General features: G+C 41.3%; 4 protein-coding genes across 15 annotated transcripts; 2 read left to right on the top strand and 2 right to left on the bottom strand.

Annotated features, from left to right (window-relative positions):
* Positions 1–17,191: 17,191 nt before the first annotated feature.
* On the bottom strand, positions 17,192–45,821 carry si:dkey-112e17.1 (uncharacterized). 2 transcript variants are annotated; one of them, XM_060843906.1, is made up of 6 exons: positions 45,272–45,821; positions 32,135–32,186; positions 28,223–28,343; positions 27,584–27,717; positions 19,205–19,450; positions 17,192–18,053 (listed from the first exon to the last, which is right to left on the bottom strand). In XM_060843906.1, exons 1-6 carry the CDS (start codon positions 45,736–45,738, stop codon positions 17,463–17,465), a joined length of 1,611 nt encoding a protein of 536 aa, XP_060699889.1. In that variant the 5' UTR covers positions 45,739–45,821; the 3' UTR covers positions 17,192–17,462. The 2 variants fall into 2 exon arrangements, with proteins under 2 accessions (XP_060699889.1, XP_060699888.1); XM_060843905.1 differs by having other exon boundaries at positions 27,584–27,726.
* Positions 45,822–71,006: 25,185 nt separating this feature from the next.
* On the top strand, positions 71,007–144,794 carry golga3 (golgin A3). 5 transcript variants are annotated; one of them, XM_060843402.1, is made up of 24 exons: positions 71,007–71,036; positions 87,618–87,992; positions 96,256–96,645; positions 99,828–99,940; positions 102,023–102,699; positions 104,867–104,978; positions 105,781–106,087; positions 108,861–109,063; positions 109,618–109,755; positions 110,596–110,757; positions 111,689–112,057; positions 114,930–115,007; positions 115,171–115,434; positions 115,556–115,650; positions 117,056–117,272; positions 124,944–125,087; positions 127,748–127,945; positions 128,872–128,988; positions 129,724–129,863; positions 131,472–131,604; positions 134,953–135,075; positions 138,058–138,222; positions 139,591–139,754; positions 141,989–144,794. In XM_060843402.1, the coding sequence occupies exons 2-24, from the start codon at positions 87,857–87,859 to the stop codon at positions 142,227–142,229; spliced, it is 4,686 nt and encodes a 1,561-aa protein (XP_060699385.1). In that variant the 5' UTR covers positions 71,007–71,036; positions 87,618–87,856; the 3' UTR covers positions 142,230–144,794. The 5 variants fall into 5 exon arrangements, with proteins under 5 accessions (XP_060699385.1, XP_060699383.1, XP_060699387.1 ...); XM_060843400.1 differs by lacking the exon at positions 71,007–71,036 and adding an exon at positions 71,205–71,284; XM_060843404.1 differs by lacking the exon at positions 71,007–71,036 and adding an exon at positions 71,205–71,284 and having other exon boundaries at positions 96,256–96,522.
* Positions 144,795–152,109: 7,315 nt separating this feature from the next.
* On the top strand, positions 152,110–208,155 carry ankle2 (ankyrin repeat and LEM domain containing 2). Of its 5 annotated transcripts, none has more exons than XM_060843407.1 (14): positions 152,110–152,227; positions 153,287–153,403; positions 166,671–167,168; positions 174,868–175,062; positions 176,173–176,366; positions 177,510–177,698; positions 181,303–181,425; positions 181,525–181,591; positions 183,179–183,360; positions 189,035–189,132; positions 192,239–192,417; positions 196,990–197,905; positions 201,643–201,774; positions 206,741–208,155. In XM_060843407.1, exons 3-14 carry the CDS (start codon positions 166,682–166,684, stop codon positions 206,976–206,978), a joined length of 3,000 nt encoding a protein of 999 aa, XP_060699390.1. In that variant the 5' UTR covers positions 152,110–152,227; positions 153,287–153,403; positions 166,671–166,681; the 3' UTR covers positions 206,979–208,155. The 5 variants fall into 5 exon arrangements, with proteins under 5 accessions (XP_060699390.1, XP_060699391.1, XP_060699389.1 ...); XM_060843408.1 differs by having other exon boundaries at positions 153,303–153,403; XM_060843406.1 differs by lacking the exon at positions 153,287–153,403.
* A 2,061-nt stretch (positions 208,156–210,216) lies between these two features.
* On the bottom strand, positions 210,217–224,786 carry pgam5 (PGAM family member 5, serine/threonine protein phosphatase, mitochondrial). Of its 3 annotated transcripts, none has more exons than XM_060843907.1 (6): positions 224,535–224,782; positions 222,304–222,479; positions 220,362–220,487; positions 217,695–217,783; positions 216,279–216,412; positions 210,217–211,692 (listed from the first exon to the last, which is right to left on the bottom strand). In XM_060843907.1, exons 1-6 carry the CDS (start codon positions 224,717–224,719, stop codon positions 211,545–211,547), a joined length of 858 nt encoding a protein of 285 aa, XP_060699890.1. In that variant the 5' UTR covers positions 224,720–224,782; the 3' UTR covers positions 210,217–211,544. The 3 variants fall into 3 exon arrangements, with proteins under 3 accessions (XP_060699890.1, XP_060699891.1, XP_060699892.1); XM_060843908.1 differs by having other exon boundaries at positions 216,279–216,409; positions 224,535–224,781; XM_060843909.1 differs by lacking the exon at positions 220,362–220,487 and having other exon boundaries at positions 224,535–224,786.
* Positions 224,787–262,778: the final 37,992 nt, after the last annotated feature.

Raw genomic sequence — 262,778 nt, forward strand, 5'->3', positions numbered from 1 at the left:
AACTTCATTTCCCACAACTACTGTGGGAGTTAGTAGCTAATGAAAGCAATTAATCATCTATCCTCTAGAAAATTTTAGCTAGTCTTCTAAAGAATTGTGTTGAACTTTGTTTTCTGTTAATTGGATGTGATCCAATCCCTTTGGCCTTCCAAATTTTTTGACATCAATCTGACCTTTGTTCAAAAAATTTTCAGCATCAACTATCAAAGCAGAAAACATTATTTTAACTGGCTGTGTTGAAACTAATAAAAATAAATTGTAAGAAACCCCTTGAAGCTTTTAGTATGTTAAACACAGTTTGATACCTTGGCTGCTGAATGAAAAGATCATAGCATAAGCAGAAATTTAATAAACAATTGCTTTAATTCTGTTGACACAAAGTTGTCAAGAGTCGGTAGATAGAGGTGATTGCTGAAGTAACTTGCATGCTTCAGTAACAACCACAAAATTTTATTTTGGACATAATTTATGGTACTGGGAGTGAATGCTTCACTGTGCCTTCGTCTGGCTATACTGACAATTAATACAACTTCAAATGTAAACTCTGTGGTGTGACTGAGTCAACAGACCTGGGTTTGGGACACTTGTGATTGAACCAATTGAGGTGAGTTACTACCCTCTATCAATTTTATTCTATCATTTGATGGGATGTAATTGAATAAAGAAAGCTTCCTTGTCCAATTGGCTTCTTCCCCTAGGTGATGTGACAGTGTTGTTTCAGATTTTGTTGATGATGTATAAGCCATTTTCTCAATAATATGGCTTCTGTTGACTCCCCCTTTATTCAATTTACGAGAAGCTTTGTGATTTGTAATTGTTTATAGTAGAATTGCTCAGTATTTCTGTTAAATTACATGTTCTTGAGCTACCATTTTGGAGGAATCTGTGCCTTTATCTTTCAGACTGGTTTCCATTGAAAAGTCATTGGTTAGTAGATAAGTTAGAGTTACAGCATCGAAAGGCTACATGGCCTGATAATAGGTCCATAGTGTTTATGCTTCAGATGAGCCTTCTCTTGCCCTTCTTCAATTAACCCATTCCATGTAACTTTCTATTCCTTTTCCTTTAAACATGTCTGCTGTTTCCCTCAACTCGTCCTTGTGGTAGCAGGTTCCCCATTCTAACTTAGCTCTGGGTAAACAATTTTCCCCTGAATTCCCAATTTGGTTCACTAGTGACTGGTTTCTTACGGCTGCTGCTTTTGGAGTATCCATCTGGGAAAATCCTCTTCATGTCTGCTCTGTCAAGCCACTTTTTGATGTTAAATGCCTTTGTGTCAGGTCACCCCTCAATTTTTTTCCTCTCTGAAGAGCAACCAAACCTATCCAATCTTTCCTGATGGATATCATCTCACATTCTGTAAATCATTTTCACCTTCTCTCATGCCTCTATAGTCAAGTTATAAAACAGAAACCAGAACTGTTCACAGTAAAATGTAAAAGTGTAGCCAAAATTCCATACAGGCTTAACATAACTTTTCTGATTTTCAATGGTTATCCTTGTATGTATGAGCCCAATGCTTGATTTGCTTATTTCATTATGGCATAATTAATCTATGTTGTCACTTCTAATAATTTGTGCAGTACTCCCTGTTCCACTATCCATTTTGTCACTTAATATTCAATGAATCCTGGGCTGCTTATTCTTCCAGTGTACACCTCGGCCTTATCCAAATTCAACTTTGTTTATCAATTATATGTCCATTTTGAATACTATTAATGCCTTCCTCTGTTTTAACCGTCCTTTTCCCCCTGCCAAATCTGGCAATATCCTCCGATTCTGAAATAGACCTGTTTGCAAGGTTACATGAGACATATGTTGGGCACTAGTAGATAAGCATTCTAGAAGGAATGCTAATTTTGAGGAAGTTTGTATTTTTTTAAATTCATGTAATTCAGGCATTTTCTGTGCCCACAAAGTGGGGCTGAGCTGCTTCCTTTCTCCACTGTAGTCCTTCTGTAGATGTTAGGTGCTAGTAGAGAGGCTGTCCCAAGATTTTGACCAAGGAATATGGAATATAGTGCCAAGTTAGGATGGTGTCTGCTTATGTATGAACCCAAAATAATCTGTATTTGTGATTTACTAATTGAGAAGTTAATCTTGAAGTGTAGATTTAAAAATCTGAAATTGAAGGTATAATTTAAATATTTTGTGCTATTTTTCTCATCCCATCAAAACCCATGACCCAATTTTTAAGCATTTAATTCTGACCATAGCTGACCTTTCGTTTAGCTCATTTAATTGGTTAGTGTGTGCTTATGACAATGGAATCCCTATTTAACTTGTGCATAAGGGCCTATAATTAGACCCATTTGCATGTGCGTGCAGACAATTAAAGTTTCAATTTGAAGATCCCTCTTTGAATTCAGAATTAAAGCATTCATTTAAATGAGCCAGGTTGTGCAAATTATTTCCATTGTATCAACGAATGGCACATGGTTAATAATGTGGGCCAGGAATTCCAAAGGGATTCAGATCTGACTTAATTCCAATCTCGGATATATACATGTTCCATAAATTTGTACTATATTTTAATGCATTAATTTTTTTGAGCAAAAATCAAACTTTTTTTTCTGTCTTGGAATTGCAAATAAGCTTTTGGCTGTAGTTTTACAAACTTTCTGCCTCAATAAAAATCCTATGTTGCATTTTTCTTCGGACATGGTCATTCAATGTGAATCAGCTGACTTTCAGAGGAAATCCGAACAATACATGGTATGTTATTACAAATGTGTAGTGTTAAAACTTACAAATCCAGTATTTTTCTGGGTTGGCTTCTTGTAACATTTTTAATTCCAACTAAAGTAGTGTCAAACATTTTGTTGGTTGTCTTTACTTCTGGATGTGCAACTGGAATCTCTAAGCATTTTTCATTTCTCTGGTACTGGTTTAAGAACACATCACCACCTTCTTTTCTCTCAATCATGCAGTCAGTGTAACTGTTTCAAAGGCATATCAATGTTTTCTGTTGATAAAGGCTGCTGATCATTAATCAATGCTATGTTGCTGCATCTCCGACAGAAATAATAATGTATACCTGGTTTATTTTTTTTTCCCTCCTCCCAAGAGAGTGTGATGAATGGATCCTCTCAGTTATGTAGCAAATGATGAATTCAATGATATTCATGTCAAAAATTTGAGTTTCTACAGTAGCTATTAGTTATCTGCAATAAAACACAGTCACTACATTTAGATAAATGCATTAGGTGGAAGTAAGACCACTGGTTTCAGCTTGGGAGACCTTGGATGTACATTTTTGATGAACTGAATTATTCCAAAATGAATTCAGGTCAGAATGATTTGAGTTGATGTTTTGTTAAATATTAAAACTGCATACTTTTAAATGCATAAATCCAGCATTTGCAGATGACTCCGAATTGGTTCAATGTTAGTGTTGTGACAGTTCACATATTTAACAATTTTTTTTAAAAAAAGTGGGTGAACATTTTAAAGACAAAATTCTTCTTTTACTTCAGTTTTGATGACAAGTGTGACTTGTGTTTCTGTAAGTAACCATGGAACAGACAATCCTCAATACTGAAATTTTATAAAATAAAGGCAGCAAGCTTCATATGATAGATTTTGGACATGTCTTCAGTTTATTTGTGAGAATGCATGATATGTTCCAAATGATAGTTTAGTGCAGGGTAATCTATATCAATAGATTCCACATTGACTTGTTGTTGGAGTTTAGTGTCTATTAACAAGGACAGTGAACTGGTCAGCACAATCATGAAGGCATCTAAAGTTGGTGCACCATCAGTGGAATGATCAATGGTCAATATCAAACAGTCAATTGGTTTTTGTAGAAATACCAAATAGTAGAATATATGGTGCAATCTCCCTGACTTGACTGGCTTCATTTGTGTTGGCATTTTCATAGCCTCCTACACTGTAAGAATCTATTTGACTCACCACACCCTGTGCTGGTTCTTCAACAGAGCTATCCACTTAATTGCATTCCCCTGTTCTTACTTGATAAACCTGTTGTTTTCTCTTTGAAGTAAATGCATCAAGTTTTCTTTTAAAATTATTGCCTGAAAAGGCAGTGAAAATAGGTTGAACAATGTGTGGTCTATTCTGTATTCTATATGGTACTTCACATCTCATGAGAAATGGTCATGATTGCAGAGGCTGCTTTGCATTGTTACATTCAGATGGTAATCCTTCCAGCATGATAGACTGTGCAAATATCTGTGAAGTGTATCACCCTCTGACTTAGTTGACTAATGCCTCCTTTGTGGGTAGATGATTGTAAGGAATATAAATGAAAACTAAGATGATGGACTTTGATTTCAGATAGGATATAGATCAACTTGGCCTTCAAGCCATGTAGCTGCCACAAGTGGTCCTGAACACAGTATAACCAAATTTACAGGGAAACAACATCATCCTAAACTGGTAGAGAGTGAAAGATTACCTGAGGGAGATGTTAAAAATTCTGAAAAGGTTTGGTAGGGTAGATAGAGAAAGGGGTTTATGCTTTCTTAGAGGACACCATTCTCGGCCTTTTGGCTCAGTATGTGTAGTTCCTGAGGACCAGAGGAAGAGATTCTGCTCGAGCTACAGGTTCGACGCTGTGGACATGCGCTGGCGGGGGAGAAACCACGCGGATCGTGTTGCGAGTCGGAGCTGCTGGAGACCATTGCTGGATTGTGATTGGACGTTGGAGGATCATTTGGTTGTGCTGACCTGCTCTTGGTGGATCTTCATGCTGGCTTCGGCCTAACGCCAATTCGGGGACCAGCCAACCTCCAAGCTATGGCCACTCCGGGCCAGGGCATTCGAAACACAGTCAGGGTGACTGTCAAGAAGGTGGAGGAGCGTACACCAGTCGATCGGATGGTGTTTGTCAAGAAGATTCTGCTCGAGTGCTGTGGGTTCGCCACAGCGGATGTGTACTGTCTGCAGGACTTCCCTGGGGCAGGCTACTTTGATGTCACCTTCAGAAGTGTGAAGCAGTGCGAGCAGCTCCTGAAGGTCTTCAAGGAGAAGGAACGGGAGCCGCTATTCTCCATCTTGTCGGCGATCCCATTGTGTGTGCTTCCTGCACAGAGGAGTCAGGTTGTTACAATCCATTTGTACAACCCCTATGTTCCAGCGGCTGATGTCCTGACCTTCCTGGGAAGGTACGTCCAAGTTGAGGGAGAAGCCACCGATGTGATCGACCCCTTTGGGATCTGGTCCAGTAAACAGCAGGTCAGGGTAACTCTGAAGGTCGATGATAATGGGAACATTCTCCACCCACCCTCGAGCTTCGCAATTGGAGGGAGCAGAGGCTACCTGACACATGCAGGGCAGCTGAAACTGTGCCGAACCTGCGGGAAGGCGGGACACATGGTGGCGGATTGCAAGGTGACCATCTGCAGGAATTGCAAACAGGAGGGTCACCTGTATAAGGACTGTCAAGAAGCAAAGTGCTGCAACCTGTGTGGAGAGGCGGTCCACATGTACAAGACCTGCCCAAGACGAGGGGGCCGCACTTACGCACAGATGGCTGGAGGTGGCAATGAGAGCCGTGGACCCCCAAAGACCAGCAAAGTCCACCCAGACAGCAGGGAAATGGAGTCTGGTGGCACCCAAAAAGAAGAACAGGCTGGAGTGGAGGAGGCAGCAGCCAGCGGAGAGACACAGCAGCTGATCCTAGCTCTAGCTGGGCAGATGGAAGCAATGGAGGAGGAGGTAATCGAGAAGGCAGAGGAGTGGATACCTGTTAAAAACAGGAAGAGAAAATCCTGCCAGGCCCCCAAAGCCTCCCAGCAAAGGGGGAAGTGACACCCAAACGACAAGGATACAGGCAGCTCTTCCGACGGTGAGGACAGGTGCAAGGAGGGTCGTCACCAGAGGAAGAGACAGAGCGCTGTGGGGAGAAAGGAGAGCAGTACTGCCCAAACAGGAAAAGACGATCCCTCTGAGGGGATGGGTAAAGGCCTCCCCCTACCCGGTGAGAGCCAAGAGGTACCCACCGGCCCACAGCTCCAGGTAACTGGGAGCAGGGGTCCTGTGACAGCCCCGCTGTCAGATGGAGAACTGGATGGTGCGAACCCTGGGCCTGACACAAAGACACCAGAGTGGGGAAATGGCTCCAGCGTGGAGCCAGACAGCTACCTCAGCCCTGGGAAGGTCCAGCAGTTTGCCGTCACCACGGGGATGCTACCCCAGAGGGGCAAGACCAGCAGCAAATGGGCACTGTTAACCTTGTAAACTGTTAAAAATGGTGTTTAAAATTGCCAGTATCAATGTGCGTAGCATCAAATTGGCCACGCGATGTGTTTCTACGATGGCCTTCCTGGCCAGCATTAAAGCCGACGTTCTGTTTCTGCAGGAGTGGGATACCGCACCTCAGCAGCTACAGGAGATGGTCGAGCTTGTGGGCCCATGGGCTGTCAGTTTGGTCGGGGGGCAACGATAGCCGCGCCTCCGGCCTGGGTATCCTGTTGCAAGGAGGCAACTTCACCATCTCAGAGGTTAAGGAGGTGGTGGGCGAGCGCCTCCTCGTCGCCGACGTCATGTACAGGAATGGTCCCCTGAGACTGATTAATGTGTACGCCCCAGTGGGTAAGAGCGAACAGTTGACCGTCCTGCAGCAGCTTCCATTGTTGCTGGCTACGTCCAGGCTGGTCATTCTGGCTGGAGGCTTCAACTGTATCATTGATGCAGATGGACGATTTGGCGGGGGGGGACAGTAAACTGGACGCCATGCCCAGAGCCATGATGGACACGGTAAAAGATGCCAAGCTGCACGGCGTCTTCAGCACCCCTGCAGACGGAGCGCAGCGTAGATACACCTGGTCACGGGCAGACTGGTCTATCCGCTCAAGGATAGATTGCCTGCTTGTGTCCCGAACGCTCTCGGTCAGATCCACCGACGTCAAGCTGGTGTTCTTCTCTGACCACTGCCTCCTGCTGGCCGACTGTCACCTACAGGACGAGCAGCGGGCGGGTAAGGGAACGTGGAAGCTGATCACAAAGCTGTTGACCCTGGGAAACATTTGAGGAGCTCAAGAGGGACTACGCAGGTTGGAGAACCGTGAAGCCCCTCTTCAAGTCCCCAGCGGACTGGTGGGAAACAGTAAAAGGGAACATCAAGAGGTTCTTCATCCTCAAAGGTGTTCAGGAGGTGAGAGAGAGGCGGGGAAAACTGTCCCACCTCCAGGTAAGTATGCAGAACCTGCTCCTGCTGCAGCCGATGTGGGTCGATGTCACGGAGGACCTCAAGGGGGTGAAGGGCAAGCAAGCCTTGCTCTTTGCTTTGGAGGCCTCCAAGATAATCTTCCAGTCCAGGGTCTGCTCAGTGGAGCAGGACGAGACGTGCTCACGTTTCTTCTTCCAGAAGGTGCACAAAGAGAGCTCTGTGCTCAGCAGCCTGAAGGAAGAAGATGGCTTGATAACGTCATCTCAGGCTGACATCATGAGGATCAGTAAATCCTTCTATGCCAGTCTGTATGACGTGAAGCCGACCGACAGCGTTGCCTCCCAGTCGTTCCTGTCCTCTATCACGGAGGTCTCAGACGATGGAACACGCGAGAGGCTGGACCAGCCGCTATCTCTGGACGTGCTGACCAAGGCCCTCGAGTCCTTCCAAAAAAAAATAAAACTCCCAGAAGTGACGGCTTACCAGTCGAGCTCTGTTCCACTCTGTGGGACCTGATTGGCCAGGACCTGCTGGATGTGTATGTCAGTATGCTTCGAGCAGGTACGATGAGTGAATCCATAAGGAAAGGCATCATCACCCTCCTCTACAAGCAGAAGGGGGAGAGGGAGGAACTCAAAAATTGGAGACCAATCTCACTGTTGAATGCGGATTACAAAATTCTGTCAAAGGTAATCGCCAACCGGGTCAGGTCTGCTCTGGGCTCGGTGATTCACCCTGACCAAACCTGTGCGTGCCGGGCAGGAAGATCGCTGAGAGTCTCGCACTCCTCAGAGATACGATCGCCTACGTGCAGGACAGACAGGGACACCTGCCTGATCAGCCTGGACCAGGAGGAAGCCTTTGACAGGCTATCACACAGGTATATGAGAGATGTTCTCTCCAAAATGGGCTTTGGGGAGGGAATCTGCAATTGGATCAGACTGCTCTACACCAACATTCAGTGCAGTCTCGATCAATGGGTGGGAATCAGATAGCTTCCCAGTCAGATCTGGAGTCAGGCAGGGCTGCCCTCTCTCCTGCCTTGTTTGTGTGCTGCATAGAGCCATAGGCTGAGTCCATTAAGAAGGATGCGAGCCTGAGAGGGGTGACTATTCCTGGCAGCGGGGGCCTGCAGGTTAAGGCCTCCCTGTACATGGATGACGTCACCGTTTTCTGCTCGGATCCACTGTCCGTGCGCAGACTCGAGCATACGTGACCAGTTTGAAAGGCCCTTGGGGGCCAAGGTAAACAGAGGTAAGAACGAGGCCATGCTCTTCAGGAACTGGGCCGAACAATCCTCAATCTCCTTCACCGTCAGAACCAACCCCCTGAAGGTGCTGGGTATTTGGTTCGAGGGGGTTGGGCCGTGCACCAAGTCTTGGGAGAAGCATATCAGCAAAGTGAGGCAGAAACTGAGCAGCTGGAAGCTACGGTCGCTCTCCATCGTGGGAAAAAACCTGGTCATCAGGTGTGAGGCACTGTCATTGCTATTATACATGGCACAGGTCTGGCCTATTCCCAGAACCTGTGCTGCTGCAGTCACTGGTCCATCTTCCAGTTTATATGGAGATCAAAGATGGACCGGGTCTGAAGGGACTCGCTGTACAAAGATCTGGGCAATGGGGGAAAAAATACACCCAGTGCCACCCTCACCCTGATGGCCACCTTTGTGTGTGGCTGCATCAAGCTGTGCGTGGATCCCCGGTACGCAAACACCAAGTGTCACTACATACTGAGGTTCTACCTGTCCCTGGTGTTGCGAAGGATGGGCTGGTCTCGCTGCTGTGGAACGCTCCAAGTAGTTGGACCGTTCCATATCACCTGTCCTTCGTGGAGAAGTTTATGAAGAAAAACACCTTTGACCACAAGTCCATCAGGAAGTGGTCAGCACATAGTGTCCTCAAGACCCTTCGGGAAAAGGAGAGGGCGGATCCTATCGTGCGGTTCCCTGAGCAGACTGTCAAAGCCATTTGGCAGAATGCCTCATTGCCAGAACTTTCCAACAAGCACCAAGACATGGCTTGGCTGGTGGTGAGAAGGGCTCTGCCTGTGAGATCCTTTATGCACGCCCGGACTCTCAGCCGAATCGCACGCTGCCCTCGAAGCGGCTGCGGGGGGGAACGAGACTGTCACACACCTCCTTCTGGAATGTGCCTATGCAGAGAAAGTCTGGAGAGGAATGCAGTGGTGTTGTCGAGGTTCGTCCCGAGCAGCACCGTGACACAAGACTCCGTGCTCTACTGCCTGTTCCCTGGATGTACACCGAGACGAACATCAATTGTGTCTGGAGGATCATCAACTCGGTGAAAGATGCTCTCTGGGTGGTCCGAAACCTGTTGATCTTCCAGCTGAAGGAGTTGACCCCGACTGAGTGTTGCAGACTAGCATATTTCAAGATCCAGGACTGTGTTGAGGGACGCGCTGAAGCTTGGGGCAGCTGCCGCCAAGGCGCGGTGGGGAAAGACCACCGTGTAATATCTGCCTGCCTAAAGAAGAACAGGGGGCCCATGCAGTCATTTGGGCTCTGCTGACGCCTCAGCTAAATATATGGGCATATGATTGAAAAATGTACAGACCTGTATATAAAAATGATAAATTCTGATCTCTATGTAAATATTTACATATGTATGGCATGACCAACTGTACAGACCATCAAATTATTCATAAAATGAAGTATATTTTTGAAATTAAAAAAAATTATGCTTTCTTAGAGGAGACCAGATGAGATAGACCAAGTAAAAGGTTATGTGAATTGGCTATGCTAAATTGTCTGTAATGAGATTCTGGTGAGGTGCAGGTTTGGTGAGTTAGCTATGCTAAATACAGGGTAATGGAGTTAGGATAGGGTGTTGGGTTTGGGTGCAATGCTCTTCAAAGGGTTGTACATTCTTGATGGGTTGAATGGCTCTCTTCCATATTGTAGGATTCTAGGATTCTCGAAGACAAATTATTGGTGAACATTTTATAGGTCCACTAAGGAATTCAGGTGAAACATCATTACTGAGTAATTTGTCTGAGGAATGCTGTCCATTGTTGTTGTTTGCTAATTTATCTTAATTCAGTCTATTGGCTTCTGTTCCTTTGTATGAACACTTCCACAGTTATCTATTCAGGTTTTATTAGAAGTTCTAACACTGCCTCCAATTAAGGAGCTAGAAAGACAGAATCAGGGTTTCCAAGTGTCTTGTGGTGCTTTGGAAGCTGTGGATAGAGATCACAGAGATGTACAGCATGGAAACAGACCCTTTGGTCCAATCTGTCCATGCTGCCCAGATATCCCAACTCAATCTAGTCCCACCTGCCAGCACCCAACCCATATCCCTCCAAACCCTTCCTATTCATATACCCATCCAAATGCCTCCACCACTTCCTCTGGCAGCTCATTCCATATCAATTGTGAATTTCACTGTTAATTTTCCCAGACGCACTCTGATGTCCAGTGATACATGAATTCAAACAGCAAAGGTAATAACTGTGGAGGTACTTTATGGTGTCAGTTTCTCTCTCTCTCTCTCTCTCTCTCTCTCTCTCACTGACCTCACCATGTGCTTCCTTTGTTTTAAAACTGCTGTTGTTTTGACTTTTTTTTCCAAACTTCCAAAACAATGCGAAGCTTTTAAAACAGTAATTGCTACTCCTAGAATCCAACACCTAAAATACCTCAAATGAGCAATTGTTGCAGCCAGAAATTTTTCCCTTCCTCCATCTTGGATGACTAATCATAAACTGTTTGTGGTTCGTGGACTTGGTCCAAATCATACTCTTCCCTTTCCAAATGTTAGTCTCCTTTTGTTTCAAAATTTGTCAAAATGGAAAAAAAAACTTAATACAACAGTTGACAGTGATGGTCACAATTTCCACTGTCAAGACAACCAGAGAACAGTGGAAGAAATGGGCTCCATGCAAGACTTTAAAGCAGAATTTCAACTGTCATATATTGCAACCTTCTGCATTTTTGCACTGAAATATCTAATGTGTTTCATTTGTACTTTCTTAAACTCAGTTTGTCTTTTGTTATGTTTACAAAATGGATAAAGTATTCAGCATTTTGAAGAAAATGATTAGCTTTTAAAGTGAAGAACCTGTTATTACCTAATTGGTTTATCTATTGCTAGTACTCCCAGTTTAGCTCCATATTGAGTGAACTAGTACCTCAACTGCACCTGAAAAATACTACTTGAAAGGATGCTATCCATAACCAGCTTTAACTAAAGGTTATTTTGGGACAAGTAACAATTATTTGATTGAACAGTGCTGAATGTGAGTTTGAGGGAACTAACAGAAGCATATTTCCTCTTGAAAATGTATAAACCATGAAATGAGAGAACAATCCAACTGAAGTTTGGCAATACACTTAGCAGCTCCATTTTATTTTAAGAAACTCATCATTTAACAACATAAATTTGAAATTTCTTCCTAGAACATAATTTAGGAAAGCAATTTAAGATGCATTAAGACCTGAAGTGTAAATTTTAATTTAATTATATTTAAGACTGATAATTAGTCACAAGTACATTGCATGACAGTTCTTTTAGTTCAGAAACACAACCTGAGCTACAAATCTTCACAAAAATCACTGTTCTTTTATTGCTATGAATGCTTTTGTTTAATTATAAATTGATTCATTTAGGGACTAATTAACACAGAGGCTACATTATAACCAATTTAATAACAAAATTGTCCTTGTTAGCTGTAGGTCATGAATTACTTAGAGGTCACAGAGATAATAGAATTATAACTAGGTCTCCAGGACTAACAAATGGGCCTATTACTATCAGACTACCACAAAACAATCGCTTGTATTATTAAGGACATGTTTTAGATTTGTTTACTTCATTAGTATTCAAATGAGGCTGCAAAGTCGTATACACCATTATGTTTACTGTCCTTTTCAACCACTTCTTTAGTACACTGTCTCCTGTAGTTATGCTAATTAAACTAGGCAAGCATGTGTATGTTGGAGGTAATGGTTGCCCTGTTGACGTTTTTGGACAGGTGAGGCACACTATGTAAGATACAATAAGGAAAGGTGCATAAAACGTTATCAACTACTAGCGGTTACTAGCAGTGTTCCACAAGGATCTGTTTTGGGACTATTGCTGTTTGTCATTTTTATAAATGACCTGGAGGAGGGGCTAGAAGGTTAGGTGAGCAAGTTTGCGGATGATACGAAAGTCGGTGGAGTTGTTGACAGTGAGGAAGGATGTGGCAGGTTACAGCGGGATATAGATAAGCTGCAGAGCTGGGCAGAAAGGTGGCAAATGGAGTTCAATGTAGGTAAATGTGAAGTGATTCACTTTGATAAGAGTAACAAGAAGATGGAGTACTGGGCTAATGGTCGGATACTTGGTAGTGTGGATGAGCAGAGGGACCTTGGTGTCCATGTACACAGATCTCTGAAAGTTGCCACCCAGGTAAATAGTGCTGTGAAGAAGGCATATGGCGTACTGGCTCTTATTGGTAGAGGAATTGAGTTCCGGAGTCCTGAGATCATGTTGCAGTTGTATAAGGCTCTGGTGTGGCCGCATCTGGAGTATTGTGTGCAGTTTTGGTCGCCATACCTAGAAAGGATGTGGAGGCACTGGAACAGGTGCAGAGGAGGTTTACCAGGATGTTGCCTGGTATGGTAAGATGATCATATGAGGAAAGGCTGAGGCACTTGGGGCTGTTTTCATTGGAGAAAAGAAGGTTTAGGGGTGACTTGATAGAGGTGTACAAGATGATTAGGGGTATAGATAGGGTTGACCATGAGAACCTTTTTCCACGTATGGAGTCAGCTATTACGAGGGGGCATAGCTTTAAATTAAGGGATGGTAGGTATAGGACAGATGTTAGGGGTAGATTCTTTACTCAGCGAGTCGTGAGCCCTGCCAGTAGCAGTGGTGGACTCTCCCTCTTTATGGTTATTATATGGGCATTGGATAGGCATATGGAGGATAGTGGCTAGTGTAGATGAGGTGGGGTTGGATCAGCGCAACATCGAGGCCAAAGGGCCTGTACTGCGCTGTATTTTTCTATGTTCTATAACTACCACAGACCATTTAAAGATCTAAAAGGAAGGGAACATACAATATTTTCTTCCTCCAACAACATTACAAAATGACTTCATTGATCTCAGTTCTTTGCCGTATGACATTGACTCTATTAGAAACAGACTCTTCGGTCCAATTAATCCAAACTGACTCAAATTAAACTAGTCCTACCTGCCTGCGCTTGCCCCATATCCTTCCAAATATTTCTTATTCATGTACGTATCTAAATGTCTTTTAAATGTAACTACCTGCATCCACCACTTCCTCTGGAAGTTTATTCCACACATGAATCAACCATGTTTTTAAAAAAAATTGCCATTGCCTTGTTTTTAAATCTTTCTCCTCTCACCTTAAAAATATGCCCCCTACTCTTGAAATCCACCATCCCATACCCTTCATGATTTTATAAACATCTCAGTCACCCCCTCAACTTCCTCTGCTCCAGTGATAGAAGTCCCAGCCTCTCCTATATTACAAACCTCCATTCCTGGCAATATCCTGATAAATCTCACCTCAACCTCCTCCAGCTCAATAATAACCTTACAATAACAGCAACCAGAACTGCGATCTTGTTCACTAGTACGTCAGTGCCAAAAGTTAATGTAGGTGAAGTGCTTCGGCAGGTTCAAGGGAGATGATCAGTTGTTATACAGATGTAAGAGATCATAATAATAGCTTCTTACCCATCCCCTCTGCTGCAGTTTCTAGGTACTTAATGAAAAATTTATTTGCAGCTCATCAAGTACCATGTTCCCATCACATGATGGAAATAGAGTTTCTATTATCTGAATGACCTCAATAAGTAATTAATGACCCAAAACTCTTTTTTTCATAAGGATGAAATACTTATTGAATTAAGGGACATATTACAGTGGAATCTACTATTTGTTCACCTGAGTTTAATTATAGAAAAACTGGGATTGATCTCAAATCAGGAGAGGATCTAGTCATTGAATATAAAAAGCTTTCATGCTTCTGGAGAGATCAGGAGAAAGGGTTTCCACTCGCAACTGAGGTCATAACTAAATGATAGTTAAGTTAATATAGCTCATTTTGCCAGAGGTGAAATTGGGAGAATTTTTTCGAATACTATTTAAAAAGTCAGATGATGTTGGATGGAGATTTGGCAGTAGCATTCAAAAGGATACTGAATAAATATAGAGGGAAAATTTGCTGGAAAATAGAGAAGGCCATGGGATGAACTGGAGCACACTTGGAGAGCTCTCAGACCTAGCTGGCTAAATGGCCTTGTGTGCTGTTCTATTCCAAGGCAGCATAGAGTTTATACAATAAAACTAATTTGCCTTTCACAGGAGTTATGGATCAGAGTGTAGAATCGAGAGAGAGAATGAAACACTAACTGGGCTGTATGCAGTTATTCTATCATCACGTTAACCCATCAAATGAAAATTGTATTAAAAGAGAAAAGGACATTCTTAACTATCTACAAGCCAACTCTTTATTACCATTCATTTTTTAAAACACAAGTGAAACACGCCACAAGAAGACTGCGGTTTGACAATTAAAACAATAATTTAGAAGTGTCTTCCGTTTAGAACCCTGTTTTTCATTGGATGACTGACCAGGTTTGGTGTTCAGTCCTAGTCCAGTTCAGAGGAAGGGTCACTGGATGTAAACTTAACAACTCTTTCCCTCCACAGATGTTGCCAGACCTGCTGAGATTTTCCAGCAATTTTTGATTTAGTCCTAGTCCATCTAGCACTCTGTGCCAAGTGTGTGGATTTTCACCAACACAAGATAACAAAACTCCAGTCATATGTAAAATTCTTGTTTACAATCTAATCATTTCAGTTTTATACTTGATTTGAGACAAACTTACAGTTTATTTCAATGAAAATGAAAACAAGCAATAATAGTTAACTTCAAGTAAGTTATAAACTGAGGATGCCAAATCATTCGTTTGAATCTTGCCTTAACATTACGTCCTGTGCCTTTATTACAGTTTGGTTTTCACCATGGTGTTATTCAAAGATCTGCCAATATTAAGATAGACAGAGAACCCAGCAATACTAGAAGAATGAAACAAATATTTCCCTATGGAGCAGCTTGCAGACACCTCTACAGCCCATCAGTTACTGGTGAACATTCACAAGTGACACATGAATCAGTTTTCCTTTTATCAACTGCCTGTTCATTGTCATTTCTCACTGAATTCCACCTCCTTAAAAAGGTCTTAATGCACTTTTTTTTTTAAAAACTGCACTGAAAGTTGCAGTTTTTTTTTCCAGAACTGTCCTGCAACTCAAAACAAACCAGGCAGGATTTTTAGTCTCATGAATGAACATATTGTTCTCTGACTGAGTGAGAGATTTGAAATTTAACAAGTTTCAAAAAGGTTTGTAGCTCAGCTTGTGGTTCTAAACGGGAGTTTGCTCGCTGAGCTGGAAGGTTAGTTTTCAGACATTTCCTCACCATACCAGGTAGCATCATCAGTGAGCCTCTGCTGAAGCACTGGTGTTATGTCGTGTGCTCTATTTATGTGTTTAGGTTTTTTTTGGGTTGGTGATGTCATTTCTGGTCCTTTTTCTCAGAGAATGTTAGATGGGGTCCTCAACACCCACTTCACTTTCAATAACAGAACCTATAAGCAAATCAACGGTACACCCATGATATCACTGATAGAGTTCCTAGCAGAAGGTGTCATGCAGAGACTCTAACAAACAGCTCTGCCAATCATCCAACCTAAACATTAGGTCTGCTAGGTGCTTGACAACTTTGTCATCACTAAATGAAACAAATTAGAGGAAACCTTCAAGACCATCAATAATATTCTCACTGGCATAAAATTCACAAGAGGTGGAGAATAACAACAAACTGCCATTCCTAGATGTCACAATAGAGCGAACAGTCAATGGGGAACTTCAAGCAGCATCTACAGGAAAACCATACACGTGGACCAAATACTTAACTACAATTGTTCCCAACACCCGCAAATGAAGCTGCATTAGGACATTATTTCAATGAGCCACTACACACTGCAGCACAGTGAAACTATGAAATCATCTATCCAGCATATTCAAGAAAAACGGGTACCAAATAACCATAGTCTGCCAATTTCTCAGCAACAAACCCAAATAAGCAAACAAAATGTGCTCAGAAACCCTAGCCACTTTACCTTACATTAAAGGCATCTCTAAAATGACTGCCAGACTACTCAGACCTCTTGGTATCATGATAGCCCATAAACCCACCAACACACAAATAGCAGCTAATGTACTCAAAAACTCTATATAGACAACAAGCAAAATGAACGTCATTTACAAAATACCTTGCAAGGGCTGTAACAAACACTACATCAGACAAACAGGCAGAAATCTAGCCATCAGAATACATAAACATCAACTAGCAGCAAAAAGACATGACCCACTATCACTAGTATCCTTACATACTGATCTGGAAGGACACCACTTTGACTGGGACAACACATCCATCCTTGGACAAGCCAAACAGAGACATGCACAAGAATTCCTCAAAGCATGGCATTCCAACTCAAACTCTAGCAACAAACACATCGACTTGGATCGCATCTATCATCCTCTGAGAAAAAGAGCCAGAAATGACATCACCAACCCAAAGAAACCTAAACGTAAAGAGAAAGAGGACATCACACCAGCGCTTCACCGGAGGCTCACTGATGTTCCCTAGTATGGTGACGAAACATCTGAAATCAAAATTTCCAGCTCAGTGAGCAAACCAATATCCAGATTTGAAGTTGTCTTCACTTATCAAGAAAAACAAAACTAGCTAGAGAAGGTGTGCAGAACATTGTTGTGAGATTCAGGTGTACAGTTTGCATATTTAGCTCAAATCAAATATAGATCCGTAATCCTGACCTCTTCATCACCTTTTTAAAATGGAAAGCTGAAGCAGTTTAACAAAAGTATTGTCAAAGTAGACATAAGACTCTCTCTTCAGGATATGGCTTGTTTCATTTCTGACAAGCTGAGTTGTTTTAAGAGAATCCAACCAGTTGTCAATGAAAAATTGAAGAATCATCCCACAACATTATTGACCTAACACAGTACTTTACCACTGACATCAAGTAATTCATTGTACACCTTTGACATGCATTGCAGGCAATGATGTAGGTCATCACTTTTGTGGTTGTGTTGGTTAGTTTTAAGAGTTGGTACATTTCAAGGGCCTGGTAGTTCAGCCACAGTTGTCTCCATCAGCGAGATACAGCTTTGCCCTTTTTGGGCATCAGTTATGTTCCTTTATGTTGATATGAGAAGTTTGAAAATTTATCCATAGGATAGAATTCTAAGTTAGAATTACTTTAAATTGATTGGATGATTCAGTTCCTGTACATCTGAAGCATTATTAACTTTGTCAAGCATAACATCCTCAAATGGAGCTAGATTACCAGACAGGCCAGCAGGATGGAGAGCTTGGACCAGAGGTTGTCGATCTTCACTCGCTTCTGAGATGACAAAAACTGGTTTTGCCAAGGTTTTTCGATCTGGTTCATTTGCCAGACGTCTGCTTATGGTTGAGTCAGTCTTAAGACTTTTGATGATGTTGTTTGATACACAGCTCTCTGTGAACAACCTTGGCCCTTGATTAGATGGCACTGATTGTGGATCTGGCTGCTGGCATGCATGGTTCTCACAGTTAGTGGTCATGCCCACGTTGTGGTGATGTGCATTTGACCGGTAGCCAAAGCAGGGACTTCCAAACCAGGATTTTCTCAGGTTGGTGCCTGTGAAGACCCTACGATGGCTGTGTGCAGATTGAGTAAGTGGATAAGAAGCAGCACTTCCTGAAGAATCATATATTTGCTCCAACTCTGTTGCCAACCGCATATCAGACACAACTTTCCGCTTGTTCTCAATGTAGCGGTCACTTGGTGAGTTGCCTGTACACTGCATAAATTTTAAAGCATGAAATAAAAGGAAGGGCAATAGTGAAGCAAACTTATGCTATACTCATGATTTTATAAATAGATTTGTATTCCATATTAAACTTGTACTGCACAAAAAATGTTCATCATCCAAGGATAAGCAGATAAGTATAACAAAGATCAGCCAAGTCTCAGTGGGTACAACACTACTCTGCCCATTACCTAATGAGAGACTGGAGTACTCTAGTGTAATAATGAGACAGTGCTGCACTGTCAAAGGTGTTGCATCTGAAATGGAGTTTCCATCCAGCATGGTAGACATAAAAGAACCTATGGCACTATCGTAAAGAATAGAAGAGATTTCTCTCTTCCCAATATTTATCTTTCAACCAATATAATTTAAAATTATTTTAAACACATTATTTGCTAATTATTTAATTGCTCTCTGTGGGAACTTCCCATACACGAGTTGGTTCACATGTTCCCTACTTTATAACACAGCCTTCAAAAAGTATTCCATCGGCTGCAAAGTGTTTGGGGAATCTACTTGCCTTGGATAGAATCAAAGAATGGTTATAGAACACAAAGGTCATTCAGCCCATTAAGTTTGTAATGCTTTCTGAAAAAGCAGATTTTTTAAAAATTGCAGGATGTAGACATCACTGGCTAGGCCAGCACTTATTGTCCATTCCTCAGCTCTTGAGAAAATAGGTGGTTATTTCAATCTGAAATTCTATTAAATTTTCCTTTCCTGCAACCACTTATTCGTATTTGTTGACCTGGTCTTTGCTTCAAATCACTAACGCTACTAATGAATTCACAGCCTCACTGTTCTGTGTAACATGCATTACACATTCTCCTCTAGCCAAGAGGCTAGAGTCAAGTTCCACCTTCTCCAGAGGTGTGCAGTAACATCTCTGAACAGGTTAATTAGGAAATTATCTGCAAATACTACTCGGTCAACGTAAGGACACTTGCACTGCTGCCTCACTAGTGATGTACTCAACTGGACCATAGCTACCGCAAACGATTGCTGGCCCTTTACCCTACCTACAAGGCTTTAATTTCTCCAATTCTATTTGGAGTGAATTACATTCCATGTATATATTTTGCCAAATTTCATCATCTGGCAGATTTCATGATTGAAACAGATCTGACTTTAGGTGTACTCACGCAATTCTCCACCGGTTTTGTAAATGAACTTGTATTTGTCCAGTCACGCCAATCTCTTGACAGTTGTGGCAATGGCCCCAAAACATCATGGACGTTCTGGTCACTCCAGGCGTGCTGCTGGGTTGGGGAGGCTCCTCCACCATCACCTCTTCTAACCAATCGAGGCTTCTCTCCTTCAGAAACCAAGAGATCTGGAGCTAGCCAATCACAGGCCAGAGATGGACTTGTTGGGCTTCTCTTGGGGACCTGTGGTGAAGGGAATTGGAGAGAGTCCAAGCAGGTATATTCCAATGTACAAAAGAGGCCAGCACAGTCTTGTGCATCTACCTTTAATTGCTGAACTTAGAGTCTCCAACAACAATTAGCATTAAGATTATACTTGCATTAAAATGTGGTTAAACATTCAAAGTCTCAGAAATTTGACAGCTTGCCACACCTTGAGCTATTTGCCCAGATTTTAGCAGTCAGCTGTGAAATGAGGCAGATCTTCAACTTCTGGCAATGCAACAATTTTTCACATTATTTGGGATTTTCAGTAACATTAACTTGTTGGGCTGAAGGGCCTGTTTCCACACTGTAGGGAATCTAATCTAATCAAATCAAGTTGTCCAATTGGTCAATCATATTAAAGAGCTCCCACAGGAGCTCTTCCCACCAGGGAGTGAAAGCACTTATAAACAAATTACTTTTGAAAGATCAGGACCGAGATGGAAGGTTACGATAGAAATGAAATATAAACAAACATTATTTATTTTTAAATAATTAAACATTCAGTAATTAATTAATTTAGTAGACATTTATCAGCATTCACAAATCCTTTTTTTCAGGATCAGACAAGCTGTTCAGCGGTGGTTAATATTCAGATCACAAAAATCAATTACGTCTCTTTGTGCAAAGTGTAACAGGGCTTCTAACAGAAATAAGAGCAAAAAAAGGAGACAATGTGAGACGGAAAAGTTTAAAGGAGATGTTAATGCGTGCTATTTTTTTCCAGAGGGTGAGAGGTGATAAAAGCAGGTGCAATAGCAATGTTTAAGAAGCATTAAGACAGAGGCATGAACAGGCCAGGGAATAGAGGCATATAGACCATGTGTATGCAGATGGGATTTGTTTAGAATGACATCTTGGTCAGCAGAGACATGGTGGCTGAAGGGTCTGTTCCTGGGTTGTATTGGTTTTACGTACCTGTGTTCTTACCAAATCTTTTGATTTTGCTGATTTCTGGTTTTGGGAGAGGGCCACAGAATTGCCACTGATAGAGCACTGACTGACAGGTGTATTCCAAAATAACCTTGTAAGAGAAGAGCTAGAGGGCCAGTGAGGTTCAGGAAGGAATTAGTGTGTTTAGAACCTCAGCATGATGAACTCACAGCCACTGATGGTGGTAAAAGTAAATATCAGGATGCAGGAACTACAGAAACACGGACACCTTGAACGTTTAGAACCATAGATCATTACACAGATAGGGAGAGTTAACCAAAGCCAACACAAGCATTTTATTTTCATAAAATGCAGTAAGTGACTACAGCTGGTAATGCAGTTACTCTAAAAATGATGGATACACATTCAGTTGTGACCTTCAAAGAGGGACTGGATAAATGCCACTAAAAAAACTGCAGGGCTACACATAATTGACAGATTAGCAAGACAAATTAAATGACTCTCAGAGAGCATGCACATGAACCAAATGGGCTCCTTCTGCACTGCAATCATTGTGATTCTTTTTCCTCAATACTACCCATCCTTTTTGGAAGATCTCCACATGCCTCAGGAAGTCTCTGGAGCAGTTAAATTTGCCCAGATCAGCAGACTGCAATTTCTGCAGAGGTACACCAACATTATCCCAACTTTGATAGGGATTCATGCTGGCAGCTATGTGCTACTGAGTCTTGGGTGATGGGTTCAGCTTCAGCTTCAATGTTCAGACCAGTGATAATAAGAATTAGGATGCCATGTTGAGGTTGTAAATGACATTGGTGTGGCCTTTCCTGGAGTACTGTGTGCAGTTCTGGTCACCCTGTTATGGGAAAGATATTAAATTGGAAAGGGTTAAGAAAGGATTTGAGAATGTTGCCAGGAATGGAGGACTTGAGTTACAAAAATAGGCTGGAACTTTCTTCATTGGAACATAAGATATTGAGGGGTGACCTTATTGAGGTTTATAAAATCATGAGGGGCATAGATAAGGTGAATAGCAAGGGTCTTTTACCTCAGGTGAGAATGTTAAAGATTAGGGGGCATATTTTTAAGGTGAAGGGAGAAAGTTTTGAAAAGGACTTGAGGCAATTTTTTTTTAAACACAAAGTGGTTCATGTGTGAAATGAATTGCCAGAGGAAGTGGTGGATGCAGGTACAGTCACAACATTTAAAAGATATTTGGATAAGTACATGAATAGGAAAGGTTAAGGGGGATATGGGTCATTGGGACTAGTTTAGTTTGGGAATATGGTCGGTGTGAATTAATTGAACTGAAGGGCCTGTTTCCATGCTGTATGACTCACTCTAGAGACCTCAGTGCAAACTCCAGGCTGACACCATAGTAGTGAGGGTGCGCAACATGCAATTTTTTGGTTGCGATATTAAACCAAGGCTCAACAAGCTTGTTCCAGGTAATCCTAAAAGATCCCAGGGCTAAGTACTGGAAGAGTAGATCAGTACCTTTATGATTCAACTTCACTGGTTCTAAAGTGCTTTGGGATCAAAATACCTACTGACCAAGGACTGCGGTGGTTTGAGAAGGTGCCTCACCATCGCCTTCTCCAGGGCAACTAGAGATGGACAATAAATACTGGCCTAGCCAGTGACGCCCTCATGCCATGAATTAATATTTTTAAAAAGTTAAAAATCATGCAACATCAGGTTATAGTCCAACAGGTTTATTTGGAAGCACTAGTTTTCAGAGTGCTGCTCCATCAGGTGGTTGTGGAGTATAAGATCATAAGACACAGAATTTATAGCAAAAGATTACAGTGTCATGCAACTGAAATGATATATTGAAGAAACCTAGATTGCTGTTAAGGCTTTCATCTTTCAGAATGAATTACCAGTTTTGGTTCATTAGTATGTAAATCCTAGAACTTCTTTTAAGTCACCTTCTCGAGATAACTTAAGGTTTGATAACAATAGGTGATTCTCAGCTCAGACAATGCATTAAAGGTATGAGTTCAGAGTCTGTCTGTATCCTAATCTTGAGTCAGACTGGTTCTTCGCTAGCTTATACCCTAAACATTAAAACAGCCACCCTCTACGGACAAGCCCTGTGCAAACACAGGATCTATTCGGATGAGGAGGAACGTGACGGAGACTTGAAGGTGCTCAAGGAGGCCTTCCTAAGACCAGGGTACAATGCTCAACTCATTGATTGCCAGTTCTGACATGCCACAGCGAGAAACCGTATTTACCCAGGAGCTGAAAAACTACGCCATGTTCTTCGCAGCACCTCACCATGACCTTCCTTATGCCACCACTTCTTGCCTTTAAACAACCGCTAAACCTTATCCAGACCATTGTTCACAGCAAACTGCCCAGCCTTCAGGACAACATCAACCACAACACCATACAACACTGTCACAGCAACCACTGCAAAACATGTCAGAGTGTCAAAGGAAATACCACCATTACATGCAGCATATACGCAACTAGTACTCACGTGGCTTGGCCAATGTTGTCTATCTCATACGTTGCAGGCAAGGATGTCCTGAGACACGGTACATGTTGAGACCAAGAAGACGCTATGACACAGATGAATGGACACCAACAATCACCAGACAGGGATGTTCCCTCACAGTTGTGGGAACACTTCAGTAGTCCGGGACGTTTGGCCTCAGATCTTAGGGTGACCATCTTCCAAGATGGACTTCGGGATACACAACAATGCAGAGCAGCCAAGCAGAAGCTGATAGCCAAGTTCAGAACCCAGAGGATGGCCTCAACCCGGATCTTGGGTTCATGTCACAGTACAGGTGACCCCACTACACTATACACACTCACACACAAGCACGCAGACCCTCTCTCACAGACACGCTTTCTCTCAGACACATACATACGTCTCCCAAACTCACGCACACACCCTCTCACAGGCTTATACTCCATCACACACTCACACACACTTTACTAAGCTCGCACACGTGCAAACACACACACTCTCACGTGCACTCCACTCACACTCTCTCTCTCTCTCTCATGCACGCACACACACTCATATACGTCTATGGGGTGAATTTGTATTTGCAGAATTCTATTTGCAGATACATTCTATTTTGCTCAAAAGATGCACAATTTGCAGGCAGTCAATTCATGTAATAATTTGTAAATTCCACTTTGGAAATAAAACCAATCTGACTCAAGATCGGGATACAGACAGACCCTGACCTCACAACTCTAATGCATTGTCTGAGCTGAGATGTCACCTTAAGTTATCTTGAGAAGATGACTTAAAAGAACTTCTGGGTCACTGCTGTCTCACAGCGCTGGGTTCGATTCCAGCCTTGGGCAACTGTCTGTGTGGAGTTCGTATATTCACCCCGTGTCTGCGTGGTTTTCCTCTGAGTGCTCCGGTTTCCTTCCACTGTCCAAAGATGTGCAGGTTAGGTGAATTGGCCATGCTAAATTGCCCATAGTGTTCAGGGATCTGTAGGTTAGGTGCATTCGTCAGGGGTAATGTAGAGCATTAGGGTAGGGGGAATGGGTCTGGGTGGGTTACTCTTCGGAGGTCGGTTTGGACTTGTTAGGCCAAATGGCTATTTCCATACTGTAGGAATTCTATGACTAATAAAACAGAAATCTGCAACCCATTCTAAAAAGATGAAAGACTTAACAGCAAGCTAGGTTTCTTCAATATAGCATTTCAGTTGCACGACACTGTAATAGAACATAGAAAAGTACAGCACAGAACAGGCCCTTTGGCCTACAGTATTGTGCCAAGCAGTAATCCTAATGTAAAATAAAATAACTTAACCTACACACTCCTCAATTCACTTTGCTATAAATTCTGTGTCTTATGATTTTATACCCCATAACCACCTGATAAAGGAGTAGCACTCTGAAAGCTAGTGCTTCCAATTAAACCTGTTTGACTCTAACCTGGTGTTGTGTAATTTTTAACTTTGTACACTCCGGTCCAACACTCGGTACCTTCACATCATATTTTTAAAAAGAATCTTATCTCAGAGGGTGCAGTTATAACAGAATGGCAATCTCCTAGTTTCAAATGGGAATCCATCACCATTTTGTTTGGGAACTCAGGATCCTTTGCAGCTCACCAACTCAGCTAGACAGAGTTTGCAAACAGATAACGCTGCTTTAAGAGTCTCTAATACTGCTGTTTAGATTATGAGGATGAGGCATTCTATCCTATCAGTCAGATTTTCTCATGAAAGTTTGTACTAAATTTCAGTTCTGAAGAAGGTCATTGTCCATATTTTGTGTTTTTGGCTGACCTGGGTAAAATCAGGTTACCTTCAGTTCACCCGCTCAAAGGGAAATGTTCACCGACAGGGATTTTCCGGTTGGAAAGATTGCTGGCTCCCAAGCTGATTGATTGAAGAAGGAAGGGTATGATGCTCTTCTGAGGGTCAGTGTTGACACGATGGGCCAAATGGCCTGCTTCCAGTCTGTAGGGAATCTATGATTCAATGTAGTGTATAATTGTACCTAATAATTAATAGATGTAGATGATTGTATGGGCCTTTAATTCAAAGGGCACAAAAAATCTCTGGATAAGAAATTAATAAATCCTGCATTTTTCTTCATAATTTAAAAAACAATTAAGACAGAAAATCTGAAAGTTAGGCCCAGAATATTACAGGGCAGCAATGACTCTATCCATGGGTTGAAAAGTCTGCGGCAACCCTCTTGTAGCCATGTCTGGGAGTTTCATTGAGATAGGTAACTGCCTGGATGTCAGATTCCCATCTCTTTAGAGATTCTCATATCAATCTATTCTGGGACATCACTAATTTTGTCTTCCTCTTTGAAGATGCTCCTTAAAAACCTACCTCTGTGACTAAGCTGTTGATCATCTTGTCCGGATTTCTCCTTAACTATCAAATTTTGTGCAATATTTCCTCTCTAAAGCAAGTTACGATGTTTACTATGTCAAAAGCTCTATTTAAATGCATGTTTTTGTTATTGTACTCACAGTAATACAACATTTGGGCAGGAGGTCCTGATCCCAAACTGAAACGCACTGTTAATCTTTGTTTTCCTTCCAGAAAATGAGATAATCCCATCAGCTTACTTGTCTAGACAATTATTACAAACCAAAACATTCACCAGCTGTCATGCCAACATCAGAACCATGCACTTTTGTGTGACTTGATTTGGCACCGTTTAGAGCAACGAACCACACCTCATACTGAATGTAACAAATATTCTTATGAAAATTACAGAATATCTACTCTGTATTATTTTAAAGAATACCAAGTTCCATTATTTAGTGTCTATACATTTTAAAGTACAAAAAGCTATAAAAACCTGTAATATCTGTCACCGAGGAGGCATTGAGGCTTCTGTTAAATTTCACAGAATCTTGTAGAATTGTTACGGTGCAGACGGTGACTATTCAGCCCATCCTGTCTGTACTGGCTCTCTGAGCATCGACATTTACTGAACCGAAGTATAGATTCAAAATTCATGGAGTAGTGAACCATCACTATTGGCAAGATGAGGAAAGGATGTTCCAAAATGTGTGAGCTCCTGAAACTGTGATCCTGGATTAATAATCCAAAGCAGATCAGGGGTTTGAGACACCTCCAGGATTTCAGCACAAATCGTGTTGCAAGACAAGGTCCTATCTGCTCTCTCCAAGGATTTCATTTTTAAAAGCAGTTTTTTAATCGTCCGTTCTTTAGACTTCACCTACTTCTCAAATAATTATTTCACTTCAATTTGATTTATCTTTTACCCATTCTCAAAATATTATAACAGGGTTTAAATGTTCATATTGAACTTTTGCTGAACATCACTGGTTTCAATCAATTTTAAAAAGTGAACTGAATTTTGAAGGGAAATGCGAGACATTTGGGTGGTGGAGCCAGGGAATTCCTAGAGGCATGGCACTCATCCACAGATTCTATCAACAAACACATCGACTTGGACCCAATATACCGGGCCACTGCAGCGGACAGCTGGAACTGACAACCGGAAGCGGCAGAGACAAACCACTACAAATGCCGGAGGAAACATCACAGAAGCGCTTCACAGGAGGCTCCCAAGCACTGAGGATGTCACCTAGACAGGGGACGAAACGTTTCGAACATAAATTCCCAGCTCGGCGAACAGAACCACAACAACGAGCACCCGAGCTACAAATCTTCTCCCAAACTTTCATCAGCTGAAGAGTGAGGAGTGGTTGGAAGTAACTGGATTGCCTTTCAATTAAACTTGAACAGACTCAAAGGCAGCACTGCTGCTACCTGCACTATCCTGTTCTTCCACAAAATACTCAAGATGAATCAGGAACTCAAGAACCTGGACATTAGGAGCTGTGTTCATTATTTAAGGGGTGGAAGACTGCCCTCCTTTGGAGATCTGGGTCAATACATGACTATGGTTCCAAACTGATTTACAGTCAGAGTCATACAGCATGGAAATGGACTCTTCAGTTCAAGTTGATTTTGTAAATGCCCAAGCAAAATCATTCATGCATAACATCGCCTCAATGTGGCCAATTTGTCGACTTGACCATAGACTCCCACACCCAAAGGTTGAATTTAAATAATAGATGAAAGACAATAAATAAATACTGACCTGGGTAGTGGGACATTTAGATTTTAGAAACCTTCACAGACTTTATGAAGGAAGGGCAACTTGGGTGGGGGGGTGGGGGGTGGTGGGTGGAGGACAAGGTAGAGAACTTGAGACAGAAGAACTGCAGCAATTCACCAAGGCTCCTTCAACAACTCCTTCCAAACCAATAGCCTCTACCATCAAGTAGGACAAAGGCAGCAGATATGTGGGGCCACCACCAGCAAGATTGCTCCAAACCAGACTCCATCCCAACTTGATATTATCACTTTTAGAGTCATTTAGCACAGAAACAGACCCTTCAGTTCAACTCGTCTATGCCTATCAGCCATCCCAATCTGACCTAGTCCCATTTGACTGGGTCAAATCTCTAAAATTCCCTCATAACAGTACAATGAGGGATGTGTGCCCCCCAAAGCCTGCAGTGGTTCAAGTAGACAGTTCACCACTGCCTTCCAAAGGGGCAATTTGGGACGGGCAGAAGTGCTAGCCATACCAGTGATGCTTAACATCCCCATAATGAAGGTAAAAATATAGCCCAAGAAAGGTGGTTTGAAAACAAAGAGTGTTAAGTTCAGTATTTCATAAGCTGATGATTCAACTTCTATCCTCCATCCAATATCTTCAAAGTACCTTTGTTTTAAAGCTGGAGAAGTGTAAGTTGCGCAGGCTGAGACCAGTCGAAATCACAAAGATCTCATCGCTCCCAGTCTCTGTCACTGCTGACTCACTGGAGGCCACTTCCATTTCAGTGCGGTTTGAATTACCTGCAACAACTCAGAGTGGGAATTACAGAGAACTCGTAACAAGCCAAAACCACTTCATTAACACAGAACATTTTTGCTACAGCTGAGCTTTAAAACAACTCTTTAAACTCTTAAAAGTCTCAAGCCTGTGGTTTCAAATTTAAGCAAACAATTTGAAATCTTTAGTGAGTTTCATAGAAGCTGTTTCAGCATTTCTCTACAAAAGTTTAAAATTTCCGTTAGAAATATTATTTATTCCTGAATTCACAGTCACATAAACTTGAATTCCTCTTTTAAGCATGGAAATTCCTGAATGTTGGGAACATCACTTTTTCCAGGTGACTTGAACAAACATGGTGAACACCTCCTGCACTCAATGGTAAAAAGATTATTTTGAATAAGTGGCAGTAACATTCATTTGGACTCATGGTTCAGCTGTCACTATTGAAAAAAGGAACTTCCTTGCCTCCTCCTGTGTTGTAACCAGATCTCAAGTACTTTCAAACAGATCTCCACACATACTAACCCATTCCTCCAAGACCAATGCTGTGATTGTTGTTTTCATTTTCTAACGAGACCTCCTGGTTTGACCTGTTAGACACGAGCTGCATTTCCCCAATATCAACTGCAGAATTCTGGATCCCGTTCTAAAAAAATGAGAAAAATGAGAAAAAGCAACAACTCAGTTTTGGATAAACATTCCTTTGCAGCTGTGGAATCCTCATATAGAAGGTCACTGATGCAACGCAGTAACTCAAAACCTTCCAAATCCATGACCACTACCAACTGGAAGGACTAGGGCAACAGATACATGGGAGCACCAGCCCCTGCAAGTCTCCCTCCGAGCCACTCCCCATCCTGACTTGGGAATATCACCATTGTTTTAGGGTCTCTGGATCAAAATCATGAAACTCCCTCCCTAAGGGCATTGTGCAACTACTTTCAGTACATGGACTGCTGTGATTCAAAGAGGCAGCTGACTACCACCTTCTCAGGGGCAACTAGGGATTGGCAATAAATGCTGAACCAGTCAACACAGCTGTGAATTGGGAATGCATACTAGAAACAAGAAACAAGGCCTGTTTGAATAATTCAATTGAGCTTCAGTAGAAAGTCAATGGTTTCTTTGTTCTTTCCCTTTCAGAATGGACCAGTTCCCAAATCGGAGGGTAACATGCTCCCTTTTTGAACGGATTATAACCATTGTTGGCAATATAGACACTGGGTCTTACAGTCAAAACCTGGACAAGGAAGCTAGCTGGGACTGGGAGGCCAGACCGACAGGTCCAGACTTGCTGATGCTTTTAACTGGCTCTTCTCAACTGCGATCTCAATCATCTGAACCTCTGGTCGGGTAGAAAAGGAGTTGTTTTTTAAACAGTATCTTTAGTGATTACCAGATATCCCAAAAGCTTACAATGAAGTATAGTCTGTTTAGATATAATGTGATAGCTCTGTTCCTGTGCAATCTAGCATCATAAGAAAATCACGTAATAGCCATGCCATGTATACCAAGAGGACCAGACTCGTGTTATCACCACTACAGGTAAGGAAAGCTAATCTTTTACAAATGACTGTCTAAATTTTCAATTGTGGTAAAGCCAATTCATGTTGAAATGTGCATTAACAGCAGAACTGACCGTACCTGAAGTGTTGCTTCCATTGCAATTTAGGAAATGTGGCAATTAATTGGTGCACAGCAATCTCCCATGAACAGAAACTTGATCATGGGCAGACAACCTACTTTCTATGAGATTCTGATTGTGGGATAAATATTGGCCAGGACTGTTGTTGTTCTTCAATGTAGTGCCATAGAAAAATTGTTCACACCTGCAAGAGGTTATCATCTCATCCAGAAATGCAGCGCCCCATCAGCACTACACGGAAGGGTCAGCCTGAAATTTCTGAGTAAGATTTGAACCCATGACCTTGCAATTCCATCAAGTGGCGGCGAGGGCCTGTGAGGAAAAGGGCAGCAACAACATTAACTCTGTGGAGGATTGCTGTCTTTGGTGAAGGAAAAGAAAGGAGAGACACCGAGAGAGAGAGCGAGAGAGAGAGAGAGAGAGCGAGAGACAGAGTGAGAGACAGAGACAGAGCGAGAGACAGAGACAGAGAGAGACACAGAAGAAAACAGCAGAGGAGCGGTCATTTCCATCCCTTATGTATAAAAAGGTAGTGGAAACCCAGATTGAGGCCTTGAAATAATTGACCTGGAATTAAAGATAGAATCTCCTGGAAATAACAGCAAGGAAATCTGGAGAGAAAAATAAAAATGATCATGAAAGGAGATTTTGGTATTTAACTGTTGATTTATCACTCAAACATTAGCCATAAACATATTGGTATTGGAAAAAATGACCAATTACTGGAGGTGGGAGATATGATGATGAGATCACAAAGAACATGGCAGTTTCATACCTGGGCTAATTGTGCCAGTGGAGATGTGATGCAATGTTTTGTTGTTGCTGGTATCTTGGAGTAAGTGGTAGGAGGTCAAAGTGTCAAATAGTTAAACAAGAAGAGGATGAAAACATTATTCTCTACTGCACGTTTTGCTAAGGTTTGCAGCTCGGACCATTAAATTAATGAGAATTTAGATTATCCGCTCTGTTCATGGACGGTAAGGTTTTGTGGAGTTCTCATCAGTAGCAGGTGGTGAAGAACAAACAGCGCCAGATTTTATTGCTAGTAAGTGAAACGCTCCACCATCAGCATGAACACAAAATACTCCTGGTGCTGGTAATCTTCACAACCCTGTTCCTGATTTGGTTTCACATCTGTCCCTGTTTGTAGAAAAGCAGCGGAGATGTGCTGGAATCGCCAGGTGGGTTGGCGGGGGGGGGGGTTCCTATTGCTAATGTGCCCAGTGGCATGCATCTGTATCCCTTCTACTCCTCTAACTTTGCCTGTCACACTCCTGGGATACTGGAGGCTCTGCTGCTTTGGCTGATTTCCTTCTGCTATGATCATTTACAACTCTACAAGTCTCATTCTCTGTGCCGTACTCGGAGAAAGTGAGGATTGCTGATACTGGAGCTCAGAGTTCAGTGTGTAGTGCTAAAAAAGCACAGCAGGTCAGGCAGCATCCAAGGAGCAGAAGAATTGACGGTTCAGGCATAAGCCCTTCATCAGGAATGAAGCTTGTGGGTCAGGGCTGAGAAATAAATGAGAGGGGGCTGGGGTTCAGGGACAGGTAGCTGGGAAAGCAATAAATGGATGAAGGAGAGAGAGAAAGAGATAGGTCAGAGGAGAGAGTGATGAACAGGTCTGGAGGGCAGTGCTGAGTTGGAGGCTTGGGACTAGGATAATGTGGGGCAGGGGAAATGAGGAAGCTGTTGAAATCCACATTTATCCCGTATGGTTGCAGGATCCCAAGGCAGAATATGAGGCTTTCCACCTCCAGGTGTTGGGTGGTAACAGTTTGGCGATGGAAGTGGCCCAGGACCTGCATGTCCTTGACACAGTGGGAGGAGGAGTTGAAGTGTTCAGCCATAGGGCGGTGGGGTTGGTGGGTGCGGGTATCCCAGAGATGTTCCCTGAAACAATCCGTAAAAAGCTGTCCTGTCTCCCTGATGTAGAGGAGTTCACTCGCTGTCACCAATCCTCCTTTACAGGCTAAGGGTCTGTATTATTATCAATGATAGAGAATAAAGACTCTCCAGTGGGTAACAAGAAGTACTTGTCTTACAAAAAGAAAGTATGTAATTTATGGCATTAAAGCAATAGAAACAAACAATATTAACTAGTTTGGCATAACTATAATCATCAGCAGCCATAGAAGACACATCTGTATCTGTCAGGATCCTGTGCAAGAATAAAAAGTGAGGTCTGCAGATGCTGGAGATCAGAGCTGAAAGTGTGTTGCTGGTTAAAGCGCAGCAGGTCAGGCAGCATCCAAGGAACAGGAAATTTGACATTTCGGGCATAAGCCCTTCATCAGGATGAAGGGCTTGTGCCTGAAACGTCGAATTTCCTGTTTCTTGGATGCTGCCTGACCTGCTGCGCTTTAACCAGCAACACATTTTCAGCCCTTTGCAAGAATATCCAACTCTCCACCCAGAAACTGCTCTATCAGCAGATTGGATGGAGCAACTTCAACAGTAACTCTTTCCAAATGATGACCTCATAATAGCCATTCAGCCCATGAGACTGCACCATTATCACAAATTAATCCAGTTGATTACTCTTCCAACTCTTTCCCCCGAACCAATCAATGTTCTCTCCTTCAAATATTTATCCAACTCCTTTCTGAAAACTATAATTTTATCTGTATCCACCACCACATTATCACGCAGCAGATTCCAAATCCGAAATATTTGTTGCGAGAACATGTTTTCTCCCTTCATATCACTAATAGAACAGAAATAAACATTAACTTTTTTTTAAAAAAAAGGCCATTTATAAAATCAGACCAATACCTTAAATTAAACATTACCTCTCGACTTCTTGAGCAATGGGAATGACTTCCTTTACAATGAGCCTTTTTCCTGAACGAAAAATACAAAACTTTGGTTTAGTCAATTAGCTCAAAAGGGAAAACTGAAATCTGCAGGAAAACATAGACTCAGCTCTTTGACAAAGACAGAATTATGAACTATGTTTGTATAGCACCATAAACAAATCTAGAAGATTTGGAAATACATCACTGTTCCTGCAGTGTTGCTGGTCAAGTTCCTGAAACTCCCTCTCAAGGGTCAACCAACACCACATGAATTGCAGTGGTTCAAGAAGGCAGTGTCAAGAGCGTGGTGCTGGAAAAGCACAGCAGGTCAGGCAGCATCCTAGGAGCAGGAGAATCGATGTTTCGGGCAAAAGCCTGAAGGCAGCTCACCACCGGCTTCTCAATAAATGCTGGCTACAAATTCTCAAGACAGTATTTTAGAGCCAATAAAGAATGTAGTCACAATTGTGCCAGACACTCTGCACATAGCAAGATTCAACTCATAGCAATGAAGTAAAGAACAAATGGTGTGATTTTTTTTAGGTACTGATCAAGGGTTATCTGGCGAATCGGCAGAATTCCAGTCTAATTTAATGTCTCATTTGAAAGTTGGCACCTCCAACAGAGTGGTACTAGAAGGGTCAAGTCAGGTGAACAATTGGTGTTAACTTTTCCCACTGCGAATTCAGACGGCCTGGCCTCCTCTCCACAGACAGTTCAATCCATTTTCTTCAAAGAGAATGCTCTGTAAAATATTTATCTGCCTCTTGTGCTGTTCTGTAAGCCTGGTATCCATGGCCCAGACTATTAATTATACCTTTTTTTTGGCTCTTGCTTCTTTTTGAACAGAACTTTGTGTCAAACAAGGGAGACGGTTTTAGTGACTTGGTTCAGTTCAATATATTTTCTCTCTGAATCAGTGCTTAGCCATTTGCTTCATTGTACCTTCTCAGCCTGTGGAAGAGGGACATTACATGTTGCTCTGATTTTACCTTCAACCAATCTTGGGTACTTTAAATTTGAACTAATCCAATGCCAATGGAAGGAATTAAAACCAAAAGAAAAAATATTTTGGAAATATACAGTAGGTCGATGAGCATTTGGAAGAGGAAAGTTGGGATGAAATGTCAGATTTGTTCCTCTAGCTTCATGATTATATTATTTTGGGAGCTTTCCAGATCTTTATCTTACAGGTAGTCCATTAATATGAGTCTATCAACAGACTGTACTGTCGTCATTAATAACACCAACATTTCTACAATTAAACCAAGTGACAGGAACTCTCTACACCCCGGAAAGTCTGTGACATAATGCTGGCTCAGACACTCCAGGTTCAAGTCCCACTTCAGGACTTTAAGGCAATGGTTGGTGTATCACAACATGGTCAAACAGTTCAACTATCAGCCTGTTTGGCAGGCACTGGACGTGTAGGAGGGTTTCCTCATCAGCCACTTTAAAAAAAGGCACAGGTTCTCACAATCATCACTCAGACAACCATACACCCGAGAAGCTTTTCTGTCCAGCTTACCAAGCTGTTTGTTCAAGAAATGGTCAACAAACAAATGACAGACTCAGCAAAAACCTGGGGTTCTTTCAGGAAAATTTGGCTTTCGCCAAATGAGCAGATGGCCAGTCAATGTCATTGGAACAGCATGTGGCAATGATACCAACAGGTTAGAACTGTTCATAGCCCAGGATTAGAAATGGAGAAAGTTTATAGCACACACTGAGTCAATTTGGTTCTTCCTGCCTATTGATCTTTTTAATAAGACCATAATAACAGAGGCAAACAATATCAAGTCTGGAAACCTGCTGCTAACTGAATGATGATCATGTGAACAGTGCTGATTATCTCAAACACACATCTGGTTCACTAGTGCTTGTAGGGGAAGGAAATCTGCCATCCTTACCTGGTCTGGCCTACAAGAGACCAACAGCAGTTGATTGCTAACTGACCCATGAACAAAAGGGATGGGCAAAAATACTAGCCTGGCCCAGTGACGCTGACACCCAATGACAAATTAAAACAAGATGATAAGATAAATATAGGTAAATCCCAGCTGGTGGTGGAAGATGTTAATGGACCCAGCTTTGTTCACAGAACATGCAACGTCCCTCTGACTCAGAGTTCCCAGGGCTGCAGATTATTCCACAGAGAATCCCTGACATTAACTGGTCGGTGGAAAAGGCAACTTGGTGGCCAGCCAGCAGGGGGCAGTGATGGGAAGGCAGATTAACCTCTGTGATCAGCCTGAGGATGACCTCTTCAATCCCTTCCTTACTCTGGAGGTGACCTTATTGAAGCATAGTAAATTCTTAAGGGATTTGACAGGGTAGATGTGGAAAGCTGACTTCCCTTGTGAAAATATCTAGGACCAGAGGGTATCACCTCAGAATGAGGGGCTGTACATTTAAGATAGAGATGAGAAGGAATGAGGGCTGTTGAGGCTGGGTTATTAAATATATTCAAGGCTGAGATAGACTGATTTTTAAATCGGTAAGGAAATTGAGGATAATAAAGGTAGAAAAGTGGAGTTGAGCATGATCAGATTAGTTGTAAACTCATTAAATCTTTGATGGAGCAGATTTGATGGGTCAGATGCCTTACTTCTGCTCCTACACTTTATGGTTTTATGAACAGTGGAACAGACTCACAAATGTAGAGTTGCCACACATTCCTGCCCAACACTACTGCAAATGGTGTACTGGACATTGCTCAGTGAGCCGGGAAGTTTGCTTGTGTGACTACAGTGAACTGTAGTCCTGCAGATTTTCCCATCACTGAACAGAGAGCCCTGTGGCACACCCACAGATTGGGAATGTGAGGAAATCTCTTTGAGGGACTGTAGTTGCGTAAACCATCTGCCCATCGACCCACTGCCATTGGTGGTCTGTTTTCCATACATTCCCAAAGGCGTTCAATCTTTCTGGTGATCAGGGATTCCATTTCATCTCCTTTTAATTCTTTGCCCAACTGGCTTTTCTTGGTAGAGGACCAGACTGAGATCATGTTGGTGGTATTTTGGATCATGGAACTTGTCCTTATCCAACATTTGTTCATTTGCAGCAGGGTGACAGGCTCAATCAAAAGCAAGGACATCAGAGAGGTTTCCTCTGCATTTTAACTGTCTCATGTGCACTGCTGCCCAACTGAAAATCAACTAAATGCTCACATGGGGACGGGGCCAGACATTTCAATCATTGGATAAACTTCTCAGCTATCTGCCATTTCTTCCTTGGTGTTAAACTGGATACGAAGTATTGCAAAGCAATCTGAATTGGAGAACTGTGTGGGAGGTCTCTCTCATAGAACATGACAAATTGATTTGAGTTTTTAAAATGCATCGCAAGTGCTGCTGCATTATCCCTTGAATAACACAATTAGCCCCCGTGGGCTCCTCCTACTGCATTATTATCCCAGCAACAAACAGTTCCAGTTAAGCAATGACCCATAACAAAAGCTCTTGTGCTGAATTTAATCACTACCTTGTTCACTGTAATTCCATGAGGGAGCACCTTTCTTTCACAATGGGAAACCAGAGAGCCGATCTCTGCACAAAGTACTGTACTCATTCTACACCAAAGGAAGACATGCCTTTATATGGTACCATTTACATTCTCAAAAGAACTTTTGGGCATGTTACACTAATAAGCAACTTTGTTTTGCTTTTTTTTTTAAGTGTTTTAGGAAACATTGCATCTATTGTGAATACTGCAAGCTCTCATAAAGAGCAATACAACAATAACCAGATAACAATCAGCTTCAGTGATATTAGTTGAACCATAAACATTGGTCCACACAAGTACACAGAGACTAATGCATTTGGAGATGGAGCTCCCATGCTAGATACAAAACTTCAATGACAGATAAGAAGGCACAAGCATCCAATAAAATTATATTTCACCCAGAAACCCTATTAACGCTTGGATCAAAGGAATGTTATTGTTCAAAAAGACTGAAATACTCTACATTTTATTTCTTTATAGGATGAAGGCATTGCCGACATTAAACATTTATTGCCCATCCTCTACTGGTACATTCCCTCTGATATATTTTCTTCTGAAAGCACCTCTGAGGTCCATATGCAGCAGTGACTTCTGGAACTGGAAGTGAATGTGAGGAACAACGTGGGCATGCTGAACACAGACCCTCAGAGTGGCTGCATGTTGCTCAACAGTCCTCTAGGTGGTGGTGGTGAGCTGCCTTATTGAGCTATGTGGTCCACATGGAGTCCACAGATCTGTTAGAGAGGGAATCCCAGGGATTTCCACCCAGTGACTGGGAGAGAATGACAATGTAGCTCCAGGCTAGTCAGGCAATGAGAGACACGGCGGGGGGGAATCTTTCCTCTAGGTAAGAGAAGGCTCTTAGCAGTTTTCTTATGGTTATGAAAGGGTTCAGTTAGGTGTCATGCAATAACCCCATTAAAAGTAGAGTTGTATTAGGCACATCGGAAAATGGTTGTGGTTGTTGGTGGTCAGTCATCAGCTCCAGGACATCTCTGCAGAAGTTCTTCAGGTTAGTGTCATAGGCCCAACCATCATCAGCTGCTTCATTAATGACCTTCCCTCCATCATAACGTCAGAACTGGGGATGTTCACCAATAATTGCATAACGTTCAGCACCATTTGAGACTCCTCACTGAACACTCCACTACCAACATCATAGGGATTCCATTGAGCAGAAACTGAATTGGACCAGCTGTATAAATACTGTGTCTACAAAGGAAGGTCAGTAGAGTTATAGAGATGTATAGCACGGAAATAGATCCTATGGTCCAACCCATCCATGCTGAACAGAAATCCCAACCCAATCTAGTTCCACCTGCTATCACCTGGCCCATATCCTCCAAACCCTTCCTATTCATATACCCATCTAAATGCCTTTTAAATGTTGCAATTGTATTGACCTCCACCACTTACTCCAGCAGCTCATTTCATACATGTACCACCCTCTGTGTGAAAATGTTGCCCCATAGGTCCCTTTTATATCTTTCCTCTCTCACCCTAAACCTATGTCCTCTAGTTCTGGACTCCCTCATCTCAGGGAAAGGACCTTGTCTATTTAACCTATCCATGCCCCTCGAATTTCTAAACCTCTATAAGGTCACCCCTCAGCCTCCAACACTCCAGTGAAAACAGCCCCAGCCTGTTCAGCCTCTCCCTAAAGCTCAAATCCTCCAACCCTGGCAACATCCTTGTAAATCTTTTCTGAAGCCTTTCAAGTTTCACAACATCTTTCCAATAGGAAGGAGACCAGAATTGCATGCAATATTCCAACAGTGGTCTAGAGAAGAAGGTTACCTCAGATTACAACAGGATCTTGATCAGATGGGCCAATGGGCTGAGAAGTGACAGATGGTGTTTAATTCAGATAAATGAGAGGTTCTGCATTTTGGGAAAGCAAATCAGAGCAGGACTTATGCACTTAATGGTAAGGTCCTAGGGAGCGTTGCTGAACAAAGAGACCTTGGAGTGCAGGTTCATAGCTCCTTGAAAGTGGAATTGCAGGTAGATAGGATAGTGAAGGAGGCATTTGGTATGCTTTCCTTTATTGGTCAGAGTATTAAGTACAGGAGTTGGGAGGTCAAGTTGCAGCTTACAGAACATTGGTAGCTAGGAGTACTGCAGCAAGTAATGCATCTCCAATACGAGGCACAACTCATCTGATGGAATACCTGCCTGGATGAGTGCTGCTCCAACAGCATTTGAAACGCATGTCACAATCCAGAACAAAGCAGTTGTCTGATCATCAAAACCATCTTCAATATTCACTCCTTCCAACACTATTTGGTAGCAGCAGTGTGGACTACCTACAAGATGCACCTCAGCAACTCACCAAGGCGTCTTCGACAGCAGTTTCCAAACTCACCCTAATGCAGTACTGAGGGGATGATGGTCTGTCAGAGAAATTAAACCAAGTCTACCATCTCAAGAAGATGTACAATACTCCCATGGCATTATTCCAAAGAGGAGAAGGTGTTTTCTCCCTGATCTCTTGGCCACTATTCATTCCTCAGTTAGCATCATGAAAAGCAGATGATCCCCTCATTATCACATTGGGCTGTTTCTGGGACCATGTTGTATTTCCTATGTTACAAAAGCAATCACAAGTTAGAAATATTTATTGGCTGTGAAGTGTTTTGGAATGCTGTAGGGCTCTGAAAGAATAATCTAAGTCTTTCATTCTCACATTTTAATTTAAGAGGAAGATGGGCAGGAAAAAACAAAATCAAACTAGTCATTCTAGTCAGTCTCACTGTTATAGACCAGACCAAAGCCCCTCAAAGTATATTAAGAAAATAGTGTAGACCCCAACGTTTTCTCATTTTAAGGTATAAGGCATTGTATTCCAGATGCAGTTCAGTTGGTCAAACTACTCAACATTAAGCGCAACACTATTTTTACACCAGAGGTAAAATACAGACAAAATAAAAAGAATTAGCTTGACTGTAACTATTGGCATGCTTAACAAAATAATATATATAGTCTATGATTAGCTAATGGTTCCAATATAGTAACATGCCATAAACACACCCTTGGCAAAGGGAAATTCAGTAAAATAGATTGTCTAACATGCAATTCCAGCAGCAGGAAAAGGACCCCAGCTTTTAGCTATAACAGAGAGAAGAATAGAAATTTCCAGATCCAGCTTCAAGACCCCAGCAACTGCTGAGAGCTAAAACTAAAAACTTAGGTCTGTGGGTGGGATCAATCTCCCATTTAGGCAACTTCTATTGTTCCAACTTAAAAAAGCACAATGTCTCACAAGCTGTTTACTTTCTTGGTTTTGAGATGACAACCACATGGTACCTCTGTTTCAACTTTTCCTCATTAAAAAAAAGGACAAATTACACCTCATTAAGCCAAAAATATTATCAAGCCAAAAATATTATCAAGCCATATAACACTAACCCAAAATTGCTCTGGCCCATCTCTATACTGGCTCGGTGACTCAGTCCCCGGAATTTTGCATGTTCTCTCCCGTTGTGAATCATAATTCTGACACTCCATCCAGAGGCCAAAGCAATGTGATCTCTTAAAACAGGGCAAAGGAACAGACTAAGTAGGGCAGTCTTCTGTGAGGAATCCCCATGTACAGACAAGGGGAGGAGGCAGTCTTGTGGCACAAGGGGTAGAGGGACCCTTATCTCTGGGCCTGAAATTCTAGATTCAAGATCTGTGCTGAGACTTGTTGGCCACTGAAAGTGATGATTAGACTATAACATTTTTCCAGTGTTCAAGATGGCAGGCACATGAGCAGGTGGGTCCCCTGGTCAGTCATGCTGTAGGGGGCAGTGGTAAGCACTTTGTACACACGTGTGGACTGATCCAGTGGGAATTGTTTAACCTCAGAAACAAGGATGAGGTTTCTAGGACAGGTCTAGTTGAGGGTGCTGCAGGAATTTTACCAACTCTAATTAAACAGCCAACTAGCACAAAACTGGGCTTTGTTTACTCATCAACTGGAATCATTCCAGTTGTTTCAGATTTGACCAGAGTGATGTCTGGAGGGAGCTGAGCAGTAAGATGCACAACTGATCAAAGTATTCCTCTGAATCATGTGAGACATAAGACTTCCCAAACCTACACGGGAATAGCTGAGTGGTGTTTACATTATTATCAACTGCATTCAAATGGACAGGAAGGGGAAAGTGGTCCCACAAGGATTGTCCTGGGGCCTTAATTATCCACTATATCTATTAATATAAGACAATAGAAATCTTTTCTAATGACACAATGATCAGTGGCACAGGAATTAGTTTAAAGCAGAGTATAAAATTATAAAGAGAAATGAAAAGACTAATTGAATGTACAAGACTGCAGTAGACATAGTGAAATAACGTCCTCTATTTTGGATCTAGAAACTAGAATCTCTCTCAAATGATGAGAAGCAGCAGCATGATTATTTAGAGGTATATTTACTAAATTACCTGTCATCAGGTACAAAAACAAGGAGACTAACTGAATGTTAACTTTATATTCAAGTCCTTTAATTATAAAAGGAAGGAAGTTTTGCTGCTATTGTACAAAGCCCTGGCTAGACATGATGTACAGATCATCAGAAACCACAGCTTAGACAGATCGGCCTTGGGAGATTGTAATATCGAATGACCAGAATGTTACCAAGGTTCCAAGGTTTAACTTCAAGAGATTACAGAGATGGATTATCTCAAAACACAAAAGCTTAAGGATTGCTTTTAGTTCAGATTTTAGGGAATTTATAAAAGAAATTGTTAGGAAAAGGCAGGAAAACAAAAAGAGGGTGGGAAGGGGAGAAGAAATAAAAATGGAGGGGGGAGGGGGAGGGAGGGAGAGAAAGACAGACAGATAGAGACAGAGAAAAAAACATAAACAAATAGTGGGGGAGACAGGGAAAACAAAGAGGGAGGATCATCACTGGAAATCAGTAGTGTTGGTAACCAGGGATATTGAGGCACCTGGGGCTCTTGGGGTGCAGTGGCACTGTACCTGCCTCTGGGCCAGAAGAGTTCGAGTCCCACTTGCACTAGAGGTGTGTCATAACATGTCTGAACAGGTCGGCTCAAAGTACTTCTTAAAGAGTGTGTAGCAAGGTGTTAGTAATTGATAGAAGGTTTAGAAAAAGGTTCGGAGAGGAATTTTGGGAATACACTGCCTTCAAAATGTTGCACCATGTTTAGGAAGCACTTGGGATAGAAGCTCCCCAGGCCCTGAATGAGCAGCACTGCACAGAAGTGCATTTGAGCTTCAGTGGGTGGGGGCTATGTAAGGCTGAAGCCCTATGAATCGCCTCACATAGCTCAAACTCGAAGACCCATCCCGCACAGAACAAATCACTCCCTCCATCCACTGCTGGTGTGCTCACAGCTCAATTGTACATTCCTTATTCCCAACACAGAGGTAACACAGCTGCTCCTCAGACACTGAGCTTCATGGCTGATCATTCCACGTTGGTGAACAAACTGGAACTGACTCTTCCTGCCAGCTGCCAATCTTCCCAAGGAGGCAGCCAGATGCTTAGTTGTCCAAGGCAGTGGGTCCTCTACCCTGTATATTACTGCCCAGCATGATCTACCCTGGCAATTCTCTGGAAGAGGTCAACTCTGTGTACCACCTGGATCTCCAGGTCCCTGCTGACAAAGCAGACACCAATTTCTCTGTTGTAGTTGCTCAGCGCCCTTACAAACCTGCCCACTGTTCCAGTGCATTTCAGCAAGTCCCTGAGTGCCAACACCAAAGGGTCCTCCCTCTGCTTGGTCTCCAACAATCCTTCCCATGCCAGCAGCTTGACCAGGTGCAGAGACATGGCAGCAATGTGCTCACTGACAAGTACGCCTGACTGTAACGCCGAGAATGTAGCTGCTAAGGTATCAGTATTGAAACTGGTAGGAAGGGAGGCACTGAGGGAAGAGGAAGTGGTGGACAGGTGTTAGTGCTGCTGCAGTTGGGCAAAAGATGGTGAGGTGTCCAAACTCAGTAAGCGCAGAGGCCATACTGGGTTGGGAGTGTCCACCCATTTGTGTGTGTGTCTGTGGTGTGTAAGGGACACAGTTAAGTTGGCAAGAGCGAACAAGGGAAGATATTGTGAGTGAGTGAGAGAGTGCCCAGGGTGAATGTCTGCAAATGTGCAGGGCAGCGCCAGACTGCCAAACCTTCACTGAGAGTATAACAGCCCAAGTCTAGAGCCTGTGCCAGGGATATCCAGGTAGCAATGGGTATTTCTGATTATGGCAAGTGGAATAAACTGGGCAAGCTCAAGGCAATAGTGGAGAGAGAAACCCTCCACAAAACCTAATGAAAATTCCAAAATCTGGAAACAGTCAGTCAATTCTTCAATTGAGATGCTGTAATCCATTGAGAGCTATTGACCAAGGACTGGAGAGGGAGATTAATCTAGATCAGTATTTCCAGCATAGCTATGGAGGGCTGAATGGCCTCCTTCTCTGCAATAAATCTTTTACATTTCAAATGTCACAAGCTTATGATAATCAGCCCCTGGACGGCAAAACCGACTGCAGCAGCTGACTGGCCTCTTCCAATTCCTAATCTACAGACAAAAGACAAGAAACATTGCTGACCCAGGCAAGAGTTTACTTCCATTTTATGTTCAGAGACCATTTTAATCATAATATCTGAGAACTACAACTGACTAATCAGAGCAGATAATTATTGTGCAATTTGTAACTATTTTTAAAAATCAGATTAAAACATTTAACAATTAATTGAAGTACAATCGTGATGCAGCAATATTGTTTTGAGTGGGGAAGGTACAGCAGACAGAGAGAGAGGAAAAATGATCAGGAATCTAAATGTCAGTCAAAGCGGTCACAATTCAAAGCTTGGGAGATTATTCCATCTGGAATCGGTTAACCTTTGCTGAAAGCCTAATTTTTCAGGATGCTGGAGGCAATTACTGACTAGAGAAGTTATACGATTGAGTTCTAGGTCTAGACGTACTGCTCCTGGCAGGAAATTGCCTTGTGATCCAATCAGTACATCTGATGTGAAGTTCTTGTGTTAAGGTTGGGCTGGGACCTGTTTTCAATATAGCACCCGGGCTGACTCCAAAACCACAGGAATAGCCAGCAGAAAAAACATCTGGAGGGGTCAGAATTTCTACAGGGGATCTTTCAATCAGCCACCGGGCAATCCAATGCATGAATCAGATGCCAAAGAGTCCCCTCAGAAATCCCATCCATTGAGCTGTAACTAATTGGACTCTGACCAATAGGTGATGTATCCTGATTGGAGGATCACTGTTCTGTCTCCTCAGGGGAGGGGAAAGAAAGATAGGATCCAATCCAGGCTCAACACATTCCACAAGTAGCAGCAGAGGGGTGTGGTGCAAATTCCTGTTCTGACAGAGAGGCCTGAGAACACACATCACACAGGATTCCAGAGGGCACTTCCAAAGCGTGGAGATAGTGCAGTCTCTGGGACAGGAGTAATCAATGACACAAGGTGAGAGAAACAGAGAAACTCCAGTTAACAGATAAACTGCTTACCCTAGATTGATTGAGTAGGTTGGGCCTGGACTGGGTGTTCAGATGAACGAGAGGTGATCTTATTGAATCATATAAGATCCTTAAAAGACTTTGCAGGTTAGGTACAGAAAAGTTACTTCCCCTTGTGAAAGGTCCAGGACCAGAGGGCATAATCTCAGAATAGAGGGTTGCACATTTAAGACAGAGATGAGGAGGCTTTTCTCCTCACGGGGGTTATGAATCTGTGAAATTCTTTACCATAGAGGGCTATCGAGGCTAGGTCATTAAATATATTCAAGGCGAGATGACAGATTTTTAGTCTGGAAGGGAATCAGGGGTTTTGGAGAAAAGACATGAAAATGTTGAGGATTATCAGATCAGTCATGTCCTCAATGAATGGTGGAGCAAACTCAATGGGGCGAATGGTCTATTTCTGTTCCTAGGTCTTATCGACTCATCTTTTTGATGATCTATGGGAAGATCTCACTGAATGAAGATGGCCTGAAACCCAAGTCCCATCATCATTCAACAGTGCACAGGCTTGCTTCTTCCTAAATGATTTCTTAATGTACAACAGGAGTGCCAACAGGAGTGCCTTCAGCATAGATACCAAAGAAGAAAACCAACGGTGTGTTTTATTTTGAAACTTAATAGGCATCGAGAGTGTAAATTTATCAAAGCCAGATTCAGTTAAGATAGTTTCAATAAAGATTCCCATGACAGCCCAATTACCATCAACAATTAGAAGTGTAATACTTTAAGTTATTTTTATCGTACATATATCTTTATTCATATCCATACCAAGAAATTAACATAACAAAAGGGATATGATGATGGTCATTCAAAGTAACCTTAAATAGTAGTTGTGTTCCACACTGCTCATTTTACTGGGAAAATGCAATCGGTTCCTCACGTCAGGTTGTAAAGGGAAAGGGGTGCTCGACCTGACTCATCTAAGCCCTTTCAGGTAAATATAAAATATCCCATGTCACTGTCGGAAAGAATACCAGGGGAGTTCCACATGGTGTCATGGGACAGTAGTTAACCATTCAACCAATATCACTAATGCAGATTAACTCGTCAGGATCACAATGGTGTTTGTGGAAGCTTGCTGTACTCAAATCAGCTGCTGAGGTTCCTCTGCTACCACAGTGACTACAATTCAATAATACTTCATTTGCACTTTGTATTCTCAAATGAAGAAGTTTTATTTGATTAGGAAATGTACATTGGAAACAAGTCATAGGGATGTACAACATGGAAACAGACCCTTTGGTCCAACTCGTCCATACTGACCAGATATGACTCTGTATCCCATTTGCCAGGTATTTGGCCCATATCCCTCTAAACCCTTCCTATTCTCATACCCATCCAGATGCCTTTTAAATGTTGTAATTGGACCAGTCTCCGCCACTTCCTCTGGCAGCTCATTCCATACACGTACCACCCTCTGTGTGAAAAGGTTGCCCCTTGGGTCCGTTTTAAATTTTTTTCCTCACCCTAAACCTATGCCCTCTAGTTCTAGACTCCCCCAACCCCAGGGAAAAGACCTTGTCTATTTACCCTATCCATGCTCCTCATGATTTTATAAACCGCTATAAAAAGTCACCCCTCAGCCTCCGACACTCCAAGGAGACCAGCCCCAACCTATTCAGCCTCTCCCTGTAGCTCAAACCTTCCAACCCTGGCAACATCCTAGTAAAACTTTTCTGAACCCTTTCAAGTTTCACAACATCCTTCCAATAGGAAGGACACCAGAATTGCAATATTCCAAAAGTTGCCTAACCAATGTCCTGTACAGCTACAACATGACCTTCATACTCTAGACCAATAAAGGAAAGCACACCAAATGCCTTCTTCACTATCCTATCTACTTGTGACTCCACTTTCACAGAGCTAGGAACCTCCACTCCAAGGTCTCTTTGTTCAGCAACACTCCCCAGGACCTTACCATCCAGTGTATAATTCCTACCCTGATTTGCTTTCCAAAATACAGCACTTCCTATTATTCTAAATCAAACTCCATCTTGAAGCTGGATCCTGAAAGACATCTCCCTCAAACAATGACAGTTGTTCAAAGCTTTAGCACAAAAATTAGTTTCTAGAACAGATTTTTCTTAAAGTTTTGAGAAACCAGAGAGAAGTTAATAGAGTTTAAACTTACCTCCAGGTATGACAGAGTGCAATCAGAAGAACTGTAGATAAGATAGCAATGCCAGCAATGACCAGGAAATGAATCATATTGTCTTGGTCCCTGTGCTTTATCACAGCCTGAAGATCAGGTTCTGCGCCAGTTTTAAACTGGTAGAGTAGTATGAATCCACGACCCTTGTTTGTGGTGGTGATCAGTTCCACCACCACCTCCACCATCTCCAGGGAAGAACCAAATGTCAACGTCTTGTTGACTGGGCTATTGGCTCCACAAAATCGGGCAGAGAATGTAATCAGGTCCGAAATGTATAAAACATCATTTGGACAGATCTCTGGAGGAACGAGGGGTGTCACTTTTGTCACAGGGATCACTGTGACCTCAGTCAAACTGTTTACTTGTTGTATCTCACGCTGGTCAATTTCAAGCCTCGTTCCACCTTGTTGGACCCGTTTGCTGTCAGATTGTGGGTCTACATTCATGTCTTGGTAATTGACAAAACCAGTTAGTGGATAACTCAAATTTGACTCTTCAGAATCATTCTTATTCAAATCGCCAAGCCAAGAGTCTGTGATTGAAAAATCCTGCTTTAATGGTGGCATCTTAACCATTTCTAACATTGCAGACTCTTCCTGTGCCACTACGTGTTTGTCTTTAGCTTTACGGGATTGGGCAGAGTAGTCTCCTTCAAATCTTTTTGAATTAGACGCATTTGTCTCATTAAACAACACCTTTTTTCTTTCACCTTGAACAGACTCCTTTGCATGATGATACAAGTTGTTGGACTCTCGAGTCTGGACAGTTCCCCCTTTCTCTGATGGCCTAGAAACAGATCTCTCTCCATTTATCATCCCAGGAGCTGATTGAGCATTGTGCAGACTTTCAAACACATCGAAATCAAAAACTTCCAAAACAAGACGCACACCAGCCGGGATGAAAAACTGCCACAAACAGTGAGTGCCTGGAACGTAACTTGTGGGAAAGCCAGGTGAGAGGATGATACCTTGAGCTTCAGAATCAACAACGGCTCCACACGTGTAATAAACCTGAAAACAAAATATTGCAGGGAATCACCAAGACAACCCAAGATTGTCAACTACTTGCAGCTCCTGGTTCCTTTTCCAGTGGAACCCCCTTGAATGAATTATTCAATGAATCATACACATCATAGAACAAGCTGGATGATGGTTTGGAGGATAATTATCATTACTTCCTAGTTCTGGTAACTTTTTGATCACACTGGGTATAGATTGAATGCTCAGTAGCATTGACAGCTTCAGGTCAAAGGCTAGTGAAAGGTTAAAGCCTCTGAGACTGGCAGCAGCTCATGTGTTGGCCTTCAGGCTTGCTGAATTCCTCAAAATAAGAGTTGGACTTGTTTCTAACTGGGACACAGATCACCTCATATAACACGCTAAGGACTGTAAGGAATGATCAGAAATGGAGTGATTTCCTGAGATAGGAATCGGACGGAGGATTTTTCCAGGTTTTCTTCCCAATTTGGTGTTGATTTTTAAAATCTGGCATTTTGGGTGGAATGGACATAGATTGCGATGCACAGGGGCGCAGGTATGTGTGTGGTTGGCATGTCATTGTCCACATAAGACTGACTATAAAATGGGCATTATCACCATCACGACCAACACTTTCCCCCCATCTGCCCCCTCACCAGTCAGAGTAGTTTCATTGGAGACAGATTTCCCGGCCTCAGTTGTTGAGCAGTTTAGGGAATTAAGGAACTTGCTTCTCATTAAGGGAAAGTGTTGGCAATGTGTTCACTAGACTAGTAATCCTGGGGCCCAGAATAATGTTCTGGAGACAATGGCAGATGGTGACATTTGAATTCAATAAAAACCTGGCCTAACAGCAAGCAACTGATATCCTTTAATGAAGGGAATCTACCATCCTTACCTGGTCTGGCCTACACGTGACTCCAGACCCACAGCAATGTGGTTGACTGTTAACTGCCCTCAGGCACTGAGTGATAGGCAATAAACACTGGGCCTAGCCAGCAACACTCACATCCCATGAATTTTTTTTTATTATTGCACTCATCCCCTTATAATAATAGGCAGATCAAGTCTTTGGCTTAGTGATAACATTCTTTTTTTTATGTCAGATAGTACATGGTTTGTCCCAGATATTCCAACAAGTTCAGGCTGAAGTTCCAGCTGTGAACACTCTGTTGACCTCCAGTGGGGCAAGCACATCAAATGGAGGTGAGTCTGGGCACTACTCCCCATCCTAATCCCCCACATCACTGACACAGTGCTCACAAAACCCTGCCAGCCCAGCCCAGCCCAGCCAACCCAACCCCATCCCAGCATACCCTACCCAGCCCTTTCCAGCCTAGCCCATCCCACCCCAAACCACCCAGCCCAGCCCACCCCAGCCTATCCCACTCCACCCCAGCCTAACCCACCCAACCTACTCCCCCAGACCAGTCTACCCCAGCCCAGCCGACCCCACCCCAGCATTCCCTACCCAGCCCTTTCCAGCCTAGCCCATCCCACCCCACCCCACCCAGCCCAACCTACCCCAGCCCATCCTAGCCTACCCCACTCCACCCTATCCCAGTCTACCCTATCCGGTCCGGTCCAGCCCAACCCAGCCTATCCTATCCCTGTCCAGCTCATCCCAGCCCACTTGAGGCCACCTCAGCCCAGCCTAGCCCAGGCCCTGGACTGAATGGAGATAATTATAGCTGAAGGAGAGTTGCCATCACAGTTACAGATTGCATCAGGGATGTAGTATGCACTCTGCATCAAAACCTCAATATTAGGTGTCAACTAGTACATAAACCAATAAAAAAAACACATTTTGAAACTATTAACATTTTTCCATACTTAAAAGAAGTTTACGACTACCAGATGTGACGGATGTGCTGGGCAATCTCGTAAAGAACAAAACCCAGCATGACAACTTTCATCTTCCATTTTAAAGCATACCAGGTTCCTTCAAAGCCCCATTTTAATTTAAACCACTTGTCACCACATTAAAGAACCGACTTTAACAAACAATCGAAACACTCTCTGATCCAACAGAGATAATCATAACATCTAGTTATTCCTCTACATTTTCAAAACAAGCTATGTAAACACAATCAGTTTGGTCTGTTGCTCATTTTTGAGCAATAAAAAATCTTAAGGGTGACCCCACTTCCAAAACGAACGGAGTAATAAGCGATGCACTGAACTGATATGGTCATGGAGCAAAGGGAAGTGAAAAGAAACTCAGATGCCTGTCATTCCCAGGGTAAATACTGACATTTGTTGCTAACCCAACCAAAATTGGCAAGTTCAGGGTGAACTCACCCACAGCAACAACTTCCATTTGTACCAAGCCTACACTTCCCAAGTTCTTGCACAGGAGTATTACCCTGAAGGACAGAGAGGTTTAGAAAGGGAATTCCAGAGCTTCTCACCCAGGCTGCTGAAGGGACAGCAATATTGGAGCAGTTTAAAAAGCAGGAAAGTGCAATAGACATTAACACTATGCCACTGCCGTCCCGAGTTGAAAACAAGTCCTTTAATTCCCTGAACATCGTCACAACAATGGCCAGAGACAGTGCGATGCAAAGATATCCAATAGCTGTAGGGCAGGAAGCTGTTACAGAGATAAAGGGCAAGAGTTGAGACAAAGTGTTGGAGAACTCAATATATCTGGCAACATCATGAAATGTTAACTCTATTTCCCTCTCCACAGTAGATGAGTTTCTCCAGCATTTTCTGCATTTGTTTCAGATTTCCAGCATCTTCAGTACTTTGGTTTCACTTGCAGGATTTGAGTATTAGAACATGAATTTTAACCCAAAAAGTGTTTCTTAGTTTAAAAAAAGTGGGATATGTCCTTTAATCAAAAGAGTTGGTTCTCATGCCCACTTGTCCAAAGAAGGTGAAACAAGTGAGAGATGTCCTATTGAAAATAGAAGTGTCTTGAAGCCACCCTGTCCTCAGGGGGGGCTCATGTCTCCCGGATAATGGCTTCAGTACCTCCACTGGTCAGTCACTCCAGCAACAAGCAAATACTCCTCTGCTGGTCACAGCCTGTCTTACTGCGATGTCCTAGAGATGGCAGACATTGCACATTGAACAATACTCTGCAGAAACTGCTGCAATGTCCAAGTCATATCCCATCTTCTGTGCTCCCTCTGGACTGGATTGCAGGAATACCCTGGCACGTTACCAGGTCTCAAGGCCTCATAGCCTCATCATAAATTGTTGTAAACAGTTCTACTTGCCAATACCCAAAAATGGCAATGGAGATTTCTAGTTTTTATTCATTAATGGTTAATAGAAGTTATGTTACAGATAGAAATGGAAATAAAACAGCAGAAAAATCTTTTAAAACAACATTACCTTTCATTTTTGCTGCTTTTCGCACTCGGGTGCCTGTTTTGTATCAATTATGAATATCTCTATTGGCCTATTTAAACTGTAATTTGCAACTGAAAAAGCCATGGATTTAATAATGAATCTCAAGAGAGCTCCTGAAAAGAATCTCAACAACCAGTTGATTAAATAATGATGATGCAATAAATATAACGACAAACTGACTTGAGTCAAGGCTCACTTCCAATTACATGAACGTAATCAGTTTCCAACAGAACCTTTGCTTGTAGTAATTCTGCAGGTTTCCTAAAAGTAAAAGCAAATCTGCTTCTCCAAAATGGGTTTTCATTAAAATCATATTTGCTAAAAAATAAGAGAAGGTTGTTCAACCTACTGGGTTTTAAAACGGGTGAAATGAGGCCAGATCAAAGCTTTTTCACATCGAGGACTGCAATTACTGTGTAAACCTTGTTCTATAAAGACTCCCTCTGTTCCCATCTACAAGCGTGCAAAGATCAGAGAGGAAAGCAGCATGTTGAGTAAACGTTGTGTTGCCACAAGGATGATTTGGACTGTATTTATACATTGCCGAGTTCATAGCAGAATGAGTGCAGTATGAATGGCACTGCAGTATGACCTTGTTGTAAAGCTACATACTCTGGGGCACCCAACAAGGGATCAATAATAAAGCAAACGCGTATCCCTCTCCTTCCAGATGCAAGCCTGAGGTATAATGCTGCAGGCATTACATTGAAGTTACTGAAACAGGCCATTCAGCCGAACGTTGATACATAGACGCCTCACTTTACACCATCCACCCTTATCAACAAATGTTTTTATTACTTTCTGCCTTCTGCACTTATCAACCTTCCTTTCAAATGTGTTGATGTTATTCATCTTGGTTTACTGTGACAGAGTGTTCACTATTCACTGGCTAGGTTTATGACTGTGAGTGAATACTTATGACCCCTATTTTCTGTCTCCGCCACAAGTGGAAGCATCTTCTCTACATTTACTCAATCAGACTGTTTCATAAGCTTTAACCCAAGAACAGCACCAGGAAAAAGAAGGAAACTGTGAGGGTGAAGCTGCCATCATCTTCACACAGGGAGTGAATGGTTACAAAGTGTGAAAGCTAACAATGGGAATGAAAGATGTAATAGGAAAGGTGAATGTCAGGACCGTAAAGGTAACTGCTGTGGGCTGGCATAGTCTCAGACAGAAAGATGCCATTGAGAGCAAGCCAGAGCAGGCAATTCAGCCCCTCCATCCTGTTTCCCCAATTTAATAAGGTAATGGCTGATCTGACTCAAATCCAAATTCACACCAAGACTCCTTTCCTTCCCAAGAATCTATACAGCTCTGTCTTAAAAAGATTCAAAGATTCCCTCTCATCACCTTTTCAGGAACAGAGCTCCAAAGATTCACGACCCCATGAGAGAAAGAATTTTGCCTGATCCCCACCCCCACCCCCGCCTCCCCTCCCCCTTCCTCCCCCACCCCCGCCTCCCCTCCCCCTTCCTCCCCCACCCCCGCCTCCCCTCCCCCTTTCCCCCCTCACCCCCGTCTTCCCTCCCCCTTCCCCCCCACCCCCGCCTCCCCTCCCCCTTCCTCCCCCACCCCCGCCTCCCCCCCCCCTTTCCCCCCTCACCCCCGCCTTCCCTCCCCCTTCCCCCCCACCCCCACCTTCCCTCCCCCTTCCCCCCCACCCCCCGCCTTCCCTCCCCCTTCCCCCTTCCCCCCCACCCCGCCTTCCCTCCCCCTTCCCCTTCCCCTTCCCCCCCACCCCCCGCCTTCCCTCCCCCTTCCCCCACCCCCCGCCTTCCCTCCCCCTTCCCCCCTCACCCCCGCCTTCCCTCCCCCTTCCCCCCCACCCCCGCCTTCCCTCCCCCTTCCCCTTCCCCTTCCCCCCCACCCCCCCGCCTTCCCTCCCCCTTCCCCCTTCCCCCCCACCCCCGCCTTCCCTCCCCCTTCCCCTTCCCCCCCACCCCCCGCCTTCCCTCCCCCTTCCCCCCCCCCCCCACCCCCGCCTTCCCTCCCCCTTCCCCTTCCCCTTCCCCCCCACCCCCCGCCTTCCCTCCCCCTTCCCCCTTCCCCCCCACCCCCGCCTTCCCCCCCACCCCCGCCTTCCCTCCCCCTTCCCCCCCTCCCCCCCCCACCCCCGCCTTCCCTCCCCCCCTTCCCCCCCACCCCCGCCTTCCCTCCCCCCTCCCCCCCACCCCCGCCTTCCCTCCCCCCTCCCCCCTTCCCCCGCCTTCCCCCGCCTTCCCCCCCCACCCCCGCCTTCCCCCCTCCCCCCCCACCCCCGTCTTCCACCCCCACCCCCGCCTTCCCCCCTCCCCCCCCCCCACCCCCGCCTTCCACCCCCGCCTTCCCCCCTTCCCCCCCCCCCCCCCCCCCCCCGCCTTCCCCCCTTCCCCCCCCCCCCCCCCACCCCCCCCGCCTTCCCCCCTTCCCTCCCCCGTTCCCCCCACCTTCCCTCCCCCCCACCCCCGCCTTCCCTCCCCCCCCCCTCCCCGCCTTCCCTCCCCCCTTCCCCCCTCCCCCCCCACCCCCACCTTCCCTCCCCCTTCCCCTCTCCCCCCCACCCCCGCCTTCCCTCCCCCCCCACCCCCGCCTTCCCTCCCCCCTTCCCCCCCACCCCCGCCTTCCCTCCCCCCTCCCCCCCACCTTCCCTCCCCCCTTCCCCCCCCACCCCCGCCTTCCCTCCCCCCCCCCCCCCCCCCCCCCCCCCACCTTCCCTCCCCCCCCCCCCCCCCCCCCCCAAGGATCTCACATGGTTCAATCAAGTCACCTCTTACACAAGAGGGGGTCATTCACATCACTGAATCACTGGGAGCTCTTTCCAAAGGAATCTAGAGTTGTTCCACGCCTTATCCTTTTCTTTATATACTTGTAATTTCTTCCTCTTCAATATTTATCCAATTTCTTCCAAAAAGCTACAGTTGAATCTGTATCCACTAAACTTACAGGCAGTGCATTCCAAATCCCAACCATTCATGCCATAAAAATATACTTCTCTGACATCACCTCTGGTCTTTAATCTGTGTCCTTTTGGCAACTGACCCTGGAAACAGCTTCTCCTCTCTCACTATTCACTTCATTAAAACCCTTCACAACTTCAAACACCTCCATCAAATCTCCTTTTAGCTTTCTCTCTTGAAAAATGAAAACAAGCTTCTCAAATCTCTCCAAATAACTATAACCCCCTATTTGTAGGATCGTTTAAGCAAACCGCCCATGTGTGCTGTATGATGTCCCATACCCCTCCTAAACGGTGGTGTTCAGGATTGGACACGACATTCCAGTTTGTGCTGAAGCTTCAGCACTGCCCAGCAAAACACATCCTCAACTTAATCAGGAAGAGAAAGCAAAAGGACAGAGAACAGCAAAACTAAGGCTGGGTGAGAGAGAAGAACAAGAAGCTGCAGAGTGGAAATTAGAAAAGACAAGCAGCAACACTGAAATCAAACAAATTCACAGATTTATGCAAATCCTCCAAATCTTCCTCTCCTTCAGCTAATGCACTCAATTTACCAAGCTTACCTAGAAAATCTCAGCACTTTAAACTGAAAACAGAAGTTAAACTGCAAAACTTATATTTGTTACTACAGAAATATTTTGGTTATTATTGATCTACAAGTTGATCTACAATGTTGGAATGTTGCATCAAATTTAATTCCCATGGAATTAAAATCACCAACTGTCCCTTTCCGTGTTCTAAAGGGGAAACTACAATTCTAAGGAAAGGGTTCCATATCAGAGGTTCTTTGGTTTGGAGATGCCGATGTTGGACTGGGGTGGACAAAGTTAAAAATCACACAACACCAGGTTATAGTCCAACAGGTTTAATTGGAAGCACTAGCTTTCAGAGCACCGTTCCTTCATCAGGTGGTTGTGGGAACTGAAGAGTGAGAGAATACACCTTAACCCAAATGGAGGCATCTCTTTGTTTGATGTCAGGAAGGAGAGGTACCTGGAGGACTTCCATATTAAATCTCCAAATGGGAAATAGTCTTGAATGCCCCTTTGGCTGGTTCCATCACCTGCAAGTGTTTGGACTCAAGACTGGGGTTGGAGAGAGGGTTAAGGATCCCAACATTCTTCCTTGCTTCAGTTGCACTTTTCAGTGAAGCTGCTATAAAGACAAGAACTTTTAAAAGGAATTCATGTAACAAGGAGGAAGAAATGAGAGATTAAAAAGTTAAAGACAATAGAGAAGAACTTACATTTATATAATGCCTTCAAAACCACAGGATGCCCAAAGAAGCACAGCTATTGAAGGACTTTCAAAGTGCAGTCATAGTGGTTAAGTAGAAAATGTGGCAGTCAACTTGTGCACACCAATCCCCACAATCAGGACTCAGACAATAAAGAGATAGTCTGTCTCAGAAGTTGGTAGAGGGCTAAATATTGGCCAGACCACCACAGTAAGCACTGGAAATACTCAAGAGGGCTAACAGCAACTGAGAGAGAAGTAGCTTTAATGTTTTAGACAAGTGAAAAGGGAAGGAGGGTTGGAAAGTAATAAAAAGAGCAGAAGACAGGGCCGAAGAGATAGCCCAGTGTAACACAAAGGAAACAACTCTATGGAATGCTGAAATGGGAGGAGAGGGAAAGGAGGACAATGTGATGGCCGATCTCCTGACACAAGGCCCATGTAACACCATCAAAATAGCCACTCACTAAGACCAAGTAACTTAATTGCCTGCCTATTTCTCAGGTACATTTATAGCCAGAGTCACCATTTCCACGGATTGATTTATTACGTTAATTAAATATCTCAAAGCTCAGAATGGCCTCCTCCTGCTCCTATAAAGTCCCAAACTCGCAAGGGATATGAAATTCAAAATTAGTAAAAGTGGAAGTAGGGATAAAGTCAATGACTATGGAAAAACAGTAGAAACTATTTTGCCTCAGTATTTACAGTAAAGGAGGATAGATTGCCTGAAGTCCCGAGGAGAGCAATGGTGAATCACAAACAGGAAGTGAATGAAGTTAACACAAGTAAAAGGGTATTAAAGGTAATAGGACAGTACTTTGTAGATGCCCTAACTATAATCTTTCAGAGTTCCCTGGATACAGGTGTCCTCCCTCCCTCTAGATTAGAAAATTGTATATGTCACTCCTCCTTTTAAGAAGAGAAAAAGAGAAAAACCATAGACCAGTTAGCCTCATATCTATGGAGGGGAAATTGTTGGAGTCTATAATCGAGGTCAGGAAAACTGAATCCTGAAAAATTTCAGTTAGTCAGTGTGAGCCAGCATGGATTCATGACAGGTAGGTCATGCCTGACGATCTTCACTGAAATATTTGAAGATGTGACAAGGTAGTAGACAGGGAAATATCTGTGGGTGTTGTTTATATGACTTCCAGAAGATATTTGATAAAGTCCCATGTTAAGAGATTGTTTACTAAGATAAAAGTCCATAGAATAGAAGGAAAATTACTGACATGGCCAGGAAATTGTTGGAGTGACAGATAACAGAAAGTAGGGATAATAGGTATATACTCAAATTGGCAGAACGTGACAGTGGTGTTCCACTTGTATCTGTGTTAGGGTTTCAATTATTCACATTATTTATTAACAACTTGGATAATGGCTTACAAAGTCATACCTGTAAATGCACTGATGACACAAAGTTAGGCAGTATTGTAGATGATAGCATAAAATTACACTGGGTTATTTATGGACTAAGTGAAAGGGCAAAACTGTAGCAGATGGAGTTCCATGTAATCCAGTGTGAGGTTATCCATATTGGACTGAAAAATGATAAATCAGGGTACTGTCTAGATGAAATGAAGATAAATACAGGGATGTCCAAAGGAACTTGGAGATCCAAGTCCATAGATCTTTAAAATGTCATAAGCAGGTGCAGAAAATAATCAATAAAGCTACTGGAATGCTGGCCTTGAAATCTAGAGGACTGGAGTACAAGTATGCAGAAGTTAGATTGCTGTTATACGAAACGCTGGTTATACCCCACTTGGAGCACTGTGAGCAGATTAGGGCACCATACCTTAGGAAGGGTAGATTGGCCTTAAGAGAGAGAACAATGTAAGTTACAAGAATGACACCTGGATTTCAAGGGTTAAGTTATGAGGAGAGATTATACAAGTTGGATGATTATTCTCGAGAATTTAGCTGATTAAGTGGTGACCTGATTCAAGTCTTCAAGATATTAACAGGAAAGGACACGACAGATAATGATAAACTAATTACACTGGATGGGACTTTTAGGGGGCATAGTCTGAGAATTTGGCCTAGTTAAAAAGCACTTCTACACACAAAGGGTATAGAACTCTCTTCTTTAAATGGTATTGGATGCAAGATTAGTTGTTAATTCAAACTAGAACTTGTACCTTTTGATTAACAAAAAAAACTAAGAGGATGGGCCAAACGCAGGAGTTTGGAGTTGGGCCACAGATCAGCCATGATCCCATTGAATGGAGCAACAGTCACAGGGGGCCCCCCTCCTCCTGCCATTGCAGGAATTGCAAAACCTCCTCCCCCCTCACCTCCATCCAAGGCCCCAAAGGAGCCTTCCATATCCAAAGTTTCACCTGTATTTCCACATATGTCATTTACTGTATCTGTTGCTCCCGATTCGGTCTCCTCTACATTGGGGAGACAGGACGCCAACTCCCAAAGCGCTTCAGAGAACACCAGCCCCACCATCACGTGGCCGAACACTTCAACTCCCTCTACCACTGTGCTGAGGACATACTGGTCCTGGGCCTCCTCCATCATCAGACCCTCACCACCCAATGCCTGGAGGACGCCTCATCTTCCGCTTTGGGACCTTTCAACCCCATGGTATCAATGTGAATTTCACCAGTTTTCCTCACTTTCCCTCCTCCTACCTTACCCCAGTTCCAACCTTCCAGCTCAGCACCACCCTCATGACCTGTCCCATCTGTCCATCTTCCTTCCCACCTATCCGCTCCACCCTCCCCTCTGACCTATCACCTTTACCCCCACCTCCATTCACCTATTGCACTCTCAGCTACCTCTCCCCCAGCACCCCCCTCTTATTTATCACTCCACCCAGAGACTCCCTGCCATCATTCCTGATAAAGGGCTTTTGCCCAAAACATTAATTTTCCTGCTCCTTAGATGCTGTTTGACCTGCTGTGCTTTTCCAGCACCACACTCTTGACTCAAGGGGCTGAATGGCCTCTTCCTATGTTCATAATTTGAAAAGTCAATTAGAAGTATCAAACGTAGAAGGACTTTCGAAATAATTTTTTTCGAAAATTATATTTAGATGGCAGTCTTCAGCAGAGATTTTGTCTGCACTACTTAATCACGAATCATAAAGGTGCAAGAGGAATGCAATGCAGAAGAAATGATTACTTAAACATCAAACATTTTGTGTCAGTCACTTTCCAATGAATTTTATGTTAGTGCCATTAATGATTTGAAATTGATTTCAGAATGAACATTCTTTTAATGATTGCCTTCTCAATGTTGGCCTCCCTCCAGTAACCTCGAACAGCAGAAACAAAACTGGGACACAGTGTTTACCAATTGATTAATACAAATTAGCACAACAATATTTAAAATAACATGAACCTAACCATCCATAAACTTAAAAATGTTCCTTCAAATTTTGGAACAACTGTGTTAGAAATTCAGTGTTATTCATGTAACAGAATTATTAGGACTCCCTGGGATAATACATCTAATCCAGGCTTGGGAAAGGAGAGCAAAAGGAGGTAACATGGCGAGGGTGGTAAATCTTTGCATTTTAAGGACTAGAAAATCCTTTCTTAAACTGACTGAAAACATTTTCCAGTGCTGGAGTTATTACTGGAACCTGCAGACTATGAACCACATACTTTCCCCAAAACATAAAAATGTGAATAGTCATTTCTGGATTGCAAGACAGAAATCTCACTTTTGGGAAAATAAACAATGACATCATCATGGAGTAGAACACTGACTGAGGTAGTTCCAACTTACACAAGATAGAATCAGAACAGGAATCTTTTCCAGTACAATCTTCAAACAAATTGGATTCAAGAGGTGACTGAATTAAAAGAATATTCACTTATGAGTTGATTGAAGCCTTACTGCAGATAGCCAACAGTTATACATAACTCAATTGAATGGCTGGTTATGCTGGAACATGGAGTAATTTAGGCGACACAAATTGGTAGCCAGTAGTGCCATACAGTCAGGATGGGTCGAGATTAGGAAATTGAAGTTCCTAACTGTATGTAACAAACAATTGTCACCTTCCTCTTCCAATCCTCACCTGTGCTGACCGACTCATGCAGAGTTTCCTTTATCTAGTCCCATTCTAGCACAGCCCATCCCTCCCAAAAACACAATGGCAGGTTCCATAGAAAATCTAAAGACTTTCTGCTAAAGTGCTCTCCTGCAGGTCTCTCAAACCCTCCACTGCCTATCTGATGTCAGGCTACATTCATTTTTGAATAAAATCTAATTTCATCCAATTTAAACATTGGGAATCTCAAAATCTTTGTCCTTGCTCTCTGCAACAAACCATTCCTTCCCTGACCATTGTCATGGCAAAGTTGCACACTGAGGCTTACAGGTTTTGAAAACAAAATCTGGAATGGTGCTACGTTTCCAGCATGGATTAACATTGTCTAAATCCTTACTTTAATCAAAGCTGAATACCACATTTTTAGTTAGTATGTCAAATTATTCCTAAATACAATAAATAGCACTGCCACTTTTGCCAAATCTACATTCTCTCCATGTTGATTTTAAGAGTAACAAGGGCATTAACAATTGGAATTGTTAATGCCCTTGTTACTCTTAAAATCAACATGCAGATATTTTAATAATAAAGTAAACAGAAAGAAAACTTTATACTGAAGCAACACAAGATTTACTGAAAATCACTCTCTAATTTCTGGTTTGAATGGAAACTTAATTAACTTTCAACCTGAGCTCCTAAAGTGGTAGAAAGCTTTTTTTGAGCCAATTGTAATAAGAAATGCAATCCTAATTAAATTAAAGTTTTACAAAACAATAAACATTGGTTCCCTTAAAATAAAACAACTTTTTAATCTACAGGATTCCTCATCAGGTCATAACATTTCTATCATATTCTGATTTAGTTGGGAATAATCCTTGTATTAAATGATTGATTTATTGTAATATTTTATAGAAAAGCTTTCTTCTAATCCATTAGTATATTACACCTTTCATTTATTTAGTATCTTTTATTTTCTTTATTCTTTCATACAATGTCAGCTTCACTGATAAGGCCATCATTTGTCTCACCCTAATTTCCTTTTAGAGCATATGAGAGACAACCAGAGCACTTGTAGGCCGGACTAGATAAGGACAACAGATGTCCTTCCCTAAAAGGACATCAGTGAACCAGATAGATTTTTTCATAACTTCATGGTCACCATTGCCAAGGCTTGGTTTTCAATCCTAAATTAATTATGGAATTTGAATTGAAACCAGCTGCCCTGAATTTACATCTCCAGACCATAGTCTGGACTTCTAGAGTGTTCATGCATTGACATTATTTTTAAATACTTAAAGGTCCAAACCATAAGGATAAATCCAGAGGTGTGACCATAAGTCTGAGGTAGGTTTTAAGGAGAATCTTACAGCAGGAGTGAAAAACAGAAAAAAAGAGAACAGCTCTGAGGAAGGGTCACTCGACCCGAAACGCTAACTCTGATTTCACTCCACAGATACTGCCAGACTCATTGTGTTTTTCCAGTGATTTCTGTTTTCATTTCTGATTTCCAGCATCCAGAGTTTTTTCAGTTTCTACTCATATGAAAAATAGAGAATTTCTTTTAGAGTTTAGGAAGGGCATTCCAGAGATTATAAACTGGCTAGATTTTGTACTGGTTGTATGCATTTGCACTGTCTCTTGGCAGGAAGGCTAGAGGAGTGTGAAGGAGAGAACTGGGGTTTCTTTGACTTTAGATTGGAGAATCAACTACTGGACTGCTGACAGTCAAATGGACTTCCAGCTTACACCAATACTGCATAAGGTCACATGATAATTATACATTAAGAGAACTACTTGTTCCATCTTTATTGAACGATCTTGAAAGATTCTACTGTTGCAATTTCAAATTATTTCCTAAAATGATTCTGTGGTTTTCACTAAGTGCTCGTTTTCCTTTCCTCAGTTTCCTGTAATGCTCTCACTACTGGCCACTCGCTGTTGTCTTGGACATTTCTGCAAAGTGATCCAAGTGATAAAAAAAAGGAGATAATTCACCCCTTCAGTTTGTTGTTAATTAGATTCTGCTTATTCCATATCTTCATTCCATCTACTTGCTTTGGTTCCACAACCTTTAATATGCTAACTTTAAAAAAAAGAATCTCTCAATACCTGGTACTTTGTATCTTGGCTGTGTATTATATATTTTAATTGATTCACTGCTTGAGGTACGACCTATGTATCTCGCATTGGACCAGCATGAAAATTCAAGCACAACCCTGCTCAATTGCACAGAGTGCACAATACCATTTTGGACTGATAGCAGCATCCTGTTAGTGGAAAGTATTGCCCATGCAATAGTAACAGTGCAAATTGGTTTGAGTGACCTGTTGTTTAAATATGCCTACCACATGACTTGTCAGCAATTGCTAAACAATCCGAAGTATCTTGCAAGAAACTCCAACAACCAATTTAATCTGGTGGGCTCCTAACAAAGTAATTCAGTTTGAAATGTATGGAAACAGATACTCCAGTCAAACTCGTCCACACCAACCAGTCCTAATTTATCTAGTCCTATTTGCCAGAACTTGGCCCATAAACTTCAAAACCTTTCCTATTGATATACCCATTCAGAAGCTTTTTAAATTCTGCAATTGTACAAGCCTCCACCACTTCCTCAGCACCACCCTTTATGTGAAAAAGTTGCCCCTTAGGTCCCTTTTAAATCTTTCCCCTCTCACTCTAAACCTATGCCTTCTAGTTTTGGATTCCATACCCTGTGAAAAAGATCTTGGCTATTCACACTATCAATGCCCCTTATGATTTGCTAAACCTATATAAGGTCACCCCTCATCCTCTGATGCTCCAGATAAAATAGCCCCAGCCTATTCAGCCTCTCCCTAAAGCTCAAACTCTCCAACCCTGACCATGATTTGGAGATGCCGGTGTTGGACTGGGGTGTACAAAGTTAAAAATCACAACCACAGATTATAGTCCAACAGGTTTAATTGGAAGCACACTAGCTTTCGGAGCGACACTCCTTCATCAGGTGATTAAACAATTAAACCTGTTGGACTATAACCTGGTGTTGTGTGATCTTTAACTTTGTCCAACCCTGGCAACATTCTTGTAAATCTTTTCTGTACCCTTTCAAGTTTCACAACATCTTTCCTATAGCAGGGAGACCAGAACTGATCACAGTATTCCAAAAGTGGCCTAACCAATGTCCTGAACAGCTGCAACATGAAATCCCCACACCTGTACTCAATCCACTGATCAATAAAAGCAAGCATAAGAAATATCATCTTCACTATTCTGTCTACCTGTGACTCTGTCTTCAAGTGAACCTGCACTTCAAGGTCTCTCTGCTCAGCAAACACTCACAGGGTCCTACCATTATGTGTATTAGTCCTACCCTGAGTGGCCTTTCCAAAATGCAACACCCCCCATTTATCTAAATTATATTCCATCTGCGAATCCTCAGCCCATTGGCCCATCTGATCAAGGTCCCTTTGTACTCTGACATAGCATTCTTCGCTGTCCACTACATCTCCAATTTTGGTGTCATCTGCAAACTCACTAAACATTCTGCCATATTCACATTCAAATCATTTATATAAATGACAACGGGCCCAACACTGATTTTTGTGGCACACCACTGGTCACAGCCTAAGTCTGAAAAACAACCCCCCAACACCACCCTCTGTCTCCTATCTTCAAGACAATTTTGTATCCAAATGGCTCTCTCTTCCTGGATTCCATGTGATCTAACCTTGCTATTCAGTGTACCATGCAGAACCTTGTCAAACGCCTTGAAGTCCATAGAGACAATGTCCACCTTTCTGTCTTCAATCTTCTTTGTCATTTCTTCAAAAAACTCAAATACATGAGACAATTTTCCATGCACAAAGCCATATTAACTGTATCCAATCAGTCCTTGCCTCTCTGAACATATGCAAATCCTGTTCCTCAGAATTTCCTCCAACAACTTACCCGCCATTGATGTCAGGCCCACCGATCTATAACTCCCATTTGGGCCTCAAACCTCAGGAAGGATGTACTGGCGCTAGAACGTGTTCAGAGAAGGTTCACAAGAATGGTCCCAGAAATGAAAAGCTTCACATATGAGGATTCTGCATCTATACTTGATGGAGTTTAGAAGGATGGGGGGATCTAATGGAAACTTACAGAGTACTGAATGGCCTGGGCGGAGTGGATGTTGGGAAGATGTTTTCATTGTAGGAAACACTAGGACCCAAAGGCACAGCTTTTGAGTAAAGGGAAGACCTTTTAGAACAGAGAGAAGGAGAAACTTCTTCAGCCAGAGAGTGGTGAAACCATGGAATTCCCTGAGACACAGAAGGCTGTGAAGGCCAGGTGATTGAGTATATTTAAGATGGACACAGATAGGTTCTTGATAGTCAAGGGGATCAAAGGTTATGGGGGAAAAAAAGAGAGGGAGAATGGGGATGAGAAACTCATCAGCCATGGCAGAGGAGACTTGATGGGCTGAATGGCCTAATTTCTGGTCCTATGTCTTATGGACGTAGATATATCAGTAAAGGACCCAGCGATCACTGGCCTAGCTTCCCACAAAGGTCTAGGATACATCTGATCAGGCCCCAGGGATTTATCCACTTTTACGCATTTTGAGACACCCAGCACCTCTTCCTCTGTAATATATATCAAGTTATCACAAATTATTTATCCAGGTTCTCTAGCTTCCATATGGTTCTCCACAGTGAATACTGATGCAAAATACTTGTTTAGTGTGCACGCATTTAGGGTCATAGAGATGTACAGCACAGAAACAGACCCTTCGGTCCAACTCGTCCATGCCAACCAGATATCCCAACCCAGTCTAGTCCAATTTGCCAGCACCCAGCACATATCCCTCCAAATCCTTCCTATTCATGTACACATCCAGATGCTTTTTAAAAGTTACAATTGTACTAGCCTCCACCACTTCCTCTGGCAGCTCATTCCATACAAGTACCACCCTCTGCATGAAAAAGTTGCCCCTTAGGTCTCTTTTATATCTTTCTCCTCTCACCCTAAACCTATGCCCTCTAGTTCTGGACTCCCTCACTCCAGGGAAAAGACCTTGTCTGTTTATCCTTTCCATACCCCTCAAGATTTTATAAACCTTTATGAGGTCACCCCTCAGTATCCAACACTCCAGGGAAAATAGCCCCAGCCTGTTCAGCCTTTCCCTATAGCTCAAATCCTCCTACCCTGGCAACATCTTTGTAAATCTTTTCTGAAGCCTTTCAAGTTTCACAACCTCTTTCTGATAGGAAGGAGACCAGAATTGCATGCAATATTCCAAAAGTGGCCTAACCAACGTCCTGAACAGCCACAAGATTCCAAAAGTGACCTCCCAACTCCTGTACTCAATACTCTGACCAATAAAGGAAAGCATACCAAACGCCTTCTTCACTATCCTATCTGCCTGCGACTCCACTTTCAAGGAGCTATGAACCTGCACTGCAAGGTCTCTTTGTTCAGCAACTCTCCCTAGGAACTTACCATTAAATGTATAAGTCCTGCTAAGATTTGCTTTCCCAAAATGCAACTCTTGCATTTATCTGAATTAAACTCCATCTGCCACTCCTCAGCCCAATGGCCCATCAAGTCAAAATCTCATTGTAATCTGAGGTAACCTACTTCGCTGTCCACTACACCTCCAATTTTGGTGTCATCTGCAAACTTACTAACTGTACCTCTTATGTTCACATCCAAATCATTTATATAAATGAAGAAAAGTAGTGGACCCAGCACCAATCCTTGTGGCACTCTACTGGTCACAGGCCTCCAGTATGAAAAACAACCCTCCACCACCACCCTCTGTCTTCTACCTTTGAGCCGGTTCTGTATCCAAAAGGCTAGTTCTCCCTGTATTCTGGGAGATCTAACCTTGGTAATCAGTCTCCCATGGGGAACCTTCCTGCAATTCCACACTTTGTTGATATTTAAAAGGCCCCATTCCTCCCTAGTTCCCCTTTTGTCCTTAATATATTTGTAGAATCTCTAGATTCTCCCCAACCTGGCTTAGTAATTCTCATTCAATACGACACAGGTATTCACAATGACCTGTTTTCTGCAACCAAAAGGAATTTGTCCTGGCCTTGAGCCAGTTTTGAATGAGCCTGAGAGTGGAGAACCAGAATCCCCTTCCAACCATTCGGCACCTTTTTGTGTGAATCATTGAGATGGTTTGAAATTTGGCATTCACATGTGCTGATGAGGGCGGGATAAGAGTGTAACATGTCTTTTTTCTCAGCAGTAAAACAACAACTGTGAGAGCTCTTATCTAAGGCAGGGGGAGGCCCATTCCCTCGGCTATTCCCATTGCTTCAGGCAGGGAATTGCAGGGCGAGTGCTTTCGAAGGACAAGCAAACCAAACCATGAAAATGTTTGGTTCATTCTCCGGTTTGTGTTTTGAAACAGAATACAAAAGAAGTTCCTTTTGATAAAACCGTGGAACTGGCAAGTGTCCAAAACACCTTTGAAGAAAGTCAGCTCGCTCCTTCTCTGGGAACAGTTCATTAAAGCCTCCCTCTTCTCGTTATCCTTCTCCTTACGTCTACAGTCACAATTTACAGATGCTGTACATTGACCAATCTGCGGGTATAATAAAAACCTTCCTCCGTCCCTGTTCGTCAATTAGGCCGAGAAGGAGTAAGTTATTAAAAGCCCCGCTATTTTTAATTGAGTCCGGATTGTGGACGGATTTATATTTCAGTAAATTAGACCAAGTGGACCCACCAACTCCGTTTAAATTTACAAAGCTTTTTAATGAGCTTCCCTCCGTATATCTACTTTCCCAACCACAAAACTGTTTGATTTTACAAACTTTGTTTCAATGTGTAAAAGATTAATATCGCAAACATTGATTTCGCTGAAACTGTTTGAACCGGCTTTTTCAAAACTCTTAAAATAATTTTCAAAAGTTTGCAGGCGGGTCACTTTCCGAAAAACAGTCAACATTTTCAAAAAATAAACGAGATAAAAAGATGATTCCCGGATGGTTTTTATCTGCATTAAGAGTATCTTCACTGGTTTATTCCGCCTGACAGTAATAACGAGATAACGTGTGTGTTTTCCACAACTGGAAATGATGAAAACGTTACAGTTTTCTGTAAAACTGCTGTCCCTCCCCCCGGTACCTACCCGACGGGATGTAGGCTCCACACTGCAGACACAAACTGTCCCCAAGGTCAGCATCCACAACAGTTTGCCAGCCGAGGAGCTCTGCTCCATGGTGCTCCAGCCAGCCCCAGTCCGTCCACTTCATTCACAGAGGCGCGCACACGCAGGAAGGCGCGCTGCCGCCAAGGCTTTCCTGAAAACAGCAACAAATCTGCTTGCCTGGTGCAGAAAGCGAGAGGTTGCCTCCTATAGGGGCCTCTTTAAACCAGAGGGAGGCAGCTCCATTTGTGGCTCTACAGATTTTCGCCAGTTATTCCCAGAGATAGTTTTTGGTCAAATGTCGAAGTTCTGTGTTTAATGTTGCAAAAACGCAGTGAGTTTTCAATCCGTCCCATTGTGTCTGGTGATCTGACCTTGGTACCATTGCGTTTGCTACATTGTCGATAGAGTGGAGTAAGAGTCTCGGACTCATGAATTATAACAATTCACATCATCCTGGCTGGGGAACTACACTGGATTTTCTTTCGCTGTCGTTAGATCCAAATCGTTTTGAACTCCCTCCTAATAGCCCTGAGGGGGTCTTTGCATAACATGAACATCATCAGTTCAAGAAGCAGTTCCCCACCAATGTAATTAGGAATGGGCAATAAATATTGACCCACAGCTCATGAACATCCAAAATACAAAGTTATCATTACATTAGTAAAATGGTCCAGTGTATTTTACAGCAGGCCCAGTGTTAGCACTGCTGCCTCACAGCCCCAGAGACTCCCTTCGCGTTTAGCTGAATTAAACTCCATCTGCCACTTCTCAGTCCATTGGTCCATTTGGTCCAGATCCTGTTGTAATCTGAGGTAACCCTCTTCGCTGTCCACTACACCTCCAATTTTGGTGTCATCTGCAAACTTACTAACTGTACCTCTTATTCTCGCATCCAAATCATTTATGTAAATGACAAAAAGTAGAGGACCCAGCACCAATCCTTGTGGCACTCCACTGGTCACAGGCCTCCAGTCTGAAAAACAACCCTCCACCACCACCCTCTGTCTTCTACCTTTGAGCCAGTTTTGTATCCAAATGGCAAGTTCTCCCTGTATTCCATGAGATCTAACCTTGCTAGCCAGTCTCCCATGGGGAACCTAGTCGAATGCCTTACTGATATAGATCACATCACTGCTCTGCCCTCATCAATCTTCATTGTTACTTCTTCAAAAAACTCAATCAAGTTTGTGAGACATGATTTCCCACGCACAAACCATGTTGACTATCCCGAATCAGTCCTTGCCATTCCAAATACATGTACATCCTGTTCCTCAGGATTCCCTCCAACAACTTGCCCACCACTGAGGTCAGGCTCACCAGTCTATAGTTCCCTGGTTTGTCTTTACCCCCCTTCTTAAACAGTGGCACCACGTTAGCCAACCTCCAGTCTTCTGGCACCTCACCTGTGACTATCAATGGTACAAGTATCTCAGCAAGAGGCCCAGCAATCACTTCTCTAGCTTCCCTGAGTTCTCGGGTACACCTGATCAGGTCCTGGGGATTTATCCACCTTTACCCATTTCAAGACATCCAGCACTTCCTCCTCTAATCTGGTCATTTTGCAAGATGTCACCATCTATTTCCCTACAGTCTATATCTTCCATATCCTTTTCCATAGTAAATACTGATGCAAAATATTCATTTAGTATCTCCCCATTTTCTGCAGCTCCACACAAAGGTCACCTTGCTGATCTTTGAGGGCTGAAAATGTGTTGCTGGAAAAGTGCAGCAGGTCAAGGAGCAGGAGAATCGACATTTTGGGCATGAGCCCTTCTTCAGGAATTTTGAGGGGCCCAATTCTCTCCCTAGTTACCCTTTTGTCCTTAATATATTTGTAAAACCCTTTGGATTCTCCTTAATTCTATTTGCCAAAGCTATTTCATGTCCCCTTTTTGCCTTCCTGATTTCCCTCTTAAGTATACTCCTACTTCCTTTATACTCTTCTAAGGATTCATTCGATCTATCCTATCTATACCTGACATATGCTTCCTGCTTTTTCTTAACCAAACCCTCAATTTCATTAGTCATCCAGCATTCCCTACACCTACCAGCCTTTCCTTTCACCTGACTGGAATATACTTTCTCTGGATTCTTGCTGTCTCATTTCTGAAGGCTTCCCATTTTCCAGTCGTCCCTTTACCTGCGAATATCTGCCTCCAATCAGCTTTCGAAAATTCTTGCCTAATACCGTCAAAATTGGCCTTTCTCCAATTTAGAACTTCAACTTTTAGATCTGGTCTATCCTTTTCCATTATTATTTTAAAACAAATAGAATTATGGTCACTGACCCCAAAGTGCTCCCCCACTGACACCTCAGTCACCTGCCCTGCCTTATTTCCCAAGAGTAGATCAAGTTTTGCACCTTCTCTAGTAAGTACATACACATACTGAATCAGAAAATTGTCTCGTACACACTTAAGAAATTCCTCTCCATCTAAACTTTAACACTATGGCAGTCGCAGTCGATGTTTGAAAAGTTAAAATCCCCTACCATAACTACCCTATTTGGAAGCACTGACGTTGAGTGATGTAGAGCCATAATCGTATTCACTGGTGGAACAGACTCAGGTGCTGAATGGCCAATTCCTACTTTTTTAATGTTCTTAATCCCTTCTCAGTACTGTGTTTTACTGGTTTATGTTGTGGGATCTCTGGCAGTTCTGAGGAATGCATCATTGCCCTCTGCTGGACAAATCTTAGAAAGGCAAGAGAAGTTTTTTTGAGTGGTATAATTTGTAAAATAGCACTGCAGGATTCAGAAGTGAGCTTTTATATGGAGAAGAATTAAAAAAAATCCTTATGTTACTCATACTGTGTGTGAGGTCTTTTACAATAATGAAAACCTAGATTAACATACTCAAGAACCAGATATGGGAGAAAATGGCATTGAGACATTAATTGGGTAAAGAAGAGACATTTCAAAACAAAAGAAAATTGCTGGAAAAGCTCAACAGGTGTCAGCAGCAGGCTGCAACTCAGTTCACTCAGCCTGAAAAGTTAACTCTGATTTATTTCCACTGATGCTGTCAGACCTCCTGAACTTTTCCAGCAAACTCTATTTTTGTTTCTGATTTACAGCATCTGCAGTTCTTTCAATTTTTATTTAAACATTTTAAAATCATTGGAATCAAAGTTACATCATTGCAAAAATGAAATTCCATGGAATGAATTAATAGATCAGGCAGTTAATATTTTTCCAAAACAGCTTGCTCTCCTATAACACTGGTCTGTGATAAGCATTGCTACCTCACAGCGCTGGAGACCCGGGTTCAATGCCCGCCTCAGGTAACTGTGTGGAGGTTGCACATTCTCCCCGTGTCTGCGTGGTTTCCTCCGTGTGCTCCGGTTTCCTCCCACAGTCCAAAGCTGGGCAGTTCAGGTGAATTGGCCATGCTAAATTGACCATAGTGTAATGTAAGGGAATGGATCTGGGTGAGTTGCTCTTCAGAGGGTCGGTGTGGATTCGTTGGGCCGAAGGGCCTGTTCTCACACTGTAAGTAATCTAATCTAAACACTGATCACAGACTAAGTGTAAACAAGTGAAATAATAAAAAGATGAAGATCTGCAAAAAAAAACCAATGTAGCAGAGAATCTCAGCAGACATGGTGAGATTCTGTGGCTGTTCTTTGGAATTGACAGTAGATAGGAAACTGAGGGATATTTGATTGAAGAGAGGAGTTAGGGGGCAGGGTTGGTAAAGGAGTGAGTGGATAGATGGAGCCCAGACCAAGGGATGGATGATAGTATGCCAGGGAGAGAAAACTTTGTAATAGGAGGCATAACCAGTTAAAAGTGTCATGACAGGGCCTGGGGTGTAAGGGTGTAAAGGACACAGAAGATAGCATTCGGGTTTCTTTGTTTCCTGACTATAAACTGGCAATTGGACGCTGCTATACAGCTGGAACATAACAAGCTCTTTTACAACTTGAAGGTCAAATGGGGTGGTGCAGTGTACACTTTAGGTACACGATATTCTGTTACTTCTGCAGTAAGGTGGATACTGTACGGAATAGGCTGGTACCAGGAGCCTTTGAGTTAAAGAAAACTGACGGCCAAAACAAAACCAGGAACAGCGGATCTGGGAAATCTGAAACAAAAACAAAAATTGATGGAAAAATTCTCTGGCAGCATCTGTGGAGAGAAAGCAGAGTTAACGAAGTTTAATATTAGCTCCGCACTTTACTCACAGCCTCTACTGCGGACTCACTCAGTGATCACGATCCAGATCATATCCCTGGCCCCGCCCTTACAGCACGGGTCCCGCCTTATACAACCGACCCCGCCCCTATATCATTGGCCCCGCCCTTACAGCACGGGTCCTGCCTTATACAACCGACCCCGCCCCATATCATTGGCCCCGCCCTTAGCACGGGTCCCGCCTTATACAACCGACCCCGCCCCTATATCATTGGCCCCGCCCTTAGCACGGGTCCCACCTTATACAGCTGCAAATGTGTTGCTGGTCAAAGCACAGCAGGTTAGGCAGCATCTCAGGAATAGAGAATTCGACGTTTCGAGCATAAGCCCTTCATCAGGAATAAGAGAGAGAGCCAAGCAGGCTGAGATAAAAGGTAGGGAGGAGGGACTAGGGGGAGGGGCGATGGAGGTGGGATAGGTGGAAGGAGGTCAAGGTGAGGGTGATAGGCCGGAGTGGGGTGGGGGCGGAGAGGTCAGGAAGAGGATTGCAGGTTAGGAGAGCGGTGCTGAGTTGAGGGAACCGACTGAGACAAGGTGGGGGGAGGGGAAATGAGGAAGCTGGAGAAATCTGAATTCATACCTTGTGGTTGGAGGGTTCCCAGGCGGAAGATGAGGCGCTCCTCCTCCAGCCGTCGTGTAGTTGTAGCGACGCATGGCTGCAAGGGTGGAGCGGAGGATCCGGAGGGAGGTCTGTTGCTGGAGGCTTCGGATTTGTTGTAGGTACAGGTTGTCCTGGTTGGGTCCAAATTTTGTTGGTTGGAATGTAGTTCGGAGTCCGTGTGGGATCAGTCGGTTCCTTAGGCAGGTGCTGAGGAAGGAGATGTGGCTGTGGTAACGAGTCTGTTTGAGAACGTGGCTGAAGAGCTTCTGTGCAGAGGAGATGACCTGGGGGGTGCAGTGAGAGAGAGAGACTCATTGAAATCCTTGTAGAGGGAGGAAGAGAGCTTCTTCAAGGAAGGCATCCTTGTAAGAGGATTCGCAGTAGGTTAAAATCTTCGAGTAAAAAATGAGGTCTGCAGATGCTGGAGATCACAGCTGCAAATGTGTTGCTGGTCAAAGCACAGCAGGTTAGGCAGCATCTCAGGAATAGAGAATTCGACGTTTCGAGCATAAGCCCTTCATCAGGAATAAGAGAGAGAGAGCCAAGCCGGCTAAGATAAAAGGTAGGGAGGAGGGACTAGGGGGAGGGGCGATGGGGGTGGGATAGGTGGAAGGAGGTCAAGGTGAGGGTGATAGGCCGGAGTGGGGTGGGGGCGGAGAGGTCAGGAAGAGGATTGCAGGTTAGGAGGGCGGTGCTGAGTTGAGGGAACCGACTGAGACAAGGTGGGGGGAGGGGAAATGAGGAAACTGGAGAAATCTGAATTCATACCTTGTGGTTGGAGCCTTATACAACCGACCCCGCCCCTATATCATTGGCCCCGCCCTTACAGCACGGGTCCCGCCTTATACAACCGACCCCGCCCCTATATCATTGGCCCCGCCCTTACAGCGCGGGTCCCGCCTTATACAACCGACCCCGCCCCTATATCATTGGCCCCGCCCTTACAGCACGGGTCCCGCCTTATACAACCGACCCCGCCCCTATATCATTGGCCCCGCCCTTACAGCGCGGGTCCCGCCTTATACAACCGACCCCGCCCCTATATCATTGGCCCCGCCCTTACAGCACGGGTCCCGCCTTATACAACCGACCCCGCCCCTATATCATTGGCCCCGCCCTTACAGCACGGGTCCCGCCTTATACAACCGACCCCGCCCCTATATCATTGGTCCCGCCCCTACGCTAGCGGCCCGCCTCTACAACACCGGCCCCGCCCCTCTGCCTGACACCTGTCAATCCAGGGCATCGCCTCAACCGGACGGTCCGTTCTCGTCAAGCAGCCGGGTAATTTGTTTTTCCAACAGTGAGAGCAAAATCTCTTTCAAATAAACCAGCTGTCAAGTTTTTAAATAAGCTGGATGAATGACATGCAATGCCAGTTATTACTATTGTTGTTAAATGGTGTAACGTTGATATAGATACTGCGCCTGAAGTTTTAAATGAGTTGCTAAAGGAAGATTCCGGCGGAAGGAATTTGGTGTTGGACTGGAAGAGCCACGTATGGCGCCCGGCTGCCGCTCACCTCCAGAAGGGTAAATGGCGGCTAGGGGGGAGCGGAATGGGGCTTTATAACCGGGGTCAGAGAACGGTGGCGTTCTCAATTTTTATACGTTAGTATTTTACCTTCTGTGGAAGTGTCGCGGCCTAAAGCTGGCGGCGAAGCCTCGGGTTGACGTTCTGAGACTGGCTGGGTGGGACGAAGAGGTTGGCCTCTGGAACTGCCCGGCAACGGTCTTTAACCCTCCTCCGTCTTTTAAAAATATTGAACTGTCCTTTGTTTGCCTGGGGTTAAAAGCGCGCTCATCCGCGGTAACAGCAGACTGAAACAGCCGAGATGTTAACGTTTGGGAAGCTTGGAGGATACAAGGATTCGAGTGCTAGTGGCTCGAAGCCGAACTGGGCATTTAAACGTTTGTGGAAACAAAAGGGAGGGAGGTCATGGCCAAGAAAATAATGAGTCTTGAGGATGTTATTGCCCCATTGGCATTGCGTTCTCATGACGCTCTATTTACTATCGCATTCCATTAGTATACGTTACAATTGCCTTTAGCTAAATAGCTTTTTGTAGTAAACAAAGCAAAAATTGCTGGAGAAACTTAGATCCAACAGGATCTGTGGAGAGAAGGTGGAGTCAACAATTCGGGTCAGTGACTCCTGCTCTGAAGGTGCTTTCTGTGGGAATGCTGCCTTACCTCCTGAGTTTCTTCTCCAGCAATATGTTTATGTTTTGGCATCTGCAGTCCTTTGTCTTTTTAGATATTAGTAGTAGTGAAGAATTATTATAAAGTTATATATTTTTAAACTGACAAAGGATGTTTGATTTGAATCAAATGTAGGACCAGTGGTCATTATACTTTTGTAAGTTGTTATTTGCTTGTATTCCTTTGAAACATCTGAATATGATACATGATGAAGATTTTATCCTTCGCTTGCTGCACCTCATTAATGCCATCTATATTTGTCATCTTTTCCTAGGTTTCAAATAAAATCTAAATTGCTTGTCATTTAATGTTTAATCTCACCTATTGATGATTTCATTGTTCAGCATTTGTTTTGTATGTGCTGATGATATTATCTAGCCAGAGTAAATGATTATGAGAGAGTAAAGACTGCAGATCAAAGTCAAGTGTGGGGTGCTGGAAAAGCACAGCAGATCAGGCAGCTTCCGAGCAGGAGAATTAACATTTCTGGCATAAGCCTTCATCAGGAATGAGGTTTGTGGGCCATGGGGTTGCGAGGTAAATGGGAGGGGGTTGGTTGAGAGTGCGATGGGCAGATGAAAGTGGGAGAGAAGGTGATAGGTCAGAGAGGAGGGTGGAAATGATAGATGGGAAAGGTGATGGATGGATCAGGAGGGTGGTGCTGGATTGGCGGCTGGGACTGGGATAATGTGAAGGGAGGGGAAATGAGGAAACTGGTGAAATCCACATGGAACCCTGCAAACACACGGGATCAAAGGCAGTATATGAAGTGTTCTTTCTCCAGGCGATGAAGGAGGCCCAGGACCTGTGTGTCCTTGGCAGAGTGGAGGGGGAGTTGAAATGTTCAGCCACGGGGCAGTGTGGTTGGTTGGTGTGGGTGTCCCAGAGATGTTCTCTGAAATGATCTGCAAGTTGGCATCCTGCCTCCTGATGTAGAGGAAACGACATTGAGTGCAACTGATACATTGGTGGAGGTACAGAGAAATTTTGCCAGATGTGGAAGGATCCTTTGGGACCTTGGTTGTTGGTGAGGTGTGGGTGCAGGTTTTGCACTACTTGCGGTTGCAGGGGAAGATACTGGGAGTTGGGTGTAGGCTGGTGGGGAGCATGGGTCTGACAAGGGAGTTGCAGAAGAATGGTCTCTCCAAATGCTGATAGGGATGGGGAGGGAAAAAAATCTCTGGTGGTGGTGTCAGTTTGAAGATGCCTGGAGCAATAACACCTCATGTTCCACTTTGGGCCCCTGCAACCAAACAGGATCAATGTGGATTTCACTAGTTTCCTCACTGCCAATCCACACCCCACCCCCACCCCTACCCCTCATTACCCCAGTCCCAAGCCTCCAACTTGGCATCGCCCTCTCAGCCTGTCCATCGCCTTTCCCATCTATCCGCTCCACCTTCTGACCAGTCACCTTCTCCTCCACCTTCATCTACCTATCACATTCTCAGCTACCTTCCCCCAACCCCACCTGCCCGCAATCCTCATTCCTGATGAAGGGCTTGTGCCTGAAATATCAATTCTCTTGCTCCTGACCTGCTGTGCTTTTCCAGCATCACACTCTTGACCCCCACGAAAGTAAATGATTAACAACTTTACCCTGAATTCACATCATTTTAAAACTTCAACTGTTTCTGACTCTTGTACTGTGTCTGTTTTTGAATCTTAAGGTTCTCTCCCATCTAAGAGAATTTCCTAAACTTGTCCTTGTTCTTAATTTCCACCTCCTAGGTATTGAAGCTGCTTTTTATTTTCAAATCATTCCTCACTTTTGAAGTGCTGGGGTAACTTGTGAAATCAGTATAGGCTTCAGCAGTGTGTTATCAGTGTTGTGAACTTCTGGAATTCTGCTCTGGCACATAGAGTCCTTAGGATGCATTATGCTTCTGAGCAGCTTGTACAATCTCTTTCCAGTTAAACTTAAGACTTCTACATCTCCTTTCAGTTTCAACTATTACTATGTCACAGCGAATGATTTGGCTTTGGTCCTCTGCCATTTTGCTCTTTCTTCATATCAGGAAATTGATTAGTTCATTATTTAGGGTCACTGTCTTTAGCCACTGTGTTGTTGACAACTGAGCTACATTCATCAATTTCCCTCAGGTTACATACCCTCAGTAACTACAGTTTGAAGTCTCCTTCTCTGTATTAGACAAACCAATACTTGTTCATTTCCTCGAAGTGGGATAGTGAGAATCTTGTATTGCTTTGGTATAGGTCTGTGTTGCTACCGTCATTTTTTTTTCTGCTTTAGTGATCCTTCTGTCCAGACTCTTAGCCTATTTTTCTCATGTAACTTCAAAATAAAACCTCTCCATTTCTGAGGCAGCTTGGGAATGAAAAAACTCTGCTGATGAAAAATTCTTAACATAGCAATACCCAAGTCTCTTATTTGCAATACTGATCTTATAACTGGGAGCTGCTTAAAATGCTCATCCTAATTCTGTCTGACAAACATCTCACCTCTTCCTTTTTACCTCTTCCGTTTTTAAGTTCCCAAACTACTGCTGACTGTTCACAAGTGGCTGATGGTCACATGATGTTCATAGGGAGTGTCAGGTTTTTTTTTTGTGTGGGAATATATCTCCTGGAACTGATCCTGTCAACAAACTAGCACTTCTAGCAGGATCACTGGAGAGTGATTGTGGTTGACACTGTCTAATTAATTCCTCCCTCCAACTTTTCAAACTTGAGACCCACTAGTTGCTACATTGCCTATGATCAAGTTAGTTTCATATTAATGCACTAAGAGGGAGACTTCAGATTATAAATACTGAGGGTGGCTGAGGTCTGATAGGAACCTTGAGGCTTCTGCTCTGTCTGGATCTTTTATTTACAGAAGCCATTTGACAAGGTGCCAAATAAAAGACTGATCCAGAAAGGTAGGTCCCAGGGGGTTAGAAGTAGAATATTAGCTTGAAAAGAGGATTGATTGACTGACAGAAAGCAGAGGATTGGGGTAACCAGGTCCTTCTCTGATGGTGAACTGTAACTAGTAGGGTGCCACAGGGTTCATTACTTGGACGTCAACTATTGACCATCTATGTAAATGATCTGCAAGTATGGAAAGACTGTAACAATACAAAGCGCTCAGATGATACTAAAATATGTCGGAAAACAGGCTATAATGAGGGAGTTTAAGGGCGAATATTGATATTCTAGGAGAATGGACCAGAATCTGGATGATGGAGTTTAATGTGGTTTCCATTTTGGCTGGAAAAATAAGAGTAAATTATGATTTAACTAGGAAGTAGATTCAAAGTGCGTCAGTGCAAAGGGACATGGCTGTCCTTGTCTATGAATTGCAGAAAGTGGATATGCAAGTGTAGCATAAAGTAAGAAAGGCAAATGGAATATTGACATTTATTGCAAAAGGCCTGGATTATAGAAGTAAAATCTTATTACAATATTACAAAATGTTGGTGAAATCACACCTGGAGTACAGTGTCCAGATTTGGTGTCTTCAAGAAAGGATGTGGTGCCACTGGAGGCAGTTCATAGAAGGTTCACCAGATTGATTTCAGGGATGAAAGAACTGTTGTACAAAGAACAGTTGAATAGCTTGGGCTTATGATCACTGGAGTTCAGAAGAATGGGGGAGTGGATCTGATAGAAGTGTAGAAAATGCTGCAGGGGTTTGATAAAATGACGTTGGACAGATGTTTTCCATTGTGGGACAGTCTAGAACCAGAAGTTATAGATATAGAATAAGAAAGGGGTGGGTTCAAAAGCTACTCCTGACAATTGTAAATCTGTTGAATTCCTGCTCCAGAGTGTAGTGGAGGCAGAATGAATCAGAGTCAAGAATGAAATAGGTATATTTCTGATGAAAAGCAGTATAAAGGCTTTGGGGAGCAGGAAGGAAAGTGGAGTGGATACCAGGATAAAATCAACTAAGGTCATGTTATATGGTGGAGTAGGCTCTAAGGGACTGAATTGCCAACTCTGGCTCCCATTTCATATGTTCCTTTGTCACTTGCTGGTAAATTCGAAGAAATCATTGAGAGTTTAATGCAACATATTAATTTTGGATTATGGTATCTTATCAGTGATCTCAAATTCTATTCAGAATTCTTTAAGTTAGAGGTTGGATGCATCAAGCACTTTTAAAAATATAATGTGTTGTATACATCACCAATGGTGGTTGTTTTTGACTGCATTGTGGAATGTAATTTTTGAGCTAGCAAGTATACTTGTACATTAATGTTTCCTGTATCATAATTGTCTCATTGGCTGTAAAATGTTTTGGGATATCCTGAGGTCATGAAAGTTACAATATAAATCCAATTCTATTAGCCTGCTTTTAGTTCTAGCATATGTTAAACATTGTCTGGTGTATTTTATTAGATATGACATTGGGAAATTTCTTTTATGTAGCTGTAGTAACATTCTTATGGACCATTATATATGTGTGTGGGGCTTTGAAACTAGATTTCTCCCAGGGTAGTACATGATGGCTGGAAGTTATTCCTAAAATCCTAATCTTTTTGGATTGTACATTCTGTATCCTGCCACATTTAAAGTTTTGAATGTTGTATCCTAAGTTTTCAAAATTACCTAATGTTTTTATAATTATTACTCAATTACTTGGAATGGTTTTGATTTTAATCTTGTCACCAAGTGATGAATCATCACATATTAGTAATTAAAAGTAATGTGTTTTAGTCATTATCTCAGCTTTTTTGATCTGCTTGTCTGCTAAATTTTGTACCATTTAGTTGTTAATTGCCATTCATATTTCCAGACAGTTTTGTCAGTATATTGTGGCACTTGAAAAAGAAGTTCAAGCACTTTGCTTTCACAGACATAGAAATTCAGTTGCTGAGCAATTATAGATATATTACTGTTTTGAATTCTTATTCGTCTATCCATTCCTGGATTTAGACAAAACAAGTTATTGTAGGTAGACAGAAAGTCAGTTTTGACTTAATTAGCATTTTGCAAATAATTGATTTTAAAATTCTCATACATGCTTTTAAGCCACTTCATAGCCTGTACTTTGATATCTCTGTAACCACCTTCACCCTTCCCAAGATCTCTTGTGCTGCTCAACTCTGGCTTCTTGAGCATCATTGATTTTAATCTTATCACCACTGGCGGCTGAATTTTCATCTGCTAAGCTGCTAAACTCCCAAATATCCTCCCTAATCCTCTCTGTGACTTTAACTCTTTTCTCCCTTAAGGTAGAGCTTTGAAATCTTTTTACCAAGTTTTTGTTATCTCTCCCAATACAATATTTGGCTTAGTTTTTAAAATGGTTTTTGTAAAGCTTCTATGAAATACTGTGGAACATTCATGTTGCAGGTGCCAAATAAATGCAACTTCTTGTTTGCCTTCAATGCTTTTTTTGGTCTCCAATCAGTCTGCAAGGAAATTACACTGTAACCACTAAAACCTGTTCTTTAGTTTCTTTAATAGTTCAAAATGTACTTTACAGATGTAAAGTAGCATTTGGAAGTCAAAATCTGTACAGTAGACTAAGCTGAAATAATTTTAATAGATTTTAATTCTTTATTTTAATAAGGTCTGGAGGTGTGACTGGAAATGTTTAGATTCTTGGAAAGGTTACTGTTTAAGGGGGTGAAAAATTAAGATAAAGTGGGCATAGCAGATTATTACAATTAAAATGGGACAACTCTGAAAGATTTGTGAGATTTTAAGTGTTCTTCAGTCATCGCATCTCAATGCACTGAATTTTCCACTGTTTCTCTGAAACTTCCTATACATTGTGCACAAACTGTCCTCTTCCTACATTTTCAATTCCCTTCACCGTAATTCCCTTAACAATCCTTTTTTGCCTTTCTCCAGCTTTCTTCTACCTTTTCATAACCCAAACTTGCTAACATCTAATCACTAATTTCTGATTTACTTTGTCTTTTTCTTGTTCTCTGCCATCATTCTGCCCAAGCTTTTGACCTTGAGTCTTAATGTTTTGGTTCTTTTCAACTCAATAAAATCTAGAATAAGTCACTATCAACTTTTTTAAAATCAAGAAGTATGAAGTGTAATGTGACACACACTTGCAGTATATCTTTTTAGTAAACTATTTTGACATTAATTTCTTTCCTATTTATGTCTACAAAAAATGTTTGAAATTTTAGTTGTATCATAACAGCTGATGGGCGGTGAAATTGCCCTCAAAGCATTGGAACTAAAAGTGATATTCATCTTGTTTTTACAGAGTCTATTATTGGTTGGATGGCTTTGGTAGTTTATTTTTAATCTTTTCTGAGATGATGAGTTTATTATTGTTCTATAGTCAGTCTTTGCTCTCCAATATCGCTTTCATACAGTAATTACTAACTTGTGAGCCTTGATTGGTAAAGTGGATGAACTGTTCAACCTCCTCGTGGGAGCACAAGGCAGCGCCGATATAGTCATCGATGTAGCGGAGGAAAAGGTGGGGGGTGCCCATCCTCCCACTTCCTCCACAACTTCTCTTTCCAATCCTCCCACTTCCTCCAAACCAAAGGAGTTGCCATGGGCACCCGTATGGGCCCCAGCTATGCCTGCCTCTTCGTAGGATATGTGGAACAGTCCATCTTCCGCAACTACACTGGTACCACCCCCCACCTTTTCCTCCGCTACATCGATGACTGACTGTATCGGCGCTGCCTCGTGCTGTCACAAGGAGGTTGAACAGTTCATCCACTTTACCAACACCTTCCACCCCAACCTCAAATTCACCTGGACCGTCTCAGACTCCTCCCTCCCCTTCCTAGACCTTTCCATTTCTATCTCGGGCGATTCCCCCCCAGACGTGATCGATGATGCCCTCCATTGCATCTCCTCCACTTCCCGCACCTCCACCCTTGAGCCCCGTCCCTCCAACCACCACCAGGACAGAACCCCACTGGTTCTCACCTACCACCCCACCAACCTCCATATACAGTCTGGGACACCCGGACCAACCAACCCAATCACCCCATGGCTCAACACTTTAACTCACCCTCCCACTCCACCAAGGACATGCAGGTCCTTGGACTCCTCCATCGCCAGACCATAACAATACGACAGTTGGAGGAAGAGCGCCCCATCTTCCGCCTGGGAACCCTCCAACCACAAGAGATGAACTCCGATTTCTCCAGTTTCCTCATTTCCCCTCCCCCCACCTTGTCTCAGTCAAATCCCTCGAACTCAGCACCGCCCTCCTAACCTGTAATCATCTTCCTGACCTCTCCGCCCCCACCCCACACCGGCCTATCACCCTCACCTTGACCTCCTTCCACCTATCGCATCTCCATCACCCATCCCCCAAGTCCCTCCTCCCTACCTTTTATCTTAGCCTGCTGGACGCATTTTCCTCATTCCTGAAGAAGGGCTTATGCCCGAAACGTCAAATCTCCTGTTCCTTGGATGGTGCCTGACCTGCTGCGCTTTTCCAGCAACACATTTTCAGCTCTGATCTCCAGCATCTGCAGACCTCATTTTCTCCTGGGAGTGTTGATGCCTGGTTATGAAACACCACCTAGTCCAGCCACAATTAGTCACTGTATAAATATAAAGGAGATGGATACATTGCCACTCTTGCCCCAATTCCCCTTCAACATTCTCTCGAATGTCCTAATATGCATAATTCAAAGATTACTGGACTAGCTGTAGAATGCCTGCTGTTATACTGAAAAACACAAAATAGCCAATCTGCAATTTTGGTAGTCTGGAGTTTTTAGTTCTTCCTTGGGGTATAGATATTACTGCCAAGGCAGAATTTGTTCGTCTTTAGATGATCTGTCACATTGTACTACTGCAGTCTGTGCATGGGAAGTGTTTCCTTGATATTTACAATGATGTTTGTGGATTTTGGGTGAATTGCTGTAGTTTTGAGTTGCTAAGGCAGCATTTCTTACAATTCTTTTATGCTCAGTTTTACTTGATTAAAAGTATCTCTGGCTGACTCCAGAAGCAGTTTGCTGCTGTTCTTCAGGGTAATTGACAGTGGTCACAATTTTTGACTCTGGGTTCACATAACATATAGCATTTATGCTGTAGCTGTAGAGTCTATTCAAAACTATCTGACCACTGCTAAATGAATGCACCATAAAATCCGAATCTATCACATGTGAAGTTTAATACACTGTTGTTAAATGTCTTCCAGGCTAAGTAGATTACTCTTTTTTTTCATGATCATCATTTCTAGGGGCACAAATGGTAGATCAGAGCCCACATTCTCCAGTAAGTCGGTTAATTATTCTTGAACCCTTGATACACTGGTATCCCTAAAGGGATAGATGAACAGTTGTGATATGGGTTGGTTTAGAAATTAATTATTATTAATTTATTTAACCAATTAATTTATTTATTTAATAGTGTCTGACTGAACATTTTGTTGCATCTCTGGTAAAAGGGTTTGCATTTACAATGGAATTTTTTTATTACATTTGAACCAAGTCTTAATGTGATTTGTATTTACAGCCACCCTTGATTCAGAAGTTGAGTTCACTTTTAAAGTGTTGTATTTTCAAAGCTGTTCTATATAATATTAAACAATCTTTGTGATAATAGGTTTGCTTGTGAAATGGAACTCCTTTTATATTTGTTGCAACTAAATGTTATTTTGTATCTGGATTTGCTGTAAAAAAAAATGTTGATTTGACATTGTATAAAAGTAAAGAGGGGACGATTTTGACCCAGATAATAGACTCTTGTTGCTCTTTGGAGCTCAGAGCTTCTATTTGTCTGGAGGTATATGCAGTACAGTTAGTTAATGTGAAAATTAATATTCTGTGATTTTAAAGTACAGCATTTTAAAAACAATTGAATGTGAATCTGTTGTTTGCAGATATTATTTCCAAAAGTGGTGTGCAGCCTATAAGAAGTATGAATTTAATAGGCTTTGTTATCAGTTACAGATTTAAATCTCATTTTTAATTTAAATCCATTCTGCAGTGCAGTTTAATTGAAAGCCAGTTGGTGTGACTTGTTTTGATTGAAACCCTACACTCCTTCCATTTGTCTAGTGAGAGCTAACTTGATCAATTAAAGAAAAAAAACGAGGATAAAATATACCAAATTCAAAGATTTTAAAAAATGTAAACTATGATTTTCTGTTCTGAAGAGCATATTGTTAGCTACCTTTAAAGTGGACAGTTTGTTAGAACCTGCAACAACATCTCTCCAATAATGTGTTCTCATTTCGTCAATATTTGCTAAATGTCACCTCCAGGGCTTTTGGTTTCTTGGAGATTTTTTCCCTATACCAACTGTCCAAGTAATTTGAAGACAATTTCTATTGATGTTCAAGTTCTCATACAGATTATTATGGTGTACTGGGTAAGAATTGGTAAAAGCTCTATCAATAATGTCTGTCCAGTGTCTTTCACATTTGAATGTGGCATTTTTCCAATGTCTTGTTGATCATTTCCAGTTAATAGTTAAATGGCTGTTTCAGACTTTTCTGTGAATTTTAAACCCAAATTGATTTTTGAGGATTTCTACTGTTGAAGTAATGAACTGTTTTTGATGTATTAACACTGGTTTGAAGTTCCCCATTGGCTGTTCGCTCTACTGTGACATCTAGGAATGGCAGTTTGTTGTTGTTTCCCTCCTCTTTAGTGAACTTTATGCCAACTTTATTGATGGTCTTGACGATTTCCTCTAATTTGTTTTGTTTAATGATGACAAAGGTCATCCATATAGCAGACCTAAAGTTTGGGTCGGATAGTTGGCAGAGCTGTTTGTTAGAGTCTCTGCTAAGAACCCTGATATTGGAGATCCTGTGAGTGTTTCAATGTCTTGTCTGTAGGTTTGTTGTTGAAGGTGAAGTGGGTGGTAAGGCATAGATCCACTCGCGTGATGACAATATCCTTGCTGTTGAAATTGGTGTTGGGTGTATGTGTCTTTGGTTCTTCAAATAGTGTGGTCAGTGTTTCCTTGGCCAGGTTGATGTTGATGGATGTGAACAAGGCTGTTACATCAAAGGAGACCATTATTTCATCCTCTTCTTTCTTGGTGTCTTTCCCTAACCCTAACCTGTCAAAAAGAACAGGTACCCAATGAACACAGTCCGACGGTTTCTCAGTAACAAACCCATACAAGAGGACAAAACATGTCCAGAAACCCTAGCCACTCTACCCTACATCAAAAACATCTCTGAAATGACTGCCAGACTACTCAGATCTCTTGGCATCATGGTAGCCCACAAACCCACCAACGCACTAAAACAGCAGCTAATGAACTTGAAATATCCCATTCAGACAACAAGTAAAACTAATGTCATTTACAAAATACCTTGCAAGAACTGTAACAAACACTACATTGGACAAACTCCAGAAAACTAGCTATCAGGATAAATGAACATCAATTAGCCACAAAAAAAAATGACCCACTCTCCCAAGTATCCTTGCATACAGACGAGGAAGGACACCACTGCGACTGGGACAACACATCCATCCTAGGACAAGTCAGAGACATACACGAGAATTCCTTGAAACACTGTATTCCAACCAGAACTCTATCAACAAGCACGTTGACTTGGATCCCATTTACCAGTCCCTGAGAAAAGGAACCGGAAATGACAGCATCACAGGAAATGACATCACTAACCCAAGGAAGCCTAAACACACAAGTAGAAAGTGGGCCATACCACTGGTGTATCATCCTGAGGCTCACTGATGATGTTATCTGGTACAGTGATGAAAAGTCTGAAAACGAACCTATTGCTGATATGCTTATTTTGCCGAAGTTACATGATCATGATTTGAGCACAAAACATTTAAGATTGTATTACATGTATAAATGTTCATCCTATAAATATCTGGGCTTTAAAAAAATCAGTAAGTACATTGTCTAAAGCTCCTCAGCAAAGATTATACAGTCAGTGCAATGGTTACCAATCAGCCCACATCAGGACCTGAAAGCAAAAATCAAAGCTGGCCATCTAGTGTAGTACTGAGGAGGTGTTGCCTAGTTGGGTGACTTATTTCAGATGAGGTGTACTGGTGTTTCCCCTTTATAATCTTTTTTCTACCTATCAGAACGGAAGGCAGGGGAGTAATCTCTGCAGTCATGGCCAATGTTTACCTTTGTCAATATCGGAGAAAAAAATACATGGACACTATCTCAATGCTGTTAATAGCTGTAAATTTATTCACAGCAAGCTGCTGTGTTTCTGTAGTACGGCAGTAGTTACCATTTAGAAGTACCTTTTGCTGTAAAGTGTTTTGAGATTTTGAATCATGAAATATGCTATTGAAATGCAAAACTTTATAAATTACTATGTTGCCATTAGCTTTCTCTGACTGTTTGTTTGTAAATGAGGATTTCCCCTAGAAGATTTTCGGCTGGTTGGTGCAGTGATCAAATTCTCCTTCCCCTCCAGTTTCCGGTTCAGGCAGTGATGGACATAGGCCAGATGGTTAATTAGAGAAAAAAGGATTAATTAAGGAATGAATAATTGGATCATATTTGTTGGTCACACTACAGCTAACTTGAAATACTTGTTAGGAGCAAGATACTTGTTCCCTTGGTTTGTTGGGTGCAGCATACTGAAGATTAAAAGAGGGCAAATGTGTGGCAGATGAACAATAACGTGGGCAAATGTGAGTTTGTTAACTTTGCTAGCAAAACAAGAGTGCAGATTATCTGAATAGCCGTAGGTTGGGATGGGGGAGGTGTAATGAAACCTCTATGTCCTTGTATAACAGTTGCAGAAAGTAAGCATGCAGATACAACAGGTACAAAATAGAATGTTGAGCCTTCATTGTGAGGATTCATGTACAGGAGTGGAATGTCTTGCTGCAGCTGTATAAGTCCTTGGTCCGATTACACCTAAAGTAGTTTTGTAGTTTTGGTCTCCTTATCTGAGGAAGGATGCTCTAGGTATGGAGGCAGTGCATCAAAGATTTACCAGCCAGATACCTGGGATGGTAGGATGAATGAATTGAAGAGAGACTGGATTGGTCAAGATTATATTAATTGAAGTTGGAAGAAGAAGGGAGAATCTCATGAAAGCTTATAAATTTTATGATGGGACAGACAGGGTAAACTCAGGAAGATGTTCCAAGTGACTGACTGGGGAGTGCAGAACCAGGAATCGCAGTTTTAAGAATATGGAGTTAGCATTTCTCATTGAGATGAGAGAAATTTTGTAACCTGGAAAGTGCTGAGCCTCTTGGATTCTCGGCTACAGAATGTGGTCGAGGTCAAAACATTAAATGTTTTCAAGAAAGAGTCATATATAGTTCTTTTGGATAAAGGATATTGAGAGAAAGTGAGAGCAAGCTACTGAGTTGGATGGTCAGCAATGATCATATTGAATAGTGGAGTAGCCTCGAAGGGCTGAACAATCTGCTCTTGTTTTCTGATGTGAACTATAAACTTCCAGTTCTTTCTTCATGATATTTCCTGTCCCAGCATAATGAGTTTAACCAAATAAGATTATGAAACCGTAGAAAAATTTAAATAAAGTTCTTCCTTGGTAGATCAGGAGGTGTCCTACTCCTAAACACAGCCTGATCAGATATGTAAGAAAATCATCTGTTTTCAGTCTTGTTAGGATTACACTAATCCTTAATTTAAAGTCATTTCATTAAAATTATGATTCATTTCTTCCTAGTAATAAGTTCCTACTTCACTATTTGCATTACATGATTCAGACAGTTGAGTCATTCCATTTTTAAAAGGGGGAAAATGTGACTAAATTCTAGGGAGCGAACAGTAATAACTTTGTTTGCCTGTGATATTCACATTACTCTGTAGCTCTAAAGCTCAATATCATCTCTAGAAGCAGTTGTGCATTAAGCTGAAGATTAAAATCAAGCTCTAACAAGCCATTGTCTCTACCAACCTGAATCATAGTGCATTGAAAGTGGAGTCACAGATAGATAGGATAGTGAAGAAGGCATTTGGTATGCTTGCCTTTATTGGTCAGTGCATTGAGAATAGGAGTTGAGGTCACATTGAGAGAGCAGGACATTGATTAGGCTACTTCTGGAGTATTGCGTGCACAGTGGTTAGCATTGCTGCTTCACAGCGCCAGAGACCCGCGTTCAATTCCCGCCTCGGGCAACTCTCTGTGTGGAGTTTGCGCATTCTCCCTGTGTGTGCGTGGGTTTCCTCCCACAGTCCAAAGATGTGCAGGTTAGGTGAATTGGCGATGCTAAACTGCTCGTAGTGTTAGGTGAAGGGGTAAATATAGTGGAATAGGTCTGGGTGGGTTGCTATTCGGAGGGTTGGTGTGGACTTGTTGGGCCAAAGGACCTGTTTCCACACTGTAAGTAATCTAATCTAATTCTGGTCTTCCTCCTATAAGAACAATGTTGTGAAACTTGAAAGAGTCTAGAAAAGATTTACGAGGATGTTGCCAGGTTTGAGCTAGAGCGTGAGGCCGAAATAAGTTTGGGCTGTTTTCCCTGGAGTGTCGGAGGCTGAGGGGTGCCTTCTTGTGGTTTATAAAATCATGAGGGGTGTGGTTAGGGTAAATAGGCAAGATCTTATTTCTGGGGTGGGGCGGGTGTCCAAAAGTAGAGCGCATAGATTAAAGGTGAAAAGGGAAAGATTTAAGAGATCTGAGGTGCAACTTCTTCATGCAGAGGGTTTTACTTGCATGGGATGAGCTGCCAGAAGAAGTGGTGGAGACAGGTACAATTGCAACATTTAAAAGGCTGTGTATATGAATAGGAAGGGTTCAGAGGGACATGGGCCAAATGCTGGCAAATGGGGCTAGATTAATTTGGGATATCTGGTCAGCATGGACAAGTTGGACTGAAGGGTCTGCTTCCATGTTGTACATGTTTATGACACTTATGCTCTGAGTTCATGTAAAAGCCTCACGAGTGTGATAGCCAGTTTTACCAGTAAATCAGAACTAATGCCTGTTCAACTCTGTGGTTTGGTATTATTTGTAAGCAATCTGTTTTGAAATTCTCAACCTTCTGTTGAATGTATTATACCTAGATTTGTTCTGTGCAGCAGTCTGTAATTATATCGCTTCCTTTTTCAGTTTATCTGCTGTTGAAACCCTAAAGTATGTTATTTAACCCTAGACATGACTATTCCAATGTTCTGCTAACCAACCTTCCATCTATCTGTAAGCTTTAAATCATTCAAAGCTCTGCTGGCTGTTTCTTAACTCCCTTTTAAGTTCAATTAATCACAACCCCTGAGCTCACTGACTTGCATTAGCCCTGTCCAGTGACACATCAGTGTTTTTAAAAGTTCATTTTTGTCTTCAAACCTCTGCATGACTTCATCTTTTCTCTTCTCTAGTGTAACCTCCTTCAGCTCTCAAATTCACTGAGATCTTAGTGCTCTGACAATTCTGACCCAATATGCACCTCCTGTTTTCATCAAACCACCATTGACAGTTGTCTTCAGGTGGGATCTAAGCTCTGGAATTCCACGACTGAACCTCAAACTCTCTCGAAGATTTCCTTTAAAACTTGGCTCAAATATTCCTATTTTTTTAGGTGTCAGACTTCTATTTGATAACATTCTTACAAATTACCTTGAAACATTTTAAAGGTGCTCCAATAGTATGGTGTTGAAATTGTCTGAATACAGCCAATGCATAGGTTACAGGTTTTCATAAGTGATAACTGGGGTTGGCACACATTGTGAAATGTGGGTTTTGAGTAGTTTAATTGGCTTCAATTTTTGAGATGGAAAGGACTTTTATGACAAAGAAATGCAGTACCAACAGTTAAGCTTCTGATCTATTAGATGATTTTCAAGGCCTCACACACAGCCCATAAACTTCTGATTGCTATTTAACAAACAGCTGCAGTTAACTTTTTAAATTTATTCTTGAAATGACTCTAATTGTTATGCATATTAATCATGTTTACTGCCACTATTGTTAGACTAAGTTACTCAGATTACTTAGTGTGGAAACAGGCTCTTCGGCCCAACAAGTCCACACCAACCCTGCTGAAGTGCAACCCAACCAGACCCATTCCCCTTCACCTAACACTACGGGCAGTTTAGCATGGCCAATTCACCTAACCTGCACACTTTTTTTTGGACTGTGGGAGGAAACCGGAGGAAACCCACGCAGACACTGGGAGAATTGTGCAAACTCCACACAGTCAGTCGCCTGAGGCGGGAATTGAACCTGGCGCTGTGAGGTATCAGTGTAGCCACCGTGCTGCCCACTATTATTTGTTTATGAAAGTTTCTGTACTAATGTGTCAAATGTATGTTTAAGCTGCTAGCTATTGAGGTTACACTCTAGGGCATTATTTATAGTATAGTAACAAATATGTTTTTATATTTTAGGTTATTGATGGAATCAAGGGTGGAAAGAGAAGCTAGAGGGTGTAATTCAATTATTTTTAACCCATGTTAATCACTATTGCACCTGCTTAGGATGAGTGCAATAAGAACTTTTATTCCTTGCTTTACCTGCAGAGCTGCTTATACTGAAAAAATTTATTTAGTGCCTATCATGACCTCGATGTCTCAAAATACTTGAAAATTATTTTATTGTTGGCATAGTCACTGTTGTAATGTGAATTTACACTGCAGTTTAAATCCGTTTAATGGATAGGTTCAAACCAACACATTGGATGATCTTACACCCTTCAGTTCCTTTGCTGTCTCACCAGCTAGGCTCCAATCAGGTTTACTTGCATTTTGTTTCCTTGTGATTTCTAATATAATCATATACTTCCTGGTGTCAATTAGTTTCAGATAGTAAGTACTTACTTAGCGCATTATCTTTCCACAGAGCCTACACTATCTTATTCGTGAGTTGCATAGGAAAGGCCTCAATCCTTGACGCATTGGAACCTGCCAAGTCAAGTGCTACGTTTCCTAGTTCACAGATCATGATGCTGCTTTTCAGAATGTTTGCAATCTCGTGAATTATCCTCAGCAGAGCACATGTCCTTTAATGGCACGAAGTGACCTTTGCCTCATTGTGAGAAGACCTATAAAGTGACATTTGTTACTGCTAAGTTTTGTAGAATGATGGAAACCCCATCCCATACTCAAGATGCCGTATTGACTGATTCAAAGTGCACTGTAACGACTGGGAACAAAGAAGGAATTCCTGATGACGTAGCTATATCTGGGTCATCAGTTACAGGAACCGGTATGAACGGTGAGTAAACCACACCAAATTATACTTTGCTTACATTCCCTCCAAAAAATACTTTCTTGGATGTTTTGTCACAATCATTTTTGTAATTAAAATATGATAACCTCTTTAATTTCACAAATTGAAGATGCATCAGTTGGGAGGTTACATTAAAAGAAAGTGTCTATGTAGCGTTTGTTTTGAGTAGGTGAGGTAAAGTATGTACCTATATAGATTCAGAAATGTGTTCTTGTTTCTTTGCTGGAGAAATTGAATTATTCAGTCAATTTTAAGTTAGTTCTGAGAGGAGGGTCTGAATTTTAGTATTCTCTCAAATTCTGATTGTAAAGAGTCATGCAGTTCAACATTTTTATTTAAAGTTTGTGAAGCTGTTAATTAACTAGGTCTAACTGACCAGTATGATAAAATAAATGCAGGCAGCAATGCTGTCAATAACCCAGGGTGCCATGAGGGCATAAGACATAGGAAAAGAAGTATTCGGCCCATCAAGTTGGCTCTACAAAGCAATGAGATCCTGCCTGATCAGAGTCCTCAACTCCATTTACTTGCCTTATCTGTATAAACTTTAGTTCCCTTAATGATTGAAAATCCATCTCAATCTTTGAAAATTTTAACAATCCAGCCTTGACAGCTCTAGTAAGGCATTCCACAGATTTACCACCCTCTAAGGACGAATTTTCCTCCTAATCTGTGTCTTAAGTGAATTGAATTAAATTTAATGTCATGTGTATCGAGGCACAGTGAAAAGCTTTGTCTTGCGAGTAATACAGGTAGATCACAGAGTTAAATAGCATAGATAAGTAAATAATAGGTAATAACGACAAAAACATAGGTACAGGTGAAGTGGATGACCTGGATAAATGGATAAGTCCTCTAGTCCTAGACTGCTACCAGGGGAGCATCCTCTCTGCATCTACCCTGAAACGCCCACTAAGAATCTTACTTTTTTATAAGGTGTTCTCTTATTTTTCTAAACCTCAGTGAATACACAGTGAATACAGGCAGAAAATACTCAATCTCTCTTTGTAAAATTTCTCTAAATTTAGTGAACCTCTCTGGAATGCCTGCATTGCCAGTATATCTTTCCATGGCTAAGATAATTAAAACTGTATACTGACTTCTAGCTGTGATCTGACTAGTGCCAATTATAATTTTACCAAGACCGTTCTATATTTTTATACTCCATTCTCTTGGAAATAAAGGCATTCTATAATTCTCGCTGAACTTGGAATTTTGTGATTCATACACTAGGACCCCAAAATGCCTCTGCACTGCTAGCCTTCTCATCTATTTTTTGAGTCACTCTCAAACTTGGAAATTATATATTCACTTCTGTCATCCAAGTCATTTAATATACCTTACAAATAATTGCAGCCTCACCTCTGATCCCTGTAGCATTTGACTATTTAAAAGTTGCAAAACTAAAAATGCTCCTTTTCTTCCAACTCTGTCCCCTATTGGTTAACTATTGAGCATGATGGCTCAGTGGTCAGCACTGCTGCCTCATAGCACCTTGATTCCCACTTCAGGCAACTGTCTGTCTGTATGGAGTTTGCATGTTTTCCCCATGTCTGCATGGGTTTCCTCAGGTTTCTTCCCACAATCCAAAGATGTGCAGGTTAGGTGAATTGGTCATGCTAAATTGCCCTAGTGTTCAGGGATGTGTAGGTTAGGCGCATTAGTCAGGGGTAAATATCAAGTAATAAGGTAGGGGAATGTCTGGGTGGATTACTCTTGGCAGGTTAGTGTGGACTTGTTGGACCAAATGGCCTGTTTCCTCACTGTAGGGATTCTATGATAAGCACAGGTGAGGTGTAATGTTCTGAGAACTCATTTACAAAGTAAATATTGAAAGGGAAAATTCCGAGTATTTTCTAAAGATAGGCAAGGATAGCTTCGCTTGCTTTCCCTTCTCCTATAAAGTTCCTTAATAATCCTTACCACTAAACTTTAACTCTCTATGACAACTTTGGACTCCTGCTCTGCTTCTGTGCTGTAGAATGTTTGCTGACATCCCAATCTGAATGAACCATAATTTCCTCCAGTTAGACACTAGGAAGTTTGAAACTATAATCTTGCCATTGCTGTAAACTCTACTCACTTGCCTCTAGTTTAAACTGTCTCCCCAACCTCTGTTTTGAATTAAACTAGACTATCAGAATATCCTTTGCAACCAAGAATGAGGTTTAAGGTCCTGTGTCTTTCCCATTGAAAGATTACACATTTTACCCTCTGCTTTTATTATCTCCGGGTCTCACTATTCCACTGCTATACTTGTTGGTCTCTCTTTTCCAACTTGTCCTGAATGTTCTGTTCTGTCATGCTCTCCCACCATTCTTATGTGTTGACTTAGAATGGTTTCCTGTTCCCCAATGAATTTAACATTTTAATTCTTAAAACCTTGATCTTTATCTTATCTCTGCAAGTGTTTACTTTGTCTTATATATCTCCCTTCCATTTGGACCACCAGCGTGCAGGCTGACTCAGCTTTGTGGAATCCTTTCATCAAAATGTTTTTTACCCTATTCTTTCATAGGACGTGGACTTTGCTGGCTGTGTTAGTATTTATTGCCCTTCTATAAATGTTGAGTAGGCAGTTGACAGTCACCCTTATAGATTTTCACAAAAACAGAAATTGCAGGTGAAACCCAGGATGTCTGGCCATATCTGTGAAGAGATAAAGCAGAGTTAACGTTTTGAGTCCAGTGACTCTTTATCAGAACTGATAGCAGCTAGGAATCAGTGGAATTCTAATGAAGACAAGTTTGAGTTGGGGTGTAGGTAAACAGATTGGTAGAGATGGAATCCTGAGAGAGATATGAAAGGGGTGGACAAACAAAGGTCAGAACAGAAGAAAAGTCAAATAATTGATGAGCATGCAGAGTGGGAGAGAATGGGCAAGTTGTGTTGAAAGCAATCCATGTAATGTGATAATAAGTCTGAGTGTGGGTGGGAATGGTTAGCTGTACTAAAAGCAACCTATATCTTGATACAAATGGGGGTGGGTAAAAAGCATGGAAGACCAAAATCAGGCTGCGAAGTTATTGAATTTGATGCAAGTCTTTGAGGCTAATGTGTCCCCAAGCTTTTTTATGGGGAAAGAGGGGCCTCATTGATGTACTGCACTTGGATTTCCATTTGACAAGATTCCACATCAAATGTTATCCTGCAAATTAGGAGCTTGTGGTGTAGGTGATAAACATTAGCATGGATAGAACTTTGGTTGGCAGAAATTAGGAACACTGTATAAATGGTAATTTGCAGGATTTGACAAGTGGAGTTCCTATAAGTGTCTGTGCTGAGTCCTCCACTTCTTAAAAATTCCCAGTGACTTATGTATGAGGATTGAAGACATGATAGCTAAATTTGCAGATGATGCAAAGATAAGTAGAAAAGTACATTGTGAAGACAACAAGGTTGCAAAAGAATATAGATTGAGTGAGTCAAAAATCTGACAATATAATGTGAATTTGTTCATTTGGCAGGAAGAATGAAGTATTCTATAAATGATAAATGAATGCAGTATTCTGAGGTGCACAGGTGTTGAAGTGTTCTCATACCTGAGACACACAAAGTTAGTATGCAGGTACAGCAAGTGATCAAGCAGTCTAATGGAATGCTATTCTTTATTTGAAAGGTTTTGAACATACAAATAAGGATGTTAGGCTTCAGCTAATTAGGAGCATTGGAGAGACCGCAACTCAAATGCTGCGTGCAGTTTTAGTCTCTCTATTTGAGGAAGGAATATGTTGGAGGTGGTTAAGAGGAGATTTTAATACATTGATAAATAGAATGAGTGGGTTGTTTCCATTGAAGTTTAGAGTGGATGATTCAGTTCAAATATGTAAGTCATTGAATATTTTTAAAGCGAATGTAGGTAGATTCTGGTCAGCAAGGGGAATCAAAGGTTATCAGGGAAGTTGGGAATGTGGAGTTCAGAACACAAACAGATCCACTATGATTTTATTGAATAGTAGTGCAAGCTTGAATGACTGGCCTACTTTTCCATATGTTTGTATGTTATAATCCATGTGGTAAATCCTTTGAACTAGTTAATTATAACTGACTGGCTTCCTGGCTTGTTTTAAGTGATGTTAATTTGTCAACCATGTAGTCACTGGAGTCCCCAATAGAAGTCATGGACTTCCCTCCCTGAAGGATATTAGTGAGTCAGCTGGGTTACAGTGAATCTCTGGAAACATTCATGATTGTGTCTGTAACATTGTGTAATAAATTATTATATTTTTGAAATTGAATTCACAGATTGCTGTTTTTGGATTTAACCTTTATGAACTTTAGGTAGCTATCCTGCCAAAGCAAAATAAAATATAAGTTTGTGTAATATGCAACTTTAACAGTTGCGTTCAGTGGAGATTATTCATCAAGCAAATTGGGAAATATTGGAAAAATGGAAGTTTGGGAAGCATTTTCATTTAAAATATTTTACAGGATGTAGGCAGCTCTGCCTAGGCCAGCATTTAATGACCATCCCGAATTGTCAAGGACAGTTAAGAGTCATCCAGAGTTTTCTGTGGGTCTGAAGTCACATATGTTAGACAACCAAATAGGTTTTTCTGACAGTCGGCAATGGTTTTGCAGTCATCATTTCAATCTGGACTTTTACTGAATTCAAATCCATCTGCAGTGGTGGGATCTGAGCCCAAGTCCCAAAACATTACCTGCGTTTCTAGGTTAGTAGTCTGGTGATAATACCATGAGTCCATTTTGTTGTGAAACCCAGTTTTACAAAATAGTTTTTATACAGATTGGTAAAAGGTAGAAGTCATTTGTTTGATTGGATATAATACCAAGATGTACTTCAACAATTTTGCAAATGCTACTTGGACAGCATCTTCCAATCTCATGACCTCTATCACCTAGAGGGATGAGGTAGCTAATGTTTGGGAATCCCACTACCTAAAGCTTCCTTTCTAAGCCACTCACTGTCCTGACATGGAACTGTACCATTGATTTAGTGTTGCTCAGTCAAAATCCTGGAATTCTTTTGAAACAGCACTGTGGGTGTCCTGCACCATATGAACTTTAACTGTTAAAGATGGTTACTCCTCACCAAATTCTTCAGGGCATTTTGGAATGGGCAACAAATGCTGGCTTCAGTAACAATGCTTGCATCCTGTTATGACACTGGGTAAACCCTCCTGTTTAATTGAAAACAGCAATACAGAAAAGATTTCCTGTGCAGTAATCTGTGAAAATTCAAAAGGCCAAGAACTATTTTAAAAATTACCAATTTTATTTCTTAAAGTATAACAGAGAATAATTAACTAACAACTATATTTATTTCCTCTAACCTATCTTTTCCCTCCCTCTTCCACAATACTAGTCTGATAAAACTCCCAATTAAGATGTACAAAACTTCTTATCTCAAAACCAAGCAGCTTTTGATTCTCTTGTGTATTCATGCCATCTTTTCTTCTTGGGGATTCTGCTTCACAGGTTTCTGATCGATAAAGGTACTTTTTAAAAGAGCTATTTTTCAGACAGTCTTTACATGTTGGTAGCTTGGCAGTTCTCCTCTCAACTGTTCAATTTTCCATGGTCTTGTACCCCCCCCACCATCCAAAGCATCAGATTGTCATTGGCATTTAAGATTGTCAATATACTAAATTCAAACTGGATTGGAGTTTGGTTTTGTTTTGGGGTATAATTTAAACTGATTGGCCTAATTCAAATCTGTTTTGTCATTTCCAGGCAACCAGCTAATCGAATTGTTCAACCAAATGTTATTTTAGTTATTTTCAGAATACTTGGTTTTGTAAGGTAGTTCTGTTGCTTTTAACTCTGTTAAAGGTACAGTCCACACCTACCTTTTCATAACAATCCCAAGGCCAAATGAGGGGGGTAATGTTTTAAGGCCTCTTCTATTGATTTAACATGACATATTCAATATTAGTTTGAAGGAAAACTGCTTTCTCCTGATTGTATCTGTTGGCATTTTTATTCTTTGCATCTAAAATTAAAGAAAAATAACTTGTGTTCTTGATGGACCGCCTGAAAATGCAAGCAAGCCACTCTAACACGACACTAGTTTATGCAGAGGTTTTATGTCATAGGTACCTCCTGATATTTTCTGCCTGCAGCTCATTTTTGTGGATACTTTTTTTTCCCTATTGATCATTAATTTTGTTCCAGTTTGGCTTGGCTGTTATAAGTAAAATTCATTAACTTGGTTCATATGTTAATTTTATTTTTTCTTTAAGATGTACCAGCTAATAGGATAATCTGAAATACAATAATTGTAAACCTGACTGAAGTCGTCATTGTGCGTTGAAGTAATTTTGTAGCATATAAAATTGATATACCAGCCAGTTTCATTCTCCTTGGAAATCTTTGTTTATTAAATCAATACATGCAAAGCAATTATCAGTGACACTACTTATTAAATGTCATGGAAGTTGTGCTGTTATTGTATCTAGAATACTTGGAACGGAAAGGGAAAAGTGGGTCGGTGTTTTCATACCAAAGTTGAAGAGCTTTGTTAACATAACTGTCACTTGTGATAACTACTTGCACAGATTGAGGTTACACCAAGTTGGTCTTAGTGTAACAAAGTTGAGCTTGTCTTGAATGTTATTTTGGTAATGATGTGTCTGACATTATGAATGATTGATTGCTAGGAGAAAGTGAGGACTGCAGATGCTGGAGATCAGAGCTGAAAATGAGTCGCTGGAAAAGCACAGCAGGTCAGGCAGCATCCAAGGAACAGGAGAATCGGCGTTTCGGGCATGAGCCCTTCTTCAGGAGAAGAAGGGCTCATGCCCGAAACATTGATTCTCCTGCTCCTTGGATGCAGCCTGACCTGCTGCGCATTTTCAGCTATGAATGATTGCTGCTCATGTCTCAGCAGGAAATGTATAAAGAAAGTTTGTGCCGAGAGTATCCAGAAGCTTCAGAAACAAACTGCTTGACAAAAAAAGTGAACAATCTGGTGGTATTTTTCTTGTCCACAACAAGTTCATAGTTTTCTTTTATATTTGTTCATGGAATGTGGGTCAGCATTTATCATCCATTGTTAATTGTCCTGGAGAAGGTGGTGGTGAGCTGCCTTTCTCAACTGCTGCAGTACTTGGGGTGTCGGTGTATCCATAGTGCTGTCATGAAAGGAGTACAAGGAATTTGATACAGCAACATATTCCAAGTCTGAATAGTGCAGACTTGGAGGGGAACATAGAATTGGTATATAAAAATCAAAAGAACTGTGGGTGCTGTAAATTAAACAGAAGTTGCTGGAAAAGCTCAGCAGGTCTGGCAGCATCTGTGCAGAGAAATCAGAGTTGACATTTTGGCTCCAGTGACCCTTCCTTAGAGCTGGACTAGAAATGTTAACTCTGATTTCTCTTCACCAATGCTGTTAGACCTGCTGAGCTTTTCCAGCAACTTCTGGTTTTGTTTCTGACATACAAATGGTGTCGAGTCCATGCATCTGCTGTCTTTGTTTTTTTGGGTAGTGGAAGTAGTTGTTTTGGGATGATGCTACTTTGATTGAACTTTAAAGAACGTTATCCTGATGTTTAGAATGTGAATGGTGCTTCTGAAAAGAGAATGGCAACTTTTGTGCTTTTATTATCAGTTCATAATATTGAACAATTTTGATTCAGATCTGAACCCTGGTAGCACTACAGTATGTAGTTCTGGACTTGTTTTTTTTATATACAGAAAGATAAGCTTTTTACTTGTCCTGGCACAGAAAGTGAACATCTCTTTTTTTTTGTAAAAGAAAGTTGAAAAGAAATGAAAGCTATGAAGGACATAATGTTGAGCTACTCTAAAATAGATGTAAATTGGAAAATTACCGGTGACACTAAGCAAGCAATGGTTTGATGCTTTCTACCCAGTGTGTGCAGATGAGCGTTTTGAGACAAAATAAAAGTATTTGTTCCAAGACTTTGCCTACTTTTGAAGGTTATATCTGTAATGAAAAATAGTCTTGTTTTCCATCATCCTTAGATCAGGAATGCAACCTGAACTTTGTGCAGTTTGAACTGAAAAAAAAATTGAGTCTCACTTATTTTAGTTGTCATTATTAGCTCCATTTTTCTGTTTTCTCCATTTCCTTCCCCAAATTCTCTCCCCACTCCCCCCCCCCCCCCCCCCAAATCTAAAATATCAAGTCATTGAATCTTTTCCACAAGCTTGCTAATGATGAGAAGACTGGTGGGAAAAATAAGTCGGGCTTCATTTTTCAGTTGGTGTTAAGTGTAGAATAGGATGGTACTAGTTGCTAACTGTGCTTCATTTTTCATAGGTACCTATGTGAACAGTACTGATAAGGTGCCAAGCATTGGAGCAGCCATGGACGCCAGCAGTATCTCAGGCAAACATGAGGGCGAGATCCAGCAACTGTGTGCTTCCAGTGGTAAAGGTGCTGATGGTGAAGGAGACGGTTGTCAGAATGGATCCAAGTCCGTTTACAGGTCCACTGGGCCTTCTGACATTCCCCAAGCAGTCTCTACCTCACCAGAAAGTCAGGCACCAATGTGCAGATCTGATGAGTGCACACAGCCTTCCCCAGGTGTGGATGGTTTCCATGACAACTTAAAGAATCCTCAGGCAGCTAAATCTGAGATGCTTGTTCAAAAATGTGAAGCTTTGCAGTCGCTCATTATAAGTCTTCCTATGCAAGAAACCGATTTGTGTAAGCATTTATTTATAGAGGTGGCTCTTCCACCCTCCTTCCTCCTCTTTTGAACTTCACTCTCTGCCAAATTTTGGCATGCTTTTAAAGCTTGCTTGATCAAGCTGGCAACTCCATGTGCTGTCTCTTTCTTTGCATGTGCTGCCATAGAAATGTCTTTTTAGGAATGGCATTCATGTTTTAAGCTGGGAGTTTTTCATACCTCCTGTCACAAGATACTTCTCTGCATCAGTACAAATAACTTAGCAGAATTGACTTCCATGAATGATTTTGGAAATTGTCACCACATTGGAGCTGATGGCAGTAGCAGAGGTGAGATGAAGCCATTATAGCAAATGAGTTCATTGATTCTGTATTTAAGTCAATTTAACAGGGAGTCAATGCAGGTTGGTGAGGCAAGGGGGTACATGAGGTTTACTGCAGCTGTAGATAGCAAAGTTTTAGACAAGTTGAAATTTATTTCAATTTGTTGTGTAGCAGCTGCTATGATTCAGTATAATGCAGTTTTCAACTTTTGTTCTACAATCCTGTAGAAACCTTTTGCGTTACACATTAAATGTGTTCCTTTAATGTAATGACATGCAACAAAATCAAAATTACCTGTTTTTCCAAATTCTTTATTTATCCATTTAGTAGGTTGCTGTTGGACCAGATTTGGTGTGGATCCTCTCTGATGTCTCTTCCTTGGCAGATTTTTAAAATAACCAGATGATGTGAGGCCAGTATTTAACACAACAGTGTTATAAATATTGCATTATAAGAATCTGTTTTTTTAAAAATGCATCATAGACGGCAAATTTTTAAATCAGCTTTCCAATAGTTGTTGCAGTGCACCTTGACTGCATTCTTAAAACAAATGGTGACAAAGTAGCAAGCCACATCAATTATGGCCAATTCAGGCACGTTAACTCAAACCTTTTTGTTACTTTTATAGTGTGTATTTTGTAAGAGGCAGAATGCCAACATAGACAACTTTTTTTGTTTGTGCAGTTTTGGATGAAATTCCTTGCTGTTGGAGAATGGACAAAGTTGGAAGATCAGTCCAAGGTTGTAGTAACCACTTCATTTTACAGGATAGTGTTGCTGTGCGCTCTGTAAGAGTTGCAGCCCCCGTGAGAATTTTCGTTTAAGGAATTAGAAGGAGCAAATAGAGTTCTGCAAGAAATATTGTAGTTGGTCTATTTTAGTTTTCTTGAATTTAGTTGGTTGTAAAACACAAACTAAGCCCAGCTTTGTGTGACATTGTATGCTGCTTCTCTAAAACTCCAATGCCTTTGATTTATTTTTGTTTGCAATGTTTTCAGCTTTGTGTTTCTTGTTTGTATGTCTATACCATGAGTCACATAGTTTGTATTAATGAAAATGTTTTGAATCCAGATATGAGGTATCTATATTTACTGAATTTGGTCATTGTGAGAGTTCAAATTCTCAGTACTTTGAGTTTGATATCAATTCCTGTTTGTTACAATTGCAGCTACAGATTGAAATTATTTCCCTGCCAAAATCAGCTTGTTGATTGTGCAGTATTTACGGTCTCCTGTTTAGTGATCCATCTGCACAGAAGAGAAAAATGAAATCCCAATCTTATTCCCTCACTATGAAGCCATTTGCCCAGACCTTCAATTAAGCTACCATGTTGGTGGATCTGTGGTGAGGTTGACACTGCGAGAAGTTGTGTAATCCCAGTCAGCTCTTTGGTTTGATGGAGATTAACTGTAGCAGGGCTTTGAGAACTCTGATGTGTCAGATGTTGGTATGCTGACATTCAGGCTGTTGCTGGTTTGAAATGAGAAGTAATTTTTTTTTTACGAAGTCACCAGGCCTATGCAATTTATTTTGTCATTGGACTTACTGACCTATTAAACTTAAATGTACATTCATGGTTGATATTGCTGGGTATGTGTGACATTTTAAATCATTGGTATAATGTGATGTTATATCATCCTTTCGATAGGTTAAGGAGCTATAATGCCCTTCACAGTTTCCAACAGGTCTGTTTCTGCTGCGGAATGAGTTCTTCTTCAGCTACGTTGGCTCCCTGTTGTGAGACATTTATACAGGTGAAGGTTTGTGCAGGTAGCTGCTATTGTTCAGCAAGTGTCCAGAGGGTTATTACAGTTGCACTGTCTGAATTTTTTTGATTTCTGATTTACAGGTTGGTTCTTGCAATATGTAGGTAACATAGATTCTATAAAAATCTATTAAATAAACTGCAGTGCGATTTTTGTCTAGTTATATAATCGATCTTTTCACAGCTATCTCCATATAACCATAGCAGTTTTTGCAATTTGCTTTTAGTAGTGAATTTCTGTACATTCCAATTGTTTATACAGTTAATTGACTGAGCTTCCACACTAAGCGAGTCTCTATTCATGTTCATCTGACTCTCATCGCCTACCCCTCTAATGGAAGAAGGATACAAAGCAAGTTATTACTGGGAGGTATTCAATATGGTCTTAAGAAAAAGTAAACAAATTATGACCAGATTGTGTAACCTGAAACATTGGTAAGGTTTAGATTCTGGTATTTTTGCGTGACTTTCTTCTTTTGATGAGACTGGATTGAATAAAGATATTCAAAATCATGAAGGTTTTTGATAAACTAAATGAGAAGAAACTGTTTCCAATGATGAGTGTACAGATACTCAAATCTGTGATGACTGGTTTTTGTTTTTCAGCAAAAGAACCTGATATGAGAGGGCAACATTTTATTTTTAATGCAGTGGGTTGTGATGTTGTGGAATATATTGCCTGAAATGGCAGTAAAAGCCAACCCAGTTATAATCTTTTAAAAAAGATTAAAACATTATCATAATTAAGGGAAAGAGAATTTAACAAGTGAAAGGAGTATTTCATATATGATCTAGTTTAACTGAGGCTGCTTGTCTGTGCAAAAGTGGAGGTTATGTCTAGTTTGAGAATTGAGGTGACCATGGCAATGTACAAGTCTTGAAAAGATGAAGTGGAAAGTATTTATAAATATTTCAGGTGAAGGATTTTTTTTGAAAAAAAAGTTGAAGCTTTAGCAAATGAAGCCTGCGAACAGACTAGACATTTTTCTAACTAAACAACGTTAAGAGTAAATTTTGCTATAATTTTAATTGTAATTCTGCTTGTTTGCATTATAAGTAGATTTAAGAGTTATATAGGTGGTTTGAATTTATGATTTTGTTTTGAAATCAGGTACTGTGGATCCTTCTTTGAAAGAACAGAATGAAGAACAGATACGTTCACAGGCTCAACGACGTCTTGAAGAGCAGCTTAAGCAGTACAGAGTGCAAAGACATCAGCAGAGAGTAAGTGTGCTGGAATAAAACTGGTAGGAGAGGGTCAAGAGATACAGCTGATCTTTATTTCTACTTCATTTGCGACCCTACACAACTTATAATTAATCAATGTCAACTTGGCTTAGCAGTGAAGGTGAAAGATTGTGCATTCAAGTCCCGTTTTAGGATTTGAGTGCAGTCTAAGCTGATAACTTCTGATCTGCATCGCAAATATGTTACGTTGGTGTCAGGTGAGACATTAATCAAAGGTGCCATCTGTGTCTTTCAGTGGACGTAGCAAGTCAGAGGTTCATGCAGGCTCTGTCACTGATACTAGGGTAGAAGGAAGCATGGATGCTAGGGTTTGAAAATTGACGCTTCAGTTAGGCTAAGGAGAAAACTATAATCAAATACTATAGGGTAAAATAAATTGATAAGTGAGGCCAGGAAGAAGACTTGAACTCATTTAATCATATAGAACTTAGTAAATAATGAAAGATAGTTCTTTTGTTGTTCTGGCTACAATGTCTGTTAAATATGAGCATATATAATTGGAGCAGAAATAGCCCACTATGCCCAAAAACTTGATGTGCCATTCAATAAGATTGACTGAATGATTTGGCTGTGTTTTGATTTCCACATGCCTATCTATTTGGAAAGGCAAGGACTGATTAAGGATAGTCAACATGGCTTTGTGCATGGGAAATAATGTCTCTCAAACTTGATTGAATTTTTTGAGGAAGTAACAAAGAGGATTGAGGGCAGAGTGGTAGATGTGATCCATATGGACATCAGTAAGGCATTTGACAAGGTTCCCCATGGGAGACTGATTAGTGAGGTTATGCCTCATGGAATACAGGGAGAACTAGCCATTTGGATACAGAACTGGCTCAAAGGTAGAAGACAGAGGGTGGTGGTGGAGGGTTGTTTTTCAGACTGGAGGCCTGTGACCAGTGGAGTGCCACAAGGATCGGTGCTGGGTCCTCCTACTTTTTGTTATTCACATAAATGATCTGGATGTGAGCATAACAGGTATAGTTAGTAAGTTTTCAGATGACACCAAAATTGGAGGTGTAGTGGACAGTGAAGAGGGTTACCTCGGATTACAACAGGATCTTGACCAGATGGACCAATGGGCTGAGGAGTGGCAGATGGAGCTTAATTCAGATAAATGCGAGGTGCTGCATTTTGGGAAAGCAAATCTTAGCAGGACTTATACACTTAATGGTAAGGTCCAAGGGAGTATGGATGAACAAAGAGACCTTGGTGTGCAGGTTCATAGCTCCTTGAAACTGGAGTTGCAGGTAGATAGGATAATGAAGAAGGTGTTTGGTATGCTTTCCTTTTTTGGTCAGAGTATTGAGTACAGGAGTTGGGAGGTCATGTGGCAGCTGTACAGGACATTGGTTAGGCCACTGTTGATATATTGATGCAATTCTGGTCTCTTTCTTAGCGGAAAGATGTTGTGTAACTTGAAAGGGTTCAGAAAAGATTTCCAAGGATGTTGCCAGGGTTTGAGCATTTGAGCTATAGGGAGAGGCTGTACAGGCTGGGGCTGTTTTCACTGGAGCGTCAGATGCTGAGGGGTGACCTTACAGAGGTTTACAAAATTGAGGGGCATGGATAGGGTAAATAGACAAAGTCTTTTCCCTGGGTCTGGGAGTCCAGAACTAGGGGGCAGAGGTTTAGGGTGAGAGGAGATAGACATAAAAGAGACCTACGGGGCAACTTTTTCACGCAGAGAGTGATACATGTATGGAATGAGCTGCCAGAGGAAGTGGTGGAGGCTGGTACAATTGCAACGTTTGAGGGATTTGGGTGGGTATATGAATAGGAATGGTTTAGAGGGACCCAGAGTTGATTTTAAAACAGCACCCTCTAGTCTTCACTGATCTACAAGAGGAAATATACTTTCTTCATCCACCTTCAGAATACTATTTAGAATCTTATACATTTTAATCAAGTCACCTCTTGCACTTCCAAATTCCAGTAATGCTACCATTTTACTAGGCAGCAGTGTTTGAAAAGGCTCATTTATGTATTTCACAGAATGAAAACCTGCTTTGTTGAGGAACAACTTTTCAGAACCATGTGTCTACTTTTATCTTTCAGTCCAAGCAATCAAAAAATCGACTCAGCAGTACATTGGACCCAGAGTTGATGTTCCACCCAGAAGTACTTCCAAGAGCTAATACACTCAACTTGACTACGGAGTACTCATTCCTGAGGACCAGTGTTCCACGAGGACCCAAAGTGGGCAGCCTTGGAATGCCAAATGCTCTTAAAGATGAGAAGACTTTGCGGCATTCAAAGACCAGCAAAATACGATCCCTTGCGGATTATAAAACAGATAGTTCAGAGGCCAGCAGTAGTATTGGGAGGTCTTCCAGTGTGGAAACATTATCCCAGAACAGGACTGGTTCATCCACATCTGTCATATCTGAAATAGGCCTTGCATTAGAAAATGATAAATTGGAGAGTTCATTGCATATTGAGGACAACAACTCTGAGATAGATGGCAGCGATCTGGGTGCGAGGCAAGATGAAATTGAAAGTGATAGTTCCTCGTACAGCAGTATATCTACCACTGGTATTTATGGGACTATGTCGGTGCTGGACAGCAGGCAAAAAAACACATACACTGTTGATGGGCAAGAAATATTATCAAATGACATGGGGCAGTTTCCTTCTATTGGGGAGGTGTTACAGGCTGCGGCAGCAGAGCATCAGAGCGACCATCAGGAAGTGAATGGAGCAGTGCGGAGCAGGAGAGACAGTATTTCCAGCAGGTAACTGTGCAAGTGATATGCTGAAAGAACTTGACATAGGAGTTGTTAAAAGGAAATTCACTATTTTAATATTTTATTCGACAAAAAAAACTTTTGTTAAGATGACCTGTGAATTCTTCATAGAAACCAAGTGTTTAAGGATTGCACTTTGCAATCAGAATCTTTAGAATGATAAAAGACAAAATACCCTTAATGTCGCATCTATTTTATCAAATTGGCTTAATAATGCTTATAGTATATTTATTTGATAAAATGCTGACTATATCAATTTTTAAAAAGCAAAATTCATTGATGTTTAGAGTAGGAGCATAAAAACAGGGAAGACTTGCTAAAATTGTATAAGACACTAGTTAGACTGTACCTAGAATAGTGAACCCTTTTGTTCACCTGATCTAACGGTTATACTGGCAGCAAAAGAAACTGTTCACTAGATAGGTCTGTTTTACGGTGGAATTGTGAAAAGTTGATTAGGCTGATCCTGTACTCATTAGTATTTTGGAAGAGTGAGAGGTTTTTTTTGTTATTCATTCAATGTGGATATAATTGGCCAGACCAGTGTTTATTGCCCAGAGGGTTAACCATATTGCTGAGAGTCTGGAGTCACCTGTAGGCCAGGCTATGTAAGGTTGGCAGATCTCCTTCCCTAAAGGGCATTTTCTGACAATAGGCAACAGTTTTATGGCCATCATTTGACTCTTAATCCCAAGTTTTTATTGAATTGAGATTCCAGTATCTGCTATGGTGTGATTTGAACCTGGGTCCCCAGAACTTAATATGGGTGCCTGAATTAATGTTCTAATGGTAGTACAATTAGGCCATCACCTCCCTTAACATGTAGTGACCTTATTGAAACATAAAAGATTCTTATGAGGCTTGTCAGGGTGGATTCAGAGAGGGTGTTTCCCCTTGTGGGAGAATCTGAACCCCAGGTCATAATCTCAGACTAAGGAGCTGCCTTAGACAGAGATGAGGAGGAATTTCTTCTTCTAAAGGAAGTGAATTTGGAATTCCTTACCACAAAGCTGTTCAGACTGTGTCATTAAGTGGACTCCAGACTTGAGATGGGTAGATGTTTAATCGATGAAGGAGCTAGGTATCATGGGGAAAAAGTAGGAAAGTGGAGTTGAGGATTATCAAGCCAAGATTTCATTGAAAGATGGAGCAGGTTTGATGGGCTGAATGGCCTAATTCTGTTCCTCCCCTTATGGGAATGTCTTTTTTGGGACTGGCCTTGTTTCTCCTTCTAAAAGTGAATTCAAAGTCTAAGGCAAAATAAATAATATATTAATTCTATTCCTTTATTGATTTTAATGTTTATTGCATCAATAATAGCAGGGACAGTAGCATAGTTTTGTTACTTGTCTAGTAATGCAAAGGTCTAAACTATTAACCTAGAGAAACTGGCTTGGCTCCCACCATGTTATCGAAGGAATTGAAAAAAATAAAATAACAGCATTTCTACGTCCGATGATCCTGCCTCACTAACTATCTGATGAAGGAGCAAGGCTCCGAAAGTTTTTACTTCCAAATAAACCTGTTGGACCTGGTGTTGTGATTTTTAACCTTGTCCACCTAGTCCAACACCGGCACTGCCTCATCATAAAATATGTTATCATTGTTGGTGTTGAGCATGTATTGCTGGAAAAGCACAGCAGGTCAGGCAGCATCCAAGGAGCAGGAGAATTGACATTTTGGGCCAGAGTCCTTCATCGGGAATGACTAAGGGCTCTGGCCTGAATGACTATCATTGTTTGTGACTAGGAAGTTTCTGGATTGTTTTGAAAGCCCAGTGGAATCACTGGATTCCTTTTTTAAGGGGGGGCATTTGCTGTTGGTCCTGTCTTAGTGATACTGATGTCCCATGAGTTAATAAGGTTAAGGCTTTGGAAATAATGAAGCCATAACTCTCGTTGATTGCACAATAGCTAGATTGGTACTGTGATCAATTTTGTCTCGTGCTATGGTCATTGCATTGTGAACAGCTATTAACAAAAGTTTGAGTTGTGTTAGTGGAGCATATGCACCCATTTACCACAAATAAAACAGAATTAGAGGGTTGCATGTGAATTCGAAATATAATGGGGTTGCTAGAATTGTTTGCTTTTTAAATGACTACAAAGTGAATGGTGTGTTTGAAGTCAGCTATGTTTATAATTTTGTTATGCAGTATCTCTGTGGAAAGCTCTGTGGCAGAATCTCACGATGACCTGATGCAAATTCTGAAAGAAAAAATGCGACTTGAGGGGCAATTGGAAGCTCTGTCTTCTGAAGCTAACGAGGTGAAAAATACTATTTTCATTGTCCTGTGCTGTGCTTAGGATGGGGTGAGGGATGGAAGGGGCTGGACAAGAGAGAAAAGGGAAGAGAACAAAATGGCCCGACATTTAAAATCACTGTCATTCAGCAAAGTAGATTTTTGGTTACCCAATTACCCAAATAGTTTTTGATTGTCTCTAGTTGGTAGATACTCATGAGATGCTTCTCCATTTTTTGACATGCTTTTCTCAATGCTAACCAATTGAACCAAATAGACCTTTTTAATCCATTGGACGTATTGTTGAAAATAAGGAGGTTTTTAATGTTTCTATAGATGCTTTTTAAATTATGAGAATCCAAAGAAGTGCACTGTAGATGTGTCACTGTGTCTTACATTTTTGTGTGTGTGTGTGTGTTGTGGTGGATGAGTGGAGAATGAGACGGTTGCGGGGGGAGGGGATTCACTTTTTTTGGTATTCCTTGCTTAACTGGTATGATTCAGGTTTTGGAAGCTTTTGACTGCTCATAGTAGTGTTAGAAATATTTGTGCAAGTACTTTCTTCTTCATAACTCCCACAAGCGATATAAAATTTCAAAATGTCACTTACTTGGCTTGTAGATAATAATAGATTTTTTTTGAATTCCTAAAACTGTGAAGTTCTTTGTATTCATGTGAATTGGGTTTGCATATTTTTTCTTTAAAGGAAGCTTACATGCTCAGTCTGGGGTATCCTGACATTGATGTTGAAGCAATTAAAGAAAAAGTATAACCAATCTTTATTAAGGGTAAATAGGGCATCATGAACATTCTTTTTAATTTCTAAGGGTTTGAAAGAGAAGACTGAATTGCAGGCTCAATTAGCAGCTTTAAATGCGCAACTACAGGCACAAAATGAGCAGAAGGTGCTCAGTGAGGAAAAGCAGAGTATGTTGAACTCTGAAGTAAACACCTTACGACAAACATGTTCCAGCCTCGAACAGGCCATGACTGAGCTGCAGACGAATCTTGAGTCTAAGAATGCCAGCTTAGCTGCACTCAACAATGATCTTCAGGTATCAGAGGAGCAATACCAGAGACTGGTGGGAAAAGTCACAGAAATGCAGCAGGCACTCTCCAGCAGAAATGACTCCGGTATGTCTTTACAGAATAATTGAATCTTTGATTAGTAGGAGCATGTTATAGCTTCTGCTTTTTGGTCTTCTCCTCTCCTATATCTGATGTTCTGATTCTTGCCAGATACCCATTAACTTGCTCTTTTTTGCTTTTTCCTGTATACACCCAGGTAATATGTATTGGAAATTAAAAAAAAAACAGAAGTTGCTGGAAAAGTTTAGCAGGTCTGGCAGTATCTGTGAAGAGAAATCAGAATTAACGTTTCAGGTCCAGTGACCTTTCCTAATATGTATTGGAGGCTGTTGGCTTGTGGGACATCATGGAGCCCAAGCCAGTTCTTTCTCACTCTTCCCACTAAGAGTAGCTAAATAAACTCATCCTTACCCCCCCCTTCCTACTACCTCTCCCTGGTTTGGGGCAATGAAACCACTGTATCAACCCAAAGTAGAATAATGAATTCAACATAAATGGGGAATCCAATTTCTCAGGTTACTGGCTGGAACTGATTGTCCAGTTATGGAGACCGTAGGATGTTTCTTACTTTAAAGATGTCAGATAAATGTAAGTTTCTAGCCAGATTATTTTTAATAGACTTGGTACAATCTCTCATGTGACCATTCAGTCTGTCTCCTGAATTGTATGAAATTTTAAGTGTAAAGACTTCATAGTATCGTGAAATCCACATTAAACTGTTGCAAATACTTCTATAATTTTCAACAGTGAATTATGCTTTTAGAGCTCCCAAGGTATAATTTCCTAACGAGCTACATACTCTTTCTTAATTTCCAAAATTTGTTGGATTGGTTAGTATTGAATTTTAGAATTAGATTAGATTAGATTACTTACAGTGTGGAAACAGGCCCTTCGGCCCAACAAGTCCACACCGACCTGCCGAAGCACAACCCACCCATACCACTACATTTACCCCTTACATAACACTACGGGCAATTTAGCATGGCCAATTCACCTGACCCGCACATCTTTGGACTGTGTGAGGAAACCGGAGCACCCGGAGGAAACCCACGCAGTCACGGGGAGAACGTGCAAACTCCACACAGTCAGTCGCCTGAGTCGGGAATTGAACCCGGGTCTCGGGCGCTGTGAGGCAGCAGTGCTAACCACTGTGCCACCGTGCCACCCTTGTTAGGCATATGGGACTTAGGAGCAGTATTAAGCCATTCAGTCCTTCAAGCTTGCTCTGTCATGGTTGATCTGGTTTGTGTCTGTATCCCACTTTCCTGTCTTCCCTCTCTATAGCCCTTGATTTCTTATGTCTATCAAAAATCTGTCTTAACTTTGCCTTGAATGTATTCATTGACATGGTTTCCACTATATGGAGAAGAGAATTCTACATACCAACAGAATTCTCATCTATACCTTTAAAGCAGGATCACTTATTCTTTAACTCTCTCTCCACACAAGGAAATACCCTGTCAGTATCTACCCTGACAAATCATTTCAGGATCTTGTATATTTCAATAAGATTGTCTGCCATTTTTCTGAACACCAATGGATATCGTGCCCAGCCTGTCCAAGCTTTCCTCATAGGTTAACTGCCTCATTCCAGCAGTGAGTGAAATGAATCTTCTCTGAACTATGCACAACACTGTTTTCAATTTCAAAAGAAAACAGAAGTATACACATTATTCCATATGAAATTTCACAAATGCTCTGTACAACTGGAGTAACAAGTCCCTACTTCTATATTCAATTGCTCTTGCAACAAATGAAAACAATTAATTTGCCTTTCTGGATGTAGGCTTGCTTGCTGAGCTGCGAGGCTCATTTTCAGGAGTTTTGTTACCCTACTGGGTAACATCCTCAGTGAGCATCAGGCGAAGCAATGCTGAAAATTCCCGCTTTCTATTTGTTTGGGTTGGTGATGTCATTTCTTGCGGTGAAGTCAATCCCCCCCCCCCCCCCCCCCCCCCAAAAACACCCGTGCTCTGGTTTCATTTCACAGTCCAAAGATGTGCAGGTTAGGTTGATCGGCCATGGGAGATGCAGGGTTACAGGGATATGTGGTGGAGGACCGTTCTGGGTGGAAAGCTGTTCGGAAGATCAATGTGGACTCTATGGGCCTACGACGTATAGGAATTCTACGTACCATTTACACTCCGGTCTATCTGTACCTTAGAATTGTGCAGTCTCTCTCCATTCAAATAGTATCCTCTTTTATGTTCTGCCCATTAAAATGAACGCATTCGCATTTTCCTACGTAATAGTAGGTTTGCCAAATTTGTTTGCACCCATTTAACCTGTATATATTCAGTTGTAGGCCCTGGAAATGTTCCTGTCAAATTTCCGACCTATATTGAAATCATTAGCAATCTTGAGTACCATATATTTGGCACCAATTTCCATGTCATTGTTATAGATTGTAAATAATTGGAGCATTAACACTGATATTGTGCAATTACACTTTGTTATAGCCTGCCACTCTGAAAAAGGCCCATCATCGCTATTCTCTGCTTGCTGTTTCCTAACCATTCCTTTTAATCAATGTGTTCTTTATAGATATTATGTAATAATTGCCTAATTGAATAATGTTTCGACAGGAGAGATTTTAATAGTTACATGAACAATTAGTGTGTTAGGTTTAGTGAGTATTTTCATGCTATCCTTCCAGTTGACTATGAAAGGTGTAGTTATGTGCTTGTTTTTGTCTGTGGTTACATTGTTCTGGACATTAGTTTAAACTAAATAAGTGGCTGATGTAAGCAAAATGTAGATAGAAGAAACTGGCCTGCAAATTATTATTCTGAAGTGTGTTTAATTTTTTTTCCCCCAGTTCATGCTATTCAACAACAAATGACAGTCCTGCAGAGCCAGCTTCAGCAGGTACAATTGGACCGCGCCACTCTGACAAGCCAGCTCAAGGCTTCCCAATCAGAAATAGCTTCTCTGCAGCAAGTCAGGCTATGGTACCAGCAGCAGCTGACACTGGCACAAGAGGCGAGAGTTCGGTTACAGAGCGAAATGGCAAATGTGCAGGTAAGGTACCATGAGATTTTTATAACCTTTCGGTACTCGTGTTCCACTTAGCCTAAACCGTTTTGCTGTTTTTGCATTCAAAGTTTAGTGTGGATATCACATATAGCCAATGACTTTTTAAAAAAAAATTATATCACTTTAATATGTATATTTAAATATGTGGCTGTTACTATTTTGCCTTGGGTTATCTATAAGTGAGTACAGAATCTGGTTAAAGTTAATCTTGAAATGATTTACTGGAGAGAAACTGCAACTTGACATGAAACCAAGTAAAATTATAATTTATAATTCAAATTAAGTGTTAGAGAAATTCAGGTCTGGCAACGTATGTGGAGAGAGAAATGTTTTGATATGACTTTAGAACTGTTTCTCTCTTTGGAGATGCTGCCAGACCTGCTGAGTTTCTCCAGCATTTTTTTAGTTCTCCAGCATTCTGCAGTATTTTGCTTTTAAAATATTGTTTATGGTACACTCAAAACAGTTTTTTTTTTGCATTCTCTGAGTTTTGTGGTTCTGCCATTGTTTCAGTGGAGATGGTTTTGTTTTACTTGCAGGCTGGTCACATGACCCAAGCAGCAATGCTGGAGCATCTGAAAATTGAGAATGTGACTCTTTCTCAACAACTTACAGATACTCAGCAGAGATCAATCAAGGAAAAGGAGCGTATTGCAATGCACCTACAAAATATTGAGGTAAAGATGTAGCACTAAAAAATGAATTGTACTAATTTCCTGTGACTGAGAGGTCTGTGCATGACTCTGCAACTGTCAACAAAGTTTAAATTTGATTCTAGTTTCTTTTAACATTTAGTCCTGCAAAGCATTGAAACAATTTTTTTGTTCTTGAAAGAGTTTTTTAGCATTGTCAATGTGTTGTAATCCTTTCATGATGAAATGTAAAACAATCTTTAAAAAGTTTGCCTAGACCTGTTTGCCAGGTAATGAGTGCACCGTAGTGATCACTAGTGTGAGATCATTATAATTTCAGTCACACCAGATGATCATGAAGAGAAGACCAATTGAACAAGTTGTTTACATTTTCACGTATCCTCCTGAAGAAGAATGAAGATGCATTTCTCACTTGTTAAAATGGTTTTAGTTCTATTTATGTCATCCTTCATTACAATAGGAAATTTTAATTTTTGTACATCATTGTAATTTATTTATTCATTTGATTTAATATAATTGTTTGTCACAAGATTGTTTTTTTACATTAACTGCATTGATCTTTAGTAGTGAGCTATTGAAAGTACAATAAATAGGATTCATTACCCCAAAACTGTAGACCCAAGTCAGCCTTTCATGCAGTGATGCAGTGCTACAGTGCAGAAGGATCCAGTCTAGAAACTCATTTGCATTTCATGGTATGGCAACTTGAGAGAAGCGGTCTTAATTGTTTCATTATAGCTGTTATTAAATTATTCATGATTGAACCACTACTATTGAATTATTTCCTTGTCAAATGTGACTTCATCGGTCCACAAATTTTGTGATTTTTTAAAAAGTATTTGAAAATGCCCTTTGTTGCCTTAGGTTGATATGTTGGATCAGGAAAAAGCTTTCCAGCAGATCCAAGAAGCTAAGGCACTGGTGGAAGATGATCTGTCACGGAGACTTGAAGAGTTTGAGGAAGAGCGTGAACACCTTCAGAAACTTGCTGATTCAGCTACTGCATTGGAGAGGCAGCTTGAGGAGGTGAGGAGCAAGGTCATGGTCATCTGATTATGATAACTCCACTTTGCTGCCTATCTCTCATCAATAACCCTCCACTTCCCATGTGGGTGAGGCAAGAGAAAAGGAGTCAAGTTATATGTTATGAAAAGAGGAAAAAAAATGTGTATAACCTTAGTTTATTCAGCAGCTTTGTTATTGCATCCTTTTGAACATTACAAACTGGTCCAACACCAGTTGTTTTTGTATTACTTTTGATATGTTGCTATTATTTATAGAAATGTAGGCATTTGCTCACAACAAAGACCAACAACAAATAAATGGATGAATTGGTAAATTACTGACAGCTTTGGTTGAGGGAAGAATATCAGGTCAGAAGCATTCCTTGCCTGTCTTTTGAGTAGTACCGTGGAAACTTTTATATTACACGAAACATTAGAGCAGCGGACCAGGCCTAAGATTAATGTCTACAGAAAAACAGCATCTCTGACGGTGCAGTGCTCCTTCGTACTCTGCTGAAGGTCAGTCCTAAGGTGTGCACTTAAGAGTTCAAAATAGAGGTTGGAATCTCCGACTTTTGACTTGGCAGAATGTAATTAAGATTGTAAACGCCATATCACGAGCATTAGGTGTTCTCTGCTCTGAGCACATCTGTCCAAGTGAACTTAGTTAGCTAATGTGATCTCAAATTTTCAGAAAAAGAAAGTTCCTCAATTGCACTATTTATCTATTTCTTAACGTTTCCAAAAGCTTGTCTCTAGAGTGCACTGTGGCAATACAGCTCTTCTATGGAAACAGTTAAACACTTTTCTTATTTCCCCTCTCAAATGTGAACTTGTATCCCTTGTTCATCCATGTTCTTTTCTACATTTAACTGTAATTCTGTCTTGAACTGTTATTAATGTTTATTTCTTTGTGATTCTCATTCTTAGATGTATTGAAAATGTCTTTTCAGGTTAAGTTAACCTTGCATCAACGTGAGCTCCAATTAGGAGCTTTGGAACAGGAACAATTGGACCTACTGAAACAGTTGACTGTCTCCCAGGAATCCATGCACACCAAGGACCAAACCTTAAATGAGTTGCAGGCACGTTATGATGAGCTGGAGGCCCACCTAACAGAGGTCCAAACTGAAACCAGTGCCAAAGATGAAACAATTCAGTCCCTGCAGAATGAGAAGATTGTCCTGGAAGTTGCACTGCAAGCTAGAAAGACAGATAAGGCTGTGCTGGGGGAAGAAACTAAAAAGCTTGAGGAGGACACTGTGATGGTTTCTGAAATCCTCGAACAGCTTCGGCAGGAAGTTGCTGTTAAGACTGGACTGGTAATTAAAACTTAACTGTTCTACAGTACATCATGCTTGAAAGATGAAGGAAAATTTCATTAACTATTTCATAAATTTCAAGAAAATATTCAAAATGTTATGTTACAACCCATAAGAATAAGTCACTACCTGATGCATGATCCAATGATATTTTCAGTCCCTATTTTGTGAGAGATGAAAATAGAACTTGGGTGAATAAAATTTACAACAAAAATAGTAAACAATTATGTAGAATAACAATAGGAAATGTTTAAAATGGTGTTCAACAGAATCCAGGAAAATGTATTGCATTTTAAAAGTATTAAACAGAAATTCAAACAAGGCATCACTGATGAAGAATGGATCATAGGAAAGAGGTGTAAGAACAGTAAGGAGAGCATGATGAGGTAGAGTATGAAAGCTATAGCAGGAAGTTAAACAATTAGGAACGTTTTAAAAAAGGTATTAAATTATCAAGAAACATAAAGTCTACAGGCATGTACATTTTTAAAGTAAGTCATAATGGAAATTGTGGCAAAAATGGGCAAAATGGGATGAAATAAATAGTTGTGATTGTGAAATGGCAGAAATAATAAAGTTAAAAATCACACTCACGCAGACCCTCTCTCATAAAGAAGATCTTCCTCTGTGACATATACTCCCACGCTGACACACTCACCCTCTCACAGATGTATACCCTTTACATTCTCTCTCACATACGCACGTTCTCTCTCAGACACTCATAAGCCCCCCCCCACACACGTGTATAAGTTTGTGGGGTATAAATTTGGACTTGCAGAATTACATTTTATTTTGCTCAAAAACTGCATGAATCCATGTAAGATTCTATAAATCTTTTTTTTAAGATTAGAATCTGTTTGAGCATTGTGGCACAGACAGTCTCTCATAGGGCACCTCACGCCTTCAGTGTGGACCGACATGACACAAATTGTTAAAGTTCACTTGAGAATGCAAAAATGTTTTGCAATTTACATATGAAAGAACTGAAAACAACATATTCATTCTAAAAGATGACAGACTTAACGAACAATCCAGGTCTTTTTCAAGATATAATTTCAGTTACATCACAATGTAAACTACGAAATTACCCTCCATTCGGAAATTAGAAATCTTGCAGCAAGCAACACACTTGCTAATTCCACAAAACCTTGTCTACCATCTGCAAGGCCCAACTCAGGAATATATTGGGATATTCCCCACCTGTCTGAAAGCTCCAATAACACTTGAAGCTTGACACTATCGAGGACAATCCGCCTGGTCGATTGGCACCACGTCCACAAGCATCCACATCTTCCACCATGGGTGCCTAATAGCAGCAATGTGTACCATCTACATGATGCACTCACCAAGAGTCTTTAGACAGCGCCTTCTAGACCCATGACCATTAAGAAAGGTAAGGCTACGGATACATGGGAACTCCACCATCTGCAAGCTCCCCTCCATGTCAAACAGCATCCTGATTTGGAAATATATCTCCATTCAGAGATCATAGAATCCCTACAGTGTGGAAACACGGCATTCAGCCCAACAAGTCCACACCAACTCTGAGTATCCTATCCAATCCTGCATTTTCCCATGGTTGATTCACGTTACCTGTGGGTAATTTAGCATAGCCAATCCATCTAACTTGCACATCTTTGGACTGTGAAAGGAAACCAGAGCACCTGGTGGAAACCCAGGCAGACACTAGGAAAATGTGCAAAATCCCCCCACAGTCGCCTGAGGATCACTTATGAAAATCCTTCTACATCACTGAGTCAAAATTCTGAAACTCCTTTCCTAGCAGCATTATGGGTGTGTCTACACCAAATGGACTGCATAGTTCAAGAAGTCCGCTTACAACCTTCTCAGTGACAACTAGGGAGGAGCCATAACGGCTGGCCCAGCAGCAGTGCTCAATTCACGAGTGAAAGTTCTTAAAAAACTTAGCACTAATGGATAATACTACTCAGACCACTCGGAATAAGAATTGAAAAGCAAATCATACTATTGAGGTCAGAATAAGGGTACCTTACTTTTAATCTCTTTTGACTATTATCAATCTTGGGTGCCCAAGTTAGGGTGTGTTTCAGTTTCCTTCCAAAACCTCCCTCCCCTTGAGAATGAATGTTCAGGGAATTGGTTTTATTTGACAAGCTAGTAACTTGTTTTTTTTTAATGAATACTGGTCTTTGTGTACATTAAGACTTGGGTATTGCTGGACAGTTTTTCAAAACTTTTTATCTTGTATGCGTTAGGATAAATCTCAAGGATACCAGTTCAAGAGGAAAACCACAGGAAAGTGATGATTGGTTGATAAGTGAATTCTGATAGAGGTGTAACAGAGTCTAGAAACAAATTAAACACAGTAAAGTATTATAGTATTATCGATCATGGGAGTTTTTAAAACAGGTAATAAATTTGTTCAGAAATGTCTGGATCACAGGAATTATGATTTTGGATAATTTATGGGCGGCATGGTGGCACAGTGATTAGCACTGCTGCCTCACAGCGCCTGAGACCCGGGTTCAATTCCCGACTCAGGCAACTGACTGTGTGGAGTTTGCACGTTCTCCCCGTGTCTGCGTGGGTTTCCTCCCACAGTCCAAAGATGTGCGGGTCAGGTGAATTGGCCATGCTAAATTGCCCATAGTGTTAGATAATGGGTAAATGTAGGGGTATGGGTGGGTTGCGCTTCGGGGAGTCGCTGTGGATTTATTGGTCCGAAGGGCCTGTTTCCACACTGTAAGTAATCTAATCTAATCTAATTACCTATGAAGATCATTGTAAAACACGTGGTATAATTCCTACTTTGAAATAAGCATTACTTTCCAGTATTAGTAAACGGACATCTCCTGTAAAGTTACATGTACGTTTATTTGTCTTTTTATAGGTAGAAAATATGCAAAAGGAGAATACCAGCTTCAAGAAGCAGACTCAGAAACTAAAAGATCAACTTGTACAACAGAAGGTATCTGTTCTTGCAACTTGTAACATATAGTCCAGTCACTTGAAGTTAGCATTATTTACATGTTTAATAGATTGCTCTGAAAGTGATCAGAGGAATGGTATTAGTGGAACAGTATTAATGGATTTCAAAATTTAATTGAGCTTTCAATGACCTCTTCCTTCAGGTAATGGTGGAGGCCTATCGACGTGATGCAAATTCAAAGGATCAACTAATGAATGAGTTGAAATCAGCAAAGAAAAAGCTGGAGTCGGAGGTCAAAGAACTGAAACAAGAGATGGTTGTGTTGCAGACTGACAAAAAATCCGCACAGAATGAGCATTTAAGATTACAAAAAGAAATTTCTCGAATTCACCAACAAATGACTGATCTAGAAACCCAGCTGCAGTTGGCACAGGAAGAACGTGATGAATTGAATACAGAGCTTCAGGTACGCAGTCAATTTGACATTTCATGAGTAACTGGACAACAGTGTTACTGAGTTGGTTTTGCTTAATTTCATTGTTTTTGTCAATAAATCATTACATTTGTCCTATTATACTTTCTAATAGTCAATGCAGTTTGACCGAAACCACCTAATATCACTTTCTCATGAGAATGAAGAACTGAAGAAGCATGTGGAGCAGATGCAGGAAGAAGCTAAAAAGTGAGCGTTTTTTAAAAAAAATTAAATGCGATTGCTTATGTTCCTGCTAATTAAGGAAAATACGCAAGCTTTGTTTTAACCTTTATGACCTGGCACTCGGCAAACTGGCAAATATGGCCTCAAATACCGTATTATTATGTCCAATTATTATAGTTTTTAAATTTATTTATCTCAATGCAAATATACTGTTATTTGATCAAATGGCAACATGAAATATCAACAGATGATTAAATTTTGAGTCAATATTTCCTCACTCCTCTAATCTACTGGATTTCAGAGTAGTCAGTTGAGAGTGCAAGTGAGAAGGCTCTCTGCTGCTAAGTATTATTTGTGATTTATGCTGTAAATAAAGTATAACAGTGATTGTATACCCCTGCGTTACATTTCTATAACTGTGTCTTTTTTACATTGATTATGTGGACCTCTTGATTATGCGGACTGTTTGATCCAATCGGTATATTCCTGGTCCCATAAGTGCTGCTTAATAAAAGGCTTGATGTATGTCACTGAGTATAAATTTCCAAAATAAGGTTTGGGCAACAATAGTCAAGGTTATTGAAGATGGTTTCCTACTTCCCTCTGTAATCACAGGGGACTTCCTGGAACATTGCAGGACAAAACTCAAAGAACTTAGTTTTGTAGAATAAAGCGCGCAGAAAGTTGCTATTCAGCACATGGTGATATCTTTTTAATGGTACTATTAAACTAATCTCGCTGTCCTTTTCTGTCTACACGTTTTCTGTTTTAACTTTTTCAATTACTTAGAGTCATAGAGATATGCAGCATAGAAACAGCCCCTTCGGTCCAACCCATCCATGCCAATCAGATATCCCAACCCCATCTAGTCCCACCTACCAGCACCTGGACCATATCCCATCAAACCCCTCCTATTCGTATGCCCATCCAAATGCCTTTTAAATGTTGCAATTATATCAGCCTCCACCACTTCCTCTGGCAGCTCATTTCATACATGTACCACTCTCTGGGTGAAAAAATTGCCCTTTAGGTCTCTTTTATATCTTTTCTCTCTCACCCTAAACCTATGTCCACTAGTTCTGGACTCCCTGACCCCAGGAAAAAGATGTTGCCTATTTACCCTATCCATGCCTCTCATAATTTTGTAAACCTCTATAAGGTCACGCCTCAGCCTCCGACGCTCCAGGGAAAATAGCCCCAACCTATTCAGCCTCTCCCCATAGCTCAAATCCTCCAACCCTGGCAACTCCAATACCTTGAATTTTCTATGGCCTCAGTTACGTGTTGATGATTTAAAGGCATGTTGATAGCTACTCATTTATTCCCCATTTCTTGTTCTAATTCCTTTTAGCACATTATATAAGGAATTGTTGGATTCATTTTCCTGAAGTTTTGAATCAGCATCACCTTGATTTTTGTTTTTCCCCAGAGGTATCTCTGAACAGAAGACGCGAATGAAGAAGCTTGGCACAGATCTCAGCAGTGCGCAGAAAGAAATGAAAGCCAAACATAAAGCTTATGAGAGCGCCGTTGGTATCCTGAGCCGTCGACTGCAAGAAGCCCTTGGAGCAAAAGAATCGGCTGAAGCAGAGCTCAGCAAGTTGAAAGATCAGCTCACAGAAGGTGGAAATGATAAAATTCTTCAAGTATGTTGCTCTTTCTAAATTGTAGATTGTAAATGTATTTGTTTTGTAGAACTTGCAAATTTGTGTCTAGGGCAAAATAGAATGTAAGTGTAACACTTCTGTTTAAGGAGCGAGGGCAGCAGAAGATAAGAAATTATGGGCTGGTTTGCCTGACCTTGGTCATTGATAAGAACTTAGTGTCCATTATTAAAGATGAGATGGCAGAGTACTTGGAAGTGCATGATAAAATAGGGCTAAGTCAGCACGGCTTTGTCAGGGGGAGGTCATGCCTGAAAAGTCTGTTAGAATTTTTTGAGAAGACAGCGAGTGAGTTAAGCAAAGCAGAGCCAGTGGTTGTGATTTTTTTGGATTTCCAAAAACCTTTTTTGACAAAGTACTGCAGGGGAGGCTGCTAAATAAAATGAGAGCACATGGAGTTTGGCATAGGTAGAGGATTGGCTGGCTGACTGGCAGAAGGGTTGAGAGTGTGGTGCTGGAAAAGCTCAGCACCTGGGGCAGCATCCAAGAAGCAAGAGAATCGACTTTTCAGACAAAAGCCCTTCATCAGGAATTATGCCTGCTTGACTGACAAAAGGGGTCTTTTTCAAGATGACGGCCGGTGACCAGTGAACTGTGGTGAGGATCAGTGTTGGGACCACACTCATTAATGCATAACATGAATATAAGAGGGACTGAGAGATTATTGTTGCTGAGTTTGCAAATTGCACAAAGCAAGCAGACAAACTGCAATGGAATTTGGTCATGCTAAGAGTGGACAAAGAAGAGGCAGATGGAATACAATATGGGAAAGTGTGAGGTTATGCATGTGGATAGAAAGAGTAGAGGTATAGTTAATTTTCTAAACTGGGAAAGGCTTTGTAAATCTAAAGCACAAAGGGACTTGGGAGTTCTAGTTCAGGATTCTCTTAATGATTAACATGCTGGAGTACAGGAGCAGAGATCTGCTGCTGAGGCTGTATAAAAATAATCTGGTCAGTCTGCATTTGGAATAGTGAGAGAAGCTTTGGGGCCAATATTTAAGGAAACGATGTGCTGGCATAGTAGAGGGTCCAGAGGAGATTTACAAGAATGATCCTGGAGATGAAGATTTTGCTATGTGTGGAGATGTTGAGGTCTCTGGGTTTAGAAGGATGAGGGACCATCTGTTTTAAACTTCTAGACTATCAGGCGGCCTGGATAGAGTGAAATGTGGAGAAGACTTTTCCACTGGGAGAGACTAGGACATGAGAATACAGCCTCTGAGTGAAGGGATCCCTTCAGAACTGAGATGAGGAATTTCTTTAGCCACAGGTTGGTTAATCTGTGGAACTCATTGCTGCAGAAGGCTGTGGAGGTCAAATCATTGTAGAATCACTACAGGTTGGGAATTAGGTCATTCGGTTCAGCAAGTGCACACTGACCCTCCAAAGAGCATCCCACTCAAACCCATCCCTCTACCCTATTCCTGTAACCCTACATTTCCCATGGCTAATCCACCTAATCTGCACATCTTTGGACTGAGAGGAAATCTGGGCACCTCTAGGAAGCCCACGCAGGCACAGCAACAATGTGCAACCTCCACACAGACAATCAGCCAAGGGTGGAATCTAACCTAGCGCTGTGAGGCAACAGTGCTAACCATTGAATCACTGTGCTGTGGTTTTTTTTTGAGACCGAAGTAGGTTCTTGATTAGTTCAGTGGTTCACGGGTTAAAGGGAGAATGGAGGAGACCAGGGTTGAGAAACACATCGGCCATGATTGAATGTTGGTGCAGACTTGATGGGCCAGATGACCTAATTCTTTTTTTTGTATGCTATGGGCTAAAAAGGAGTTTTATAAAATGTTGCAGCACAGAGGAAGACCATTCAGAGTATGATGGCTATCCTGGCTCTTTGAAAGATTCATTCAATTTGTCTCAGCCCCCTGCTTTTTCCTATAAACCTTAAAAAAAAGTCTCTCTTGGCATTCTAAGGCATCACTTACAGGATTTGCAAGAGAAGTTGTAATAAAATCTTTTTAAAAAGTTCCAAAATTAAACTAAGGACTGAAGCTGAGTTTCATTTTAGTGACAAAATATTCTGTGCCCAGTGGTTATGATATTGGGCTAACAAGCCACAGATTCTGAGCCAGATTCTGTCATAGCAGCTATCATGGTCACAAATTTCCATGCTATGGAACACTAAATACCTGCCACCACCATTTTCTCAAGGCTGCTCAGAGATGGACAATCTGTTTGGGTATATCTTGTCCTGAAAAAGAACTGTGAAACTGATTCCACTGCTGGTTTTATTATTTGCCACTTAGGCAAAAGTCCAGGTTGTTTCGAGAGGTATCTAAAGTTTATTGTAAAACAAAAAAGAATTCTATAAATTTTCAGGTCGGGCAGCAACTGTGGAAAGAGACAGAGTAACGAACATAGGGGCAGGAGTAGGCCATTCAGCCCCTCAAGCCTGTTCCACCATTCAATGAGTTCATGGCTGATCTGTGCCCTAACAATAGACAATAGGTGCAGGAGTAGGCCATTCTGCCCTTCGAGCCTACACCACTATTCAATATGATCATGGCTGATCATCCTTCATCAGTATCCTGTTCCTTATCTTAATAACCCTTGATTCCACAATCCTTGAAAGCTCTATCCAACTCTTTTTTTTCTTAAATGAATCCAGAGACTGGGCCTCCACTGCCCTCTGGGGCAGAGCATTCCACACAGCCACCACTCTCTGGGTGAAGAAGTTTCTCCTCATCTCTGTCCTAAATGGTCTACCCCGTATTTTTAAGCTGTGTCCTCTGGTTCGGCAGTCACCCATCAGCAGAAACATATTACCTGCCTCCAGCGTGTCCAATCCTTTAATAATCTTATATGTCTCAATCAGATCCCCTCTCAGTCTTCTAAACTCAACAGCATGCAAGCCCAGTCGCTCCAGTTTTTCAGTGTAAGGTAATCCAGCCATTCCAGGAATTGACTTTGTGAACCTACGCTGCACTCCCTCAATAGCCAGAATGACTTTCCTCAAATTTGGAGACCAGAACTGCACACAGTACTCCAGGTGTGGTCTCACCAGGGCCTGTGCAGCTGCAGAAGAACCTCTTTGCTTCTATACTCAATCCCTCTTATGAAGGCCAGCATGCTATTAGCCACCTTCTGTACCTGCATGCTTACCTTCATTGACTGGTGTACAAGAACATCCAGATCTCCCTGTACTGCCCCTTTACCTAAATTGATTCCATTGAAGTAGTAGCTGAAAATGGGTTGCTGGAAAAGCACAGCCACATATTTTCAGCTCTGATCTCCAGCATCTGCCGTCCTTACTTTCTCCATTTAGGTAGTAATCTGCCTTCCTGTTCTTTCCACCAAAGTGGATAACCATACATTTATCCACATTAAACTGCATCTGCCATGCATCTGACCACTCACCTAACTTGTCCAGGTCACCCTGTAATCTCCTAACATCCTCATCACATTTCACCCAGAAACGCAGCTTAGTATTTACCACCTTCTATATCATTAATATATATTGTAAAAAGCTGCGGTACCAGTACTGATCCCTGCGATACCCCACTGGTCACTGCCTGCCATTCCAAAATGGAGCTGTTTATCACCATTCTTTGTTTCCTTTCAGCCAACCAACTTTCAATCCAAGTTAGTACTTTGCCCCCAATACCATGTGCTCTAGTTTTGCTTACTAACCTCCTATGTGGGACTTTATCAAAAGCTTTCTGAAAGTCCAGGTACACTGCATCTACTGGATCTCCCTCGTCCATCTTCAGAGTTACATCCTCAAAAAATTCCAGAAGATTAGTCGAGCATGATTTCCCCCTCATAAATGCATGCTGACTCTGACCTATCCTATTACTACTATCCAGATGTGTCATAATTTCATCCTTTATAATAGACTTTCCCACCACTGAGGTCAGACTAACTGGTCTATAATTTCCTGCTTTCTCTCTCCCACCTTTCTTAAAAAGTGGTACAACATTAGCCACCCTCCAATCTGTAGGAACTGATCCAGAATCTATCGAACTCTGGAAAATAATCAGCAACGCATCCACGATTTCTCAAGCCACCTCCTTCAGTACCTTGGGATATAGACCATCAGGTCCTGGGGACTTATCAACCTTCAGACCTAACAGTCTCTCCAACACCAATTCCTGGCAAATATAAATTCCCTCAAGTTCAGGTCCTTCAGCCACTGTTACCTCAGGGAGATTGCTTGTGTCTTCCCCAGTGAACACAGATCTGAACTACCAATTCAATTCTTCTGCCATTTCTTTGTTCCCATAATATATTCCCCTGTTTCTGTCTTCAAGGGCCCAATTTTAGTCTTAACCATTTTTTTGCCTTTCACGTAACTGATAAAGCTTTTACTATCCTCCTTTATATTTTTGGCCAGTTTACCTTCATACCTCATTTTTCTCTGCGTATTTCCTTCTTAGTAATCCTCTGTTGCTCTTTAAAAGCTTCCCAGTCCTCCGTTTTCCCAGTTATCTTTGCTATTTTATACTTTCTCTCTTTTTAACTTTATATGTTTCTTAACTTCCCTCGTCAGCCACGGCCACCCATGCCTCCTCCTAAGGTATTGCAACATTGAACTTTGGCCAGCTCCTCCCTCAGAGCTCTATAGTTTCCTTTATTCAACAGAAATATTGTCACTTCCGATTACCCTCTCCCTCTAAAATTGCAGATTGCAGCTTATTGCATTATGGTCACTACTTCCCAATGGCTACTTCACTTCGAGGTCCCTGACCAATTCTGGTTCGTTGCACAATACCAGATCCAGAATTGCCTTCTTTCTGGTCGGCTCCAGCACCAGCTGTTCTAAGAATCCATCTCGGAGGCACTCCACAAAGTCTCTTTCTTGAGGTCCAATATGATCCTGATTCTCCCAGTCTACCTGCATGTTGAAATCCCCCATAACAACTGTAGTAACATCTTTGTGACAGGCCAATTTCAGCTCCTGATTTAACTTACGTCCGACATCCAGAGTACTAATTTGGGGGCCTGTAGATAACTCCCAAGAGGGTCTTTTTTCCCTTAGTATTTCTCAGCTCTATCCACACTGACTCTACATCCCCTGATTCTAGGTCCCCCTGCGAAAGGGACTGAATATCATCCCTTACCAACATGGCCACCCCCTCTGCCCATCAGTCTGTCCTTATGATAGCACATGTAGCCTTGAATATTCATTTCCCAGGCCTTGTCCATTTGAAGCCCCGTCTCAGTTATCCTCACACTATCGTATCTGCCAATTTCCAAAAGAGCCTCAAGCTCATCCATCTTATTTCTAATGCTTCGTGCATTCATGTATAGTATTTTTAATTTGTTACTGCCCTCACCCTTCCCATCCTATTTCACTCAACCTTACAGCATGATCCCTTTTTGAGTTTTCTGCCTCATTGATACAGTTGTCTTTCTTGACTTCCCTTGTTCTAACTTTCCCTCCAATTTCCTTCTTAAATCTCCAGTTTGTCCTCCCCCACTACTTAGTTTAAGCGTAGCTGTGCTGCAGTAGCAAACCTGCTTGCCAGAATGCTGGTCCCTAACCTATTAAGGTGCAAACCATCTCTCTTGTAGAATTTATATTTACCACAAAATATACCCCAGTGATCCAAGAATTTAAATCCTTGCTTCCTGCACCAGTTCCCCAGCCACACGTTCAAGTCCATTATCTCCCTGTTTCTGGCCTCACCAGCCCGAAGAACTGGAAGCAAACCGGAGATGATCACCCTGGGCATCCTGCTTTTCAGCCTTCTTCCTAGTTCTCCGAAGACCCGCTGTAGTATGTCCCTCCTCTTCTTCCTGACATCATTTGTGCCGACATGTAACACCACCTCTGGCTCTTCACCTTCGTCCTTGAGGATTTCCTGCACTCTGTCTGTGATGTCTTTAACCCTGGCACCAGGAAGGCAACACACCATCCTTAAGTCCTGTCTGCTGCCACAAAAACCCCGGTCAGTTCCTCTCACTATGGAGACCCCTATTACCGCGGCTCTGTGCGATGTCCGACTCTTCCGCTCTGTCTCCATGCCAACTTTTGATTGACAGACCCGGCCGCCTCGCAGATTGGCAGTGTCATCAGTCTCTACTGTTTCCAAAAGATTCAACTTGTTCCTGACAGGTACTTCCCCCGGGGTCTCTTGCACCTGTCTCCTCTCTGCCTTCCTCATCATCTGCTCTCTTCCGCTCTCTTCTGGTACGATGGTGTAATAACCTCGCTGAAGGTCTTGTCCAGAAAGATCTCGTTCTCTCGGATGAGCCTAAGGTCCTCGAGTTTTTTCATCAGTGCTGCAATATGCTCTGTCAGTAGCTGAACGTGCGCACACTTTCCACACTTATGAGCCAGACACATCAGAGCCATTGACCTCCCACATCAAGCACGTAGCACACTGAACCAGCTTGGCAGTCATGTCTTCACCCTCTTCAACTATGGCGTAATCACTTCACTCAACCTCCTTGTCAAATACTCCTGAGCTAAAGCCTCACTCTTCAATCCACAGGAACTTCCTTGGACCCTCTCTTTGGGGCAAGTCTGTGGACTTTTAATTTAGGTTGGAGGAGGAGGGAGGGAGGGAGGCCCAACTTTGTAGGACCTGGGGTCTAGAACACACCCACTCAAATAGCAATCACTTACCTTCCCGACTGGCTTTGCGCTCTGCCTTCACTTCGGCCCAGCTCCTGCCGCTCTCTGATGCGAAAAAGCATCTAACTTTGTCTACCTGCCTTTGATCCATCTCCCCTAATACCTTTGCTCCACAAAAATTTATCTATCCTAGATTTAAACTTAACAACTGATGCTTTAAGATGGTGACTTCTTCAGAACTAATGATTTTCAATCTGAAATGTTAACTCAATCTTGCACGCTCTCTCTCTTGCGCATGCTCACCACCCCCACCACCACTCCCCTCTTCTCCCCCACCCCATCTCTCTCTCTCTCTCTCTCACACACACACACACACACACACACACACACACACACACACACACACACACACACACACACACACACACACACACACTCTCTCTCCCTCTCCCTCTCCCTCTCCCTCTCTCTGACAAATCTGCTGAGTTTTTCCAAGAGCTTCTGTTTTCATTTCAGGTTTTTCAGCATCTACATTTTTTATTTGCTTGTGTGTAGCTAGAGTTTTGTTGATTGAAATAAAGAATGGTGCAGCTCAGTGGAGCCATAGATTGACGAGCTGCAAATTTCCAACATTTGTTACCCACTTGTTAAGCATGTGATCGCATTTGAATGCTATAAATAAGCCATGAAGAGCCCTGTATTTGCCTTGAAGATAAGAACTGGAGGTCAGATCATTCTGGTTCGTTAGAAGAGTTGCTTCTTCTGTCAAACTCTTGAATAATGTGATCAAATACTTCCCAATTTCTGACAGGTTATATACGAGGTGATGAAGAGGAATTGGCAGGACGTAGTTTTTTTTCCACACAGCTTTCATATTCAGACAAATTGTGCAATGTTTTCTTAAGTATTCAATCAATACAACTCTTGTTTGATTTTACCTGAAATGAGACGTGTGGTGCCAATATAGAATGTTTGCTTCGGTGCACCAGGCTTGCTGCAGTTGGGTTCATTTTTGGCTGAAAAATGCAATGTGGTTTTTGGCATTACTGTATTGATGAGGTTGTTTGGAGCTGGACTGGCACGTTATCTTGTTACCTCTTTGTATATTAATAGGAACGAATTCAGGCTTTGCAAACAGAACTGCAGGCAGTAAACTACAGCAAAGCCACACTTGAAAAGGAGTTACAGGCAATCATCTCCCTTACCAGCCAGGAACTTGAGGATTATAGAGAGAAGGTTTTGGATCTAGAGGATGAGGTAAGACCTAAACCAAACCAAGCTGTGTGTACAGATATTATTACTAACCACACCTACCTGATTTCATGTGACTGGGCTGGCAATCTAGAGGTTCGGGCTAATGTTCTAGGGGCATGAGTTCAAATCGCACCACAGCAGTAGGTAGAATTTGAATTTTGTGAACCAATTTGAAATATAAAGCAGATCTGAGTTATGGTGACCATGATAAACACCATCTATTTCCATTTTTTAAAAAAATCTACTTTACTCTAGGGGAGGTGATGGCCTGTGGTAATGGTGCTGAGTTTTTTTTAAGCCAAGGTAATGTACTGGGGAACAGGTTTGAATCCTACCGTGGCAGATGGTGGAATTTAAATTCAATAAAATTTGGAATTGAGTGTCTAATGATAGCCATAACTCCATTGTCGCTTGTTAGGAAAACCCATCTGGTTCACTACTCTTTTAGGGAAGGAAACTGCCATCCTCACCTCCTGTGACTCCAGACCCACGGCAATATGGTCTTAATTGCCCTCTGAGGGATGGACAGTAAATGCTGGCTTAGCTAGTGATCACTTCATCGCATAAATAAATTTTAAAGTCACTTTGGGAAGGAGATCTGTTATAATTACTAGTCTAGCCTTCATGTGACCTCTGGGCCACAATTATATGCCTGTTTTCTTAACTGTCCTCTGAAATTCACTAGCAAGTCATTCAGTCTTAGGGCAGTTAGGGATGGTTGACAAATGCTGATCTTGCCAGTCCGCCAACATTGGACGAAAGAATAAAGAGAAAAATAACAACTTGTTGGTGTTGTTTGCTAGTGAATTAATTTCTCTTTAATTTGGCTTGTTTCAGCACAATTGAACACTACTATGAAAGTGAATAGATAAATTCTTGGATCTTTCATTCTCCCTTTGTCTGGCCCGCAAGAAAATAGCCAGACTCAGGTGGTGGATCATTTTGCTGACAAAAACGTGTTTATAAACAATTATTATCTTGCTCTTTTTTTGGTATGAAGACTTTTTTATGTTCTACAAAATGAATAGAAACTATTTTAAAAACCACTTGCATTTATTTGGCCTTTCAAAACCTTATGATGTCTGGAAGTACTTTTGAAGTGTAGTCACTGTGGAATTGTGAGTAGATTTCCAGGTGCATTATATTTGGAATTATCAAGACCACAAGGACATAGGAACAGGTGTCAGCCCATTGAATCTGCTCTGCCATTCAATGAGATCACTGATCTGATAACCTTGTACTCCACTTGCCTTCCTTTTTCCCTATAACCATTGATTCTCTTACTGCTTATAAGATCTGTTGATCTTAGCCTTGAATGTACTTGACGACCCAGTTTTGACAGACCTTTGCAATAGATATTTCCACAGATTTGCTTCCATCTGGGTACTCTTCATCTCTGCCCTTTGTTCTCTTATTCTGATATGCCCTTTGTTCCCATACTCTGCCATATGGAGAAACAACAACGATCTACCCTGTGAAGTCACCCTAAGAATCTTGTATGTTACCTCTTAATCTTTTAAATTCCTATGAGTAAAGGCATAGCCTACTTAAGCACTTCTCCATAAGGCAGTTCCTCTATACAGCACCAGCCTAGTGAACCTTTTTTGGGATGCCTCTAATGCCAGCATATCTTTCCTTGGGTAACTATTCAGTGTTCCAGATGTAGTCTTGAGTAGTACCTTGCATATTTTCAGTATAATCTTCCTACAGTTAAAAGTCGATGTTCCATTTTCTTTCCTCATTGCCTACTCAATCTTTGTCATTCATACATAAGAACTCCAGATTCCTCCATTCTCTAGCTCTCTGCAGTCGTTCTCCATTTAAAGAACATTCAGCTCATTTATTCTTACTGTCAAAGTGCATAAGTTCACATTTTCTCACATATTCAATCTGCCAAGTTTTTGCCCATTGACTTAACCTATCTTTATCATTCTGCAGACTCTTGGCTTCATCTTCACCACTTCCCACCCTTAATGGTCAGGAGCAAACTAAATCTGTTTATTTACAACTGTAAATGAGAGATGAGATATTGCCCATTACATTCATGTATAAATACCTTTGATCATTTTCATTGCTTTTTCTTTCTCCCTTTAAGTTCCTCTTGCCTGCTTCCCCTGAAGTTTCTCTTATTTCAAGGGGTTCCTGTCAATAATTTTTTTTTTAATGAAAACACTAATTATCAATCCCTTCACAGGAATAATTACGAACACTTGGACTTTTGTGACACAGTGATAGTGTCCCTATCTCTGAGCCGGGAGGTTTCAAGTCTTACCTGTTGCACAGTTGTGTAATAACATCTTTTGACTATTCCAACCACTCACTCATTAAAAGCAATCCAATTCAAGCATTTGTGGGGTTTTTTCCCCTCTGGAATTATCATCCTTCAGGCAAATATTAAGGGTGTGTTCTGTCCTGAGGAATATTGAAAGGTATAGTTGTGATTCACGGTGTAATCTGCTTTTCAATACAGGACAGATTGTTTTCCAGATATTATTAGTGTTTGAAATTATAAATACATGATTGAAACTGTTCAACATCTATTCTGTCCCTTTATATACCAAGTCCATATATCTTTATGGTGATAAATACAGTGAGTATGAAGGCTTCTTAATTTGTACAAATTCTTTCATTTGCTATGATGGCTTCTGTTCTCTGCCACTTAGCTTCAAGAGTCAAGAGGTTATCGGAAAAAGATACGACGGTTGGAAGAAGCCAATAAAAAGCTGATGCTAGAGTTGGAACATGAGCGAGGGAAATTAGTTGGCTTAAGTCAGTCCCATGCTGCACTGAAAGAGCATACCAGCATCTTGGAGACTGCATTGTCAAAAAGAGAAGCCGATCTTGTACAACTTAATCTTCAGGTATGAGCCTAAAGCAGAGGATCTTTTTAAAGTCAATCATTTATGCTGGACCCATTGAGTGCTTATAGATTAAAAGAATTCTAATCACTCAAAATCTTTTATTTAAGTAAGAAATCAAACCTAACATTGAATCTGGGAATGTGTGTAACTAAACTTACTTTAAATTTTTATTTTAACCATCCCCATCCTCCTTTCTATAAATGTTCTTCTAAGCTACATGAGTGCATGACCACCTAGTATTTGAGAATGTGCCAGGCAAAACACCACAAACTGGCTGTGCACACATAATCTTTCCTTTAATATGCATGTAATCTTAAAGGCACTGCACTGTGTAATAGGTCGATATGCACAACAAATGATACTAAGAGCTATTGCCGTCTGTTTTTTTTTAAATGAATGTACTCAAGCTAATTATTTTTAACGGCCTTTAAACACTTTTTTTTTCTCTCTCTCTCCTCTTCTCATGGAGTCACAGATTGTAAAATTGCTGTCTGTCTGGCAGAGAACGATTTCCAAAGCCACTTATGGTCTAGAATGGCGATGAACCAGGTGGTCTCACTATTGAGACAATCTTGTCAATCTCTATTCATATATTGTCAAATCAAGGATTGCAGAAGTTCCAAGGTCCTAGCTGTTTGTGCCATGTTAAGAACCCCATGCTGCCCCAATGGCTAAATGCACCATCAGTGAGCTGTGGTCTACCAATGCAGCCAGCCAAAATCGGTCTTGTTGAAAATTAGTGTTGATCTTGTGAAACCCATATGACAAATCGATCCAGTTCATTTTCCTTTTCCCCAACTTTGTGATTAATTGCATTTTGTTAGGACCCGTGTTCTACTTCAAAATCGAAAATAAAAATGACTGAATGCAATCTTTCATAGTAACACCCAACAAAATGTTTTCATGGAGTGAGTTTTCTTGTACAGGTACAAGCAGTCCTAAAACGAAAGGAAGAAGAGGACCAGCAGATGAAGCAGTTAGTACAAGCTTTGCAGATTGCACTGGAAAAGGAGAAAGGAAATGTTAATGAATTAAAACAGCAGGTAAATGATTTATTTAAGTCTTTATTTCAGGAAACAGTGAACATAAATATGTAAATCGTTCGAAAGGTTCAATCAATTCCATTAAACTATCATTCAGATTATTGAATGAAAATTTATGCTGTGTAATATTACTGAATTTGCAACATTTAAGAGGCATTTCGGATGGGTATATGAATAGGAAGGGTTTGGAGGGATATGGGCTGGGTGCTGGCAGGTGGGACTAGATTGGGTTGGGATATCTGGTCGGTGTGGACAGGTTGGACCAAAGGGTCTGTTTCCATGCTGTACAGCTCCATGACACTATAATATTATGTAACTTGTATTGAAAACTATTGTATAATATAGTAGTGTTGAGGCACAGCTCAGTTTAGCATTGATTCATAGATTCTCTGCCAATTAACTGGGTCTCAGTGTGGTTGGTAATTGAGCTACAACTGGCTGAGCTAGTGAAGATTTCTGATCCTGTGGCTGTCTAGTGATTTCATGGGAAATTCCAGTATGGATCATGGATGAAGACAGTGGAGTGGTCTTAGTCACCTGAATGTGGGGTGCTGAAAGTCTGGAGATTTTATTAAACAGCATACCAACAAGAGAGAGAATTTCAAGATTAAGAAGTTGGAGAATTGAGTCTGCATGAATGCAATATTTCTACCTCACTGAAGGAAATTGAAGTCAATCACTGTTTCATTATTGCTTTTATTGTATTTTTTTAAACTTCTTTAAATGATTTTATAGGTTTCAGCAAACAAGGCTGAGGCTGGACACAATCGTCGTCACTACAGAGCAGCTGCCCTCGAACTCAGTGAGGTGAAGAAAGAGCTATATGCCAAAGAACAGCTTGTAGAAGCTCTGCAGGCAGAAGCTGACAAACTCCAGTACGACAACTATGTGGCAGTTACGGTTCATGTGCAAATCTGACGTGCAATAGCTAAGGAATGAGATATGTGGTAGGAATGTTGAAACATGGAGAATTAAAACCTCTCCTTGTCTGCCCTGTTGGTGGAATTTCCCTACACCACAGATGCTCCAACCCTATTATATCATCTAATGAGACCTTCCATATAATAGTTCTTTAGGGGTCATAATTGCTCAGTGTTGCCATGTTGACTTTAGCTCTAGAATCTGAGAAATCACAGTCTGTACCCTACTGCAGTGTTTAATCTGGGATGTATGGCTGGAGTGATTTCACTAGCATTTGTTTAGTAACTGAGTTTGATAAGTTTTCTAGAATTGTAGGACTATAAGTTGTTAATGAGAGCCCTTTGTCATATCTCACTATACTCTGGGGGAAAAGGACAGAAGTGAGATTTATTTGGGTACACTTTAATTGGGGTTGTTAGCTCATGTGGAGAGTTGGGAAGGATGGCCGGTTTCCGATGAATTAATGGAGACGTGATTTTCTGATCTGGGGCGATAATGACATAATAGCAAAATCACTGGACTGATAATCCAGAGGCTCAGTCTAAGTCTGGGGAAATTGGTTCACATCCCACCAGAGTAGCTGGTGGAGTTTAAACTATACTAATGCATCTGGAATTGAAAGATTGTCTCAGTAATGGTGACAATAAAACTATAGTTGAAAATGTGTTGCTGGAAAAGCGCAGCAGGGAAGGGCTTATGCCCAAAACGTCGAATTTCCTGTTCCTTGGATGCTGCCTGACCTGCTGCGCTTTTCCAGCAACACATTTTCAACTCTGATCTCCAGCATCTGCAGACCTCACTTTCTCCACAATAAAACTATAATCCATTATTGTCAAAACCCATCCGATTCATGAATGTTCTTCAGGGAAAGGAATCTGCATCCTGTCATACTTGTGACTGCACACCCACACAATGTGTTTCCCTGAAGCAGCATGGCCTTGGGAAACCCCATGCATGTTGATTTGTCATGCCCATGCCACTGCATGACTCTGTTTCCAGAAAGTGCTGCCATGCATAGGTCTTGGCAGTTTGTGCAGGAGGAAGAAACATCTGAGGGAATGTTGGATACACAGCAATGTTGTGAAATAGTCGAGGAAGGCATTTATTTCAAGAGCAGCTGGGTTTTGGCAAAAAATACTGGTCTTGCCAAATGATGCCCACACCCCATGAATGAATAAAGAAAAAATATGGTGTAACCACAAAAAACATGAAAAAGTAGTCAGAAACCACATGAACATGTTTTCTAATAATTTTTGAAATTCAAACAGTTTATTTTAAAAATAAATATTTTGTTATGGAACATGAATGTTTCCAGTAGAAAAGTTTTTAAATGTCCTGGCACAGTGATCAAAGAAACCACTGCAGTTTTACTTGATGAAAATGTGGCATCATTTCTTTTGAAAACTTAACTTATAGGACAGATCACACCATATTCAGGTTGACCAAGTTCAATTTGAAACAATCATTGTTTTAAATAATTTGATTTCCTAATGGTCCCTGGAATTCCTGCTTCATCATGATTTGGATTTATCTAATTTTGTTCCCATTCTGTTCTGTTGCAGAGCCCAGGATAAGAAACACTCTCAGGAAGTAGCACAGTTCCAGGAGGAATTGGCTGCAGCTCACTCCCAGCTTAAACTATTGCAGAAACAGCTGGATGAAGAGCTTAATAAACCAGTTACTGTAAACCAGGAGGTACAACTTACCACATGACTACATCGCTATTATCTATGTGGAATCTTGCACAACTTGAATTATTGGTTTTAATGTGGGCTGTAATGTTTATTTGGTTGAATTTTAAAACAAGCTGAGTGAAAATGATTGGTTTCATTCACTTGTATTTGCCTCCTTGTGACCTTAGCCACGTTTTCATCATATTCCAGCTGTTCTCCTGCGGGAGTGTGTTCATAGGTTAATTGGTGCAGATGACTTGAACCTAAGTGGAACCAAGTATAGTCATGAAGGAGTGTTTCATTTTCAGAAGTGCTGTTTTTACCAATCTGTTTCAGATGGAAGTTAACCCTATCCCCTCCCCCCACCTTGTCTCAGTCGGTTCCCTCAACTCAGCACCGCCCTCCTAACCTGCAATCTCCTTACTGACCTCTCCGCCCCCACCCCACTCCGGCCTATCACCCTCACCTTGACCTCCTTCCACCTATCCCACCTCCATCGCCCCTCCCCCAAGTCCCTCCTCCCTACCTTTTATCTTAGCCTGCTTGGCTACTCTCTCTCATTCCTGATGAAGGGCTTATGCTCGAAACGTCGAATTCCCTATTCCTGAGATGCTGCCTAACCTGCTGTGCTTTAACCAGCAACACATTTTCAGCTGTGATCTCCAGCATCTGCAGACCTCATTTTTTACTTTCTCCACCCCAACCACCTTGTCTCCAACATTGTATCTAGCCATTAACAAGTGCATATTCCGCATAGCTTTGCTGGTGCTTTGAGTCATGAGTGAACATTATGTTCAATCATTTTGGACCACAGGTCACTTGGGTAGTTCCAGTCACTTGCCATTTCAAGACGACACATTCTGCCCTGACCTTAAATTTACCTGGATCATCTCATACACCTCCCTCCCCTTCCTGGACCTCCATCTCCATTAATGACGACCGACTTGACATTGACGTTTTTTACAAACCCACCGACTCCCACAGCTACTTGAATTACATCTCTTCCCACCCTACCTCTTGCAAAAATGCCATCCCGTATTCCCAATTCCTTCGCCTCTGCCGTATCTGCTCCCAGGAGGACCAGTTCCACCATAGAACACACCAGATGGCCGCCTCCTTTAGAGACCGCAATTTCCCTTCCCACGTGGTTAAAGATGCCCTCCAACGCATCTCGTCCACATCCCGCACCTCTGCCCTCAGACCCCACTCCTCCAATTGTAACAAGGACAGAACGCCCCTGGTGCTCACCTTCCACCCTACAAACCTTCGCATAAACCAAATCATCCGCCGACATTTCCATCACCTCCAAAAAGACCCCACCACCAGGAATATATTTCCCTCCCCACCCCTCTCCGCCTTCCGCAAAGACCGTTTCCTCCGTAACTACCTGGTCAGGTCCACGTCCCCCTACAACCCACCCACCCATCCTAGCACCTTCCCTTGCCACCGCAGGAACTGTAAAACCTGCGCCCACACCTCTTCCCTCACCTCTATCCAAGGCCCTAAAGGAGCCTTCCACATCCATCAAAGTTTTACCTGCACATCTACTAATATCATTTATTGTATCCGTTGCTCCCGATGCCGTCTCCTCTACATTGGAGAGACTGGGCGCCTCCTAGCAGAGCCCTTTAGGTAACATCTCCGGGACACCCGCACCAATCAACCACAACATTTCAACTCCCCCTCCCACTCTGCTGAGGACATGGAGGTCCTGGGCCTTCTTCACCGCCGCTCCCTCACCACCAGACGCCTGGAGGAAGAACGCCTCATCTTCCGCCTCGGAACACCTCAACCCTAGGGCATCAATGTGAACTTCAACAGTTTCCTCATTTTCCCCTTCCCCCACCTCACCCTGGTTCCAAACTTCCAGCTCAGCACTGTCCCCATGACTTGTCTGGACCTACCTGCTTATCTTCTTTTCCACCTATCCTCTCCTCCCTGACCTACCACCTTCATCCCCTCCCCCACTCACCCATTGTACTCTATGCGACTTTCTCCCCACCCCCACCCTCCCCAAGCTTCTCTCTGCACGCTTTAGGCTCACTGCCTTTATTCCTGATGAAGGACTTTTGCCCGAAACATCGACTTCGCTGCACTTTGGATGCTGCTTGAACTGCTGTGCTCTTCCAGCACCACTAATCCAGATTTTAAGACGTCAGCTTGTTTCTAATTCTCATGTTTTCTTTTAGACTTTCTGCAGTGCTCCAGTGAAACCTGGAGGATCCCTTATTTTTGGATTAGGCACTTTATAGCCTTCTGGTCTCAGCATTGATTTAAACAATTTCACACTATGAACTCTATTTTGATACATTCCCCCTTCTATTGTCTGTAATTTCTATTCATTTGTTGCATTTAGAGCTGATCTTTATTCTGCTGAAAACACATCTCTGGATCCAGAGTAAAAATAAAATATTGTTGATATTGGAAACCTGCCATACAAACCAGAGTGCTTGCAAAACTTGGGTCTGACAGTCTCTGTAACAGTTATATTTTGACTCTGATATAATTCTTCATGTGTGAAGAAAGAGGTGGAAAAGTGTTGGGTTTTACATTTTCAAATCCACTTTTTCAGAGATGTTATCTGGATCAGGTGCGACTTGAACCTAGGTTTCCTGAATCTGAGCTATATTATAGAAAAGGAACAATGTTAATGAAAGGGTACATTAGAAAATGTTAGAGGATGATTTGAGATTACAGATATTACAGAATAGAAAGCAAATGGAATAGTAACAGTTATATTGAAGAGACAAAGATCTGGAGTAACTTTAGTTTAATATTGCTGCTCCATCTGCCGTCGACTTGTCTTGCTTTTAATCATGGCTGTATGATCTTAATTAGATTGTAAAATGACTTGAGGTAAAAACTTGAATGAATTTACTAAAGGTGTATATAAGATCTGAGGAATAGAATGCTGAAGCTTTATTTGTGAGATAAATGTTATCACTAGCAGCTGATGGAGAATGTTGCATTTTTTTTATCAAGAGCCATGCTCCATTTCATTATCATAAGGCAATTTACAGACACAAAGAATATCCACAAGGATCATGCCAAGTTTAATTAAGTGGTTGGTTTGCTTGGTCCAATATTGACTATCCCAAGACTAAATTGCAGTTCTTTTATGGTAAACATTGATTAACCTGTTATCAATAAACTTGTGACACTAGATTTGCTAAAGATTTTAATTTTAATTCTAAACACAATGTATGAAAAATATTTGGTCATCTGTGTGATTAACATTTTGTCTTTTTAGAATAGGAGGGCAGATTTGGTCGCCAGCGATAGCAATTAGTTTGGCAAATGGCTTTTACATGTAGACTACTAACTAATTATTGTGATTATGACAAAGTTTTTAAAAGGTCTTTCTTTTTAGGTGGAGGACTTGAAATGGGAAGTTGAACAGAAGGAAAGGGACCTACAAGCCTTAAGACAGCATCTCTCACTAACTGAACAGCGAAGTCAGAAGGAGTTAGAAGCGCTACAGGAAGCCTTACAGGTAGGTGATATGAACAAGAAGATTCATGTTTTGATCTCTGCACCAAGGCATCTAACCTTATCATACTTTGATTAAGGTTCGCTGCTGAATGAGTTGTCTTTTTTCGGAATTTTTGTAGTTTCTCCCCATCATTTAGTTAATTTCCTGTAAGATGCAAAGTTCAGAATGAAACCAAAATAGGTGAAAAAAGTCCGCTTTCAACTGATTAGTCACAGTAGTTTGGTTATGTATTCGGGCAACTCACTAAATGCAAGTTCTACCTCCTGCTATAGTATGGAGATGGAGGCGGCATAAGCATAGAAAATTGACAGAATGGAAAGAAACCACTTGCTACTGGGCACGCACTAGCTGGGAAACCAACCATCCATCTTAATCCCACTTTGCAGCATTTGGCCTGCTATGAAATGCCACTGACTATAACCTTTCACATAAAACTGTACAGCATCACAACTCATTGGAGTAAACAAAGGAAATAGGAGCCCTTTGAGCCTGCACCACCATTCAATATGATCATGACTGATCATGCAATTGCAGTATCCCACACCTGTTTTCTCTCCATATGGCTTGATCCCTTTAGTTGCAAGGGCCACATCCAGCTCCCTCTTGAATATATCTAACAAACTGGCCTCAACAGCTTGTGGAAGAAAATTCCACAGATTCACTGCTCTTTGAGTGAAGAAATTCTTTCTCATCTCAGTCCTGAATGGCGGATCTTTTATTCTTGGACTGTGACCCCTAGTCCTGTACTTGCCCAACATGAGGTATCATCTTCCCGCATCTAGCCTGTCGAGTCTCAAGTGGATTTTGTATGGTTCTATGAGAGCGCTGCCCCCCCCCCCCCCCCCCCCCCAAAACTCTTCTTAATTCCACTGAGTATAAGTCCACTTGATCCAGCCTTTCCTTATATGTCAGTCCTGCCATCCCAGGAATCGGACTGGTGAACCTTCGCTGGACTTTCTCAATAGCAAGAATGGGTCAAAAAGGGTGGTGATGGAAAAGCACAGTAGGCAGCTTTGGAACAGCAGGAGAGTTGACATTTTGGGCATAAACCCTTCACCAGGAAAGTCCTGATGAAGGGCTTATGCCCGAAACGTTGACTTTGCTGCTTCTTGGATGTTGCCTGACCTGCTGTGCTTTTTCCAGCACCACCTCTTTGGACTCTGACTCTCCAGCACTGCAGTCCTCACTTTGTGCGAGTTGCTGAAAACTTCACTGCGCAGCCTCTTCAAAGGATGTCCACCTTGAAGAAATTCTTCTCCTCCCTCCACAAGGATCTCAGCGAGTCTCTTTGCCACTACACTCACGCAGGTCATCTCCTCTGCCTTGAAGCTCTTAACCACATCCTGAAGCAGACCTACTAATACAGCCACCATCTCCTTCCTCAGCATCTACCTACACAATCGACTCCCCCTCAATAGCAAGAATGTCCTAAGAATGACTAGGAAACCAAAATTGTACACAGTACTCAAGGTAAGGCCTCACCAAGACCCTGTATAACTGCAGCAAGACTTCCCTACTCCTATACTCAATCCTCTTGCTATGAAGGCCAGCATGTTATTAGCTTTCCTCACTGTCTGCTGCACCTGCATCAGCCTTCAGGGTGTTTCACCCTGACACACAGGTCTCGTTGCACCTCACCTTTTTCTAAACTGCCACGGTTCAGATAATAATTTGCATTCCTGTTTTTTGTGACCCAAAGTGGATACGCTCACATTTATTCACATAATATTACATTTGCCAAGTATTTGCCCACTCAGCCAGTCTGACCAAGTCTCCCTGCAGCTGCACACACTGCCAGCCAGCTAACTGTCTTCTGCAAATTTGAAGGTGTTGCATTCAATTCCTTCATCCAAATTATTAATCTATATTGTGAACAGCTGGGGTCCCAGCACTGAACCCTGCCGTACCCCACTCATCATTGCCTGCACTCTAAAAGGACTTGTTTATTCCAAATCTCTGTTTTCTCTCTGTCAACCACTTCTCTATCTTCACCAATACATTGCCAGGGGTTCTACTCTTCAATCCCTGTTCTTCAGCTCTTTTGCAATCCTTCGCAGGACGGTTAGGTAACTGGTAGATTAACTGCAAAATGCTTGCCTTCCTGGATAAAAGCCGTGATTTACAGCAACTGACGAGGGAAAATAAATGGTTTTTCTTCAGCTTCAGATGTTTCATTAAGAAAGCCAGGGCAAGTCTTCTTCCAGTGGTCCAAAGCCTTCTGTCAGTATAAGTCACATTGACAAACTGTTTAGTTATCCAGGAACCGATCAGATAGTTGTCAGTTAAATCTCAGTTCAGACATATCCCCAAGTGCCAACCCATCTACTAATAGTCCACCACCCCACCGAAGCAGCAATGTAAATACTACTTACAAAAAGTTGAAGTAATTTGCCTTTAAATTTGCAGCACTTCCTTTCACAATCCTTGGCTTTCAATCCACAATCAAAAATCCAGTAAAATAAAATGATACCGTCTTTACAACAGCTTCATGCCCTAAGCTTCACTTAATGAGTTCCTGATCTCAGTTTAGATATAATGGGTTCTTTTCATTTAAAAGAAAAGGAGGAACTGGGATGGTTACTCGGCTTAAGTTATTATCTACTTGTTCTCTAATAACTAATTCAAGAGTGTCACTATATACAAACTGTCTTTTTGAACTAGTGTGTGAGGAGATGAATATACTTTTTCATTTTTGTGCATTGTCGCTTCTGAAATGTCCAAAGAGTATTTTTTTTGACCATTTCAGTCGAATAGTGAAAGAATGTGGTCCTTAGTTAAACTATCCCACAAATTTGGCACAAAAATATGCATTTATTCTCTATTGACTTCCTTGTTTTTTTTTTAACAATAGCATCTTGGCTAGCTTTTTATTAAACATTTTCATGCAAATTTGCATATTTCCAGTTTTTTTTGGTAGCTGTCTATTATAACTTTAAGTTTAAACTTAAAATGGAACTGATTCTTCCTTGTACTGTTTTACAGGGTGTAAAGGTGAATCTGGAAGAACTGCAGGAGGAATTGACAGTCACCCGTAAGGATAAATTCATGCTCCAAACTAAGGTGACAGAACTAAGAAATACCATGAAGACATTACTGCAACAAAACCAGCAGCTGAAGATGGATCTGAAACAGACAAAAACACGGAAGGTAAGTGATTAACCCTAGGGTAGAACAGTATAATTATCGTAATGGTGATGTTTATAGGAGAAAGTGAGGTCTGCAGATGCTGGAGATCAGAGTTGAAAATGTGTTGCTGGTTAAAGCGCAGCAGGTCAGGCAGCATCCAAGGAACAGGAAATTCAACATTTCGGGCATAAGCCCTTCATCAGGAACCTGATGAAGGGCTTATGCCCGAAACGTCGAATTTCCTGTTCAGTGGTGATGTTTATACCCTGAAATATTTGGACTTGATCACTGTGGTCTGCTGTGATTTTGCCTCGCTCCACGCAATTTAGAAAGATAATGGCTGTTCTGTGGTCTCATCTCATTTTCTTGAGCCTTTAGCCTATATTCTTTCATAGTGTGGGCTGCCAAACAAAAATACCAACCATTTGATTTAAAACTAAGAACTGCCAAGCACTATTTGCCACTTACATTGAATCCCAATGTGCCTGACATTAGTTTTAGGAAATAGAACATGACTTCTCAAACATAATTTTGCCCTATTTAATGTCTCATTTTGCCTGTCCCAAAGTGTTTGATAATTCTACAATGGTTACAGCACAAAGAAGCTGTTCAGCCCATCAAGTCCACATTGGCTTTCTGCATGAGGGAACTTGCTCATCCCACTCCTGGCCTTCCATTCTTTCTCTTTAGCTATTCATATAATCCTCCTTTCAAAACGCACAATAGAATTTTTCCCCAACCACACATGAAGGCAATGCATTCCAGCTTATATTACTCACATAGGCATAAATATTATTAGCTAATTTATTTTACTAGTATAGGTTGCTCTTGAACCTAGCCCCTTTTTCATTTGACTACTCAACTTTTGCCATCAGAAAATGTCTCCTGTAATGTTCTTTATTCAGATAATTAACTAGTATCAAAAGCAGGAAATCAACATGTGTATTATTGTAATATTAATTTTAATCCTGTCCACATGAATGATGGCCAAATCTTTCTGGAGAACTCTGAAGGCCACCATTGAACTGAATGCTTAGATTTGGCTTAATTTGTGTAGAAAGATGATTGATTTTATCAAAGTATAATTCAATTTTAGCTAGTTGTAATATATACAGAATTTTTTAGTCCTCTATGTCCCACTAAATGTTATGATGTTAGATTTTGACACATTATGCAACAAAGACTTTTTTTTAATTTTAACTATTATTTGGCAACCTTGATCTATTTTATAGGATTGAAGAAGTTACGAATTTTGCGATAATTCAGCAGGAGGAGACTTAGGTGGAACTTAGTATTTAAATACTAGTACAAAACTGTTGGGTGGAATGCTTTGTTTCCATGCTGTAAATGCAGTGTAACACTATCATTTAAATACATATTTTTAAATAGAGAATGGAGTTGAAAGGAGATGTTGTTTCATCAAATCCAGTGACTCCAGTAAAGATCCCTGATTGCCCTGTACCTGCCTCCCTTCTTGAAGAATTGCTCAGGCCACCGACGGCTGTGAGTAAAGAGCCTCTTAACAATCTCCACAGTTGTCTAAAGCAGTTGAGGTAAGTTCCTTATGAAAAGGTGGGTTTGTTTTGAAGTATTAAAAGTCTTGATTAATGTACATGCATTTTGCAGTAATTCATTACAGATTAAAGTCATTGAATAATCTTTTAAATAACTGTCAAGTTTTACAAAACTACCACAGATCGAAACAATTAGAATAAAATAATGTTCCTTGCAAATTTCAATTCAGTTAATTAAATACATCCCATACGTTAAATCAACCCGTACGATAAATCATCCTATACAATAAGCAGTAAGGTTTTGAGAGGGGCAGAAAACCTAAGAGACATTGGACTGTATGTCCACATGCTCGGAAGGTGTCAGGACACATAGATGAAATGGTAAATAAGGCATCTAGAATGCTTTCCTTCATTGGACAGGAGTAGGTGATGGCCTAGTGGTGTTAACGCTTAACTATTAATTCAGACACCCAGATAATGTTCTGGGGACCTGGGTATGAATTCTGTAATTAAGAAAATCTGGAATTAAGTATCTACTGATGAGATCATTGTCAATTGTTGGAAAAACTTTCCTGGGAAGGAAATCTATCATCCTCACCTGGTGTGATTCCAGACCCACAGCAATGTGGTTGACTCTCAATTGCCCTCTGAAATGGCCTAGCAAGCCACTCAGTTCCCAAGTCTCAGGAATGAAACTGGACAGATCACCTGGCATTGACTTAGGCAGAAACAGCTCTGTTGACCCTGCAAAGTCCTTAGTAACATTTGGGGGCTAGTGCTAAAATTGGGAGAGCTGTCTCACAGAAAAGTCTAACAGCAGCCTGACATAATCTTACTCACGGAATCATACCTTAGTCTATGTCCCAGACACCATCATCAGCATCCCTCGATATGTCCTGTCTCACTGGCAGGACAGACCCAGCAGAGGTGGTGGCACATTGGTATACAGTCAGGATGCAGTTGCCCTGGGAATCCTCAACTTGACTCCGCACCCCATGAAGTCTTGTGGCTTCATGTTAAACATGGGCACAGATTACCATGTACTGTCTTCCCTCAGCTGATGAATGGATATTTCTCCATGTTGAACAACACTTAGAGGAATTTGACTATTTCTATACTTGACCAGACAGTGGATGTTGCTGTCCATTTTAACCCTTAATGATAGTAAATAGCCACACCTACTAGAAAATTTGGGCCAATATTTGTCCAAGAATCTCAAGTGAAGAATGCTATATTTACTTAAGTAAAAGCTGCATATAAAATAAGTTTTTTTTTTTAAAAATTAGCTTATAACTTGTAGGTAAGGAAAAGGAACAATATAGGCTATTACTGAAGATTCTCTGCTTGTGCTTGAATAGATACAGGTGGGTTTAAGCAGGGGTATTTCTACTGAGCTACACAAAGCTGATGGGTAGCAGAAAGTTGTGCAGTCTAAGGTTGTATAAAGACCACAAGGTATGAGCAGTCTTTGAGAACTGAGATGAGAGAATTTCTTCAGCTCGTGACTCTATGGAATTTATTGCTGGAGAGAGCTGTGGAGGTCAAGTCATTGAGTGTACTTAAGACAGAGATTGTTAGGTTTTTGATGAGTAAAACGATCAAGGGTTGTGAGGAGAAGGCATGTTGAGAAACCTGTCTGCCATGATGGAATAAAAAAGCCTACTTTTGCCTCTGTATCTGATGAGGATACTGTTTCTAACTTTGATTAGAGCAATATTTGTGATGAGATGAAAGTGAAAACCTGTTTTGAAGAGATTCAAGCATGCATTTGTAGGCAAAAGAAGCAGCATTTAGAGGGCAGCAACAGGTTTTTGTATGGAAAATGAGCTTGGAGATCATGGTGTTCTCAAGGATAACTGATCGAGGATGGCTTTCTTGAGACTGGCACAATCTTGAGAGTTCCCATGGAAAAGCAACCAAGTACTGCAGCATGAGTTGGTTCTGTTGCTGAATTTGCTTTATTGTGATAGCTGCAGTCTTGGGCAGCATTACAATTACAAGTAAGGTTCGTGCATCTTACTGCCTACTTCAGTAAATGACTCTTCAACCTAAAATCTTATCTATTTCTTTCTACATTCATTGCCTGAGCTTTGTATTTCCAGCAATTTCTGTTTCCATTTCCGAGCTTTTGTTTCTTGTTGCAGTAAATTTTGTTTTACTAGAATAGTTAATGCTTTGGCACAGAACTGTTTGGATCTTGAATTATCTATGGACAATATCATTGGAAATCTGTTTATAATTGTTAAAGAGAAAACCTTCTCTTTTATCCAAAGGCAAGAGATGGACAGTTTACAGCGACAAATGGAGGAGCATACAGTAACTGTACACCAATCTATGTCGTCATGGACACAAATGGAAGGACAATTGTTGGAACTTACTGCTGATGGCGCAGTCCCAGCAACAACAGAGGTGTCCAGCAATAGTACAGAAACTGACCTCAACAGTAGTGCAAATACTAACCATGCAAGTAGGACCTGTCAGCAAGGAACAATTTCTGCACCACCACAAATATAAAAGCCCTCAGTAATGCTGAAGATGGGAATGTTTTCCAAATCTCTCTGCTTTATTTACATTCTTGTTTCCTTGGCTGCCTAACAGCAAAACGTTCATTCACATGACTGGCAATGGATTTAAATATTGCTTGTAATTGCCTGAATCCAACTTCCACTTGTGATTTTTGTTAGACTACTGGGTCCATTAAAAAAAAAAGGAGGTGGGAGGTAACTTGTTTTCAGAAAGTCAATCCATCAGCAATTCAGTAACCTGGATTGACTGGGAAAAACTAACTGTTTGGGTATTCTAACCCTTGAATGATGGGGAGGGGGGAATAATTACAAGGAGTGCTTAAAAGGTCAAGAAAAATATTGAGTCTAATTTATTAAAATTAAATTGTAACTTTAACTTTAAAAATGGTTGTAATTTTTGTTTTACAGTTCTGAAAGTTCTTCTAGTTTAAGATATATTTGTTAGTTTAAGGCTTGGGCAGCATTATGTTGGTATTGTGTAAATCAAAGTTCTACCTGAGGACAGTGTTTTGTTCCTTTTCACTTTTAACATAAAAATCTTTTGTTCCTTTTCAAAGAAACCATAGCTAAAAACATTTTGTACCTTTTTGATTCTCCATGTTTGTGGACATAAAGCAAGCCCAAATAATATCAACTTATTTAACTTCAGCAGCAAATGCTAAAGATGCTTGTTTATATATTACAGTTTGCTTGTGCATGCACATGAATATTCATCTATTTTTTTTCTTTCTTTACAATGCTGTTAGGCAATTGGATTGCACAAATTTTGGTATTCTGGGTTTGACAAAAGGATAAGGGTTTTAAATCCAGTGACCAGTAGGTGTAAATTCACAGCATAAAATGGCCTTGAGTTGACAGTTGTGTTCAGAATAGAATGTTAGATAGGCGCTCTCAATTGTGCGCTCCTCTATTAAGTCTTGGGTCAATGTAAAGGGAGCAAAGTAAACAGCAGGTTTTGATTACCTGGGTATTGCACTTGCCTACAGTGGAAAAGTAGTTAATTCCCCACTGCTAAGCAACCTCACCACGATGAGCAGAAAGACAAGGTTTTTAAAAAAAAACTTAATTGAATTTTTAAAAATTGTGAAAAATTGCGTATTCATTATAAGTCCCACTGCCACATATTTCAAGATGGAGGAAGCACGTTTATATCACTAAGCTGAAAAAAACTGAAAAATATTTTTCAACAGCAGCATAAATGCTTAGCCTAAGTAATGTATAAGCCGAATGAGCTGCTTTGACTATTTGTTATCATTTGTGCACTACAATGATTATTGTTTCTTTTTTACTAACTGCTGCTGTCCTGACATGATTGAATAGTTTGCTCAGTAGCTACTAACTGTTTATTTTCATTTGACTTTTGCTTTCTGTTTATTTTGTTTTTCAGTTTGGTCTGTACACTTTGGATTTACTAAGCAAAACTATCTTGTACAGTATGAAAGTTCTGTAAGCATGTTAAGGGATTTAAATTTATGCATAACATTGCTGGAGAGCCTTGTGCAATAAACTATTTTTGGTAATGGTTTTCCATGTATGGTTTACTTTTGTGATTTTCTCTAAAGAGGGATACAGCTTATTCATAAATTGCATGTACGAAACCAATCTTATCAGTCATCTGCATGGTCTGATTTAACAATTAATATTTTACTTCATATAAGCATAACGGAAGCTAAAAATACAGAATTTTGCTCAAGAGCAAATATTTTTATAACTTGAAGCGGGAACCAATGACCTTACTTGGATTTCACAGTTCCGTGACCGTCTATCCTCAAACAATATGTTCTTATTTGGTCAAGGAATACACAAAATGGTATTGGAGTAATTGATATGGAAATATTGCTGAGAGTCATAATAGTAAATAGTTCAGATGAAGCGACAGCTTCTTAGAAGTGTTATCTAAATTCTGGAACATAAAAATCAATGCAAATGCATTTATACATTTCTGTTGTTTTGTTAGCTCTGTATGTCCAGTGCTTTGTAACCTCAATATGTCCTGATATTTCTTTGCATTAATGACATTAATAAAGCTGATTCTTCTGTAGTGAATTATAAAGAGATACCATGTCCAGTGTGGTGGAATACACTGCTTGAGGCTGTGCTGGAAGCAGATTCAGTCACAGCTTCCAAAGAGAATTGGGTAATTATCTGGACAGTAGATTATTGCAGAGTTGTGGGGTTTTTGGTGGGGTCAAAGAGTGAATTAAACAAATCACTCTCACAGACAGCAGGTACGAATATGAAGAGCCAAATGGTGCCCACCTATGGTATAATTCTATGATTCTGTGCATGTATTCGGACATTATAGCATTACTACCTGGAAAATGACAGGGTTTCACAATTGCATTATGCCTGTAGTTTGTATTTTTGTAGAAAACATTTAAATTGAGAATCTTTTAAAAGAAAATGTCTGTTTCTTCTAATGTTAAACTTAAATGTTTTCATTCAACCACCATCACTACACCGATTTCCTCCGTTCTTGTATAATTGGCCGTTCATGTTATAGTTCATAGAATTTGCCTTTTCCGAAGAGCTTTTTCCTCTAAACTTTTAACATCAACTATTGGGTTTAACTTCTCACAATTGCCTTTTGTTCAATAGTGAATAAAAGTCTGAAATACAAATTCAAATGACTTCTGTTTACATTTGTGTGAACCTGAATGCTTATTGATCAACATGCTCTCATTACCATTTCAGCACAGCACTGCATAAGGCAGAGATAAATGTGTCAGATTTTTAAAAATGAAGAATACTGCTACTGTTTGCAGGACGTTGCCTTCCAAGATATAAATGTGATGGAGGACTGGACATTAGTCCTATTTAGTGACCAGTGTACAAATGTGGCTATTGGAGTAAATAGTTCTTCTGTCTACTATTTATGATCCTGTGTGAATTGAATTCAGAAAGTCTTAATCCAGTTCCCTAGTAAACCAGGGATTACACATCATTCTGCCCTAACTTTACTGTAAATTTGCAATCGTTCTTGGAAATAAAAAAATAATTCCACTGAGTAAAAGTGCTATTCTATAGTGGGTATGGTTTGAGAGAGCATTACGCTTCGGCGGGTCGGTGTGGACTTGTTGGGCCGAAGGGCCTATTTCCACACTAAGTAATCTAATCTACTCAGCATCCCACTTCTATCATTTTATCTCCCTACATCGCCAAATCTGAAGTTTAATATTCCAAGCAATTTGTAACATTGGCAGTAATATTTGATAGAACTGCCTGGAAAAGCTATACATATAATTGTAAAATTCCCAGATTTATTTATTTGTGAAATTATTACTGAGTTATTTAAAGTAAACATTGTCTTGTGAGCCTATAGCTTCCAGAGATGGGACTGGGGCTAAGAAAGCAACTATAAATTAATTTGAATATAAATTTCACTATGAACTTTTTTCAAGGAGTTTTAGGAAAGAGTAAAGTTTTACCTTAATCTTGTTCTAATTGAGTAATATTTCTGACAGCATAAAAGTCAACTTGCTTCAGAAAAGGTGAAATTTAACTGTAAAGCACTTCGGAAAGCCCTAAAGTCATGAAAGATGTTACATAAAAATAAATTCATTCTTTAATCTCAATTTTAAACTATTTAATTCACAATTACATATCGATTCTTAAAGCTATTAGTTTTGCATGTTAAGATTTGTAATCCAGTTCATGGTGTAATTGTGAAATTAAACTTTCTTTTGCCCTTGTAAAGTTTTGTGTTGCTTATTGTGAAATTGTTCTCAACTTTAAATGATCGTTTGCACCATTCCTCTCATTACCATGTAATTGGACAATAAGGTGTAGAAGCAGAATTCATCCATTCAGCTCATTGAGGATATACTGGTCATCCTCAACTGTACTTTCCTGCCTTTCCATTGTATCTCTTTTTCCATTGTGTTTGAAGGGTCCTGCAATGCTAAGAAAGGATACCAAGTAATTTCTTTCTTATACACTCCTCCCAACACTGACACTTCTTGAGGTGGAATCTCTAGATGTATATTCAGAATCACCTTTGACATATGAGATGAGTTGCTGTTTGCCCCAAAGCTAGAGTTGCATCAAATAGGTTTTTGAACAGTATAAGTGAAAACTACCAGCTTCCACAAATTGTTTGTATCCTGTTGCTAACTGTCTGAAAGGGAGGTACAAGTATTTGTCCTTTTACAGATATAAACAAGGCAGTAATACATCCATTGAAAGTTGCAAAGATGTCTGGATACTAAAACTACATTAAAATATTTGGCAATGTTTAATATTGTTATATAATAAAAATGCAACTATAGCATGATGTAAAAACCGTAAATTGTCTCTAAAAAGATATGTAAAATTTGTGGTTATTTAAGTTAACCTCTCCACTAAAGCTGTGTGACGTTTTAATGTGCCGTGACATGTCATTGTTGATTTTATGGAATAAGAATTTTTCATAATTCTAGTTTAAACATTTTTCTTTAAGTTATATTATCCAGTGAAAGCATAAGTAATTTACATGATAAGTTTTTTCTTCCAGAGTACAGGTGTTAGTGCTTTTTTTTTCAAGAAATGTTGTTTTTAGCCAAATTTTAATGTATATCACAGTACAGTCAGTTCAGCTATAATATGCAAATTCCTTTCTTGTGCAATTCCGTGTTATAAGGAAATCGCATGATAGCAGCACCTGTAACATTAATGGGGTCGGAATCTTGTTATAACCAATACACGCCTTCAAATTTCGCGTGTTAGAAAGTATCTCCAATTCATTAATCGCGTTAAAGCAAATTCATTTTAACAAAATACTCATTAGAGCAGTACGGCCTGTACACAGCTTATTAGTTTCACCTCAATACAAAGGATGTAATGTAAATCTGGAGATGGAGGCTTTTCCTGATCCTGAGGTAAAATGAATTTTATTCTGAAGTGAAGCTGTACAAATTCTTGGCTTGAGTTCATAAATGACACCACTTTATACCAATGTTGATACCATATATTGCATCCCAGGAGTTAAAGCTCACATCTCTGCAGCACCTGGATTGGGTTCCAACTTGTCCATACACCTGAAATTAGTCACATTCCGAGATAATTTTGAGTACGATATTCAAGGCAATTGTTCTTGGATTTGAATATGCATAGACCAGCTTGCTTAATCTAGATTTGAATGCATGTTTGCATAAATGCTGTAATGCTCGGTTATTTACAAACTTTCTCTTTTTTTAAGCATCTCATAAAATCCTATTGTGTAATTTTTGATTTTTTTTTCAACTTTTGTGAATGATCACATACAGGAAAAGATGTGTTCTTGGGAATCTTCATTCCTCACCTTCCAAACAATTGCATTAGTTACTCAAAGGAACCACTTTCATTGTTGCTAGAACTATTTACTTCAATTGGTTTACGAACGAATGTTCCAGTAAGTTGAGATCAGAAATCTTTAATTTGAAACCTGTTCAAAGAATGAAGTCTATTTTGCCAATGGCTTTAGGAAAGCGTCAGAAAACAGCAAAAGAATGTTACATTTTGATCTTTTATTGTTAATCAAATTTAAATAGATTAAAAAGCAAACAAAAACTGCCCTTCCATCTTGACAAACCAACATAACGATCTAAATTTATACAAAAACAATTGCTTACATTATAGTTAATGGTTCTTACTATGTCAGAAACATTCTTGCTTTCTTCACTTAGAAAATCGTGTTTCATCAAGCTTCCAAATAAGCTAATAAATCCATTAAAGGAAACTCGTGAATTTAAACAATGTGTTAAACTTGAGTTACCAGTCAAAAATCTAGTAACTTGGGTGGTGATGACCACTGATTATGAACCTATTGATTCAAGATGAATGTGAATATTCTTTTGTATTTACAGATTGGATTTAAATGAAAGAATCTAATACCAAGCTACAGCTTTGAAAAAAATGCTTAACTTTTAGCATTGTGCATCTCTTTTTACCACCAGGAATTGAGTAATTTTAAGATACTTCAGTTACCTACCACTATAAGTCTGTCCTCAGATCTGGAAGTGTCAGCCCTTGGACCATTTACAAGTTTGTGTGATACACAGCAAACAATGATCAGATCAAGAGAGTCATTGACCATCAGAATAGCTTTGATGGGCTTGATTTCAGGATGAACTTGTTAGGTGAACAAATGGCTAGGGCCGTATTTGTAAGCTGCTGCTAATAGGATAGGCCAATCCTACAACACATGAAGCTATATGAATCCCAAGGTGAATATTAACTAGTTACTCTTGAGAATCATAAGAAGCCTGGTGTGGAAACAGGTCATTCAGCCCATCACTCCACACCAACCCTCCAAAAGGCATCCCACTCAGACCCACTCCCCTACCCTATCCCTGTAACCCTGCATTTCCCATAGCTAATCCACATAGCCTGCACATCCTTGGATACCATGATCCATTTAGCATAGCTGATCCATTTAACCTGCACATCTTTGGACTGTGGAGGAAACCAGTGTGGACACTGGGAGCATGTGCAAACTCTACTCAGGCAGTTGTCCAAGGGTGGAATTGAACATTGGGTCCCTAGAGCTGTGAGGCAACATTGCCAACCACTGAGTACAATGGTAAAGGTGGTAGCGAACTGCCTTGTTGAACAGCTGTAGGTAGAATCTCAATGCCCTTAGGGAGGGAATTCCAGGAGTTTGATGCAGTTACAGTGAAGAAACTATGATCTATTTCCAAGCCAGGGTCGTGATCGGCTCTAAGGGGAATTTGCAGGTGCTGGTGTTCCCATGTATCTGCTGCTCTTCTTGAATGTTGTTGGAGCTGTGTATGTCTAGGTAAGTGGGGAATATTCCATCACAGTCCTGATTTGTGCCTTTTAAATGGTATCCAGGTTTTGGGGAGTCAGGAAGTGAGTTACTTGCCACAGTATTCCAGACTCTGACTTGCTTGTGTAGCCAATGTGGATCCAAGTCCAGTTTGAGCTTTTGGTTAATGGTAACTCCAAGGATGTTGATAGTGTGGGATTCAGTGATCGTGAGTAACACCACTTAATGTCGAGGGGCAGGGATTTGATAGTCATTGCTGACATTTTTGTGGTGAAAATGTTACTTGTCACTTCTGAGCCCAAGTAGACAAGCAAGAGGCTGGTTGAACACAGCAAGCCAGGCAGCATCAGGAGGTGGAGAAGTTGATGTTTCGGGTAGAACCCTCCTTCAGGACTGAGGAGGTCATGGCGATTGTGGCAGGGAGAAAAGGACTCATTGAAAAGTTCTTAGCCTCGCTCAGACATGCACTCAAAGTGGGCACCTTTGAAGAGACATCGCAGTGGAACAAACTTGGGTTAGAGACAAAAAAAAACCTCATGCTGGAATCCAAAGTAGACAGGGAGGAGGCTGGAAGAACATAGCAAACCAGGCAGCATCAAGAGGTGGAGAAGTCGATGCTTCGGGTGTAGCCCTTCTTCAGGACTTTGAGCCCAAGCCTGGATATTGTCCAGATCTTGTTGTATTTGAACATGGACTTTTACAGTATTTGAACAATTGCCAATTGTGTAATCATCTGCAAACATTGCTGTGTCTGACCTTAAGATGTAGGGAAGGTCATTGGAGCAGCGTAAGATGATAGGGGGCTAAGACATGGAGGAACTCCTGCAGAGATGACTTGGAGCTGTTATTTCTGACCTCCAACCATCTTCCTATTACCAGGTATAACTCTAACCAGTGGAGTGTATGCTGATACCCATTGATTCCAGTTTTGCACAAGCTCCTTTTATGCCATATTTGATGGAATGCAGCCTTGATATCAAGGCTGCACAGGTTTTTGCTGAACAGCTTGATAGCATTGTTGATAACATCTTTGTCCACTTTATTGATGATGGAGAGTAGACTGATGCGGCATTAATTGGCAGGGTTGGATTTGTACGGGTTTTGTGTACAGGACATACCTGGGCCATTTTTCACATTCAAAGTGTTGCGCTGGAAAAGCACAGCAGGTCAGGCAACATCAGAGGAGCAGGAGAATCAACATTTCGGCATAAGTCCTTCATCAAGAATGGCGAATGGAAATTTCTTGTCAACCCTGATGAAGGGCTTACGCCTGAAACATTGATTCACCTGCTCCTCGGATGTTACCTAACCCGCTGTGCTTTGCCAGCACAGCACTTTTTCTGATCTCCAGCATCCGCAGTCCTCTCATTCTCCCAATTTTCCACATTAGCAGCTGTTTGACAATGTTTTATCTATACCAGAAGAGCATGGCTTATGGAGGGGAGCACAAGTCTTCAGTACTATTGTTGGAATGTTGTCAGGGCCCATAACTTTTGCATTATTGAGTTCAGATTAGATTGCTTACAGTGTGGAAACAGGCCCTTCTTTAACTCAACAAGTCCACACCGACCCTCCGAAGAGCAACCCATCCAGACCCATTCCCCTACGTTTACCCCTTCACCTAACATTACAGGCGATTTAGAATGGCCAATTCACCTAACATGCACGTTTTTGGACTGTGGGAGGAAACCCACGCAGACACTGGGAGAATGTGCAAACTCCACACAGGCAGTTGCCTGATGAGGGAATTGAACCCAGGTCTCTGGCGCTGTGAGGCAGCTGTGCTAACCATTGTGTAAAAAATGAGGTCTGCAGATGCTGGAGATCACAGCTGCAAATGTGTTGCTGGTCAAAGCACAGCAGGTTAGGCAGCATCTCAGGAATAGAGAATTCGACGTTTTGAGCATAAGCCCTTCATCAGGAATAAGAGAGAGAGCCAAGCAGGCTGAGATAAAAGGTAGGGAGGAGGGACTAGGGGGAGGGGCGATGGAGGTGGGATAGGTGGAAGGAGGTCAAGGTGAGGGTGATAGGCCGGAGTGGGGTGGGGGCGGAGAGGTCAGGAAGAGGATTGCAGGTTAGGAGGGCGGTGCTGAGTTCCTAACCTGCAATCCTCTTCCTGACCTCTCCGCCCCCACCCCACTCCGGCCTATCACCCTCACCTTGACCTCCTTCCACCTATCCCACCTCCATCGCCCCTCCCCCTAGTCCCTCCTCCCTACCTTTTATCTCAGCCTGCTTGGCTCTCTCTCTTATTCCTGATGAAGGGCTTATGCTCGAAACGTCGAATTCTCTATTCCTGAGGTGCTAACCATTGTGCCAGGGTAAAAAATGAGGTCTGCAGATGCTGGCGATCACAGTTGAAAATGTGTTGCTGGTTAAAGCACAGCAGGTTAGGCAGCATCCTATTCCTTGGATGCTGCCTAACCATTGTGCCACCCAGTTCCACCAACTGTTTCTTGAAATCACGTGGAGTGAATCGAATTGGCTGAAACCTGGTGTTATAATGGAGACCATTAGAGGAGGCTGAGATGGATTATCCATTTGTGGCTGAAGACTGCTGCCAATGTTTCAACAGTACCATTTCCACTGATGTGCTGGGCTCTTCCATCATTGAGGATGGGGATGTTTGTGGAGTCTCCTCTTGCAGTGAGTTGTTTAATTATCCACCAATGATGACTAGGCATGGCAGACTGCAGAGTTTAGATCTTATCGGTTGATTGTGTGATGGCTTTTCCCTGTCATTTGCTGCTTCTGCTGTTTGCATGAATGTTTTGGCAGCTTCTCCAGGTTGTCACCAGGTTGTCAGGTATCCCTTGTGCTACTCCTGGCCTGCCTCCCTGCACTCTTTATTAAACCTGAGGTATGGAAAGTTGCTTTCTGAATACTTTTTTTTTGCTTGCACATGAAACTTTTATTTCAAAATATGGGGTGTTTTCCATTCTTTTACATTTTGAGCTAAATTTGTTTGAAGTTCCACGTCATGTGTTGTTGAACTAACCGGACTGCTCCGCAGCACCACCTGTGGTGAGGTGTAGCAGCTGCAGGGCGAGTTTGAGGGAGGGGTGATTGGACGAATTGCTCGCTTTCCCGGATGTGCCATTGAATTTCCTGCGCAGGCAGCGCGTTGGCCACAGCTGCTCAGCCGGGAGGGGGTCCTTGCTGCTTTGGGCAGTTTGAACGGGTCGCTGTTGCTGAGAGAAGTGTCGCTGGATTAACGTGACGGCGAGCGGAATGCGGCGCAGGTCAGTGTTTTGATGGACTTGTATCTATTTAAAAGCCACAGTTGTGGTCTGAGAGGTGTTGATGTTCCATTCGGGTTTCGGTGAGAAGTGGCGATGCCGAGGGGTCGCTCCGGGCCGCACCGCCTTTTGCCCTGCCCTGTGGCTGCGCGCATGCGCTGCATCTCCCCCCCTCAGGCTGCGCCTCAATGTTTATGTCCCTTGTCCATTTGGGAAGCTTTATTGTTGTATTTTGTGCTTCAGTGGGTAGGAAGGCTCTGTCCTGCATATGGGCACAAAAGCTATAGAAGTATATTAGGATTGCCTATACTTTATCCCCGCCTCCTGTAGGGGCCTCCAAACAATGACTTTTGCAGCACAAACGCAATAATCCTAACGATTGAGAAATTCAGTGAATAAGAAAGGGTTTAATTAGCAACCTGAGTTTTAAATCTGAAAAAAGAATTTTTTTTTGTGTATTGTTTAGACCATGTTAGGTTGCAACATAATTGAGTAATTCATGCAACTAAATAAATGAATCGTATATAGAGTTGTGTGAAATGCTTTTCCAAACGCTGGTATATTTACACCATTGAACACCGGTTTTGAGTCCCTCTCCACTTCTCCAAAGACGTTGCCGTATTTGCTGAACGTTACCAGCATTGTCCATTCCGTACTTCAGATTTCCAGAATCCACGCTATTAACTCTGTTGGACTTGAAATTAATTTTATTGTTCATTTGATGTTTTGATGCCTTCTAAGGGTATGAATGATTCTAGTGTCCAGCAATAAGGTCGTTCTGGGGTTTTATTTCAAGTCTTCGCAAAATGAGTAATTTGATAGCACATCCTATGAGTTAGCTTAAAAATATTAACAGCATGATTAGTGATGGGGTGGTATATATGAAAATATTCACTTAAGTGTTTACGCCAAGATCACCATTTGATTTTTGTGACATAATGCTTTTTTTTGGTATTATGCAATCTGCAGTCTTCATTGTAAACACAAGTCTTGGTGTGGTTAAATGGTTGGATTAGAAAAATCAAATTAATTTCATTTCACGATGTATAATTTATCTACCAGATTTTACCTGTTGCAGATGCTGAATTTCTCAATCTGAAATAGACCTACTGCTTTCCATATGCTCAATACCTAATAGTGACATCAGCTTGCAAGTACAGGAAAGATTGAATTTCGCTGGTAAGATATTAGATCTAATTTGGCTTTATTTTGAAAGGATCTGTGAAGGCATTCATTTGTCTAGAATATACCTGTTATAGATGGTGGCCTGTCAAATATATTTTCTCAAACAGTTGTTTATTTTTAGTTTATTACTGCTGTTTGACACTGCAGAGGTTGATTTCTTTAATTAGTATTCTGATTGAAAGTTGCAGACTTTTGACATTTGAAAATGCAGCATTTAACTCAAAAAAAATTCTACAGTTAAATCTATACTCTCGCAGCATGTATCTATATACATTACCAGTATCTCTGTAACATATATGCCTATACTGAATGAAACAAAATAACCAGATTTAAAGATAAACAGGAGATTGTTGACTGAAATGATCCTTGCATCAAGCCAGGGAAAGTAGCATGAATGAAGTTGAAACACTAGAATCATAGAATCCCAAGTGTAGAAACAGGTCCTTTGGCACAGCAAGTACCCACTGACCCTCCGAAGAATAAACCACTCAGACCCATTCCCCTACCCTATTACTCAACGTTTACCACTACTAACCTACATATCCCTGAACACAATGGGCAATTTAACATGGCCGATTCACCTAACCTGCATATCTGTGGACTATGAGAGGAAACCGGAGCACCTGGAGGAAACATGGGGACATGGGGAGAATGTGCAGACTCCACACAGAGTTGCCTAAGGTTGGAATTGAACCTCGGTCCCTGTGAGCAGCAGTGCTAACCACTGGGCCACCATGCAGCCCTTTCCAACTAGGGTAACCAAATAGATGAAAACAGAGGTGAGAAAGAAAGATTATGCATTTATATAACACTTTTACAACTTCAGGATGCCCAAAGTGCTTTGTGACAAATAAATGAAGAAAAGTATTGTAAGGAAATTGTTGCTTAGTTTCCTTCCCCTGCTTTGGAGCAGGCATTAACTTGTTACTGGATTACAATCTACTATGTGCTGAGATTTCTTTTCTCAAGTAACCATTATTCATGTTGGTAGGGTATCCAACTGTAGATATAGCAAAGAAAAGTAGTAGGATTATTTTGCAGGAATCTTTTCCCTTGTTGATGCAATGATTCTGCAGTTTACTGACATCAGCCAAGATGATGGTAGGGATAAAGTGTGGGAAGCCCTTTGACCCTTAACTATCCATCCAGAGCAAAAGACTTAAGTTTGCCTCCCTAACAGACTCTTGAATGATCCTTTTGAGATTTCACCTCAACAACCTTTCCAGAGTATCACTTCAGGTATTGATTGGTTTTTCTATAAGCATTTTTTCCTAACTTTTCTTTCTTCTTTCTTTTGAATTTTGTATTCAGTTTGAGGAAGTAAGGAACATAAACAAGACTAGTGTTTAAATTTAAATAAATTCAATTGAGGGTATGGAGGCTAAGTAGACTGCAGTGTACTGGGAAATTAGTATGTAAGATAGGACAGTAGAGTTGATGTGGTAGACAGTTAAGAAAACATTCTGTAACACTCAAGAAAGATGCATTCCTCTGAGAAAGAAAAGCTCTAGAGGAATAATGCGTCATCCTTTGCTAAAAAAGAAGTTAAGGATAACATGAAATTGAAATAAAAATACAAAACTTTGATCAATGACAGGTCAGAAGATTGGACAGAATATTTAACAATGGTGAAAAGAACAAAAAAAGAGAAATTTGATTGTGTGTCAGCTAGAAATATACAAATACACTGAACTTCTGGAGGTATTTAAAAAGGAAAAGGGTAGGAAAAGTGAATGTTCTGTTACAGAATGAGTTTTGGGAATTAATGATGGGTAATAAGAAATGGGTGGAAGAATTAATCAGATATTTTGCTCTGTCTTCATGGTAGAGAACGCAGGTAACCTCCCAGAAAATAATTAGAATAACCTCTTCAATAGCATTCAATTTGGGTTCTACGAAAGACCCACAACTCCTAATCTCAATATAGACTTGAACCAAACAGTGACAAAACAACTGAACTCCAGAGGTGAAGTGAGAGTGACTGCGCATAACATTAGGCAGCATTTGACTGAATCTCCTGCAAAGGAGCCCTCGCAAAACTGGAGTCAATTAGAATCGGGGAGTCATCCCCAGAATAAAGGAAGATGGTTGTGGTTGTTGGAAGTCAGTCATCTCAGTCCAACAGATTTGTTATGGCACAGGAGTCTATGCATTTCATCATGTTTGCTTTGAGTTTAAAATTCAAGATGGCAATGAGAATTTTTTTTGAGGTTTCTGAGTCGATAGAAGTCGTTCCTTCGTACACAGTGATGGAGACAGATCACCATCTGTCTTAAAATTATTCATTTAGATTTGTGTCTAACAAAGGATTGAATGGTATTGGCGTTAGTCATGAATGTGGAGTTAAGATCACAACCAGATCAGCCATGATCTTATTGAATGGAAGAGCAGATTTGTATTTGCACATTCTCTTAATTCTTAATTGTGTCCCCTTGTCGTGGTGTCTTCGGCCTTTCTTGAAGTAGTGCTTAATATTTGTCATTTAAAATCTTACACATTTCTGTAAAGTTCTTCATTTGTTCCTTTCAAGACCCTAAAACAAAACTCCAGTTAAACTCGATATAATAAAAATCGATCTCAGTCCCAAGCCAGGCTGCTCTGTTTTAACAACCTGGTACTACTGATTGCAATGCAAGTGTTTAAGTGCTGGCTAATCTTAAGTGCACACATCTGATTTGAAATAAGTTTGTTTTAGTGATTTTGTTTTGGAGTTTATTTAGAAAAGAGCTCTATTGTTACTTTTGAAGGCTGAGAATTATAGCGGGAGATCTTGTGCATCCCTCACTCATTTCTAGGTGAATGGTATATTTGAAGGAAAGGTTTATGAAATATTTGCAGTGCAATATGTATCATTAACTCAACGGACCCTTCTTGCAAAGAACACATGAAAATCATATAGATATTTTTAATCAACCTGTTCAGACATTTTATGTCACACCTCCGAATGCAGGCCGACTGACCCAGAAATAGGGGCACTACCACTGCCACACAGGAGCCCCATATGAAAACTATGAATACTGATATTTGTGGAATCAGCAAGATGTACTGACCTTATTTCCCAGAGAAATTAGTCTGGGGACTTTGGTGTGCTGTTTCTCGAGAGGTAACTGTGAATTTTAGTTTATTCTGAAGGTATTCTCAGGGGAGGTTGAGAACTTTCTCAGAATGAGTCAATCCTTTTTATTAAACTAAAGACTTCAAAGCAGATGTTGTTTATGAATAGTAAGCCGCCTTGATAACACATGTTCATGCTCCTTACTGTTGACCAACTGTCCTACCCATCCTGATGAAAAAACACACCAGCCCATCTCTAATACAGACAAACCAAACATTCTCCACAACACGTTCAAGTCTCATGCTAGTATTCCTTTGATAACACTTGTTCTTTCAGCAATCAGTATGCTTAGCTAATCTGTTAATTGATTCCAACCAGTGCTTGATTTAAACAAGTTTGTGTGTTTTTTTGTTTGTTACCATGGATGCATCCATTTTTTCATTTAAAGTGTGTTTATGACGCATAATTAGTAGCTTTCTGACTGCAATATTTTGTTGAAAGGAAGATTGGGTGCAACTGTGTTTCAGCAAATTGGCACATGGTGTCTTGAGGTGTTAGTCGCCAGTGATCCCACTAAAGACCAGTGAGGCTCCTCCTTTGTAGTTGACAGAGTCCTTTCTATCTTCCTTCTGATGTAGGTGGAAATTGGCAAGACAATGCTGCTGTTTGCTGAAAGAACAGCTTTTGCAATTGCTAGTTCTGGCATGCTTCTGTGTTCTGATTTGTGCTGAATGGTCCCGATGGTGGCAGTGACATATTACCAGTCTGTTTAAAGGGTCATTCCTAATTTGGCTAAACTTACCACCTCTCTAGGGAGCTAACAGATGGCATTCTATATAGTGTTCAGCAGCTGTCTCCAAGGCTGTGCTGCAGATAACTCTGGAATTGCCATTCCTTCAATGCTTGATTCCATATTCTGCATTCTGTAATTAAGCATCAATTACATGGAGCACTTAGTCATAGAGATGTACAGCACAGAAATAGACCCTTTGGTCCAACTCGTTCATGTTGACCAGATATCCCAACCCAATCTAGTCCCACCTGCCAGCACCTGGCCCATATCCCTCCAAACCCTTCCTATTCATATACCCATCCAAATGCCTCTTAAATGTTACAATTGTACTAGCCTCCGCCACTTTGTCTGGCAGCTCATTCCATACACATACCACTCTTTGAGTGAAAAAGTTGCCACTTAGGTCTCTTTTATATCTTTCCCCTCTCACCCTAAACCTTTGCCCTCTGGATCAGGACTCTGCCACCCCAGGGAAAAAGGGCTTTGCCTAATTATCTATCCTATCCATGCCTCTCATGGTTTTATAAACCTCTATAAGGTCACCCCACAGCCTCCGACGCTCCAACGATAACAACCCCAGCCTATTCAACCTCTCCCTATAGCTCAAATCTTCCAACTCCGGCAACATCCTTGTGAATCTTTTCTGAGCCCTTTCAAGTTTCACAACATCTAACCGATAGGAAGGAGAACAGAATTGCACACAATATTCCAACAGTGGCCTAATCAATGTCCTGTAACATGACCTCCCAACTCCAGTACTCAATACTCTGACCGATAAAGGAAAGCATACCAAACGCCTTCTTCACTATCCTATCTACCTGCGACTCCACTTTCAAGGAGCTATGAACCTGCACTCCAAGGTCTCTTTGTTCAGCAACGCTCCCTAGGACCTTACCATTAAGTGTATAAGTCCTGCTAAGATTTGCATTCCCAAAATGCAGCACCTCACATTTATCTGAATTAAACTCCATCTGTCACCTCTCAGCCCATTGGCCCATCTGATCAAGATCCCATTGTAATCTGAAATAACCTCCTTCACTGTCCACTACACCTCCAGTTTTGTTGTCAACAGCAAAATTACTAACTATATCTCTTATGCTCACATCAAAATCATTTATATAAATGATGAAAAGTAGTGGGCCCAGCACCGATCTTTGTGGCACTTCACTGGACACAGGCCTCCAGTCTAAAAAATAACCCTCCACCACGAACCTCTGTCTTCTACCTTTGAGATGGTTCTGTAGCCAAATGGCTAGTTCTCCCTGTATTCCTTGAGATTTAACATTTGCTAACCAGTCTCCCACAGGAAACCTTGTCGAATGCCGTACTGAAGTCCATATAGAACACAATCTACCGCTCTGCCCTCCTCAATCCTCTTTGTTACTTCAAAAAACTCAATCAAGTTTGTGAGACATGATTTCCCATGCACAAAGCCATGTTGACTATCCCTAATCAGTCCTTACTTTTCCAAAAACATGTACGTCCTGTCCCTCAGGATTCCCTCCAACAACTTGTCCACACAGTCAGGCTCACTGGTCTGTAATTCCCTGGCTTGTCCTTACCACCTTTCTTAAGCAGTGGCACCACGTTAACCAACCTCCAGTCTTCCAGCAGCTCACCTGTGACTATTTGTTACAAATATCTCAGCAAGAGGCCCAGCAATCGATACCCACAGAGTTCAAGGGTACACCTGATCAGGTTCTGGGGATTTATCCACTTTTATGCATTTCAAGACATCCAGCACTTCCTCCTTTGTAATATGGACATTTTGCAAGATGTCACCATCTATTTCCCTACATTCTATATTTTCCATGTCCTTTTCCACAGTAAATACTGATGCAAAATACTTATTTAGTATCTTCCCCCATTTTCTGCGGCTCTACACAAAGGCCGCCTTGCTGATCTTTTGAGGGGCCCTGTTCTCTCCCTAGTTACCCTTTTGTCCTTAATGTATTTGTAAAATCCTTTGGATTCTTCTTAACTCTATTTGCCAAAGCTATCTCATGTCCCCTTTTCCCCCCCCTGATTTCTATCTTAAGTATACTCCTACAGGATTTATACTCATCTAAGGATTCACTCCTCTATCCTGTCTATGCCTGGCGTATACTTCCTTCTTTTTTCTTGACCAAACCCTCAATTTCCTTAGTCACCTGGCCTGCTTTATTTCCCAAGAGTAGGTCAAGGTTTGCACCTTCTTTTGTAGGTACATCCACATTTTGAATCAGAAAATTGTTTTGTGCACACTTATGAAATTCCTCTCCATCTAAACCTTTAACAATATGGCAGTCCCAGTCCATGTTTGGAACGTTAAAATCCTCTACCATAACCACCCTATTATTCTTACAGATAGCTGAGATCGCCTTACAAATTTGAGAAAGATAGCCTGTGAATAGAATCCTTCACTTACAAATCCAGGGCAGGGGCTCATTTTGTCTCTGAGCTTGAATGCTGATGGCCTGTTCAAAAGGGGTGAAATCCCTCCTCTACTAAAACATGGATAAAAATCACACACCAGATTATAGTCCAACAGGTTTATTTGGAAGCACTAGTTTTTGGAGCGCTGCTCCTTCATCAGGTGGTTGCGGAGAGTAAGATTGTAAGATACAGAATTTATAGCAAAGGTTTACAGTGTGATGTAACTGAAATTACGTGTTGAAAAAGACCTGGATTGTTTAAGTCTCTCATCTTTTAGAATGACCATGTTAGTTTCAGTTCTTTCATAGGTAAATTGCAAAACTCTTTTTAAAAGTTACATTCTCAAGTGAACTTTTACAAACGGTGTCATGTCGGCCCAGATAATGCTTTGAAGGTGTGTGCTTCCCTGTGTGAGGCTGTCCGTGCCACAATGGTCAGACTGATTCTAATCTTAAAAATGGATTTACAGAATCTTATATGGAATCATGCAGTTTTTGAGCAAAGTAAAATGTAAATAATGTCTCACAAACTTGACTGAGTTTTTTTTGAAGAGGTAGCAAAAAGTATTGATGTGGTCTATATGGACTTCAGTAAGGCGTTCAACAAGGTTCCCCATGGGAGACTGGTTAGCAATGTTAGATCTCACTGAATACTGGGAGAACTAGCCATTTGGACACACAATTGGCTCAAACGTACAAGACAGAGGGTGGTGGTGGAGGGTTGTTTTTCAGACTGGAGGTCTGTGACCAGTGGAGTGCCACAAGAATCAGTGCTGGGTCCTCTACTTTTTGTCGTTTATATAAATGATTTGGATGTGAGCATAAGAGATATAGTTAGTAAGTCTGCACATGCCACCAACATTGGAGGTGTAGTGGACAGCAAAGAAGGTTACCTCCGATTACAACAGGATCTTGATCAGATGGCCAATGGGCTGAGAAGTGGCAGATAGAGTTTAATTCAGATAAATGTGAGTTGCTGCATTTTGGAAAAGCAAATCCTTAGCAGGGCTTATACACTTAATGGTAAGCTCCTAGGGAGTGTTGCTGAGCAAAGAGCCCTTGGAGTGCAGGTTCATAGATCCTTGAAAGTGGAGTTGCAGGTAGATAGGATAGTGAAGACATTTGGAATGCTTTCCTTTATTGGTTAGAGAATTGAGTACAGGAATTGGGAGGTCATGTTGCGACTGTACAGGACATTGGTTAGGCCACTATTGGAAAGATGTTGTGAAACTTGAAAGGGTTCAGAAAAGATTTACAAGGATGTTGCCAGGGTTGGAGAATTTGAGCTAAGGGAGAGGTTGAACAGGCTGTGGCTGTTTTCCCTGGAATGTCGGAGGCTGACGGATGACCTTATAGAGGTTTACAAAATTGAGGGGCATGGATAGGATAGATAAACAGAGTCTTTTCCCTGGGGTCGAAGTCCAGAACTAGAGGGCATAGCTTTAGGGTGAGAGGGGAAAGAAAAAGAGACCTACGGGGCAACTTTTTCACGCAGAGGGTGGTACGTGTATGGAATGAGCTGACAGAGGAAGTGGTGGAGGCTGGTGCAGTTGCAAAATTTAAGAGGTATTTGGATGGGTATATGAATAGGAAGGGTTTGGAGGGATATGGGTCAGATGCTGGCAGGTGGGACTAGATTGGGTTGGGATATCTGGTCGGCATGGACGGGTTGGACCAAAGGGTCTGTTTCCATGCTGTACATCTCTATGACTGTAAATCCGTTTTTTTTAGATTGGAGTCAGTATAACCATTGTGGCACAGATGGCTCACACCTTCAATACATTATCTGGGCCAACATAACACCATTTGTAAAAGTTCACTTGAGAATGTAACTTTTTAAAAAAAAGCTTTGAGATTTATGTATGAAAGAACTGAAACCAACATGGTCATTCTAAAAGGTGAGAAACTTAAACAATCCAGGTCTTTTTCAATATATATTTTCAGTTACATTACACTGTAAACCTTTGCTATAGATTCTGGCTTACAATTTTATTCTCCACAACCACCTGATGAAGGGGTAGTGCTTCCAAATAAACCTGTTTGACTATAACCTGGTGTTGTGTGATTTTTAACTTTGGACACATGGTGTCTCCAAATCATTACTAAAACATGAACTGTGTGTTCAATTCCACATGACAAACCATTTGGTGCTATATAAATTCTAGTGTTTTCAATAAAAAGCCCATTATTATTAACATTTTTTTGGTGTGTTTATTATTAGTGCAATTTTTCATTCTTAGTTGCTGAATCATTCAGTCTGAGGGCAGAGCGGTCAATGTGGTCTATATGGACTTCAGTAAGCATTGAGGGTCACATACTGTTATTGTTTTGAATATAGTTAGTTGAAAAGTTGGGACTGAATTGCCAAAATACTTGCCGAACTACTGAGAAACATGTATAATTAAATGTGTTTCCAGACTAATTTTTACATTGTATTTTGTTACAAACCTGACTTGCAATGCAACTTGAGATATGACATCAGCAAAACATTTAAGTTAGGGGTTTTAGATTTTCTTTCACCTTTTCTTCCTTTCTCACAAAAGATGCTGTCAACATTCCAAAATCTTCGTGTTGAGTAGCTCTCCTGTGTATGTGACTGAAGTTAGATTATTTGTTAGGGATGGCACCAAATCAGAGTTCAGTTCTGTTTTTGCATGATGTGTACACAATTATCATTCCAGCAAAATGTTACCTTTGTATGGGATCTATGTAGTACAGTAACCTACAACAAATTATAAAGTGAAAATGGCCTTAAAATCTACTTTCCAAGCATTCAATCACTGAAGCAAAATTGAGCTCAACCAAATGTTTAAGACTAAATCCTGTGTGTGTGTAATGCTTAATGTGATATTCTGGAGAGGGAATTAAAGCTTGAGGCAAATCTTGGCTATCAGACTCATCAGAGATAGATTCACAGCCCTACCCATCCATTCATTTCCCCCCTGGCTTTCTTCCATGGAAAATCTGTAGCTTTCTGTTAAGTTTATTTATATCATTGTGTACAGCATAAAGCTAAAGCAGGCATAAGGCAGAAGATATCACATTTTAGGAAATATTCCTGTTTCTATAGTCAAGAAGTTAAATCTGAAACGTTCATATAGAAACTTGTGTAATTTGATGGCAGATAGTGAGCTTGTCACTGTAATTCAGTAGAGCAAGTGAAAGTCAATACTAACTTGCAAAGTTAACAAGAGAGGTTTAATTATTTTTGAAAAAATGCTCACATATACTGCTATAAGAAGGTTTCAGGAAATCTTTCAATCTCTGGGTTCATTTGGTGAACTGCTTGAACGTTCCTGCTGCAACTTCAATTGTTGATCTGTAATCTCTTCTGATCAACCCAGGATTCTTGCTATAGTAATCAATAAGAAAGATCAGATTAAATCTTAGGCATTCAGTTTGGAGTGGTGCCATGGCTTAGTTGAGTAAAGCGTCCGTCTAGTTGAGTTGGGTTTCCAGTTGGATCACTTAATTCCTAACCTCATTGGAGGCTTGGTTCAACTATGGACAAAAATACTGAATTCCGCAGTGAGGTGAGAATGCCTGCCCTTGACATCAAGACAGCATTTGAACAAGTTTGACTCTCGTTTTGCTAATGCCAATGGGAGGAAACACTCTGCTGATTGGAGTTATACCTGGCAAAAAGAAGATGTTCATGAGTTTTGAAAGTCAGTTATTTCAGCTCCAGGATATGTCTGTAGGAGTTTCTCAGGGTGGATATTTCCTCTTCAACCTGTTCAGAGAATTTAAACTAAAGGTCTCCTAAGGTACTTACTAACTTTAATTTACAAGCCTTTTATCTTTTTTGTTTCAGCATTTAGACATGACAGATTGTATATTAGGAGGGCCCAATTCATAGAACAGTACAGGCCCTTCAGCCCTCGATGTTGTACTGACCTTTTATTCTACTCTAAGATCAAACTAACCTACATATCCTTCATTTTACTATCTTCCATATGCCTATTCAAGAGTCACTTAAATGTCCCTAATGTATTTGACTCTGCTACCACTGCTGGCAGTGCATTCCATGCACCAACCACACTCTGTGAAGAACCTACCTCTGACATCTCCCCAACTTTCCTGCAGTCAGCTTAAAATTATGTCCCCTTATGACAGCCTTTTCTGCCCTGGGAAAAAGTCTCTGGCTATCCACTCTATCTATGCCTCCCATCATGTTGTGCACCTCTATCAAGTCCTCTCTCATCCTTCTTCACTTCGATGAGAAAAGCTGCTAACTACCTCAACCTTTCTACATAAGACATGCCCTCAAGTCTAGGCAGCATCCTGGTAAATCTCCACTGCACCTCTCTAAAGCTTCCATATCCTTCCCATAATGAGGCTACTAGAACTGGACATAATATTCCACGTATGGTCTAACCAGGCCTCTATAATGCTGCAGCATAACCTCGCAGCTCTTAAACCCAATCCCTCTGCTAACACAAGCCAACACACCATACACCTTCTTAACAACCCTATCAACTTGGGTGGCAATTTTGAGGGATCTATGGACATTGATTCCAAGATTCCTCTGTTCCTCCGCACTGCCAAGAATCCTGCCTTTAATCCGTAATCTGCGATCAAATTCGACCTTCAAAAATGAATCACTTCACATTTTTCCAGGTTGAATTCCATCTCCCACTTCTCAGCCCAGCTCTGCATCCTGTCAATATTCCTTTGCAACTGACAACAGCCCCCCACACTATCCACTATTCCTCCAACCTGTGTGTCATTGGCAAACTTACTAACTCATCCTTCCACTTCCTCATCCAAGGCATTTATAAAAATTACAAAGAGCACAAATCCCTGCAGAACACCACTGGTCACCGAGCTCCAGGTTGAATACTTTCCATCTACTACTACCCTGTGTCTTCTATGGGCCAGCCAATACGGCATCTAGACAGCCAGATTTCCCTGTATCCCACACCTCCTTTTATTCTGAATGAATTACCATTGGGAACCTTACCAAACGCTTTGCTAAAAATCCACATACACCACATGCACTTCTGTCCCTTCATCAATGTGTTTTGTCACATCCTCAAAGAATTCAGTAAGGCTTGTGAGGCATGACCAGCTCCTCTCAAAGTCATGCTGACTATCTCTAATCAAACTATGCTTTTCCAAATAATCATAAATCCTGTCTCCCAGAATTCTCTCCGTAATTTGCCTGCCACTGACTTAAGACTGGTCGTTAATTCCCAGGGTTATCCTTGTTCCCTTTCTTGAACAAGGGTTTAATATTTCCCACCCTCTAATCATCTGGTACTACTCTAGTGGACAGTGAGGATACAAAGATCATTGCCAAATGTGCAACGGTCTGTTCCCTCACTTCCTGTAGTAACCTTGGGTATATCCTGTCTGGCCCAAGGGACTTTATCTGTCGTAATTTTCATGCCCCCTTCTAGCTCTCCTAAGTCCACTCTTCAGTTCCTTCCTGGCTACCTTGTAACCCCCTAGAGCCCGGACTGATCCTTGTTTCCTTGACCTTAAGTACGCTTCCTTCTTCCTCTTGACTAGATGTTCCACATCTCTTGTCATCCAAGATTCCTTCACCCTACCATCCCTTCCTTGCCTCAGTGGAGTGAACCTATCCAGCATTCGCTGCAAGTGCTCCCTAAACAACCTCAATGTTTCTGTTGTGCATTTCCCTGAGAATAACCTCCCAATCTATGCTCCACAGTTCCTGCCTAATAGCATTGCAATTCCTCCTCTCTCAGTTAAATACTTTCCCATACAATCTGCATCTATCCCTCTGGATGACTATAGTAAAGTATAGGGAGTTGTGATCATTATCACCTAAATGCTGTCCCGCTGAGAAACCTGACACCTGACCTGGTTTGTTGCCAAGCACCAAATCCAGTCTGACCTCCCCTCTGATCGGCCTATCTACATATTGAGTCCGGAATCTCAATATGGATGCCTGACAAAATATGCTGCATCCAAGCTATTTGCACTAAGGAGGTTCCAATCAATATTGGGAAAGTTGAAGTCACCCATGGCAACCCTATTATTTCAGCACCTTTCCAAAATCTGCATGCCAATCAGCTCCTCCATGTCTCTGTTGCTATTGGGAGGGTCTCTCGAAAACTTCCAATAAAATGACTGCACCTTTCCTGTTTCTGATTCCCTGATGAAGGGCTTATGCCTGAAGCATCCTTGGATGCTGCTTGACCTGCTGTGCTTTTCTAGTGCTGCACTTTTCGACAGTTTCTGACTTCCACCCATACTGACTTAGTAGACAAACCCTCCTCAATGACCTTCCTTTCTGCAGCTGACTATCTCTGATTAGCAATGCCACTCCCCCACCTCTCTTACCTCCCTTGAAACACCTAAACCCCGGAACATCCAATAACCCTCTTGTTTTCTATCCTTTACAGTTTCTCTCTTTATGATCCGAGGCAATCTGATGAGGTTTGTTGTGTCATGGTGTCAACGTTGGTGATAAAATAGCAGTTAGCAGTCCCCGAGATTTGAGCAGGCCTGTTCACTGACGAAAGGTCATTCTGAGGTCAGCAAAAGAGCTGCAACAGTTTATTTCTATCTCCAGCTGCTTTTTGACCTGCTGAGTATTTCCTGCATTTTTAGTTATAATTTCAATTTTTCAGTATCCATAGTAAATTACTTTTGTAACTAAATTACTTTTGTTTATTATGTTTACTAATGGGCTGAATAACAATCTGGCTCATATGTTTTAATGGAAGACTGGGTGAGAAAAGGAATGGAAAAATTTGAAGTCTAATTTTATTCAACTTCTATGAAATAATCTGTGAAGCTTAGTCCTGAATTGTGCTACTTTGGATGGCAGCTAAATAACTGAAATACTGTTCTGTTACGTGAAGGTTTTTTGCTAAGAAAATCACTACAATGCTCAAAAGTTGCAAGGTTATGTTCAAATCTAAAATAAATTAAATGTTGACAGGTTAAAGATTGATGGTAACTTTGTCAGTTAATTAGCAATATTTAGTATTTCTTTATAGATTTTATTCCTTTTTTTCTCCACAGATAAAGACAGCATGGATTCTATTTTGATGCGATTGAAGCAACTTACCCCTGCTGAACTCAGACAAGAAATTCTCAATGCTGGATTGAACTATGGACCCATAACTTTGACGACCCGTTCCATTTTTGAGAAGAAATTAGCCCAGGCTTTGTTGGAGCACCAGGGAGGAGGAGAAGCAGTTAGGCTGCCTGAATTAATCGATAATTCAGTCAAACCTGACGATGACAAAACTTTGCGCAGCCACTCCTCGGGTGTGTCTGACTGCAGTTCTGCCCCATATTCTGACCAGTCCCATCCATCAAGAGTTGTCAGTGCCGACAACGATGGACATTTTGGATATAATGTGGGACCGAATCCTCCAGATGAGGCATCATTATCAAAAGATGTAGATGTGAGTGATTTACAGAATAGTGCTGAACAGATGTTGGGAGGGTCAGCTGCCTCCCCTTCACTTTATTATGGGGTTTGTCCAGTCTGGGATGACATATTGTCCAGGAATGGTGAGTCTCTTAAATATTGTAAGTACATAAACATTGTAGTTATGTCAGGACTTACCTTACCTGAATTACTTCATCATTGACCATCCTTCCAGTGGAACCTTAAAGGTCAGCTTTGAAGTGTCATAACATTCCCATCATGATTGACGGTCTATCCCTTGAAGACTACATGCATCCAACAATGGAGCAGGGCGGAAGGAAGGAACTGGGTGATCTAGTGGGTTATAACATTTATTCCTTCTGTGAACTTAAATTACAGTTGCAAATAATGGAGCAGAGACTTTTACCCTCTAAGTTTCTCCTCTTAAGCATTCCCTCAGAATTTGGAGTGATGTGTTTCTGTTTGATTCAATAGATTCTGAAATGACTTCTAAATCTGATGTGTGACCTGCAGAATTGTTCCACACAGGACAGATGTGTTCTAAAGGGTTGGGTAGATGAGTTGCACACTCTTGGTTACCGTGACTTCCCCTTTGCATGTTCTGTGACAAAGTCTTTTAGTGTATTCAGTGTCTTCTCTATTGAGTCTTCTCTGCTTTGGTCAGTCACAAGCCAGGAACTTGCGTTCCTAGTTATTTTTGACGTCTTCGGGGAGACTTTGAGGACATTTCTAAAGCATTTCAGCTCCTATCAAGGGAATCTCTTATGAGAGGTGCATCAGAGGTCTAGCGTTAGGCTTGTGAGTGATGTCATGTCCAGCGAGCTGTCTTTTTTAGTGATTATCACCTCAGTGTTTGCATAGGAGAGTTTCTGGCTTTGGACTGCCATTTTTGCTTCTGGATTTGGAAGTTTTTGTGAAGGCCTGTGGTATCTGTCCAGTGCTTTGATATTGCTGTATTTTTCAAAGAGCCCATGTGTTGCACAATAAATGTGATTTTTGCCTTGGGTTTGAGATCCTAATTTTCATATTCTCAGATTTCTCAGTCAACTGAAGACTGAACTGTTACATTGGTGAATGTCACAGCTGATGAATTTCATCATCAATGTCTGTCTTCATCAAAATGAGACTCTCAGTATATGGAAATAGTCAACATTTTCCAGGAGCTCACTGTTGATGTTAATTGATGGGACAAGACATTTTGCTGTGAAACCTGGGTGGAAATAGAACTTGGTTTTCTAAGTATTTAGCAAAAGGCCTATTTTCTCAAATATTTCAAAAAAGGAATCCACAATGATGTGGAGCTCAGTTTGAGTGATTGCCCAAATAATAACTGTGAACTGAAACTCCATGACAGAAGGCACAGTTGGAGGGTTTTGGATTGAAGGTGAAGTAGGCTGAATACTTTCCTGTCTGTTCTGTCGATTTATCTCCATACCTATATGCAATTTGCTGGAGGTCTCCCTACAGCATTGTAGGGAGGTAAATGAAGAGAGTTGATACAGGGACACAATCTTGTTTAACTAGAGTTTTTTTTTGCCAAGATAACATCTATGATGGCTCCATTAATGATGGTCATGGATTACATCATATTGTAGAGTGGGTGGAGGATGATAAATTTTCATGTTGATCAAGTTTGAGGAGGTTACTCAATAGGTCAAAATCAAAGGCTTTTGTGAGATTAAAGAAGATGAAACACATGGGTTGGTGCTATTTCTTGTGGTTTTCTTGAATTGTCAGGCAGTGAAATCATGTTCATGATGTATCTCAAAGGAGCATGGGGATAGGTCATTTGTTCCTCTGAGCCTGCTCCACCATTAATTAAGATCATAGCTGATCTAGTTATTTCATTTCCCCTTTATTGTCTGCAATTCAACCGTTGGCTTCTTTGTCTATCAAAAATCAAACTCAGCATTGGATAAATTTAAAGACCTTACCTCCGCTGCATTCTGGGAAGAGAATTCAACACTATCAAAAACCCTCAAGGAATAAAAAGAACCTCATTTCTGACTTGAAGATCTCTTATTCTTAAATTCGACTAGAAAAGGGGAAAAATGTTTCCCATTTCCACCCTGTCCAGTTACTGCACCAGGATCTTCTACCTGTTAATATGGTCATCTCTAATTCTTCTTAGCACCAATAGATAAAGGCATGACCTGCTTCACTTTTCTTCATAAGGTAAGCCCTTCATTCCATGATTGAACCTTCTCTGAACTGTTTCTAAAGCCATTATAGTTTTTTCTTTGAATAAGGAGACCAGAACTGTAGACAGTATTGCAAATGTGGTCTCACCTAAGCCCTATAATGTTATAACAATTCCCTACTTTTATATTCCGTTTCCCTTGCAACAAACAACTACATTCCATTTGCCTTCCTAATTACTTGCTGTACCTGCATACTAACTTCATGATCCATGTACTGGGACACCTCTGATCTCTCTGCAGAGATATGAGATTGTTCTGCCATGTTTCAGGAGTTCACATCTATGTCCTCCAAGGCATTTGTTGTTTTTCAAGTGCTAAATAGCTTTTTGAACTTGAAGTTAATTGTTCACACTGACAGTTCAAAACCCATCCCCACTTTACCTTATTAGTTTTGTTAAAGATCTGGAAAGGTTACAGCCAAGGATTTTTTAAAATCTCAAGTCTAACTTCAAATTCCTGCATTTTACTGGCTATCAAGAAGACATTTTCTGTTTTGGACTACACTTGTTCTATCATGGCATAAATTCTGGTCCAACTTTTCTTGGAATTCTTCATTCTAATCCAGGTCAGATAAAATGTTATGTAGTTGCATACCTCTGGATTTTCTTTGGGGCCAATCTGACAGTGAAGGTTCCTACCGAACTTGCCCAGTACAGGAATCCCTACAGAGGCTGTCTGTAGATGCCACACTCTCTCTTTTTACAATATTAGCTGCAGTATTCTGGTAAGTAAATAGTTTGTCTGAATCGTATTTGAGAAGCTACGCAGTGACAGGAAGCAGATAGCCTGGTGGGTGGTTGAGAGTCAGGGAGTAGCATAGTGTCACAAAGCTTTTTTTTCCTTAAAAGCTGTTCCTTGGCACAAGGAGACTCTGTCCTTGATTTTTTTCAGAGGGGCTCTGATCAGATTTCTCCAGTTTCCTCATTTCCCCTCCCCCCACCTTGTCTCAGTCTATCCCTTGAACTCGGCACCGCCTTCCTAACCTGCAATCTTCTTCCTGACCTCTCCGCCCCCACCCCCACGCTGGCCTATCACCCTCACCTTGACCTCCTTCCACCTGTCGCATTTCCAACGCCCCTCCCCCAAGTCCCTCCTCCCTACCTTTTAGCCTGCTGGACCCACTTTCCTCATTCCTGAAGAAGGGCTCATGTCCGAAACGTCGACTCTCCTGCTCCTTGGATGCTGCCTGACCTGCTGCGCTTTTCCAGCAACACATTTTCAGCTCTGATCTCCAGCATCTGCAGTCCTCACTTTCTCCCAACATGCCGAAGTCCAGTTTAAAACTGAGTTCTTTATTTTATTCTTCGTGTTTCATTGTGTAATTTTGTGAATAAATTCTTTGTTTATTTTACACCTGGTAGTCAATCTTGCTAAACAGTGCCCTTACTGAAACAAATCACAAAGTTATGGTCTGGGCTGCCTGCTTAAGAATATTTTGAGTGTTCTGGCCTCACCCATAGAAATAGTTTAAAGGGTGGTCACTTGGTGGGGCAAGGATTAGTTTGGTTGGGTGGAGGTGGTTGGTTCAGACCATGTGATGATTGAAAGGAAGTGGGTGAGGTGATGGAAGGATAACAGAATGATAGGAGAAAAGTTGATTTTATTGTTATACAGAAGTTAGAGGGTTTGATAACTCAGTTGCCTGGATAGCTGGTTTATGATGCAGCTATACAGGACTGGCCGAGGTCACTGCAGTAACTTTCACTTTCAGAGCTGAGCGACTATCCAAACAAGCAAGTCACTGATTCTAATTCAGAGTAGAATAGCTTTTCTTTGCGAGGGATCTAGACTCCGGATAATTGCCCATTGGAAGTATAAAGTTTCTGGCCAAATCCCATGTAATAATTGTGTTGGATATCTGAGGGATCCTGACACAAACCTTACAGTGTATGTCCAGTCTTTGACTATTTAGAAAGGATACCTTTGTCTCTGTCTCATTGATATCCTGCGATATTTTAAAGTGATGGTTGGTTTATTGCCCCATCCTCCTCACAGCCCTGTTTAAGAGACTTTGGTCTCCTTCTGAGCTTGTATCTGGCTCGTGATTAAACTGTTACATTAGTTTTGGCCCATTCCTGATGATTTTTCATAGATGCAGCTATGTATGATCATACACATACTGTGCTAATGCCTCATAATTGTCTTATTCTCTTTGTTATTGGACTAAGGCTGTACTCTTCTGCGACCATATCATAGTTGGAGTGCTATGGCTAGCTGACGTTTTTAAAAAAAAGTCATATGTAGGCGTATTCCCCTTGTCAAATTGAAGTTTGGCATGGGGTGTCAAAATTCTGAACCTCTCCCGCTGTGACAGATCTGAATGCTGTAGCATCCTCATAGCTCGGGAACAGTGGTGCAGCGGCATAGAGCTGGCTGCCCTAATTGAAAAGTGATGTGCAGTTAGGAGGCCAACTGAAGGAACCAAGGTAATAGGTGTATACCCTTTTGTCTAGAAGGATCTTCCAGAAGAGGATTGACACTTCCAATAAAGTGAGCTTTGCCATCAAACATATGCCTGTATGGTGCCTCAGCACCATTCCCTATGGGATAAACAAGCACCTCATGATTACCCTGTTTACCCTAACAAGAAACTATATATCATTGTTATGAAGGCCTATACTCCTACACTTGCAACAGACAAGATCACATTGGGATTTTATACCTTCCTTGAGCAATCCCAGCCTAGGCCCCAGCAAGTGAGAAACTGATCCTTCTCAGACTGGCAGAAAGGACTGGAATCTCTGGAAGAGTGTGAAGTAGTGGGGGAAGTAAACGTCAACGTATTCTATCTGACAAAATGTGTAACATGGATCTTGTCAGAACCAACACGCTGTCCTCTGGTGAGATTAATTTCAATGACTTGGTAGCACAGAATTGGCTGTGCAGTATTTATTCATTTTAGCTTTGACTCTTGTGCTGATAATTTCTTAGCTTTGCTTTTATGTTAATATACTCAAAGCATTTACTGTGGAAATGAAACAATAAAAGATGAAGTGATGCTTGTTCCACAGATAACTTTGTGTTTGTTGTGATTTGTCAAGCTAAACCTTCAGTACCTCAGAACAAAGTCACTTTAATTTTCTGTTTTACTGAAGTGCCCTTTGTAATCAGAAGTATAAATTTCAGATAGATGTGAAATTCATGTCATGTTCTATATTTAATAGTTGAGTTTGTCACAAAATCTTACTTTTGACAGGCTTAAAATATTGACTTGTCCTCCTGAATTGGCTTCAGAATTGACTAAGAATGTAATCCCTTGCAGGTGAAGTAGGCCATTCAGCCCCTCCAGTCTGCCCCACTATTCACTAAGATCATGATCGATTTATCTCATGCATCAAACCCTTCTTTTCATGCCATCTTATTATAGTTCTAAACTCTCTAATACTTCAAAAATCTATCTTTCTCCTCTTTTAAATACTTTGTGATCTAGCCTGAATAACTCTCTTTGGTAGAGAATTGCAGACATTCACTACTCTCTGAGATAAATTCCTTTGTACCCCAGTTTTAAATAAGCATCCCCTTGTTCTGCAGGTATGTGCTCTATTTTGAGGTGGAAGCATTTTCTCAATATCTACCCTTCCAAACAGCCTCAGAATCTTGTATGTTTCAATAAAATCACTCTTCATCTAGTATAGATTCATATAGTACAGAAGAGGCCCTTCAGACTGCTAAAAATACCTAAACTAGTTGTGTTTTCTTTTGCAGTAAGCAGATAGCCTTGAACGACATGACATTTCAAGTACTCATTCATGTTATTTTAAAAGGTTGTGAAGTTTTCTGCCTCACCTACCATCCTAGGAAGTGTAATCCACACCCTCACTGCCCTCTGGGTGAAAAATATTTTGTCAAATCTCCTCTACTCTAAAATTATGTCCTCTAGTTATTGACCCTTTAAGGGGAGCTGTTACTTTCTCTTCACTGTCTCTGCCTCTCAAAATCTTATACACCTCTATAAAGGTCACCCCTCAACCTCTCTTTCAAAGAAAGCTCCCTGAGCTTATCCAGCCTGTCTCAGCTGAAGTGCTCCATCCCAGACACCATCCTTGCATATTATACCACTCAGTAACCTGATGCCTGAGATTTCTACTTTCTACCTTCCTCCTGCTCGAGGAGCCTTACAGCCCACGAGTGCTCCACTTTCTTTAATTGGAAAAATTGATATTAATTTTCGTGACTTGCTGCCCTACCATCTGAAATTGGATAAGTCAGCACTGAAATAGGATCAAACTTAGGACCTTTCACCTTTGTGGCCAAGGACTTTAACTCTTGGATATTATAAGTGGCATGACATGAGCAGCAAATCCCACTAATTCCAGCTAAAGTGTAATCCCTACAGGGGAACAGAGTTTGCCATCAGGTTGCAAATGAAGGAAATGTAGCACTAATCAAATTTTGACTGGAGAATGTTACCTCTGCCCTTCTTGAGAGAAAGAGTTCAACGGTTATGTTATTTTGAAATTAATTATGATTTAAAGAAACTTATTTTGAAACAGTGTCACACACTTTTGAGTTTAATAAAGTTATAGTTTGAAGTGCAATGCAATCTTCAAATTCTTCTTACCAGGATTGGTGTGGCTTGACTTGACTTCAAGGGTAGGATCCCAAGGCAATGATAACTTGTATTGCAAGAGGATAGGAATGTGTTTCTGAACATTAACCCTGATTTTGCTGGAGGTGAGTTAGGGAAATGTTTCTGCAAGGGAAGGGAAAATAATGTTTTCTGATACTTCTTTCCACGATTCTTTTCACTGCAGCCTGGTAGATTTATAACACGGTCATATGTAATCTGATTTTAAGGCTAATTTGGGTTTGGAATGTATTTATGATGATAACTAAACAGGGTTTGGAGGCTTTCCCTTCCTTCAGGCAATTAACACCCCAAAACCCCAGAATTCCTGTCAGTGAAGGAGAATAGATTTCCTGTGGGACTGTGAAATTTGCCTCATTAAAGAGGGTCAGCTGCAAATTATATATTGGGAGAATACTTTGAGATTACACCCTTTACTGCGTTAGAACTCCTGCCACTTGCTGAGCAACCAGAGCATTGAAGGCATTGAATGTTATCCATCCTGAGTGCTTCATTCCCACTGTTTGTGGGACAGCGCAAAACGAACTGTCCCTTAATCAGTTGAACATTTTGGAAACTTAAATGGAAGGAGTTGGTACATGGTCATGATTTTGTTCGGGTCAGCTTGTTAATGTTACATCAGGGTAGGTGAATGATTCTTATGCTGGAAGTTCTCCATGGAGCCAGCAGGTGGCGATTGGGAGCTTAGGCCAGTTAACTACCATTCATTTATGTCAGCATACTGAGTCCTCTTTTGGATTTTGGATTTAAAATTTTCTGCACCATTATCTATAATGGCAGGTGGCTATTTATTATGTCATGCACAAGCAAAATAACTTCATATAAATATTGTTACTTCTAAATTGGCCTTCATGATAGTATACTTATTAAGATAAATAGCTTAACAATCCCAAATGGAAAATGCTTCCCCAATCCAATGTCTTTTATCTCAATGGTAGTAAATATGGTTGTTATGACTGGTGTTTCCTGTGCAAGAGCATTCACTTGGTGAGTCCCTTTGTTTTGTAATTGTTATTTTTTCCTACCTAACAGACAAAGCACATGTATATGTGGATAAGAAGGAAGCTCTTCAAGCTGTAAAGTTGATGAAAGGGTCTCGGTTCAAAGCTTTCACAAACAGAGAAGATGCAGAAAAATTTGCGAGAGGGATTTATGACTACTTCCCCTCACCGAGCAAGTCAGCTGCTAGTGTATCTCCATTGAAAGCCAATGTGATGTGTAATAGAGGTAAATTGTTGTCAACTAATTTCTTGAGGATTTTGGAAGTTTTGTGCTATCCCTATGACTTCAACATTTTCTTGATTTTTTTTTTCATATTAACAAAACTGGTTTGATAATTTTCTGGAAATAAATACCATATTGGGGAATTCGTTCCACTGTCCTAACTTTCATAACAAATCCACAATGAAAGCAAAAAGTGAAATTAAAAGTTTGTAACTTTTCAGATTTTTATACTGGTTTAGGTAGTTAGTGATATAGTTTGCAATTTGTATTTCAGTAAATGGTAGTTTGAATATCAATCCCTTTCTTCCCAAGCTGTGGCACACTATCATTAAACATTATTATTAGATGTATCTGATTTGCACATTGTACAAGTGTGATGTGAAGGTGTTAAATCAATTAAAATATTTGTTTACTTTCTCTTGCATGCAGACTCACTCATTCAATCCCTCCCATCAAACCTGGCAGCAGATTTATCCTACTTCTCAATTAACTCTTGGTCAAATAACCAGCAACAGTTACTGTCCAGATTCTCAAATGTAGAACGAGCATGTGGGCACAGTACTGGAGGGTTAGTACACCTTGAGAGGCGACATACTGAAACCTTTTGATAATGAATATTGAGATCAAAATACCGTTCATCAGTTGCACTCTACTTGGATAAAAGATTGTTCCCAGTTAGTATTAGTTAATTTTTGACAGGTTGGATTCTGATAATGGGGAAATAAAGGTGAATTTTTTTTTTTGCTTCTCTTGCATACCTTGATTATCCTGATCCTGTTCCTCTTGCAGTGTCTACACGCTGATCATTGCATACAATTTAGATTGGTCAAAAATGTAATCTTTCCATTTCATTCACTGTTCAAACAAAGGATCAAAATTAAGAATTTTCCTTGTCCTCCGTTATTGCTTTATCACTTAAAACCTAACCAAAGGATGCAGTCATAGTTTGACCAAATAAATCAACTTTGTATTTTTTAACAAGCAGTAATGAAAGCTGAGTTTTGCTTCAGCATACGATGGACTAATCTATGAACGGTTTTGTTGCGGTACTTTTTTCTCTGATTAAATTCGTACGTTTGTTGAGGTTTTTCTGCTTATTTGTATTATCGGTAGATGGCGCAAGTTCTCTGGAAGTAGAAAGCACCAATAGGGAGAGAGCCAACAGTTTCAAAAGCCCACGCTCTCAGGATTTAACATCCAAGCTGAGGAAGGCTGTTGAAAAAGGAGACAAGGCCATCTTTCTTGATCTTGTTTGGAGTAATCCACGTTACCTAATTGGATCTGGAGATAACCCTACAGTTCTACAGGTTTGAGGATTTAATGCAGGTTATTCTGTGTTTTTTTTTAATCTTAAAGCATTGACCACTACCACAGTTGAATTTCCTAGTTCAGATACTCTAGGAACTGAGCTTCAGCCCTATAAACAAAAACTTCTGAACTTAAGTGAATTAGACATTGGGAAAGGCTTAGAGAAAAAGGTTTGTGCAGTGAATAATGAAAGCACTGTTCTGATATTGTACTGTGTCAGGAATTGAGAATGCAAGTTGCCTGTGTTTCTCAGATACTTGACTTTGGTTTTGTAGGTATTACTGACATTTTATGATTGAGATTTCATTGCGAACTGGTCAAAGCTTGGGTTGGTTTGCTTTGGTCCTTGTGATTCTGTATACCATTCAATGGTTCCTCTATAATACTCACTGGTCCATTACCCTTGACCATGATGGAATGTTTAATCGCATGGTGCACAACGAAAAGTGGAACAAATGTCTTCTGTTTATTAGGGGCTTTGAGTTATTGTACACAGTCTTGGATATCACATGCTTCTGTCACATGTGTGAGGCTTCAATCCGATCTATCTTACTGACATTTCCTGTTCCTGTTACACACAATATAAGAAAGCTGTACATCATTGCAATGACATTTCACTTGGGTTTTGTATTTGGCTGTGGAGACATATCTCCAAGAGAGGGAAAACACCAGTTTGCAATTACATACAAAAACAGAAATTGCTGAAGCAACTCAGCAGGTCTGACAGCATCTGAGAGGGAAAGCAGAATTAACATTTTGGGTTCGCTGGAGCAGAAATGTTAACTCTGCTTTCTCTCTGTAGATGCTGCCAGACCTGCTGAGTTTCTTCAGCAATTCCTGTTTTTGTTTTGGATTCCTAGCATCTGCAGTTTCTTTTGACTAGTTTGCAATTACATGGACACTACCAAAAAGATGAGGTTTTGTTCTGAAGGGCGGTGCAGGTTGAAAACCAGGTTTGTATGTGTATCAGTAGAACTGCTCCAGTCATCCTGTACCTGGTTATCCAGTTTATTTTTGAAATTTTGAAGAAAATCACCTTTTACTGCTTCAGCAAAGGAATTGAGCACAGAACAAGGGAGAAGTGGATTAGAAAATAAAAGTTTCCTCTGTGAAATAAAATACCTTTTGTGTATAAACTGCAGGAAGGATGTCGATATAATGCCATGCATGTTGTTGCTAAAGAAAATCAGCCTCAAATTTGCCAACTTCTATTGGACACATTGGAAAACCCTGAATTTATGCTGCTGATGTATCCAGATGATAATGAAGTTATGCTGCAAAAACGAATCAAATACATAGTTGACCTTTATCTCAATACACCTGATAAAATGGTTGGTATTACATTTTGTTTTGACTTTCAGTGAATATTGATGTGACTTGTGCAGTTTAGAAAAGTTTCTAAATTAACTGTCATATCTTATTATCTGCTGTTAATGAAGAATGTTGATTTTTATTTTGTGTAAAACAAAGATTACAAATGGTAAGCTGCTTGGGTCTGGTTATACAGGGCAAAATGTAGCTTGAATTTCAGGTTGGATTGTAGTGTTTTTATTTTTTGTGTTGAAATGTGCATTTTACTACATTACCTGTACATCCAGTGTAATCTATCTGAGAATACTGATATAATCTAACATGAAACTACAAAATCATTTTGGCTTCCACTCTTATTAAACAGCTCTTAAGGCAAAATTTCCTTAGCTCACTGTTTTGTTGCAAATATTTGTGTTTTGTATGTATCTGCTTTAAAATAACAGATTAGTCATGATTTGTTGAATAGCAAAGCAACCTTTACAGGGCATGTGGTCTACTCAGCATTTTATTTGTGTTCTGTTCATTTACCAGTTATGTGCCCATTCGTTAACCCATTGTACCATCACCTTGAGAGAGAGAGAATTTCAGAGAGCTATTTTTGCCACATCGAATTCCATATTCCGTACTATGTACTGCCACATGGTTCACACTTGATCTCTTTCCCACTCCATAAGCACCGACTCATCTTGTCTCAAAACTCCAGTTGCATTTTGGTTCTTCGTCTCATTCGGTGTCTGAATAAGCAACATTTCCCTTTTCCATTCAGATGTTAAGGAACACAAGCTGCAACAACTCACTGGCATTGAGTCCTCCCTCCTCTTCACTTTTTCACTTTGGAGCAGTTTCTCTTTAAGTAAGTTTCACTCTTTCCAATTGAAAGGTCTGATTAGGGATACACACAAATCCCAGTTATGTCTGTCACTTTGCAGGCTATGTGGACATTCCTTGTTGCAGTCCTACTCAAATGGTGGGCCCTTCCCTCAGCAATTTCTCAGTGATATCATCAGTGCTGCTTCCTTTTTTTGACTGGAATTGGAAAACTAATCAGCTTTGCTTCTAATGTCCATCCTTCTCTCCATTGCATGTGTTCCAATATTGTAGTTCTCCATAGGAGTGCCTCTGACATGTCTTTCTTTTTTCCTCAACTGTGGATTGCCCCAGCCATAATTGAAAGCCACGTCCAACCAATTTCTTATACGTCTACTCTCACCATTTCCCCTCCGTCCCAGAACAACAACAAAGTTCTCCTCACCCTTCACTTTCCACCCTGCCAAACTCTGTAAAGGCTTACCCTCTCATCTCTAGCAAGATGCCACCACGAAACACATCATCCCCTCCCATGTCAGCATTCCACAAGGACTATTCCTCCATGTCACCGTGGTCCTCTCCTTCCAACATTTCCTCACACTACATTCCCATGCAATTTGCAGAAGTTGTAACACTTTCCTTTATCCTGTAAGCACCCTTGAGGCAGCAGTTTACTTCCACATCTTTCAGTCTAATACAGTGTAGTTGCTGCTCACAGTGAGCTTTCCTCTACATTGTCAAGACCAAACACAAACTGGGTGAGGACTTAAAGGAATACCTCAGCTTTCTCTTTAAGATCAATCTCAACCTTGCAGTACCTTGCTACTTCAGTGCACCTTCGTACTGTCAAAGGTCCAGCAAAGCCTAATGAAAGCTGAGAGAACAGTATTCTTAGCACTTTAAAGCCTTCAGGGCTCAACATTGAGTTTAAGAAGTTAAGAGGAGGCATACCCCATCATTTTGACACTTCATTCCCCGCCAGTTTTTATTAAAGTACATGTTCTCTTCAAAGCTGATCTATTTTGGACTTTTCACACTTACACACACAAAATAGGCATTAATGGTATGTATATAAATAAAATATATCTTACCTGTACTCCCATTAGCACACTCCTTTTGTGTTTTGCTTTGTGAGCTCTGTTTGTTTCACTCTTTCCTCATTGCCCTTTGTCAACTGCATAAAAACCATCATTTTACCAACTCCTTCAGCTCTGTAGAAGAGTCAAGTTGAAATCAAAATATTAAATTTGTTTCTATCCCCAGAGATGCTGCCAGACTTGCTGAAGTTCTCCAGTTTTGATTTTCATTTGTGTCACGTCATCACATTTTAGCTTCTTTCTATGTTTCATGTCCCAGTTATTGCTATAGATGGAAAATCAGACTCCAGCACCAAAGCCTGTGTCAGATACTCTGATATTATCTAGTTGCCCCTGAATTTTGAAATTTCCATGAAAAATCATCCTTTAACTATTGGAAAAAGCTACCTAAATCTTTATCACTATCTACATTTAAATGACATAAATCTAATATTGTTGAAATTTCAATGTTTTAAAAAAGGTTATCTTTCTAAATCCTTAAGTTAGTTGGAGGTCATTTACATTTAAGTTATTTTCCCATGATTGTAACAGTTACGCTAGAGCGAAACGCCACCTCCCAGGATTGCAGTATCATACTCACATGCAGTTAGCCTGCACAACAGCCAATATGTCCACATCAGTGGCTGTCAGCGAACTATTTATATATCGTCAAGCTTGGTGCTATCTACTAAAATTTGTGTTTACATGGTGCCTTTTAATATAATAAAATTGTCAACATCACATACACATTCCAATAGAGGCTATGAGATAAAGAGTAGAAGAACTTAAGTCTAAGGGTATTGAGTCATATTGTACTACCAACAACATTCGAAGCATATCTAAGATGGGAAAGTCGTCTTGGCCGTTTCTCTGCTCCTGAACTCTGTCCTCTCCTTTCAAGTTCGTGTACCGATATGCATCTATTATCTAGAGATTGACTGACTGTAATTATCACACAAGGCTCACTTCAACCAGGCAGCATGGTGGCTCGGTGGTTAGCACTGCTGCCTGTCAGCGCCAGGAACCCGGGTTCGATTCTCGCCTGGGGTGACTCTGTAAACTCCACACAGACATTCTCCCCTTGTTTCCTTGGGTTTCCTCTAGGTTCTTTGGTTTCCTCCCACAATGCAAAAATCTGCAGGTCAAGTGAATTGGTCATGCTAAATTGCCCATTGTGTTAGGTGCATCAGTCATGGGTAAATATAGGGGAGGGGAATGGGTCTGGGTGGGTTACTCTTGGGAGGGTTGGTATGGATTTGTTGGGCCAAATGGCCTGTTTCCATACTGTGGGGAATCTTAAATAAAATCCCTCAGCTCCACGTACTTAACCACTGAGAGACAAAAAAAAAATTCTTGGAAGCATTGTCCCTTCCATGTCTCACCTTTCTGACCTGGAAATACATCGCTATGTTCTTCTCATGTTTGGGATTCATATAATCTTTGGAGCACTGGAGTCATAAGGATTGCAGCAGCTGAAGGAGAGGCTGTACGACTAGGTTTCCATTGCAGCTTGGAATGGATTATTAATACAGTTTTGTCAGCATGATTAATACCTTCCAGCAAATGGGTGTGTAGGAGAGCATATATTCATCTTTTAAGGCAGAATTCATATAAATCCTTGTTTACTGGATAATTTGGAGTTTGAAATCGAATTGATCTGCTATGTTTGGTTCAAAACTTTATATTTAGAAAACATTTAATTCACCAAAGCCTCTTCTAAAATCGATTACTTTACTTTCAGGGTTTTGACACCCCATTACATTTTGCCTGTAAGTTTGGACATGCTGAGGTGGTTAATGTGTTATGCTCGCATCCTGATATCAGCAAATTTGCAAAGAACAAGTGTGGCCAAACTCCTGTGGAGGTAAGGTTTCATTATCTGTTTTTGTTTCCCACAAATTATGTTAAGTTAAAGTTTCTTTCATGAACAGAATAAATATGGTTGCATTTTTGCATTCCACAGGTTATTTGTGAAAGGAGTAAAAATAAATCTGAAGAACTAAAGGAAAAGATCCGAGAGTTTTTACAAGGTCAGCCGCTCTAAGACTAAGGATTTAATAAAATGCATGCTATGCCCGTGCGCAGTTTGTTTCTTTTGAGGGGCTTTCTATTGCTGAACATCTTTTGATCAAATGTCTGGTTGGTATGAGGAAATGGCTCATTAAAATTGTTGGAGGTGTTATGGGAGGTTTGCAAGGCCAGTCGTATTTGGTACAGCAGGAGTCATGGCAACACAAAATGGCAGCATACCATGACACTCCTAAAATATTGCTTTCTAACAGTAATGTAGATACTTCAGTCTATATTTGCAAATAGACGGTCAGGGAAGGCACATCATAATTTGGACTTATTTAACTTAAATTCTGAAAGCATTTAAGTTTACTTCTCTTATATGTATATGACGTTTTATATCTTTACTGCATGCAAGTGTATTAGCCCTGTTAGCTTGGCAGTGTTTGTATAGGGTGAAGTGTGTATTGAAGCGTTTAGGTAGTTCATTTGGTTTTGGTCACGAGTTTGCGAAGAGAAAGGGGGAAATAAAGGGGTAATTTTCAACCTACAACTGAAGTGGCTTGTCTGCTACTGAGCGAGCCTATGATTTTACTCCGTTCATTTTTCCTTCAATAGAATCATGCCTGATGGCCTGAAAATTGGATCACTTGTACCTTTAGAGAGTCTCTGATGGTACTTTGTCCCTACCATTTCTGCTCATACGTAGTATTTGTAGCGGAATGGGGCAAAAAAAGAATCCTTGTTCCGTATTGCCTTCTATGAATGTCCTTCTACTACTCTAATTCCTCCCTTTCAGAAGATTGACAAAAACTTTTGTCTAAAACCTTGTTTCGCTAGATGCAATGCACGGCATGTACCTTATTGCAAATAACTGGCAGTTATGATCGTGTGGTGAGACCACCAGGCAGAGGAACTCACAACAAATGGTGTACATTACCTCGTTGTAATAGTGTATCTCCAGAAGATGGTGCTAATTCTGCACATTCTACCTTGAACTCATCTAAGCTTTGCAAGAATAGTTTGTGAAAATAATATAATATTGTGCATGGTTAGCACTGCTGCCTTTTCAGCGCCAGGGACTCAGGTTTGATTCCAACCTTAGGAGACTATGTGGAGTTTGCACATTCTCCCTGTGTCTGCCTGGGTTTCCTCCGGGTGCTCCGGTTTCCTTCCACAATCCAAACATGTGCAGTTCAGGTGAATTGGCCATGCTAAATTGTCCACAGTATTATGTACATTAGCCAGGGGTAAATGTAGGGGAATGGGTCTGGGTGGGTTACTCTTCAGAGGGTCTGTATTGACTTGTTGGGCTGAAGGGCCTGTAGGGAATCTAATCTAATCAAACTTTCATTATGTGCTAGCTTGTGGAACTGTTTTCTTACTAGCTTTATAACATAATGTAATTGCTGCCTAAAGATTTTTATGATTTGGAAGGTTAACATCAAGACCATAATTCATGCACATACTTCTAATCTGTTTCCTAATTTGCTTTAATAGTGGTTTTCTTACACCTCTATAACTTGGTGTCTTGTTCTGTTGTAGGATTTTTGATTATAAGTACAAATAGTTGATATTCAAATTGAACTGACAGCATTCTGTTTCAGATCGATATTATGTACCATTGCTAAGAGATATTGACAACTCCTGTCCGCCCATAATTGGTTCTCCCTGGTCACCTGATCAGTCATCTGAGCAGCATTGCACATCTTTATCCAGGCACACTGGGAATCCCAAGGATCCAGTTATGGAAGTTAGAGCATTTGCAGGACCCATGCCTCCATCCAAGGTAACAGTTCCTCTTTTTAAAACTGAATCTCTGCCATTAAATACATGATCATTAAATAAAGTGAGTAAGTATATTGTAGCTGTTCTGATGGTGCGTGTATGTTAGAATATTATCCTTAAAATTGTCTTGTAAACATGTGCAAACTCTTGTGCTTAAATAGATCTATATTTATCTTTTTTTTTGTAAAAATTATTCTTGCAACTCTTGAGGTGTCTACTAAGTAAGCAGTTGTTGTTCTCAGTGGTCATTGTTAATTATCTTGCATTTTTATCCTGATTATTGGTTCATTCATTGTAGGGCAGAGAGTATGGAAAGAATTAGGAATCTAAGTTCCGGTACAGCCATAAGGGGACACCACGGAAAAGGTGGGGTAGTCAACACGGGACTGTGTGTGTTGTTCTGAAGGGTGTGCAGTTGATGAAACAAGGTAAATAAGCTTGTAGCACTGATTGAAATTGGTGGTTGCAATGTAGTTGGCATCAGGGATATGGTTGGACTAAATATCCAGGGATATATGTTGTATTGAGAGGATAGGCAGAAGGGTTGGGGTTACCTTGTAAGTAAGAAATTAAATCAATAGCAAGAAGCTGTATAGGATCTATATAAGGATGCAGCATCTGTGTAGGTAGAGTTAAGGAACTGCAAGCAATAAAAGATCCTGTAGGAGTTATATACAGGCCACTCAGAATGTAGGAATGAAAATAAATCGGGAGATAGTAAAGGCATGCAAGGAAGGCAATATTATAGTAATCTTAGGGAATTCAATATGCAGGTGGACTGGGAAAGCCAGGTTAGTAGCAGAGCCAAAGAAAAGGAATTTGTGGAATGTCTACACCATTCGTTTTTTTGGGACCAGCTTGTGGTCGAAACGGCTAGAGATTAGGCAGTTCTGGATTTGGTGATGTGTAATGAGGCAGACTTGATTAGGAAATTTAAGGTGAAGGAACCCCAGGGCCACAACATGATAGAATTCACCCTAAAGTTTGAGAGGGAGAGATTTTGAACCTGATGTAACTGTGTTAGAATTGAGTGAAAAGTAATTGCAAAGGCATGAGCAAGCAACTGGCCAGAGTTGTTTGGAAGGGGAGCAAGAGTAGGCATTGGGACTGCTGAAAAATTAGGCTGGAGAATTAGTAACGGGGAATCAAAGAATGGCAGAGGAACGCCCCCACTCCTGACTACTGTACATAATGTGGGATCATGTTCAAATAACCAACCAAATCAGTGAGTGGCAAAAATAGCCTTTTTTTATTCAGCAACAGCAAGCAGCACAAATTGTAAGTGCCAATAGAATCCTGAAATACAGTTCTTATACAAGCCTTTTTATACACATTTCTTACATATATTAAAATTCTATTACTATGGTGTTACATTGTTTTATCTATAGTACACAAAGGTTTGAGGGGTTTCTGTCGTAGGAAACAGGAGGCGGGTTAAAACGTGTGCTTAGTGACTGTCTGGTCTGCTTGCATAATTGAGACATGTTGGTCTTTTGTCTTTTAAGTTAGTAAAAAGTACTAAGCCTATATGATCTAAATAAGTTAGAAATTGTACCTGCACTTATTAAAAGAATAAAGGTTACGACAGCTGGTTTGTGAGATTTGTTTACTATTTGTTGGTGTGAGCTTCAGTCATTCAAGCAATTTCATACAAGCACTCTTTTGACAGTTAGTTTCTTAAAGGGATAATGGACTGGTTAAAAGTTATTTAACAAGTGCATACTAATTGGAGAAACTGTTTGATGTTCTGTAGTCTATTCAGGTCCGGGAGATGGTTGGTAATGACTGATTAATATTGTAATGTTTCGTGGACACTAGATGGGGATGGGTATTGTTTACAATATTGACACCTATGCAGAGGTAGTTTTTGATGTAGAAATATGCCTGATAAGTGTTTAAAGTGACTGGGTTGAAAGGGATGTTTTAATTTTAGTCTATATTGTAATATTACAATATAATACAGAATACGGTTTTACGAATGAATGAACAAAACTTAGATTAGATTAGATTCCCTACGGTGTGGAAACAGGCCCTTCAACCCAAAATGTCCACACCGACCCTCCAAAGAGCAACCCACCCATTCCCCTATTCGTTATAGTAAACAACAGGTTAGTAAAGGGTAATGAATGAATGAACAGGAACCTGGTATTAATAAATATAGCGGGTGAATGACTTAGTAAAGATAATCTTAGTCGCAATATCTTTCAACTCCCATCAGTTTGGGATACTGTTGAAAGGATAGTCTCTTGGAGGAAAATAGAAGAGACTGTCAGATCTTGGGCACTAAGAATGAATCTTTTGTTAGGTGGGATTTGACAAAATTTAAAAGTAATTGTTACAGGGGACACTCCTGTGAAGGGCACAGATAGGAGATGCTGCAGCAGTGAATGTGAATCTAGGATCGAATGGAATCCTGTAGTGTGGAAATAGGCCACTTGGCACAACAAGTCCGCACCAACACTCCGAAGTGTATCCCACCCAGACCCATTCCCCTACCCTATTACTCTATGTTCCCCCAGACCAATGCACCTAACCTACACATCCCCGAACACTATGGGCAGTTTAGTATGGTCAATTTACCTTAACCTGCACATCTTTGGACTGTGGGAGGAAATCTGAGCACCTAGAGGAAATCCACGCAGACGCTGGGAGAATGTGCGAACTCCACACAGATGTTCACCCGTGGTTAGAGTGGATCCCCGGTGCTTTGAAGCAGCAGTGCCACTCGTGGTATGTTGCTTTCCTGGTGCCAAGATTAAGAATGTATTAAAACATTTGAAGCCTCTTGTTAAAGGGGAGAATGAGAAACCGGAGGTTATTGGACACATTAGTAGGTATGGCATAATTAGGGAATATAGAGTCAATATGAGAAGTTAGGTAGAAGATTAAAAAAACAGAACCTCAAGAGTAGTAATCTGTGGTTTTACTGCCGGTGCTTAGCTCAAATGAGGTAAAGAATAAAATGATAAAGAAAATAAATGAATGGGTGAAGAGGTGGAGGGATCCTAAGTAGCAGAGTAAACAGCAAGACAGAAGAGGGTAGTTTTGAATCTGAAAATAACACGTTAGTTAGAAAAGACAGGCAAGAGCAAGTCAGAGAACCAAGTAACTCTGATGAATTAAATTGCATTTATTTAAGTGCAAAGGATCTTCCAAGTAAGGCTGATGAACTCAGAGCACTTTTGGGAACGTGGGGTTAGGATGTCAAAGCTATTACAGAAACCTGGCTAAAGAGTGGACAGGACTGGCAGCCTAATGTTCCAGGGTTTCAGATGCTGTAGGAAGGATGCAAGAGAAGAAGGAAGAGTGGCTGTTTTGATTAAGGACAACATTGCTGCTGTAACTAGAGAAGGTATTTCTGAAAAATTGTTCAGTGAAAATATAATGGTTGAAATTAAAAATAAAAAGGGAATGATCACCTTGATGGGGTTGTACTTTAGACCTCCCGAAAGTCAGCAGGACATTGAGGTGCAACTTAGTTTTGGATTACTTATTACTCTGGTTGGACCATTGCCAGGCAACTCTCCTACCTATTACGTTATTTCAGACATTTGGTTTGTCTCCAGCACTATCTTATTTTGAATTTTTTGTCATCATCTCTCTGCCTTAATTAATCAGATTATTGGTCATCCCTTTGCTTGTAACACTTTACTCACACCTTCTCACACTCTTGATCACCTACAGGGACCTATTATTGAGCCTGTTGACACTCCATTCTCATCATTTGTATGATCTTTTGATCTCTCTGTCCACTGACCTCTTTGCCCATAAATTCTGTGGCTGTGTGCTTCAGGCCCTGATGGAATGCATCACACGCTAATAAAAGTGATGGCTGCAGAAATAGCAAATACACCCGTGGTAATTTTCCAAAATGCACTGGACTCCGGGGCAGTTCCAGCAGATTGGAAAACAGCAAAACATGATGCCGTTGTTCAGAAAAGGAAATAGACAAAAGATGAGGAATTATGGACCAGTTAGCTTAACTTCCATAGTTGGGAAAATACTTGAGTCTGTCATCAAGGAAGAAATAGCAAGGCATCTATATTGAAATTGTCCCATTGGGCAGATGCAGCATGGGCTCATGCCTAACTAATCTACTGGAAAACATTACATGCATGGGGATGCAGGGGTGTCTATGTAGATGTGGTGTATCTAGATTTCCAAAAGGTACTTGACAAGGTGCCACACAAAAGGTTGTTGCATAAGATAAAGATACACGGCGTTACAGGCAATGGATGGAAGATTGGCTAACAGGAAGCATACGTAGATGATTTGAAGATGGGGACCACGTGTAGAGTGTCAAGGTTTGTGGATGACACTAAGAGGACTGTGAAACTTTGCAAAGGGACACAGATAGTTTAAGTAGATGGGGAGAGGTCTGGCAGTTGGAGTACAATGTTAATAAATGTGAAGTCATCCAATTTGGTAGAAATAACAGTAAAAAAGGACTATTACTTGAGTGGTAAAAAACAATTGCAGCATGATGCTATGGAGAGCAACCTGGGTGTCCTTGTGCATGTATCACAGAAGGTTGGTTTGCTGGTGCAGCAGGTAATTAAGAAGGCAAATGGAATTTTGTCATTCATTGATCAAGGGATTGAGTTTAAAAGCTGTAGCAGCTGTATAGGTTGCTGGTGAGGCCACAATTGGTATACTGCATGCAGGTTGATCTCCCTACTTGAGAAAGGATGTACTGGCATTAGAAGAGTGTAGAGGAGGTTCACTAGGTTGATTCCAGAGTTGAAGGGATCTGCTTATAAGGAGAGACTAAGTAGACTAGGATTATATCCATTGGAATTTAGAAGAATGAGGGGCATCTTCATAGAATCATAGAATCTCTACAGTGTGGAAACAGGCCCTTTGGCACAAGTCCACACCGACCCTCTGGAGAGTAACCCACCCAGACCCATTCCCCTACACTTTTATCCTATGTTTACCCCTGACTAATGTACCTAACCTACGCGTCCCTGGACACTATATATTGTTAGCATGGTCACTTCACCTAGCCTGCACATCTTTGGATTGTGGGAGGAAACTGGAGCACCCAGAGGAAACCCACACAGATGTGGGGAGAATGAGCAAACTCCACACAAGGTCGCTCGATGCTGGAATCGATTCCAGGCTCCTGATGCTATGAGGAAGCAGTGCTAACACTGAGCCACCTTACAGAAATATATGGAATCATGAAGGGAATAGAAGTAGAGAGGCTGTTTCCACTGGCAGGTGAAACTAGGACAAGAATGCATAGCCTCAAAATAAGGGACCAGGCAGCATCAGGAGGTGAAGAATTCGATGTTTAAGGTGTAACCCTCCTTCAGGACAAAATTATGGGGAGCAGTTTTAAGACTAAATTGAGAAGGAGTTTCTTCACCCAGAGGGTTGTGAATCTACGGAATTCACTGCCCAGTGAAGGAGTTGAGCCTTCCTCAATGAATGCTTTTAAAGCTGAGAGAGAATTTTTTGAACCGTAAAGGAATAAAGGATTATGGTGAGAGGATGGATAAGTGCAGCTGAGGCGACATGATCTTATTGAATGGTTGGGCCAAATAGCCTACTGCTGCTCTTAGTTCTAATGTTCCTATTTATATAGCACCAATATTTTTAATGATTTTTTTTCCTTTAGAACAGATGCAGTTTGTTTATACTGTTGTCGTTCTTTTCTTGTTTCAATTCAGGCAGAGGTATTTCGGAGAGTATGGAAAACTCCATCTCGAGAGAGAGCAAATGAATTTAAAAAGGCAGATGCTGAGCGAGGCTATGAGAGAGTTGGAAGGTAAGGACACCAAATGGCATTCTACAACTTCCTCTCCTTCTAAATATGAAAATGAGGATGTGCAGACAGAGTCTAACTATATTGGCTGTCGGTTAGCTCAATTGCTTGGACGGCTGGTTGGTAACGAGTAATGCCAACAGTTTGGATTCATTTCCTTTATCAGCTGAGATTACCAAGTCGATGCCACCTTCTCAATTTTGCTCCTCACTTGAGATGTGGTGACCTTTATTAACTACCACCAGTTGTGTGTGTCTAATGAGAGAGAAACCCTGTCGCCCTCTGGGCTTATTGGAAACTTTACCTTTTATATTTATATATGCTGTAAATACCTCTGCTAAATAGAAAACAATCATTCTTCACTGCAGAGATTTTCAAGCAACATTTAAGTATCAATTTGAAAGTGCTGACATTCTCCCAAACTGTCTACCTAATGTATCCAAGCTTACAGCTCTGAAGGACCTATGATTAATTGACAGCTTATGCTGACTTAGTTGACCTCCGTTTGAGTGTTTCTTGAGTCAGTAAGGGATAGTTTCCACCAATGCCCTCTACCTGATTGACTTCATATGAGAATTTACACATCTGTGAGCATCACTTTAAATGCTATTATATCCACTCAAGTGAGATTAAAACTATACACAGTACTCCAGATGTGGCCAAAATGGGGCATGTTTCCTTGACAGTTGAAAAGTGCACCAAGAACTCCTGTTTGAATGACTTAACCACTGTTCGTATCCATTAAGAGTTGTGCTATCAGAGAGAAAAAGAAAGAAACTAGATAATAAGGTCCAGTTTATTAAACAGTTCAAAGGTCAAAGTGAATATAAAGTCATACAGGTGTTAATTCAACAAAGAAATAAACCATTCTAACTGGAGGTTATTGAGACTAACATCTTTCATCAGGGAAAATGATTATTAAGGGGTTTGTAGTGGAGCACTTAAAAATTATCAATGCACTTAGGCAGAATGTGTAGCGATAACATTGTAATGGATAGAGGATTAGTTGGCTAATAGGCAGCAAAGGGTAGGAATAAATGGGTTGTTTGAAGATTAGCAAGGTGTAACTACTGGAGTGGCACCAATGCAGGGGCCTCAACTATTTACAATTTCTATAAATAACTTGGATGAAGAGACTGAAGTTTTAGTTGCTAAATTTGATTTGATGATGAAAGAGGAGTAGGAAAGTAAACTGTGTGGAGGATATAAAACCTATAAAGGGATATAGCTAGGTGCAGTGGGCAAAAAAATGGTAGATGGAATATAATGTGGGAAAATGTGAACTTGTCCAGTTTGGCAGGAGAAATAGGAAAAGCAGCATGTTATTTCGGTGAAGATCAGAAGATGGTACAGAAGATCTGTGCGTCCTGCTACATGAATCATAAAAAAAAGTATAGAGATTAAGCAAGTGTTGAGGAAGGCAAAAAGACTGTTACCATTTTATTGCTGGGAGTATGGAATATTAAAGAAGGGAAGTTTAGTGACAGTTTCAAAGGATTTTGTTAGGACCACATTTGGAGTACTGTGTACAGTTTTAGTCTCCTCACTTGAGTGGATTTAATAGCATTTGAAGGCTGACATGGCTGATTTCTGGGATGAAAGGCTAGTCTAATTGGTAAAGGGTGGACAAATTGGACTGGTATCTATTTCCGTTTAAAACAAAATGAGAATTTATGTTACTGAAACTTTCAAACTCCTGAGGGGCCTAAACAGGGTAGATGCTGGGAGGATATTCTCTCCTTTGTAAGAGAGAAAAGAACCAGGAGACACATTTAAAAATGAGGGGTCTCCCATTTCAGTTGGAAATGTGGCAATATTTTTTCTTGGAAGGTTTCATCTGTGGACTTTTCTCCTTGACATCAATGTAGACATTCCTGATGAAGAGCTTTTGCCCGAAATATTGATTTCGCTGCTCCTCGGATGCTGTCTGAACTGCTGTGCTCTTCCAGCACCACTAATCCAGAATCTGGTTTCCAGCATCTGCAGTCATTGTTTTTACCACATCAATGTAGACAGATTGATTAAATATTTTTTAAGGATGAGTTGGGCAGAATCTTGATGTAAAAGTCTGTCAGAAGGCATGTGGATAGATAGGAAAGTGGAGTAGAGGCAACAATCCGATCTGCCTCATGTCAAACATTGGAACAGTTTGAGGGGCTGAGTGGCCTTGCTTTTTTGTTAGGCATGTTAAAAATTGAATATTAATGTGGTTGCACTTAGATATTTTTAGGCGCTCCCTAGAGAGGAGAAGGAATCACTTCATTTAATAGGTGAATCGTTCTTTGGTAGTGGAATTGTAGATTGGCAGGATGGTGAAGCAGGCATTTGGCACACTTGCCTTCATTGGTCAGAACATGAGTATAAGAATGTTATGTTGCAGTTTACAGGACATTGGTGAGACCACTTTAGAATATAGTGTATGATTCTGGTCTATTGGAAAGATGTTGTTAAACTTGAAAGAGTACAGAAAATATTTACATAGATGTTGTTGGGACTGGAGGGTTTGAGTTATAGCAAGAAGCTGAATAGGCTGTGGCGTTTTTTCCCTGGAACAATGGAGGTGCAGAGGTGACCTTTTAGAGGTTTATAAAACCATATGGGCCATGGATAGGGCGAACATCTCAGGTAGTCTTTTTTTTCATGGATGGGGATGTCCAAACTAGAGGGCATTGGTTTGAGGTGAAAGAGGAAAGATTGAAAAAGGATCTGAGGGGTGTGTAACTTTTTCACGCAGAGGGTGGTGTAGTTATGGAATGAGCTGGTGGTGAAGACTGGTACAGTTACAACTTTTAAAAGGCATTTGGATGTGAAATAGAATAAGAAAGGTTTATAGGGATGTGGGCCAAATGCTGACAAATGGGACTAGGTCAGATTGGGATGTCTGCTCAATGCAAGTTGGATAGAAGGATCTGTTTCCATGCAGCATGGCTCTACGTTTCTTGCCCGATAATTTGTGCGTTCTGCATTTCATTTATTCAAACGGTAGTAATGCTTGCATTAATTTCACCTAAAGGAAAAAAAAGCAAATGCTTTACCAAGAAGACTTTTAAATCTTTCATGTGGGCTTTTAATAAGTAACGGTATAATGTAGTAATAACTTTCATTTCAGGGATTTAGCTCATGAAATGGGACATCCATGGGCTGAGTACTGGGAATTTCTTGGCTGTTTTATTGATCTTGCTGCACCAGAAGGAATTAGAAAAATAGAAGACTATCTGAGTAAAAAAGCTGAACAGGAAGGTGGAGACATCTATATCTGCAATAAATTCAGAAGTCCTCCACCAAGTGGTAAGTGTAAAAGTAAATGAGAATCATGGGAATTATAGCACAATACCAGTTCTTCCACATGAACTATATACCCCCAAATAGTGTAGATCAGTACATTAGCTGCATGATGTTAATTGAGAATGCAGATTTTATTAATTGCACTAGACGCCATGGAAACTGCAACACTGCTGTATTTCAGTTCCCCTACCTGCATGATGTGAATAACAGTTTGAGGCCAACTGAGGGAAGCAAGCAGAATCAATAACCAGCTGTTTGAACAGAGTCTGTCTCAGCGAGGGGATAGCAGCATCCAACCACTTAGTGATGAAGAGCTGGGGTAGAGTGTGCTGTTTCCCTGGAGAGTCAACATTCTCAGCCGTCACTCTGAAGTCATACTAGTCACAAATGTTGGTTTTTACAGTCTGGAAGCTGCAGTAAGGTGGTTGTGCATTTCATGGCAGAATTCCAAACTTAGTTAAAGGAAAGATTGCAAATTTTTGCACCATTAAATAAATGTATATAGCTGAAATACACTGACCATTTTGTGTTTGTTTTGCTTACTGAAATCTGCCTCACCATCACCACCCTTATAGCTCTGTGAGCTATATGTACTGGCTCACTTTGTCTAACCTTGCTATCTTTAATCTTTTATATTTTTCCTTTTCCAATCATGACTCAGTGGACAGTACTGCATTGGGGACTGGGTTCGATTCCAGCCTCTGATGACTGTGTCTGTGTGGAGTTTGCACATTCTCACTGTGTCTGTGTGGGGTTCCTCTGGGTGCTCCTGTTTCCTCCCACAGTCCAAAGATGTACACGTTAGGTGGATTAGCCATGCTAAATTGTCCATAGTGTTCAGGGGTGTGCAAGCTAGGTGGGTTAGCCGTGGGAAATGCAGGATGACGGGGATGCGATAGGGCAAGTGAGTCTGGTTGGAATCTCTGCGGAGGGTTGATATGGACTTGATGGGCCAAATGGCCTGCTTCTGGATTGTAAGGATTCTACATTATGCAGTCAAGATTACATTAGTCATTCTAAATATAACTTTCAAGATTCTTATAGCTTCCTGTGTGAAAACATTGCTTCCAGTCATTACCTGCTTCTCATTATCTCATAAACCAGATGAAAATAACTTTTCCTCTGTTATACAAGCTATTTAAGATTTATTTTGAGACCTCTGTATGGTTTTTAATTTCATTCAAATGAAAAGTTTAAAAGCAACATTTTAATTGAGATTTACATATTTCATTTTTTTAATCAGACTTTTTGTGCATTTATATCGGGGTCTATCGATGCAAATACCATCAAACCAAACAAGAATTAGTTTCCTGTTTCAGTTCTGTTTAAGAAGCAGCGTGGTGGCTCATTTAGCACTGCTGCCTCACAGCGTCAGGGACCTATGTTCAATTCCAACCACAGGCTACTGTCTGTGTGGAGTTGACACGTTCCCTCTGTGTCTGCAAGGGCTTCCTCTGGGTTCTCCAGTTTCCTCCCACAGTCCAATAATGTGCAGGTTAGGCGGATTGGCCAAACTAAATTGATTTAATTTATTTATTGTCGCATGTACCTAAGTACAGTGAAAAGCTTTGTCTATGAGCAGTGCAGGCAGATCATAGTAATCAAGGACATACAAATTATTGGGTGAGGAAAAAAATGTAGAGGCATACAGGTTGTGTTGCACAGGGTGTGTGTGCTAGGCGAGATCAACATTAGCAAGATCAGCATTATTTGAAGTTAGAGAATCCATTCATCAGTCTAATAACAGCAGGAAAGAAGCTGTTCTTAAACCTGCTAGTGCATGTATTCAAGTCTCTATTTTCCACCTGATGGAAGAGGTTAGAGGAGAGCATTGTGGAGTTGCGATGGATTGTTGGTGATGTAGGCAGCCTTTTCGTGGTAACAGGCCATGTAAACGGAGTCCATGGTTGGAAGATTGGCTTCTGTGATGGTCTTGGCTGTGCACACCACCTTCTATAGTTTATGATTCTGGGCAGAGTGGTTGCCAGTCCAGACCATTATGCACCCGGATAATATGCTGTCACTGGTGCATCTGTAGAAGTTGGGAAGGATCTTTACAGACATGCCAAATTTCCTGAGCCCCCTGAGGAAGAAGAAGCATTTTTGTACCTCCTTGACCATCGCATCTGTGTGGGAAGTCCAGGACAGGTGGTTGGTTGTTGTCACTCCCAGGAACCTGACACTGTCCACCCTGTTAACCTCAGCTCCGTTGATGTAGATGGGGCCGTGTTTTCCTCCTTTCTTTCTGAAGTCAGTGATCATTTCTTCAATTTTGCCAATGTTATGAGAGAGAGGTTATTCTCATTGCAGCACATCACCAGCCCTCTATCTCCTTTCTGTATTCTGACTCATTCTTTGATATCTGTCCTACCATGGAGGTGCTGTTAGCAAACTTGTAGATGGTGTTTGTGTGGAATTTGGCAACACAGTGTACAAGGTCAGGAGCTGAGAACGATCCTTGGGGGGACTCTCCAGTGTTGAGTGTTATCATGGAAGACATGCAGTTGTGTTGCTTCACCTAATACAGTCTGTTGGTTAGAAAGTTGAGGATCCAGTTGCAGAGGGTGGAGCTGAGACCTTGGTCACGGAGCTTGAGATCAGTCTGGAGGGGATAATGGTGTTGACTACAGCTCTGCCTTCAATGAACAGGAGCCTGATGAAGGTATCCTTGTTGTCTAATATGTTCTAGGGATGCGTTCAGGGCTAGGGAAATGGTAAGTTTATTGTAAGGTTGGTAGACAAATTGTAGGTGATTTGAGCAGGCTAAGAGACTAGGAGTTGATGTGGACAGTGATCAGCTTCTCGTAGCACTTCATGATAATGGACGTCAGAGCCATTGGGCAATAGTCGTTAAGGCACGTTGTACATGCTTTATTAGGTACTGGGATGTAGTGGTCGTCTTGAAGCTGGTGGAGACTTGCGCTTATATGAGGAAGAGGTTGAAGATGTCAGTGAATACCTCTGTCAGTTGGTTTGCACAGGATCTGAGTGCTCATTCAGGCCTGTCGCTTTCCTTGGGTTGACTCCCAGGAAGACAGTCAGCAGCGGTGACAGTGGGCACAGGTACGTCTGGGGCTGTTGGGCAGGTGCCATTACACTACTGGCATTCTTATCGAACGGAACATAGAAAGCAGAGAGGGATGTGTCTTTGTCTGCTATCTTGCTCTGCTTCATTTTGTATCCCATTATGTTGTTCAGACCTTGCCCCAGGCAGCGGAAATCTGTTTGGCTGGTTTGACCCTCCAACTTGGTCTCGTACTGCCTCTTGGCATCCCTGATGGTTTTGCAAGTGTCATATCTGAACGTCTTGTATAGGTCTGGGTGGCCTGACTTGAAGGCTGCATGCGTGGTCTTCAGTAAGGGGTAGATTTCCTGGCTCATCCCAGGTTTCTGGTTGGAGATTGCTTGGTTTGCATGAATTGCACTTCTTTGGCATGCAATTCTCCACTCATTAGCGAATGAAGACTGACAGTGGTGGTGTGCTCATCTAGGGTTTTTGCTGAGTACTTTAATATGGTCCAGTCCACCAATTCCAAGCAGTCCCAGAGACTGTCTTCTGCTGCCTCTGGTCAGCATGTACTACATTTTGTAAAGGGTCATCCCGTTTCAGCTTCTGCTTGTAAGCTAGGAGGAGGAGCACAGCACTGTGATTTGATTTTCTGAAATGTGGACTGGGGATGGAGAAGTTGGTCTCTTTGGTTGTGCAATAGTGGTCCAGCATGTTCTATCTTCTGGTGGGAGATGTGTTGGTGGTACTTTGGCAGCACCCTCATGAGGTTGGCCATAGTGTTCAGGGATGTGTCAACTAGATGGATTAGCCATTGGAAATGCAGGGTTACAAGGATAGAATAGGAACATGGGTGTGGGTAGGATGCTGTTTGGAGAGTTGGTATGGACTCGATGGGCAGAATGGCCAGCTTGTTCACTGTAGAGATTCTATGATTCAAAGCTGCTGGCCATGTTAAAGATGCCAACATAACACAGAGATTGCTACTTTCAAATCCATACAATTTTTAATTTTCAACATTCATACATAGTTAAAGCAAATAACAAAAGTGAGCTTCTGTGTGCACAGACTGTACTGTAGTGCAAAGAAACAAATCCAGCAGCTACAAGCTGCAAACATTTATTAATTTTTTTCTTATGCAGCAGTAGCTGTTTGTAAACTTTCAGAGGGACTTGCAGATACTGGCAGTAGAGTTGGAGCATTAACATTGGATGAGATTCTAATCTCTGTCCTAGTCTGAGGTGAAGAGTGTTAATCTTCTTTCGTCATAACTCCTTATAATTTATATAATAAAAACCAGCCCAAAAGATCTGACCATTTATCAGCCACACACCAACCTCTTCTCATTTGTCTTGTCTCATCCTATCAACATTTCTTCTGCTCCTTTCTCCCTCAACTATTTGCCTTCCCCCCAAAGATATCCAAGTTATTCACCTCAATCATTTCATGTTGTTACGAGTTTCCCATTCTTATTGCTGTGACTTTTAATAGCAAATACTGTAGAGGAATGACATTTAAGGTCTTGGTGAAAAATTGCAATCAAAATGTATTCTTTTCTCCTCCTACAGGTAAAACTAATAAGTACTGCAGCTCGATCGCTGGTTCTTTTTTGGATGATGACCTCAGTTTAGAAGAATTAAAAAATAGACAAAATGCTGCATTAAAAGTCAGCATGTCAGTGGTTAGTTCTGGAACTAGCCCTGGTACCATTGAAGGAAATGGATGCCATATACTTCCTGTGCAGCACTCAACAGACATTATTGATTCTACAAACAATCTAAGTAAACTTGACATGGCAATCTCACCCAACTTAAATGGAGTCTGTTCTCCTGTTGGTACTGAAAATCCTGGAGGGCAATGTTCTCGTTCATTTACCATGTCTGGATCAAAAGATATCCTTTCCCCTGTTTCTAACCTCATGGCTGAATTTGAAAAGCTTTCACTCTACGATGATGAAGAGAGAAATTTGCTGTCTGAGGTGAATGAAGTAACTGGAGAGTTGATGGGCAGTAATGTGTCAGGATTGGTAGCTCATGAGAAAAGTTCTATGAATGACCAGGATATACAGTGGAGTGAGAGTGATCTAATTGAGAGTGAGGGAGTGACTGAAAAAGAAACCAGGAAGGAAAATCCATTACTCACTCCTGACCAGAAGCAACCTGTGATGGAAGATAGTGGTGAAATCTCCAATTTATTGTCATTATGCACATCAAAGGTAGCAACTTTACAGCTGAAAAATCAGAGAAACTATGCACACGGCAGCAGTCAAGCCTGCAGGACAGCGATTTCTCCTACTTTGGAAAGGGAGTTTTCTGTAAATCCTTCACAGGAATCTAGTGCATCTCAAGACAAACTGAACTCGCAGACCACTATGCATTTGGAGAGCATTACTGGCAGATCCCCAGAAGACCAGCAACAGTTTCTTCCCAAGCACACTCCAGGGTCTTTAAGAAGAGGATCCTCCAAGGAGATCTTTCTAGTTGGGTAAGGAACTGATGACGTATTTGACCATAAGATGTGGGAGCAGAATTAAGCTACTTGACTCGTTGAGCCTGCTCCACCATGCAACCATCATAAGTGGGCGGCACGGTGGCACAGTGGTTAGCACTGCTGCCTCACAGCGCCTGAGACCCGGGTTCAATTCCCGCCTCAGGCGACTGACTGTGTGGAGTTTGCACATTCTCCCCGTGTCTGCGTGGGTTTCCTCCGGGTGCTCCGGTTTCCTCCCACAGTCCAAAGATGTGCGGGTCAGGTGAATTGGCCATGCTAAATTGCCCGTAGTGTTAGGGGTATGGGTGGGTTGCGCTTCGGCGGGTCGGTGTGGTCTTGTTGGGCCAAAGGGCCTGTTTCCACACTGTAAGTAATCTAATCTAATATTTCTCAACCCCATTCTCCTGCCTTCTCTCCATAACCTTGCTAACCAAGAACTTATTTATTTCTGTCTTAAATACACCCAATGACTTGGCCTTCGCAGCCCTCTGCAGCAATGAGTTCCACAGACTCACCACCATCTGGCTGAAGAAATTCTTCCTCATCTCAATTCTAAAAGGTCATCCCTTCACTCTGACACTATGCCTTCTAAGGCCTAATCTCTCTTAGTAATGGAAACATCATCTCCATGTTCACTCTCAGTATTCTGTAAGTTTCAATCAGATCTTCCCACATCTTTCTAAAATCTATTGAGTACAGACCCAGAGCCTTCTACCGCTCCTCATATGACAAGTCTGTTACCCCAGAATCAATTTTGTAAACCACTTCCAAATCCTCTGCAGTGCCAGCACATCCTTAGATACAGGGCTGAAAATTGCTCTCAACATTCCAAATGCAGTCTGACCAGGGCCTTGTACAACATCAGCGGTACATCCCTGCTCTTGTATTCAAGCCCTCTTGATGTTAACATTGCATTTATTTTCCTAACTGATGACTGAACCAGAATGTGCTTCATAATTCCGAAGTCTTTCCTCATTTAGAAAATAATATATGCCTCTATTCTTCCAACCAGTGTACAGAATGTCATTCCCCATTGTTTGTTCCATCTGCCACTTCTATGCCCACTCTCCCAGCCTGTCCAAGTCCTTCTGCAGTCTCCCTACTTCCTCAACACTTGCAGTCCCTCCACCTATCCTTATCATCTGCAAACCTGGCAACAATACCCTCCGTTCCTTCATCCAGATTATTAATGTATAATGTTAGGATTATTGATGATGAGTAGGTGCTAGAGGGTAAATAAATACATCATTAACAAACTAAGCCGTCCAGCCTAAATATTGAATAAATATATTATTTTTCTACTTTCAAATGTAGGGAACTAGCTTTCAGTACTGAAATTTACCAGGCTAGGTTTCATTAAAAAAAATGAAAAATTTACAGCACAGAATAAGGCGATTTCGCCCACTCTGTCTATGCTGGCCAAAATAAAATGATTTTGAGCCTAATCCCACTTTCCAGCTCTTGAATTCAGGATTGTAAATTATGATATCTTTGTGCGTCCGTACATTTTTAAAAATGTCCTTTGCTTTCATTCAAGTAGAAAGTTTGCTCTGGGTGGAAAAGTTTCTCTTCACTTTGCATAATTTGCAAAGAGAATTAATAAGTAGACTCCTAGAAATATACAACACAGAAGCCGACCCTTGGGTTCAATTTGTCCATGCTGACCAGACTGTACTGCGCTATAATGTTCTATATCCTAAATAAATCTAGTTCCATTTACCAGCATTTGGCCGATATCCCTCTCAACCCTTCCTATTCATATACCCATCTAGGTGCCTTTTAAATGTTGTAATTGGGCCAGCCTTCACCACTTCCTTCGGCAGCTCGTCCCATACACGCACCACCCTTTGGGTGGAAAAGTTGCCTCTTAAATCTCTTAAAACTTCCTTCCCCTCTCCTTAACCCTATGCCCTCTAGCTTTGGACTCCCCCACCCCAGGAAAAATACCTTTTCTATTTGACTTATCCATGACTCTCGTGATTTTATAAACCTCTATAAGGTCACCCCTCAGGTCTGACAGGGAAAATAGCCCCAGTTTATTCAGCCTCTCCTATAGCTCAAATCCTCCAACCCTGGCAACATCCTTGTAAATCTTTTCTGAACCCTTTCAAGTTTCACAACATCTTTCCGATAGGAAGGAGACAAGAACTGCATACAGTAATCTCATAGTGCACTGACCAATAAAGACAAGTGTACCAAATGCTGCCTTCACTATCCTATCTACCTGCGACTTCACTTTCAAGGAACTATGAACCTGCAGTTCAGCAACATTCCCAGTACCTTACCATTATTTATATAAGTCCTGCCCTCATTTGCCTTTCAAAAATACAGCACCTCACATTTATCTAAATTAAACTCCATCAGCCACTCCTCGGCCAATTTGGCCCAGCTAATCAAGGTCCCGTTATACTTTGAGGTAACTTTGTCACTGTCCACTACACCTCCAATTTTGGTGTCACCTGCAAACTTATTAACTATACCTCCTGTGTTCGCATCTAAATCATTTATATAAGTGACAAAAAGTAGTGGACCCAGCAGCGATCCTTGTGGGACACTGCTGTGCACGTGCCTCCAGTCTGAAAAGCACCCCTTCACCACCACCATCTGCCTTCTCCCTTCAAGCCAATTGTGCATCTAAATGGCCAGTTCTCCTTGTATTCCATGTGATCTCACCTTGCTAACCAGTCTGACCATGAGGAACCTTGTTGAACGTCTTACTGAAGTCTCTTCTGCTCTGCCCTTGTCTATCCTCTTGGTTACATCTTTAAAAAAACTCAATCAAGTTAATGAGACATGACTTCCCATGCACAAAGATGTTCATGATCAGTCTTTGCCTTCCCAAATACATGTCAATTCTGTCTCAGGGTTCCCTCCAACAACTTGCCCACCATCGACGTCAGGCACACTGGTCTATAATTCCCTGTTTTTTCCTTACCACCTTAGATAGTGGCATCACATTAGCCAACCTCCAGTCTTCCAGCACCTCACCTGTGGCTATCGATGAAACAAATACCTCAGTAAAGGACCCAGCAATCACTTTCCTAGCTTCCCACAGAGTTCCAGGGTACTTCTGATAAGTGCCAGGGATTTATCTACCTTTGTGTTTTTTGTATCCAGCACCACCACCTCTGTAACATGGACATTTTTCAAGATGCCACTATTTATTTCTCCATGTTCTATATCTTGCATATCCTGTATTTTTACAGTAAACACTGATGCAAAATTCTCTTTTAGTATCTCTCCCACCTCCATCCGAGTTCGTTCTAAGAAATTATTTAGAAGAAAATTCCATTTAGAACCAATCATAATGAAGACTTCATTCCTGGTTGATAATGAGCTTACTGATCTGAGTCCTTCCAGTTGGTTTGAGCTCTCTGGAACAGGGTTGGAGAAATGTCAGACCAGGTTTCAGCTTTGTCTTCAATTACTCCTTCAGGAAACTGATAAAGGTACACAGATACCAGGCCTGTATATGACACCTTTCAAAGCAAAGAACTTCAGTATCTTAACTTCAGAAATAAAATATGGGCTCTAAATTGAGGCAAAGGATGATTTTTCTTTTGTGTATAGAGCCTACTTTAGTCAGGGTGAGGTGAAGAGAAGACTAAAAGAATGTTTTTAAACACCTGGAGTGTTATGCTTTTAAAATACTTGGAGCCATCGAAGCTCCTGGTTAACATTGAAGTGTATACAGTTCTCTCTCTCTCTCTCTCCCCCCACCCCCCCTCCAGAGATGGACCAACGAAGCTCGACAGTGATGTTTTAGCTGCGCTGAATGGTGTTGATATTGACCCTCTGATGTTCCCATGTTTAAGTCAGTGGAAGAGTAGAATGCAGTTCTACTCCCCGTCAGAAATGCAAAGGTGGGTTTTGTAAACAAAGAAAATCTTGTACCCTCAGAGAGAGGTTATGGTGGCTTAGTCCTTTAATTACAAATGTTGAAGGTATCAAATTGATACTGCCTTAATATACTGTATCTGATGATATGCCATTGGTAAGCAGGTTGTAAAAGTGTATGTTAAATTTGTACAGAAACGATATTTTTTCTTAAAATATCGTTTTTTTCCATATTATTCTTGGGGAAATAAGTGAGTCTGATGAAACTCCGTACTTGTCCTAGGATAGTCATGGCCAGGCTTTAGTTTTTGGCTTTTTCAATGGGCATTAAAAGCAAACCACAACATGTGACCTGGAAAAGGTGGGGGGGGGGGGGGGGGGGAGGGGGCGCTAACCAAATCTGATGGTGACATGTTCCCACCCTGCAGGACATTAGTAAACCAATTTTATTTTTGATTTGGTTTCTTTAGTAGACATGTTTGTTTTTACTGCTGCCATTCTAGACCAGATTAATTGAATTCAGTTTTAATTCTTAACTTGGGAACCTTCTGGATTTTCAATTTCTGGGTAACAGGTCAGTACCAAAACCAACTGCATTACCTAATTCAACTATAAAGTATGTGAAATCTAACTACCAGATGCTCTCTAAAGGCTCAGTATCAAGTCACACAGAACAAACCTCAGGTTCAACACTCACTTTCCCCAGAAGGGAGGAAGGTCCTGATCTTGAACACCATCTGTTGAGAGGTTTTGCCTGTATGACATTCAGACAGGATTAGGTCATCCTTGACTTCCCAGAATCGAACAATCTGCTGACTCTCATGGTCTAAGTTCATATCAATATCGGCCTAGGTTCAAGGTGCCAGAGCAGGGTTTCCCAGAGTGGGTTGAGACCTCCACTGGGGTTGGCTGCAAAAGGTTTGGGGTTGCAAACTAAGGCAGTACTGACTGTCGTGAAACCTCGACTGAGTACGAACAGCCATCTGGCCGCTTAAAAATACCACAGTGATTTAAATAGTGGGCATGGCCAGACGGGTCAGTCCTTGAGAAAAGCCGAAAGAACTGCAGATGCTATAAATCAGAAATAAAAGCAGGAGTTTTTACAGGAAAAGCTCAGCAGGTCTGGCAGCAACAATGAAGAAAAATCAAAGTTAATATTTAGGGCCCAGTGACCCTCAGAACTCACCGGTAGTTAGGAAAATGTCAGTTTATGTGCAGATATAGTATTGGGGGAGGGGGTAAAGAGAGAGGGAGATGAACTGTTGGACAGACAAAAGCGGATAACAATCTGGCTAGGAGAATAAATAGCTATTAATGGAAACTGTTAGTGGCTAACAATAAGTGCTGTGTACTGGCAGACTTTGTGGTAACAATGTGTGTAGGATTGGGGGCTTAGGACATGGGCGAGTTTAGGCTCTAAAATTATTGAACTCTATATTGAGTCTACAGGGCTGTAGGGTTCCCAAGTGGAAAATGAGGTTTTGTTCTTCCACCTTGCACTGAGCTTTGCTGGAGCACTACAGTAAGCCTGAGACAGCGATGTGGGCCAGGAAGCAGGGTTGCAAATGTGTTGCTGGTCAAAGCACAGCAGGCCAGGCAGCATCTCAGGAATAGAGAATTCGACGTTTCGAGCATAAGCCCTTCATCAGGAAGCAGGGTGGTGTGTTTAAGTAGCAGGCAACTGGAAGCTCAGGATCATTTTTGTGGGCAGACTGGGTGACTGCTTTGCAGAACACCTGTAGTCTATGCTTCATTCCTCCGATGTAGAGGAGACCACACCAAGCAGTGAATGCAGTAGACTAGATTGTGAGAAGTTCAGGTCAAGATATGCTTCACCTGTAAAGATATGGGGCCTTGAATACTGAAGAGGGAAGAGGTAAATGAGCTGGTGTTACATCTTTGGCGACTGCAGGGGGAGGTGCTGTGGGGGAGTGTTGGGAGAGGAGGAGGAGTGAACGAGGGTGTCCTGGAGGGGAGGCGAATGTATGTGTGTGGAGGTGGCAGAAATAGGGACCGATGATCTTCTGAATATGGATGTTAGTAGGATGGTAGGTAAGGACCAGGAGAACCCTATCCCTGTTGTGAGAGAGAAGAGAGGGGGTGCGGGCAGAAGATGGTTCAGACCCCATTGAGAGTCTTGTCAACAATGGTGCTGGAGAATCCTCAGTTAAAGGAGGAGGACATTTCCTCGTCGAATTTGGCCTCACTGGAACATGTGTAATGGAGACGGAGGAACTGGGAGAATAGAATGGAGTCTCTACAGGAAGCAAGGTGCGAGAATGTATAGTCCAGGTAAGTGTGGGAGTTGTTGGGTTTATAGTGGGTATTAGTGGCCATTTTATCCTCAGAATTGTGAACAGAGATGTCGAGGAAGGGAAGGGAGGAGTCCGAGATGGACCAGGTGAGAATGAGGATGGACTAGAAATTGGAAGCGAAATCGATGAACGTTTCCAATTCCAGACAAGAGAAGGAAACAGCACCGATGATATCATTGATATATCGGAGAAAGAATTGTGGGTTGGGTCAGGTCTGGAATAGGACAGGAGCAGGGACCACACAAAGAGACAGCATAATTGGGGCTCATGTGGGTATTCATGGCCACCCTTCTGACCTAAAGAAAATGAGAGGGGTTAAGCCTGAATGCAGTGTTGCAAAACACTGTGGCAGAGGAGGTGATTTCCAGGTAAACCAGATGTTACAACATCCTCAGTTCTTAGGATCATGTCAGTCTCCAAGTGCCAAAACAGGGTCAGAGAGGTCAAAGTTGAAAACAACAAATGCTGGCGATCCCGGTGAGTCAGAGAGCAAGCTAACGGTATGAGTCTCAATGACAGAGCTGATATGAAGTGTGGAGAGGGCAGCATTTATGCGCCGTCTGAGGGGAGAGCAGGTGTTGGGGCGGTGGTGGGATATAAAGTGCTAGTGGAGTGTTGATCATTCAGATTCAGTGATTGGAATGTGAGAATGGCAGAACAATGGTGTTTCTCCTGCCAGACCTGAAAGAAAACAGTCTCACTGGGGCGTGGGAGGGGAGGGCGGACATAGTGTCAGAGAATGTAACAAGTAAGACTAAAAGAAAGAGACGGAATGGGAGTTGGGTCGCAATTTGAAGGTGTTGTACTCAATATTGAGTCCAGAAGGCTGTAAAGTGACCCGTCTGAGGACGAGATGATGTTCCTCCAGTTCGTTCACTGGAATACTGCCGAGGACAGACAAGTGGATGTTTGAGCAGGGCACTGTGATAAAATGACTGGCAACAAGAAGATCGGGTCATGTTTGTGCATAGACCGGAGGTCTGCTGTCTTGATGGCCAAAGATTGAGGAGCACTGTGCTTGCGTTGCTGGCACCTACCCATCTATTTCCCAATGTAATCACCACTTCCAGCTGAGAATAAGAGAAAAAATTATCTAAAAGAGAGGAAACAGCCTTTTGTGTTTTGAACAGAATGTGTTGAAAAACATGTTTTATGTGAGTTATTGTAACCCCTGCATTGCCAAGAAGATTTAATTAGAACATATCAAATATTTGGTATACAACCTGTTATTTTCAGCATATAGTGTTTCTGAGGCTACATGTTTGCAAGATTTGCACCATTGTTTTAATGGTCCTCCAGCAGAGAGAGTGCTGTGTAATCCAGTATAGCCACTAGCATTACAGTTTTCTTAAGCAAAAAAATTAGGATGCAATGTTTATGTTGTTCCTAATTCAAATATGGAATTTCATTTTATGATTATTATAAATGTTCTCCTGGGAGCTGAACTGTAATGATGAACAGCAAATATTGGTTCCAAATTGTATAACATTATACAAAAATAGTGTAACATTTTCTATATGCATTGAGCCATTTTACAGTAAAGTTATTGGCTCTCTCCTTCTGTCCTTCTAACTTCGATCTGTAAGCCTCTTTCAGTTTTACTGTTTGTTTGGGGGTTTGTTTATTGGGACTTTTGCACGTTTTTTTCTGAACTGCATAATTACGTCTAGTTTGGATAGACTGAGTTCTGCGGGTATTCTACATTCTGTTCTTTGTGTTTCATTCCATAATTTTGAATAAATTTTTAAAACCTGGTAGTCAGCCGAGCTAACTTACTCTGGGTTATTTTCATTGTACACTTACTGAAACAAATTGCAAAGTTACAGTCTGGCTGCCTGCTTAAGAATGTTTGGAGTGATCTGGCCTAGTCCATAATAATCTGCTTTTATGCATTTCAAAGGATAGGAATTCCAACAGTGCTGAGTGTTTGTTTTAGAATTCTTAATGAGCATGAACAATTTTTATTCCCTCTAATTCTGGTCATGCACTTGAGGCCCTGAATAAAACCTGAGGTCTTTCAATCAGATGGAGTGGAAAATGTATAGGCAAATGACATGTAGTCGATTTGACCAGTATTTACATAAAGATATAATTAACGTTCATCAACACTAATCTTAAATTATTTACCCTGCGATTTGGCCGTTCTGATTTCTTCATCTTCATGCCATTCATCCCAGCAGTACAGTGTAATAACTCTGAATCACTGTATATAAGCTACTTATCCTGACCTACCTGATCTGTCATGTTTGAATAAAGTCAATGAAGGCAACAGTTTATTTCAGCTAAATACTACTTCTGCATAGCATGTTGCTATCCTAGAGATAGTTGGTGCAGTGGGAGGACCTCCTCAGTAACCTCAGGACCATCTTCAGATCAATGCCATTTTCCTCTAATGTATGTACGATATGGGCAAAGGCTGTCTGCAATTGCGCAGTTTTCACCTTGCAGTTCTAGTTCTCATTATCATTTCTGATGAGGAAGATATCTTACCATCAACCCTCAAAGTCAACTTCTTTGGTAATAAATTATATGACATGAATACTTGTATGTTGAATTAATGTTTATTGAGTTTGTTCTGCAAAGTGTTGTGTACATGGCAGCGTTCGAGGTAAAACCTAGCAAGTGGATCAAATAAATTGACATGCAGTTGCTTTCACAATTTTATTTGTTCTTGCAGTTGGCCAAGCCCTGCTATACTAAAAGGGAGACCAAAAATGCAGTCCATTGCACAGAGTTCTCCATGCAGCCCTGGTTTCTCCATTCATGGGAGATCTAGTCCACTGTGCCACAGTCCAGGAAAGTTTGGGAGCTCTCCTTACTCAGAGTTTGGAAGCCCAGGGCGATACAGTCCAGCCTATGCCAGCCATATCCAGGTGCTGCGACTTCTGCACTTAACTGAATCATCTGAGCTCTAACATTTACTGTTGTGAAAACAATATATTGGCCCATTTTAGAGGAGGAACTGATTTTATATTTTGAAAAAAGAAATGTAGTTTCCTAAATACATCTAAAATGTACAATGGCTGTTTCATTGTTAATGTATTCTTTTGATGTAAATCAATTTTCATTGCATTTCCTTATTGCCTGTATTATCCCAAGTTCCCCATTTCTCTGTAATCAATGTTAACCCTGATGTTTCTGCCATCTCTTCATCCAAACATGAATACATCACAACTTTTTTATGCCAAGTGTCCCCTATTTGAACTTGCCCAAAAATAGGATTGGGAGAAAAAGTAATTTAACTTTTCTGAGGATTTCATGACCAAGGCAGCTCTGAATATTGAACAGCATCCTGATAATGTTAGTAACACTCGCAGTTATGGTTTTTTTTCAATTTAATTTCTGTGAAATTTCTCTAAGATTCCACTTATTTTGGGGGGTGGGGGTGGAGTGAAGTCATACAGAGGAAGAATAAATTAAACTGGTGTTATTTGTTATTGCTGGGATGTACATTTATGGGTGTGTTACTGAACATTATACAGCATGGAACTGAAATGTGCTACAAAAAGTAAGTTTCTAGAACTGATGTGTAGAAAGGCAGAAAACATCTATGTTAAACAGATGAAGAGAGAAAATAAGGTACTGACATACAGCAATGAATCAGTCTCCCTGACACCTTGTTTGCATTGGTCATTAAGTATTCTCAGTACGTTTGTCAATTGTATTAAAAATTGTTGCAAGAAAATTGCATCTGTGACTTTTGCAAGCTTTTTAGTGCCTTTTTAAAAGTACTTTTTAATTGAGCTATGGACTAGTATTACTGTTGCCTTTAATGTAATTAAATGCAGCATATAGGTATGGGATGACTGGATAATTTCTGGAGACCATCTACTGTTCAGCCCCCACATTGTTACAGCACAGATACCGAGGACACAATGCTAACCGGAAAGCATTTTTGTCCTTGTATAAAGTGGTTTTACACTGTTGCTCCTACACCCCTAAGTGCCAGTAGATTGGTCCTCTAAATATATGAAAATGTCTGACCTTATTGCCTCTGACCTTTCAGACTGCACCTCTGGGATGTAGCATGTATTTATGGTACATTTCTTACTGTGTAAATGTGAAATGATGACTAGAGAAAAGAATAAAGAAAAATGCATAAAATTAAAACATTTGTTATAGTGGAGTTTCACATTTTTTTAAAGCCATTGAACAATATATGAGTGTTCAATATGCAAGTGCAAGTTGCTGAGTAGCATTGAATAGTTTTGTGTGTAATCAAAAACTTAGGAAATTAAATCAAACACATGATTTGTAAATTTTTATATTGTGGGTTTATCTGTATCCTGACTTGCTCAGTTCAAGTGTAGTATTGATGCTATTGTGACTGGGTTAATTTCTCACTGTCATTGGCTTCAAGGTGCTGTACTTGCCAGCTGAAGAAGAGCAAGAAGTTCATTCTCCCCTCCCTGTGGTAACATGCTTTGAAATTTAATCAGTGGTCTAGTGTAGGTAGTAATTTAATGAACATTTCTGTACAGTGAGTTTCTTTGCTTTTTTTAAAAAGAGATTTGTTACACATCTTCCATATAATTAGAAAGGGAAGGAAAACACCTTTGCTGACAAGTTGCCTGTTTCTAATGTTTATAAATCTTCAGCTGATCTGTGCAAAGAATTCCTAAACAGCAGAAATTCTGTAACATGATGAATTATCATTTTTCTCACCAACATTCAATAGTATCAATTAAACAGTATATTAAGAAATTGAAGGTAGGATTTTTGAAGGTATAACTTCTAACAATGTTTCAATAAATACTGCAAGACATTGGTGTGGTGACCATGAAGCTAGGTTGCTCAGTTTCAGATAAAACTGAGTCAGAAGTCTAACAATACCAGGTTATTGTCCAACAGGTTTATTTGAAATCACAAGCTTTTGGAAAGTGTAGCCCATTCTTCAGATGAACAGTATTGAATTTGGAAAATAAGGTTTTGTACACTTTAGAAAAAGAAGCAAAATGATTACATCAACTGAATGAAGTGCTCAGGTTCTGTGCCAGTCTTGAAAGGATGATCTCATTGGGAAGGAGCACAGGCATGCAGCTCATGTTGATGACCCAGTTTAATTCAGTTCCTGTTTTGGCCACATGGTGGACTTCCTGCTCGATCTCTCTGGGCACTTGCTTTACTTTTAAGGTTGACTAGTTTGTAATCCAATCTTTTAGCAAAAGAAAACTTGCCCACAATAAGTAGAAGAGCCCTGTTAAAGAATTTTTAAATGGGCTGTATTTGTAATTGTTAAATCTCGAGCATATCTAGGCTTTGCAAAGTGTTGGATGACTAATCAGTTTGAGTTGTTTAAGGTGAGCTAATCCTCAATAAAAACCTCTATCCTGCATTATGATTATGAAATAAGGTGTTTGCTGTATTCAAACACTTGAGAGTTGAAGCTAATTTTTGACTAGATCTGAGATAAACTATTTCCTTTACTCCTGTATGCTTGGGTAAGATTGGTGACTTTTGGCTTTTCCCAACAGGTATAATCCATATTGCACTTTCTGGAATTTAATTGGGAGGATGAAATTTTCTTTTCCATATCTTTAGTTCAGAAGTCCTAGCACCATATTATGGCTTGTTCTGCCCGTAGCTTGTTGTAAGTAGAATTAGCCTCTTTCTCACCAACAGCAAATTATCAGAGGGCGGGTTCTTTTGCAGCTTGTCACAAGGTGCACGTGCTCTTTTTACAGCACTCCAGTTAAATTTATGGTCTTCTGCATAATTGATTTGAAAACCTTTCACCGCTAAAATCAGAATCTGGTTGATGAGGGATGGGAGGCCTTATTCAAGATTGAATGGAAAATGACTCCTTGGAGTTGCAGTACTTAATCAACACCACTTACATAACAGGCTGTTCCCCTTCATTACTTCAGTTCTTCATAACCAAAGTTGTAGCACAGTGATGTAGGACTAGCTGGTAATCTCAATTTACAATAATTGTGGTCAAGATTTTCTGTGAATAATACTCTTGGAAGATTGTTAGAGCCCAGAGGCTGCTTCGAACTCAAAAGAAAAAGAATTAACTTGTAATTATCAAAGGACTCATTCTAATAACTTTAACCAGATTTATGGATGTGGTTTCAAGGGGTAAAAGTTACTGGGTGCGATCTTTCAATCATAGTACTTGACAATAATATGTCTATTGCTACATGACAACAGTTTGTTTAAAAACTCTTTATTGCAGAGCACTGTAATGAATTTAATATTGCATTGATGTAGCCTGGGGAAAAAAATCAGTAAACTGCTTAATGCAAAACATGATTCAAATTATTGTGGTTCTGTTCGCCGAGCTGGAAGTTTTTGTTGCAAACGTTTCGTCCCCTGGCTAGGAGACATCATCAGTGCTCTGGAGCCTCCTGCGAAGCGCTTCTTTGATGTTTCTTCCTGAAACTGACACCCGGAAGCGGCAAGGACAGACCACTATAAATACCGGAAGAAACATCAGTGCTCTGGAGCCTCCTGCGAAGCGCTTCTTTGATGATGTCTCCTAGCCAGGGGACGAAACGTTTGCAACAAAAACTTCCAGCTCGGCGAACAGAACCACAACAACGAGCACCCGAGCTACAAATCTTCGCACAAACCATGATACAAATTCTACAGCTTGATCATCAATTATCAAGTATAATGATTTGTTTCATTCAGCTTTTATTCAACCCTCCCCATCAAAGCTGTGACTATTTCAAAATTAATTCATTGGTTCTGACACAATCTGACGTACTATAAAGATAAAAAATTATTTCCTTTAGTGGAGGGAAGTTATCCTATTTCATTCATGGTTTTAACAACCTACAAGGATATCACAACTCAATGACTGATGGAGGATCAGATTCATATCAACTACTCTTCCCCTTACCTGAGCAGTACTGGCTAATGCACCCCATTGCACAGGGCAAGGAAGGCCTGCTGCTAGGTTTAGCTATGCAATGAGCCAAGGAGAATAACATGTCTCTCTAACCACAGTAAAGCAAGATACTGTGTACTAATAGGGTTTAACATTGATAATGGGGCACTGCTATGCCTCAAGCATACAATATCTGAGAGAAAAGTGACTCTTTGATAGAATAAACAAACCTTTATGCTGAGAATCATTTAAATTTTTAAAAAGCAAGTTACTGGTACAGTGATAAAGACACTCCGGACCAGACTTTGCATCTCCCTCCAAGTTAAGTTTACTAGTTCTCAACAAGGTTACAATGAGGTAAGGGAGTGAAAGTGAACAGAAACATACGGTGGCACAGGCAGAGACATCATTCAAGTCCATTATCAGCTAAAATGAATCAACATTAATTAATTCTATCTCTCTCTCTCACACACACACATTCAACCTGAATTCAGGGGAGTGATTAGAAAACGTACAGAAAATTATTAAAATAAAAATCAACTTGTAAACAGACATGGTGACAACTGATATCATTTCAAGTATTAGACAACATTCTGCACTGTGAAATGAAGCACAAGATTTTGAAATAATAAGCAGCAGTTCTGTTCTAGCGACTTAATTTGTCAGGAGGCATGAAGCCTGTGTCTCCTAATGTTCGGAGTGCAACCCTCCCATTGGGGCGGATGGTAAGCCAGGTGATGCTGCCATTGTTGAGACACATCCTCAGCCATCCTTCTGGCGGAAACTGCAAAGCTCTACAAGAGAAAAAACATGGATTACTGGAAAATGTATTAAATATTGATGAATCTATGAAGTTATTACAAAATAGATCATTCCATCATTAGATCAGAAGTGGGGGTGTTCTTTAATAATAGCAAAATGATGCAAGTCCTCAAATACTGAAACAGTCCATATGCAAATACAGCAAGTGCTGGATAACATTCAGTAGAATTTAGAAATCTGTCAATTCCTTGCTTAAACATACTTAGTGATTGAGCTTCTACTGGTCTGATGTAGAGAATCCCAAATATTCACAGTAAATGAATTTCTAATCTCAATTATAAGTGACTTTCCCTTTATTTGAAATTGTCCCCTGGTTTAAGACTCTTAACATGTATCTCTATCTATTGACTACATCCACCCCTTTAAATTATTTTAACTGAAAACAAAAAATGCTGGAAATCACAGTGGGTCAGCCAGTATCTGTGGAGAGAGAGCAAGCTAAAGTTTCAAGTCTAGATCACTCTTCATCAGAACCCAGACTCAAAATATTAGCTTGTTCTCTCGCCATAGATACTGCCTGACCCACTGATTCCTGGCATTTTTTGTTTTCAGTACAAATTCCAGCATCTGTAGTAATTTGCTTCTCCTTTAATTATTTTGCAAGTTTCAATTCAATCACCCCTCATTTTATGAAACCAGTAAATGTAGGTCCAGATTCCCCATAAAAATAGAAATACTGGCAAAATTAGCAGGGCTGGTAGTGTCTGTGGGAAGAAAGCTGAGTTTCACCAGCAATTTCTGTTTCAGACCATCAGCATTCAGTGTTTTTAGTCCAGTTTCCCCAATCTCTACGTAACGAAGTCCCATTATGCATTTCATCTACGCAATAATATACTTTCTAAGGGACACTAAAAGTGCATGTAATACACTGGGTGTGGTCTAACCAAAGTTCTATAAGACATTATTGCAAAAGGATTTGAGTAAAGTAGCAGTAAAGGCCAATATTCTATTAACCTTCCTAAATGTTTGTTGAACTACATGCCAACCATCAGTGATTATTCAGTGAGGACTCTCAGGTCCCTTTGGACGTACACTTTCTAATCGGTTACTATTTAAGATAAATACTCTGCACATCTGTTCCTCCTGCCAAAGTGGATAACTTCACAAGTGTGCACATTATATTCCAACTACTATGTTAATGTCCACTTACTAAGTCTTTCCAAATCCTTTAACTTGGATGTTCCTCACAACACATGGGAAATTTTACACATGGACAACACAACCAAATCACTGAAACGTACTGTGAACAACTGGGACCCCAAGTACCTGATCCTTGCAATATCCCATTAGACACAGCCTAGCAACGTGAGAGTAACCCATTTATCCTTACTGTTTTTGCCCACTGGCCAATCCTTAAATGCATGCCAGTACATTCCACGTACTTCAGTTCTGCTAACCTATGGGAATCTTTACTAAAAGTCTTTAAAATTTTGAATATATTCTATCCACTAACTCTCCTTTATCAATGTAAGTAACATCCTAAAAAAACTAATACATTATCAAATACAACTATCCATTCAAAAATCCATGCTGACTACAATTCGTTAAATCATTATTTTGTTTATGCAAACAGACCATGTGTTGTACCATAAAGCTTATGCTATTGAACTAGTAATTCATAACAGCTGGACACCGACAGGAGTTCAGGTTAGAGTGATGCTGGAAAAGCACAGCAGGTCAGACAGCTTCCAAGGACCAGGAAAAGTGATGTTTCAGGCAGGAGCCCTTCATTAGGAATGAGCTGGGAGCCTCCGGGGTGGATACATAAATGGGGAGGGGGGGTGGGGAGAAGGTAGCTAAGAGTGCAATAGGTGGATGGAGGTGGGGATAAAGGTGTTAAGTCGGAGAGAGAGTGGAGCAGATAGGTAGGAAGAAAGATTGGCAGATAGGACAGGTCATGAGGATGGTGCTGAAATGGAAGGTTGGAACTGGGGTAAGGTGGGGGGAGGGGAAAATAAGGAAACTGGTAAAGTCCACATTGATGCCTGGGGTTGAAGTGTTCCGAGGCGGAAGATGAGGCGTTCTTCCTCCAGACGTCGGGTGATGAGAGGAGGCCCAGAACCTGCATGTCCTCGGCAGAGTGGGGGATGGAGTTGAAATGTTCAGCCACGGGGCGGTAGGATTGATTGGTGCGGGTGTTCCGGAGACATTCCCTAAAGCGCTCTGCGAGAAAGCGTCCAGTCTCCTCAATGTAGTGGAGACCGCATCGGGAGCAACGGATACAGTAAATGATATTTGTGGATGTGCAGGTGAAACTTTGATGGATGTTGAAGGCTCCTTTGGGCCTTGGATGGAGGTGAGATGGGGAGGTGTGCACGCAAGTTTTGCAATTCCTGCAGTAGCAGGGGAATGTGCCAGGAGGGGAGGGTGGTTTGTTGGGGGGGGGGGCGTGGACCTGACCAGGTAGTCACTGAGGGAATGGTCTGTGTGGAACGCAGATAGGGGCGGGGAGGGAAATATATAAACGGTGGGGTCCGCTTGGAGGTGGTGGAAATATCGGCGGTTGATGCAGTTTGTGTGGAAGTTGGTGGGGTGCAAGGTGAGGACCGGTTGGGGGGGGGGGGTTCTGTCCTTGTTGCAGTTGGAGGAGTGGGGTTTGAGGGCCGAGGTGTGGGACATGAATGAGATGCGTTGGAGGGCATCTTCAACCACATGGAAGGGGAAATTACAGTCTTTAAAGGAGGCGGCCATCTGGTGTGTTCTGTGGTGGAACTGTTCCTCTGGGAGCAGATATGGCAGAGGCAGAGGAGTTCAGAATACGGGATGGCATTCTGCAGGAGGAGATGTACTTGTGGGAGTCGGTGGGTTTGTAAAAAAAATGTCAGTGTTGAGTTGGTCGTCATTGATGGAGATGGAGACGTCCAGAAAGGGGAGGGAGGTATCAGAGATGGTCCATGTGAATTTTTTAGGATATAGTACAGAAGGGGTCCTTTGCATTTCTGAGTGTGTGTGGCCCTCAGTTGAGCATAGCTGACTGTAGACAGCATGACTGGACGCTTCCTTGCAGAGAACTTTAGGGAACAGCTCTGGGACACCAGCACCAATCAATCAACCCCACTTCCCCGTGGCCGAACACTTCGACTCCACCCTCAACTCTGCTGAGGACCTGCAGGTCCTGGGCCTCCTCCATCACCACTCTTTCACTACTTGACGCCTGGAGGACGCACGCCTCATCTTCTGCCTCAGAATCCTTCAACCCCAGGGCATCAATGTGGATTTCACCAGTTTCCTCATTTCCCCTCCACACCTTACCCCAATTCTAACCTTCCAGCTCAGCACCATCCTCATGACCTATCCTATCTGCCAATCTTCCTTCCCACCTGTCTGCTCCACCCTCCTCTCTGACCTATCACCTTCACCCCCACCTCCATCCACTTATTGTACTCTTGGCTACCTTCTCCCAGCCCTACCCCCCTCCCATTTATCTCTCCACCCCGGAGGCTCCCTGCCTTCATTCCTGATGAAGGGCTCCTGCCTGAAATGTCGATTTTCCTACTCCACAAATGCTGCCTGACCTGCTGTGCTTTTCCAGCACCACTCTAATGTTGACTCTGATCTCCAGCATCTGCAGTCCTCACTTTCACCTACAGACAGGAGTACAAATACCTGCCTGGCATTTGGGGAAATGAAGTACAATTAATTAACTAAATCTCGAGTTAAAAGTTAGTACCAATAGTAATAATCATGTAACTACTGCATGGCCATTAAAAACCCACTAATTTTTTTTTAGTGAAGGAATTCTGATATTCTTACCTATTCTGACCTACAGACAACTTCAGACACACAGCAATGTGGCTGACTCTCAGCTGTCCTCTGAAATGGCCTAACCAGCCAGTCAACTGTATCAAAGATAGGCAGCTTAATACCACCTTCTCAAGAACATTTAGGGATGAACAATAAATGCTGGTCTTACTCCTGAAGCTCACATTCTATAAAAGAATAAGACAAAATCAAGCGAGGCTGTTTGCACTTAAGTGAGTTCTTCTCCTTTAGTTTGATAAGTCGGGATGTAGCTGTGATATTTTGGTGTTCGCCTTGATGCTCCCAGCTCTGACAGGAATGGCTTTAAGTCCCATTCCAGATATTGGAGCTCAAAATCTAGGTGGTCAGTACAATCGGGAGTCAGTGCAGCACTGCTTTTTTCAGACGATAATGTTAAAATTGTGGCCTGTCTGGTTACCAATCCTTCCACTAGAAACAATTTTGCGATTACTCTCACGATTTGAGCAACTCCATTAAATGCCCTCTAACCCTTGCTTGTCCAGTTTCTTTGCAGAACTGATCTCAACCCTGTTAGTTCTTCAATATAGAATTTTTCCGAAATCTTTAAGCCTCGCTGAAATGTATTACCAGGAGTGCACAGGCAAGACGTTTCATTTCCAACAGATTTTTGAGACTGATAAAAACTAAATGGTTTTGCATGCATTTTGAATATAATCATCAAACTGGTGTTAAACTAAACAAAACAGGGACTTGATGCTCAAATAGCTATTTGGAAATTCACTATCGAGTATAAAACATCTACACTTTCCCGTTGTAACAAACATTGAATAAATACCTGCAAACAAAGTAGCGGATAACGTTTGCATGACAGACAATGATCTCATAACTATCGTTCTCTTGCTTCAGATCAGCTCTGTGAATATAGCGTCGGAAGGCAGCTTCAATTCTTGCACCATCTTCATGATACTGCTGAGTACATTTCAAAAATATGTAAGTCACTTTAGATACTGTCTGGAAAGACGTAATGTCTAGAAATTACAAACATATTGGCAAAATCCATCTCTGAGCTATAATGAGGAAATATATTGCCATTCCTTCATTGGTATTGGATCAAAATCATGGAACTCCCTTTCCAACAGCAAAGTGGGTGTAATATGTCGAGAACAATGATAATGACACCATGAAATATACATTTTAGATTAGGCTTCAAACAGAATTGTAACCTGCTCCTTGTCCAAGTTATTGCTAAAGGAATCAAAATACAGTTTTTTAGATTATTTGTTCATAGCATGTGGGTGACACTGGTTAAGCCATCATTCATTGACCATCCCCAATTGTCATGCTGATGATGACAGTGATTTGCCTTCTTAATCCATTGGGTGTTGGAGCACTTTCAGAGCTGTTTGAGGGGACTTCCAGGATTTTGACCCAGTGACAGTGAACAAGCAGTGATGTACTTCCAAGTCAGGACACTAGCTGGCTTGGAGGGGAAAGAGCAGGTTGTAGTATTCCAATGCATCTGCTGCCTCTATCCTTCTAAATGATAGACAGCAGAGGGTTCCAAAAAGGTGGACTGCTTTGTTGAGATTATTGAGTGTTATTGGAGCTTCACTCATCGAGGCAAGTGAAGAGTATTCCCGACTTCTGTGTTGATGGTGATATGTTGAGTCCCTTTGGGGGAACACGGGCATTTTGCTGCTGTGACCTGAATTTAATTCAACTCAAATGGATGTGATTTAAAATCAACTCGTCCAATGACTTAATCTGGACTCATCCCAATCATCAATCCAGAGCACAAAACTGCTCTCTCATACTTCAATCTCTTACGCAGAGAGGGACAATTAGCATCAGCAGAACAGAAACACAGCCTCAGTAGACTCTTTCGGCAATAGTGCAGCTTTCAATGTATCTAAAACTAATAGCATTCACCAATTACAAATCCAGGCACCCATGTTCTGTAGAAACAGCAGAATAGGAGCTGAATGATTTACTTCTGTTCAAATTTTGTGCAAAGCAGTTTTGGGTTAAAGTGGTGAGTTATAACAATACTTTTAGAATCACATGGCTCCATAACAGCAAGAAGTTCATTAAAAAAAAACTTGCTAAGTCATCCGTATCCATAAAAGAAAGCCAAACTATATTCAAACATTAAATGCACTGTACCAATGGGACAGCGTGCAATCCTGTGATTTCCATTGACATTTCTCAACAGAAGCAGTTTGTTGAAAGTTACCATTAGCTTCATTCTTACCATAGCCTCTGGTTTCCAATGGCTGACTGGTGGCACGGGTTCAATTGGTGCTCCCTCTCTCAGTAAGTCACAACTCATCATTTCCAAGCCTAGAATCACAATGCTTGCAAGTATAAATGCCACATCCAATCAGTACATTGAAAACACTAATTGCTTACTTACACTGATACTTTTGCCCCATTCCCCACTATTGCTACGTATGAACACTCTTCAATTTCGCTACAAAGATGCAACTGAGGTCAATGACCTGCTACAGAAGGAGATTAGTTCAGAGTGGTGCTGGAAAAACACAGCAGGTCAGGCAGCATCCGAGGAGCAGAAGAATCAATGCTTCGGGCATAAGCCCTTCATCAGGAATGGGGCTTGTGGGTCGGGGCTGAGAGATAAATAGGGGGTGTTTGGGGGGGGGGGGGGGGGGGGGGGGGGGGGGGGGGGGGTGGAGGATAGCTGAGAAAGTGATAGGTGGATGAAGATGAAGGAGAACGTGATAGGTTAGGTCCGGTCTGATGGACAGGTCTGGAGGGCGGTGCTGAGTTGGAGGCTTGGGATGTGTAATGTGGGGGGTGTGGGGGAATGAGGAGGCTGTTGAAATCCACATTGATTAAAAATGTGTTGCTGAAAAAGCGCAGCAGGTCAGGCAGCATCAAAGGAACAGGAGGATCAACATTTTGGGCATAAGCCCTTCTTCACTTTCTCCTAGAAACCCACATTGATCCCATGTGGTTACAGATCCCAAGGCAGAATATGAGGTGTTCCTCCTCCAGGTGTCAGGTGGTAATGGTTTGGCAGTGGAGGCAGCCCAGGACCTGCATGTCCTTGACAGAGTGGCAGGGGGAGTTGAAGTGTTCAGCCACAGGGTGGTGGGGTTGGTGGGTGCGGGTGTCCCAGAGATGTTCTCTGAAATGATCCTCAAGAAAGCATCCTGTCTCCCTGATGTAGAGGAGACCACACCGGGTGCAACAGATATATTAGATGATACTGATGAGGGAACAGATGTATTTCTGATGGATGTGGAAGGTTCCCTTAAAGCCTTGGACGGAGGTGTGGGTGCAGGTTTTGCACTTCCTGCAGTGGCAGGGAAAGATGCCAGGAGTGGGGTGTGGGCTGGTGGAGGCGTGGACCTGATGAGGGAGTTGTGGAGGGAATAGTCTGTCCAGAACACTGATAGTGGTAGGGATGGAAATATATCTTTGGTGGTGAGGTCCATTTGGAGGTGGCAGAAGTGGCAGGGGATGTATGCAGAGGGTGGTGGGGTGGGGTTCAAGGGCGGTGATGCGTGAAGTGGAGGAGACGCGATACCTACCTTGTACGTTATTTTTGTCCCTGATGTTGCTGGCACTGCAGGCACTTCCGCCCCAATGGACACCACTCTCCTTAGATACAGAAGCCCTGATCGCCAATGTCACCCACCAAGCAGTTCCTCCACTTCACACACCACCAGATTTCCAGATTTTTATTCAATTCAACTTTCATCATTAGAGGGTTTGATTTCAGGGTAGTAGATGGTGACTAGTGGAGTTCAGCAGGGGGTCCTGTTGGGACCACAACTATTCGTGTAATACACTGATGATCTGACGAAGGAACCGAGGGCAGTGTTGCTAAATTTGCAGATGACACAAGGACGGGTGGAGAAACATGCTAGCAAAGTGGATAAAGAAATGGCAGATGGAACACAATACTGAGAGGTGGGAGGTTAAACACTTTAGTAAGCAGAATAGAGGCATAGACTATTTTCTAAACTGGGAAGACTTTGAAAATCTGAAGCACAACGGGACTTTGGAGTCCTATTCAGGATTCTCATCAACAGATTTTTAAAAAACTGCTAAATGAGGAAAAGGACCAAGGTCAATCTAGTTCATGATAGTGGAATTAATGACTGATCACAATGATCAATGTCTATCAGTGAATTTATAACTGATCGAGACATGAAGTGAGCAAAACTCATCGTGGAGACCTTTTGGGGACTTAGGTCTATGTTCCCGTGTTTCTCCCAGCATGCAGCATGCAACACTCAACCATCACTGGGTCCCAAAGTAGTCATGGGCTTTTATCTTAATCTCAACTTTTTCACTCAGAGGGTGGTGCGTGTTTGGAATGAGCTGCCAGAGGAAGTGATGGAAGCTGGTGCAATTGCAACAATTAAAAGGCATCTAGATGGGTATATGAATAGGAAGGGTTTAGAGGGATATGGGCCAAGTGCTAGCAAATGAGACTAGACTAGTTTGGGATATCTGGTACGGACGAGTTGGACTAAAAGGCCTGTTTCCGTGCTGTACATCTCTATGAATCTATGACTATTACATCCATCTACACTTCATGGATATGCAAAGCTACTTACATTTATATAGCACCTTAACCATAATAAAACACTACAAACCACTTCAAAGGAGTGTTACCAGATAAAAATTGACACCAAGCCACATAAGGAGAAGTGATCAAAGATTTAGCCAAAGAGGTGGTTTTAAGGAGTGTCTTAAAAGAAGAAAAATGTTGAGGAGAGTTAATAAATCTAATTGTGTGTTGTCCCTGTTAAATATCCAAGTCTCACAAATGCAAATTTCACTTTTTTTATGCTACAACTGATTATTAAAATCAGAGAAAAAAAACCTGATGTGCAAAGTACCTGTAAGACACAGTATTAGTCTGACTGAGTTCACCCTGACCTACCTGGCAGGTATTTACTGATAATTGTTGCTGTCTCTTTTGCTCTGGTCATACTGGAGTGAATGAGAATGTCATAGTTCAATCCCAAACTTGCCAATCGCTGACCAGTTAGTTCAGCCTGTTCACGTCCTGGAACAAAGTAACATTATCAGCCTGAAGATAATGACCAGGATACTGTCAATAAAGCAGCAAGTCATTCAACTGATAAATTAAACAAACTCCATCAAATGTCTGATGGACTATGCTTTGCTCAAGTACTGAATATATTAACAATGTTATATGAGAAACTGTTTCTAGAACTGTAAAACATAAATAATGAAACATGAGTTTCTTTGCTCTTTATAATATACAACAGCCTGTCCTGAACATTGTTCTGCCTGTTTAAAGGAACACTGGCTGCTCCTGCACATCCTTTCTAACCAAGGACCTTAAAATAACTGAACTTGTTGGTTTACTTGGCCTTCCTCCAACAGTTAAAAGCTGAGTTTGGCATCACCACCGCAAATCAAACTCTGTAATCAGCTCTTCCACTATCAAACCTTGCTGGCTTCCTACACTACAACAATCTAAGTTTAAAAAGTAATTCTGACATGAGAAAACATTCCACAGGTGTTCGCGAGTTTTGAGAAGATATGTAGCTTAGGTTGAGATTCTATATGTAGGTTTGCTCACTGAGCTGGAAGGTTTGTTTTCAGATGTTTCGTCTCCATACTAGGTCCCATTTTCAATGAGCATCCGAATGGAGCACTGGTGGTGTAGCCCGCTTTCTATTTATATGTTTGGGTATCCTTGAGAAAACGAACCTTCCAGCTCAGCGAGCAAACCTACATCCACATCCATTCTACAGGTCTTCACAGGAAATTATAAAGCAAAATCAGACACTGAGGCATGCAAGGAGATGGCAGGGATAATGATCAAAATGATTAAAGTAAATAACTATTAAAAGGTTAATTATCCAGTAACTGTTTAATTATTTGGAAATAGAGTGCATTAACGTAGTTTTCATTGTGTAAATACAAGGGTTTTTGTGGTGAGTGTTAATGTCCCTATCCCTGGGATGGGAGGCCTGGGTTCAGGGGTGTAATAACATCTCTGAACAGGTTGATTTGAAAATATCTCTTGAGCAAATATAAAGAGATGAAAATGTGGGGGCAGGTTAAATTAGGTGGTAGATACTTGTAACGATCCAACCTGTAAATAAATGTGGAATTGTGTATAGATTGGCTCCAGTATCGTTATTCACCAATTGACTTCCTAAAAGCAGCAAAGTAGGTTTGAAGGGATGGTTTTAAAGGAAGAAAGTGAGTTAGATGTACAGAGGGAATTCCAGAGCTTAGGGTCTGAGCAACTGAGGGCATGGTCACCCATGGTGGAGTGATTCAAACTGAGGCGGCTCAACAGGCTAGCGTTAGATGAGCACAAACATCTAAACAGTCACAGGGCTAGGAGAAATTACAGGAAATGGTGAGAATAATCTGAAAACGAGGATGTGTATCATAGAATAATGAAGCAAAGGTGGTGGCTATTTGGTCTATTATGCCTGTGCTAACTCCTTTTAAAATCTGTCCAAGTGGTCCAAAAACAAAATAATGCAAATGTTAGAAATCCAAAATAAAAGTTAAGCCATTTGTCATTTAATCCACTACAGGCTTTCCCACTGTTTTCCTCCCAGCCTCCTCCTCTCACTTGTACAAAACCTATTTCACTTCAAACATTTGGCAGGTTCTGCTAGAACTATGGAGTATTCCTGAATTTTATGTCTAATTCATCCCTTATATTTTCTCCCAAGCCCAGCAAAATTTCTTCTACAAGATCTTAGCTCCTAGTTTCCCAACATAGTTATTCCTCAATCCTAGCAAATGCATAATCATTACAAAATAACAGTAGATACAAGCAAAAGGATAATTTACAAAAGGTCTTAAGTAATAATTTCACGAATACAGACCCAGTGATGTTAGACTTCTTTCTTTGTCTGTTGAGGCTGACAGGTTGTATTGGGAATGCCTGATGAGGAAGATATGCCTCGTGGCTTTGACTTTGTAATTTTCAAGTTGAGCAGTAAAATCCTCGGTGTCGTCTTTGTTTTTCTTATTGGGTTTCATCAGTGAAATAGGCTCCCGCCTAAATGAAAAGCAATTCAAAAATGTTTATAACAGACACCACCTTCTGAATGTTTTACATTCCATCAGAAAACTCCTTCCCTGGCATTTTAACTAGGCCCCTGAGAACTTGTTAAGCTCATGCATCAAGAACTAATCTGCCTTCAGCACAAGTGCATATACACAAATGCATTAAATTTTGACAAACTTAGTGGAAGTAACCAATTCATTTTTTAAAAAAAATAATTTGTAGAATGTGGGCCTCACTGGCTGGCCAGCAGTTATTGCTTATCCTTGAGAAGATGTTGGTGAGTTGCCTTCTGCAGCCCTTGTATTGTAGGTTAACCAAAGAAGGGAATTCTAGGGTTTTGACAGCTTCAGTATCTGCGGAACTGCAAATAATGCTGAATACTGTGCCATCATTGATGAAATCCCCACTTCTGACCTTATGATGGAGGGAAGGTCATTAATGTAGCAGTTGAAAATTGTTGGGCCGAGGACATTGCCCTGAGGAATTCCTACAGAGATGTCCTGAAGCTGAGAGGACTTATCTCCAACACCAAAACCATTTTCCAATGTACCAGGTATGATTCCAACCAGAAGATGTTGTGAAACTTGAAAGAGTTCAGAAAAGATTTACATGGATGTTGCCAGGGTTGGAGGATCTTAGCTATAGGGAAAGGCTGAACAGGCTTGGGGCTGTTTTCCCTGGAGCGTCAGAAGCTGAGGCGTGACCTTACAGAGATTTACAAAATTATGAGGTGCATGGACAGGATAGATAAAAGAATCTTTTCCCTGGGTCGAAGTCCAGAACTAGAGGGCATAGATTTAGGGTGAGAGGGGAATGTTATAAAAGAGACCTAAGGGGCAACTTTTTCACACAAAGGGTGGTACGTGTATGGAATGAGCTGCCAGAGGATGTGGTGGAGGCTGGTACAATTGTAACATTTAAGAGGTATTTGGATGGGTATATGAATAGGAAGGGTTTGGAGGGATATGGCCCAGGTACTGGCAGGTGGGACTAGATTGGGTTGGGATATCTGGTCCGCATGGAGGAGTTGGACTGAAGGGTCTGTTTCTATGCTGTACATCTCTATGAGAGTTTGTCCCCCTATTGATCCTTGATGCTGCATTCAGTGGAACGTGACCTTGATGTCAAACTGTACCAGCACAATAACTAAAATAGCTCAAACTAGAAAAAAAAACAGCAATATATGTACACTGCATGTTTTACAGACACAGAAACAGGAGGCCACACTCTGCTCTTCAATGGCTATTCTGCCATTCGACTAAATCCAAGGATATACTTCACTTATTGGCTTTTATTGTAAATCCCTTGATACCCAACTCCTTTGACCTTTAAAGAACCCCAGCTCTCCATCCTCCAACGGGGCGCTGGGCTCGGTACATTAACACATTTTTCAGCAATTCCTATTCACGGTTCTTTCATTTAAATGATTTGGAGAAGCCGGTGTTGGGACTGGGATGGACAAAGTTAAAAATCACACAACACCAGGTTATACTCCAACAGGTTTCACTGGAATCACTAGCTTTCGGAGCGACGCTCCTTCACAACCACCTGATGATGGAGAGTTAAATATTGAGCAGAAAACGCTGGGAGGCCGCTCCTGGTCCACCCACCCCCTCCCTTCCCCACCCCCCCTCCCCCTCACCCCCCTCCCCCACCCCCACCCTCTTCCCCCCACCCCCCTCCCCCTCCCTCCCCCCCCTCTCCCACCCCCCCTCCCTCCCCCCCTCCCCCTCCCCCTCCCTCCCCCCCTCCCCCTCCCCCCACCCCCACCCTCTCCCCCCTCTCCCCCACCCCCACCCTCTCCCCCCCTCCCCCCTCTCCCCCCCTCCCCCTCCCGGGGCCCGAGGCCGGCGGCGGCGGAAGGAGCTGCGCAGAGTTTTTGTTGTTTATTTAAAATGCGAGGGAAGGAGGGAGGGCAGCTCCGACACTGCGCGCCTCCCTCCCCGCAGCCCCGCGGGGGCTTGAACCGGGGGGGGGGGGGGGGGTTTTCCTGCGGCCTTCCCCCGGCACCGGGGGCCCGGGGCCCGGGGCCTCTCCCGCACTCACTTGTCCCAGTTGGAGTCCCAGACGGCGGCCGTTCGCTGCTCCAGAGGCGAGCTCGGGCTCCAACTCACCGCCGCCGCCTCGACCCGGCCCTCGCCGCACCTTTGGGTCGTGGCCGCCGCGGCCACCACCACAGCGGCGGTGCCGGCGATACCGCAGGCCACTTGGAAAGCTTTCCGGAACGCCATGGCCCGCCCGCCTGAGGACACAGACGCGACTCCACGGAGGATAGCAGGGAACCAATGTTCTGGGCACGCATTGCCGGGGGAGCATTAACGCTGGCGCACAGGCCCCGCTGGTGGCCGAAGAGGGACAAAGGGTGGTTTCGAAAACCTTGTTCCGCTTAATTCGACTGTTGGAATCTTCCTGCATGGTCCCTTTTTACTGATGGTCTGGTGCATTGTTTCTAAAGTAAACTTTCCAACTACTGAGGTGACTTAAGCAATAAGACAATATCAGCCTAGTCATCTGTTTGAAGTACTCGCAAACAAAGGTATAAATTGATAAATATCATTATTAAAACAGTTTAAAAACCAGACAGCACTAGGTTATAGTCCAACAGGTTTATTTGGAAACACAAGCTGTGGAAGAGGATCATAAGATACGGAATATACAGCAAAAGATTAGCGTCATATAACTGAAATTATATATTGAATAAACCTAGATTGCTGTTATGTTTTTCATCTTTTAGAATGGTTTGCAGGTTTCACTTCTTTCAAAAATAGATTTGTTTATATAGCACCTTTTACAATCAACAAAATACTTATGAGGTATAGTTATTATTACAGACTTTAAATGTGCAACCTATTACACACAGCAAGATGATAATGATTCAATAATCTGTTTTAAGCAATGGTGGTTGTGAGATAAATAGGACTGATCTTCTAACTACTGCTAGGTGAACTTTTGTGCCCACTCAACAGAGCCTAGTTTAACATTTTCCTGAAAAGACAGCATCTCTGATAGGTAGCATTACAAAAACCTAGGCTGATACTCTCCTTATATTAGTCCAATGTAATATCTAGAGTGGGATTTCAGACCACAACATTTTGAGGTTTGAGTGACACTCCTGACAGTACAGAGAACATTACAGCACAGTACAGGCCCTTCAGCCCTCGATGTTGCGTTGCCGTGTGAAACCAATCTGAAGCCCATCTAACCTACACTATTCTGTTCTCGTCCATATGCCTATCCAATGACCATTTCAATGACCTTAAAGTTGGCGAGTCTACAACTGTTGCAGGCAGTGCTTTCCATGCCCTATTACTGAGTAAAGAAACTACCTCTGACATCACCCCTCAATTTAAAGCTATGCCCCCTCGTGCTAGCCATCACCATCCTCAAAAAAAAAGGCTCTCACTGTCCACCCAACCTAACCCTCTGATTATCTTACATGTCTCAATTAGGTCACCGCTCAACCTTCTTTTCCCTAACAAAAACACCCTCAAGTCCCTCAACCTTTCCTTGTAAGACCCTCATTCCATACCAGGCAACATCCGAATAAATCTCCTCTGAACCCTTTCCAAAGCTTCCACATCCTTCCTATAATGCGGTGACCAGAACTGTACGCAATACTCCAAGTGCAGCCACACCAGAGATTTGTACAGTTGCAGCATGACCTCATGGTTCCAAAACTCGATCCCTCTACTAATAAAAGCTAACACACCGTATGCCTTCTTAACAGCCCCATCAACCTGTGTGGCAACTTTGAGGGATCTATGTACATGGACACAGAGATTACTCTGCTCATCTACACTACCATTCACTCAGAACTCTGCATTCCTGTTACTCCTTCCAAAGTGAAGCACCTCACACTTTTCTGCATTAAACTCCATGTGCCACCTCTCAGCCCAGCTCTGCAGATCACCTATGTCCCTCTGTAACCTACAACATCCTTCAGCACTATCCACAACTGTACTGACCTTAGTATCGTCCGCAAATTTACTGATCCATCCCTCTATACCCTCATCCAGATCGTTTATCAAAATGACAAACAGCAGTGGACCCAAAACAGATCCTTGCTGTACACCAGTAGTAACTGAACTCCAGGATAAACATTTCCCATCAACCACCACCCTCTGACTTCTTTCAGCTAGCCAATTTCTGATCCAAACCACAAAATCACTCTCAATCTCATGCCTCTGTATTTTATGCAATAGCTTACTATGGGGAACCTTATCAAACACCTTACTGAAATGCATATACACCACATCAACGGCTTTACCCTCATCCACCTGTTTGGCCACCTTCTCAAGAACTCAATAAGGTTTGTGAGGCACGACCTGCCTTTCACAAAACTGTGTTGACTATCCCTAATCAACTTATTCTTTTCAAGGTGATTATAAATCCTCTCTCTTATTACCTTTTCCAACACTTTACCCACAACTGAAGTAAGGCTCACTGGTCTATAATCACCAGGGTTGTCTCTACTCCCCTTCTTGAACAAGGAAACAACATTTGCAATCCTCCAGTCTTCTGGCACTATTCCTGGAGACAATGACAACATAAAGATCAAAGCCAAAGGCTCGGCAATCTCCAGAAATACCTGGGATAAATCCCATCCGGCCAGGGGATTTATCTATTTTCACAATTCACAGAATTTCTGACACCACCTCCTTGTGAACCTCAATCCCATCTCATCTCATAGCCTGTTTCTCAGTATTCGCCTTGACAACATTGTCTTTTTCCAGTGTGAATACTGATGAAAAATATTCAATTAGCACTTCCCCTATCTCCTCTGACTCAACACACAACTTCCCATTACTGTCCTTGATTGGCCCTAATCTTACTCTAGTCGTTCTTTTATCCCTGTATACCTATAGAAAGCTCAACGTTTGTGAGAAGATTTGTAGCTCGGGTGCTTGTTGTTGTGGTTCTGTTCGCCGAGCTGAAAGTTTTTGTTGCAAACGTTTTGTCCCCTTTCTAGGTGTCATCCTCAGTGCTTGGGAGTCTCCTGTGAAGCGCTTCTGTGCTGATTCCTCCGGCATTTATAATGGTTTGAATCTGCTGCTTCCGGTTGTCAGTAGCTGTCCGCTGCAGTGGCCGGTATATAGGGTCTAGGTTGATGTGTCTGTTGATAGAATTTGTGGATGAGTGCCATGCCTCTAGGAATTCCCTGGCTGTTTTCTGTTTGGCTTGCCCTATAATAGTGGTGTTGTCCCAATCAAATTCATGTTGTTTGTCATCTGAGTATATGGCTACTAAGGATAGCTGGTCGTGTCGTTTCGTGGCTAGTTGGTGTTCATGGATGCGGGTTGTTAGCTGTCTGAAATTGCGTGGGTATCCATTTTTGTTGAATACCTTGTATAGGTGTTCTTCTTCCTCTTTTTGTAGTTCTGGTGTGCTACAGTGTGTTGTGGCCCTTTTGAATAATGTCCTGATCCAACTTCGTTTGTGTGTGTTGGGGTGGTTGCTTTCATAGTTCAGGACTTGGTGTGTGGCTTTTCTGTATACCTTCGTGTGAATTCTCCGTTCGGTGTTCTCTGTACCATCACGTCTAGGAATGGGAGCTGGTTGTCCTTTTCTTCCTCTCTCGTGAATCGGATTCCTGTGAGTGTGGCATTGATGATCCGGTGTGGGTTCTCTATTTGTGTTTTTAATGATTACAAAGGTGTCGTCCACGTTTGTAATTGCGTTAAAACTGTTTGTTCTAACCTTTGCATTACTGCTTCTGCTATGAGTCCGGAGATCGGTGAGCCCATGGGTGTTCCTTTGATTTGTTCATATATCTGGCTGTTGAATGTGAAGTGTGTTGTGAGGCACAGGTCCAGTAGTTTAAGTATGCCGTCTTTGTTAATAGGTTCAACGTCCTGTTTTCTGTTATGTATATCCAGTAGGTTGGATATTGTTTCTCTGGCTAGGGTTTTGTCGATAGAGGTGAACAGTGCCGTTATATCGAATGAGACCATGGTTTCTTCCTTGTCTATGTGTATATTTCTGATGATGTCCAAGAATTCTTGTGTTGACTGTATAGAGTCAAACGGAGAATTCAGCACAAAGGTATACAGAAAAGCCACACACACAGACCAAGTCCTGAACTATGAAAGCAACCACCCCAACACACACAAACGAAGTTGCATCAGGACATTATTCAAAAGGGCCACAACACACTGTAGCACACCAGAACTACAAAAAGAGGAAGAAGAACACCTATACAAGGTATTCACCAAAAACGGATACCCACGCAATTTCATCAACAGATGTCTAAGGGAAAGACAACGAAATGAGGACATGCCACAACCCAAAGGACTGGCCACACTACCATGCACCAGGAGCATTTCTGAACTGACAGCCAGACTGCTGCGACCACTAGGACTCATAACAGCACACAAACCAACAGCCACTCTCAGACAACAACTCACCAGGACAAAGGACCCACTACCCAGCATGAGCAAAACCAACGTAGTGTACAAAATCCCATGCAAGGACTGCACAAAACACTACATAGGACAAACAGGAAGACAGCTAACAACCTGCATCCATGAACACCAACTAGCCACGAAACGACACGACCAGCTATCCTTAGTAGCCATACACTCAGATGACAAACAACATGAATTCGATTGGGACAACACCACTATGATAGGGCAAGCCAAACAGCGAACAGCCAGGGAATTCCTAGAGGCATGGCACTCATCCACAAATTCTATCATCAGACACATCGACCTAGACCCTATATACCGGCCACTACAGAGGACAGCAACTGACAACCGGAAGTGGCAGATTCAAACCACTATAAATGCCGGAGGAATCAGCACAGAAGCGCTTCGCGGGAGGTTCCCAAGCACTGAGGATGTCACCTAGAAAGGGGACGAAACGTTTGCAACAAAAACTCCCAGCTCGGCGAACAGAACCACAACAACTATAGAAAGCTATCTGCCAACAACTTCTCATGTCCCCTCCTCGCTCATCTTAGCTGTCTCTTTAGGTCTTTCCTGGCTACCTTGTCACTCTCAAGTGCCCGAACTGAGCCTTCACATCTCATCCTAACATAAGCCTTCTTTGTTCCTCTTGTCAAGAGATTCAACTTCCTTAGTAAACCACAGCCTTTGCACTCGACAACTTCCTCCCTGTCTGACAGGTACATACTTATCAAGGACACACAGTAGCTGGTCCTTGAACAAGTTCCACATTTCTATTGTGCCCGTCCCCTGCAGTTTCCTTCCCAACCTATGCATCCTAAATCTTGTCTAATTACATCGTAATTGCCTTTCCCCCAGTTTTAGCTCTTGCCCTCAGGTGTATATTTATTCCTTTCCATCACTAAAGTAAACATAACTGAATTGTGGTCACTATCACCAAAGTGCTCACCTACCTCCAAAATCTAACACCTGGCCGGGTTCATTACCCAGAACCAATTTTAATGTGGCCCTGCCCCTTGTTGGCCTATATACATACTGAATCAGAAAACCCTCTTGCACACAATAGACAAAAACTGACCTATCTAAAGTACTTGAACTATAGTACGGTTCCCATGCCTCAGCAATTTGTTTTTTCCATCTGCAACAATCATTCCTGTCCCTGCTCTACCCATGTCTCTGAAATGGCCACAACATTGAAATCCTAGGTCTTGACCCATGCTGCAAGTTCACTCACCTTACTCCGGATGTTTCTCGCACTGAAATAGACATACTTCAAACCAAGTGCCCTCTTGCAACCTTGAAACCTTATTTCGGACCTGCCTGCTCTCAACCTCCTCTATACTCGAACTATAATTAGGTTCCCATCCCCCCAGCTGAATTAGTTTAAACCCACCCAAAGAGCATTAGCAAATTTCACCCAGGATATTGGTACCCCTCTGGTTCAGGTGAAGACCATTCTGTTTGTAGAGATCCCACCTACCCCAGAAATAGCTTCAATTATTCTGAAATCCAAAACCCTCCTGCATCATCCCTGTATCCATGTGTTCAACTCCTCTCTCTCCCTATTCCTCACCTCACTAGCTCGTGGCACAAGCAACAAACCAGAGATAACAACTCTGTTTGTCCTAGCTTTAAGTTCCAAAACAATGCAACAGCATATAAAACAGTGGAGCCACAGAAAATGGGGGAGATACTAAATGAATATTTTGCATCAGTATTTACTATGGAAAAGGATATGGAAGATATAGACTGTAGGGAAATAGATGGTGACATCTTGCAAAATGTCCAGATTACAGAGGAGGAAGTGCTGGATGCCTTGAAACGGGTAAAGGTGGATAGATCCCCAGGACTTGATCAGGTGTACCCGAGAACTCTGTGGGAAGCTAGAGAAGTGATTGCTGGGCCTCTTGCTAAGATATTTGTATCATCGATAGTCCCAGGTGAGGTGTTGGAAGACTGGAGGTTGGCAAACGCGGTGCCACTATTTAAGAAGGGCGGTAAAGACAAGCCAGGAAACTATAGACCGGTGAGCCTGACCTCGGTGGTGGGCAAGTTGTTGGAGGGAATCCTGAGGGAATCATGTATTTGGAAAGGCAAGGACTGATTAGGGATAGTCAACATGGCTTTGAGCATGGGAAATCATGTCTCACAAACTTGATTGAGTTTTTTGAAGAAGTAACAAAGAGGATTGATGAGGGCAGAGCAGTAGATGTGATCTATGTGGACTTCAGTAAGGCGTTCGACAAGGTTCCCATGGGAGACTGATTAGCAAGGTTAGATCTCATGGAATAAAGGGAGAACTAGCCATTTGGATACAGAACTGGCTCAAAGGTAGAAGACAGAGGGTGGTGGTGGAGGGTTGTTTTTCAGACCAGAGGCTTGTGACCACTGGAGTGCCACAAAGATCGGTGCTGGGCCCTCTACTTTTTGTCATTTACATAAATGATTTGGATGCGAACTTAAGAGGTACAGTTAGTAAGTTTGCAGATGACACCAAAATTGGAGATGTAGTGGACAGTGAAGAGGGTTACCTCAGATTACAACAGGGTCTGGACCAGATGGGCCAATGAGCTGAGGAGTGGCAGATGGTGCTGCATTTTGAGAAAGCAAATCTTAGCAGGACTTATACACTTAATGGTAAGGTCCTAGGGAGTGTTGCTGAACAAAGAGACCTTAGAGTACAGGTTCATAGCTCCTTGAAAGTGGAGTTGCAGGTAGATAGGATAGTGAAGAAGGCATTTGGTATGCTTTCCTTTATTGGTCAGAGTATTGAGTACAGGAGTTGGGAGGTCATGTTGCGGCTGTACAGGACATTGGTTAGGCCACTGTTGGAATATTGCATGCAATTCTGGTCTCCTTCCTATCGGAAAGATGTTGTGAGACTTGAAAGGGTTCAGAAAAGATTTCCAAGGACGTTGCCAGGATTGGAGGATTTGAGCTGTAGGGAGAGGCTGAACAGGCTGGGGCTGTTCTCCCTGGTGCGTCAGAGGCTGAGGGGTGACCTCATAGAGGTTTACAGAATTGAGGGGCATGGATAGGATAAATAGGCAAAGCCTTTTCCCTGGGATCGGGGAGTCCAGAACTAGAGGGCATAGGTTTAGGGTGAGAGGAGAAAGATATAAAAGAGACCTAAGGGGCAACCTTTTCACGCAGAGGGTGGTACATGTATGGAATGAACTGCCAGAGGATGTGGTGGAGGCTGGTACAATTGCAACATTTAAGAGGCATTTGGATGGGTATATGAATAGGAAGGGTTTGGAGGGATATGGGCCAGATGCTGGCAGGTGGGACTAGATTGGGTTGGGATATCTGGTCGGCGTGGACAGGTTGGACCAGCTCTTTCCATGCTGTACATCTCTATGACTCTAAGCTTCCACCCTAGCACCCTGAATTTCTGCCTTATAACCCCAACTCTCTTCCTACCTCGGTTGTTGGTTTCCAGGTGGACCACGACTTGGGGCTGCATCCCTGTCCTGCAAGGATCCCAAAAATACAATCAGAAACATCATGAACCCTGGCACCTGGGAGGCAACACATCAACTGTGAATCTCTCTCATAAGATTAAGGAGTTTCACTACATTTTAGTCACTTGATGTCATGTCTCTTGATTGAGGCTAGCATCAATATTTCTTTGAAAAATTATTGTTCCCAAGCTATTTAGAACAAATAGAACAAAACAATATTAGCTTTTCATTAACAAAGAAAACATTGGCTGGAGAGGAACAAACAAGAATTTCATGAAACTCAAACCTTGATTTGAGATTTGGAATTGTATCCACATTTCACTTCATTTCTTAATAGAAAGGACAATCATTAGGAGCACATTAAACTCTGAATAAATTATCTACCTTAACAATGGAAAATTATTAATAAGTTCCATTTTGTAGTCAATTTGTGAAGCATTGTACTTTTATTTACAAATATCCATCAGGCAATTGGAGTGTAGAGAGTAAATGGGTTGTGGGAATGTGTGTGATCAAACATATCACCGGAGTAATTGATGATCAGAAAATGGAGATGTCAAGAACTGGAGATTGCTTTCAGAAATGGTTAATATGACATCAGCATGCTGGCACCAAGACTGCATGCCTTCCCTGTTCAAGACACTCGAACCAGACATCGACACTGTCAGGAGATTGCATGTTGAAAAATAGTGAAAGATGTTTATCACCCTGTGCCCAGTCTATAGCATCTCCTCTCCTTAAGACTGATGACTGTGATTGAATATATTCCTGGAACTTTCCCATTGTGTGAGAAACTAGAACTAGGGGACACTTAACGGATCTCCCATTTATAGCTGAGATGAAGAGAAATGTTTTTCTCAGCAGGTTGAGAATTTAAGGAACCTTCTGACCCTGCAAAGAATCCTGTTGGATAGCAACCTGGTGTTGTGTGATTTTTAACCAAGGTTTCTAAGATAGATTCATGACTGACAAGGGAGTTGAAAGTTAGAAATAGCAGGTAGGGCAGTGGAGTTGAGGTTAGTTAGATAAGCCATCGTCTTATTGAATGGTGGAGCAGACTCAAGGGGCCAAATGGCCTACTCTTGCTCCTAATTCATGTGATTGTACTTACCACGTGAACTGCATCCAGTCTCACACTCCCATGATTGTTCATCCAACTTGTACATCATTGTTGTGCCCAGATTCCTTTCGACAATAATGAAACAATTTGATACCTGATGCTACTTGACATTCTGCTAATTTATCACGTTTTCCTTATGAATTTTTCCCAAATTTTTGTCCTTTGCAATTCCCTGGAAGTTGACCTCCAATTCCCAGAGAAATTCTAGCTCCTCCCCACTAAGTCCCAGAAATGTCCTGGTGATTAATCTTTAATTCCTGGAAACCCTTCTGATCCTGACATTAGAATTCATAGAATCCTTACAATGTGGAAACGGGCCATTTGGGCCAACATGTCCATACTGACCCTCCAAAGAATAACCCACCCAGACTCATTTCCTTACCCTATTACTTTACATTTATCCGACTACTCATGCACCTAACCTATACATTCCTGAAGAGTATGGGCAAGTTAGTATGGCAAATTCATCTAACCAGCACATCTTTGGACTGTGGGAGGAAACCAGAGCACCCAGAGGAAACCCATGCAGACACGGGGAGAATGTGCAAACTGCAGTTAGGAACTGTCAAAAGAAATTTGTAGAAACTGGTCTGTCTCAGCCACCTGAAGTAAGAATGGAGGGTCACCAGAGACTAAGAATGTTGGTGTTAAAGTAAGATTATAAATTTCCATCACAGCCCATACGATAACATAGCATCATCATATTAAAATGGCTGTGCAGGCTCAAAGGCCTAAATGGCCTACTCCTACTCCTAGTTTTAATGTTCTACCTCTTATAGCTTGTTCCAACTTTAAGTGAAATCATAGTTTTGTATCCTGACTAACTCCATTCACCCACAAGTTCCTTATTCCTTAATACCCTTAGCTAGCAAAAGTCTACATGGAGCAGGGTAGCAGATTCATCATGTATTTAAAACGGCATTGAGATTATGTTACAACTTAAGGATATGACTTCCATTATTTATAATGACAACATTATTTATAACTACAACTGTCCTTGTTAGTCTCTTAAGATGCATTTACGCACCACTAAATGAAGCATTGAATCATCTGTATGAATATCACTATGGATGTTATTCTGGGTATAATGTTCCCTCCTGGATGTGACTGAACAAACTTTCTCAATTTACAGCTAATCTCCGTAACAATGGCTACCAAATCACACAAAGACACAATGCTTAGCAAGAAATGGACAAACAATTATCTGTTGAAGCAATTTTACATTTTTGAGTGCTACTTTTTATTATCAGCAACTGGACATTATTATTGAAAGGGGACTGTGTTGAAGGGTTTTCTAAATGTAATTTATTGATAAAACCTGCTTCTTTGAAGATATTTACCTCTAAATTGGTGTGGATTTGGATCAGTGTCTATTCCCCACTAAGCACTGTGAAACTGTAGCTAGCCTAAGACTTGTATAAAAACAAGTTGTGGTTATTAAAAAGTTCGAGCCTTGTATTCCTGGTATTCTCATTAAAACACATTATGATTATGCAGAACATTTAAAGGAGAATATTGATAACATGATTCCATTTGAGTTTGAGTGTAAATTACAGCAAGGTGGAGGAGTGGAGGTAACATCACTAGTCATGTAATCCAGAACCCCAGCCAAATGGTCCAGGCATGAGTTTGAATAACACTAAGACAAATGTTGAAATCTGAATTCAATAAGAACAAGCAGCCAAATTGATAGCCACCCTATCCACCATCGATGCTCAATAGCAGCAGTGTAATGTCAACAAGATGCACTGCAGTAATTCACCAAAGATCCTCAGGTAAAAACAAGGGGTGCAGATGCTAGAAACCAGATTCTAGATTAGAGTGATGCTGGAAAAGCACAGCAGTTCAGGCAGCATCCAAGGAGCAGGAAAATTGACGTTTTGGGCAAGAGCTCTATTCCTTTTCCAGCACCACTCTAATCTAGACCAAAGATCCTCGGACTTGAGTTGAAAATGTGTTGCTGGTTAAAGCACAGCAGGTTAGGCAGCATCCAAGGAATAGGAAATTCGACGTTTCGGGCATAAGCCCTTCATCAGGAATGAGGAGAGTGTGCCAGGCAGGCTAAGATAAAAGGTAGGGAGGAGGGACTTGGGGGAGGGGCGATGGAGATGTGATAGGTGGAAGGAGGTCAAGGTGAGGGTGATAGGCCGGAGTGGGGTGGGGGCGGGGAGGTTGCCGGAGTGGGGTGGGGGCGGAGAGGTTCCTCCTCGGAGAGGTTCCAAAGATCCTCGGACAGCAGCTTCCATCTAGAAGGACAAGAACAGCAGATACATGGGAACACCATCCCCTGCAAGTTCCCCTCCAAGCCATTCACCATCTGGACCTGGAGATAACTCACCATTCCTTCACTCCTGCTGGGTCAAAATCCTGGAATTCCTTCACTAACAGCATTTTGGGTTTACATACAGCAAATCAAGAAAGCTGTTCATCACCAGCTTCTCAAGGACAACTAGGGATGCGCAACATGTGCTGGCCCAGTTTAGTGCTGCAATATTGGAGGTGCCACTTTCTGACTAGGTGTTAAGCAAAGATCCTGCCTGCCCTCTCTGGTGGATGTACAAGATCCAATGGCACTTTTTTAGAAAAGAGCAGAGGTGTTATCTCCAGCACCCTGGTCAATCTTCTTTCTCACACAGCATCACAAAAATGATCACATTGCTTGTGGGAATTTGCTGTGCACAAATTGGCTGCAGTATTTTTGACAGTACAAATTCACAATATTTCAAAAGTTCTTCATTAGCTGCGATGCACTTTGGAATGTAAGACACAAAATACATACCGCTTTCTTTGCAATCAATCATTAAGAATAACGGCATGAATAATTTATTCACAGCAGCTGGCTGTTTTCTGACTGTTTCTTAATATATTGTTTCAGAATGGTGTTGGAATTGAGGAAAACAAAAAGTGTTTTCCTCTTGCCCTTGTCTCATCTGTGCATCACAGCAGTGTGATCAACACTAGGACTTTATCGAAGCAAAGTTTCAGATGTCTGCCTACAGCGAGTGTGCCTCACAGAAGTCCCATGACTATGGCAGACCAATCCAGACCTTTGAATATGATGCAATTCAATCCCCCATTTATACAAAGTGAAAACAAAATACATATATTATTCAAATTCCAACTACACACACTACGGTTCCCATGCCTCAGCAATTTGTTTTTTCCATCAGTCTCTGGACATGCATTGCCCACACAATCCTTAAATGGTGTTCATCTCTTCATGGTGCACATGCATGCCTGTTGTCAGCTTTTCATCTGGGTAATATTATTTCACCAGACAGTTTTGTTCCTGTGTCACCCATGGTTATTCTATTTCTGATGTTGGGTTGCTGTAGACTATGAGTCTGATAGTGTGTGTTTTATGTATGTGGAATATTCATGTCTTCCTGATCAGCTGATTATGGTTGAAGAATAGACTCAGGAGTTGGGTGCATGTGTTGTAGTTGCAGTGATGCATACCTGGTCGCCCACTGCCAGTGCATATAACTGAGGTGTTACCTGTTTCACACAAGTCCCAAGTGGGCACTTTGATTAGCTTTTATTGTGATCATTGAATGATTTTCGATTCCCTACAGTATGAAAACAGGCCCTTCAGCCCAGCAAGTCCACACCGACCCTCTGAAGAGCAACCCACCCAAACTCATTTGCCCACCCTATAATTACCCCTGACTAATGCAACTAACATTTTTGGGCAATTTAGCATGACCAATTCACCTAACCTGCACATCTTTGGATTGTGGGAGGAAACCAGGGACACGGGGAGAATGTGCAAACTCCACACAGACTGTCGCCCATGACAGGAATTGAACCCAGGTCCCTGATGCTGTAAGGCAGCAGTGCTACCCACTTGCCGCCCTATGTTTGTACCCTGAATAGTTCTCCAATACTCAACTCTGTCAATGGTTTAGCAGTCTTGTCAAAAACAAATTTGGCTTTCAGCCATTTCACTCATACTTAACACTACTTTTGGTTCCAGGAGTTTCTTTTGCTGTTGGAAGAGTAATTTCTGTGTGGCGTGACATTAGAGTTTGTAGTAGACTACTTCCCATGCCTTCAAGAGGTGTGTTTCTCCACTTGATTGTCTTACATACATATGCATACAATTTGCTCAATTTCACGGCCACCTCAACCTTTCCATTTGACTGGGGATATTGTGGAGTTGAATTGCCAAATCTTTCATGAAATAACTGAATTCCCCAATTATGAACAGAAGTCCATTGTTACTGATGCCAACGTTGGGAACGTCACAACGGCTGCTGTGTGTTTTCCCAGCATTCGACAACCTTAGCAGTAATCACTGAAGTCAGCTGGTCCACCTCCCAGTACTCAGCATAGTAATCTACTGTGACAAGACAATCAATTCCTGTCAGTGGGAAGAGACCTACTCCAAACATCATCACATGAGCTGTCTGGCATGTTATCTGTGATCAGCTGCTCTCTAGCTTCTTAGCTTGGTATAACCATGTGATACCTAGAGAAATGAGATGCAGTTGAGGTGGAGTTGCTTGCTGCCTATGAACATTTGTATCATCAATAGTCACAGGCAGGGCGCCGGAATACTGGAATATGGCTAACGTGGTGTCATTATTTTTAAAAAATAGTAAGGAAAGGCCAGGAAACTATAGACCAGTGAGCCTGACATCGGTGGTGGGCAAGTTGCTGGAGGGAATCCTGAGGGACAGGATTTACATGTATTTGGAAAGGCATGAACTGATAAGGATAGTCAACATGGCTTTGTGTGTGGGAAATCATGTCTCTCAAACTTGATTGAGTTTATTTGAAAAAGTAACAAAGAGGATTGATGAGGGCAGAAAGGTGGATGTGATCTATATGAAGTTGAGAGTGTGTTGCTGGAAAAGCAGATCAGGTCAGGAAGCATCTGAGATGCAGGAAAATCAATGTTTTGCGCCAGAACCCTTCATCAGGAATTGCTCCGGCCCAAAATGTCGAACTTCCTGCTCCTCAGATGCTGCCTGACTATGCTTTTCCAGCAACACACTCTCAACTCTGATCTCCAGCTTCTGCAGACCTCACTGTCTCCTAGTGATCTATATGGACTTCAATAAGGCGTTTGACAAGGTTCCCCCCATAGGAGACTGCTTAGCAAGGTTAGATCTCATGGAATACAGGGAGAACTAGCCCGTTGGATGCAGAACTGGCTTGAAGGTAGAAGATAGAAGGTGATGGTGGAGGATTGCTTTTCAGACTGGAGGCCTGTGACCAATGGAGTGCCACAAGGACCACTACTTTTCATCATTTATATAAATGATTTGGATGTACAGTTAGTAAGTTTGCAGATGACACCAAAATTGGAGGTGTAGTGGACCTCTGTCATGTTTCCATCCTCATCCCACGAAGATGGTTACCTCAGTGTACAATGGGATCTTGATCAGATGGGCCAATGCCTGAGGAGTGGCAGATGGAGTTTCATTTAGATAAATGCGAGGTGCTGCATTTTGGAAAAGCAAATCAGAGCAGAACCTATACACTTAATGGTAAAATCCTAGGGAGTGTTGCTGAACAGAGATACCTTGGAATGCAAGTTCATAGCTCCTTGAAAGTAGAGTCATAGGTAGATAGGATAGTGAAGATGGTGTTTGGTCTGCTTTCCTTTATTGGTCAGAGTATTGATTATAGGAGTTTGGAGGTCATGTTGCAGCTGTATAGGACATTGGTTAGGCCACTTTTGGAATATTATGTGCAATTCTAGTCTCCTTCCTTTCAGAAGGATGTTGTGAAACTTGAAAGGGTTCAGAAAAGATTTACAAAGGTTGCCAGAGTTGGAAGATTTGAGCTATAGGGAGAGGCTGAATAGGCTGGGGCTGTTTTCCCTGGAGTGTCAGAGGCTGAGGGGTGACCTTATGGAGGTAGGACCTTACAGGATTAGGCAGTCCCACCCAACTAAACTAAGATGCAGCAGAATTGGGTGAAGATGGTGTCACCAATCGTATTGAAGACTGCAAACAAATTGCGCAGGATGAGGATGGAAACATGATTACAGAATCCAAACATGAAGTTCTTGAAAAGATGGGTGTGGTAATGAGAGATGACAGCAAGCTCCAGGGCTTGGGAGAAGTACAGAAGTTTGAGTTGGGGCAGTAATTTGTAAGGGCAGAAGAATCAGTAATTTTTTTTTGAAGAGCTGAGAGCTGATTTGAACAGAGATAGAGAGACAAGTAACTAAAAGAGAAAATGCTGGAAAATCTCAGCAGGTCTGGCAGCATCTGTAAGGAGAGAAAAGAGCTGACGTTTTGAGTCTTACTGACCCTTTGTCAAAGCTAAAAAAAGGGGAGAAATAGGGAGGTATTTATACTAGGCCCCTTTTTTTTTAAAGCTTTGACAAAGGGTCAGTTAGACTCGAAATGTAGCTCTTTTCTCTCCATACAGATGCTGTCAGACCTGCTGAGATTTTCCAGCATTTTCTCTTTTGGTTTCAGGTTCCAGTATCCGCAGTAATTTGCTTTCATTAGAGAGACAAGTATCTGTGGAAAGAGAATTGCAATGAATTAACAATCAGTCAATCTGCTTGAAGTGTTGATTGATGGATCAAGTGTGGCCAGGATAAAGGAGCTATGATGTGGAGGTGCCGGTATTGGACTGGGGTGGACAAAGTTAAAAATCACACAACTCCAGGTTATAGTTCAACACGTTTATTTGGAAGTCATACAGTCATAGAGATGTACAGCACAGAAACAGACCCTTTGGTCAACTCGTCCATGCTGACCAGTTATCCCAACCCAATCTAGTCACACCTGCCAGCACCCAGCCCAAATCCCTCCAAACCCTTCCTATTCATATACCCATCCAGATGCCTTTTAAATGTTGCAATTGTACTAGCCTCCACCACTTCATCTGGCAGCCCATTCCACGCACGCACCACCCTCTGCGTGAAAATGTTTACCTTTAGGTCTCTTTTATATCTTTCCCTCTCACTCTAAACCTATGTCCTCTGGTTCTGGACTCCCCCACCCCAGGGAAAAGAGCTATTTACCCTATCCATGCCCCCTCATGATTTTATAAACCTCTAAGTACTAGCTTTCGGAGCACTGCTTCTTTATCATGTAGCTGTCAGATAAAGGAGGACACTCTCCCTCTGGTACTAGGGACTTATTACATCCACATCAAAGGGCCTCAGATTTAACATCTAAACCTTTGACAGTGAAGCATTTCTTTAATGCTGCACTGAAATGTTTTCCTACATTATTTGCTCAAGTTATTTAAACACACAAGCAGAAACAGGACTGAATAGTTCTGATGAAAGATTGAAGCATTAGCTTTGTTTTTATTTCTAATTCCAGCACCCACAGTGTTTTTCTTTTGGATACAGATTTGATTTTCTTTGGGTTTCTGATATTTTTGGTAGTTTGGAGTTTGGTTGTTTGTAGGAAAGTCTCAGCATTTACAAAAGTGTGACAGTCTGCAGATGGTCATTGGGAGTCCAACAATATTTAGGCCCATCTAAAGTTTAAAATCTGCTGCTTTCTACAGTAAACATCTTGCTCTTGCCATTCAGAATTGGTTTGTGCGTGATGAGTAGCATTATTTCAAACTTAGCTGGAATTTTAAAAGTCAGTACTTATCAGAATGTTTCTAATGTATTTTTCAGATGAGCATGAGGAATGAAGTGACATTTGAAATTTAAGGCTCAGTTTCAGAAGTACCTGCCTTTGCCTCAAAACCACTGTCAATCAAATTAATGTGCATTTAAAATGTTATAATTTTATTTAATACTTTGATAAAAATACTTTTTAAATTAGGTCATGGAGGTGAAAGGTCACAGGGAAGAGCCCGGTTTTAAAAAGTAATAATTTATTTACAGTAGACAGCTTGCTTGTGAATTGGCTATATAAGAGCTATAAGAATATTCGAAATGGCGTTTCCCAGTGCAGTTCCTACGGTAAAACTCATATCCCTTCAACAAGTTGTTCTCAAAAGACATATTGGCTTAAACAATTGGAAATATCTCTCCAAATGTACCAGGTGCAGAATAGTATCAGCTAATCCTTCAAAAGGTTCTACACAAATGGACCAGTGTAGTACTGCTATCATTGTTCTACTGACGCTGACAGTTTATAATTAGAAATAACATAAGCATAACATAGAAATAACTTAACGTAAAACATTTCCCTACATTTTCTTACCAGTTTTTAGGCTGAATTAAATCATACATATTCACCAATAATTGTATGTTTAGCATGTGCTTTTTGTCAGACTGTATTTCACAATATACTACCTTTTACCAAAGGCTGTAATTTACTAACAGTCAGCCTCAGCAGTATTGTAACACCATTAATTAACAAATGCTAAAGCAGGAACTAAATCATGTAAATAAAACACTGTCGTATCTAATTATAACGCACTCCTAGTAACTGTGAGGTTTCAGTTCCTCAGAGAAACCACTTCTATATTTGTTATTTAAGTTGTGAAAGTTTCACTGAGAACAGGTAAACATTGACTATAAATCCCTGGATACAGCAATGTTGATATTCAGCAATAATTTGCAAGGACAGAAGAATTAGTGATTGTTTTTTTTGGAAGGGAAGCTGAGAGCTGATTTGAAGGGAGGTAGAGAGATAGTATCTGTGGTAAGAGAACTGTAATGAGATTAACAACCAGGTAATCTGTTTGAAGTAGGAGAAAGTGAGGACTGCAGATGCTGGAGATCAGAGTCGAGTGTGCGGTGCTGGAAAAGCACAGCAGGTTAGGCAGCATCTGAGGAGCAGGAGAATCAACATTTCGGGCAAGATGATTCCTGATGAAGGACTCTTGCCCAAAACGTTGATTTTCCTGAACATCGGATGCTGCCTGACCTGCTGTGCTTTTCCAACACCATACTCTCAAATTTGTTTGAAGTGTTGATTGATGGACCAAGTGTTGCCAGGATAAGGGAGAACACTCTTTCTCTAGTGCTATGGAACTTATTATGTCCACATCAAAAGGCCTCAGATTTAAGTTTTGACAGTGAAGCATTTCTTTAATATTGGATCTGTTTATTTTTTATTTTCATTGAAATCCTACATCTTCAAGTTATTTAAACACACAACCTGCTTACCAGAAACAAGACAAAAAAAATCATGAGTTGACCATCATGTAGAGAATTGTTCCAAACTCATTTTAAATTCTCTCTCCCTGTTAAAACAAATCCAGTAAATCAGTTTAACTTGTACAGTTTCGTTGCATTAGGAACAGATTACGAAGGACAGCACACTACACATTCACTGTTGAAGGACCTGAACACACACTCTTCCATCATGTTCAATTCATTGTTCATCATGGCTGGCGGTGAGAAGGATACCACCTATGAGATTCAGCATGCTACACTTGAAAGGGCTGCATGGATGGGGAGACTGAACACATCTCTTTTGGAACGTGCCTATGTAAAGAAGGTCTGGATAAGATGCAGTAGTTTTGTTGAGGTGCATGCTGAGCAGCCCTGCGATGCAGGACTCTGTCCTCGATAGTCTGTCTCTGGATGCACAATGAGACAAACATCGACTGTGTCTGGAAGACCATCAAATTGGTGGAAGGTGCTCTTTGGTCTACCCAAAGCTTGCTGGTCTTCTAGTGTTTGAGGCTGACCTTGAATGAGTGTTGCAAACTGGCACATTTCAAGGTCCTAGCTTAGATCAGCATTGACCAGGAGTCAAACTAAGGCATTTCCTGTGTTGCATGGGCCAGTGGGGCTAAATAAATACATAATTCTCTTCTTAAATTTGAGGACTTTAAATGTTACTGGATTACGATAGGGAATTTTGACTTAATCATAGCATCTTTCCTGACCACATATGTATATAGCACTTCAAATGTAATAAGGCGTTTAGCATGCTTGCCTTTGTTGCTCAGACTTTTGAGTATATGAGTTGGGACGGCATGTTGAGGTTGTCCAGGATGTTGATGAGACTATTTTTGGAATAGTGTCTAGTTCTAGATTAGACTTAGATTAGACTTACAGTGTGGAAACAGGCCCTTCGACCCAACAAGTCCACACCGACCCGCCGAAGCGAAACCCACCCATACCACTACATTTACCCCTTACCTAACACTACGGGCAATTTAGCATGGCCAATTCACCTGACCTGCACATCTTTGGACTGTGGGAGGAAACCGGAGCACCCGGAGGAAACCCACGCTGACACGGGGAGAACGTGCAAACTCCACACAGTCAGTCGCCTGACTCGGGAATTGAACCCAGGTCTCAGGCGCTGTGAGGCAGCAGTGCTAACCACTGTGCCACCGTGCCGCCCATAAACAGGAAAATCTGGTCGCTTTGCTTTGGGAAGTAAATTGGAGAAATTTCAGAAAAGACTTACCATGATGTTGCTGGGACTGATGTATAAAGAGATGCTGAACAGGCTGGGACTTTATTCACTAGAGTAGAGGAGGTTGAGGGGTGACCTTAAAGAGGTTTATGAAATCATGACAGACATAGATAAAGTGAACAGCAAAAGTCTTTTCCTGAGGGTGGGGAAGTTCAAAGCTAGGGGACATTTTGTTAGGGTAACAGGAGAAAGATTTAAAAGCGACCTGAGCAGCAGCTTTTTCACAGAGTGGTTTGTATGTGGAATGAACTGCCAGAGGAAGTGGTAGATGCAGGTATACTTACAATATTTAAAAAACATTTGGAACAGGTACACAAACAGAAAAGGTTTAGAGGGATATGCGCTAAACACAGGCAAGTAGGACTAGTTTAGTTTGGGAAAACTTGGTCGGCATGGACGAGTTGAATCAAAGGGTCTGTTTCTGTGCTGTATGACAATGACACTGTAATTCCAGAACTGTGTGCTAAGGGACACACTAAAACTTGGGGTGGTTGCCAGCAAAAGGTACAATAAAGAAAGACCACCATTTAAGGTCTTTCTGCCAAACTATAACGAGGGTTTGTTCAGTTATCAGATGCTCTCTTTGCCTCAAAAAGTAAATAGTGTCCTGCTTGAATAGGAAATGCCTTTGATTTTGCAACTGTAAGGAATATGAGATTCCAATGTTTGTTTGTTTTTGGTACATAAAGACTGTATAGAATTGTTTTAGAACCTGTGAATGCAGACTTTTTTTGTGATTAAAGTATATTTTTGCAAAAATAACTTTTTATCTTTTGTACAGTTAACTTTTGTTGTGTACGAAAAGCCTTGCAGCCTTGTGTAACTATGTTTCAGCAAATGACCACCATGTATGAATAAAAACAAGAGATTTATCATATCAGATTGGACTTGTCCAATAGAACCATCAGCTGGGATTACAGCATCTGTCCAAATAAGAACTCCTGGCTTCAGCCCAATATGTGTCTTTTCCTAATCTAACCTCATGTCTCCTCCTATTCTTCCAAAATATTTTGAAACAATTTTTTGGATTTATCTTCCATTTCATTGCTTACTATTATTTACCTCTAAGAAACCATTCTTCAAAGCTGAAAAGTCCAAAATGATTTTAGTCTTTCTTTATAAATCTCAACTCTACCAATAGGAATCAGTCTTGTGGCTCTCTCTGGTGTGACCTCTTAAATTGTTTAGATTATAGCAATTGACATCCCACGAATTCCCTAAGTATCTGGTATTATAATAACCCCAAGAATTAAACAGAAACATTTGTCATTGGACTCTAACCATGTAGATTTCATAAAATGGCAGAATAGGCACACAATCCGAAAGTGCTTAAACAGACGACAGTTATAAAACAATCCAACAGATTACAGTATTTTATAAAAATATTAACTGAAGCAGTCTTGGCAAAGCAAAACATTGACTAACCTTACTGTTAAACCTGGTTGGTGTCCTGTATACCTTCTGCAGTACAAGAACAACAGCAAGCTGATACAAGTCTCTAAGATTTATTTATTTCTTCTAAGTGGAGCAATCAACCAAGCCCTACTTCTGGATGTTCCAAAAGATTTTTCTCCAACCATACAATCAAGTTCATCTTGGACAAAAGAAAATCAAAACTGTAGTTAACCAAATTAGTTGGGTTTTGAATGATCAGCCATTGACTGGAATGCCAAGGTGACAATCAGCCAGTTTAAAGAGGAAGACAGGGGGAGACTGTTCAGATTGAAGATCTATTCAGTGATCAGCAGAAAATCCCTCAGGTTGGATCAACTCAAAAGGTTCTGACTCAATATACAAATCCCATTTTGTGCCATGTGTGGTTATCAAGCCACATACTTGGATTTCTTCATATTCCTAATGTTATGTTACATTTCAAGAACATAGTTTTGGTTGAACTAGTTTCATGTTTGAAAACTTAATGACTGGACACTCTTCATAAAAATACTTTGTAAATGAACTTCATTATTTGAATTATAATAAAGTGTTCTCATCATAATGACAGCCAGCATTTGGCGTCTCTCCCTAAACACAGTCTTCCCTTATCTCTTCCCAACTTCAAATTGATCTTTGGCCCCCTCTACTAATACTTATTTCATGTTCTCATGTGAATGACCTTGGAACATTGTAACCAAATACCAGAATGATTGTGTCAGTAGTAAGGGTCTTTTGACTTCAAATCTTTCCTTCATTAGGACAGCTCAATGCTTTCAATTAGCAAATCTCTGTATGCAGAATCTGGGATAAATACACATTCATGGAAAGGGAGTTTAATCTGTTAAGCATACAGAAAAGGGAGATCCTACATTCAATCCCTGATCAGTCTGTTGTTTTCAATGATGGGAATGGTATAGTTGATACACAGGAAGAGAAAATTACCCTGAGCCCCACTCCCCATTTACATCCAAGAAGATCAGATGAGTAGAAACTGGACACAATGCTAAGTTCATACACTACTGACCTTCAGCATCATGTTGTACACACAGCAAGGTCACTGAGGGGGAGGCAACATCAAAGGAATCAATGTACCTGAGCAAGGAAATAACCATTTGTCAGGAGTAGTATGGGAAAAATGGCAGAAAAATTAACAATTGAAACAATGCCTCATATTCAAAACTGTATTAAAATAACTCTCTGAAGCGATATTATGGCTGCAGTAGAATCCTTTTGTAATCACAAGTAGAAATCCTGTTGATGCTAATGGAAGCATCACCCGGTCAATCTTCAGGTATATTCCATTCTATGCACCAAGGAAAAGGTGAAACATTGAAACACTGAAGAACAGCAAAGAAGTGTCAGGAGAAAGGATCTCTGGTGTTACAGGGTTTGGATACAAGGAAAAGACAGAAATACTTGGACACTTCAATTTTGAAAGAAAATGATTGAGTGCAGATCTTATAAAATCTAAAGTTTAATTGAAAAGGTTATCCAAAGCATCATTTCAAGTTTAAATTATTATGGCAAGGTAAGCGAACACATACACATTAAGATGCATAGGATCCATGGTGACTTGGCTGCTTGGATTCAGAATTGGAATGCTGGTAGAAGACAGAGGGTACTGGTGGAAATATGTTTTCATGGCTGGGGGCTATTGGTGTTCTGTAGGGATCTGTACTGGGACCTCTGCTGTTTGTGATATATATAAATGGCTTGGATGAAAATGTGATGGGTGGGTTAGTAAGTTTGCAGACAATATAAAGATTGGTGGAGTTGTGGATAGTGTCTAGGTTGCCAAAAGATACAGCAGGCTATAGATCAGTTGCAAGTATGAACGGAGAAGTGGCTGATAGAGTTTAATCTGAATAACTGTGAGGCACTGCTTTTCTTTAACATTTTTTCTCCCAAAGAGCAAACAGTTAATGGCAGGACCCTGAACAGCAATGGTGTATAGAGGGACCTTGGGGTTCAAGTTCATGGTTCCCTGAAAGTAGCTACGATGGTAAAGAAGGTTTATGGCATGCTTGCCTTTATTGATCAGGGAATTGAGTACAAGAGTCAGGATGTCATGTTGCAGCTTTATAAGACTTTGGTGAGGCCACTAAATAAGAATATTGCATTCAGTTCTGGTCACCACATTACAGGAAGGATGTGAGAGCTTTGGAGAGGGTGCATAAGAGGTTTACCAGGATGCTGCCTGGACTTCAGGGTATGAACTATAAAGGTGAACTAGAAAAACTACAGGGTTGACAGTCAGACTCTCTCACCCCTGTCAACTTGAAATGTCTAAAACTAGGCAGCATGCATTTAAGGTGAGAGGGGAAAGTTCAAAGGACATGTGAGGGGCAAGTTTTTTTCACACAATGGTAGGAGTCTAGAATGTGCTGGGGTGCTGGTGGAGGCAAATACGATAGGGATGTTTAAGGGACTTTTAGATCAACACATGGATATGCAAGGAATGGAGGGATATGGATGAACGGCATTCTGAAGAGATTAATTAAAATTGCATTATGTTCAACATGACATCATGGGCCAAAGTGTCCATTTTTGTGCCCTACTGTTCTATGTTCTATATACAAACATGTAATTGCAAGATCAGGACTGACTGATATACTGAACCATTTCTGGGTTAGTTAGGTGTTATGATAAATTGCCATTCATATCCTTGAATGTTTGTTTTCGATAAAACAGTTGGGATTAAAATTCTGGTAATATTTATTAAGAAATGTAAAGAAATGCCTGGATTTACAAAGTGCCTTTCATGACCTCAAGGTATTGTAAAGCACCTTACTGCTGATGAAGTAATTTTGAATGTAGTCTTTGTCATAATCTAAGAAAACAAGGCAAACAATTAATAGACAGTGAACTGTCACAATCAGCGATGTAATTGACCAGATGGTGTTGAAGGTTAAATATTGTCCCTGAGAAAACATCCCGTTCACAAAATATCATTGCGAGATCTTTTACAACCACTAAGAGAAAGTGTCGTTTTGTGATGGTTGTGTTTCTTTAGAGGAGGATCTACTTGAACAACATTTTTTAGTTGTATGTTTTGTAATATTTACTTTCACTTTGTTAGTGGTGCCCACTGTAGGCACTAGCACATATAAACAGCAAAGGATATGACTGTTTATAAAAAACATCATTTGAAATGCTTCATGGTTTCTGTTAAATTTATTTAAAAGCAAGTTCTGAAAATATAAAGTTTTATAGACTTGTCTTTTGTAATAGCTTCTACAATAAATCAATACTTTATATGACTGCTAAATACAATAATAATGTTGTTATGAGGGCTATAAGATTGTTGGAATTCACCAGCCATTTCTACTAACATCTTAAATGCAACAACCATATGGCATTACAAGGTGATGCTTGGAATCGTGTTACTATTATCCACTTATTGTGAACACATATTCATCTAGACATTATCATTTGGCCACACAGCTCATCACAGACCTGTGTGATTCAGTCTTCAATGGTTGACAATTTCAAACATGGGATCACTGAATTACGATTAGGATAGAAATACTATGCAATCCTACCCCACCCACTCCTAACATCATCATCCACCATTTTCCCTGTTCAGAAGTGGCAAGGCCAATCTTAGGGCTCCTACTGCCAATCTGGTTGAAGTTCATTAACTCAGCATAGAACGAGGATTAAGCTTGGGACTTTCCTGGTTTACAAAACTCAGTTTCCTGTTGGATAGTAATTAACATTAAGACATAAGATATGCTAATGGTTTAACTTTTGTGTTCTTATTTCTGAACCTGGTAAAAAATCTAATTTGCCTATAGAAGTGGATAATAATACAACTTAAGCAAGCATCAGCCTTTACCCAAAATGTACATTTCCAATTGCTTAGCTTTACAGAACACTAACTACAGGTAGCAAAAGGTGTAACGATTCATTGCTTCCCCACACAGGTCTTGACAAATTTACAACAGACTGCAACATAAATTTAAAACTCTTTGGTGGCTGTGTAACCATCCCTTATCACCTGGCCTTTCAGGGAGAGGGGGAGAAAGGCAGACAATTACATGAACCAATTGCAATTAAAATCCATTGATTTTTTAAAAAGTACAAAAACTCCAAAGCTTATTGTTAACATTTAAGAATGCTGTTAGCAGAACACTGAGTAAAGATCACTCCATTACTTGACCAGTTAAAACAATTTATAACAGAAGAAACAAAACCTGTTCATTTCATTAGTGTATCTGAACCTCGTAGGAAAAAAAATGTGCTATTACATTCCAATAGAAAATATGATATACATAAAACACAAAACTTTTATTTTAGATAAATGGGACAGGAACAATACAGAACAGAGTCATGAATTTTGAAAAGGGTTACAGCTCGTTTCTTTCATCATTGAAGATTTACAAGATAAATGTAGCTAGTCTGTGCTTAAATACAAGTCAAAATAAATATTTTTCCTTTTTACATTTAAATAAACTCATGCAAACATATTTACACACACATACACACACACACACACAAAACATTCCCTGTAATTATGTTGTGTTTCATAATCTATGCATTCCCACCCCCAAAAGAGGGCTGTTTCCAAATAATTCTTAATTTCACAAAAAGCTAAGGTGGAGAGATGGTTTGGGCTCTCTGTTTATTATACACTGTGCTACAACCCAAAACTGTGTTGTGGGCAAAGATAAGCACAGAACTACGAAAATATACAGAAGTCTGCACTTGACCAGACAAAATTCGTGCTTCAGGATTAAATGGAAAGACATTCATTTATATAGTGCCTTTAACCATCTTGGGATGTTCCAAAGTGCTTGTTTCCTTTGAAATAATGTTATTGGTATCTACGCGACTTGTAGATCTACCTGAGGGTGCAGATTGGGCCTTTCCAAAAGAAAGCACCTCCAACAGTGCTGCACTCCTCAGTGCCAAACTGGAGTATCAGCCTAAATTTTGTGGTCACGTCTCTGGACTGGTACTTGAACCTATGACATTCTGACATAGCCAACAATTTTGTCAACTAAGCATGTCTGACACTTCATTGAGGTCAGATCTCTGTAATTGGTCAGAGCTGGAATTTTGAAAAACTGCCTGCACTTTAAAAGCTGACCACCTTTTCTCCTCACAGATGAAGATTGATTTACTGTGCATTTCCACAATTTGACTGTTGATTCAGATTTTCACCATGCAGCTGACCTAGACTTCTATTCCACTTTTTTCTTGCAGAATCTAAAGTTGTGTTCACGGAACCCTTAATAATAAGATACTTTAAAAACAAATCAAGCAGCTTTTATTATTCTTCATGATCTGAAAAACATCTTGACGAAGCCACTAAATGTCACAAGCTCCTCAAGAGGGATCTGAAAGGTCATTGTGCTAATGCACGAACAAGTTTCTTTTTCCACAGATGTTGCATGACCTGCCCAAATGCTTTCAGAGTTTTATTTTCAAATTACTTTGATAAACTGGTAACAATAATGAAGGAATCTACTTTGATGTTACATCAACTGGTGCTGTGAATCCTCAATGTTCAACCCTGCAGCCAAACACTACACATCTGCAGAATACCTGCCAACTTTAAATCAACAGAGAAATCATATCCATCAAATACAAAATAGTTAAACAGCTCATCACCACCCAAAATATTTCCGTACGCTTTGCAAACAGAAGTTTCCAAATTGCCATAAGTGTTAAGGTCCTCTGCCATAATCTACATACAACAATTTCAAGAATGTATCAAAGTTGAAATTGCCGTGAGATGCTGTATTGGTCAAAACTTCTAATGCTAACTATTAAAATGGCATAATTAATTGTGCCTTACAACAATGAATTATAAGGAAGCCTAAAAACACATGGAGCAAACAGGTCAGTCAGTTCTGTACAGATATCACACAAAGGCAAACAAGTTCAGAAGAAATAAAATGTCGAGTCTTGGATGGACTAACATCCAAGTTGGGGGGTGGGCACATTTAGTATGGCTGATGTGCCTTCTGCTCTGTGTACAGTCCAGATAAGCCTGCACACACAATTCTAACCTCGTACCTCCAATTAGTAATAACACTGCCAAGGATGTTTATATTTAGGCATTTTTGAGGGAGGTTCTGACCATTCTTATGGGCCTCAACATAGCAATCTTATGAATAGAAAATAAAGATACTTCCAGATCACATTACAACCAAATTACAAAATCCAATGTTTAACAATCTTCCTACCTAGAAAAGGTATGGGGTGAGTGCTTCTGTTTGAACTTGGATGGACAGAAAAAATGAAGACAAAAGGTTAACTGTCAAACAAACAAGTCATCAGAAAATACTTTAAATTAACTGTTTCTCTCTCCAGATACTGCCACACTTGTTAGGTTTTCATACAGTTTTGCTTTCATTTCAGCAATTAGAATATTTTACTTTTATTATTGTGCAAAACAGTAATAACATTTTGTTTTAATTGCATAACTTTGTCTTACCAGATAACAGCTTTAGAAGCCAAATCTATATAACAAAGGATTTATCCCATTAACATCCCATTATATGACCTGAGTCACCACAAGAATGGACTGTTCACCTTTTATTATTTTAAGCAGACAGGCTGCTGCAATGAGTTGGTGAGTGGAATGAACCTTAGAAAATGCAAGTGGTTCACAGTAAGTGTAAAAAGAATTGGTTGGGATTGAAAAAGAAAGAATTTGATTAATATTTTTAGACTGAACACAACTGAAGGAGACGACATCAGTGCAACACATGGTGGACAAAGTAATAAACAAGCGAAAAAAATCTGTGGGAAGTGATAGGAATTGTCAGCGTGCAGGCAAATGTGTGTTGACATGAAAAAAATTAACCAAAAGGATCGAGTGGGTAACCATATAAGCATACTATTGAGATGCTTTGTTGTCGATTCCCTTGAAAGTTTAATTGCATATGTTTCTCTAATGTAACTCCCATCGTTAATGTGCGTACTAACAGTGGTACATCAATTTGTGTTATGCTTTGATAATACTCTCCATTTTCATTCTTCACAATATGTTACCAAATGTCAACATTTTTAGGGACTTCCCAATATTTAATAAAGTGGGCAAGACTTCCTCCCTTTCTAGGCGAACGTGAGGACTGCAGATGCTGGAGATCAGAGTCAAGAGTGTGGTACTGGAAAAGCACAGCAGATCAGGCAGCATCAGTGAAACAGGAAGATCGACATTTCGGGCAAAAGTCTTTCATCAGGTACCCGATGAAGTTCCTGATGAAGGGGCTTTTGCCTGAAACGTCACTTTTCCTGCCTCTGTGATGCTGCCAGACCTGTTGTGCTTTTCCAGCACCATGCTCTCTACTTCCTCCTTTTCTAATTTTACCTCACTCATCAAGCAGAAATAGCTGGCTTTGCCCCCAGACCTTCTAATGCAACATAACTAAATTTATAAATGTATGATGCAAGACATTACTGTTATCAACTTGGGTTCTTCTATTTACAGTATCAACTAGATATACCTTTTGATGTTTTCCCTGAAGTAAACCTGCTACTTACAATTAATGAAGCTGAGTATAATAACCATCTCCCACTGATGGGACACTCTTCTCTGTGTAGCATCACCATTATGAACTATGCTAGACCAATTCATGCCACTATTAATATTTAGTATCGAGCCTCTGATTAAAAGAATTGGCAACAATTTTACAATAGGATATTCTATTCTTCTACAACATGCATATCCATTAAGAAAGAGAATGCATTTGTATAACACTTCATTAGAAACTCAAGACCCCGTTAAATAACTAATGCATTTATTTTGCAAGATATTTATAGAGGAAATACAGCAGCCAGACTTTTTCACAAAAACCCACAAACAACGAACTGTATTCGCACTTTAGTTCAAATGAAATGATTCAACTATCAACAGATGTCAAAAAATAAATCCTGCCAAAAGCCAAAAAAAGCTGATTATACAAAATACAAATGAATAGGTGAGAACAACTTTGGTCAAACAATGCTAAAATTGCAATTTTTTGCAATGTGATCAGTATAGATTGTATCATAACAAGCAAGAGGCACAATTTATTTTAGATATTTAAACTCCTGACTTGTGATATACTGTATATGGAAATGACAAAAAAACATTTCATATTAAATATCAATTAGGGATACTATTGAACTCTGAATATTTAAAAGAATGGCATTTATATAGCACCTTTAACACTCTCAGGGAACTACAAAGTGCTTTACAGTAAGTGGAAACATGTAAAGTGTAAACACAAATAATGTTCTCAAAAATGGAAACCAATTCATGCAAAGTAAGCCCCACAAATAATAATGTGATAATAACCGGATGGTCTATTTTCGAGATATTGACTGAGATACTGCACAGAACAGGGCTTGCCAATGTTCAAATAATATCAAGGGATCTTTTATATCCAATGCTTCCGAACTTATCACTCAAAGAAGCATGTACAACACTGTACCTTTTGGACTGCACTAGGTGTGCTTTGCATGCTTGTGTTTCAAGCATGATTTGAGTCCATAATGGTTAACTCAAAAATAGGCAGCACAATGACTCAGTGGTTAGCACTGCTGCCTCACAGTACCAGGAAACCGGGTCCAGTTCCAGCCTTGGGTGATTGTGCAAACTCCACACAACCTTCTCCATGTCTGCGTGAATTTCTTTTGCATGCTACAATTTCTTCCCACAGTTCAAAGATGTGCAGGTTAGGTGAATTAACCATGCTAAAATTGTCCCCCAGTGTTCAGGGATCTTCAAGTTGATGTGTTAGCCATAGTAAAAGCCCCATGCAGGGTTACAAGAATGATGGAGGGGTGGTGGGTCTGGATAGGATGCTCTTCAGAGGTTGGTGCAGACTCAATGGGCCTAATGGTCTCTTTCTGAACTGTAGGGATTCTATGATACCTTACTGGCACAATTCCTGGCTAAGATGGATTACTCTTCTCTCTAAGGCATACCTCTGTAAAGTTCAAGGTAATTTGTGTGTTGACAGGACAATAATTCCATAATTCAATAAAAACTAATTTATTTATTAATCAAAGATAAATAAATCAAAGATTCTTCATCTTCAGCTGGAAGAAAATAAACAAGACATTGAGGATTCTTTCTACACACCTGTTATTTTAAAAAATGGCACCAGCTTGTTTTGTAAGCCTATTTACTCAATTCTGAGGGAATGCACACTAGTTCAAAGTAGCACATTCTCAGAGGAAGGAGAATAACAGACTAAAATCAGTGGAGAATAAAAACACTTAAGATATTGAAAGGACACAAAACGTCACCATCAATGGAAGCTTCAGTATGAGAGCAAAATTTGATTTTACTGCCCAGATAAATCAAATTACTGAGTGATAAACTATTAAACTAGGATAAGCAGTTTCTGATAGGGGATTGGATCCATGCCATCTTCCAAAGAAACCCAGACAATGTTGGAAAAGGAATTTGATTTTGGATTTCTGGCAACGTTCCAGTTATGAGGCTATTAATTCATTGTGCTGACTGTACAGTATTCACAGTTCACATGCAGCTGCTAGCCTGCCCTGCTTTACACTGTCTAATAGAGCTTAACCAAAGCTTATTATGAAGAAGAAGAACAAACTAGATTTCAATAAAAGCCACTCAGGAGTTGGCGTGCAAAATAAAAATTAAATATCTATGGGCACATGTGAAACAGAAATGATACTTACCAGTGACTCATTCATACTTTTGACAGAGAAGAAATTTAAAGAAATTTGAACTTCTAGTTGATAGATGAAAGGATAATACGGCAAGCGTTCATTTTAAGTCCTTTACTGAAGACAAAAAGCTTTTGACTCAACACTGTTTTTGGAAACAGCATATAATTTCAATCATACGATATCATATTTATTTTTAGTACAACTGAACAAACTCACCGTCAAGGGCACATTGCACTGTCTTTTAAATAGATATTAAACTCTAGAAAATCAATCCAAAATGATTCTTGGCCTCAAAAATTTATTTCTACTCTTTTCCATTCTCATCTACTGTCTTAAAAACATTGTACATGATGAGAACATTATTGGAGATCCTCTCTTCAGCTCAAAGCAGGTGAATTATCAACTTTAAAAAAAAACAAAATCATGTGGAGTTAAAAACAAATCAGAGCTTGAGCTGCCACCCAAGTTTAAGTGTGATGAACCATACTTACTTCTGACCTCCAACTGTTCCCTCTCTAGGGCCCTGGAAGGATAACCCACCTCCTTGTTGATATTTCAGGTGCATCCATAACCCAATTTTTTGTTTAAACAATGCCTTCTTCTCTACTATTTCCATCAGTGCAAATGGGTCTTATATCAAGATAGAAATGTTGATTAGTTATTTTTTAAGAACTCAATAAAATTTAGACCTTAGAATCAAATGAAAAGTTCAAAATATACCCTGTTAAAACCTGATAGTTTTCACACTTCTCTTGGACTTGGAGACTGACAGTCTGTGTACAGACATTACAACTGTCTTCCTCAATGAATAAAAGTGTGAATACCTTACATCTTCTTCCCAATAAAACAATATAGGTTAACGGATGTAAGTTTGCTCACTGAGCTGGAAGGTTCGTGACGTTTTATCACCATACGAGGTAACATCATCAGTGAGCCTCCAGTGAAGCACCGGTGGTATGGTCAGCTTCTTATTTGTGTGTTTAGGTTTCTCACCAACTCCAAAAAAATCTGAACAAGTGATTTGTTATTCTGCAGAATGCAGAACGTTTGAAATTATCATGATGGTTATCTAGTTTGAAATGTTGCCTAACTGCATTACCAGCAGAAAATTCAACCAATGAGCATAGTTTGGACATATCATATAAAGTTGAAAAGTGTGTTGCTGGAAAAGCGCAGCAGGCTAGGCAGCATCCGAGGAACAGGAGAACCGACGTTTCGGGCATAAGCCCTTCTTCAGGAATGAGGCTGGCGTGCCAAGCGGGTTGATATAAAAGGTGGGGGGGGGGGGGGGAAGAATAATTTGGGGGAGGGGTGCTGGGAATACGATAGATGGAAGGGGGTGAGGGTGATAGGCCAGAGAGGGGGTGGGGGCGGAGAGGTCGGGAAGATGATTGCAGGTCAAGAGAGCGGTACTGAATCTGGGGGTTGGGACTGAGATAAGGTGGGGGGAGGGGAAATGAGAAAGCTGCAGAAATCTACATTCATCCTGTGTATTGGAGGGTTCTGAGGCGGAAGATGAGGTGCTCTTCCTCCAGGCGTCGTGTGGCCAGGGTCTGGCGAAGGAGGAGGCCAAGGACCTGCATGTCCTTGGCGGAGTGGGAGGGAGAGTTAAAGTGTTCAGCCACGGGGCAGTTGGGTTGGTTGGTGCGGGTGCCCCACTGGTGTTCCCTGAAACGTTCCGCAAGTAGGCGGCCTGTCTCCCCAATGCAGAGGAGACCACATCGGGTGCAGCGGATACAGTAAACGATGTGTGTGGAGGCGCAGATGAATTTGCGACGGATATGGAAGGATCCATTAGGGCCTTGGAGGGAGGTGAGGGGGGGAGATATGGGCGCAAGATTTGCACTTCTTGCGGTTGCAGGGGAAGATGCCGTGAGTGGAGGTTGGGTTGGTGGGGGGGGGGGGGGGGGGAGGGTGGGGGCGGGGGGGGGGGGGGGGGGGTGTGGACGTGATGAGGGAGACGCGGAGGGAGTGGTCTCTCCGGAACGCTGATAGGCGTGGGGTCTGTTTGGAGGTGGCAGAAATGATGGAGGATGATACGATGTATCCGAAGGTTGGTGGGTTGGAAGGTGAGGACTAGTAGGGTTCTGTCCTGGTGGCGATTGGAGGGGCGGGGTTCAAGGGTGGAGGTGCGGGAAGTGGAGGAGATGCCAACCACATCGGAGGGGAAATTGCGGTCTTTGAAGGCCATTTGGGCTGTGCGGTAGTGGAATTGGTCCCCCTGGGAGCTGATGCGGCAGAGGTGAAGGAATTAGGTATATGGGATGGCGTTTTTACAGATGGCAGGGTGGGAGGATGTGTAATCTAGGTAGCTGTGGGAGTCGGTCAGTTTGTAATAAATGTCTGTGTTGAGTCGGTTGCCCGAGATAGAAATGGAGAGGTCTAGGAAGGGGAGGGAGGAGTCTGAGATGGTCCAGGTAAATTTGAGGTTGGGGTGGAAGGTGTTAGTAAAGTGGATGAACTGTTCATATTATATAAAGCATATTAAGAGGAGACCAAGTCAAACCTCCAGCTTAAAGGGCCTTTAACATTAGGAGATTCAAGGATGTTTACAATACCAGTTTTGGAATATTCAGCTAGTAATTTAGAAAGCAAAAATGATTAAACAAACACTTCAAGTAACCTGCTTAGGCAATCATATTAGTCTGAAAATATGATGAGTAATGTGTGATAAAATAATCGGTTACACACAACAGTCTGTATGAAAATCCCTAATCAGAAGGCTGACCACAAACTAATCACCTCTTGTGATTTCCCTGGTTAGCCTCACTTATTAAAATAGACTTGTGTTTATGTAGTGACCTTCATGACCTCAGCCCGACTTGAAGTGCTTTACAATCAAGTGAAGTACTTTTGAAGTGTAGTCACTACGGAAATTTAGTAATTTAGAGTACTCATATCACATTGCTTGTCATGATATATTTTTCATCTCCACCTGCACCCCAATTCAGGAGGAAATGTTTATTTCCCTCCCAACATCCCAAAGTAGATTATCAAATGACAGGTACTGCAGATGTTGGCAATCTGAAATAAAACAAAGTGCTGGAAATCTACAGAACTGATAACAGGTCATCCGCATGAAACCTGAGTTCTGCTTCTCTCACCATTGACACTGCTGGACCTGCTGAATACTGCCAGCATTTTGCTTTAATTTCATTATCAAATTGTAGCTTGTACGAGCTTGTTGTTGCAAATGTTTGCCTCATTTCCTATAATTACAACTATGACTACAATTAAAACATAATTTGGGTGTCCTGAAGTTATGAAAGCTGCTATATAAATGCAAACCTATTTTTTTGTAAGCCTGCAAAGCTGGGTTCAGATCAAGACCATAATTCTTTATTTTTAAATTACAATACACCCAAAAGTTCCATTACTAAGCTTCAACAAAAAGAGGGGACACATGATAAATCAAACAAACTCAAACTCACTTCTGGTAAACAAATGATTTTGTCTCACATATTTTGATGATTTGGCAAATGAATGAGATTCTGAGAATTCTTTGGAAACAGCACACTTGAAGCAGCCTACAATGCATTGGATAGCGAAACTTCTGTTCTCGAACAAAGGAAATCTAGTCAATTAGTTTTTGCAACTTTTCACAAGATTATTACAAATCATTAGTTTTAGCCAGAATTCAACAGTGGCATCCACGTTGCCCTTCCAGTTTAATTCAATTTTCATTAAGTGTTCTATGCATGTGAATTTACCAACTAATAAGACATACATGACTGATTCAGAATAAAGATACTGCTTTGGTGTCTGCTGCACAATACAGTATACACCCAATTGCTACCAGATTTCATCTGTTTTTGTCTGGTGACATAACTCATAATCAGATAAATTAAAACTAGACATTCACCACAGAAAATAGGACATTCTGTGAACAGCTCAGTTCAATGCCCCAGAATTGGAAACAAGCCACTCATCTGTATTAACCATTAGAAAATCTCAAAAGGAAAGCAACAGATGGACCACCTGGTATTTAGGCACTAGAAACGACAATAGCAAACTCAGCCTTGTCAAACCTGCATTGTCCTCCTTATAATCATCTGGGGGCTAGTGCCAAAATTGGAAGAGCTGCTTTATTAACTAGTAAAACAACAGCCTGACATAGTCGCATTCACACAATCATGCCTTACACACCAAGCCCCAGACAACACTATCACCATATGCCATGCCACCATGAGAACAGACCGAGTAGACATGGCAACATAGCAATACATAGTTGATACAGAGTTGCCATGGGAGACCTCAATGTTGATTCCTGGCCCTATAAAGTCTCATGGCATCAGGTCAAACATGGGCAAGGAAACCTCTTCATGTTGAACACCATTCTGAGACAGCACAAAGTGTGGAAAAAACACAGACTGTACTCTGGTGGGGGGGGGGGGGGCTTCAAAGTTCCTCACCAGGAGTGGCTTAGCACCACTAATACTGACCAAGCTGGTTGAGTCCTAAGTCTTTTCTGCTAGATATGGTTTGTGGCAGGTTTGTGTTTATTCATTTGTAGAGTGTGGGCATTGTTGACTGGCCAGCATTTGTTGCCCGTCCCTGGTTGCCCTGAAGGTGGTGGTGGTGAGCTGAAGAAAGCAACGAAACAAAAAAGGAAAAGTATTCTTGACCTCATGCTCACCAATCTGCAGTATTGGCAAGGGTCAAAACTGCACAGCCCTCAGAAAGGAATCCCATCTTTACGATAAAAATAACCTTTGTCATGATGTGTGGCACTATCACCGTGCTAAGTGGGATAGATGAAGAGTGTGGTGCTGGAAAAGCACAAGCCGGTCAGGCAGCATCTGAGGAGCAGGAAAATCGACGTTTCTGACGAATCTGGAATGAAGGTTTATGCTCGAAACGTTGATTCTCCTGCTCCTTGGATGCTGCCTGACCGGCTGTGCTTTTCCAGCAACACACTCTTCGACTCTGATCTCTAGCATCTGCAGTCCTCACTTTCTCCTAAATGGGAGATACTTCAAAAACATCAAACAATTCAAAACTGGGCATCCATGAGGTGCTGTGAGCCATTAGCATCAGCACAACTGTACTCCAACACAATCTGCAACCTCATAGCCCAGCATATCACCCACTCTACCATTACCATCAGGCCAGGGAATCAATCTTGATTCAATGAACAATACAGGACAGCACGCCAGGAGTAGCATCAGGCACACTGAAAAAAAATAATGTGGAAACCTAGTGAAGCAACCAAACAGCTTGCCAAACAACATAAGCAGCAACATAGCAATCCACAACCAATGAATCTGATTTAAGCTCTGCAGCCTGTCACATTCAGAATGGTGTTGGGTAATTAAAACAACTCACTGGAGGTGGTGGTTCCACAAACATCCTCATCCTCAGTGATGAGAGAGCCTAGAATGTCAGTGCAAAAGCTAAAGCTGGAGCATTTTTAATAATCTTCAGCCAGAAGTGTGGACTAAATGATCCATCTCAGCCTCCTTCAACCAGTCTCCAGCCAATTCAATTCAAGAAATAGAAGGAAGCCATGGTCCCTGTCAATGTTTTGGCAATAGTAGTGAAGACGTGCACTTCAGAACTTGCCATGTCCCTAGCCAAGGTGTCCAGTACAGCTAAAACAGCGGCATCTACCTGACAATATGGAAAATTGTCCAGGTTTGTCCTGTATATAAAAATCAGGAAAAACCCAATCCAAACAATTATTGCCCCATCAGTCTACTCTCAACTATCAGTAAAGTGATGGAAGGCATTAACAGTGCTTCCTAGCAGCACATGCTCAGCAATAACCTTCCCACTGATGTTAAGTTTGGGTTCTACCAGGGCCACTCAGATCCTGACCTTATTACATCCTTGGTTCAAACATGATCATAAGAGCTGAATCCAGAGATGAGCTGGGAGTGACTGCCCTTGATATCAAGGCTACATTTGATAAAGTGTAGCATGAAGGATCTCTAGCAAAACTGAAGCCAACAGGAATTGGGGGGAAACTTTCTGCTGGTTGGAGTAATACCGAGCACATAGAGAAGATGGTTATGATTGTTGGAGGTCAGTTATCTCAGCTCCAGGACATCTCTGCCACTGTTCCTCAGGGTAGTGTCCTAGTTTTCTAGGCCCAACCATTTTCAACTTCCCTCAATAATGAGCTGAGAAGTGGGAATGCTGGCTGGATTGCACACATATTCAGTGCCATTTGAAACTCCTCAGAAACTGAAGCAATTCATGTCCAAATGCAGCAAGACTGTAAAATATCCAGGTTTGGGCTGATCAATGGTAAGTGATGTTTGTGCCATAAAAAATGCTAAGCAATTATCATCTTCAACAAGACAGGATCCAAGCAAATATTTACCAGCATTCCCATAATTGAAATCTCTATTATCTACACTTTGGGGCAAACTATTGATCAGAAACTGAATTATACTACCTAAACAAATACTGTGGCAACAAGAGCAGATCAGAGACTAGGAATACTGAAGTAACTCACCTTCCAACTCCCCAAAGCCTGACTACCATCTACAAGGCAGAAATCAGGAATGTGATGGAATACTCCACACTTGCAAGGATGAGTGCATTTGGACAACAATCAAGAAGCTTAACGCCATCCAGGGCAAAGCAGCTCACTTGCTAGGCACTACATCCGCCAACATTAACTTCCTCCGCCACTGACGCTCAGCAGCAGCAGTGTGAAGCATCTACATGGTGCACAGCAGAAATTCACCAAAGCACCTTAGACAGGACCTTATTAATCCAAGATTACTTTCATCCAGAAGGACTAGGACAGTAGGCACACAGGAATACCTGTAAGTTTCCTTCAAAGCCACACCAGACACTAACTTGGAAAAATAGCACCGTTCCTTCAGGAATTAAAATCTTGGAACTCGCTCCCTAAATGACATTGTGGGTCTACCTATCCTGAATGAGCGACAGGAGTTCAAAAAGGGCAGCTCACCACCACCTTCAAGGTGAACTCGAAACGGGCAATAAATGCTGGCTCAGCCAGTGACACCCACTTCCCATAAATAATCTAAAAGAAAATATTACAGTCTCTTAGAAACAGGTTAGACCAGAACTGCTAGTTTATAGGCACAATTCACAGGCAGTTTTAGAATTGCATATTGATTTAAAAGAACTTAAAATAAAAGCAATATAAATATAAGATGCTTACATGCCATTATTTAGCCAATTGACTATGTCTCCTATCCCTCTACAAAGCGTTTTGAAGTTTAAGGTTTTCAAAAGTTGATGATACATTTGTGGTTGGAGGAAATTTTGCAAAAACTCTTGTTGTTGTTGTTTCATAATCATCCAAGTTCCACAAGGCTTGGCAATAGGAATTTTTCAACTGAGTTGCAACAATTAGTGGGAGGAGATCTGTCACAATAGTTGTTACGCTGATCTTGAGCAGAAGACGAGGAGGGAGTTCAATGTCAATTGTACAGATTATACAAAATTGAGTGGAAAAACTAAAGGTTCTGCAGAGATAACATTCAACAAACTTTACATAGACTAAATGACATTGGTAGGTAGAAACTGACATTGAAAGATGCAAGATATTACACAGTCCTTTAAATATTTGGCTTTAGCTTATTTTTACATGCAAAATAGTTAATCCATTATCTGTTGGAATTTTTTTAAAAAAGCTATACAATATGGAACACCAGAGGCAACAGATGGGTCAATTCCAGGATTTTAGGTTTCTAATGGAACAGTGATTCAAGCCAAATTGGATTATGAGGTGCTGGGCTAATTGTAGTTTTGTCCACATTTCTGATTCTTTGATCAATTGCATTCACTTTCCTATTGGGGGTGGGGGTGGGGAGGAAATGGAAGGGCAAGGGAGTTGAATTTAAAAAGTCAAACCCCAGAAAGACATTAGTCTGGCATTTAAAATAACAAAGGGTACCAAAATGAGACAGATCCAGTGTTGT

This window comes from Hemiscyllium ocellatum, chromosome 24 (genome assembly GCF_020745735.1).
Source record: "Hemiscyllium ocellatum isolate sHemOce1 chromosome 24, sHemOce1.pat.X.cur, whole genome shotgun sequence".
In the NCBI taxonomy this organism is placed as follows: Eukaryota; Metazoa; Chordata; class Chondrichthyes; order Orectolobiformes; family Hemiscylliidae; genus Hemiscyllium; species Hemiscyllium ocellatum.

Coding starts and splice junctions, on each gene's coding strand:
- golga3 (XM_060843402.1), top strand. CDS start 87,857: ATGATGGAAACCCCATCCCATACTCAAGATGCCGTATTGACTGATTCA. Junction 87,993..96,255: donor TACAGGAACCGGTATGAACG/GTGAGTAAACCA, acceptor CATTTTTCATAG/GTACCTATGTGAACAGTACT. Junction 104,979..105,780: donor TGTCTTCTGAAGCTAACGAG/GTGAAAAATACT, acceptor TTAATTTCTAAG/GGTTTGAAAGAGAAGACTGA.
- pgam5 (XM_060843907.1), bottom strand. CDS start 224,719: ATGGCGTTCCGGAAAGCTTTCCAAGTGGCCTGCGGTATCGCCGGCACC. Junction 222,480..224,534: donor TGGGACTCCAACTGGGACAA/GTGAGTGCGGGA, acceptor CTTTTCATTTAG/GCGGGAGCCTATTTCACTGA. Junction 216,413..217,694: donor ATTGGAAACCAGAGGCTATG/GTAAGAATGAAG, acceptor AAATGTACTCAG/CAGTATCATGAAGATGGTGC.
- si:dkey-112e17.1 (XM_060843905.1), bottom strand. CDS start 45,738: ATGAATGTAGACCCACAATCTGACAGCAAACGGGTCCAACAAGGTGGA. Junction 28,344..32,134: donor ATTGCTCAAGAAGTCGAGAG/GTAATGTTTAAT, acceptor TCATTTTTTTAG/AACGGGATCCAGAATTCTGC. Junction 19,451..27,583: donor TCTCCAGCTTTAAAACAAAG/GTACTTTGAAGA, acceptor CCTTCACCACAG/GTCCCCAAGAGAAGCCCAAC.
- ankle2 (XM_060843407.1), top strand. CDS start 166,682: ATGGATTCTATTTTGATGCGATTGAAGCAACTTACCCCTGCTGAACTC. Junction 175,063..176,172: donor CAATGTGATGTGTAATAGAG/GTAAATTGTTGT, acceptor TATTATCGGTAG/ATGGCGCAAGTTCTCTGGAA. Junction 181,426..181,524: donor GTGGCCAAACTCCTGTGGAG/GTAAGGTTTCAT, acceptor TGCATTCCACAG/GTTATTTGTGAAAGGAGTAA.